General features: G+C 42.6%; 1 protein-coding gene across 1 annotated transcript; it reads right to left on the bottom strand.

Moving 5' to 3' along the window:
• Positions 1-66,361: 66,361 nt before the first annotated feature.
• On the bottom strand, positions 66,362-193,491 carry RASAL2 (RAS protein activator like 2). The gene is made up of 19 exons (XM_059821596.1): positions 192,897-193,491; positions 168,927-169,054; positions 159,746-159,872; positions 120,896-121,002; positions 107,741-107,850; positions 97,476-97,629; positions 95,817-95,915; positions 94,446-95,000; positions 91,917-92,061; positions 88,490-88,634; positions 87,366-87,602; positions 86,466-86,667; positions 83,563-83,762; positions 81,729-82,590; positions 77,251-77,385; positions 75,700-75,902; positions 75,135-75,222; positions 72,397-72,427; positions 66,362-70,366 (listed from the first exon to the last, which is right to left on the bottom strand). The coding sequence occupies exons 1-19, from the start codon at positions 193,489-193,491 to the stop codon at positions 70,224-70,226; spliced, it is 4,266 nt and encodes a 1,421-aa protein (XP_059677579.1). The 3' UTR covers positions 66,362-70,223.
• Positions 193,492-228,486: the final 34,995 nt, after the last annotated feature.

The raw sequence follows: 228,486 nt of genomic DNA, 5'->3' as shown, positions 1-228,486 counted from the left end.
AGAAAAGGCTGCTAAGAAATTGAAACCTTTGGCATCCATCACAAAACCAGTAAGACTACCTAATACCTAAGCATTCCATAGAGTAAAAATTGGTTTGGGCTTAAATTTCATGAGACGTTAGTGCCCTCTAGTGTGAAAACGGTTATAAATCAGTTTTCATAGGTCTCTGTTTATAACAAGTCTGACTGTTTCCGAAGTTGCTATTATTTATGAAATAAATAAGTAGTTTATAGTTGAACTCAGAACTATTACACAGTCTGCAAATAAATGGAGAAGGTAAGTGACAGGTAACTGAATAATACTGCATGACAAAATAGTATTACAGCATCTCATACTTAAGACCTCTACGTAATTAAATAAACAAAATAAAGTAATCCAAAAAGCTCTATCTCCAAGTGACCTAAAACAGGCATGTCTATAGATAAACAGGCCTGGAAGGCAAGAAACTGCAATATTTAAATAATAGAATACCCTCAAAAAAAGCAGTAACTTTAAAGTGTCATTGTAGAAATAAAATACAGAAAGGAGGGCAACTGAAAGAGCGCCATGTTACAAATTTCAGTCAAACACTACAGCTTCTGGGTATTTTTGGGTATTAATAGGCCCCATCTGAACTATGTTGAGCTGTACTACTGCAGTTCAGAACAGCCATCCACATTCTACCCTTTCTCATTTTGTTTTGTTTGTTAAAAAAAAATGATGGGACTGTCTCATCCACAGGACAGAAGATACTACATTTCACTTAGCATTATACTCCCAGCCCATACACAGTAATTAAGATTGTGTTTCCTCCACTAAAAATACACTTAACTGCCCTTAGATTTTAGGTGGTATTACACTAACAGACCATACGAAGGGGAAAAAAGAATACCTCATCTTTGGCTTGCAAGTGTCACTGCTGTTCTGTCCTTTTCTATCTCAATTACCCTTCAGATTGTGTCATGTGGAATACTTCCAAACGCTCAGCTCCCCAATGCCTCTTTCCTATTGCCTTTTCATTTACTGAACTGAAAAGCAAGGAAATAAAACCCTAACTGATGTGTCATAATTTTTATTTATGTAGTGACAGTAGAGGACAGAGGTATTGCATCTCCAAAAATCAGTTTCAGGCCTTCCACGTGTTGAAAACGGTACATTTGTCCCAATTTAATCATCTTCTCTGCTGAAAAAAGCCTACCCTTTAAAAATTTATATTTTTTTAACCACTCTAATTATAAGGAAAATTGACACTTTGCACAATTTCATCATACTATATGGCCCATAACTGTGTCATACAAAGCCAGTCTTAAACTAAAGGTTATATATTTGACCCTTGTCTCACATATATTTCAGTTGTTCCCCTTCCCCATACTAACGGGGGGGGCGACAAGAGGGAGAATTGGAGAAGTGTTTCTGACCAAGGAGAAGTGAAAACTGAAGTTTGGGGTTTTTTTTGTGGAGGGATTTGGATGGTGCTATTTAAAAGAAATTATGCATATCATAGAAACCTATGGAGTTGGCAGAGCAGCCCCAGATAAACAAGAGCAAGCTAATTCCTCTATAAGCAACAAGGCTAAAGCCCAGTTTCCTAACAATTAGTCTCACATAACCCGCAGGCACCCAGACAGGCCCTAGCAACCTCTCCCCCCGCCGCCCCCCAGATTTCTTAATGTACTCTGTCAAGCCTTACCCTTGGTCCCTTAACACAACAGCTCCAATTTGCTACCTGTTTCCTAAGCTACACGAGTTTTGTTTGCATCTGCCCACCCATTCTGAGTGCCAGACAGGCATTTATTCCTGCGCTGCCTGAACACAGCACATGCGCTCACTCACCTAACAGCAGGCTAAATGGGATGGGTAAGCCTGGCAACTACGTGACAGACCTTCCACCTTAGAGGACTGTACCTGGAGGGTACAGTGGTGATGCACACTGAGCCAGGTTTTCCTTTTCTACCCAGTTACTGACTGTGAAGAGAATTGTGAGAACTCTGTCCCTTATTCAAGTATGGTTGAAATTGGCCACCATATGGAGAAGAGACTCCTATGAGGCACTTAAAAGAAATTTTAAAAGTCACCTTTTATTTTTAAGTAAGTAGAAAATCACTTAGAAAAACCCTACATGGAAAGGAAACCGAGACTACAAAATACAACATCTGCCAGTCCGGCTGTATCATAACAAAGCTGTCCACAGAATGTTAATTTTGTACCCACTGCTGCATTACAACATTATGTCTGAATACATTTATACTCTTTGCCACTTTGTGGAGATACAGTAAGGGGCAGAATTAGTACTGAACTGCTATAAACCAGCATTTATCAACTTTAAAGATCCAGAATTTGCACCATCTAAAATGTACTTTTGAAAGCTGCATTGGACATGAAAACGTCCCCACTCCCATAACAACGAAAAGTCACAGCAACAACTTTTAGCCAGTATGTCATTTAAGACAAATATTCAAAAAATCCTAACATTGGAATAATTAAATCATTTGCTTGTTATACTACCCTTCTGCTCAACACCAAAATAAGTAGTAAACAGCAATATTAGAAAGTGATCAACAGCAGAGCTGTTCAGAGCAGCATAGCTGGACATGTGAAATGACTGTCGCCACACTGCAATACTGAGTCACACATTAGTTTTCACTGCGTACCCTGTATATCCAACTACAAAAACTGAATTACATTCAGAGATTTGAACTTCCAGACCGTTTCTCCTCTTCAATTTAACAAATGCCTTTGTGCTCAGAAACGCATTAAATGTGGAATTGAAAGTGTTCTATACGACGCATAGAATACTCAAGCATGCATTTATTCCAACCTGAAGCCTGGATGCACAATGTGGTATCTTCCTACCTCTTCACGCCATGCATACTGTACAATAAAGAGCAAACTAAAAATACTGATAAAAAGATTCATCATACCCAAAGAATGAAAATGCCTAGACTAAGCAGGGTCCGCTGTCTTCAATGAGTCTGAGGTTTTTCTGCAAATTCACCCAAGGCTGTGTATTTGATGATCATTCCATTACAGCGACTGACCTATAAACCCCCAAAATGAAAGGCAGCTCGGTGGAGATGAACAAGGGCAACATGCCCATGAAGCTCAGGGAATAATGCAGGGTGTGACTGACCACAGCTGTTGCAAAGAAGCTGACTTTATCTCAGCACAAAGGGGACCAGAGGGCAGCCTTTGTTTTAGATAAACAGCTATGTCAGTTGAGCAGATCAACTGACTATATTACAGCTGAGTGAATCAACTAGTGGTGTAAATGTTTCTCCCTGAGTTCATTAAAAAAAGTGAATGTCTCCCTGAGTTAGCTAGACCAGCATGGGGGAGTGAATATGTGGCTCAGCCCAACAGAGTACAAAAAACCTAAGCAACTAACAAAGGCATTTCAAAGAGAGCAACAGGCTTTGAGCTGGCTTCAACCCACATATTCCTTCCTGGCAACTGGGGACGCCCAACGTCATGACAGTGACCATATTTAGAGAGCAGTAACAAGGATCACATTGGTATTGTGTTGGAACTATATATTGCAGTTGCTATATTTTGCTAAGTTTAACTTGCATTTGTATTGTGATTTGTATCCCTCTGCTAAATCAGAAATACTCTGTAACATCAACTATCTTCAAATACTATATTTAATATTAAACATTACACCCTCCACGTGTGGAATATCTAAGAGAACCTGGTCAGAGAACATTGGACTCTAACAAGTGCTGAACAGGACACCTAAGCCTGACTCCCTTCCACAGCAGAATTCAGGGATATTCTTGTGTCAGCTTGGGTCAAACGCTATCCCAAAAATACACTGTACAAACAGCATTTTAAAAGAGAACCCTAAAATTACATTAAAAACTTTCTGTCCAGAACAGTACAAAAGCTTTGAGGAAACATAGCCACAGTGCAGTTTTATGAATAGCTCAAGAGTCATGATGACCGAGATCCTCTCTGTTCTTATTCATAATGTCAGTACAAAGTGTCATTTGTTTTGATCACAGATGCCCATGAAGAAACAAAAGTGCCTTGCACAGATTATGATCAACTACGAATGCAGAGTCACTACCAAAGACTTTCGGGACCAAAAACCAGTAGGAACCAAAACATCGGTTCCAGACACAATCAACATGAGCTCCTGATCTTGCTGAAACTCTCACTGGTATTTTGACAAACAGTACAGAAAAAGCTATTTCATTCTAAACGAGGAGGAGAAGTGTAGTGGGCTTCACTGAATCGTCACTCCCACACACATAGTACAGCCTAGCTAGATGCAACTATTCCATACCAGGACCTCAAGACACTTTAGTGAAACCTTGGAGCCATTGACCGAATTTTAGTTCTGGATCTGAGCCCTTTAATTCTTGCTTAGAAGTGTATTTTTTCCAGCACTGCTTAGCACTTTCTAAATTAATATTGCTTTTAACCACTCAACACAAGGTAGAAGCTTCAATGAAACAGGAATTCAAGTTTTTCAAGCAACTGTCACATTCACCTAACATGCACCAAGTTGGATCCTTCTGTCTGGAAGTACCTTGTGGAACCGCTTCAGTATCTTGAATGCCTCACCGCCCTTTTGATCAGAACTGGTTAAATACAAAATAGGCCAATTAATCTATAGTTCCTTACCATACAGGGCTACAAGAAAGAGCCTCTATTACAATTACTCATTTTGCACACAGTAATTCCTACCTTACATGAAGAACACCCAGAAATGCTTGTGGTTTTGGGTTCCTGCATGCTTCCCCCCCTCAGTAGTTTGAGGCAAAATTTCTCTGCTAAAAAGTCACAACAATATGGCCAAAATAAATCAAACAATGCTAAAAATATGGCAGTGTTAAGATGCTGCCACTTTAATGCAGTCTCCAGGTACTTTTTCCTTACTCTTTATAAGGCATACAGTTATGAAACACCTTTTAGTTGGATTTTTGGTTTTTTGATTCTTTAGATTAATAGAATACGGATTCTACTTCCCATAAGATCACTATATAGATGTTGTGAGACTCACTTAGGTAACGTGTCGTACCTTGAGCGAGTGGGCACACAGGAAGTTCTGCTGAGCCAACCCCCGGCACAGATGCCTCGCACACTGAGCGCACCTCAGTATCTGTATCAAGTTGACAGGGAGAAATTCTGGATGTTCTGCTGTACAGCGGTGCCGCGTGACCCTGACCACAGACAAGCTGCCACGCACCCCAAGTTAACTGTTTGGAAGTGGTTCAAGGTGCCCCAGGGGCACACAGGCGCCAAGGAAGGTTAAGTAAGGAAGACAAAGTGCCCCAGCACACAGGCATTACAGCCACCACCATATACAAGTACTCATGCCATCTGACATCAGGGCAAGGGCTGATCACACTCACAGTTCTCCCCTGCAGTTTGGTGCACATGCACCTCAATGCACCTAGAAGACCTGTGTACATCAGGACTGTGTTAGCAAAGGCACATACTACCCAATAGTAAAGAAAAATCACTCATTCGCCAGGCTGCATGTTGTCTGTTCTGAAACAGGAAAGATTCGGGAAGCGGCACAAAGCTCTACTGTGATAGTAAGAGTCATTACAGGTACTGCAGTGGGAAAAAATCCAAGGTAGTCTGAGCAGACCACCAGGCTTTTAATGCTCCTGATTTGAAAAGAAACGCATGGCCTCCTTCTCTTGCCCCAGAAGCCACCATTCTTTATTAATTACTTCCCATTAGAACCTCTCAAAGTCCATAGGAGCTATGTACAGATAGGTAATGCTAGCAACATAGAATCGTTTAGGTTGGAAGAGACCTTTAAGATCATCGAGTCCAACCATTAACCTAGCACTGCCAAGTCCACCATTAAACCATGTCCCTAAGTGCCTCATCCACACGTCTTTTAAGTAACTCCAGGGATGGTGACTCAACCACCTCCCTGGGCAGCCTGTTCCAATGTCTGACATCCCTTTCCGTGAAGAAATTTTTCCTAATATCCAGTCTAAACCTCCCCTGGTGCAACCTGAGGTCATTTCTTTTTGTCCAGTCACTTGCCACTTGGGATGTCTAAAGATGGGAAGAAAGCTTACTGTCTAAAAGGCAAAAGCAGAGATAACTGCTAAAAAAACCAAACCAAAAAAACCTATGAAACATTAAAAAAAACCCAAAACACACACCCCACACCAAAACAAAAAACAACGCACACAAAAGCCCCGCAATTAACCTGAAAGTCAGCAAGGAATAGGCAATAGGAAAAAGAACGTTCGTCTAACTATGAAAGATTTTCAAGTCAAACCAAATTGCACCTTCCAAACTATACTCTTCAGTTTTTCACTCAACCCACCAAAACAAGAGAACCCCAACTAGGTTACTGCACTGTAAGAATAAAGACAGTATGTATACAGCATTAAAAAAAGAAAAATGAAAGCCACCTGAACACATGCTTTAATTCAATTTTCAGTAAGCATGATAATATTAAAAGGTAATTTAAGATAGCAAAACTGATAAAAATAGAAACTTCCACAACAGAGACGAAATAAAAGCTCAAACAACTTAATATAACCCCATCCTCCTGCAGAAAATCGATCACTGAAGATAATCAAATCCCAGACCTAAAGTTTCACATACTACGAAATCTCTGGTGAGACGCATGAATCTCGGCAAAGCATTTGATAAGCTGCCACTAGTGAAGACTGAGATAAGAGACACTAGTAGAAGATGTGCACGGGGTAGAGACATGACGAAAACAGACACAGAGGAGCATAGCATTAGAGTAGAAAGAGATTACTAACAGTTATCAAATATGGAACACCAATGTAAATGTTAGAATGATAAAACATTTGGTAATACAGGAAAGCAACATAATACAGGGCAAATAAAACTATCTGATGGACAGAAGAATGAAAAATGAAAGTCAATCATTAAAAGGATCATTTGGGTTGATCCCTGTAAAACTTGTGCTATGAATTTCAGCTTATCAGTTGGAGATGACTGCCACCAATGTTGCAAGTATGAAGTAGCCACATGAGATCAAGATGTCTGCATTAGTTATGGACAAATACTACCTCCAAAACACTTACAAGAGACTTTGATCCTGTACTCTATGCAGTTCTTGTCACCTGGCTTCCAAAAGATTTTTGAATGAAATCTATGCAGAGAAGGGCTTCCAGGTTCACTGAAGACTCCATTGCAGAAGTGGAAACCAGGAGACCTCAGCTTGCTTAGGCTAACCAACTGAAATCTGCACGAGGATACACTTGTCACGTTTAAATATCAGAAGGACAAACCAGGAGCACGAATAAAATGTAAATTTATGCTCAAAATCAGAATACAGCAATCAGGTTCTTGAACAGCTTCCAGAAAAAAGAATTAAAAGCAAAAAACCATAGCTGCTTGAGTCGATGCTAGACTCCTTCCTGAAAGAAATCGTGTCATATGGCACTTCCATCAGCAGTATAGCTAACCCAGTAACACAGACACCTTTTTTCTTTAGTTTGATTAGTCCTGCTGCAAACTCAAAGCACTTCTATACTCCTCCTCATACAACTCAATCACTCAAAGTTATGTCACAAATCCACTCTTTTCCCTAAGCATCTGTTGCACAACAGTCACAGTAGTATCAGCTGTACAAAGCTCCAAGACAGATGAAATTAGAAGCCACAGAATAGGAACATAGAGAACAAGAAATTGTTTTATTAGGTTTGACAATGAAGTTTTAAATACAAAATAAAGCTTCATTTAAATTTGTTCCGTAGTTTAGATTCTCTTTTCTTACCCTAGAAAAGGCTTTACCTGGACAAACAATTAAGTGAAATTATTATTCTTTTTTAAGGAGACACTACCCACAGAGCACTTTCACCATCATGTGTGCGCTCACATTCTGGACAACAAAATCACCTATTGCTGCTTTTATACATTTCATTCCCTGACTTCAGCGGGGGGGGGGGGGGGGGGGGGGGGTGTGTGCACAGGGTGTGTAGGAAGAAAAGAAAGAGAGAGAGGTAACATTAAGGTAACACATTAAGGCTCTGTCTCATTCATATCTTACTCAGTTTCCAGCTATCAAGATCCCTTCTTCATGGTGCTCCGGTACCCAGTGCTATCCTCTTTAATCTGAAGAGCTGGTACAACTCCTAGCTTCCATTTCCTCAAATGAGATAAAGAAAAAACCCTCAAAAAACCAAGAGAATATCCTTCTCCAGGGCACAAGCTACTTGTTTACCAAATCCTATTACAAAAATCAAACTATTAGCTCAGTTTGTAATCAACTTGCAAAAACATTTAGCTCAAAATGGAAGGTTTTTAAAATAAAATTCCAAACAAATAGGCAGGAGATCCTTACCGTTCTGACTTCCACCATTCAAAAGCCAGCTATACTCAGTGGACTGACTCATAGCCAAGAGTTAACTGGTAGATACCGTAGCACAAGGCAACAAATTTTAGCACTAGCATTGGTACACAGCTGCAAGCAGTAGCAGATCCTGGCACTCACACAATGCAGGCATGAATGAAGCAGAAGGAAAGAATCATTGCAGCCAACAAATGGAGTAAGCCAAAAATGTGAACATGTGTACATGCTATTTAAGTTTAGCCGGGGGTGGCAAGAGGTTTGCTTTCTTCTAACAAAAGGTGTCTCCAGCAGAGTTTGAGCATTAAAAGACAAAATGTAGGTTCATTAAGTAAATAACTGCACAAGAACTGAAGAAGTTTCTGCTCACAAATTGCTTACAAATTATCAGGTTCCCAAAGCTTCCTTCTTCAGAGATCACTTACAAGGCTCTATTGCATTTTGTAGTTCTTTAGAAAGGACATTGCACAGAAGAAAGTTTTATTCCTTTGGATCTGGCTATTATTTTACAATTGCTGTCAGAACAGACTGAACATCTGAATTTATGATGCATGGTTTGTTTTTCCTCCCATATGCCAAAAGGGTAAGCATTAGGGAGCCAAATTATTTTAGCACAGAAAGTACATTGAATATAATAAGGTTTTGCCCTCCTCAGTCTCCCTCTCCAGAATTCAAGCCTACCAATAGTTTAGCCTTCATCTTCAAATATCTGAAGATGAAATCCAGACTTGCTCAGTCAGGAACCAGAGGAGGGTCCCTCCTCACCCCAAACACACAAAACAGGAGAAATCATAACCTAGAGACATTTTGGAAAGATAGGAACTACTGATATTTATTTCCATGAATAAGTAAAAAGAGGGCAAAGAAAATAAATAGCAATGATTTAAACTAGAAGCAGATACTTTTAATTAGGCAGTTCTATAAGACGATAACCTTTCCACAACTGGCTTTTCCAAGACCCCCACCACATGGCCATGTAGCTATCATTTTTGTGTGCAAACAAGAGGAATAGTAAATGATTAACGTCATGTTGATTAACTGATGCTCAGTTTGCAAAATATTTTTGTAATGGGTTAGATGTGCAGGCACAATGTCAGTGGAAGTAACAAAGAATACATCTGTGGACAACATTTTGAACAGAGGAGTCATACTTAAGAGCATGCAACAGTGGAGCACTGAATGCTGCTAGCATCAACTTCAGGATCCAAGTATTCTTTTCAGAGGTAGTCAGATCCACAGTTTTGCTTCGTTTCTGGATAATGCAAACAGAACATGAATAGGGAAGAATTATTACAGACTGCGCATCAGCAAAAATATCACAACATGCTCACTGTGGTAAGTCTCTAGAAGCTGCCTTTTATAGTCTTAGTTATTTTTTTATTTTGAATAAGGCAATACTAAAAATTCCAGCAGAAGACAAACTTATAGAAAAATCACTATAACAATCTACAAACGGACCCATGCAGGTGGCATACCTTCTCTCAGAATAGAAAAGTACTTCACATGAAAAAGAGTTGGGAAAAATATTTAAATAAGATTTTACGTGCAGATGCACACTTGCAAGTTTTGAAACAGAGACAACTGACAATGTGAGCTTTGTCACTGTCAATAGGCTCCAGGAACTCCGTCACCAACAATCACCACAACTCGCACGCCAAAAGCACATACAAGAAAAACCAGCGATGAAAACTCAGACTGAGGATTTAGACTGAATATTCTGTGTAAACCTACACATCCCACGTGAATGTAAAGAAAACTCAAATATCCGTGCAACTCATTGAATAATCTTCTGTAGGCATTAAGTGCTAGAGTCAAAATTGTGAACAGCCAAATCAAAAACATGATGATCAAACCATCCTAGGGACAGATTTTTAACAAGCGAGAGATGACTACCAACCGTTGCTGAGTAACGGCACCCAAATCCACAGAATTAAAGACTCGGTACATACACCTGCCTCAACTGCACACTTTCTTTGTACAGTAAGACAAAACAGATTTACATTTAGGGGAAAGAAGGCAAAACTCCTCCCACACTGAATGCCTGTGTTTCTCATTCAGGAAGAAGAAAATACTGTTGAGAGAATATTTTATCATGTTTTTTGTAAAGCCATTAACAGACAATGAAGATCTTTATTGAACAAGACACACAAAATCTTAGTCTGTTTTAAAATTCAGCTTTCAGAGAGATCAGTACAGTCTTTATCAATAACGCCTATGATAACATTTCAACGATGTTCTCTATAATTATCCTTTTTTTAACATCATGCATCTATATGGAAGTTTGCTCTGTTGCTATAGAAATGGTGCTAACAGGAAAAAATCTAACAGCATATGAATTGACTATATTTGGTGTGATGACTTATGTGGAACTATAATAGACATTTCAGGAAGAGAGATGGATTTTCTGCCTGTGCCACTATCTCCAGCATTTGTTTGTGAAAGTGTGTCAAGCTCAGAGTAACCAACCTCTACAAGCAAACAATACACAAACCAGTTATTTATCCATCTAGGCATCCACATCTTTCCCACATTTCTAACTCCCTTTGGAAGAACCTCAGTAAATCAGACAACTAATGAGAGTTCAGGTAAAGACCCAAATACGAACAATTTAATATTAAATACTTTTCTTCACCCAAGACCAGTCAGTGACTGCTGACCACCAAAGCATCTGCCTAATAAAACCCAATACAGAATCTGAGCAAATCCAAGTTAATTCACACAAATCCAGGACTTCAACAAACTAAATGGATGTTGGAACCTTGTTTTAAATGTTCAAGAGCGACCAGATAAATCCACGGAGGATTTGTCAGCTGGCCCAACCAGATGTCAATGACCTACTCAAAGCCCCTGAAATTGGAGGCCAAGCATATGGTCGCTTCAACTGAAATAATTTCAAGCGAAAATTTTCATGAAGGAGGACAGTATATTTTTAAGATGGTATCAGACTTTTTTCTTGTTATCGAAACAGAAACTTACAGTAGATTGCAGGGAAATCTTGTCTCTTTAGATACTCAAGGCAGACAGGAATTTATCTGAAGGCCTAAAATTCTGGTATACTCACCTTACTTCTTGTGCACTAACAACAGTTGAATCACCAGAAAAAACTAAATGCGATTTCAGGTAAATGGACAGTACAAATGAAAGCCCTGCTGGGGCTATTTCTAAGCCATCTAACTACATTATTGATGAAAGGATCTGCTCTAAAGAAGGAATGACGTAAATATCCACAGAGTTTGTAGAAGTTGTATAATTGATATAGAATACAATGTTTTCCAGAAGACATCAAAATTAATTTGAAGAGCACAGCTGGCAAAGCACGAGAACCAACTATGCAAAAACATTTGTATACCTCTAATGGTAGTGAAGGCAAACCTCAAATTCTTGTTACAAAGGAGGGGAAAAGACAAACTGCAGGGGAAAGATTAATGATAAAGTTCTTCGCAGCACACACAACAACTTTAAACTAACCAGGGACCAAGGAAAGCAAGTAATTTCTCAAATTACTTCCTGAGGAGGTAGAGGCATGCTATTTTGTTTGTGAGCCATGCTTCAAATGAGGAATGCAAACATCATTAACTGCTAAAAAGGTGCATATATCCTTTTGCTCTACACTAGATTTAGTGGCAATATGATCAACCAGCCAGAAAAGGACAACGCAAACCTGGACACAGTTTACTGGCATTAAAGAAGTAAAGGCACAAGATGCATACGTACACACAATGCTGATTGGCCTGCATGGTTTGACAGGCACAGAAAGGCTGAAGACACTTAAGCCAAGTGAAAACTGCTCAACACGTTCAAAGCAGGGACAAGCATTTTCTTCCAGATCTCACAGAAAGCGTGGGGAATCCTGCAATTTTTATACGCCTTTAAGAGCATGGCAACTGCTGACAGAATAACAGCATTTGCTGGTCTTTTCAGTATTTAGGAGTCAAGTCCAGCTCATTTACCCGCCCCACAAAGATTCCAGTATGTCTTCGATACAGTCTGTCAAGCAGGATTTTTAAGATTATTCCAGCACTATGAACTCAGCACAGTAAGTTCACAAGTGATATCCTATCCAAATTCTACTTGGATATTTGAGATATTCAGTGCATGACTGGATAATCATTATTCAAACATATCCTTCAGCTTATGAACTGCAGCTGTGTCCATTTCTGCCAAATCAATGGATGCATGCATTAAAAATTGATTTAAGTGCAGATAGGTGCAAGCCAAAAACTTGGGTCCAAGAGCAATGACAGACAGATAGCCTGAAACAATATAGTTTCGATAGAGATTTGGAGAACAGTGTTTTGAATGTAAATCTACTGCTTTACAGCAGATAACACTATTTCTTCTTAAGGAAATCATGCTGTTTAACAGTTCATTTAACTAAAAAGAAAGTTACATTCATCTTTGTGTTAATCTTTTAACTGATAAAAAGTAAATCTAGAATGTTATAATGCAAGAAACTCCACACCATGAGACAGCAGGGTATCACAATTATGAATATAAAAACCATTATTTATGTGACCAATGGTAACTGTATCTCTAAAAAGCTCACAGTCTGGCACCTTCCAGAAAATCTGCTATAAACTGCTACTGCAGTTAGTACTAACAGCTGAAATCTCTAATCTTAACATACCAATTAGAAAATGCTTTGCTTTCCTTTCTAGGATCACCAAAACCATCACAATGCTAAAACAAAGGAGTAGTGCAAATCTTGGGGAAATCACAATTAGGAAAAAAGCAAAGATCCTCAGACCCTACAACGCCTACCAGCTAAGCTTTTCTCTTCTCTGGCAACTTCTGACAGGAAACCTTGCAGGAGTTCTGTCCTAAATTTGGCACAAGAGTCTTCCCCCCACCCCCCACCTTCTATAGAGAGGGGATCTTCTGGCCCAGACTAATCAATAGCACTGACTTACTCTTAAGCAACACAGATTAACCATTCTGGACAAACCCATGAAAGCTAATTCTTCACCTCATCTAAATGAAAACACAACACTTCTTTGAGACCCTGTCACACTCTGTATTGCTACCATAAGAGTTTTAGTAAAAAAAAAAAATTCAGCTACCCAAATAAATACACAGCTTGGCCAAGATGAGCATTTTTGCTCTCATGCAAGATCCACCTTGAATAGGAAGAAAAACATAAAAAAGGCCATGACTAATACAGAGAACTGAAAGGGCCTGAGGAACAGTTTCCAAGGATTTGGAACCAGTAGCCTAAGTTAGAATTTGGACAAGGATTTGATACCGCTTCATCGTTATTGACATTAAACCATCTTTGTCCTGGAGGTACAAGGAAATCTGTCGACATAAGACATGTAAGTGGACAATGCACACCAAACAGGGAGTAGCCTTGCTTGAACGAACAAAAAAGCCCCAGTTAAGAGAAAGCTGTGCTGGGAAACAAACTGAACTGGGAGAGCTGGACAGGGAACCCAGCTGCCAGCAGAACATTTTGTTGCCCTACAGAAGCAGGCCACAGCTCGTGTGCTGCCAGTTGGAGAACCCTGTTGTGCAGAATTGCGCGCTTTTAGATTCTACACCATTTGAGCATTTTTAATGCCTGATTATTGTGAGTTTAAGACAAGTTACCTTATCACTGCAATATTGCAGCAAGGAGTGAATTTGATGCCTGGTTCAGAAATTGTGTAAATTTGCAATTCCAGCAGGTATTCTTTGATAACATACAAGATATATTAAAATACTTTACGCTGCAGTATTTTCAAACAGTTCTACTAATAAACAGCCTTTGCCATGCCCTGAGCAACAGTGTGGACTAGATGACCCCCAGGTGTCCCCCCTAAAGTTTTCTGATTCTCTAGTCTAAAGAAAACACAAAAGGCATTAACAATCTAATTAAAAGAGTGTGTAGGTTCAGAGAGAAAGAAGTATATCCAAATACACTAATCAAGCAGAATCAAACCATACAATCTACTTAACCTCTTGCTCTCTTGATGATGTGAATTTTACATATATTTTTTAGATTCCAAGAAGAGTGGATAAACATTATTAAAAAAGCTTGAGATCTGTTTGAACATGTTTGAATCTCCCCTCATCGCCTTCTAGGAAGATCTGGTAAAATTCGCTTTCAAGCCTCCAACAAAAACATTCTACTTCATAATAAATACAAAGAAGATCCTGCAGAATAGTCACAGAAAGCTATTTTTAAATGCATTGCTTCAAGCAATCAACTTGTGGCATGGGTATGTTCTCCCAGCTAGGAAAAGCAGCACTGCAACGGATACTCAGATAGCCCAGACTAAGATGTTATTCACATGGCCTCTCCCCTCCAACATTAACAAGCACCAGAGGTGGGTCACAGTCCATTTTGTCCTGCCTGGACAAACATCAGAGAAAAGCAAGACTGCCAAACATGCATACACAGGTTCAGAGGTGAGAAAGCCTGTGGACCCCAGAACAAGAAATGAAGATGGCAATGGAAAGCCATCATCCAGGAATAGCAAAGAAAAGCTGCAACCTCTCATGTTGTGAAATAAGAATCCAATAAGCAAGTAACAGCAAATCAGTTGGGTATCATGGAGGGGCAGAAGCAAAGAGCCCTATCCGCACCTGCGTCTCCTAGCCCTGCCTTGACAAAAGGTTTCATTGTGTTTTGATATTTGGTGATACTGTAACACTTAACGGGATCACCACCGTGACAGATTCCACTGATACTGCCCACGAGGATTTGGAAAATCTGGACCACAAATAATTTGGTGAAAGACATGAATACATGGATAAATTTTTCAACAGTTAAAAAATATACATTTTAACTAAATTAATTCAGGTCTTTCAGTGTTGTCTCAAAGCCAAGATCATCCATATTAGTGAATTTTTTATTTTTTTTGTTAAAAACTCAAGACACAAATTAGTAATTCATTTCCCCATTCTATACTACCAGGAAGTGAGTTGCCTCTTACCTACTAGAAGAATGGCTGAAAAAGCCAATACCTTGGCTGCACTTTGAAAATGCTTTGATTTTTTAGTTAGTTATTTAAACATAAACAAGAGCCAGCCACATCATAAATAGAGTATTGGTACCTTACTGTTGAAATACCACTGAAGTCACTAGCCACAACATGGTCACTGTGTTTTTGGCAGGTGGTATACTTTTGAAACAGCTTTATCACTTAAAAGCTAAGATATTTTAATGAGCTACACAAACTTATCTTCCACTACCTCCAAGACAACAGAGAAAAACAACCTCAGCAAAAACAGCAAACGCAGCTACCAATTTAAATGCAATATTCATATAGCTATTTACAGGATCTTTCCGATTTAAGAATCTAGTTTTTTCACAAACAACAGAGTAGGGTTTTCCAGCTGAGTTGCATGTGGCTAATAAACACAGTAAATCTGACAAAGCTATCAAAGAGCAGGCAGCAGGGCTGCTCTACCACAGAGACTGCCGCATAAGCCATCTCCCTCACTGAGGAATGCAGCAAACTCAACAACAATTCACTCTGGGACCCAATTGCATGGTCAACCCATCCCCATCCCCAAAAAAGCACACAATTTGCAAATGGCATCTCCAACCTAAGCAAGACCCCTTTTTCCTCTTCCAAGATGTGTTTTCTGATTTTGAGGATTGTTATGTTAAAAAACGTCGGCCTCCTCTGCATTAGAGGAGATGCCAATTATGAATTCCCAAAATTGTAATTTTCTTCCTGTAAGCAAAGCACTTCTACCAACATTAGGAGAATCGTAAATACAGAAGAAGCCGCAAAGAAATACCGATCAGCTAGTCTAATGATAAGATCATAGAAACACGCCCTATTGCCCTAGGGAAAAAAAGATATCCAATTCCATTAATGACGTGGAATGTAATAGGGAAAGATGACACCAGAGAAGGAGACCAGCAACAAGAACTTCAGTTGCTGAAGCCCATCTCTTCTCCTCATCTTCCCTCCCTCACTCCGACAAGTAAAAATCAAGAAGGTATCATGACATTCAGTACCATTCCACACAGAAATCTGACACCTAAAAGCCACACAGGAGCTCTAGCACATCCCAAAACAGCATGGGAAGTCTGTCCTTTTTCCTGTTCCCCGGAGAGATCTCACTTCTGTCTATACCCTGTAGCTCCATTACTGCCCGATTCTGTTTTCCACTTAAGACTATCACTTCATAGAGAGAGGGGAAGAAAAAGTAGAGAAAAAACCCATGGGTTCACATAAGTCATGAAAATAAGAAGTAGCTTTTTTAAAAAAAAAATAGGTACAGCAGAAATAATTACTTAAAACCCTTGACTCTTCCACAATATACTTTTATTTACAAATAAATGAGGGATTTAACAAAAGTTTTGTGGGTGCAATAGCTTAGCAAGACATCTTTCATATTAGCTATTTGCATTATTTATCAAACTAGCTTCCCTTTTTAGCAGTATCTCTTAACACAGGCTAACTAGATTTCTATGTCTATCTAACTTAGCATAACACAAATACCACACACCTCTGAATTATGGTATTACTATATAGAACTGCACAATGGATTTCACATTTTCCTAAGCTATCCTCTATAAAAAGGCTTTTTGGCTTCACCAACACCCTTTCAATTAATGCCTTTATTGTCTTTAAGTTACACAATTCAGATCAAGAATTATTCCTCAACAAAACTGTGTCAGCCTCAAATCACCAGCGTATATACCTTTGTTACTGTAAGTCTAAATTTGTTTAAGAATGCATACCCATTTTGCATATCTTCACTTTGGACTTATAACAAGCACATGCTCGAAGCGTACAACTCTGCTTCCACACCCGTGGCCATTTCAGTTTTCTCCTATAAGCTAATCAAGTTGAACAGGGAAGGCACCCAATTTCACAGGACAAAAAAACCCCAGATTTTTTGTAAGTTTCTCTAGATGCCCTGTCACCTTAAATACTTTCCATTGTACATAGAAAAAATAATTTGGGATCATGTAACAACAAATAACACAGATACTTCTTTTCCCTCTCCTAGTCATACGACATTCGTTACCAAAAGGAGAGGAAACGAAAGCAGTTCTGACCGCTGGTCTCTAACAGACTTTTTAGACATCTCTCTTTAACAAACTGAAGTCCCTGAATGCTAGCTTGTACAGAGATTTGTATGAATACTTCTGAGAGAAGTTAAGTTACCTTATCTGAAACATGAACTAGGTCCTAAAGAAGCCTTTCCACCACTAAGACAGCTTCAGGAAAGAGTCAAGACTGACTTTTCAGAAATATTAAACACAAGTCACAGCATGAAATACAGTTTGAGTTCAGTCATCACACAGACCCTATCCACATTAAAAAAAAACTATCAGCAAGTTAAATAAGTACAAGGGCAAGCCATTACATGTAGACACTGAGGAAGCACTATCAGAAAGCAGGTCCCAAAGCACACTACCTGCTTATGAAAAGCTGCTGTTCTTCAAAGGTAAAAAAATACTATACCTCAAAAGTAGTTTTTCCCACTTCTTTAACATGCCTTCAACTTCATAAAACATTGTACATCTGGTACCCACCTCACGTGAAAACAGTATCAAGCTTGCCTTTTTGTTTGATCTCCTGACTACAATTTGGTTAACATAATTTTCCTCTCCAAATTCCTTTAGAAGTATTCTGGGCAGACACTTTAAACACTTTAATAGGTATTCCCAGTATAGCTGAACAACTTCCGCCAATAAAATAACTTTCTGCCAGTATTGCTACATCTACACAAGGGCTTTACGCAGTTTAAAGAAAATAACCAAAGAACCACAGTTTCATACTGCGATTAGATTTGGTACATTTGTAATGAAGACTTGTCCAATGCAACACAATACATACTTGTTTAGAGTATCATTAAAAGTAATCTATTACCATGACTGGAAATGCTGTACACTAGACTGGATCAGAAAGTTATTGTCCACTAGTAAGGAGAAAAGCACTTTTAGCAAGGCATATCACTAAGAAAACTCTTTGATAATAGATTTTGTAATCTGGCAAAATCTGTTCAAAATAAATCCAAAATAGGCCCAGACTCGGGGGGAAGAAGGAGGATTAGAAGAAATTATATATCATCGGTAGGGCAATCAACCAGCATAGTGTAGCCAGCCAAGCACTTTTCAGACAGGAAGTAGCAAAACCATTTCTACTACAGAGGGACATTTGCTATTATCATATAAATAAAATGGAAAACAGTTTCATCAGAAACTGCACACCTGACACCATCCATGCATGGCATATTAAAAAGTAATAATAATAATAAAGCTTTATACCCAGGTAACGTTTATCCTCATCCTATCTTAAGGTAGACCTGCAAGGCCCAGGCTTTATCTGCCCTAAGAAACATCTCGAGTTTCAGTCTGCTCACTGTCCCCCCCATTCATGGTTCTCAGAAGCACAGTGTTAGCGTGTAGCTAAGAAGAAATCTTGCTAAGCCTTCAGTAATTTTGCACTCTGAGCTCCAGAAGTTACCTGAAGATGCATGGAAGGTCTGAACTCAATACATGCTACTCTTCTTATACATTATTCCCTTCCAAAATGCCTGTAAGTATATTTCCATAAAAGTTTGATCAATAAGAATATCACAATTATTTAAAGGTACTTAGCAGACAAGCCTGACAACTAATGCCCAAACAAATTGGTCAGTCTAAGAATACATGGCTATTATTCTAAAAATAAACGAGATCGCTGCCACTACTCAGGTATACTCACCAACAAAGCACATGGGAGAACTGGCTGGTAATCAAAGACAAGGCTGTTGGCAGAGTGGTCTGGACCTGCTAGCAACAGCAGCACAGTTCAGATGCCCTTTAACCACAGAGAGAAAGTTAATTACGTGACAGAGTAGGAGAGGAAACACAATGATTGTGAGTCATCCACTTAACCATACACTTTATCAATACACCTCACGATATGAGAGTTACTAATTAGTGACAGCACAAAACAGTGATGCATTAAGGGGAGAGATAGTAGTCCAAATCTTTGGGCCATTTTTTCTTTTATTGATTTAGCACTTCAAACAATTTATGCGCATTTTGAAATCCAAAACGTACACCTCAAACTCTGTAGAATGCTACCAGCATTCTAACACATCACACAAGTAAGTTGATTGCAGATCCAAAAGGAATCCCCAAAATACTTTACAGGCTTCTGGATTAGTTTTTGCTTTATCAGACAAATGGCTGTATTACTAAGTTTCTAGTATCATCATTCCCAACTCACTCCACGAGCCTACTGTAAAAGATCCAACAACTGTTAAGTTTAACCCTATGCAAAAGGAATTTTCAGAAATGTCATAAGGATTATATAGTGCCTCAAATATTTCTGCATAAAATCTGAAACTAAGAAGTTTTTCCCAAGTTCCCAGACTTGCAAACCCAACTAGGGATTCAAGATAGAATTGAGCTTGTGCTCTCATACCAGAAAGCAGCACTCCACAACCTCAGCTATAACCAGAGACAACTGATCCACTTAATTGACTTCAGCTGTTTTATAGGAACTCTGATTTTCCACTTGCCAGTCATCTCCACCACTAACTCACTTTTTTATTCCTTTCTCTGCCATGACATCAGCGCAAGATTTTGTATGGCTGAAGAATAAACAGTTTGGGGGAACTATCAAACTGAAAAATAAGGCAAGGAAAAAAAAAAAGAAAAGCTTAATTTCTTAACTCCGTAAGTTCCCTGCTGCAGTTCACTCTACCAGTATTTCTGCTAAAACAGTGTGAGAATAAATAAGCATGTGGGGTCACACCCTAATTCAATTACAAACCAATTTACATTAGTTACAACTGTGGAGGACCCCGACATTATCAAGCAGGTAACAGAACTCAACAGCAATTAGAAGATCAAACTCACAACTTGGCAATATAACAAGTGGACTAGAAACACAAGTTTTTTATGAGTTTACAAATTTGAGTTTTACATGGAACTAACAAGTCTCAAGTCCACCTGTGCTTACATGCCTCTTCAGATACAAATTCAGACATGGAGCTTACAAAGAAAAACTTAGTAAACTGAGACTTTCAGCTTTTCATTGGAGGCTTCTGCCTGCCTATACATTAATCTGAAAAGGCTGTATCACAGCAGAAAATGTGCTTTGTACTAGTCCCGTTTATTCACTTATTGGTCCAACTCCAGTCACTCTGTGACATTATACCACTTACTCTAAATCTAAATGAAAATGTAATACTATAGTTTAGACAATTATCCCAAACCCTGGGCACCTTAATAATGTGATAAAAGCAATCCAATTTACAAACTGCATTAAGATCACTTTTTCAGGATCTCTGCCAGTTCTATCTAGCCACTATTATCTAAGAAATACACCTTCAACTTTTTTAAAAGATCAATATTCTTCTTCCCCAGCACTATCAATCTGAGCCCGTCTCAATGAGAGCGAACTCCATACTCTCAAAGCTGTCCCTTAAGGAATAATGAGGGAGGCACAAATCAAACAGCTTTTAATGCCACACTACTACAACAACGGTCAGAGAGTTGAGAGCCGGTCCTACGTCACTTCAGGTTTAATTGATTGTTGTCAGCACATCAGCTCCATGAAAAAGAGGTAACACGTACATACCCCAAAGCATCAGTGCCACTGACCCCTACTGAGACGACTATAAAGCCAGCAAAACCTCCTGCACCACATTTTGACTCCAAAAAATGGAGTTATAGCATAAAAGCCAGCATATCTCAAACTTCTCTGCAGCCCCCATTATGCGTTTCTTCTCTGCCACCCTGAGCGCTTCAGCCCTCGGACAGCCTATGGACATAACAGTACAAGATTCACGAGCTCCAAGAAATTACTAAATTGGGCCGACCACTTTTTGGCTGAGGACCCCACAGCAAGCTTAACGATCAGTCTCCCTCTCTGCCATTTCTGCGTATCCTCAGGCATGCTGTTATTTCTTCCTTAACTGACCCAGGCTCTCCCCAAGTTATATTTCATTACTTGCTCTGGGAACTGCTATAACAATCTAAAACCAACGGGAGGAGAGGCAGGGAAGACTTCCAGCCAAATTCTAGCCAGCTCTAATCAGGTTAGGAGGTCTCAATCTTCTAGTCAAAGATTTAAAAACCTGATTTTACTGCTTCAATATGATTGCTAAGAACAACAACTAATAAACTCGAGTCACCAGAGGGCACTAACACTTCTACCTAATGGCAAATGCACTCCCTCAATTAGGAAGGCTGACAATTACATCCACATCATCATGTATATTTTATCTGGATTGAACTTCAGCCAGCTTGTTCTAATCCATGTTCAAATCTCAACTACATGCTGATGAGGCACTGAGCTACACGAACTGTTGTGGTCACACTTGCAATATATGGGGAGACTGTAAGTCTCCCCAAATAGACCAGAGAAAATAGGGCAGGTGCGTGCCTCTCCCAGTTCGCTTGCTATCTAAAGCCTACATTGCCCATGAAATGCATTCGCATGTATACGTATAAATGAAATTCTAAAACAGGCATGGAGAATAGATCACAAGTCCGACACCTCAAAGAAACAGAATAAATAACTATTCTTAAGAGTTTGCACCAAGACGAATCCTACCATAGGGGACTGCAAGCAGTATCTGCCTCCAAGAGATAAAAGGGGAAGGCTTCCATTTAACCATCAAGCAGCAACAGATGTATTGCTCTCTCAAATTTGGCATCAAATCAACTGAACTGCCATGTTACATGCTTAATCTTTAACAAAGGAGGCTGCTCTTTACCACCGAGAAACAAGCAGGTTTTTAAACCACAAATACAATCTATGAGAGAGGCTGACAAGAGCGTGTCTTGATATTCCAGCTCTTGAGCCTCTCAGTGTCAGGCAGAGGTGCGCTCTGCAGCACGCCCAGAGATTTTCTGTGACAGGAAACCTTGACTTGTTGATGCACCCAATAGTCACAAAGAGCCATAACACAGCCTGAGTGGTGCAGCCCTACAGAAACAAGGGCAAAGTTTCTGGGACCTGCAAGGTACACAGCTTCTTTTTTCCCCGCAGCATTATTGCCCTGCGGTTCTACCTAAACTGTCATTCTTGTAGTCGGGACTTTGAGACAACACAGGCAGGGGAAGGAAAAGGGAATCTTACCCTTACTTATGGAAAGGCACACAATAAGCACGGAGGCCGTCACTTCTCTGCACTGAAGTTACAGCCACGGAAAAAGTTGCGCTGACAATAAAGCTGGGATAGCAAGGGTTCTGAGGGCATTCTCAGGGCATCTCCGTGGGCTCAAGGAAGACACCATTTGTGCCATATGACAGTCTACAATCCATCTGGAAGCCTGTAGGGAGTTTTGAAAGGCCAGCTGTGAGTGTACTCGAGAGTAGCACACCTCAGAACAGTGAGCCCAAGAGAGTAAATATTAACCTTTCATGCATGTCAGGAGCATTGTATTTTAAACTACTTAGTACTGGTCCGCTAGATTTCACAGTATTTTATTTTGCTATACCACAAGATTCAGTGAACGGGTCAGTTTTTCTAGACAAACTCTCCTATAAACTGAAACACAGACAGTAAACAGTCTCCCTCTTCCTCAGCCAGCAAGCAGGTTCAGTGACCATCATTTACACCATGCTAACTTTCGAAAGTCACAGCAAGAAGCTCCAATGTTCAGAACACACCATGCTGCAGAACACGTCCTCCCCTTCTGTGACTTCAGGCCACCCTCTCCTTTTTCCCCCCCTACCTTCTCCGCTTCACACAGCTCCTCCTGACTGCACAGAGCTGCTGCCAACAGCTTAGGCCAGTGAGTGGACCGCCACTGCAGCAGCAAGAGTTGCAAGAGCTCTACCTGACACCTCACCACTGCCTTGCTCCAGCTTTCATTTCAGACGTCCCCTTTCTGCTTGGCAGAATACTGGGTGGTACCAGCTTGCCCATGAGAAGGATCCCAATGCCATTTTCCCCCGAGTCCTACAAGGCCCTTAAGGGTCTTTGTAAGGGAAGAAGAGTTGCAGTCACACATCCGCACGTTCTAGGGGACTAAGCATACTGAGCATCTACTTAAAACACCCAACTGTAACACTAAGACTCTTTGCTTCAGCAGTCTTTTAAGGTGATTACTTCATAAATAGACAAAGCTTCTGTTCATGCAATAAATACTACGCACACATGAATATTAAAAGATGATTTCTACTGCAGCAGTTCCAGGTATCTAAATGTAAAATGTAATCTTAATCTAATGTAAATGTAATCTAAATGTAACAGAAATATTTTCTCATTATTTTGAAAATGCATTTTTAAGTATCTTTTCTAACATGGGCTGTAAAACAACGCTCAGATCAGAAATACACCATGCCTTTGATGTCTTATACTTCAACAAAATGCAACCAGTTACACTCCCCACCCTTAAAGGAAGTTTTCAACTCAGCTTTATTTATTGACTGAAAGGAGGAGCCCAAATGACTCAGCTCCAAGCAAATATAAAGGAAAACATTAATCCGTAATCTCAATGAAGAAAAAACAGGCGAAGAAACTGTCTAAGATGGAGGTGTGGTCTTATCAATTCAAATCTTTTGAATATTAAAAGACCTGTCAAGCAGAACATTAGTACACTAAGATCTCATTAGCTCTCTGAGGTCTTAAACACATTTATTACAAATATAGCTGATTTTAAAAACAAAGTTTACACAAATAACTCAAGTTAAAGCGTTAGTCCTGTATCTTCATACTTGTTCACTGGTGCCAAGCAGCATAAACATCAATAAAATACCTAAACATTAGGATTTTCAATCTACACAGTCACCAGCAAGATACAAGTATGGGAGGGTAAAGACCTCTCCAAAAATTCTGCACAAAGGCAAGTTTCAGAGAAAAAACCAACACCTGACAGTAAACAGGATAACCTCATGAAGAGGGCTTGTTTTTTTCTCCACTGGACTGAGGAATCAGACATTACTCATCAAAATCCAGCAAAATAGAATATTTCACAAGGGGGCTAACAGACTCCAAGTGACTGCTGTACATCTTCCACATATATTTGCAAGTGACTGCTCGCCCCTCATCTCAAGCATGCCACGCTAGCATTTCAGCGCAGAATACATCTCCAGCCTCCCTGGGAAGAATATTTAATTTCAGACTAGCAGGAGTGCTTCTTTACATACAGCCCAAGCTCTAAATACAGATGTCACCAGAGGGCACTCTTTCAATTCAAGTGACCTAGCTTTAGCAACTTCCAAGCAAGACTGCAGACAACCCACATGCAGGGATGCGCAGAGGCTGTACAAAGCAGTAAGTTTTGCTTCTGCAAGAGATTTCTCTAGAAAAAAAACCCTACCAAACAAAACCACCCAAAATAAGTGAAATTTAATTCTTTTTCCCAGAAACGTGAAATATTTTTCAGAGGAACCAGAAGGACTGCTAGTAAAGATCACAAGCAATTACCAACCTCCATGCTATGCCATACTGTGGTACTTGATGGTACCAATTCACTCAAGCAGTTTTGGCACCTGTGTGGATTGTATCAATCTACAGAAGCAGGGCCCAAACCAGTACAGCTCACACAGAGGTGCCTGTGGAGGTCCCCTGGCTATATTATCATAAATACTAAACCCTACAATAATACATGAAAAAATGCACCTATGTTGTCAAGAGAAAGCTCTGGGAAACAATATACTTTTCTACTCCTCACTGTTCTGTATTTGATGTTGTTTTAAGAGGGTCAAAAATTAAACTACTTGCCTGAAGTTAACACAAAAGTATCAGCAGTGTCAGTAGTTCTCAACCTTTGGTCCATGCATTATTTCTATGGCCTGCTGAGACGTGAGAAGGATTAAAAAACCCTAAACTGGTGAGTTGAAGTTCATGATACAAAAATGTGCACAACCACTAAAAAACACAATAGGTCTATATATCAAAAAAGGTCGCAAACCACTGTTTGATGTGAATAGAAAGTTAAGCCCAGTTTGCTTCGAAATAAAACACCACCACAATACTACTCAAGTCAGCTGCAGAGGCAGGCAGTGATAAGAAAAAAAAATAGTCCTTGTGCATCCTATGACATTTTCCAGTCTTACGAGAAACTCAAAAACCACAGGCCTACAAAACATCTGATTGCCTGCTTATCCACCTATCCCACTGGAAAAGAAATAGCCTTCATCTCTCCTAGCTATCTGTGATAGCAAAGCCCCTTAGTTTAGCATTGGAACAGAAGGGGGGGGGGGGGGGAGAATAAGACCTGAGACCTGTGCAAAGGCACCTTGTGTCAGCATAGGGATCTCTTGAATAGATAGACATATCCACAGAATTTCACCAGGCCAGTAACTGCTATTTAAACACACAAGTTACTTCAAACTACTACCTATCATGACCACTCATCTTGGTTTAAAATACACCTATATAATTGCTTTTCCAGCACCTCCTGCCAGGAAGGAAATATGCCAAACACTCCTGATGTCAAATAAACAGCATCTATTTGGCTACCCTCTAACGCAGGTCCCTGTCTACTGCAAGGCGACACACTCTTGACGAATTTGCCCCGTTTTACATAAAAGACGCGCTATGTCGGCTTGATCCCCTGTCCCACCCGTGTGCTCTGACCCAGCCCGGGGTCGTGCTGCCCTACCCCTCATGTCACGGTAACCTGGCCCCCCTCCACGGGAAGGTGCCCCAGCCCCCCCGGGGAAGGGCTGACTGGATAGCGGTATCTCACCGCTACAGCCACCGCGCCACCCCCCTCCGCCCTGGCTTCCCTCAGGCCCCACCGCGGTGACCCACGCGGGAAGACGGCTCTACGCCCCCCAAAAACCACCCCCCCGCCCGGCCTGGGGCTACTCCCCCGTGCGCCGGGGCCACTCTAACCAGCAAAGGGGGGCGGCCTCCCCCCCATCCAGGCCACAACCCGCTCTCCGGCCCCGCACGCAGGTGGTGGGGAGGGGAGAAATAAACGACCGGAGGCGCGCTCCGGCCTCGCTCCACAGCCGCGCATCCCTCCATCTTGCAGCAAGGCCGGGGGGGCCCCGCGCAGCGCCGTCGCCCTGCACACACGCACACACACGCACCCCGCGCACGCTGACAGGGGAGAGGGCGCTGCCGAGCCGCCGGCCCGGCCCCGCTGCCGGCCCGCGGGGGACGGTGCCCCGCTCCCCGCCGCCACCCGTGTGAGGAGACGGGCGACAGGTGGGCGGCGGAGCGCGCGGCCCCGTGCGGAGCCGGCTGGCGGCGGGGTGACGGGTGGGGGCCGGGACCCTCCCCGGATCTGGGAGGGGACCGCGCGCCTCCAATCCCCGGCCGGCAGCCCTGCAGGGCCCGGCGAGCGAGCGGGGGTTAAGCCGCCTTTCTCTCCTCCTCCTCCGAGGAGCCGGACAATGAGCCCCGCCGCGGCTCCCCGCCGAGGCGGGCGCCGGCCGCGCGGCTCCCTCCTCCTCCTCCTCCTCCCCCTTCCCGCGACAGCCCGGCTCACCTGCGAGGGGGGGGGGATGGACGAGCGGGGGCGGGCGAGGACGGGGAAGCCGCTCCGGCTGCTGGAGGGGCTGCCGGGCTCCCCTCCGCCCGCGGCCGCTCAGCGCCGCTCACCGCCTCCGGGCTGCGCTGGTGCGGGGGAGCGGGCAGCGCCGCCACACACACACACTCACTCACTCACACACACACACATACACACATACACGCGCGCCGGTGGGGGCGGGGGGGGGCGCCCGCCCGCCGCCACCCGCGCATGCGCGCCAAGCCCCCTTGGCCCGCCTCCACCAGTGTGGCGGAGCGCCCGTGCTGGGCGCGGACTGCGCAAGCGCCGCCTTGAGCGGTGTGCTGGGCCGGGCGCGCGCCTGCCCCTCACCCGCTGCCGCGCAACGGCGCCCAGCGGTCCAACGGCTGCCGAGGCGCGCGCGAGCGCTGCGCAGGGGGCGTGCCCCACGCCCGCGCGGGTTGCCGTAGCGACGAGGGGGCGCGCGCGGGGCGCCCTCGCTCTGAGGGGGTCTCCCGCCCTCCCTCCCCTCAGCCCGGCGCCAAGGGGCGGCGCTGCCGCCTCAGCGGGCGGCGGCTCCGGGCTCTGCCCCCTCACGGGGCCTCTCGGGCGCGGGCGGCCCCGCTGCGCCTTCGACGTGCCGCCGCCCGCCGCCGCTTCCCCTTGCCGACGGCTGTCCCAAGCGCTGGGTGCCGGCGGCAGCCAGGCACCCCCACCGCCGGTGGAAACGAGGCGGAATCGGAGGCACGGAAAGACGAACAGCGCTCCGGGAGGCGCCGCTCCCCTCCTTAGGAAAGACAACTGGGCCAAGGAAAGGGACCGGCTCAAAAAAAAGCATTGCATTGCTGAGAAATCCATTCATTTAGAAGGAAGGCAGTACAAGGACTTTATAGATACTTCCCTGCTCCCACAATCGTTGGGAAATGGTTAGCTTACAAGGGGAAAGCAAGGCCTTCAAGGTCTTTGCATCATTTCAGCAGTGAAAGCTCTCAGAAAACCACCAGATTTTGCAAGAATCGCCATGAAGTCGCAAGAGTTGGCAGTGCTGCTGTCATGGAGACAGGACTTGGCATTGCCCACTTTCCCATTTACACCCCCTGCCAGGGAGGCTCCAGCCCGAGTGAGTTATTACAATAATTAATAGCTGGCATTTATACATATTCAGAATGCTTCACAAACAATACCTAATCTCATTAAGTCGTGAATTGACTTGTTCTCATCCTGTCACGGAATTAAGATAGTTAATGCTTCCTTCCCATCCTTGGGAGATGGAGCCAGTAATTTGTTCATATACTGGATAACCCGTTGCTGCCATCCAATAAAGAGCCACCTGCTATGCATTTTTAAGGCAATATATAGCCACCTGCTATGCATAGTGCCTGATTTTTTAATAGACTTGCAGACTGGTGAGAATGTAGGTACCGGGATCCAGAGCACATTTGAGAGGCCCAGATTAAATGACTACAGCAGGCTGGAGAGATGGTACCAGCTTTTAAAACCATGACAGGGGAACAAGGCAGGAAGGATTTGAGAAACTGTAGGCATAAATTTGACAGTAAAACAAAAAGGCATTATCTTTAGGTACAGTGCCATTTTCCCAATTTTAATAAAGCTTTGTGCCTAGAGAGAGAACATTCTTTCCTCTTGTTTTGTGTTTTTTTTTTTTTTACCACAGTAATTGGGCATAGTGTCAAACTGATTCTGAACCAGGATGAATGAAAGGAAAATAAAAAGCCAATTGCAAGGTTTTCAGCAGGTGGGTCAGTGAATGGAAAGACTGTTTCACCAGATTGGAACCACAACAACTTTTAACACAGAAATAAGAAAATATTATAGGAAGAAGAAGAAAAAAAGGAAGTAAAGTCACCTCAGAAGGGGGAAGCAAAGGTAAATTTTTTGTGAGCTGTTCTCCTTCAACAGCCAGAGACAAACTATCTCATAAAACAATCTTCTCAGCATTCGTTAAGTGGTGGATATAGGGGTTAGGTGACAAATTTTGAAAGACATTTTACAATTCCCTCATTAAATGCTTCCAGAAAAACTACATAGTGAGTTGTGAGGAAGAAGCAACATCATGGACTGAAAACTAAGATGAAACAGGAGGACGCATAGTCATTCATAATCATGGTGAAAAGTCAAAAGAGTAAGGTGTTTTTAAGGTTTTGTTGTAAATACCCTTAAAAATAATCCAGAAAAAGGGCTGTACAGAAGGAGGCAACATTTGTAGAGGACACAAAATTACGATTGTGGGGCAGATTGTGAAGATACTCGGAATGACCCAACTATGTAGGAAGACAATATAGTGACATTCAATATTGATAAATAGTCGTTCAATATTGATAAATAGTCATCAATACAACACAGTACATACTGGAGGAAAGAAAGCTGGTTATACGTTGTAGAGGGGTCTAAAGCAAAGGCAATAGTTTAAGAAATACACAGGCATCCTAGGCAGTAGCTCAATAGAAATTTCTCCTCAGTATGTGAGCACAGTCATGCATGCAACATGTCAAGGTACGAAATGGAGAAAAACAGAAAATGTTGGCTGTCTTGCCATCATTTCATCTCAAAAAGAGAGTTAAAGAATGAGTGGGAAGGAGAATGTATGTTAGACTGTGAAACTGAAACCGAAATGCCCGATTCCACTCAAGTGCAGAAATGCCACAGTTTTACACTAGAGCCCCATATTTAGTTGCTTTTCCCCTATGAATCTGAAATCTTTTCCAGGATACCACCTTCCAACATTCAGCTGCCCACTCTATACACATAGCTGATGTTCCTTATTATTTTATAGGTACAGATTTTCACCATTATACTAAGTATCGCATTTAAAATTTATTATTAGTTGAATATTGCAGCTGTGCTGTTAAGTATTCAAATCACAGGAAGCATCATAAAGAGAGGAAATGACTGGATGAAAATATGTGGCAAAATAGTTGGTTGTAATGAAGACAGCCGCTGTCAAAAGTAACAGGAAACCACTTGCGACTGGCAGACTGCAAGGGAATGGGCGCAGAGGGCCAAACCTGAACAAGCACGGTTATGCAAACCATTCCAAATGAACGTGGCTGAAAATCTTACAGCCCACGGGACATCACACTTGCCATCACCACTTTCACCTGAGAGAACAAATTTAGAAATGGTATTTGTCTAGCCATCCTGCAGATAAATATCCTTCTGAATAATTATTTACTATGGATCTCAGAAGTTATTTTTCACACATACTTATCCCAAATATTATTAGCAATGATTATTTGTATAATTCACTGCCCGACAAAGAAGCTACACTTCTCTGCAAGAGTATAACTAGCTTCACCGTAAATAGAAACCCCTCAGACTGCACAGGATATAACATTTCCTTTTGAAAGCAACAGCTTGCATCTTCAACATTATCTACCAACTGAGAGGACGAAAGTTTATCTGTATACTTCTAATTTCACAGATCAAACCCATTTTTCCATTAGGCAACATAAAACGTGTATGATTCCATGCACAAACTGTAATAGGTTTGCAGGAGCGGCTGTAATGAAATGGTGAGGCTGCAATCCGAAGCACTTGCTATTGTAAAATCTAAGTCTATAAAAATGCCAGCAGAGTACAGTCACTGCCTATTATACTTTCATTAATGGAAGATAGCATAAGCATTTTAGATTAAAAAATTTATAATGTAAGTTACTTTAATGTAATCAACTCTGCTTGTATAGATTACAATACAAATTACTCTAAAAATTTTAAGGAAAAAAGAGAAATAGTATTTGATTATGACTGAACATATCATGCTGCATACAAAGCTCTGGGATTAAAACTATACATTAATATAAAATCGAATTAATTTTATTGCCTTTCAGCCAAGCTTCCTGAGTACAGCAGAAAAGATACGTCTTAATCTTGTTTTGGTAACTAACGATTTGAAAGAGTATAGTTTACATTTTGGCACCTAGTTAGCACTTCATTAATTACTAATTACGTGGCATTAAGTAAAAAGTTCTTTGAACAGTGCCTGAATCTAGAAACAGTTATTATCATAAAAAATCATTAGTTACAATCAGTTTGATATGAGATGTCCCAATCAGATAAATGCTAAAGCCTATAGTTCCCTAAAGAATGAGAATATAGCAGAAAATACTTTATTTATATAAGCTGTAAGTGCTATTTGCTATTCTTACTCTTTGACTAAGTTATTCCATGAGTCTTGCTGCACTTAATTAACACAGTACATCAGGGTGAGAGACGCTAAAGAAATGTAAAATATCGCTAAGTTTACCTGTCAATTTATGAGAATGAAATGGTCTACTTTGTTGTTGAAACTCTGTAATCATATTTCAAGACTGCATCACAGCGCTGAAGCACAGTTGCAGCACCTGCCACCTTGATTTTTTTATTTTCTGGTTTTGGAGTGCTTACCTATACAGGTCTGACTTCATAAATGCAGTGCTTTACATTGTGCAATTCATATCCAGGTTCTAATAAGGTTAAGTGGTCTGCGACATTTACACCTACGTATTCCTACTTTTTTATCTGTGATTCTCTGCGGTGACCTTGCCTTTGTTATAGGTAAAATAGGAGTCAGAACCGAATAAGTATAACATTGCTGTAACTATCACCATCTTCCTCTTTCCTTTTGGAGGATGTTTAGACTTAATATGTGATAGACACATACTATCTTTTATTCTTTAATAGGGAGGACGAGCTTCCTGCTTCAATCATAACAAAATGCAATTTTTAGTTGGTTCAGTTAAACTTGAAACTAAGCGTAAAAAATATTCTAATGGAGAAAAATGTCTGTACCAGAGAAATCTGGTTCAAATAGACACTAGACACCCTACATGTTTATAGAGTTTACAGCTGGAGGAAGAAAACGTTAGCAAGAATGCTGTACTGAAGAGTGGATGTGTGCTTCACAGCTACTCTAATTCAGTATGTTCAACTGATGTGCTAATATTTGCTTCTAAAGGTGTTGTGATTAATGCTAGAACACCTCCTCAGCTGTACATGTCTACTTGTTTCTCAGTTCCATCAATAATGAAGGGATGAGTTGGAATTACAACAACATAATAGCAGTCTGAACTGGTTCTGGGTTTTTCTTAATATTTTTAAGATCACAACTTTTTGAAGAGTGTATCCAAGCAGCAGCTTCTGAATTCACCCAAGCATACATGTAAATATATAGATATATATAGAAAAATAGAGTGTGTGTGTGTGTGTGTGTCTATATATATACACACACACACTTTAAGAGGACTTCCTCTTTACATCTGCAAAGCATTGTTTTCCCAGGGTCAACAAAGCTTCATCCACATGTCTCAGCAGCGAGGAAGCTGTGCACAGATAACGTTATTTCCTCACTGTCTCTCACGCAACCTACAGATTTTTCCACAGGAAGAGAACACTGTTCTTTATGGTGTTGCCTTCCTACGCTCCAGATGTACGAAAGTCAGAAACGTGCTTTATGTTAGAGCCCTAAGAGGAGCCGTTTGCGACAGGGACAATTCTGATAGTAGTGGGGAGGGAGCTTGAGGCAAAGAACAGATTGGCAGCATAAGGGCTGAATACAGACGTCCTCCTTTTTCTGCTTCCCTAGTACCCCTGTACATCACAGGAGCCAGTACGTCATTAGAGACAGTACTTGTAAACTGCTTAATAGAAAGCAAACACCATTTTTTATATTGTATAAATATCTATCTACACATTCTCCATAAAGAATGGAGATGCTGGGATGCCTACATGATTTACGCACAGTATGGAAGTAGCACAAACATGATGATTTACAACAGGTTTTAATGACCATCTGAAGGGGGAGGAGCCCAAATATGGACAACAGCAACTGTTAATTGAAACTAGTAATATTTCATCTATGTAAACAAAGTAATGATCACGTCTGCCACAAGACTTCAAGAGATTTATCTTCCAGGCTCCCTAATATGGTTACATCTGTCCCCTGCTTAAATCCTATGTTCTTGCCATCTGCTCCAACACACTTTTTTCAACCTCAAGCAGTGATTAAACAGCTATTTGGAGAAGAAAAAAAAGTCTCTTTCCATTTTTGAGCAAAATGTTTAACAACTGGAAAAATGTTAAAAACCAAAACCACGCACCCCTCTGGGCTCTCCATTGTTTCTGTGATATGAAATGTTATTAGTGAAATGTTCAACTTAAGTTTCCAGGAATCTTTACATTTGACCATACAACAGGGAACACTGCACCCACAGATTCAATGTAGTTTCATTATATAGAGTGTAATAATTTGGGAGCAGGTTAAGTTAATACCATTCAGTTAATCAGTCAAATTGTCATTAAGAGGTAATGTTCTATGGGCAAATCAGGAAGCGTTCTGCTTTAAAAAGAAGGAAACTTCCTAGCATTCTTTAGTTGTGCCCTGGGAAGCTTAGCCAGTTATGCTCCTTTGAGATGTGCTGTATTCTTACCTCTCCATGTCCGGACATGGAGGAGGGGGAAGGACAGAGCCAAAGCTCGGTCTCTTTTCTGTATGAAGAGAACCAAAGAAGAGCAATTTGGCAGATCCTGTGCTCCTGCCTTCTGGGCAAGACTACAGCCTGCCTGGTCCTCATGTGGGTCACATTAATTAGGGAAGCTCTTTGCTCTGCAGCCACATCCACTGCAGTCACAGAATGGTCAGTCACAATCCATCCCTTAGTGCTTATTAGGAGCCTGGAAATCCTTGGAAGGTATTAGAGATGTTCTGAGCATTTTGTTACTTGTTAGGGTAGAGGTACAATGCAACGATAATACTGTTATAAACATACTAAAGATTTACGTCGTCCCTTCTCTAGGAGTTTCCTCAAAATCTTGGTGTTTTTTTTTTTAGATCGATTCTTCCTCCTATATAGAAGAAATTATGGATTTCACCTCATCATTACCCTGAGCTTCACAGGAGGTAACTGGACTCGGTATCTGTGCTTTTTAGCCCTTGCTCTTTTGGCTGGTTTACTGTGCTTCTGCTATCCCCTGCCATTATAGTTGCTACTGCTTGCAAAGATGGCAAACCAGAATTTTTTGCACTGTTTGTGCAAGTATTTGTGAAGTATTTTCAGAAATAATGCAGAACAAAGCAAATCTACGATGCCCTTTTTTATCCACAACTAATAATCCTTGTCTGAAAATATGAGAGTATAATGTCTACTAGTATAAATAGGTGCAGCTCCATTGAAGGCCTTGCCATCCATTACTGAAGAGCTGTGCTATGAAGGATGTGGATAGTCAGCCAGTCCGGCTTCAGATTTAATAAATACCATTGCTTAAATTAATCAAATAGATAAAATAGATAGTTTTATAGCCACTATTTTCAGAATAATTTACATAAATGTCTTGGAAATACTTTTGGGATAAGCAGACCTACAAGCCATCATCTGTTGCAGTCTATATGTCTTGTTCTGTAAGTCTTATCTGCTGGTAATCTCTGTGGTATCATCATGTAAAGTGGCTTGTCGGGAGCTGGAGTTAGATGGGATAAGTACTCTGATGTTATGCTCCATACCTGCTTACATGAAAATTAGGAAGCCAAGTTATGATGATGTTTTAGTTACTCATTGTCAAGTGAACAAAAAAGGTAGAGATAATGTCTCAGGTACTCCATGTTTCCCAGGTACTGCATTTTTTCCTGTGTATCTATCTCAAGTGTTATCAGGATGATTGAGTTCAGTTATAGAGACAGGGCAGCTAGAAAATGCTGAATGCTAGGACTTAGCAAACACTATTCAAGATCATTTACATTAAAAGAAAAAGACAAAACAACAATTAGAAAAACGTCTACATAAGGTTTCAGTATTCTCTACTAGATCTGAGAAACCCATGTATGAAAGTAATCCAGGATCCTAGATCCAAATTCTCTCTTAAGCTGTGAAACAGTTTTCATACTAATATAAATATTATGGGGAATGTAGAGACTTTTCAAAATTTCATTTTAAACAGAAAAGATAATCATGACATTTTCACAGTGTTATAATATCCATGCTGAAAAATCATTTTAGCTTTCGTCAGAATAGCTTCTGTTAAATGAAAAAAGAAAAAAACCCACCTAATAAATATATTTTTAAAGTAAATAAGAAGTCAGTCTGTATGGAGGCAAAGCCTGCTTCTTGAGAAAAATCATCTGACATGGAGCACTTGGACTGGAAGGTCTAATGTTTATAAATGTGTCTCAGCTGGAGACGGCTGCTGAACTTCTGAAATTTTGAAGAGATTTTTCCTGTATACTCTGGAAAGGCTTCAAAGTACACTCAGCAAGCAAATTCCAAAAATACAATGGGTGTATTTTAGCCAGTGTTCAACCAAACTTTTACTGCAGTCTGATTCATTCTGTGGCCAAAACTGACATCTATAAGCTAATTTTCATTTGCATATCCTCCTTTCCCACTGATACGCTTCGGAAGTTGTCATTTAAAGATTGAAATCGGAGTCTTACAAATCTAAACCAGATGCATGCTAAATATGAGAGAGGATGAAATCTCTGTTTCCAGCGTTTTCTTCTATTTTTCAAAAGAGGAGCCATATATCATAAGGACAAGGAACCCAATCCATGATACTATTTTATAAAGAGAGCTTCTGGCTGTTAGGATTAAGTTGGTGGTTAATACCTTCTGTAAATATGTAATGTTAAATTCTAAAAAGGTAAAAACATTAGAAGTAAACATTCAACACTGCTAAAATCTGAAAGTGTGTTGCTTTACAGTGTCCTCTCCAGCTACTGCTATATGCCACATAATATCAGAAAAAACACAGACCTGAGACTCAGATCGGTATTACACCTTGAAAAATTACACAACCATTATAAATTGTCCTTTGAGAGTTGTATGAGAAAATACTTTGCCGCCAATTATTCTAAAATAATGTAGAATTGGAGTATTTTATTCTATACTACAGTTTATGACATCACTTTTGCGAACAGATTATCTGAACATTTCTCAGCACATTCCGACCACAACTAAAATTGGACAGATTTATTGTCGTCTTCTCTCCCTGGAGGAGAAGTAAATAAGCTACATTGTTTTGCTACACTTTGTGTTTTAGACATATCTACAGACACTTTTAGTTTTCACTAGAGAAGAAAAAATTGAAGAGGCACATATTGAACTTGAGTCAGAAATTAGAGACTTTCCCAATGGTCTTTAATTCTTACAGGCTCACCCTGGCCGCCTCTGTCTCCTGCACAGATGAAATGTACCTCTATAGCAGAAGGCTCCTTTGTGTCTAACGAGTGTGGTAAATTTTGCTTCCAGGACTGAGGTTCTCACGTAGAAATACTGAGCTTAGATCACCGAGTAACCTCAGCTAAGGACTAACACTTTGACCATGATGTAATGCTCTGCAGAAAAGCAACACAGAGAAATTTTGATGTGCTCCTCATTGCTTACTTTGCCCACGTCACATCTTTTTTTTTTTTTTTAATATAGTTGGCATTTAGGAGCCACTATTCATTACAATGTTTCATGTCGTAAGTAACAGTCCCCATTCTCTCAGCCTGATAATTTACAAGATAAGGTTCAAATCTCCCTTGCAGGAAGAAGGCTGCCAGAATTGAATGCATGTTATACTTGGGATTCCCAAATAGTTATACACGTGTGATAATTTGTGAACCCTGGGTAGCATTTGGATACCAATTAGACAATGGGGCTAGAAATAGCTGAGTAAAGAGATGAGGTTTGGGACTGTCCATGCAGGTCAAGGCGTGATGTTTAGGACAAAAGAGGTACCAGAAAACAGTGCAGGAGCCAAGACAGGGACTCTTACTTTGGCGAGTGTGTTTGTATAACAATAGGGGAAGAAAGACGAAGGAACAGGAGATGCCTTCGCCTGCATGAAAGCTACTACAGTTGCTCACACCACGACAATCCTGACTTCTGCATACTGTCCAAGCAAACGGAATTTGGGAACCTCTGTCTAAATCAACAGCAGCTTGGGTAGCTTTTATGGAGATAAAAGAAACATGATGAAATGCAGAATTTGTGGCAGAAGCAGATTTTAGAAGATGGACTTAAAATCAAGCAATTTCCTCAATTATGGGCATATTCTAATAAAAGTGGAATAGGATACTAGCACTATATAACTAAACAAAGCATATGGAAAACACAGAAAATATGATAGTATTTTCAGCAATAGATCCTTAGCTTAAGTACTATTGTGCATTTTGGCTTCTGACTTAAAAAATATATCAAAAAAAAAAAGCGGATTAGGAAGAAGAACCTGAAAGAACCACAAGAGAAGACTGTAAAACAAGGGAAACTAAAAATAGTGTATTTATTTAAGTGCTTTCATCTACAGAGGAGAATTAGAGACAAAAATATTATCTGCATTATCATCATCATCCAGTGAAACCAGTAGGCCAATGCACTCATAGGTACATAAACGTATAGACAGTGACGGTTTCTAATCCAAAGATCAAAAAGTGCACAATGTTTTCAACAGCACACAATCTTACAGATCTCCTGTAGTGGCATAGTGGGCTTGCTAAGGGAAGAGGGGGCACCAGAGCTTTCAGGCAGAATTTACTCCCCAGCCTGGCACACCATCACGATTCCCTCAGTCAGGGATGTGTCATCCCGGCTCCAGCTTTGCTCTGCTCTCTGCAGGCAAGCATGGGAGCACAGCTCCCGGCACGACTTCTGCTTCTGTGGCAGCTTCCCAGCTGGACGGAGGCTGAGACCAGCTGCTGGGTGAAGACTTCTGTCCTACCTCTTGGGAAGAGAGGGGCCAGGCAGTGCGAGTCCTAAGGAAACCTCCCTACATCTTTACATGGCAGGGAGGCTTAGCAGAAGCTGGGAAGCAAATGAAACACATCTTACACCCTGTCACATGCTATGAGAAAGAGAAAACACCTTGTCAAATGAAGAGACAATAGAAGTTAACTCGCTTTAGATGCATATTAATGCAACGTACTACTTTGGCTCTGGAACTCTGTGCCAGAGAACAAATAGTTCAGCAAATGAAACAAAAAGCTTAGAAGATTTTTAAGGATTAGACATGTACATGTGTAATAAGAACATGCTGACAAGGAGCAGAACTGCAAGTATTAGTGTCAGCGATGCTTCACAGCATAAACTGATCACCGAGTAGAGAAATTTGTCTCGATTTTGCATGAAGTTCAGGTACATGATGCCTTCTGCTGTAGCATTTAGTATAGGTTACTGTTGGAGGCAGAGAAGATCCTCAAGAGTAACAGTCCTTGGTTCTATTCTTTGGGGTTTTTATTATCAGTTATTTATAATATACTATCAAAAAGTCAGACTGTACCAATTTTATTTTGAGGCAGAGGGAACAAGCATGGGCATATGTGAAATTCAGGTCCCTATGTATTTGGAAAAAGAACATTAAGAAGGGATCTTAAGAAAAAGGTCTTCTGTTTCTCCCTTGTATCTGCTAATCCCATTTCAGCTAAGTGCTTATGCTTTGGATTCATACAGGTAGGAAACATCTTTCAAGGCTTTTCCATTTCAATTTAATAAATTTCTTCTGTTGGTTTCTTTCTATTAAGTAACTGGAGACAAGTATTTAAACCAATTGCTGCACAATGAGCCGTGAGAAAAGGCAGCAGGTTGGATGGATGCTTGTAAGGCAGGAGGTTTGAAGTATACTGACAAGATATTACCCAGTTTACAGCTCTTATCTGTCAAAAGCAGCAGAACAGAATGAAGGCAATTAGACTTACTAGCTGGTCTACTGACCTGTACGAATAAAGAGAATAAAAATGCTCATGTGCGATAAAGCAGGCAACACTTGCAAAACAATAACATAATATGCGTAATAGCTCAAGAAACGTCCTTGGGGAAAAAAAAAATAGCTTTATACTTCTGTTTTTATTAGGAAAAATATAAAGGGAGTGAACCACCAGCAGCTGTGTGGAATAGAGGTAGCTTTTCAGGAAAATACACAGGGCCAGATCTTGCCTCCTACTTCTTCACATGTTTTCTGGTCTTCAGGCCCATGGAAATACTCCAGGAAAAATTAATCGGCAGAGGACTGTATTATCTCTTCTGCATAGTTCCCATGTAGTGTCTCAGAGAAAGACCATGCAGCTAGGGAGCTGGCTGGAAAAGCTGCCTGCCTGGGGGAAACTGTCCTTGACTCCCACAGATCCCAGAGGATATGCCAAATTTCAGGGGGACATCTCTTTCTTGTTGATCTGAGATGATCTGAAGAATTCTGTCGCTGAGATTTCCTTCTATAGATGAAAAGCAGGGGCTGATTTGGGTGTCAGGGTTTTTACATACTGTGGAAGTTGTGGGCAAAAACATGAATGCTGATACAGTGACAGCTTGCTTAAGCTGAGAAGTACTGATGAGCCACTGATTGAATGCTAGGTCATTAAGTCTGCAGCTGCCTTGGAAATACTGTAGAAGAGGATTTGATCTTGGAAAAAGGAAACAGGGACAGTATAAAGTCCTGGCGTGCTCCCACACAACCCACTCCCTCCCCTACCAGTGACCCCTCCCCTACCTTTCATTTTAGGAGTTTCCAGGTGCTTGGTACCCAGGGAGGAGGAACGATGTCTTTAAAAGTAGCTGATCCCCTGCTTTAATGTATTATGAACAGAAAGCTATGATCCAGCCTGCTGATTTACAGAAGAAATATCAAACAACCAACCTTCATTTCAGTTTCCCACATCCTTCTCCTTCTCGTCCAGTGGAAAATCCCACAGATTAGGATAAAAACATTCTGGAGTTCACATTGATAAATCACTTAAAAGTGCCTTTCCAGTTGGGGTCTGCAAGGCATGTGGAAGGGTCATAGCCTTCGTGTCCTCAGCCCCTCGGGGGAATTCTGCATCACTTCCATTAAGTGTCACTGGAGTCCGCTCCCCTCCTCCATCATTTCCTGCTCCCTTTGCTGTCTCTTTACCACTCCAGCAGCAGCACGGCTCACTAAGAAACTCTCCTGCCGTTAGCTCCCTCCCATATGGCTGTGCACTAATCCCCCCTCCCACACACTTACATACAAAGAGGGGAGAAACTGTAGATGTGGAAGAAATGCTTCACCGAGCAGCAATGTTTGCTATCCAGTTTATGTCTGGCAATTAAAAGGTGCAAAAGAATCACGCTAACCAGCATTACCGCTTTTCTCCCCATTCCTTGCAACAGCTCCCAAGTATCCTGAATTTGCAAAGGAAGATTCTTTTTTTAGAGGAGTCTTAGAATTGGAACACAGCTTGCAATCCCCTTTCCTCTCCACTTAGAATCTCAAGGTATTTTCCACAGGATTTTTAATTATTATTTTTGCTCCCTTGACTATTCTGTTTGGTCAAAAGAAAAATCAACCCTGGAAACTGAAGAGTGAGGGAAATTATGAAAAACAAAATCATCGAAATTGAATCAGATTTGGGAGACTAACTTTTGGAAAAAGCTTTGTCCCTGTTTATTTACACTGAAGCTTTTTTCCACATCCTAAGAAAGCACGTCAAGAAACATACCATTTGTCAGGTGCTTGCGATAGCGGGCTGTCAGCTCACTGCCTAGCAACTCACTCACACTGCGCAGGGATATCCTGGCATTACAGACACTGTCACGTCTCATTGCCTAATACTTGCCTTGATGCCGTCTCACTTGCTAACAGCACGTTACATCAGGTTCCTCACTCGGGAAATACCGAGCTGCCCTTCTGTGTCATCTGGCCCAATGAGCTCACCTAATGACACCGATAGGAAAAGCAATATAATGGTTCATCTAGGTAGCAGATTTACTATTCTACAGAAGTCACAGTGTATTTACACAAGATTTTATGTTAAGTAGGAACTCAGCATCGGTGTAGCATGAACATCACGCTCCTTGAAATGTTGCTAGGCATTTTAAAACTTATTTCTCAAAACCAGTTAGTGATTCCTTGTGAAATAAAGCGATAGTCTTTCAACTAGGAAAAAAAACCTCAAGCATATAAATAAAAACCTTTTGCTTTACCCACACAGCAGCAGCTTGGTAGTGTGATTTGGTGATTAAATGAGGTGACTAACATTTAGACTCAAGAGCTCCTGGGCAGGAAATCTGAGGCACCAGCCTCATCAGTGACAGCAAGTCACATAGGGGATTTGGGGCCTCAAATGACAGTCAGATGCTATTGATTGTCATCTTGCAGGTCATGACTTCCCCCTCCCAGGGCATTCAGTTCGTCAGAATTTCTGTTGCAATATGGTAGAATGGGAGGAACAAAACTGAGGATCAGAATCCTGTATTATTAAAAACCTTTAAGAACACAAAAGAAAAACTTGAACTCAGTAAATAACAACCAGATCTCAGAGGTCACAAGAATGCCGATTTTGCAGGTGAAGGTCTTTGACAGACTCACTGCACTGTTTTCAACATAGCTGTGTTAGGGCCTTTTATTCCCAGAATACAAGCATCTCAGTGAGATTTGTAACTGCGACAAACAGCTAATGCTTTTTTACTTAGGTCAAGAGTTTTGAACCACAGGCTTGAATATAATACTGAAGAGGTGACTTTAGTAAAAAGCATACTAAGAGAAATAGAGGCCTTCTCTCAACTACCCCTTTCACTAAACATGAAAATCAAGAAATATACTCTAAGCTTGTGGATCTGATGCATGTATACAACTTGGAATTGTCTCAGTGCAAGTACATTTTCAATTGACTACACATTTCTGTACAACTATTTGGGAAACAGGCAAAAATACAGAACCATGCAAGTCAATGCAGACCATACCTAGGGGTGGTATTGCATACACAGAATGGAAAACAAAATCTCCAGTTAAATGAGTTTGATGGAAAAAGCAAGCATGACAGAGAGTTAAAAATGATAAATGATTATGGCAGTAGAGTGGTCCTGACAGGCAGGAGGTGAGTCTGTTCAGAGCAGAAGAGCCTAGTGATCCCTGAAACTTCTCTGCTGTTCACCTCAGTCACAAGCACAGTGGTTTTGCTGTTATGGCACAAGTGGCTCCACGTACATACTAGACAAAAGAGGCAAACTGATTTAATGCCCACAGAGTTCTATACGGGACCCTCAGACGTGATCAATAACTTTTCATCAATAAAAAATTAAAATCCTCCCAAAGAACACATGAAGTCATTCTCAGTGATTTTTCTGCTAGTTACACAAACTAGCAGAAAAAAATTTCATTTTTAAACAAAGAAGAAACTTGCTATGATGCTATTTTTATCAGTATGACCCTTCATTTGCCTGAGAAAGGTTTCAGTAAGAACCAAAACACTGTCAGAAATGCACACCTTACAGCATTTGGTGTACTCAGTACATTAGCACCTCTGTAGACTAACTTCTGCATCACTTTCCTGAAGCCTCCTTATCCCAGATTACGTTAAAAGCATTTGAAGGGATGCAGGAAATGATTACAATAAGTGTGGTTGTTAGGCTTAACAACATACTAAATGTAGTAGTGCATGTTTTTTAGTCTTTGGAGTGTGCTGCATTTAATACTGCAATACTTCTAGTTCCAGACAGAAACTTAGGTTAATCGTTGCATCCTTCCTCTCAAGACGTTATAAGTACATTCCTGAAAGTGGCAGTTGCATGGTATGTATAGTGGCACTTCTGGAAGACACATGTGGACACACACATCACCATTTGCAGTTCACTCTGTAAGCCATCACCAACACGCTATTTTTTATCAGCTTTATTTTCAACTAGGGATTCGGTGGTACAAATAAGGGAGGCAGACATACTTGAAACACTCAAATACAGGCTGAAGAATTATCCATGAAAATGTATAATCATTTGCCAGAAAAGAAATGCAGACGGTACTTGGACTCCAAACAACAAAACTGCCTCACAGATCATTCATCATTGTGCTGACCCAATTAATTTTCCAATTCCATAAAAGTTGATAGTTTTTGAGCTTGTTAGTTAAAAGGGCCATCAGAGTTGGTACGTCTCAAATCTGACCCAGCAACTGCATTTCAGTGGGCAGCCCACCATGCTGTCCCTTCAGTCTCCCTCTCCTCTCTGCTCAGAGGAGCGGGCTGGGCATCGAGGAAGAATTTTCCGCCTCAGAACCCTTTGGCATCGCAGTGCCTGGCTGCTGAGCAAAATCAGAGCACAGCAAAGTCCAGCGGCAGCTCAGCGTGCTTGTCTAGACACCCCAGGCTCATCACCCAGACCCTGCCACGCTGTCCAGCCCATCCCCACGGAGGGCAGATAGGCCTCTCAGCAATTACTTGATTCCTCTTTGTGTCCCAGACAGCAGATGGGACCCAAGGAGGAAATTAAAGTTGTTTTAGCTGCAGTGGCCCCAGGGGATCTGCAGAATGCAGCAGTGCTCCAGTCATGCCCTTTTCACTGCCTGCCCTTTCCTGTGTCGGAGAAGACATGAGGGTAATTCCCAGTTGTCTACACAGCTGTACCCTTTCCAGGGCTCTCCTGACACCTGGGAAATCCTTCTACAGCCAAACAGCTTTAGAACTGCTCGGCTTTGTCCTGTAATACTAGAGGGTCTCAGGGCAGGATTACCCCTGCTGAGCTCTACTTCCCACATCTCATCTTTGCACGTGGCTAGTTGCTAGCCTGGCTGAAGTGGAAATGCAAAACATCTACACACGCTGACAAAGAACTGAGGCTGGGCTATCTGCTGTGGCCCGGACAGCGATGTGACTCTACTTACGACTGGCACAGGAATGACAGCCCAGGCCTGCGCTAAAACGCTGTGCTAGCATATAAGAGCTCAAACAAAGCTTTATTCCTGAGCACAAGCTAATGTGTAAACACCAAGCTTCAGAGGCAAGTCTGGGCTTAAATGCAGGCCCAGACCTGTGCTTGGCAGGGTGTAAACGCAGCTACGTGACTTCAGCAGGGTCAGGATGTGGCCATTAAGACTACAAAAAACCAAACTGTAAAAATACCTGGCAACCTCTGGCTTCTTATTTTAGCGTTAACCAAAAAGAAAGAGGCAGTACGTGTCTTTGACAGCTTTTGCAGCTTTTGTTTTGTGAAGCTATGAAATCTTCCAAGATTTCCACAAAAATGGTATCAATCAGGAAAGCGGAATATGAATATCCTTAAGTCATGCAACAGTAAGGACCTATACTGCATGCAGTTTTACCAAGTAAGCTCACACCTGAATTCTAGTGCCCTTGCTTATCCGATGGCTAACACAGCTAACAGTTCAAATTTGGAAGGAATTTCCTACTGGTTTAATCTTCCAATCTCTGAGTCCTCATATAGGTTACTACACTTCATCTAGCTCTGGTTTCAGAGATAATTGACTCTTAAAGATTCCCCAGGATCCATTCAGTTCTTGAAGAATCCACACAATTGGGACTACACCATGTTTAACTTAGAGGGAAGGGTACAGGTAACAAAAAGCTCCTTTAACTAATTTCTCCTGTATTTTTAAAGCAAAATAAAAGCTTCACAAAGTTCACATTCAAATAGCTGGAATCTATAAAACCAGAAAAATGTCAAAGCAGCACTAAACATGATCCAGAAGTGGTCTTTCCTGGAGTTTTGTCCATGACCGCTTGGCCCACAGTTGTGACAGGTGGTGGATCTGATGGCTTCCGACAGTGGATAATATAACTCTTAGAAGCACAACGATTTCTTAATTGCACAAATCTTTTTTGAAAAATAAACTATAAATGTTTTAAACAAAACTTAGATGAAACAAAGCAATGAAGAAGGAAATACAGAATCATAACAAAGCAAGATTAGGCCTTCAGATGGTCTTAAAGCTGTATAGTAATACAAGGGCTTTAACCCAGCTGTATCATATTAGCCCCTTTTTAACTCGGCTATGCAATTGCAATCACAGATAGCCATAGAAGATCTGCTGATTCTCAAGAAACAAACTGGATTTTTGAGTCACAAAAAAGGATGTTTGTTTGGCTAGTTCTGTATTTGCCATGCACGCTAATCTGGGCCCGTTGCTTATGGGAGATAAAAATAATATCAGATAAAAGTTGCATAACCCAAACAAGTCTGTGTTTGTATAGAGGAATTATCAGCTCACTAATGTGAGGTGAAATTAACAGTTTGTCATTAATTATTTGCTGGATTTTTTACATTTTAAAAGACGCGAGCAGAGCGCGCTTGTTTATCCAACCTGAGGTAACGCCAGCAGTCACCTCCTCAGTGCAAGAGGTCTAAACCACTGGCTGCACGCCCTTTATGGGACAGAGAGAAGTCTTGACACCAGGAAAGTATCACAGGAGAGATGAAGGAGGAATTTGATAAGATGGGTTATCTAGAAGTAGTGAGACTTTAAGGGGGATAATACCTCAGTACAATTTTCTCATTTATAGAATGTGCAATTTTAAAAGCATACATTTATGTTCTGCCTACAGTCACATCTTAGAACTACTCACTTTTTCACCTTTCTTAGTAAAAGGGGGTGAAGCTGCCAGGGACGTTTAAAGCACCACGTACAACGCCACATTCCCTGTTGACTCAGATCCTGCCACATGCAGACAGAAGGACAAACCGTTACTGTGACTGCAAGCTGGACACAGCTAAGAACAGAGCACATTTGGTGGCTGCAGCAATTTCCTACAGAAGTATTTAACAAGAACTAAGAGAACTACAGCGTTTCTGGTGAAAAACACATGCCAAAGTATGAAGGCAGAATGTTAGGGTAGCTAAACAGAGGAAAAAAGTTTTATTTGCAATGGAAGTAAAAAAAAATAATATCCTAACATGTGGAAAGGGATGAGTAGAAGGGTTGAGTGTCACGCCTGCCAAAAGCAAGCAATTTGCAGTAATGCATTGCACTCACTACAAATTGGAAAGGAATTTAAGACCAAAACAAATGCATGAAAATACAGTCAGAAAATGCTCTATTTATGGTAGATAGCATTTTTTCTTGGGTATCCTAAAATGTTTACAAACTTGAAGAGTTAGAAAAAAAAAAGCTTTATGACCATGTAAATAAATGAACAGGAATGAACTGAGATACAGCTACTGTAATGAAATGCAGAGTAATTATACCAAGGGTATAAAAATATTACTGGGGGGCCTACTTTAAAGCAAAAGAATCCCTAATACTCTTTCAGATGTGAACATGTGGCAAGTCCCGCTCCTAAGATCCAATGTATCTCCGCAGGATTTGTAACAGCAGAACAAAAAGGTCCCATATGTGCGCAGATTAAAAAAGCACTCCCCAGATAAAAATGATCAAACTGGTATACAAACCTGCCTACAGAAGAGGCTGCAGAAGATAATCCTAAGGAATTTGATTAAGTGCTTAAGAGCCTGTAATGCATTCAGGAAGTAATACACTACATTATTACAGGTACCTGTGTATTTATGTATTATGTAAACTCTGGTGGCACAGAAAGTTCACCTAAGGACTGAGGTTGACCAAACGCTAAAATGAGACAATATTGAGTTAGACTGGCTGAATTAACTGTTTGGTTCCTGTCATACAACATATAAAAATGTTCATAGTTCCACTACAATACAACCATCCAGTACTAAGGGCTCCTTCATGGGGCCGGTTGAGAATACTGATACTTCTAGATAAAGAGTCATTCTGGTATATCCTTCTTGACAGAGAAGCTATAAAAGTTGCACTCACAACTCCCTTTCTAGAAACTTAAAAAAAGGCATCTCAGAATCATAAATTGCATACAATAGTACTGAAATAATGGTAAGGTTTAAAAAATAGAAACAACCCTAAGATCCCTATCAATGTAAACACACAGGTGTTGGGAACCATCCAGCAGGATTCCTGCCCACCGGCGTCTGCGTAAAACTGAGGTTTCTGTAATGTAGAAGAACACTTCTTACTGGTCAGAAGAACTGAGGCTGTAAAAGCCCACATCGGCTGTGAAGTACAGGAGCTTCTACTGCCTTATACTTCCCCATAGTAAAATCAAAAAGCTGCAGGAAAAGATGTTTTTTTAGAAATACGACTCAATACTATTGTATCTTTCTGGAACACAAAGCGATATGACAAACTCAAATATGAAATATAAAATGACTCAAGCTTATCAGAGCCTGGGAAAATAACTCCTGATGCACTTACAGATTGCACTGTTTTAGGTGATGGGGTAGAAGGAAAAACCCCCCATGATGTGCTCTTTCACCCCAGGAAAAATGTCCCCTCCCCTAGAAGGGAAAGACGATAGGCGTTGGCCTACCTTCTTAACTTGGTCTGTCTCCACACTCCATTTGCATCTGAGATCTCCAGTTACAGTCGTTGTGCCATCCTCTTTTTATTTAAAGAATAAAAACTTACTACACTAGCACCACTCCCAACACCAGCCTTTGTTTGGCTAAATATTCACCCTGCGTGTACTTAAATACATACAAACCTCACATTGCTGGGATGCTTTGGGATGAAAAAAATGTGACTCGTCAACCCTGATGTCCATAAAAACTGATCCAGCTGATCAGAGGTGAGTCTACTGCGTCCTGTAAGGTCCTCCCAGCTACTTGTCCAGAGAGAGACATGCTGCTCTTGTTGTAGAGATGAATGCAGAGTGAGGAAGGCATGCAGCTTCTATTTTGGTAATAAGTGGTTTGGCAATACGTGGTTTGACGGCTTATTTTTCAGACCACAACAGCCCCACGCACCACAAAGCTCGAAAGGAACAGTTGCAAAGGTCCCTGAGCTATCCAGGAAAGAAAATATCATATAAGGCAGAGCAATTAATTGGCTGCTATATACATATTGTACTGCTGTATACTGGAAAGTAACGGAGCAGTTTGATTTAAGAACATAGGTGTTTAATTTTAAAAGCTGTCTTCCCTTGGCTAGAATTGTGATGGCTTATTTTTACAAATGGAAGTTTTGCTTTCTGACATTATTACTGTCGAGAGATGCCAAAACACACACACCCTATGTCGCAACTCTCCTTTTCAACTTGGCTTCAGATTTTAAATAGTATTCTTAAATATAAACAATAATAGTGCTCCGTTGAAAGCAATTTTAAAGAAAGATCCACACTGTCAGCCTGAAGGGACATGGGGGAATTAAAAACTGAGAGAGAGAAATATTCCGGTAATAAAAGCTACAGCAGAATAGACAGCACAGGGTGCAGCACTCAACTCCTTTTAGAGCTGTATCTGTCATAGCCTGTTCACCTGTAGATCAGCACTAACTTTCTGTAGTGCTAACGTGCCCTTATCTCACCAAGTATGAGTATGCCTCTCACGTATTTTCTTTTTCTTCAGTACTGAAAGCACAGAAAAATAAACTTTGAAAAACACTGTTTTAGGATGCTTGCTCTGGAAAATTACTATCAGAAACTAAACAAATCTACGCCAGAATGCAGCCCTGTGGAATTACAATACCTCTCAGCTAAGAGGAGAAAATAAAGATGACCCTTCAAATCACCGCAGAGAGACTGCCGGCACAGGTACTCACCGACAACTGACACTTCTGCAGAGTGTTTGTGGAAAGCATCAGTGACCTGTCAGGCCTATAGCAATCATATGTAATAAAGCTCATCTGCTGTGTGTACCCACTTGCGCTGCATAGCTAGGCAGAGAAAGCATTTTCTTCTTGCTAAAAATACTTCCTTCCCCTCTCTAAAATGACAAAAGCGTAACTTTGCCTGACCTATTTTTCGTCCTTATTCATTCTGTGGAAATCTTGCAAAATTGACACCTAATTTCCAGGTGCTGTTGCTTAGCTTCCTAAATTATTAACGATGTAATAATGATCCCTTTTCATCATCACATGGGACAGGGAATAGATGCAAAGATTACCACCACATCACCACCCTCATATCCGAGCACGTTTATGATACCAGATCCCTCTACCAGTTTCAATCAAGAAGCTGTATTACAACATGCGTTTTATGTCATGGTCTAATGATATATTACACTGGTCTACTCCAATTATATCAGCAGAGACCCAGGGTAAGGTACAAAAAATACAGGGGAAATATGGACCAAAATCAGGGATGTCTGACTTGTTTAGTGTATGCAGGAGTGGTGCCCGGTGGAGCCAGAAGCCTTTGGCAGTTGGCTGTGCGTGCTGATTCCGACATGGGTTTACAAAGAAGAGAAGAAATGAGAAGAGCAGAGAGGAGGTGAGACTGGTGATGGGGCGTGTCAGGGAACCAGCGAATAACAGGAAAACTTCAGACATCTTGAAAATGTTCAGAGTTTTTTAAAAAGTGAAAACAAGGGATACTTCCCTGCCACTGTATGTTCACAGCTGTACCTGTACCAGCAAAGCTGTGTCAGCAGGGCTTCCTATTAGCAATGCGGCTAACAGGAAGAGCTTTTCTGCCAAATTAGCTGTCCCATCTCCCAAGGCCAATGACAGACATCCTTCTGGCTGAGTTGACTGAAGATGTTCTGCTTCACAGTTGTCCTTCAGCCTCTGCCAGCTGGGAGTTACCACCCTGCAGCGGGGCCCACAAAAGAAATGCTGTGAGCATTCTCTCATGCTTTGGACAAAGCTGGAGGAGTTAGCACTAACCACTTTCATCAGCACTTTAAATCACTCCATGGACCTTGCTTGAAATGGGCTGGGGCAAAATCTTTTCCGCCTGCACATAAAGGAGGCTGCAGCCTCCAAGAGAAGAGCAATAACAAGCCACAAGCAGAGAGTAGTGTCTTCCACAGTCACAGCTGTTTGCAATGGGAATGTCTCTTCATGGCCTGAACAACATAAATCAAGGTAACAAAAGCATGTGCTGTTCAACCGTGGTACATCTACACCTATAACTTCTTCTGGCACAGCTACGTCAGCAGACCTTCATAGTACTAGAGCTTGAGGCCACAGCCCCAGCTGGATTCAGCTCTACCTGCTGCAGATGTTTCTGCTCTCAAAGCTCTGAGGCACAGCGACAATCAGCCACCACAGCTAAATCCAACAGGGATCATAAAAATGGAGCTCCTGGCCACCAGGATTCATATCTCAGGAAGCATGCTAGCGTTCTAAGCTGCTTGTCTAGGTGGTGATCTGTGGCAGGCACAGACCAGAGATGCAGCCCAGCCTGCCGCCTTTGCTGTGCCTCGGCCACCCCCCAGGAGAGGGGCAGTGAGGACAGGTCGGGGCAGAAAGCTCTTAAATCACCACTGCACAAAGGGCCAGACCGCAAGAGACTGCGCTCTGGTCTGAGGCAGCTGTGGGAAAATAGGGCAGTTAGCAAAACACCAAGAAAAGCAATCCGAATGTGATAAGGGGAGTCTGGCTGCAGGTGGAAAACAGGGAACTGGAGCCCAACGAAGTGGGATGGGACAAAGAACAAGTAACGAGCACCAAGGGATCCGGACAACTGCTTTCACCCTCCTGCTGCCCTGCCCATCTGCTTGGAGTTTGCTTTCAAAACAAGTCCCATTTTCCTTATGTCTGTCCTGATCCAAGCTCTCATCTTGTCCTTTATGGATCTGGTGCTGTCACTCAAAATCATTTAGAGCAGAAAAGCCGGACTGAGAAACAAAGAAAACTTATTGTTTGCAACACACACATTCTTCACCCTGATAAGTTTCTTTCAGCTGTATTTTCCCTTCACTTATTCAGGTCAGAGTCTTCTGCCTGGTTTATTACAGGCATTTAAAGACAACAATGATCTTATATGACTGCCTGACTGCGTTACAAATTCATCACAAGTCCTGGCTGCATCTGACATTTAGGTCCAAACAACTGCATACTGTTGGGGAACCCCCCACCCCCCATGAAATACATTCCCTGACCTCCCCTTCCAGAAGAATGAGGTCATCAGTATAATGAGCTCTCCAAATCGATCTGTAAACAGCCTGATTCACAATTTTTTTTCTACGAAAGAGAAGTTATGAAAGGAGCAGTTGGAACCAAAAGGACTCCAGCTCCACCCAGTGGCAATGAGAAGATTGCCAAGGCATTCCTCTGCCCATGCTCGGGCTACCTAGCACCAGCCAGGGACACAACACTAGTTTTTTTAAGCTGAGGCACTAGAGACCTCTGCTTGGACACAGCCTGAGCTGTCACAGGTCTGAAGAGTGTCGTTTCCTTAGCCTGTGCCTTCAAAAGCTGGGGATTAGTCGTTACTCTGAGGTTATATATATCAGCCACCACTACCCTCCTTGGTATCTGCAAATTTTGAACATTTCTCTTCGCTAACCATCTTCCAAATAACCAGCTGGCTGGGCAGAGCACCATGACCTCTTCTCTCTCTGCAGTGACTTTGGGAGCGATTAAGGTGTAAAACTTCTCTTTTCTATATCTTCTACGCCTGCCTTTTAAACCAATTTATTTCTCTGATGAGGCACCACTTTCTAACATAACTCTTGAATCTCCTTTTAGAATTGGGGATGCTTTTAAGGAAGGTTTTTCTTGTCCAAGTTTTCAAGAACAGAATGGCTCTCTAAATGAACTTTGCAGTTTGAATGGCAGGGACCTTGAGAAACCTAAAGCCAGCTCCGGCTCTGCTGGTTGGCCAATAATTAAATAGTTCACATCTGACCTAATTAATGCTCAAATACACATCAGCAACTCTCAGGCTGTAAGGCATAAATTTGTGACAAGTGAGGGTCAGGCAGGTACCACCACCTCCCCCACCCCAAAAAACCCCTCGGTATCACCATCAGCGAGATGCATTATCCTTTTCGGGTACCACTGAAACACCACTTGGTGACTCTCTGGGGAGCGGTTCTGGATCAGACGGACTCAAGCCCTGTGGATAACTGTAATACGTTAGAAACCTTTATTCTATTTCTCATCACTGTTCCCATCCTTCCTACCTGCCCCGGATGCTCGCTCTTAACTTTCTGGAAGGCCTGTCTCATTTTTACCTCTTTATTACCCCCATGTCAGCATCATTATTGTAGTTATATTTACATGTCAAAGTGTTGAGCCTGTAGCATTGGTCCATGAGTTTTGAGATTATAATTAGATGCAGTGCCTCATTTTCAGCAAAACAGTCCAAAACATATGCAAAGTCTGAAATATGTTTTAAACCAAGGTGTGCTGCATGTAAGCAAAACTTTTTATTTTTGCTGTCTGAAAAGCTTCCAAACCTATTCACTTCAAGCAGTCCCTTGGGTGCTTTCGCTCTCACCTACATACAGAGGTCCATATTTATTTTCATTTTAATAACATTTTCCGCCACAAAACCAGTATATTTTTAGCTATCAAACTGTATCACATCCATCAATTGAGGTTTGAAAATGATACACAAACAACATGGAAAAAATTCAGCCAGCCTTTCTTCTCCCACGCAAAATCCAGCTTGTAAAACCAGTATTTCACAACATTTTATAGCAGCTCTTTAATTTTTCAGCTCATCAGTGACAAAACCAGGTAAAGCTAGTTTTAGATGCAGTAACAATTTGTACAGTGCATTGAGTAGAGCACTATTACGGTTTTACTTGCAGGAGAAAGGGAAGTAGCCAATTCAGGCAGGTGCTAGGACACGTGTATTAATGTGAGCCTGTGAAGTGGCAGGAAAAGGCGGGTTGTGCAGGACAGGCAAAATGCAGCTTCCTGAGGGACCCTAAGAGAGAAGGCTGTGCTCTGGCTGCAGCCGTGCCACCCCATCCCCATGTTGCTTCTGCTACCAGGAATGCCACAGGGAAGAGGCAGAACTACCTCGATTTGAATTCAGCAGGCATTTTATCACCAAAATAACTCAAAATTTGACCCCTTGCTAGCACAAATCTGTCATGCCAAGGGAGTTTGGGAACCCTGGCTTTGAAATAACACTCAATTGTCACAGAAATCCACTTTCTTTGTCCAAGCAGCCTGTCTGCTTCAGCTCTTACGCTTGCACCCGGAGGCCCCGCTACGCAACACCGTGCTGCCGGTAGTGCCTGCCACCCTTGCGTGGCGAGGACACGTTGCTAGATAAGCTGCTTTCATTTCTAACAGCTACATTCACATGTGCGATAAAGCCAAGAGACTTAGCTTAGGTGTACCTTTCCTGGGCAATTTGGTACGTCTTCTTTTGAACCTCTGCCCCAGCTGAATCCAATAACCAGCAACTTGGGTGTGACTCCCAACAGCTGGCCGAACTGGGTAGCTGGGCAAGCTGGCTGCCAGAATATTGCTTGGGGGAATCGAATGTGTTCCTTCTCACCAATCTCTCCCCTCTTCTGCATAATCTAGAGAGGCGGCATCCCTAACCCTCACCTTTCAGTTGCCCATCAGTTGGGGATAAAGAAAAAACCAGATCACTTCCTGCATGTTAATCACATTTTATTTTTATGGAAGGGTTTTTTTCCCCCCACATCGTGTAGGGAAAACAAAACCTGTAAGAGATATGGCAGGCAAATTTCTAAGAAAAAGAATTCTCTTTACAGCCAGAACAGTTATTATTTCAGTCTTCCCTTTTCTATGTCATATAGCAAAGCCAGAAGAGAAGTATTTGGGGTTTTGCCCTTCTGTCACTAGCACAGGCCCCTTGTTTCTGGCCTTTGATTAAATCTTTAGCTAAATACAGCCTAATGACAAAGCTCCAAATACTTCTTTAACAGTCAGGAGAATTTTCAGGGAGAAACAGACATTTGTAGCTCCTCACCTTTCAAAGCTGACCAAAACCACAGTTCATATATTACTTAAGTTCTCTCAGGTAGATGAAACCCTGGATAGAAACAAGCATCAGGCTGCCAAGCAGATTACTCTTAGATCACAACAAACAAACAAGAAAAAACCCAAACCCCAGGCTTTTACAGAAGTCAGCAGTAAAGCTTCGGGGCAGAAATGCTTTGATATTTTCATGAAACATTAACCTTCAAACATAATTACTACAGGCACTGAGATTGCACCTGAAGGCTGCACTGTTGGGGAGAATTGCTGTAAAACTGGCCTGCAGGGCAAGAACGTGGCAGGTAAACAAAAGTAACGTCTGTGCAGAGATAATGGGATACAGGTCAGCGCATAAAAAGTGTAGCTTTAGGGGATGGAAGTGCTGTTACTGACAGGAGATTTTTGCCACTTTGCACATACCAGCAAAGGTGATGGTGACTTGTTTGACATTGCACGAACAGTTATCTTTGAAAACAGACACTACTGAAACATAAGCTGCACAGGGGAGCATGAAACCAGTGCTGTCCCCACTAAAATGTGAATGGTTGAAACCATTTTAGTATCTGAAAAAACATAATTAGGCTAGATTTACTCTGGACAGGTAAACATCTACGTTCTACCTTGGGATCTGAGATAAAAGGAGCAGATGTTTCAGTCTTTGCAAGACTTCCAGCCATGTTTTGCAGATCCATGAGTTAAGGAAGAGATGAGAGACAGGCATCCCAAATCTCCTGTGGTTACAGGCTCCCTAGGTCCTGCCTGTATTATCTGGCATCTGTAAAATACAGCGACTGAGATTGTGTGCTGTTTCTTCTGAAAATACAATGGGGGAGAAGACAGGATAACGGAAGCTAAAAGTCAGCTTTGGGTGGTGCTGATTTCTGGACCACTGTATTATTATGGTATACTTATGTGTCTGTCAGGTCGGTATCTAGCCCCAAGTGATTCCTCCTTCTTCAAGTGTCCAGGGTAGAGAGATCTATTTAAACTCCCTGCACTTTACTACTCAGCCTTTAAATGCCTTTAAAATTACTCTGTCAGCTCCAAAGTGTCCAGAAGGTGTATGCAAATATAAAAGATGGAATTGTTAAAGCTCACATTTCAGGGAATGCAAATACAAGAGAGGTGGAAGGGGGCCAGGTCTGTTTGGGGTGTGATTTGCAGAAGCAACTGATATGGAAGATCCCAGTGTTAGCAGGCATAGGAGAAACGGTACAGACCACGGTCTGAACTGCAGCAATTTCCACCAAAGCTCTTCTTGGCCTTCCAACCTTTCTCTGCCTGGGATAAGTTTTGGGGTGTGTGTCAGGGATTAAGGACCCTGGCCCATGCTACTTAAGAGCACAATCTATTTGAAAATTGGGTTCCTAAAGCATCTTAGCGAAAAATCACAATGTACGGTGCATCATCTCTTCCGCAGCTTCTCCTACTGCTTGAGTCAGTTTTTAAATACAGAAAGGGAAGAAGCAGTAATTTAACCACTGCTGATGATTTCTAATCTGCTATAAGGAAAGATGCAGCGTGGGCCCAGCCTTCCCTCCCAACCGGCAGCAGTCCCACTATCCCATTTGGAATTTGCTGCTCCCTACAGCATCTTTACCACCTCAAGTGGAAAGACGTCTGGAGGGCCACTTCACCTAGAGCGAGGAGAGCTGGGAGACACGAGAGCACCACCTCGGAAAACAGGCCTTGGGCCAGGCCCCAGGGTCTGACACAGAAGGACTTGAGCTTGTAGCTAGGATGTCTGAGGACACGGATGCAGCACTGGACGAATAAGTGTCGGGAAACACTGACTTGCTATGCAGTCTTGACCAGGTCACGTTGCCCCCGTGACTCAGTTTCTCCCACTGTAAAACAAAAGCAATGAGGCTTGCTAAAGTTCCTTCCCCAATTACCTGGTGAATACATTGCTCTGGAAACAGTAAGACTATACGAGCACACAGAACTGCTTTTAGTGTTTTAGAGAGAACATGACAAAAACAGCTTTCTCCAATACTCCCTTGAACTAAATATAAAGGATTTCTGCTCACGACAGCCAAAGCTGTGTGTTCAAAGCTGCAAGAACAGTGTAGTATCACTTCGGCTTTGCCCACGTCATCTCAGGAATCTGCATGCTCTGATGACTATGATAAATTTGTGCTTTAAAATCACTAATGCTTCAGCCAGAGCTGAGCTCAGGGGATTTTATAGCACTATTCTTGTCTGTCTTCAACTCTGCAGGGGGCTTCTCAGGCTCCAGCAGGAAAGACTCCGACTCAGGAAGGCACATGTCTTACCTTATTTCTCACCTCCGCAGTTGGCAGCATACAGTCACGAACAAAAGTTTTGTTTCTGTGTTGATGTTCTGTTCCTGGCAAACTGGGTGCCTGAGGAGGGAGGGAGCGAATATACCAAGTTCCCAAGTGGATGTCATTGCGTTGTAGCTTAGCACAAAGTAAAGGTAAGCCCCGCATAACCTCTGCTGGGAACATACTATTAAAATCCTCAGACACAGATAAACTTCCTTCATTCAGGACTGGATTTGACCTGCTTGCCCGGCACACATTTTGGACTGAGCTGCAAAGGCCAGTCTTCACAGGATGCTGCCCTCCTTAAATAATGCACTGAAATGGGCAGATGATGGTCCCAGGGCAATCAGCACCCTCCAAAATGTTGCCTGAGGTGACACAAAAGCCGAGTCTCTTTTCAGCCTTGTTTCCAGTGAGCAAATAATCCAACCCATGTGACCGCCTAGTTCATTCTCCGCAGGATTGCTCTTGATTTAGAGCACACGGGAGAAATTAAACTACCCGATATGGGTAACAAATTATTTCTGGCCCTGCAAAGGAGATGCAAATCGCACAGTGTTCCCATGGCTCCAGTATGGTTTGCACGGTTGCAGGCAGAACAGCCTTGCTACGCCTGGCTGGTAGGCCAGGTGGGATTCCATCATGCATTTCTACACAGTGAATTATTAATTATAACATCCAAACCATAACATCACCATTGTCTTACTCTATCTACTTTCAATAGTTTCCTTCCTGTTCCCCCACCTGAATCCCTGGTTTTATCCCAACCCGTAAGGTCATTTAATTAATTTTGGAAGATATTCTGGTCCTCCTCTGTTTGAAAATGGCTCCCAAATTTGCATCCTAAGCAGTCTCATTAGCACATTTGCGCTGTTCATGCTAAGGTAAAAATAAATGCTAAACAGGATCTGGGAACTGCAGTTCACGTTTCAGCACAATTTACTACCCTCCTTTTCAGATAGATTCTTATTCACCTTCTAGTCTGGTAGTAATCTTCTGATCTCCATTTTAAGCAACGACTTTCCATGTGTTATCCAAGATTTGTCCAAAGCTCAAGTACCTAGATCTATTGCATAACCCTTATGGGGAAAGGCCCCAACTTCCAAACAGGAGATATTACCGCCCCTCGTTCACAGAAACACATGATTCTTTACTCTCTTGTTGGGTTGAAAACTTGTCATAGCGAAGTAGGTTACATGGTGAAGAACCTTAGAAATACGGTGTGTGGAGGCTACAGACACAAATATTATCACCTCTTCTACCACTCAATTCTTGAAAGTTTTTCTTGAGTTCCAGAGTGATGGCCCTAAGGGCCCAGTAGATGAGGTAGGCTTTCTCAAAGCAAAAGAGGAAGAATTTAGATTTATTACCAGTCTGTTAATGTGGATCCGTCACATTCTTCTCTCGGTTGCTCAGATCTGCAGTCTTGGTTTAGAGTCAGTCAAAGCAAGAGAAGTCAATGTAGGCCAAGAGCTAATGGGAAAAAAAAAAAGAAAAAACAAATGTGTAGCTCAGTATTTACGAAGCATTGTAGAAGTGCAACGCTACTCGTGGGCACTGAACAGCAAACCCTCATGTTTTTTATTACAGCTGTGTGAGGGATGAAGTGGAGAGGGTTAGGCAGAGCAGTTGCCTGCATTGCACTACAACAACATGCTTCTGTGTGGAAGGCAGCAGGAGCCACTTCCCAAACCCGTAGGATTACAGCAGGATCTTCTTGGCATACGCCCTGGGAGGACGGTACAACTTCTGCAGTGTCAGCAGGAAAGGAGCATACAAAGCAGCCAGGGTAGGGGTGCTGTGTCCCTGGGACAAATGTTGTTACACTGGTGGGTCAGCTCTCCAGCCCAGCAAGCGCGCCTGGGAGTCACCGGATCATCCAGGAGACCATCTAAACAGAAATTTTCAAGCCCACTCAAAATTCCTCCCCAGTGATATGAAGCAGAGATTAAAGGTCACTGCTGCTTTCCCTGTGGCCTGCAGTGCTACGGTGTTTTATTGCACTTGGATTCTGGACTTTGGATTGGGAAGATCTTCTGCAAGCATCACTTTCCGTCATCTCCCAGCGGCAAGGCAATCTTTCTTCCTAACGTGCCCACTCTGCGCAGTTTTTCCAGGAGATCTGGTAACAAGTTTGTTCTCTGCACAGATGCACCGCTGGGAAGCTCTATTTCTTTGGATCTTTTTCCCCTAACAGTTTCATACAGGTCCTGTTCACGGTTTTCCATTTGTCCTTATTCCTAGGTTATCTCCTCAAACATCACTAGAGAGCTGGGGGGTAGAATTCAAGTGGGAGGAAAGGTGTGGGAAAAGGGAGGCCAATGTGGATATCGGGTATCTAGACTCCTGCAGAGCCCAGGGTCAGAGTGACTGGAAACCATAGCGTTAATGGTTGTCATTTGACAGCCCAAGAAGAATCCTTCACCATGCTTCCTCCTGGATGGCCTTCCCCTACACAAAGGCCTGCTGCTGCCATGGGCTATTTTGCTCTCTGTAAGAGCAAGGATTGAAATGCCCTTTAATTCTCAGCATGGTTTGTCCAACACATCCACGCTGATATGGGGAAAGATTATTATTATTATTGCTGTGCGTGCACTCCTCATTTTAAGCTATTTATTTACAACATCAGTGCATTATTGCACAGCTATTAATCATTAGCTAATTTTTCCTAATAAATATCACTTCTGTGAGAGAGAACTATTTCAGACCAGTCTGCCAGTGGGAAGGACAGATTTGTTATTTACCTGGTCAGCATCTGCTCTGTCCTCTTTTTTATGTTCCTAGTACTTCAGTAGGACATAAATTAGAGGGCAGTGTGGGAGGAAAGCCTACGTGGACTTTGTCACAGTGACAGATCTCGATGTGGTCTCAGAGAGGATGGGAGTGTTAGCAGGGATGGCCTAAGGCTTCCAGGAAAGATGGGCATTTTACTGGCAGCAATTCGAAGCATAGCAAATTGCAAATGTTACCCCTGAACCAGTTTGCTGATAACGCTTGTAGCTCTCCTAGCATCTGCACAAGCGTATTTGCCTGAGATACTCCACATACTTGTTTTTCATGCTGATAAGGGAGCAGTGGTTAAAGAAACACTTGTGGCAACGAGTGTGTTCATGTCATGAATGCATAGGATTCATTTATCAAATTCATTCCAGACTCACTCTAGTAGAGGCCCTTGCGATAGCTGTGGTCCTTATAAGCCAAAAAATGCAGTAGGAACCTGGAAAAATGAGTAAAGAATGGCCATACAGCCTGGTACCAGTGTGGTATGTACTCAGACAGCCACTTACACATATATTAAAGAGACTAAAACGGAATTAAAAACTTGCAAGTTACATGTGGAGTCTTGACAATGAAAATGCCAATCCTCACATGGAGGAACTACAGTTAGGTTGAAATAGTAACTGCAAGACTCCTGACTCACCAAACATTCTCCCTCCAGCTGCTGGGGCGACCTTCCCCATGGGGAAGGCAGACAGCTTGCCACAAACTGGGCTGGAGCCAGTTGGAAGTTAAACAGATTCCACATCGTTGCACAACCCCATGTTCATAATCCGCTGACGCAAGACCTTTGGGCTGCCATTCTGACGAGTCCACCAGAACAGGCTCTTTATGATGAAGCGCATCCCATCTTTGACCAAAGTCAACTGCAAATGTTGTACTGGAAGGTATAAAAACTTCATTGTCAATATAAATGCTCAAACTATTTAATTGCATCCTGCTTTGTGTTTGTGGGATCAGCAGCCAAAGTACTGATTTGCTGATGCCCCGAAGGCTGCGGGACAATAAGCCCTTTTACCTTTATGCCAAACAGTGTAATGAACCTACCTGGAGCAAAAGCTGCTTTTACTGTTTAGGATCAGGAAGAGGCTAGGTTAGCATTTATTGCCCTAACCTGGAAGGGCATGTATTGTTGGGGAGCATGAGCATGACATACATACCACAGGCCTGTTCCAGTTAGGGAGAATAAATCTGTATCAGTGTAGTCCTGCATCTGGCTGAACTGCAGGGAAAGGTGTGAGTACAGGAAAGCTGCACAGAGCAAAATCACCAAGGAAACGTCCAGCCACGTCTTAGTCTCCAGAACAGTGAGATTTAAAACAGCCAAATACTCAGATCCGCAGGGTACATAAATCCATCTGAAATCAGATGCCTGGGTTATTTTTGAACCAAGGACTATCCAAGCTCCTCGGTAGCACAAATCTCAGTGGTCCTATGGGCACAGCCTCATTTTTGACCTTTTGTCTTTGAAAACAAGAGCTGCTACCTGGAGCAAGCAGACACCCTCAGTGTGAGGGGCCTGCCCGTAGCTGCTGGTGCAGGCAGCGTGAGGGTCCCCAGGTGATGGGGCATACGTGTTCCTGTCAGCTCATTTCTATTCTAGGCAGCCACAAACTGCTCTTGCTTCTTCACCCGGCTCCTTTACTCCTCCTCTCAGCATCTCTGTGACTGACTGCAGCTTCTTGCTGCAGACGTCAGCAGCTGAAGAGCATGGCATCTGGGGGGGAGGCAGCTGACTTCCACCCCACTCTGCCAGTGCAGCTCCTGACCCACGGCATTGCAGCCACTCCTCTCCTGGGCTGAGCAGGCAGAGATCAGCAGCTGTGCTAGCCGCTGAAGCTGGGTGACAGGACACAAACACCTATGTAAGACAGGGCTGGGACTGCCACCCAGCTTCTTTTAGGAATGGCTGTAATCTGCATTCAGGGTCCCAGCAGTTAGTGGCTAATGAGATAATTTCAGTAGTTTTGATTGGCATTTGAAAAGCCACCATCAGCACTATAACCATAGATGGCTCCTTTCACCCAGGATTTCTGATCTCTGAGATAACCGATGCTCGCTTTTCACAGACTCCTCTGGTGCTGACGCATTTCAGCAGCTAACACAGGCGCTCCAGCCAAGGCTCAGCTTCTGTCCCTAACCAGAACAGGAAATGCTTTGCATACAGGTGGGAGCACTAATGCCTGCGATACTATGCTAACTCTCTAGAGGACAGTCATTACAGCAAAAAACCCAGTCTAGCCCTTCAGGGAAATTTCCTAGCAGCTGTTAGACCACCAACGCATTGGCAGACGTCTCATAAAAACACGTCAGCCGTGACTGAACGGAGCATCCCTGCACAGGCAATCGTGAACTGGGAGAGGGACCGAGTACACTGCCTCCTAGGTCTTTCCATCTTTCCCTTTTAGGCACACGGCTTATTCCAGCATCGCAGTTGTCAAGTCAGCAGTTGGGGCAGATGGACTTTCCTTTTTAAGCTCCCCATTTTGCCAAAGCCGTAATCTGGAATCTGCCTGCAGGGCGTGTATTTCTTTCAAGAAAACAAACAAAAAACCCACGACAAAACCACATTACTGAGGGAGTAGCGATCTCTCTGCCCTTCAGTCAACCCCAGAGGAGATGCTATATATTTTATCAGCTTTTTTAGTCTTATTGGTTGCTGTAGCAATGGCTTTCTAAATGCACCCCAGTAGAGCACAGATCCAGGCATAGCAGGAAGCTACCATTCACTGTTTCCCAATGATGGAGAAAAATCTGAAAGGCTGCGATCCACTTAATCCCAGTTACGAGTCTTGATCAGGTCCAAGTTCTTCAGTGATTCCTGATCCTAAAACCCATCCAACTATATAAAATAAATTTTTGCAGTGGTTTGTGGTACTAACAGGGAAAGGGAAGTCAGTCCTCCTCTTTCATTGCCTTCTCACCAGGGAAGTCCCAAGTCCTGAAAAGAGTCCTTTGAAAGTGCTGAAGGAACTAGTGCGCACCGAGATATTACTGGAGAGCAAAGCTTTGAACAGTGGAACACAGACTGTGTAACCACACCCGAGGTAAAGGGGAAAAGGGGGACACATTCAAGGTAGGAGCTTAAAGGCAGAGCCCTGTGTCCAAAGGGGATGTGTGCTCCCATGCAGTTCAGCTAATTTGGAGGCTGAAGTTAATTCCCTGACTGTGATGAGAACTGAAATCCACCCAGCACCTTTTCAAGGCCTTTACAAAGTAGGCTTCTACTGGACGTTCCTAGTTAGTGTCCCCAGTAAGGACAATTCCTCCTTCCAGAGACAATGCTGGCTCTGCAAAACGATTTTCTGCACATAAGTCAGCTGCTGAATGCGCACAGGGTGTCAGCCCGGCTACCTGCCAGAGCCGGGGAGCCGCGCCTGCGGCTCTGTCAGGGAAGGCTTGCCCTCTACGGAAGAAAGGGGAAAACGGCAGCCAGCGAATTTCTCTTCCCTCCCTCCAGCTGCCAGGTCCCAGATGAGGCCAGGCTGACCCAAATGCCCAGCCATGCTACTTCTATACAGACCTTTTCATGGAGACAAAACCGGCTTCTCCGGATGGAAACAGCTTCTGCAGCTGCTGTTTCCTGGATGGGGAACAGTCAGTTGTTCTCCCCCATCTTGCCCAGGGCTCAGAGAAGTGTCTTCACCTTTAATGAGCTCCGGCTAGCCCGTTATCCACACTGTGCTCTGGTATATGGGGTCTTGTTCAACCTCCTCTTTTCTACTTCTCCTGAAGAGATGAACTTTCCCTTCTACCTCAGCCAACACAAAGCAGGGGTATAACATCAGAAGCAGCACTGATGCTGAGCCTCCAGCCAGGAGTTTGCACAGGTGGTAGGCTGTTTCAAGACAACCCAGGCAGGTATCTGCCACAGCTTTCCTGTCTTCAGCTTCCTTCCCTGACAAGTTTAGTTGGCACCTAGAAATGCAAAGCCAACGCTTTGGCACAGACGGGCCTCTGTGAGCCTTATAGTGATTAACAAGTCACACACTGCCATTGCAAGAACTCCCTGGAGGGATTGTCCCTGCAAGATAGCACATGCTGTGTGGTACTCTGCATTTGTTTGATTATGTTAATGAGTATTATTTGCTTGTAAATATACTGGGTCCGTGATTCTGAAAATGGATTTTATCTGATGTGACTCTGAAGACCAGAAGAACATAAAACAGTAGTTAACTTTGGGAGGCAAGATACAGCTCCCATCAATAAAACAGCCACTCTTTCAGCAATAATTCATAAACTGGTAGTTTCAGGTAGGGTCCAGCATGTTGTCTGATTTACGTGAGCTAAATGAAGGGAGAGAAGCAACAAAAGATAGAAGTGAATTAAGTACAGCCTACAACTTAGCTGTAGCTCTTCCTCCTTCACTGCGTACAGGCATTCCTCCTTGCCAAGCAAAATAGGAACTGCTCTCAACATCTGTATCCTGCTGCAGATAGAAGCCTGGACAGCAGAGAAAAGGGAATGAGAAGTGTCATTCATGTCTGTGCAGATCACATTTCACTCTGCATCAGTTTCTATCATCACTGGATCGCCCTTCGCTCCTGGTGTCGACACGAGGTCTTTATCCCTCATAATCCCACTCTCCCCAGTCCTGAGGGCCATACTACAGCGTGAAAGCTGCAAGAACCCGAAGTGTGCGAGGAACATCTATCCTGAGTGCCCCGCTGCTGGCAGCTACCCTGGTCTGTAGCACTGGTAATAATCTCTCTCTGTTTCAGCCGTACTGAGCTGGGCCAAGCACGCCTACTGAAAAGTGGGTTCAGGTCCACGGAACTCACGTTTCCAGTCGCATCAGCAGGATTACGCGTTCCCCTGGAGCTGAGTAAGGACAAGGTATTCATACTCGCTGCAGGAAAAACCGACGGGTAGCCAGGTTTCATGCTTACAACCAAGATATTTGATCTACCTCTCACAGCAAAAAGCAGGAATTTAATACATCTTCTGGAGACATGAGGATATTTAATCTGTGGGACCAGGAGAAAGGTGAAGGACAGCAACGTGAGACAGGTACTAGTAAGAGCAAGGACTCTCTTCCCCTGAGACTCGTATCTCAGCATAAGCAAATTGGTATTCCACCTGCTAATGGATTTAAGCAGCAGCTGCTGCTTACTTAAAGCAGCAGCACACATTCTTGCACATAGGAAATCATTAAAGGTTTCACACTTGCATCCTTTGGGCAGGAGGACCCTCGGAGGGGAGCTTCTCCAAAGGAATTTCCCAGCTGGAGCGGGTGAACTGCAGGAGCGAGGAAGATGCGCTGCAGAGCCCTGTGTGTTTTGTCCAGAATGGCTAGAAACAGGAGAAGAATTTGCACATTCGCATTCAGGGGTTTTACACAGTGGAAGTAAGGAGCACATCCAAGGTAAAGTGGGATTTAACATCCTCAGCAGGACAGAACACTGGAGTACCAGTTACTTTGGGACAGTTATGGAAAAGCCCAGACATCCCACAGTTCTGATTGCATTATGCCAGTGCCATCCTAACCGGTGTTTGTGCAAAGCTCTGGCTCTACCTCACTTTGCTCCCTCTGCTTCACTCTGCACACCGTCTGGCTGTCTCCTCCTTCCCCCAACCCTGCTTTCCCCTGCCCATCCCTCTCCCATTTAGATTCCCCTCTCTCCCCCTTCCCAAAGCCATGACAGCAAACATGATGCTGAGATCCCTTTGCCCGCCAGGTCTACATCCCATCCCATCCCATCCCATCCCATCCCATCCCATCCCATCCCATCCCATCCCATCCCATCCCATCCCTCTTCTCACCTGCCTCTGCCTTGCCTGGTCACATCTGGGCCGCAGGGCCTGCCCCCTCCCCTGGGCCGTGCTTAGTGTTGCCACCGCGGAGCAGGGGACTCTGCTGGGCGATGCCGAGAAGGGACAGGACAGAGATGTGGGAATCTATAGATCCACCTCCTTCAGAGACGCCGTCCGTGCTGCCCTCCTGCCCAGAAGCATCAGGCAGCCACTGGTTTGGGTTCTGTACGAACACGCAGGAAGACGACTCTTGGCATGAACAACTTCCAGCCTAAGCAAGAACAAGGCAGAACACGCAGCGGACTTGAACAGAACAAAGCGTAGGGCCAGGGTGGAGGCACACAGTAACAACTACAAGTTTGCTGGGTGTATTTTGCAGGCTTCAAAGCTAAGGAAAAAAAAGACCATGTGAAATGAAAATAAAAAGACTTCTAGCAAAACATCCCCTTGAATATAGATCTTATATTGAATAAGTTCAATATGAAAGGTTTCCCCACTCATTATAGACAAGATTTCATACACATATGAAGCATAAATATAAATTGCTTAGAATCCAGCCTGCAGCTTTGGGCTGGTGCATGAGAATCTGTAAACTAGGAATTGATTGAACAAGAAAACCGGGCTGATCACATTCGCTGGTCTGGCATGAGAGGAATAAACACATTAATTAATACAAGGTAACTCTCTTTTCACCACTTCAGATGTTACTATTATCCAAAAAATCCCATGCCTAAAAGAGGCAGAGAGCAATTCTCCGTGTCTCCACAGCTTGTCGCTCTCTCACTCCACAATGCCAGATATTTCCCAGCCAGCGGACAGCTTCAGAGGACAGCTTCAGAAAGCGGGAGAGGTCACCAGCGCGGGGAGGCAGAGCTCCAGGACACAGCCCTGGGGCCCGGGCTGGGCACCCCAGCACGACACCCAGCCACAGACACACGAGGCAGGAATTAATTCTGCTGCTCTGCTCCGCCATGGCCCCCCTACCCGGTTTACCCGGGTAGCTCCAGGTCCCAAACAGTAAGTTACACGGCCCACGTTTCCCTCCACCCTCTGAAGTTACGCAAACCACAAGTGAAGTACAACCTGAGAGCAGAAAGAGCAGAATTTTAAATCAGCACAGGTACACCGAGTCCAAACTGTTTAAAGTTAAAGTTTATTTGTATTCTTTGTAGGAATATCAATAAAAGACCTCAAATGTATCTATATCTGTACATATTACAAGAACCTTCAAAAATTATTCACAGAACAAAAATAAATCTTCTTTAGAACAAACCCAGGCAATGAAATGCAGAAATGGATCTCAGAGACCAAACAGTCCAGTGCTACTAGCATAAAAATACGGCTTGAAAAACAAGTTTATTACTTTTTAAGGTGTACTTTGTTGAAATAAAAAATAAATTATTTAGAGCTATCATTGTAAAACAGTTCTGTGTAGTAACACTCTTATTAAGGCCCTTGAGACAGAAAATCTATTTTTACAGGTAGGATTCCTGGCAGGCATGATCTGTAATGACATGCTCGCTCTCATAGGAGTTAACTTACTGTGGAGAAGGAAATACCTAAAAGCATCAGCCTAAATTTAACCCTTTTTGCTCTGTCACACTCAGCTGGATCCCTGTGGCTGACCATGCTAACCACTGACGTAAATCCATTTAACAGTTCAACTCGGACAGGAACTGTTCTCCAGGAAGGACACGGACATTTTTGCAGAACACAAACAGAATTCATACATACAGGATGACCTTAGCAGATAAGTATTGCTGACACATTCCATGGGTACTGCTGTAAAATTGACGGACTTCAATCATTGAGTTTTCAGATGAAGTTAAAAGCTGGTGGGTTTAAGCAAGCATTAAAACATGAAATTAATATATCATGAAAAAATAAAAAGCCAAGCCAACTCAAAGCAATTGCAAGAACATAAAATAAAACCCATTTCTTGGATGACTTATTAGATGGGTACAGAATTTATTACTGGATACACCTCATGTTCTCTAACTAGAAAATACACACATCCCTTTCCACGCTCCTCTGGATCCCCTGCTTAGTGTTATTCCACTGGAGAGCAATGCTGCAAAATGTGTAGCTGTATGACTCTGTGCTTTTATGCATAGCTCCCTGTTTCTAATACACCAGGGAAATAAATTCCTGGATGTGTCATCTGTCTATTTCCCTTTAAAAAAAAAAAAAAAGGTCTGAATTCCTAGCGTGGCAAAGAACGAGCATTTACAGGATGCCACTCCTAGGCCGTGCTCCCTCTCTTCTCCCTCTCTTCTCCGTTAGTGCCTATCCCACGTCATTCTGGTCACCTCTGGTCTTCACACACTCTGCAGACACCAGATGCAACATGGCAAAAGGCCACTGCGCTACACAACGCCGCTCCATTTCCCTGCCCCGCCGTGCTGGCCGTGAGCTCGTACTGAGAACTCAGACACCCGAGTGGCTTTGTGGTTTGGGAAGAATCATCCCAGAACAGCACTGAGTAACGTGGCCAGCAAGGGAAGAATCATCCCAGAACAGCACTGAGTAACGTGGCCAGCAAGGGAAGAATCATCCCAGAACAGCACTGAGTAACGTGGCCAGCAAGGACTGAGGTGCCAGGATAGGGCAACTTCTCTGTTTCAGTCTCAGGAACACACGAGCGTTACTCCTACAGGTTATTACATTTTTCCTGCACTACTTCAGCTGTTTCCAAATGAGAGCAGCAGTTGCTTGCAACAGTATGAGACGCAGCCCGCTGCATTTGCTGCAAGTACGAACCAAAAGTTACTGTCTGTAATGCTCATTATCAGACTTCGCACTATTTGCTTCTTGTCTCATGGCTGCAGAAACCCGCTGGCTAGTAGTCTTAAACCAAATGTGATCAGGCCCAGTTAGGGCCCTTGCTCCAAAATAGACAGACCTTTTGGCTGCCACGTGGTTTAGTGCCACTTGAATTCTATCAGACTGGACAAAACAGAAACTGGCATTTTCACATATTGTTGGCTTGAAGCGCCTTGAAATCTCTCTAGAAAGCTGCTTGGTAACAAACTAGGAGAGACAGCTGCCCGCAGAACTCAGGAGCATAACATTTTGCTCTGCAGCTAATCAATTTTAGTCTTGCAGCACTCGAAGTCTGCAACCTTCACCCCCTTTTGGGTCAACAGGCAGCTTCTCCTCTATGGCAGGAGTTAGAGGAGTACACTTCGCACTTCAGGGTAGAAATTGAAACAGAAGAGAAACCACCAGCCTAGCAACAAGCTGTGAGGATGATACTGATGGGCCAGACTCTTTTAGAATAGCAGCTTTTCCTAGTCTATAAGCTTAAGAAATACATAGGAGAAGGTACATTATTAGAATGATACACCACTGAAGACCTCACCAAAATGTGTCAATCTTGGGACAAGTATTATTTCCCCTCTAAAAATCAGGGCCGAAATGTTGCCCCTATTGCATTCCTCTGCAGAAACCAAAGTGGACGTCGAACCATACAGCTCAGCATCGAACCACAGAGCTCAGCCAGCGATCTGTGATAGATTACCAGAAAGCTGGGGAGCTCTGGTGAAATGCCTTTCCCAAATCAATGCCAGACTAAGCGCTACCAGAACGACGTATCTGCTTCTGCCTTGTTCTAGCCAATGTATTCCTGCCACCGCTTGCTCTCACGTCTCAGTCACACAACACCCATACTATTTGCACTGTGTAACAAGTGCACAGTGCACGTGCCCATCTGAAAAGGCGACTTTGGGGAACAAATTTCCCACGATGCAGCTATGCAATTACAGTACTTAGCAAAGGGGAGATGCAGATCACACAAAAATACTCAAGAAAAAGGGGTTTGCAAAGGTTTCTTGTAAAAGAGAGCTACTCACAAGACAGATAAATACAAACTCGATAGACTGCCTATGGCTGTGATGCATGAAGGAAGAAGGAAAGAAGGAGGAACTTAAAGGCACAGTTTGAGGAAGAAAATATCAGAGGTCAGCAATGACCCAGAGCTGGAAGACGGTTTGGAAAGTATGGAAAAGAAATCACTACTGAGCAAACGCAGAGCACAACCCCAGGTGCGTCAGAGAGTGCTCACTGGGCTATGACACACCAAGAACAAGACAGGGATGCTCCTTGGCCTGTAGTACCAAGTCCCATCCGAGCAGCCAGAGGAGCTTTGATCTGAAAGAACTAAGCATTAAATATAAACCCCAACTCGCTGCAGAAAAGTCTCCTCTAGATGTAAATTAACAGCCAAGGCCTTGCTAAGAGAGATTCATACGCACTTTTCTTATACATCCTACAGTGCAGGAGAGGCGGTCTCTGTATTTATGCATAGTTAGTAATGGAACACACTTGTGTGATGACACTTAACTGAAGTATCGTAACACAATGATCAGGCAGAACAGTTAACATACCACGGTCTGTCACAAGCTGCATTTGCCCACAGAGGTGAGAGCAATTCATTTCCAAAGAACAAACTTGATGACAGACACTGAATTTGGGTCCTCAGTATTGCCAATCCTTCATGTTCAAGGCAACGTGGGTCACTTTCAGGAAGTCAGGAAATGGGCTTAGAAACACCTACAATTTTCATGTAGCACAACTTTAGGGATTCAGAAACTAAGGCCGGAAAGGATAATCAGGTCATCAGCTCCGACCTTCTCCAGATCACAGGCTAGATGATTTCAGGCACGTACCCCCACAGCCACCACATTAACTTGCTCCTAGTTGCAGCCTGAACTGCTTGCTAAATACATCCCACACCAAGGCACCCTCTCGAGGTTTTGTCTCGTTTTGAAGTCAACTTTTCCAATTTCTAATTTCCATAAGTTGTTTGAATGGTTAATCACACTCACTGTTATTAGTATACTTCTGTAATTCAAAATTTCAATTGCTGGTGGAATAATTTTATTTACTTTGAGAGTTTGGGGGCTAGAAATGTATACCAAAAAGCGAAAGTGAAGATTCACACACTATTACTTGACTCTAGAATCTGGGGCTTTAAAAAAAACCTCTCAGACTAAATATTGTGGCATTTGATGAAATCATGAGAATTGACAATACTGTGTCATTTATTGTTAATCTTTTACAGTTAGTGAATGTCATTATCTTCCACGAGAAGGTCACTTTGCAATTATATACGTGTTCACATCCAGTCTGTAAGTATGCTTCTATGAAATGCAACTGAAAGTAATTGGAGATGAAAGCTTAGTCAAAACTCCTTAAGAAAAAACTGGTGTGTACAGAACTTAAAGAAAACACCTTTAAAGTACCCAGAGAAAGGCAAATTTCAGTGGAAATGGAAGATCTTAACACAAACGTGCGGAAAGCATCTTTCATTGGAACTAGACTGGCTAAGCTAGTGGCTGAAACACTGAAACGGAATGAGAGTTAAATATAGAAATCCTCTAGGAAGAAGGAAATTTTGCATACGGAAGTCTACTTTGCTGGGCACGGGCACCCTTCGGTTAGCCCTTTCCTCGGAGCGTTAACCTGACTGTTCCTCGTGGAGTGCAGAGGATGAATTCAGGGCGCCACTGTGTGATGCGTAAAGTGGGGACTGGATAGAAATTTTTTAAAAAAAGTATTTACAGGTCTGTAAATTCTCAAAACAGAAAATATAAAACTGCATTAGAACTGGGGTAGAAAAGAATGAATCCTACCTTGCAAAACTGCAGATTCCCTCTGTCTGTTTGATGGGAAGCCTGACTGTGTGCAAATGCAAGGAAACAAGCTTGCTGCTCCAAGTTTTTACCTTGTTCAAAAAGACTGAAAATTTTTTGCCGATGTCCTGCTGAAAGTAGGTACAGGATCCAGCAAGAGTCACTTTTCTTGCTAAAATGTTTGCTACCAAGCTTGCATTCAGTTAAAGAACAGCTAGAGAAGAGGGGAATAAACCAGCAAATGAGTTTTCTTATAGAATTCATTTCACTATTTCACTCCATTCACGTACTTGTGTGAGTCAGCCTGATATATACAGCTGCTGTCTAACGTAACCCACTGCTCACCTCTCTCTCTCTCTCACCCACAACACACATGCACTCACACTCCCCTCTTCCTCCTCCAAGGACTGCAGTGCTTTCAACAAGAGAAAAAATAATAATAATAAAAATAGCAATAATTAAAAAAATCTACAGTATTCACTTCCTTTTGGTATATTACATCGGCATTTTCTGTACATGACCCAAGAGCTCCCTCTATTTACACAGTGATATGGAAGGACTTGTTCTCGGGAGCCCGGTTCTCCTGGCCTTGAGTGGGGAAGCAAAGTCCACCTTTCAGAGTTCTTCTTTCTCTTTTCCATTTTATTAGCAGCATTATGTAAACCTGTAAGGGGAAGGGGGGCTGTTTTGAAGGTTTCTTGAGTCCGCTCCCTCTTGCCCTTCTCCTGGGGAGATGGCCGGCAGCATCTGCCCAGTTAGCAGCTGCTGTTTTTGAATTCACCATTCTCCGTGATGGAAAGCTTGGTGGGATTGGTGGGGGAGATGCCATTGCGGACTTGCATGCTGTAGCGCTCCTTCACCTGCGTCAGGGCACTCATCAGCCGCGTGTTGGCCGAGTCCAGGGACACGATCCGCTTCTCCTGCAACAAACGCCCCACAAAGTCAGAGCTCCTGCACAAACGAAATGCCTTTGCCCCACAAGCCTGCTTTATGGGGAACTTCCAGGACCCGGGGCTGCAACAGTGTCTTCAGATGATTTCTAGGCAGAGGCAGCTTGGCTAACATTCTCTGGTAAGATGGGATATCTGCCTCTTTCTGTTTTCTTGGGGTAACACAGCCCTGGCATGCCATGGGCTTTTCACGGGCCGGTCTGGCCCTCCTGGCCTTTTTGCGTGATGGAAGGTGACAGCGAGTCAAAGTTACACGGGTGAGCTGATGCAGTCACTGGCTTTACCCAGCCGGCCTCCAACCGAGGCAGGCGGAAATGCAGTATTTTGCCATGGGTGGGGTGGGGAGGGTGTTGGTGTTAATAACAACAATAGCCAATTTAATTTTTTTTTTAATGTTAGAAAAACAGAAACAGGCAGCAGAAAACAAAAGTGGTGGAGGTTTCATCTGGCAGAGAAAAGTGGAAGTGGTATCTAACGGCCATTGTCTCTGTATTTTGGATGGAGTGTGCTCAGAATAAACTCATGGTATGCTTGGAATAAATAAATTAAAAAAAAAAGCAGGTAATGGCAGCCTGCAGTCACCAGCAGGAGTGAGGGTGCAATAGCAACATAGAGAAGAAGCAGCCAGAAGCTAAAACTAAGGGGTTATTTGAGGTGAAGGGGAAGAGGGCTGTGTGGGTGGAGGGGGAGATGCCATCGACAAAACACAAAGAACAAACACTGAACACACTGCTCCTAGACCCATTCCAGCTCAGAGGGGCTCCCGGGCTCCGCCAAATCCAGGGTTCCCACATCCCAGGTTTGATTCTTCTGGCACAGAAAGTGCTAGCCTCCACTTTTAGCAGAAAGTTAAAGGATGTGTACTAATTTATAAAAACTAAAAACCCCATCAACAAAACCCAGCCTGCTAACAGCTAGATTATCTGCAGTGGGATAAAGCACCGGAGGGTCAAGCCAAAGAGTTGGTGGCATAATTAGAAATGACAATTTTCATCTTCCCTCAAAAAAAAAAATAATGCAGCCACACAAAGCAGCAACAGAGATGGCAAAACATAAATATGCTCTCCATGCTACCAGCTGATCGGCTTTTTTTTTTTTCTTTGAGAAGGAAAAACGTCCAATTTACTTGAATGAAAAAAGCTGCATGCAGGAACTCTTCCCAGTCCAGCCCATTGAGAAACAAAATGGAAGGACAAATGATGCACAGAAGGCACAAACATTAAGGGATAGTTCAGACATACTGCTCAGGAGACCCAAGTGCTACAACAGCCCCTTGAGAGTTTGTTCCCAGCACATCAGCTGTGTGGTACATCAGTAGTCAAGTAACGTTTGCTTTTCTCAGTGGGTTTGCCCACAGGGGTAAGTGTTAGGGTGCAAAAACAAAGCAGAATTTAAGTACTGCTTGTGTTACGGCCCTGAGGAGACTAAGCTCTGTGTAGCAGAGCAAATGGAGGAGGAGGCATGAGAAATCAACAAACAGCAAGGCAGGCTATAGCCCGCCCTAGCACTTGCCCCAATCCAGTCAATGTAAGTAAGGAGAACGGACAATGGAGGAATTAAAGGCCTTAACCTTTCCTCCCATGCTGAAATAAATCCTGCAAAACACAACTGCCTTAGCAGAAATGTGTTCTTCGGCAAGTTAAAGCTCCTCCTCCTCGGACTAAATTTCACCTGGAATATATAATTTAAAATGAAAAGTTCTTCCCAAAGAATATAGCTTTCCCAAGAGTTAAAAATGAAAGGCTGGTTATTCTCCGGCACTGATGAGTGCTCACTATGCCAGTTTGCTGGAAATCTGCACTTGGAAAATCAATCTTCAAAGCATGAGCTTGGTGAGCAGAGGCACCTTCTCGCTCAGAGGAAAATACCGTCTAACAAACACGTCTCTGACATACATGAATTGGGCACAGGGAGTGGGAGGAGCTGGAATGGGTAGGAGGTCAGTGCACTGGGCCAGGACTGGGTACTGCTCAGCTAGAGAACTGATTGGGTTTACTTGCCTGTTTGAATTATCTCATCCCCATTTATGACCTGTAATTTAACACAGCGGAGATGTCACTTGCAATAGCAACTGGGCTAGTACTCTTTGCAGCTCCGCTGCTCCAAGGATTGAGTCTAGCCAGACCTAGCCCCTGCTCAGTCAGGGAGGCCCGGAGCCAGCCTCTGGAACCACAGCGCACACCAGGCGCTGCCCAGAGCCAGCATGAACAGCACGTATGCTGAGAACAAGGCTGTCCTCCTGCATCGGTGCAGCATCGGGTGCTGCACCTGACCACAAGGCAAAAGAGCAAATCCTGAAAAGCATCCTGTGCCGATGTAACGAAGCGCAAGAAGCCCGGGCTACTGCTGTTTCCTAGCAGTGTGATAAGCAAGGGTCCAACTCCACGCCACAAATCTCACGTGAAAAAGACCTTTTCTCTTCTAGCCGCTGCTATATCCCTTTGCCAAATGAATCACAGACTAAGAAAAATCTTTCAAGCGCAACTTAGAGGGATTGCTACAGAACCCAGCAAACACTCGGGCTCCTCTGGCGCGTCCGTTCTGCGTCTTTCATCAGCTTCCTCTTCTGCTCAGGTAGCCATGAAAGGGCAATGACAACTTCCCCCATGAACTGGCTGACACTGAAGCAGTTAGGGTTTGCTGATGACCTTGCTTGCCCAAGTAGCTAACGGCACTCGAAAAGAAAAAGGTGTCAGATTAGAAGAGGAATCATTAATGCTACTGTTTTGCTACTGTTTTTTTCAGCAATTGCTACTGCAGGTGATAAATGATGTGTCATCTGATCAAGTGTGATCAAGGACCACACCCTTCCAGCCCTGAGGGTTTGAAGCTTTCGCAAGTCAGCAGCAGTCTCTCCTGCCAGCTGGTGACACAGAGGGATCAGACTGGTTCACTCGCCACCTTGCTAGTCCATAACCCCACACCGAGGCCGAGAGCCTACTGGCATAGACAGGTAACAAAGGGAAGGGCAAGTTTCTTATCCAGTCTCAGTCTCTCAAATCCTCCCCTCCAAAAATCACTTTTTATGAGTACTCAATGCCCCTTTCACCTTCGAGGCAGATGAGAAAGTCATCGCCTCCTTCAAAAACCAGGCTGCTCTTTGGATGAGCTGCCATTCCATCAGCGTGTAACAGCAAGATGCCCTGACTGTGCCTATCTCCAAAAAATGCCCCAGCACGTTCAACTTCTACCCCAGCTTCCACTTGCCATACTCCTTGATCAGATTGGAGGCTGCTGTACTGTTCCCCCCCCGCCCCAAGAAAATGAAAAAAATACAGTGACTGACTACATTCCTGTTCATTCTCCAGCACTGCACTCTCCAACTCCAATTTTGAGTACAAGTCCTCACAGAAAGGCTTTAATCTTGAGCTGCATCTAGAAAGGGTGACTACACTCGTGTCTCCATGCAGAGCATCTTGCACAATAGCTAGGAACTATATATGGTGTAATTCCAGCAGGATTTTGTTTTTATTCTGCAAGGCTAGGTAACACAAGTGCCATGTTATTGCACGCAAGTGATTTATTCAGGTTAGATGGCATGGATCCAAAAATCCAGCTTTCATGAACAGTCTTTCTGAAGAACTGTGGGAAAATGGGCAGAGGCAGTAGAAAAACCCAGAAATTTTCCAATTATCAAAACCAAATCTGCTATAAATATGCTTCTAGTGTTACCCGGCTTTTAAAAACACAGCTTATTTCTACTTTATATTTTCCCTACAGTTCCATGTGAACTCAAACATTTCTATTATTGCTGGCCATTGGACAGGAAAAAAATGGCCAAGGTATGCCCTTTTGCGCTCACATGCCTACATCCTAACACACCAGTACCATCTGTAACGATGCTCAACTGAGGCTCCCCTCCCCGCCAGTCCTGCAGTAGGGAAACAACTTTCTGAAATAACTTGGGTCATTCCTGAAACAGGTCATATCTTCTTAAGATTATCTATTAAGGAGAGTTCACAGTTGAAACTACTGAAAAGCCCAGAAGGAGGAAAGATGTCTTCCAAATGCAAATATCACAAAGATAACATGGCAGGCAGATATCAAACCACTCTCAGGTTCTGTTGTACAAGCTTTGCTCTCTGGGATCAGCACAGACACAGAAGAAAAGCTGAAATGATCCCACCCAGTACACCCACATGCATTGCCCACTGGGTTCCACTTTCCACCGCTAACTTGTGTTGACTGAGGCAAGCTCTGCAGGTTTGGGGCAAAGCGGGCATTTCTCCAGGACTGACGTGGACAGTCAGATGGGGTGAAATGCCACACATGACATTGTGCAGGGCAATGCTCCACTGCAAGCATTCTCTTTTCTTGACTCGAACGTTCAAAGCCATGCTTTTAGCTCGCATAGCCGAGATGCATGCACACGGCAAGTAAACTATGCTGGTATGAAGCACAGCTTTTCCAGAGTTCCCAGGCCCACACTCGGAACAATGTCTACACAATGCACCACTATTCCTTTACCGCCTTGGGATCTCACAAAGTAGAAAAGGTTTTGAGGAAGCAGTCAGTCCTGTGATTTGTTGTCAGGCTTTCTCAAAGCCTAGTGTCTGACAGTACAGTCTTTATTAATTAAAAAACCCAATTCTCTCCTAGAAGGCAGTAAGTCACACGTGCAACACCATGGGCCAATACTGGCTTGGGAGCTTGATAACAACGCTGGGGCAGGAGGATAGGGGAAAATAATGGGTTCTAGACAGAGAACACTTGGTCTTGGAGATCCTCAGCTCCTTACCTGTGCATCAATAATTTTCTGCTTTGCATCGATGACAGCTTGCATCTCTGCATGATCCTTCTTCAGCTCCTCTTCAACTGCCATGAGTCTGATGAGCAAGAAGAGGTACAAATCAGGACAGTTTAATACTATTCCATAGTGTTTCAGGTACTCTGGCCTGTTGGTTTGACTCCTCTGCTTGTCCTGGCTCTGCCAGAGAAGAATTCTGCTGTACTCAGAAAAGCTTACCTATCCATCTAACACTCCCAATTGCCTAACCTTGTTATTCTCAAAATGGACATTGCAAAAAAATGCAACTGCACTGAATACAGGTTCCAAACAAAGCAAAAAGACCTGTTGTAAGTACAACAGAGACCAGGGTTAAAAACTCCTAAATCTTTTCCTTCATTCTCCTGGCAATCTGAGGCAAGTTTCCATACCTGCATCTCTGTTTCTTCATCTCTAAGGCAGGATGGTTATCAGTCCAGAGATGTCAAGAAGCAGCTACCTTCTTTAGTGTCAAGGAGAACACATGACACAGGGGAGCTACCTGTCCTACACAGTCCCAAACGTTCCAAAGCCTCACCTGCTGATGATACTTTTCATCTGGCTGTCCTTCTCCTCCTGTTGCCTGCGCAGTCTCTCCTCACTGTCTTCCAGCCTAGACTTGTACTCCATCAGCAGCTTCTGCATTTGCTGCTCTTGCACCAGGAGCCGCCGCTCATACTCCTCCAGCCGGCGACTTGACACCTTCAGGCGCTCCTTCAGCTTCGCTATCTCTTGCTCATACTGCAGGTGGAAGGAAAGAAGGAAAGAATCAGATGCAAAGGAGAAAGGAAGAGATCAGATCATTGTAATCTGCTGCTGCTGTTCAGAGAACGACATTGGTTTTTTCATGAAAAATAAATTGATAGAAGTAAAGGAAATGACAAGCAAACAACTGTAGGCAACCACAGACAAGGAGCACATAGGCTCCCATTGAGCGTTAAGCTATTCCCACACTGTAGGATGTCATTCCATAACAGAATGTAAGCAGTCAGAGGGCTCTGACACGGCTCCTCAGCCCTGACCGGTAACATCCCCAGTTACTCCAGACTCAAGCAGTTCCCAGACAGAAGCTGCTAACAATGCTCAACGGTAAAAATATCCCGGGGTGACCAAACTTACAAAACAGACCAATACGGCACCCAACTAACTCAATTCTTCAGGACCTAATCAAGGCATGAAACCACTACAGAGTAGAGCCTGTAAGTTTACTTGGCTGAGGCTTTGTTGTTCTACTTACTGTCTCTGTGAATGATCGCTTCTGCAACAGTGCAATAAATCTCAACATATTCCATTTTGGTTTGGGTTCATTCACCTTTCCTAATAATCCTATGTTCCTGCTTTTTGTTCACCAAATGTTCTCCTCCTCCTCCTCACTCCCTGCCTTCTCAAAATACCAAACCTCTTACTAAACCTCAGCACTGTAGCAGCATACAGATGGAACTGTATTTAGAAAAATGACATCTACTCCTGAAAAGAAATGTGCTTTAAAAAAAAAGATCAGACATTTCTGGCCAGAAACACTGTACCACCTAGATGACAGGCATTTGCCTCAGGTGAAGCCCAAGACAAAATTTGAGTGCAACCACTGATGAAGATTGAATTGCATTTACAGAGCCCTGTACAATCACTTAGCATATCCTAAGCTATACTCAGTCAGGTTAACAATTGCGTTTTTGGTTTTTTCTTTTTTTAATGGAGTTTAATGATCACTAAAAAATTTTGCAAGCATAGAAAAATGGCAGTATGCTGTAGCTATGGTGCTGTCATAAAAAATAATGACTGGAGCAGGATCTAATACACTTAGGCAGTGTGACTCACGATGCACATAAGTGCCAAATACCAGCCTGTAATGTACAAGCTCTCAGCTATTTGACATGCTACAGCCTGTACGTGGGTTAATCTAGAGTATGGGATACTGCACTACAGATATGTGTGACGGCATGTACAGCAGGAAGGTATGCCAATACAACCGGTGTTTGAAAGCATGACTCTATCAACGCGGTGCCTGAAAGCTGTCCTGAATTCGGCTGTGGGGTGGACAGGACTCACTGTCCGCCCTCGAGCTGGCTGCATACAGAATAAAGTCTACCTTCTCAGCATGCTTGACTTCATCCGGATTCTGCTCTGTGTCCTCCTCTACTTCTTCATACTGTCCATTATTGAGAACCCACGCAGCTGTCCTTTCCACTGGTGACATTGTGGCAGAATCCACAGGCGACTGAACCTGGAGCAGAAATACCTGTAAGCATTTTTCAGAGAAACTACATACAAATCGGCTCTAAAATCCAGTTTATTTGGAGGAGAAAAACGACCATGACTCTGTCAGTCTCAAAGGACCCCCAAAACCTCTTTTGCAGAGATACTTCATCCTCCCTTGACTTTGCACCCCCAGCACTTACTTGAGCCCCTCTAAAACCAACGCACTTGAGAAATTTTTCTTCCTCTCCAAGTCACCTTCTCTCTGGAAGAGTTCTTGTTTCCAAATCCTGTTCACATCCACCCTTCCTCTTTGCCAGCTTTTCACTAAGACTTTCTCAATGTTTGATTTCTCTCACAAAGAAAACAGAGCGACAAAGCTTTGCTTGCAGCCTCTTCAGGTAAGACAGATTGGGTTTTCTGGAGTACTGAGGAGCGTAACTTGGGAGCTGCTTTCTCAGCCAGGCTGCAGACAGCCTTTGCGATGGAGCATGGGGCTGCACGGCTCGAATACAAGACAGCACAGCAGTACTTAAAAGTGGCAACGAGGTGTAACGTTATCACCGTAGTGCCTATCAGATTTAGATGGGCTGTTGTAGCATATACACCCAAGGCTGTGAAAGGAAGTCAGGGCCAGCGGTGCTTACTAGGAGAACTGTAAAATATCCTCCGAGGCTATCCTCTTGAAGGGAATCCGAAAAGGAAGCCAAGAAAAGAAACAAGAAATTCTCTGCCTGGCTGGGGAAAATAGGGCTTACTACAAATTCCAAGCAATTTTCATGGACAAAGACAAGTTTATAAGCAGAGGAATTAGCATAACTACCCCTGAATGAGCAACACTGTCTTAACTTTTTGAGAAATGCAAAAGATCAACTTCCCCCTCCCACCCCAACCGCAGCTTCTTTTTGTGCTCCAGCAGCCCTTCGGCTCACTGCCTCGTTTCAGCATCGTACCAAAGTGAAATGTGCTCCCTGGCAGGGGGATTTTGAAGCCTGTTTCAGCGAGGAGTTCTTTATGGGGAGTAACAGCTTCTTTACACGAGTCAGGTGAGGGATCATGTCAACCTCCATTTCTGTTTCTCTTGTTGGTGAGGACAGGGCTGGTGAGTGCTGCGTACGTCCTACGCCAGCTCTGGCCAGAGGATCTGCCTGCAATGGCTCAGCTGTCCTGAGCAGCGATGAAGACTCCAGCACTGGAAGAAGCCTCAGCAAGGACGGGTATAAAGGCAAAGGAGAGGAGTAGGAATTAGGCAAAACCCCTTGGATTTAGGCAGAGGCCTTTTTGCTAGAATGAAGTCTTCACAGCAGAAAGGCTGATAGCCCCTTTCAAGTGCAGTGTGACAGCCTGGCAAAGCTCCTTAGTTAGATTTTTGTGATGGTATTTGCTGTGAGGCAGCCACGCCACGGGAGACTAAGAATAGTACGTGGCTCTGCCACCAACAGGCTCTTCTCAGAGGTAAATACTTCGGCTCTAGGAATTGCTGGAGGAATTAGGAACAGCTATGGATGAACACTGTCACCATTCACCGGAGTTATGGAAGACTAAGACAGCAGAAGGGTGACTGAACTACATCACCAGCCTCGTAACAGACTGCTGATCACCAGCAAACCTTGCCAAACAACCTCACAAGCTGTAGGACAGAATATTTTCAGCAGCCAAACTCAGAAAGCCTACAAAGACCAAGTGGATGGCAAGCACTTCACACGCTAATGGGTTATGAGTTATACGCTAATAAAGGGGAAAGAAGAAAAGCCTGCTAGGAACGAGTATTAATTCCCCTCTTTGCCTCTCTTCCAGAGGAACGCACTGACATTTCTGTTCCCACCTACCTACTAAATGGAAATGGAAGGCAAAAACTGACCTCTCCCAGCAAACAAAGGGCCTAGCTCTATATTCAGAAACAAATGGAACTTGTAGAGAACAGAGTCTAATAATTATAACGCCCACAAAGCATGCCTAGAAAGAACATGCCCAGAAAGAACATGCCCAACTTCTTATTTAAAAGAGAAAAAGAGAAAAGAGAACAGAATTCCACAACACAATTTGCAATTAAAAGGACGCAATGGAATTTGCCTCAAAAAAAGTTTGGCCACTCGATTTGGCACACTTCAAGACATTTCTCAAGGGTGTGGGGAAGGAAAGAACAAATTGATTTCTCCGAATAAAGTATGAGCAAGTACTCTAATGAATCCAGTGAAAACAATTAGTATGGAAAGTAGAGTGGAAAAATAGGTAGACGCACATCACCTACAAGACGGGGGGGGGAAGGAGACTGCCCTGAAGCCAGTCATAGTCGCAGGCACGTATGAAGCTGAATGTAAAAAGCAACTGGAGAAGAGGGAAGTCTGAGACATCGCTTTGATGCTGAACAAGCAAAGGTAACTGATTTACTTGGGGGCAGTCGGGTAATCGGCAATTTAAGATAAGAGCAGCCAGGGGCTTGCAAACAGCTAACTGAGTATTTCTTCACGGGGCAGAAGCCGCCCGTGTAAGGTGTACGCACAAGGGCTGGAGACGTGACACCTGTACTTTCTCCTTATCCTAACACCTTCAGAGCAAAGCCTTCTTTGCGTATTCGTGTAGGCACTTCCCGTAACAAGCCCTGAGGAGAGGCACCAGCTCCCGGGGGATTTTGGCTAGGACACTGCACAGAACCATACAATAAAACTCAGCAGATGATACAATACAGGTTCACTCTGGGCGCCTGAGAACTGCAAAGGGAGTTTATCCTTCAAATTTATCCTTGTCACTGGCCTAAAAATTTCCTACCACCTCCGCACGAGGCTTAGTTGTATTCAATATGCTTTACCTATCAACACCTCTATGGCCAAACGTAAAACACACTCCAAAGGAGGACACAAACATATGCACTTCAAATAACATGCCATGACATTTTTTGGTATTACTAACTTGGAATAATAGCCTTTGCTTTGTGATTCAGTGTTTTTGATCTCCTTCTACTTTAATGAGCTTGAGGTATCAAAGTAGTTTTGAAGCAAGGATCGCTCCTGGGTTCCCAGGCATCATCCAGATTTTCCTCCTTTCGACTGTAACATTCAGGAGTTCGCTAAGAAAGCTACACCAACAGGGATACCAGTAAAACCTTTGGCAGAGCAGGAGCTCACGCTGGCAACTGAATTCTTCTGCCAGCTTTACCTTATAAGCCAAAAAGCCTTCCCCCTGCCCAGCCCATAACCTCCTGCTCCTCGCGGCTGTAGCTTCACCAGCAGCACGGTGCAGTCTCAGCCTCAGGGGCTGCAACTTTCTGGAGTGAAAGTCCTCACTCGTGCCTGTGTGCAGAGCAGCATCCTTTCTAGAAGGTCTTGCGGAAAGCAGGAGCTTAAAAAAATTCCTTCAATACTGGGTAAGGTAAATCAAACATGACCATGTTTGCCCTCACAGTGACCAAAGAAAACACTTAACCCCAAGGAATAGCGTAGGTGTTGCCTTCAAGAGCCTCACCCTGCCCAGCTGATAAGTCTTTATGTGCTAACGTGACATTTTGAAAAACAACCACCTTCCCTCTGACCTGAAGATCGAGACATTTTCTACCTTCGCTGCAGTGCCAAGCATTTAAATACTTATTTTCTCTTTCACATTCAACTAATTTAGGAAAAGATTTTCATACACAGCAAATCACAACAGCATTTTTTCTTCTTCTTATTTTTTTTTTTTTTTTAAGGTAAAGGAATGTTGGCTTTTTGACAAGAAAATCTTGATTTACAGTCACCTATGAACAACTGATAAAGTGCATTAGGAGTTGGTACGTATAAACACTCCTTCCCAGAAAGTGTTTGCATTATTCATCGTTTGGGAAGATTAATGAAAAAGCAGTATTTATTTGGGGACCAGCAATAGATTGTTGCATCATGGTGAAATATAGCTTTCTCCACACTTCAGACAACTGTACTTGCTTATCTCTTTGGCAGCAGTTTATTCTATGATATTTTATTTTTGTTTATTTCTCTGGTTTTAGGTAGCTATGCTTTTAAATTAGCACCACAGGGCAAATGCATTCTCACGTGGCAATCTTAACTACAATTTGGAACAAAGCTGCTTCTATTTTTTTTATTCAGGGAAATTTTCAAGTTTTGTTTCTTTCAGCAGGCTTGCTGCTACCTTAGTAAATGCAAAATATTTTTTTTTTTAATTTAGTAGAAAAGCATCCAAAAGTAACAGGTAAGCTAGGCTTGCCAAGCTTGTAAGGGTAACAAGCACGACTACGCCTTCCACTTGCTACTGGCCGCTTGCTTAAGTGCCAGTTCTCTTGATTCAACTCCATTCAACTCAAAGGTCAAAAAGCTTTGAACGTCAACGCAGCAATCAGCTACGCATCAAAGCAGAAAGCGCCTGGAAAAAGGCTCTCCTTACCTGCTGCGTTTGTTGCCTCTGAATTGCCCTCACCTTTGGGACAGGGCTCTCTCTAGAGGACGAGGACTGCTGCCGGGACCGGCTCCCATTCTGAATGGGTTCAGTCACCACGGCCCCCGACACTCCCGACATGCTGCCCGTGCTCCGCAAGGAAGCGCTGTGCGGCAGGGACTGCGGTGCTTTGGCCCTGGCGCCCAGCCCGGCTTGGTCCATTTTGCGGATCTGTGCTTGGCTGCTGCTGTTCTGGCGGGGCAGCGCGATGGGGACGTGCTTGTCTGGGACCGTGTGGCGCCGGGAGAAGTCCTCGCTCTGCGTGCTGCGCTTGGTGAAGTCCTCCATGCTGCTGTTGCTGGGTCCGCTAAGTTTGAAGTCTTCGCTGTTGCTTCGGCTCCGGGAGCTGGCAGTGCTCAGGTTCTCCAGGCTGGAGTCCACAGAGGCCTTTGGCATCGGCGGGGTTGGGTTGTTGAGATGGTAAACGGGGTTCTGGAACGACAGAGGCTGGAGGCTGCCCTGTTGGTTCAAAGCCGGGTGCAGAGGCCTTCTCACCTGGGGAGCGCTCTGGGGTGTGCTCTGAGTTTCCCACAGCTGTTTGATGTTCGCCACCTGTGTGATAGAGAGCTGGCTGCCGGCCAGGCGCAAAGGCACGTCGTGCATAATAGAAGCATGGTCACCGTGAGCCGTGTGAGGATCCTGGAGGTCCATGAGAGAGATGCTACGTCCATTGGGCAAGACGCTTTCCCTTTCGTCCTTATCTGAGTAAGTCATGCTCTGGGTGGATGCCTGCTGAACCAACAGTAAGGTCTTGCCCCTAAAATAGCCATCGACATTTTCCTGGGTTGGAGACTTCAGCTTATGCAAGTCACTGTGGAGTGGAAAGGAATCTGGTTAATTTTTAAGCAGCCAAGACCCTGGAAGATCTGTCCCAGAGAAGTCTTTCTACCTCATTTAACCTCCCCCCCAACTGAAAGCTTCAAGGAACCAGATCTCCTTTTATGAGCTCTTTGTGTTCAAGTCAGAACACACTCCTCCTTAATTACCACTTATCTTTGAGAATTACATTTGATTCAAGAAGTGCTTCATCTTTATTTTTTTCACAGGTGAAATGCAAACCTTTCCCACTGAATCCTCCCCCCTTAGACACTCCTGTCTCCAGCAAGACTTCAGAGCAGTTCAGTTCCCCTTTAACCCTTTGCCAGCATTACGTATTGTGGGGGTCTGAAAATTCAACAGGAGTTGTGTGAAGGCTCCTGTAGACCCAGATGTAAGCTCAGAGGGCAGACACTTCCACGTGACAAAACTGGCCCTCATACCCGACAGCACAGAAACTACGCTGAGACCATGGTACCAAAGCCCTTTGGCAGTTCTGCCACGTCACAGCTTTTTGCTTCGGATTGACAGCCATTACAGCGTGAGAAATGCTGCACTAAACAGAGGAGGGACTATTTTTGCTATTCCACTGGTAACAAGTTCCACCTACAGCCCAGTTTTTTCATTAGCAGTAAATAAGCGGCCTGATCACCAGAAGGAAACGTTACGGCTGACTATGCATCCGGCCGCTCAGACTGGCAGTAAATTGCAACACTGGTTTTTAGCGGCTGAAGTCATTGACTCCCAGAGACATGTTTGAGTCCTGGGTACGGCAAAAGCTTTGGGTCTCCGGTGCCACTTTGTGCACCCTCTTACTGGGACTGCGTGTTCCCCGTGACAGAGGCCCAAGCTCCCCGCTCCTACAGCTGGCCTGGGCAGACAGTTCAGGCGATGAAGCGCTCAACTCTTGACGGACTTAACAACCCCTTTATCCCACACCTTCCCTTGAGCTCTGGCTGTTACATACCCATCAGTGGGGTCCTCAAATATCTTCTGAAGCCCTGAGGAGAGACTGCCACTGACGTTGGGACTAGAGCTGTGCTCAGTGAAACGCCTCAGCTGCTGCTGTATCGGCGTAGGGTTGGTCATTGATTTGGTGATATCAGCAAGAATTCGAGGAAGAGGTCCCAGTTTTGCCACGGTCGCCTGTAGGAAGGAATTTTCACCCTAATTGGACAACAAGCACCGCGACATCCGCCAGTTTTTTGATAACGATGCACAGAGGCGGAGGGGTGGAGGTGGAAGGAAGGAGGGTGGGTGGTTGTGTGCGGGTGTGCCAGGACCGTAATGCAGTGTTACGGAGCAGCGTAACCACGGCGACGAGATGGATGGAGGAGACGAAACGGGGTGCAGCAGACATTGAGGAAAGAAAAGGAAATAGAAAAGAAATTAGGATTGACCCCCAAAAATAAAAATCATGCTCAATAAAACAAAACTATGGCCATTCCAATGCAAAACTATCATGCAAAGCAAACTAAGTCCAGGGTGGGTGAGGTCAAAGTGAAGACTACGGTATCTACTCATTAAAGGGCATTCAAAGACTACAGTGGGGGGAACTTTCCAGGCAAAGGGTGTCATGTGGTAAAGGAAATGCATGCCAACAGACAAGGGGATGCGGCATTCAGGGGGATCATGAGAGAATCGCAAGGGTTGAGGGAGATGGGGAAAGGGAAGGTTTTCATTTCGTAAGCCTTTCGCTTTTGGCATCCTACACTGATGCCATCTTCTGTAGCACCCTGTTATCAAAAATTAAGGCATTCTTCCCTACCTAAAAGTGAAAAATCACTGCATGAAAACATCAATGATCCTCATCCCAACATTATCACATCAGCCTGGGGTTAAATGTGTAGCTTCTTGTTCAATTACACGTTAGCTCAATGTTGGCCAGGCCTAGGGTAAGAGCAGCTGACCTTCCAGCAAGGAAGGCTGCTCGTTCAGGCTCTTTATCTTTCTCCCCCCCTTTGGGTCACTGCTGGTTATATCACCTACAGGGCATCTTCAGCCGCTTGGGACTGCGGGAAGAAGGTGAAAGTGCTGGAGGTTTATAAGAAAGTAAAACTCCGCTACAAAGACAATGCTCTTTTCAAAGATATCCTTATTTTTCCCGTAAGCAGGTATTCAGTCAGTTTGGCTCCAGAGAAAGATCTCCTTTCATATAGCACTTCTTCTGTGTCTATTAAAATCTCTGAGGTGACTTCTCTCATCATTTCCCAGTCATTACCTACAGTAAAGCAGGATCGCAGTGTAACTTTATCCCTTAATTCTCTTTTTAGCAAACCACTATACCAGCTCCCAAGGGCCTGTTAGGATAGATCCATACGTCTAACCTACAGGAAGGGCAAAGCAGATCTGCTTTGACAGTTTATCCAGGTCTGGCTCCTCCCTTTCCTCGCTGCCCAAGACATTTACGACCGTTGCATTCCGAGAGCAGCTCACAGTAACTAACACCAAGTCCAAAGATCCATTTGCAGTTCTAAAGACTGGAGCTGGGTCTCTCTTGACCTGATGCCTGACCAGCTGGAGGGAGATGGCAGTGTTCCCTGCACTGGTGGGTTTACCCCAATTTGTAGAAATGGAGGATCTGGTCTTTCGAGTGTGTTTTGAGTGCCTGTTTTCCTGAGGCTGCTGAACTGTCTTTATAGCTGACCTCGCTGCCTGCAACATTTTGAATGTACACTGTGTGCATGTATGAGGGAAATGGAAAACCAAGATCATAAATTGTTATCAAACTAAGATTAACTAAGATTAATATATATTGCCTTTTTGAGTCAAGGACATTTCAATTTACCCTGATGCAACAAGCTTAGTTTTTTTGTTTTCTGTTTTAAATAATGTACTGTGAGAAAACAGATACCCAACAAATAACTATTTTGGCAAACCTTAACGCAATAAAAATATTAAGAGGGCATTGCAATTCACCTCACCTCTCCAGTTTCAAAAGAAAGAATAATATAAATGGAACATGGACAAAATAATGCACCTCTAAAAGTTGAAATACAAAATAGTTCCAAGCACTTGCCAAAAAAAAAAAAATCACTCACAGCTCAGCTTTTCTGGGTCTTACCAACTACCTTTGCTATCAAGGTTTTAATGATTTTGGGTCCTGTAAAGCCACACAGCTAAGGAAGAACAAACTACTGCCTTTTCTCCTTCTATAGCTAAATGGAAGCGATGCTTACTGTTGGCAACGTCTACTGCCATCAGCAGAACAGAATCCGGACAACATGTCTGTGTCCCAGCGTAATACACAGCAGAAAGCATCTTGCTTTTGTTACAGGATAAAACTGAGAGTGGATCCAGGTTTTTACATGGCATCCTCTTGTATAATAAAAACTAATCCAAAGACTACAGAAATGAGAACATCTCAGCAGGCTTTGGATCAGGTCTTTAATGAGACCGGTCCTGCCTGGCCACCACGTTACTCCATCAGAGCTGGGCAGGGTAGGGCCGGTGTGCAGCAAAGCACATCCATTAGCATCAAAAAGGGCACTGCAACATTTTCATTTTCTGTCCAAACACTCTCCCTTTTTTCCAGCTCACTTATGAGAAAGGACCAGCTGCTCAGGGAATTCCAGGCCTACTTTTAAGTGCTGCCCTCTCCACCATTTAACACCCGTCCTTACTTTAAGCTCTGCAAAGTGTTTGCACTACTGCTGAAGCCCAACCACTTCACATGCCCCGCTTTAGGTCCTGATCTGAAATCATGGCAAGAACAATTGTGAAATACCATTATCAAACATTCCTCGCAAAAGCTGTTGAATAAGTTCTCCCCAAAGCAGGCTTCAGCTGCTCCCTTGATGTTTCCTCGTGTTTACTGTTGCTACGATACAATCGCCGGATTCTCCCTCCCGGGCCTCCAGTCTGCTTTACCTTATCAAGTTGGGACACAACCTCCCATAAGAGGGAATGCAAAACTGAGAGCTCTCTGCCCAGGTCGATGTAGCCCTCAAATCCAGGCATGTTTGAGATGGTATCTGGATTAGAGATTTCCAGGAGAAAACGCTTCATTCCTCCCCACTCATGTTCCAAAAAGTCATTCATGAAGGCCATATACTCTTCCTTATTACCAAACCTGCAAGAAAGGGGAGGGGGGGTAAACCCAGTCAATAACCTCCACATAAAACACAGAGGACAAGTGCTTACAGACAATTACTTAAATGCTTAACTTAGACCTGCCTTTCTGAAGATTTGGTCTGGGAGAGAAAAAAAAAATGGACAATTTAAGAGGTTCACTGCTTTCTTGGACATTTAAATACTAGTAATTCACCGTTCATATTATGATCAAGGGCTCAGCATATCTCTCCCTCCCACAGACACCCTTTCTCTTCTTCCCTGCTCTGCATCCCCTCCCCTGGAAAAGACATGCCATGCCCTTTGTATCATTCAGCTGGGAATTTTGGAGGAAGAAAGGAGGAAAATCATGATCCTTGGTGGGAACAGGCTTTTTTTCTTTTGAAATAGCATACACACTGACACGCTAATGCATGGCTCTTCTTGGTTTTATACTGTGTCCCCTCTACTGAATTCAACACAGCCCAAATCTGCATGTGAAAAAGAGACTTTATCTAGCTCAACACTGAGGTGTCTCAAGGGGAACAGCGTTCACATATAAGTGAGAAGTTTCCTCTGTTTCTAAAGCTGACTTCAATGGGACAGAGAACCAGCTGCCTGCAAACACGACTACCATGCAGGGCTCTCCTTGCTCCGTAGTAACCTTCAGTGACTTGCACCCCTAAAGGCACAGATTTCCGTTTTATCGCCACCACCTACTTAGCAAAATTGGCGAGATTCTGAATGACTTTAGCAATAAGTGTGAGTGTGCGAGATGTCCGGTCGTCAGGATACTCCTGCATGAGGCTAAAGAGGCTGGGGGACATGATAGCGGGGCACAGGAAGCGGAGGAAGAGGGAGGCACTGATCAGGCGTTCGCTGATGTCCTGCTTGCCCCTGCTCAGGCACTGCTGCTTCCAAGACGCAAATACCTCCTTCAGCTCACGAGGGAACACGCTGAAAAACAATAAACCAGGAAATAAAATCGCATGGGCAATGAGATGCAACGAGTTGAACTGGTGACCAATCACCTGAAATAATTATCTGGGAGAAAACATCATCAGCTCTTTCTTTTTTTTTTCCTTTTCTCTCTCTAGGCTAGGAAATGTCATTAGGCATCTATTCTTAGATCCCTGTTTAATCTGGTGATACTTAAGTAGTTTTAAAGCATCCCTTGTTCATACATGTTAAGTGAAGCCATTTTCAGACACACTGATTTGCAAGCTAAGAACTACTTATCCATTGCTACCCTGGAGCAACCAGGGTGTTAGAGTATTAAAACCAAACTGAACTCATCTCCATAACTGAAATTTTTATTTTGCTTGTTAAGCTCTCTCAATATTTCGCACGTGCTTCATCCTAAAGCAGAAAGGCCATTCTTCTTTCGCTACTACTCAGAAATAGAGTTTAATAAGAACTCTCTCTGCCAGTGTTTCCTCCCTGTGATTTCCTGTTCAATTCTACAGATTTAAAAGGTCTGAAAGTTTTCTACACACATCAAAACTTTCAGCTTTTTATTCCAAGTTCAAGCTAAGCTGTTATCTTCTCACTTTATTCCCTCCTTACTCAGTCACAGCTCAGTATGTGTTCCCTTGGCAGAGTATTTCAGCAGAAGCTCCTGTCAGGTACGGTGTGCGGGACTGGAACCCCCTCAGTCTGGGCACAAGTTCCACCTGCAATATGGTGTCACACGTAGGAGGGTAGCGAGGAAAGGAAATGAAGGCAGTCTCAGAAGATAGATGGGTCTGTGCTATTTCCCTGTACCACTGCTATTTTCTCATCTTCAGAGGCAGAACGGGCACCCTCTAAGCAAAGGGGGGAGAAGGGGAGGGGAGATGCCTCACCAGTAAGAATTGATAATCTTGCAGAAGGCCAGCTCACAACACATTTTCAGGTTGCTCTGATGATCTGTTAATTCACTGGATGAACATTTGCTGGGATCCACTTCGCAGTTTTCATCTGACTCATACAAAGCCTTGATAAACTCCCCTGGACAAAGGGAAGAGGATGACAAACCAGGGTAGTTACATGAAAAGCCTCCTTGACACACCTTTAAATCCTTCTTATGCCTTTCCTTGGCAACTGCCTCTTCTGCTCCCTGGGTCTGCAATACAGCCGCCAGACACCAGATGTTGGGGCCACGGCTCCTCCCAGCTCTTTCAGAACCGAGCACTTGCCATGCCAGATCAGACGGCTGGTGCTCTGATGCTTCAGCCTCCTGTGCCCTCACTGCCCCCAAATATAGGTGCGGTAAGGGGATGGCTTTACCCTGCAGACACTTCACTTACAGCCTAAAGAATAGGATTTGACTTGGTATTCAAATTGTATTACCAACTATAAAATTATCCACAGTCTTAGAAATGAAGGCGTGCTGTTTGTCTTCATAATTTCCCCAGGAAATGCACTTGACAATGCTATTTATTTTTATTATTTCTAAATTTACCATTTTTTTAAATTTTCAAAAGTGTCACCTTGCTCTTAAATAAGAGTAATACCTGAGTGCTAGCTAGAGATTGCTAATTTTCTCAACCTCTTTCATCAACACCTTAGGACATTTTTATACCCTGTATCTTTCAAAATCCTTTGCATTTCTGTCATCCTTCTCTTATGGCATCACAACAGAAACTGGACATATACAAAACCAGATGAAGTTTCCTTTGTTTGACATACTGGAATGAACTGCTTACTAGTTCTCCTCCTATATATGCTAGTACACCAAGTGATTTTTAAACTGTGGCTGTTCACTAGGAAAAATTCTTTATTCATTCATTTAATGATTCAGTGTCTTTTAAGTTCATCTCCTCAGATGATCTTCCTAGCTCTGAGCTAACGCCACAAGGCTTGTTTGTGCAAAAGGTTTTGGTTTTTTGTCTTTGTTTTCATAAAAACCCTTAAACACCTCCCAACCCCTCCTCCCCGAATCTCAAGTCAGCAGTGTTCTTGCAAGCAAAGCAGGCAGCACATTTTCTTAAGCTTTTTTTTTTTTTGTTGGGGTCCAAAATATTTCTGCTGAGGGCATCCAGATCACTTATTTGCAAAACTCTCAGCATCACTTCTGTTGAGCCAATTCTGTTTTAACTCTTGTTTACTGGGTAACATTTTTTTTCCTTAAACACATTCTAAATTCACTCTTTGTGGTCTACAAGACCTGCCTTAATCACGTATTAAGATGCTCTTACAGACGTATTAAATAGCTAAGACCAAGTGTAAAGTTGTTAATCCTTTCAAAGAACATGGCATCTGAGCAAAATGATATTCAAAACTTGACAAAGAATTAGATGGGTCTATTGTCATGAGCAACCTTGCCCTGAGCTACAGACAAGCTGGATGACCTTAGGGGGATTTTTCCACCTCTCATGCCTATGATTTACAATCTTATCACTCAGCACCAATGCTCTAAATGATGTATTAGAAGTCATTAATTTTACAGTATTTTTATGTAATTACTGCACATTAAGGGGCTTGCAGTCAAATGTAATATACCGGTCCCACAGCTGATCGTTCAGTCTGCTGAAAAGCACAGCACAAAGTAATACGCTGCTCATTGCTCCGTACCAGGGAGAGCCCGGGACTGTTACTTATGCTCAGCGGTTCCACCCATGAGAATAAGACTACCAGAACAGGCTCATTACACTTAAGAAATGGCTGAAATGCATATAATCACAGACCTGACTATACTGACCCTTGGAGCACTAATTTAGCCAACTATCTCCTTGATGACTTGCCAGTGTCTGGGATTGCTGAGGACAAGCGAGACTGCTGGGAAAGCAAGCTGCTTTTCTTTTTTTTTTTTGGTGAAAGGATGTGGTGTGGGACTTGGCTTTGGCCTGATCTTGTTTCTCTTGTATCAATTTCCAAAGCTTTCTTCATCCAAGAAACAATGGGTAGCTCATTGTGCAATCTTGGATAAGAAAGATTGTGTGGAGCTGGTAAAAGCTAACTGTAGCAAGGCTGCGAGTTTCTTCGGCAAAGAGCATGCACGTTTTGGTCCTCTTTATTGCAATATTAGTTGCGTGGACAGTAATTCCCAAGGCAGTGGCTTATGACTAGAGCAGAACCTTTTGGTGGAGAGGGGACAATAATACAGCTATCAGAACCCACCCTGGCATGTAACCACGGACATTAAGACCCCACCAGAGGAATGGAGTAGGACATCACAGGTTGGCCAGGCAGTTTTAATTAAGGTGGCAAAAAAAGAGCACTTGGGATAAACACAGGCAGGAGATTCCCTAGACAGTCTACATCTTGGATCTCCTGCCCTGTGCTGCTCAGTAGCCCTGCAGCCCCACTCCCTCCGGCCATGTCTGTCTAAGGATTTTTGCTGGGGCAAGGTACCAGTTTAAAAGGTTAACGTGAACATTTATGAATTAATTGCTCTGTGGCAAAGGTAAGGGCTGAGCAAGTCCAAGGGTCACTCTGGAATGTGTCAGCATTACCAACAGTTGCAGCTGAAGCATCTGGAAATGAGTTTTCTTGTACTACCTGCATTCAACCCAAGCACTAGGGTGGGCATCTCACACTTAACGCTTGTTAACGCCATAGCTAACGTTTGCGGTTAACGACAACGGCAAGCGAAAGAGACTGACTGGAGACAGCCCAGCAACATGCATTTGTGGATGAGAACTTTGGTTGTCAAGCAGATACCACTGAGTACATCTAACCCCCCAGGGTGGTGGCGCTTCGGACCAAAGCAATCGCAGGAGCTTCTTTAACATAAAGGGAGATTAGTGAAATATATGCTTCGCATTCATAACCCTTTCTGAAATCTCCATAATTGTACTGCGCATGATACCGGATTCACTCCTGAAACCACAACACAAGGTATTGGTCTCAATTTCCTCTGTTAAACTTTGTGTCAAAATCCCCTTTTTAAGCCTTTTCGTATACCAGATAGAACAATCACCGTTGCCCACAAACCAATTGCAGTATTATACCTCTTCATCACAACTAGAGACACAAAAGAAGGTTACCCAGAAAAACGTAATGTGGTGATACAAACTTTAAAGAGGGACTCAGCTATATCAAATCAAGTTTGTTTTTCCTTGGGTGCTATTCCTGCAGGCACCAAAGAGCATCTTCCTCTGTGTGGAGGAAGCGCATCAAGAGTAAGACAGCGTGTATTTTGCTCTCTGGATACTTGACACCTGGGCTCAGTGCCGAGACAGATGCTTCCCATCCCACATTCCTGGGCGTACAAGGCTTCAGTCATGTTGCTGACAGTTCAGGGTTAGCCCTTGCAATGCAAACAGGTGACAGCAGGCACTTTCTTACCTAGTGCATCGTGAAGATACTTCTGCCCTACCAACTTCAGGTATTCCTCAATAGCTTTGGTAGCAAGTGTGTTCTCCCTGAAGATCAAGACATCATGCTCGCCACAACGATCTACCTCAGACATCACCAAATCCGTCAAGAAGTCCTGAAGAAAAAGGTCAAATGGCAAGAGGTTATTTTAATCAGACTCGGTCATGCCAGGCTAACTGCAGAAGCCAAGAAGGAAGGATAAACAGAGGAGCCAGAGGATTACTGAAATAATTGCCCAACTTGGGACAAGGGGTGCAGATGCTACATGTAGTATGGGCCAAGGAAATAGCTAGGGATCCTCTCCTCTCAGGTTTATTAACATTTATAAATGTTATCGATCACAAATTATAAAAGGAGAAGCAAAAGTCTCTAAAAGAAAACCTTTACGGCCAAGCTTGTGTTTCAGTTTAGAACCTGAACAGAAACCCTCACCAGTTAGTTTATCAATGGGTTTGTCTGCTGAAAGAAACGGTGGTATTACATTTATCTTTTAATATTACATAAAAACTTGGATTTAAAAATCCAAGATGGAAGTTAGGCACAAGTTCTTACAGCTTGGTGAAATTTAAGTAAGAAGAATGGCTTATTTCAATTAAATCCACAAACCAAAAGTGGTTCAGGATTTGGGAAAAAAGTTAACATACTTGCTGTGGATGTATATGAGTTAACTTGAACTGTATTCAAATGCCCAGGCAGGAACTATCAGCAAGTCCTGATACAGCGAATAGCCTCTTGATTTAGGGTCTAATTCTACAGTAATACTTATTTCCTGAAGTGATAACTTTATGTGAGTCAAGGACACTCAGCGTTTCACAAGAACTACTCAGTATTTTGCAAGATCCAATTTCAGCCACTGTAAAGTTCTCCAGGAGAGGAAGCTTATTTATCCCTTTTCTTTTAAAAAAAAAAAAAAAAAAAAAAAAAAATTGTTCCCAAAAAAAAAAAGAACCCCCTCAAAACCAAAACCAAAACCCCACCCTGAATTAGGGCTGAGTGATAACTGCGACTTGCTGGTTCTGCTGCAAACAGCAACATCCTCCAAACAGCTCAAAGAGTGCTGTAGTAAGGATTTTAACTACAGAAGCCATAATACACTGCTAGCATATGAGTGTAAAATATGCAGAACAAATTAGATATGATAAATATAAACCAAAAATACGTTTAGTACGCTTGGTTTCCAATCCATTATTGCTGTTTCTTTTTAGCAAAGGCTGAGAGAATTATTTTCACCTGGCACAAAAACTGGGAACAGCCAGCTGCATCACCACCACCATAGTGTGACCTGGAAACGTACCCTCTTTGCAGCTTTAGGTTATGGCAACCTAAGCTGCTCAATGCTTCCAGTGGACAGAGGTTCAAACGTTCAGGCACTAGGAAGGCAAAGTTACAACACTAATTTATCTACCTGTTGCAGCTAGCACTGCAGGAATCCAGAGCCTGCTTTCCAGCAGGATTTCAACACGACCCTACAGGAGTTATCCCAGCTATCAGCTTCCCTTGATCAGACAAACAACTTGGTAAGGAACGAGTTCCTATCACACACTGTCACAGCACCAGCCTTTCAGAGACGTACATCAAGGGGAGAACAGTAGAGAGTGGCATGCCAACATAAAAGGACCTTTCCAGAACAGTTAAATTAGGCTGTCCCTTGGATGTTGCTTATGGTCATCCTTCCACATCTCCAACCTTCTAACTTGTGTTTGGTCATGTTTAACTTGCTCTAGCTGGCATTACTGGAAGAAGCTGGCTACAGCTTGGTACTACTCACACACCCACTTGGCAGGCAGCATCCAGATAAATCAATGCTTGTTAAAGCTCCTCAGAACTTCCCGAGACCTACAGGATACCTCCCACAATCTGTTCAAAAAAACCGAGTCTCACTCCTATTGCTGCCTCACAGAGAACCACCAGTGTGCATCCAGAAGTCCTAATAACATCCTTGGGGCAGGTGGGATCACCATTAACTGAGTATAGATTCTCCAAATGGCAGTTCAAACGCTGACCAAATCAATGTTAGCATTGATTAGCTGACTTAGTGCTGAATCAACAATGGCACCCTGCTGCTCATTGTATCAGAGACTTACTTATAGAAGTAATTCTTCAGTTTACTAATCTCTTGCTAACCTATTTATTATCATGTATCATGATTTTAGAAATACAGAAAAGGTTCCTGAACACTCAAGTGCAGGGCCTAACTTTTCAGAATAAGATGAAGTTATATAGTCCTCGTGCTTATACTTTGTACACAGCATCTTTAATTAACCTTTGTAGCAACTCTTAGTCATTGTTGGTATCGTGCCTATCTACATGCCTTCCTCGTAGAGCAATTGCCCAAGTCTTTTCAAATACTTTTGCGACCCTTTTCTCACCTTACCCCATCAGGCACCTTCTGCTGTTGCTTACGGTGATGTCAGCCCAGGTTTCCTACTTTCTAGCTGAAAAAATATCACCTATGAGCAGCGAGAGGGAGTCGTTTTGACAGCAGCCACCTGTTCTTACCTTAGCTCTCCCAGTGCTCTGAAGAATGTGCACCAAAGCACAAGCCATCTCTTCCTTATTCCTTACGCTGATCACAGGTTCCAGCACAGAGCACAGCATAGTGTAGTTGCTGGTAACAAACTCTGCAAATTCTTTGTATTGCTCCATGGGCAAGATGGTGATGGTCTGATAACGGGACTTTATCCGAATGGAAGGTCCCCCTGATTTCCCTTTGTTGGGTGTAGGTGTGCTGACTGGGTACCATTTTTCCACAAACTGGCGACCGGTTACGCTGGCCATGGGAATGTTGACCAGGCCTACGTAATTGTTCTTGTCCTTTTTCTTCTTCTTCTCCACGTCCTTGTAGATGTGAACTGTGATGCTGTGAAGAGGTGGGAGACCGTAGAACTCAAAGTGCTCTCCCCAGAAAATGTTGTCTGCTTTTGTTTTGCTGGTGGTGCGGGCAAAGAGAGTGTCATCAAGGCACAGCTCACAGAAGTATTTCTTCTTGGGGGCCAGGTCCTTTGCCTCAATGATCCAGAGGCGGAGCACATTTTCAGCTCGACGGCAGTTGTCCTGTGCAGAAGAAAGAGCTCACCTTTGATTCAGAATCCCTAAAAATTGAGTATTTTGTCTTCTAAAGCAGCAAAGGGCTGCCTTTTGTGTCCAAGGCAGGGACAGAATCAGATTCTCTGGTCTTCAGAATGAGAATCTCTAGAAAATCGGACATTTTCTAAAGTAGAGGCAAAGGGCTGTCTTTTATATGTCAAAGGTGGGGACTAGAACATTTTTCTTCTCGAAAAGCTGTATTTGAAATGGTTTAGAAAACAAACACTCTGCAGAGGAGCCCCTCAAAACCCACTAGACTGGCATGGCACACTGCATTGTTCACTCTCGTGAATAACTCCAAGAGCACCGTTAGCCCGTCCCTCGAAGGTGGTATGCCAACTATGGAGGTGACTTACCAGATATTTCCAGCTGATCAATAACTTAACCCCTTCTCCTCACTCTGGCTCAAACTCCTTTTGGGGTTTTTTTGTGTTTTTTCCCTTTTTTTCCCTAAACTGTTCCCCCCCAGTAAAAAAATGAAACCTATGAAGCCATGTCCCATCCTTCTGAGGTGCACGGTATCAGAAATCCAGTCTGAAACACCATCAGCAGGCACTGGGGCATGGATCAGGAATCATGCCAACATGTATTTATTCATTAAAGGTTTGACCTACTGCACTCACTAGAATAGTACACAGCGGCTTTCGATACACTGATGAGCGGACTCCTCCCCAGACTAAATTAATTGCGCACACATCTATGGGAAGCCCTGGTACACTGGACTAAAATCCAATCACACCGCCTCCATTCCCCCGGTAATCTTATTTCCGCAGTTTGTATTACCTTATTCGGCTGCACTGTTCTGCGTAGGTTTTCCATCCACTTGTCCCTCTCTGCTGCAGAGGAACAGCTGAAGCATTTACTGCCACTGGAGTAGGTTACCTGGAACATATAAATGACAGGCTGAGTTCAGGCAAGCCTAGGAGACATGTAAGAGGCTGCAAAAAGCAAGGTAGAAGATAAGCAATGCTTAGTAACAAAGTAAATATGAAAAAGGCAGGAAAACAATATGGGAGCCTAGAAGGCAGAGAGGTTAAAAGGCCCACAAAATGTAGAGAGAGAGAAAAAAAGTCAGTTCAAATTAATATAAAACTAAAGAAACATATGAGGAGCACCAGAGGCTCCTCTTAAAGACTTTTAAACAGGGCTTTAATCAACCAGTTAATTTCTTTTTTTTTAAACACTTGTTAATTGATCCATAGCTATTAAATGCTCGCAGTTTTCCCCGTTAAGTCCCAGAGGCAGATGATTTGGTTACTAACAGCGTAAAGACAGACAGAACTAACAGTGTGTTAATGTAAGGCAAAACACACTGGAAATGGTGTTTTCAGGAAATACAAAATATTTCCAAGGGTCCATATATACAGAAGCGGTATAAAACAAACGGAAGCAGTTGTGCTCTGGTCCGGCCCCAACACTCAATGCCATACACAACTCCGCTTTCACTCAGGAGGGAACCACCTTGGTTTCTTTCACTTTTACGTGGCCTGAGAGGCTTCATTTACTCTTTCCATTCATTTGTGCTCACAATTAAAAAGCTGTTTGAGGCAACAGCCTCAGAGCTAAGTTGTTGCCAGTTTTTTCACTCAACTCCCTGAACCGAAGCAAGCTGGAAAGTGCTTCCAACCAGAAGAATGAGATTGAAGCGAACAGGAAGAGTTCCTGGATACATCCCGAGGGAGAAGGGTCTTCTGCCAGAGCAGTTTTCCAGGTTGCAAACAAATCTTTGTTCCAGAAATTTAGACACAGCTGACTAATCCTGCTGAAGACAGACTGTCACCCGCCCCTGCCACGACAGATTACGATGGCCTTAGACACATCCAAACCACGCATGAATATGCTGTTGGTCCTGCGAGGTAAGGATTGTGCTCACACAAACAGCCTGTTTCTGAAGCAAAGCTAGGAGCCATGTGGTGCCGTGCTGCAGCCTGTGCTGAAACAGCAAGAGGATCTTTGCATCCCGCTCCACGGTGCAACGGACACGTCCGCAGTTACTGAAGCTTCTCCTTTGGCAGTCGGCAAACAGGCTGAGCTAATGGAAGGGTGCTCTGACTGGAAATCACATTTCTCAGTTATGGTATCTTTTCTAAATTGAATTTTAGGTGAATTTGGAGAGGATGAATACACAGCGTATGAACGATAGTATATTTGAACCATACATTTTCATGCAAGCTACAAATGCTTAGATATTTATCAAATTAAAGAGATTTTTCAATTAGAAGGCACAGTAACTGAAAAAGATTTCTCTCCATTGAGTGATTGATGCCATTAGCCTCAAGGACTTCAAAATCACATGCTGGTTAGACAGCCCCCACCCAAACCTCAGGATAGCAGCGGCTGCTGATCTGTTCTCCAATTACAAAGTCACAGAACAGCGTACTGCAAGGGTTCAGACCGAACGAGAGCATATAATCGGCTGCGTGTTTGGAAAGCGTTCTTTACCTCAAAGCAGAAGTCTTGTCCGAGGATACTGCTGTGAAGTGGTTTGACAAAGACTTTTTCTTCTGACCCAAGGTCCAGGGCCTCCACGGCGCTGCCTGGGCTCAGTAAAGACTCATGGGAACGGGACTCTTTCAGCTTTGGCAATCCACGTGACCTATAGGAGAAGGCGGCGGAAAGGAAACAACATTTCTCTCACAATTACCAAAAGAGCTGGCAAGATCCCAGAGAAAGCTGCAACTCGATGCTTATTCAGAACAACTTCTACAATTAGTCTGTAAACCTTATGAAAATAACATTAGGCCAGTAGTCCCAGACTCCTAAGGGAACATCCACCTACACAAGCCCAGGAAGCCCATTCCCACTAACCTAGAAATTGTAGGTGCTGAGCCATCAGCGAAAGAACAACAGCAAAACAAAAAGTTCAGAATTTAACTGCTGAAATTTAAAGAAACCCCATCGATAGGTTTGGATATATTACTGAAAATATTCACTACTATCTAGATTACTAGATATATGTTTTATATTAACAGCAAAAAGCACACCAATCTCTGAATCTCTAAACCAATGCAGAACGACAGCTACTCTCATTAGAGCAGGCGAACCCCCCGCAATAGTTGATTTTTCTTACCATACAAAGCCCTTACACTGAAGTCAAACATGCAAATTCCTTCCCACTGCACACTGTGCAAGTCAGTTACCTACATACAAATTTTGCATTTTCTTCTTCAGCTGCTTCTTCCAGTTTTAACAGTTTCCAGTTTTTTTTTGATACCTCCATTCTCTTTTAACTTCCCCTCGCTAACACATACTGCCTCCCTTTTTTTAGTTGACTGTCCTGTAAATCTCTGAGCTCTACCAGAGCTGGCATCTCCCAAGTTCACGCTACCTTTTTATCAAGGCAGTCTTTTCTCTGTCCCCACCAGTTCTTGAATACTTCTCAAAGACGTATCCCTCCCTCCACTATGCCGTAGCTTTCTGCAACCAACAGGAACATTATAAAATGTGCTCTAAATGTGCTCTTCATTCTCCCAATTTGATTTAATGCAACATTTGTGCGTAGTAGGGAGTTCCGCTGTCAAACAGCGCTGTAAAACACGCTCAATTTATAGGTGACAGAGGCTTCACCTGCGCTCCTTCGAGCTCCGAGCTGACACCTGGAGTATAAGCTTCTGCAGTAAAGTCATATGATAGTTTAAGCAGAACTAGCCTTTCCACTTCAAAAGACAAACATGATGTGCACACAGATCTTATTTTTCCTCTATTTGGAACTCAGTCAAAGCCTTCACAGGTAACCAACAAGGAGGAAGAGCACCGAGTCCCAGCTTAGCAGAAAAGGAGCCGTTTACCTGGCAGGTCTAGATTTTGTTAAGATATCAAAGCTCGTGCTGGTCCCTATGCCTGTTCAGTGATCCATGAAAGTGTGTCCATAAATACGGCTGCACATCCAGCAAGTGTGACTGAGCGCAAAGAACAGACGTGAAAGCAGAAAGGCATCAGTTGTCTATACATTACGCAGAGAAAAGCAATGCTCTGTAACGATGCTTTCTCACCTGTGTTTGTCCTCACAGTGTTTCCTTTTATTCAATTCCCAGTATCAAGGCTCAGTATCAAATGGAAAATGTTTAAAAAAAAATGTATTTATGGAGGAGTGAAAAGCACAGCTACCTCTAACAGCTTCCTTAATTTGGAAAAAGAAGTAGGTTTTATATACTTCCCTTACATATCTTATACAAAAAAATCCTCATGTTTTGTAACCTTAGCAAAATCAAATTCCTCCTACCCTTGAGCAATCCTACGGGGAAACAGAAATAGAAAAAAAAAACCCTCCAACATTTGGAAAAGGCATCTTCAGTACTTCTAAGGTTGCTTAACAAAAACTTGGGTATCATGAAGGATACATGTAAAAGCAACAAGCAGAGTTCAACTGACTGCTCTTTTGTATGAAACGAAACGCTGAAGGTATTCTAGTAGATTCATGTACGGTAAGATTTATTAAACAGTAAGGGAGAACTTTGTTCCCATTTAATATATTGAATGACCTAAGTGCAGGCAGCAAAAACCTTTCATCAGAGGGCTATTACAAAGACACTGATTTCAAATGCAAAACAGCAGCACTGGTACAAATGCGTTGGCTGCACTGTGCATGCTTTGTTAGAACAGGTTACAGCAGCAGCTGTACCAACGCAAACCTAAAACCTCAGCCATGGATAATTGAACGCTTGCTGCAGTTAAGGTAGGGCAAGTCTAAAATAAACACACCACAATACACCACTTTAATATCATCTCTGCAAAATCCTCTCTAATTTCTCCGCTCAAGAAAGCACTGCTGAGGTCACTTGGCTTCTGTCCCTATCCCAAACTCTCAGCAATTCCAGTCCTAACAAAGTACTTTGGTGCATGATGCAGGGGAGCTGGCTGAGAGCCTGCAGCCACCTCCCGCCTTAGCTCCTGGTCAGAGAAGGAAAGCATGGAGTGGTCACAAAGACAGGGAAGAGGAGGGAGAGAAAGAGAATTACCGAATAAAGGAGAAAGAAAAAGATTTTACAAATCCCAGTTAAGCGGAGGCTGCACTTGGCGTAAGACAAATCAAGCACACCTACATGAAACAATTGTACAGCCACTTAGCAGTGCATCCCCAAATCATAGCGGTGCCACATGTCACAGCCCTTCCTTTCAAACTTCGTTCTCTGGGCTACATCTCAGACAATAAATCCTGCCGGGAGAGGAAGAAAGGCACAAAAATCCAGGAGCGAGTTCTTCCTCAAGCCTTAGGTTACAAATTTCAGACGAGCATCGTGCCAGGCAGATACGCTGGGGCAAGAAGGAAAGTCACAGCGGCACCGGTGAAGAAATCTCTCTTCTCATCGGCTGTGCTCCCACCCGGCCCCGCGGGTGACACGAAGAGGCTCCCGGGTGCGTGTTGCCATGGTGCGGCCTCCTGTAAGGAGATTAGGGGGGGCCGGCAGCCGGCACGGGGAGGCCGCTCCGCAGACGTGGCAAAGGTGACCTTTCCAGAAGGAAAGAAGTCCCTCCTCTTCCTTTCCTACAACGAGTTTAACGAGACGCAGACAGTTAAAGACAGTGGGAGAGAGCGAGGCATCTTCCGAGAATGCCTCCGAACAGCCTTTGGGGACAGGGTGAGGGCAAAGGCAGGTACACGCAGCGATTGGACTCCATGCCTCCACATCCCATCTTGCAAATTAAACCTTTTAGTAGCATCTATTCTGCTTCACTGCTCTTCTAACTAGTTAGCTTTGAACATTCTGTTTTGTTGCAGATCAGCTGGTTAGTTTTGTTGACTCAGGGTCCTGGGGCAGAGGAGCATCTATCTGTTCGAGCAATCCCTTGAAGTTACCGTATTTAAAACAGCTCAATAAACTGATTAAGCGGCTTTGAATTGGCAATTTATCTTCCATAAACACCACAGCAATGTCGTAAAATTGTTGGTTAGATGCAACCACATGCATTTACAAACACAAGTGCATGCATTTGTAAGCACCATGGTATATATTTCATCTACTGATAGATCTGCAAAGCAAATCATTGACTTGTGCCTAAATCAGCAGCATCCCAATCCATACAGGCAATAATTATACAGAAATAATAGTTCTCTGTTGCTTTAAAGCCTCATCTGATATTCTGAAGCTTTAAGTAACAATGAAAGAAAATTGCTTGCTGGCTTCCCATTTGCATAGGTGCCACTAACTGACTTCCCAACGTCCAGCAAAGGGGCTGGATTAACAGGGCCCTTCCTGTATTAGGTCGGAAGTTTCTGGTAAAATGAGTATTGCTTAGAGTCTCTGTCAAGAGAGAGGTAATCCCAGAGAAGCAGATTACTGTAAACAGGAAGATCACACATGCAAAAGGTGGGGGAAGGGTTGTTTGTACAAATCTGTTTTTGTTAAACAGCTCCATTAACGACACAAATCCTGTTTTAAGTTACAATTAACCTCCAATGATCAACTTCTTTCCTGCTGCCTTTCCTATCTACTACTGCACACAACAAAAAGATTGCAAAGGATCGACATACGAGTTCAGAGCAAACAGTTACCAACAGCACTGAACAATTCTTACACAGGTATTCTCCGTAATTTCTTTCCCATAGGAAAAGCAGGTGGAGGAGGAGCATGTCAGGGAACATTTTCAACTTCTCACCTCTTTTCACATGCTTTGGAGTACTGGTCTTCAGAGCTGCATCATTTCCTTCTAAATCAGAGCCCAGCCAGTGCCCCAGACCACTGACCTGGCAGCAGCATGCGACTGCTGCTGAAAAAGATCTCTTCAACAACACCATCTTGCTGGCCCAACCCCAAGCTGACCCTCTCTCCTTGCACACCATAATTCAGTAATTTTCCACTACAGCAAGATCTCGGTTGTAAGCCAGGAACTAGAAACCTCTGGCTTTCAGTGGCTGCCCATGGCACACAGCAGCCTATTAGTCGACTTCTATTATATTCTACTGCCTATAAGGCATGTAAGATAAAGGGTTAAAATCCTAATTGCTCTGGTTATGAAGCTCTCCTGCTGATTTTGACCTATTTAAAAGCCAACCTACAAAGCACAAAAGACTTTCAATTACTGAGCTTACCAGGGAGAGCACTATATTGCTTGGAAAACAAGCCTGCGGACATCAATAATCCAAAAGATAAAAAATAAATGTATAGAAATGAGCTACCAAGGAACAGAATCCCATAATCTGTTTCCTTTACCAGCAAACCGGTGTGAAGACAAAGAATTTTGAAAAGTTTTGCATTCAACCCAAGCCCGGCTAAAGCCATGTCTCCACCGGTTTTACGCGAAACTGTACGTCTGCACGCTTCAAATAATTCCAGCACAATACCCGTGTGTTTAGAGACGCTCCCCGAGATCAAAGTTGAATTCAATACTTAGCCACTCGCAAAGTCACAGGAGAGAGCTTGGACTGTAATGCAGTGAACTTTCTGCTCAGCGCTGCTACTCGAAATGCCAGCCCTGCTGAACTGGACCCCAGCATCGGCAACATCACCTGCAATACAGGTGCGCTCTACCAGTGCTGCAGCATCAGGTTTCCCCGTGCAAGGGTTCATTTTGTAGGCACCACACCCCGCTTCGTTTTCCAACTGCCAATTAGCAGAACATCCTATTACTTGGTCAACAATTCTACAAGTCTAACCAGTTTCATTACTAATATTTTTTTTTTTTTAAATCGGAAACTTAGGGTAACTTATTTAGATGCAAGTTCTACTCAGCTGCAATGAAACGCTGGCTTTTTCTGAGCATATTGCTTTAGCCTTCCATTGAGATTCTAGTCTTTTCTTGCAAGGCCCTACCCAAAGCCTCATTGTCTGAATCCTGGATGTGCAAAGCCCTTCCCTGCCTGCCTGCTCTCCCTACGGATCACAGCTTGTCTAACAGACACCTCATACGGTGCAGGGGAACAGGCTGCTGAATTTCACAGTGGTACCGTTCTCCTAACTCTACTGTAACTGCGGTCTCTGCTATTAACGTTTCAAATTCTTTTGTTTTGCTGGACCAGAGATGCTTAACCAATTCAGTTTCATTTTACTGCTAAGTGATTTATAGGTGAATGCCAACGTGGAGGAGCCTGGGGTTAGCAGAAAAGCATCAGCCATGAAGAAGTATGTTTTTATAAAGGGCTCGGACGAGCCTGCAGATGGGACAGAGCAGTCTAGCCCTAAGGTGAAGGTTTGTGCCAACAGGCTTAACATTGAGACTTTGTTCAGTTTTCACTGAAAAACAAAATAGCTGCACAAGGATCGAAAAAACTGGTTGAAAGAAATATGGTCACCAGACCAGGAGCGAGACGTTTCTCCGGAAACAAACCACTCCTCCCCTTTCCCCATACTCCAGTATGCAGATAGAAACAGATAGGCTGAATGCGTACAAGCTCTGAGCGCGTCAAGCCTTAATAACGCATTGTGTAACACAGATTTTTATCCTTACGTCTAAATCGGGATAAAAATCCCCCACCTTTTTTTGAAAACCATGATTACATAGAATCAACAAATACAAATAACACGGCAAGAGCTGCTTCCATTATTTACACGATCTGTGCCATTTTCATACCGCAAAGAAACCAGGAGGAAGGAGCGAGAACTTACCGAAAGTAGAAAAAGCTGTCGTTTGAGCAGCGATACCGTTTCACCATGAACCCCAGAGCCATGGCTACCTGCTTCCCTGCAACCTGCCGGAGCCCATTCTGAGGAAGCACACAACAGATCCTGCGCTCGACTACGACTATCTGATAATGCCATAAAATGACTTTTAGTAAAGCAGGAGGATTCCCACGTGGCAGTAAATCCCAACAGGGCAAAACCCTCCCAGCTGTCCGCAGAGCTTTATTGCAGTCACCGAGACCATATGCAGCCAGTCTCAACCATCTTCGCTCCCTCCCCGTAAACAAAACTGAGGCGAGAACTGTCAGTCCGCTTGGAAATACTCTCAAATTCCTGGCCGCAAACTGAAAATATTAATTCGGTTTCTCCTTTCAAATGTGATTTTCCTTAAGTCTTTTTGCACGCTTTTTTACACGTTTTGTATATTACTGACGCTGAGAAAATGTTAGAGACAACAAGGGGGTTGAAGAGCTCAAAGAATGCAGCGGGAAACGGGCTAGAAATGCTGTGAAAGATGTAACATGGTCCCAGATAGCCTCGTGACGAGCGCTGTCGATAACCTGGTGAGATGCTGTACTGGCCACACCTCTGAAGAGCTTCATTCACATCTGGTGTGGATCACAACCGAGCAGAGTCTAAGCGTTCTCACGTTAGTGCCTTGTGAAGACAAACCATGAGTTTTCAAATAAAACAGACTGCCCAGCAAACCACCTGAACCTGGGGTAACAGAAGTGATACAGACTAAGAGGTTGTGGGTTCACACAGGACGCCTGGATGCTGACCCACGGTGGGCTCGTTTCTGGAGGGGCACTGCAGCTCTCTCCTCTCCCCATCCACTAACCCAGTCACACTGAAACGAAGTTTAAAAGCCAGAAAAAGTAGGTTGGCCAATTGCTTTCTGCTGAAACAGAAAATCTGATTACAAAAGAAATCTGCAACTTATCTCCATCACTCCTTCCTACAGCATTCCCGGAATCCTTTCTATTTTAAATCAACTCTGAACAGACAGCATCCATCCTCTGTCACCATCTGGAATGGCATGGAGTGTTACAGTATCCCACATCCTGATGTGCACCAGGATAACTAATCTTCCGTACTCCAGAATTTTACAGGTGTTTATCTATAAACATCTCCTGTTTCTTAACAGGACCCAAACACCTCAAAAGCATGAGAAAAACAACATGACAGCAGCATCTATTTCCTTCTAATCCTTGCAGGGTTTTAATTAATAAAGCTATATGATACTTTCTTTGAAGGCAGGGCTCTTGTATTTGTTAGAGCAAGAAAAGGTAGATGCTATCAGTCAACCTGGCCCTGAAAACCTGTATAACACCATGACATCACCTAGCATCACCTGCTTAAAATGGGAAAGGGCTGAATCACCGGGCTAGGACAGGAAAGTTTTTACTGCAACAGATCGAGACTCATACAGAAAGCAGGGAGAGCAGAAGGTGAGAGAATGGCAATTCCCTCTCATGAATTAAGAGCCAGCTGCTATGTGTTATCTTCTTTCACGCAGAAACAGTTGTCCCTGATTTGTCCCATTGGAAAAATCCCAAACAACAGCGTAATTGTAAACACAAATCAATCTTTTTTGCCTCCTCTTTCCTCCAGCCCATCTCCTCCCAGTATACTAATCTGTTCCTCATCTTCAGTGCTTCATTCCCACATGGTTTCCAAGTTGTTTTTCCTGCTATTCTACCCACCAATTGCATTTTTCAGGCACCCTTAGATACAGAGCGAACCATATGGGAGGGAAGGGAGAAATTATTGGCAAGTTTCACTTTACAGGGGAACTGAATTTCCTTTACGGTTTTATTTATAAAATACCATTAGAAAAGTAGTATCTCTAACCATAAACTTTCAAAGTTGGCATATTCAATGGGTGCACTGTCTGATTAGACCACAAATGCAAAGAGAACTCCATTAAACCTTCAATCTTTCCAACAAAAGGTAACTACGAGGTTGAGTAGTGCTGTTAAGTTCTCTTTGGAAAGAAAGCGTACCAGCAATTTGTGACCCTCACCTGCAGCACAAGGCTTCAACCAGCTTGAGGTGAGGCTCATGCTTTTGAACAGCAATACTCGTTTGTGCAAGGATTTATCTCCAAATAAACTTCAGCTCAGCTTGTTTTCCACACAGCTTGGCTACTCTCAAATGATCTCCCTTGCCTTCAGACTGTGCCCTCTGTTCACTTCAGCACACGTATCTCTGAAAGATCACGCGGACTGGTTATCAAAAATGCTTCGTTCCATCAGTAGCAAGCGACCGTATCAAGTCACAAAACCCCCAAAACACTGTCCCATCTCCTGCCCTACAGACAGAAGGTGCATTGCTATAAGGCTAGCGTAGCAGGTCAAAGGAGAAGGGTGACCGGATCGAAAGTAAAGAGCAACCACCGGCTTGTCCCTGTCTGACATCCTGCACATCGTTGGCTTGCCAGCGCTCCGTCCCCCAAACCTCTGCGTGGACTCTGCCACTGGAACTTCTCAGTTCATTTGCTCCTGGACCCTCCTGTTTAAATCCATGTCAAGCAGACTTGGGAGGACTGACAGAACAGACCAGCTATGCTTAATGCCATCACCGCATGCATTGGGTTTTCTGCTTTGCAAGGAATCAGAGAAAATCCACGTTTCATTCAGGTCTAGTTGACAATTCATGCCCACACCGGCAGGGAGTAGAGGGGGATCCGGTTCTAAAGAGAAGGCGGCTTTGCTGTGTATGATATCATGTCTTAAACCAAAGTTGTAGGGATTAATTATAGCTAAATGTATTGGCTTTCCCAGAACGATAGCGTTTCCCTTACACTGCAAAAGGAAGTATCATCAGTCCACATTCACCATGAGTACAAGTTAAGGAAAGATAAATACATTACTTATGGCAAAGAGATTTTTGCATTACAAAAACTTCAAGCAAAGCTGGTTACAAACAACAGTAAAAATAACAGGTACTTTACCACATGGTGTCATTATTTAACATGCTTATGCTCACCGAGTTGCTTTTTATAGCCATGTTGCAACTCCCTGAAAATAGGGATTTGTAGCATAAATTGACTCAGACTTGGTGGACATTACTATGACTATAGAAGCAATATCATCCACATCGTTAGTCATATTTGGTGAGCAGCAGTCTTTTCCGTAACTCCCGAAGTTAACAAGACCTCTAGCATCCAAAGCCTTGCTATCTCCATGATTTTATGATGCTGCTTTTCAGATGGAGAAGATAGCACCATTGATTGAAGCAGCACAGCGTGACAGATAAAACTAATGAATTCAACTCAGCTAAAGGAGAAGGCAAAATGCACTAAACAACGTAAAATCACAGAAGCCTGCCGTGGCCTTAAGTAGAGGGCAACCTATTTTTCACTCAGTCTAGGTCTCCTGCTGGGCTACTGCAGAATGTAACACACAGTAATGTTTAGTGAAAACAATGAAGACGCTTTACAAATAGTTAGGAAAAACTGGGTGTATGAGCTTTTGCTTGCCTCATATACAATCCGTTCCCAGCCTGAACTGCCAGCCAGAAACTAAACAAGCAAGAATGTACCAAATGGAGCGCTAAGATGGTCAGAAGTTACTGAGTTTTCCAGTGTTCTGAAAAACAGACTGTCTGTTCATTGTAGTAACGCTGCAGTAGCTATACAATCGACAGACATTAGCAAGGATTCTTAATGTGCCTCAACTGCACCGTATGTCCCTGTACTTTGCCATTGCTAGCTGAACTGATCTGCCTGCACTTGCATAATCCCTCATATTGGCCACTGCGCTGATCTGTGGGCGAGTATCACGTGCATCAAGGCAACTTTCTCTAAAGCTGATCAATCCAGTGGGTTTGTATCACGAAGTTTAAAGTCTGCAGCTTATTTGAAACAGATGCAGAAAAAGGTATTTGAGTCCATATGCTTAACCTGAACTTTTCATCAGCTGTTATGGGCAGTAAAAGTTTTCAGTCCTGTGTCAGTGGTACATTGTATACTAAATAACTTCTAACATACTAGAGTCAGCCTCAAACCCACCCATCTGCCAGTTTAACAATAAATCCCCTTCCTTGCTCTCATTCTGTGAGTGCATACGCATGCTGCATGTAGATTTTGTGCAGTGCCTCCAGATGAGGAGGAGAGATTGTTTTGGGAGATGCATTGAACCTTACCTGTCATCAGCGTTGCGGAGAGATGGGAGACGGAAACTTGTGTTCCTGTCCAGCTTTGACTGACTCTTTGTCCTCTTGATGGACCCTTTCAGACGTTTACTGAAGAAGCCCTAAAATGAGAAGTTGCAGAAGTAAAACAGGGAAACTGACACCAGTGATAAATCAATCCATGCACTGTCACTGAGTCCCAACTCAGCAGTGAGTCCCGCTGACGACGATTATGGAACGTGCTGTATTGGGATTCCTCTGAGCAGGAAGAAAGGCAGGGCTAGATTGTCTATGACAGTTCCAGTATGTGATAGCTTCAAATTGCAGTAATTAGCACTATTCACATTACAGGTGCACTTCAATGAATTCCAAGTACCAGAGACCCAAAACCCCACAATTATCACTCAACAAGGAGTAGTATTAGATATCAGTATTTGTTCCTACCTCCCCTTTACACGCCATGTTTTTAATTCTTGGTCAGATTAAGAGTACAAAATGTCTTTTATTTCGAGCTTCTATTGCACCCACAGTTGCACCCAGGTTGTCCTCTTTGATTTAGATATAGCAGGTAAGTCTTACAATAATTTGTAATTCCAATAGTCTCACTAGCCAGAATTGAAAATGTCAAAAGATTTCACATACTAGTGACTTCAGATACCAGTCCTGGTATTGCTTTGAAGCAAAACTCAACTCAAAAATCTACCTGTGATCTGAAAATACAAATAAATCTTCAAGTAATCTGTCTTCTGAACTACAATTGTTGACCAAACAATCGCAGACCAAAAGACATGTTAGTTGGAGGGAGCTGCTGGGGATCATCTAGCCTGCCTCCTGCTCAGTGTGGGTGTACTGCCAACACTAGGTCAGGCTAACTCCGACTTTGTCTAGCTAAGTCTCGAAAACCTCCGGTGATGGAGACTTTACCACCTCTCTGGGCAACTCAGTCCGGTGCTGCATTACCCTTCCAGTGAGAAAAGTTTTCCTTGCCTTCAACAAAACCCCCCCAAGCAGCAATCTGCAGCTGCTGCCTCATTATGGCATCTGCCACTACGGCGAAAAGTTTGGCCCCATCTTCTTTGCAATTCCCCTCTCTGTTGCAGTAGGTTGCCTCGTATCACCCCTTAGCCCTTGCCCGGATAAACAAGCCCTCAGCCTCTCCTCATCGTTCTCTCCTTGTAGATATCATCAAGAGCTACTGCTATATTACCAGTAGTGTAACACGAGTGCATCTGACCACTGATACACAAAGGGGTGTGTGCATCTGTACGTGTGGGGGAATCACAGAAATATTTCAACACCTGCACGTTTGATTTTCTCCTATAGCCCTTTAAATTACTTTGAGCATAATATGCATTTTAAATAAACCATACTGTCTCAAAATATTTCCAGGGCTTGCAGACATACATACACATACATTCTTTGGCATGATCAAAGCAAATATAGAGGTTCTTAATCCAATAGGATTAAGCAACATTTTACCAACCGAATCTGTTCTGCTCCTTCCCAGAACAGCTGCACGGAGCCGCCATACCCTGTGCACTGCTGTCGGGAGATCTAACCAGGCACAGGCGAGTGAATATTATACGCTAGGAATATTATAGACTGGTTATAGGTTGGTAGAATTTGCTCAAAGTGAATGTTCTTTTGGTGTGGATTGAACCAGCAGATCTACAGCCTTACTTTAGTAAAGATCCAGTGACAGTGATAGTCAGCCGGGGCCAGCCCTCTCTCCCATCATCTGTGTTTTGCTAGGATAGAAGTTGAGTACAGCTAATTTTGAACACATTTGCAAGGCAAGCCGCCACAAGCTGTGTTTGGGACAGGTGACAGATGTTGCCCACAGCTGCCTCCTGTAATACCGAAATCCGCAAACGGGAGACAAACAAGGTCTCCTGCTCTTTCCTATGCAGAACACCGACAAAGCAAGAGTGTTTTATTGGCTCCAGGTGACTTAGCCAGGCTGAAGTATGACTTGTTCGTCTCTCAGACTCGTAGGCCATCACAACAAAAGATGACTTTCTTTGCAATCTTTTAGTCTGAAAAATCTCACATCTCTTTCACCTCTTCAGGAAGAAAATGAGGTTTATCTATGATTGGACAGGGTGCTACATCGTCCCTTCCAACCTGGGCTGCTCTATGGTTCTACAGTATTCAAAGGAAGGGCTATCGCCCTCTTCTCATCAGTAGATGCCAGATTAATTGTTGGAAAAGAAGTTGCTTCCAGACAGCAAAGACCCCATTTAGTCAGGTTCAAGACATACATCTCTAAACCAATTTTCCAGTTTCACATTTGCCTTTATCTTCCTATACTTTCAATGCTCCTTTTGAAACAAAATGTATCCTCTTCCCTTTAAACAAGCACACCCTTCAACCCCCCCCCCCCGTCTTTCCTCATTCCGTTATTCTTGGTGCCTTTACATGCAGTTTGTCCCTCTTCTTCCACACAATTCAGTCCTCCTTGAAACTGCACAATTCCCCTCACCATACATACTGGTAGGTGGGTTCTCTCTATCCTCCCACTCATCCTCACTCTGCTTCTTTCGATGAACGAGCAAGTGAGTCCTGCTGAGCTGTCAAGTGCAAAGAAAAACCCCACCAAATCCACAGTTCCTCAGGCCCACACCCATGACATCTTCAGCAAAGACAGCAAGATGGCCTGTCTCCTCTCTTCCACTGAGATTTGGACAGTGATATATTACTGACAGCCTATCCATACCTGATGCTGGCTGTAGGATCTTTCCAGCATATGCAGATCGTCCTCTCCCAAATACTTGTGAAGGAAACAACCTGCTCAGAGGCAGCAGAGCCTGACATGTGCCTGTCCACGGGCAGCACAGAGAAATTGGGATGCCCTGTGGGATGGTGCTGCAGGGGAAAAAGGAACAGGGAATCTGTTCTCTGCATCTAAAGGTAGTGCTACATTTAAGGTTGCCCTTCAATTTCTGAGGCTTGCCAGCCAGCAGGCTCCTCAGGGGTGAAAGCTGCTATATTCTCCTGAAATAGCAAATAAAGTGGAAAAGCAAAGCCCTGATATCTAGATACTGCAAAAGAAGAAAAACCAAACCCACAAATCTACATAGCGTGCTGGGGGAAAAGGTACTGTCAAAGGGACGAAGTGTTTGTAGCTGTGTGTGCCACTCAAACTCGACCCATGTGCCTGCAATTTCCTTGGTCCTGGTATTGAAAAAGTGCCTTTGAAAAAAACCCTGTAATCAATAGATGCTCTTGGGGCCATTGCTGGGATTCAAGCAGAGGATTGATAGCCCTTTCAAAGGCACTTTCATATGCTCTGACCTCTCAGCATAAAAGGTAAGAAACCCAACTACAGGGATTCAGATCGGGTGGACCCTGGCTTCATTCCAGCACCTCTCAGGCTACTCAAATAGCAAACATGAAATAACATGTTTTTCTCCCCTTAAGGGCAAGTAAGAAGAAAAAGCTGACCCAATTCAGCAGGAGTCCAAAGGCAGTTATACTGAATCATTCCAAATCCCACTCAGAGAGGGACCGTGAATATTCATTTTTGTGTGCATGCACTATTTTAAATTGGCATTGCTTTAACATTAGTGAAACATGTTCTTGGTTTAACTGAACATAATTGATTCCCTAATGAAATAAATATGCTGTCTGGGGTTGAATAAGGCTATCCAGAGCTGACGATAGGAAAAAAAAAATATACTAGGGTAAGAACATACTTAAGGAAAAAATTATTCAAACAGAAAATATACTTATAGGTCATTCTCAAAAGACTTGAAAACATTTGCAATATTTGCTCTCTGCACCTTGCTGGCAGTTCATGCAGGGCCAGCGCTTACAGATGGACAACCTGGGAGCAGCATGAAAAATTCACACGTGCCAGAACTGAGCAGAGCTTTTCGACTTCCATTTGCCAAAGGAAATGCTTTTAAATACCGAATGTAGATATAAAAAAGATGTAGTGATGAAAAATAAATTTCTATCTGCCACAATACCATCTAACTGAAAGTTCTATTTCCTTTTCCTTCTATAGAGAAGAAATCCCTGCCAATGCTAATAACTGTAGCTTGTACCATTAAAAAGACAAAATCACCCTTACTTCTTTTCTTATTGTCTAGGTACTTCTATTAAATACTTATTTCAACACAAAATACACTGCTGTTTGGTTCTTATACCTAAATGTAATGAAGTGTCTCAGCTTTAAGAATCATCATGGAACATTTTTAAAAACAGTGGGAATTTTACTGCTTAAACAAACACCCTCAGACAAAAAGATGTAAAGTTATTACCCAGACTGCCAGAAATTATGAGACTATGCTTTTAATAAAAAAAGTACAAAATATTTGGTAGGATAAATTAGCTAGGATGCAATTTGAAAAGATCAGTACTGTGTAAATGCAGTATTTTAAGAGGAGTCCAGTGAGAGAATAACTGTAGAAGGACTGTGCCTTAATCCCTCAAGAGACAGATTTGATGGTCCACACCTCATGGGACAAAGCTCAGTACAAATTCCGCTCAGAACCGCAGGTTTAGGGGAACAGGGATGGAAAAAGAGAGACGGGGAGAGGAAGAGCGAGAGCGCACGCACTCCAGTAGGTTCAGAGCAGGTTCATCATCTCAGCCAAAAGCATCAAACACTGGGGTAAGAAATCCCAATGATCCAACATCTAAAAATAATTCAGTCCCACTGAGAATTCTATTCATCTCATTTGGAAGTTAAGCAACTCATCCCCCTCTCTCTCTGCCAAGAAGAAATCGCCACAGGAGAAGCGATAAATTCAGCAGGCTTTTCTAACTTCCCTCCGTAGCTGCCCAGGGAAGGTGTAGAAACTCTGCCCCCCAAGTATTCTAAACTCAGGGACGGCTGCTGTTCAGGGCAGCTTGGGCTTTAGGAAATGCTCACTCTGTGCCAAAGATGACAACTGTCTGTCCTTAATCTCAGCAGAGTAGCACATGAACTGCCCGACAAATTCAAAGACAGCCCAAGTATGAACCACTCAACTCTGTAACTATTGCTCCCTATAGATGCACCGATTCTTCACCTTGGAGAGAACAGCCCATGCATAATAAGTAACAATTGTCTTCGCTGTTTTGAAAGCGAAAGGTTAATTCAGCCATGAACTAATAAAACTATATATAACGACAACACGAATTATCCATTGATAAAATGCAAGGGTATCAGTGGCAGTTTCAAAGCATAAAACCCATATTGGCAACAATAAAGGTTCACCTTGCATACCGTGCTGTGGTTTGCAGCACCATTACCTACTTTAGGTATTTCTGGGGACAAACACATTGCCTTTTGGAGGCTTGCAATGCATCTTGAACATCTATAATTCTTGACGAGGAGCACTAATGCATTATTAATAACAGCAGGTGGGTAACTTCATTTACAGAGCGATGAAGACTTGTTCTCTCTGAGGGGAAGGCTTGGATGGGTACAAAGATAACACTCGAGTGACTACGGACAACAGCACAACTGCCTCCCAGCTACTGCGTGTTGTTAGTACACGAAACATTTTATTCCTTAAGTTGCTCACAAGCAGCTATCAAGAAAAAAAATAAAATTGTAGCCAAGTGAAAATGCTCTCCTGGGCCAGTAGCATTGTAAAGCTGTGGGAAGCAAAGAAGCAAGGGAAGATAGCCAGGTCATAAAATGGAAAGATACAACTAGCAGGATAGTCCAGGGATTAGGAGCAAACATGGTGAAGTTTACTATCCCCTGTAGAACAATGAAACCCCAATATAACTAGCAAGGATGTGGAGAAGTTTGCTTATGAGCCCAGTAACACTCATGATTAAAATATTAGCAGCGACTACCTTTGAAAAGGCTCTCAGCCACGCACACAGCAGAAGAGCAGGTGAAAACAACTATACTTACACCTCGGTGGTAATATAAAGAACAAGACAGTAACTTACAGCAAATTCCACCATCAACTCATCCAAAAAGCCTGGCACTTTGTCACTGAGGTGGTTTGTGCACAGGCAGAGAACAATAAAAAACATGTCTGAATGTATAAGCAAAGGATAAAGCACAATAAAAGTAAAGTGGTATTATGTAAATCTGCCTTAGCTTTCACACTAATGCACCACTCTCTTCTGATCTTCTCATCTCAGCAAGAAAACTAGAACAAAACTAAACTCCAGAAGTATAAACTGATTAAAGGCAGACAAGAGGGGGATTTACAAACGATATGTTTTAAAAGACCGACTATTTATTTTGGAAACATAAGCAAGAGGGGATTATAGCTGTATAAAACAAATAAAATGGAAATTAACTGAGCTCCTCATGCGCCCTGTTACATAAGAAAACCAAGGGGCAATTTAACATGAGAGGCAGCACATTTAACTGATTGTCAGGAGACCTTTTCTAATGCTATCAATAAATCAGCCCGTAGAATTCTCTACCACAAGATATTATACAGACAAATTTTTTCAGCAAGATTAAAAAAGGATTATGTGTTTATATAAGGAAGAATAACATATGTAGCTGCATTAGTCAGGTTTAAAAATAACAAGCGTGAGCAATTATCATGCTTCAGGACACAAGCTGATCAACAGCAAGGATCAGGAAGATATTTTTCCCCTGATGGGACAGCACTGCAGATTTGGCCACATAACAATTTCAACTTTCCAATGAAAAATTGTCTACTGCCACAGGAGGGATGCAGAATAGGATAAGCAAGTTCAAGAACAGTAATAAGAAAGCCAAGGAAATGGAGAGGGATACCACAACAGGAATACATTGATAATGCATCTATTTATAAAATGTATCGTAAGACTGCATGTACTCTGCGTGATATGCAGTCAAAAGTACTAAAGGAATCAAATTTCCAAGTCACTAGGAATCATACTAAAAAATTCATGAAGAAACAAGAGCTACCCGAAAGCTGCGGAGAGCTACATCAGCTTTTCAGATCCCAATTCTCAGCAAGGTGTTTAGCATGGACGCAACTGGGAGCAGAGCCTGGCTGCCCCCCCGGCTGCCTCCATGGGAGATGTCCACATCAGGCACTTGCATAGGAAAACAGCCTCCTTAAAAGCCCCTATCCAGGAATTAAGGAATAAAGGTCAGAAGTCTGTCTAGAGAACACCACCACAACGGTGATAAACAAGAAATATTATAAGAAACAGGTCACCTGAGTCTATCAGAGTGTTTAATCAAACAACGGTTATCGGCTGCAGCCGGTGAAGTACGTGGAGAAGTGATGGCCTCCAGCCCACCTCACCACGATTCGAGCGGCTGCATTTTTGTCTTTCACATCAGGAAGGAGGCAATAATTTTCGTGACCCTGGCGCTTTAGTCCCCTGGCACACAGCCAGCAAGCAGCCCCAACACTTCAGAATACCTTTTGATAATACAACATACATACTAATTAGAAAAAAAATAATGGAAATGAGCTTTGTCAAAGCTAGTAACACAAACCTGAGAACTGGCTGCAGGAATATCTAAAAAGAGTAATTACGACAAGTGATAAGGTATCAAGGTAGAAGAAAGGGTCCAGTGGGATGTGGTGGGAATAGTGGCATGACTGCTTCTGTTTAACATCTTTGTTAATGACCTGGAAGAAAAGTTAAACAGCACATTAATTACAGTGAGCTAGATTAAATTAGGAGGTGAAGCGAGGGCCAGGGAGGACAGAGAAGTAACACAAAGGGTTGTGAGCAATTAGAAACTGATAACACACATTCCTGTGAACTTCAGTACCAGAGCTTGGAGAATCAATTGAAGGGAATTAAAAACGGAAGAGCAAGAAAAGTGATAAAAGGGCCAGAAGGACTGATTTGCAGAGGATGCATTAATTAAACTCTGCATAACTTGACTAAGCTATGATTTGGAGGTGAAGAATAGAATGAATCGGTACACATTTAAATACCATTAAACCAAGGACGACTGCAATGTGACCAGTGTTTAAAGCTATGTTCATAGTTCCCCTACATTAATTGCAGGGGAATTAGATAAAGTCAAGTTTAGACCAAACATGAGAAAAATGTTCCCGCTGTCGAGGTCCATCAGACTGTGTCACAGACTGGATATACCCATCATCTGACTCAACGCTAAAGTTTGACGTAGTGAACAAATCTGCTTTGGCAGAAAGATATTGTGAAGGTTATAGAGCCTATGAACAGTATTACCCCAGAATAAAGATATGGAGGAGAACTTGGTGAGCATCCTGGAGATAGCCAATGATCCGTTGCTTCCGACACAAAATCCACGGAATAAGAGCCAGCATACCTAAGCCATCACATCACAGGCAAATGATAAAAACATTAACGCGATGCCGCGATGCCTCACACTAATGTAAATCAACAATTCCATCTCTGCATTGGCGCTGACGCAGAATTAAAAATATGTACTTGTATGCCATCAGGTCACATGGCCAGAAAAGATCAGACTTGTCCTAACCTGGCAGCATGACGGTAGCAGAGCAGTGCTCTGGAGAAGCAACAATCTTGCTGACTGCATAAAAGATGAGGCTGGGCAGCCGCGAGACCTCATCAAGCTTTGACCTTCACTTAGGCTGGCTGCATTGTCTTCTGTTCCATTTAGCAGTACTCTTAAAAAGCAAAGAGGCAGACAGTATTTCTATAGATCCAATTATACTCTCGACTAGAAACAAACCAAGGAAGGCAACCTGTAAATATCAGTCTTCCCATCATATGCACACAGGGTTCCTATAAAAATCATTTTATTTACTTCAAAGATTGTGTTCTGGCTTTCCCATCTCATTTGCACTTGTTTCTTTGCTTCTTTCTCATATTTTTTTTTTTCCTAATAGCCAGCAGACATGGATGAATCATATATTTTTTTGTAATAACAACTCCCTAACAACCCTACCCCAAAGAAGCAAAAATTGGAGAGCGCAATGTGAGTCTGAAGAGTGGTTTAGCAATTCCTCCCTACCCTGCCACTGCAGGAGGTTTGAAGATTTTGATAATCTCATATTTACCCCGGTCCCTCAATTCCAATGGCAGAGCAACGAGAGAATACGGCAGGTTGCCGCAGTGCTACCGGGGCTCAACAGTGCAACAGTAGGGAACGGGCTGCTCTGAGACCGAGACACTCTGCCAGGACATAGTGTGTGTGGGAAGGGAAAAGCTGGTTTCTCGCCCACCTATGCGTCACGGTGCCTACTTCTAGCCAGTTCCGTCTGCCTTCCTATTTGTTCAGTCAAATAATATTCGTTATTAAAAATACGACTTCTCCATTATATGCGTATCTATAAACAGCACACATCTGTCTATGTGTAAGACGACACAACACACTTCCTCATCTCAATTTTCCTACCTTTCATGCCCTCCCATTGTCTCTCAATATTCCTTCCAGATACGCTTGGAAATTGTCAAATGGCAATTAACACAACTGAACCTAGATGGAGACTATTGTTTTAACTGTAGACAAGAATATTTGGGGAAATGGGGAGGAAAAGACAGCAAGCACCAAGAGCTCTTATCCCTGTACGTATGCCTTGTGCTCTGCAATGTCAGCATTAGCAGAATCCACTTTATTCCCCTTGGTGGGAGATAACCAGAACAAACACGTTGCACATGCTGGTCCATGTAGTTGTTAGTCCTGAGAAAGGGTATGGTTATAACTACTGAAATTCTACTTTTCGCACAATAGTAAATTTAAACATGTGTCTTTTCCTCCGGTGCACATGCAGGAGGTAGGAAGGCAAATTTCCTGAACTTTACACATCCGCCCCTTAAAATAAATCCCTCATTGACCACTGCCACTGAAGAGACTACTTAAAAAATGTCTCGTCAAGGAAACATTCGCTTAAAGGCCATTATGCTGTTATGAATCAAAATTCCAGATGCTAAACAAATGCCAATTAGCAGTATTAAAAAAAACAGATGCCTTGTTCTGACTGAGTACCACTGCCTGGCGTTTGAAAGGAAAAAAAACTGCACAGAACATGCTGGAAGCCACTGTTCTATTGAGAAGACAGCTTTTAAATAGCTTTTCTGAGAGGCAAACTTAAAAAGCTGTAAAAGCAACTTATTATGAAAGTCTCAGCATAATTTTCCATCAGTATGGAAGAAGGTTAAGCTGTCCCCTGCCTTAAGCTGCTTTCTGTTAGAAATCCAAGCAGTGAGTAGAAGAGGTATGGCACAGAGTCAGGTCCACGGAAAGAATAACTGAGACAGCACTACACTGCAGCTGCCTATAGCCCTCCAACCTATACTGTAGGTGTCCATGTTTGGGAAAACAAAAACACAAGTTCTCTTATTATGCATCTCCTTTATATGTACAATAAATCCCCGTCAAATAAAGATGACCTCACACACACACAAATTTAAAGCTATTATAGGCACCCCTTACATCCTTCACTTGAAGCTCTTCTCAGACCACTGATGTGAGACTTCCACGAGGCGCCCAAGTCGTCTTACCTACTTCTGAGAGCTGGGAGATTCTTAATCTAAATCAAAGGAAGAAACATGATTCCTCCCCATCTTATCATCCACCTATTAGATGTGTGCCAATCCACAAAGTTAACAGGGTGTTTTATTTCAGTAGTTTTGGCTTGAGCTCATCTGTGTTCTTAAGCAATCTGACTTCTAATTGCAGCTTGCTCTTTTAAACAGATCAGAAGTTGGCATGTTTTAAAACAGGGTGATCTCAGCCCCCACCTGCACCGCAACCTGCTAAGGAGTAATAGCATATAAATGGGCTATTCAGAGCAAAACCTACAAAGCCAGAAGCCTTGTCCCTATAAGAAAGACAGGAGGGTGCATTATGCTCCTGGGTATACAGGTGGCCAGACAGACAAAGCAGCATAATACCAGCTACACGTGGCACAAATAGCTTCTCGGTTTTTTGCTGGTTTATGCCCAAGAAAGGCAGCCATGTACTGCTTCCTGAGCCTATCTGCCAGAGTCCTAAAAGCCCAATACACTGCCAGGGGAAATGAGAAACATTCTGCAAGGTTCTTGTTTTAAAAGGGAGCCGGAGCTAAGAAGAATTAAGAGAAACATTAAAACATTACTTAAAAGATAGGGTCAACATTAAAAAATGTACAAAAATGAGGAAGCAAAAAAAAAGGAGGCATATAAAATAAACAATGCAGACAGTAATCAAACAATTTTGATATGTACCTTGCAGTTGTTAGATGAGGACTATGACAACGCATGTATACACCTAAAGGCTAGGGCAATTACTTATAGATTAAGACAAAGAGGACAGATAATTTCTTATAAATGAGGATGAGAATAGCTAGGACTTTGAAGGCGCTCAGAGTTCAGAAATCCTCCTGGAACTGTGTGGACCACGGGTTCAGCATAAAAATCTCAGAACTTGATGTAACAGAATCTTCTTGTGACAACTTCACATGCAACTAGACCAAGACCCTTTTTTCCCCAAGTACCACCCAGAAAACAGATCACTGATGTGACAGAGGATCGTTCATAGAATCACAGAATACCTAAGGTGGGAAGGCACCTCTGGAGATTGTCTAGTCCACCCCCCTGCTGAAAGCAGGGTAAACTAGAACAAGATGCTTAGGACCGTCTCTTCAGTCTGCTTTTGAATATATCTCCAAGGATGGAGACTCCACAACCTCTCCAGGCGACCTGTTCCAGTGTTTGATCACCCGCATAGTGAAAAAAGGCTTTTCTTATGTTTAAATAGAATTTCTTATATTTCAATTTGTGCTCACTTTCTCTTGTCCAAAGAGCCTGGCTCCGTCGTCTTTATTCCCTTCCATCAGGTATTTGTACACGTTGCTAAGATCTCCTCTGAGGTTTCTCTTCTCAAGGCTAAGCAATATATTCTGCTTTAACTGCTACTGCAGATATTTTTTGAACTAGATGAAAATGTGATTCATGGTCTTTCAATAGACATTAGAAGTTCAAATTTTGTTCTGACAAGAAAGCCTCTACAAAAGAAATACTCTTCACAATGAGGATAGTCAAACACCGAGACAGGTTGTCCAGCAAGGCTGTGCAATCTGCATCCTTGGAGGTTTTCAACACCTGACCGGAGAACGCCCTGAGCAACCTGACATAAGTTGGTCCAGCTTTGAAGAGGGGGATAGATCACAGACCTCTGGAGGTCCCTTCCAATCTGTATTGTTCTATGACTCTGAAAGCTTCCTTGGTCTCTTTTTCAATTCCAATAAATCATGAGTTTACAGGTTGCTTTAAACACCATATATTCTATACACTCTAACCAACCTTAATCCTTTTATAATTTAAATAGCTCTCATTAAATCCTTTGCTGTTTTTTAATTTTATTCTTAAAATGACACGATGTAGGATTTAATAAAAAACCAAATTTCACACACATCTGGATCTAAAGTGAGCTAGGAAGTGCACTTAAAAGGGACAAGTGCTATCTAAAGCAAAGCAAGAACATATACTCTAAGGTACAGAAATGGTACTCAAGTCCATAGAGAATATACAGAAAACCAATGCTCATTAGATAATTCTTCTCCTGTTTTTCCTGGGGTTTTTCCTGGGGTTTTAAAGTAGGCAGATTACTTGCCAAAAAGAAAGAGGAATATAAAAATATTTGCAATATTCAAGTTCTGTATTTTAAACCACAAACAAATATTGTTAAAAAATTACTGAGCACCTCATTTTAAATTGAGCATTTGCCCTCAGTCTAATAATAGAAAGGCCTTTGTGCTCTTGGATACACAAAGACGGACACAAACAAGAAAATCCGGACTCTAGCTGAAGAAGTCTCATGCAGACTCACAGCCAACTGAACTCATGACAAAAACTGAAGAGCTAAAGAGCAATTAAGACACCTGCAGAAATTTCATCAGCTTCCGAGTAAACTATAAAGCCATTTCAATTTTCTATGTACTTCATTGACACGAGGGAAAAATAACATGCTATCACCAACCTAAAGTAACTTTTCTCCTAGTCAAAATTGAATATGTAATGCAATCCCTGGCGGCGACTTCAAAAGTATTTATATAGGTCACTGCCCACATTAATACTGATGTTTCACTATTTGCAATTTTAGATCAATCCAATGAACATAAGCAAGTTACAGATCTACCAGAAATCTCATTGATAAGACATGACAGTTGATAGCAATACCTTTTGGCCAACTGGAAATATTAACTAAATAGTCTTTTTATTCTTTGTTTCCAAAGCTTAGTTATACACTGCGATATTTTAATCTCCTCCTCCTATTCAATGAGGAAAATTCCTCCTTTGCAGGCAAGGCACACTTACTGGCACTTTGAAAGGAGAAGTATTCGAAGCATCCATGGAGTTGGTTTTCTCAGAGGTGCTGGTCCCGGAGATGCTCCGTCTGCGAGGAGATCTCTCTGCTGGGACCTCTAAGGAAGAGAAGAAAAAGAAGGTGAATGGGCGCAGGGGGGTGGGGAATAGTCGGGTTTTACGCTCTATAGGACAGATGCCTCAGCAAAGTTTCAAGTGCATTACTAACCTACTGTATTACACTCACCTATTTTTCTCTATCTTATTTACTTATTAAATTACAACGGCGTTCCCACTGACAGATTCAAGGTTGTGAATCTGACTTGATTGTAGGCAATTAAAATAAAAAATGCTGGTAAAGATCAATACTCAAACATACTTAGTATTCTGTTACTGTTTGTGAGAGAGTATTCAGAGATCTTTAATTTTTTAATTTTTTTTTTTTCCCCCCATAAGCAATGCAGTAATTAACAGATAACCAAAATCAAGACACAGGGAAGCTCAATTTTAGTCACAGCTGAACACCATTTGACAAAGGTCAAAGTTCGGTCTTATATGATCACACTACTTGCTCAAGCCGTGCAACCAGCAGAAGACTCATAACTGCCCCGGTAATATGACATATATATCTCTGCAGATAAAAAAATAGGTCAACTTCTCATTCTGGCAATACGACCTTACTAAGATACAACTTTGGCATCTTAAATCCATGCAGGCTGATCTGACAAGCACAAATATTCGTAAAAGACACACTTCTATCTTTTTCTAGTATAAATACTAGAATAATAGCATAATAAAGTATAGACACTATTAAAAATCTCTACACACACACACATACTGTACATATAAGCATTTTTATATATAGCTAGATACACATACATATACAGATACCTTTATCACAACTGCTGCCCATCTCCAGCTCAATTGCCAGACTTAACGGAATCCAGCTTCACAAAACATCCCCCAACACGGGGAGGGGAAAAACCCACTTCCTAGCAGAAAGTCCATTGTTATCTTCTGAATCTTAAAGAAAAGGAGTAAGCCGTGACTCCAGACAGTGACATTTTGACTCCTGCCGTTTTCCTTTCAAGAGACAGATGCGGCTTAAACTTCCATTTCTGGCCGCCCGGCCCTGGGGATCCGTGCTACTTCCACTTAAGAGCAAGCTGGGTCTCTCCGTTCCCCCTCCCTTCCCACGGCTTGCAGAGAGCAAGCGAGCGAGCGAGCGAAAAAGAAACACACAGGACTGCAGCTATTCAATCAATCGCTCCGACTGCACATCCTCATTAGTTACTTTCAGGCTATTAACAGACGCCCAACTGCCGGCTTCCCTCCGCTACAGAAAATTTCGCTGTATATCCCGATTCACAGCAGCAAAAAAGCTTTACAGAGATAGAGAGCCAGCTGGTGCCACGAGAGCAGTGTTTTCCTCAAAATAACCGAAGGAAAAAAACGAGAAAAGCCTTCTTCAGGGATAACGTTACTTGTGATGTCTTTGCATACAAGATTTTGATTTCACCAGGGTGATAATACGGGTCTCCCGTGGATGCGTGAAGAACGACAAAATGGAGCACACCGAACGAGAGGTTAAGAAATCTGGACCCTGCAGTATTCGTGTCTTGCCCTGGCGATACTTATCTTTTAAAAAACCAAACCGCTAACGTTCAGCCTCTTGATCTGCTCGTAACCATCGATGGGGAAAGAACTGCTAAGAGAGAGAACAGCCTCCTAAACTGGGCAAACAAAGTCTACCAGACAATATAGCTACCACTGGAAAATGGGCAGGGCACAGCCGCTCGCTGCCGACCATGAGGACGATGCACGAGCCCTGCTCGCACCGACCAAGTAAATCACGGTCTGTCAAAGCTCACACTAACTGCGATAGAGCAATACCACTTTGGCGGAGATTTCTCCTTCGGCTGATGAGCAGCATCGGGCACTTTCTCTTACAGCTAAGGAGGCATCGCCTGTTCCAGTGCTGGAGGGTAAGTCCCCCTCAGGGCACCTTTAGAGAACAAAGCGCTTGGAGCGGGGCCAGCGCTAGACCAAGGGTTTTGAGTAACGGTCACAGTCCCACCGTCTCAGGAGCCTTTGCAGAGGTTGCTAGTTTTATCGGAAGATGCGCTCTTTTATACAGCCAGCCCCCTCGCTCTGCCTCTATGAAAGGGAACTTACTTTCTGCAGCACCTGTAAGTACTGCTCTCCCAAAGAGAGCTCTGTTACGCAGGAATTCAATGATTGCTTCTGCTGTTCTCACTGTAAATGTAATGAAAGCAAAAGGGAGCGATGGAGTCACTTGGAACTGGGGACTAAAGCGAGCACCTTTTCTTTGACATCGAATCGTAATGCGTAATGTAATAGGTTTGGCTTTCTCCGCTTCTCACACACAGGAAATCACATCAAAGCTGCTTCAGTAATTTAACAGAGTCTGGTAACTTTGCTGAGTCATAAATGAAAACAGGAGCCTGAGTTCCCCACTATTTTCAACAATAGGTTCTGCAGGAGGGGCCATTTAGGAAAAAGTTCAAGTTTAAACCAAATGGAGTTGAAAAGCTACAACAAGGAACATGCCTGGTTCTCCTTGCCTTCCCTCTTCCCCCCACATCCACCCAGCAGCAATTCAAGTTCTCTGCAAATAAAACACTGAGATTCCATCGGTAAAATGAGTTTCTTCCATTCTTAGACCATCGCAGACGCGTACCAAATAGGAAAGCGATAATGAAATATTCACAAGGTGCCCGCAATGAACTAAAAATAAAACTACTTCTCCCTCTCTTCTCCTTCCAAAAAACATGAGCAAATAAACAACACAATCAGTCCCTAGGAAAAAGAAGACCTAGATATACAAAATTGTCGAGATATGTTAACTGGAAATCAAAAGCTAAAGCAACCTGCTACGATGCCCGTAGAACAGTATTTTTGCCGAGTCGTGTAAAAAAAAAAATCTATACTGTCACCACCAGGCAAAAAATTAGACAGCTCCCTCCCCTGCTCCACAAGTAATGCTGGAGGCTACTCTTGCATAATCTTCACCTGCTGTAAAAATCAATGCACCTCTCATCGGCTTAGTATTAAATTATAACTGCTTTCTGCATTGCTCACTCTCAGGAACCAAGACTACAGATAAATCACATTGTTTCTATGGATAAACAATCTGAAACTCTTTTCATCCACTCTCAATTCTCAATTTCTGGGAAGAAAAGAAAATTCAACCTTAAAATAATCCATCAAACAAATGAGTTCTAAACATTCCTGTGGGACACTTAATTTATCACCTCATATATTGGTGATATGCAGGAATATTTACGTAAATAAATATTTATACAAATAACTATTCACACACTACATTAAAATAGTTACAAATTAGCTGAGCCAATTACTCAGCAACGGCAGATGCCTCTGAAGAGGGAACTGCCCAAGGATACAATGAAGGTAGCTCTCTTCACATCTTCACGTTGCGCCACTCTACCCTCTGAACACCAAAGCTTGTTTTGTTGGCCAGAAGGCAGGTTTGTGTAAGACAGGTGCCACTTACTACTAGGAGTAGTGGTGATGATTGACCTCCTTTGAAGGCAACCATCTTGGCCACAGTGGCGTAGCCTCAATGACCTCCAGTCAGGAAGCGGCTCTCGGACCAGGTCTGAGTTTCCTATTGCTGGGTGCTCTGGCCACTTACGTCCGAAAGTTTGCTGTTGTGGGAATCTGTACTCTACTGTGAAGAGCTTTTTCTCAGGGTGGGAGCAGCAGAGATGAAACAAACCTCCCAGCTTTGCAGGACAGCGCTTGCTACTCTATCTCCGTTTTTCTGAATTAGAAATGGATTGGAGAAGGGCAGGAAAACCAATCAGAAACGTCCTCAGAGGTTAGCATGAAAAGAATTAAGTAACTGAACTTGCAAATAAGGTCACAGAAACAAAGATTACAGGGGTGTCTGTGATGTTGCAAAGGGCAATGCAATGGAACTACTGCACGGTCTCAGTGGAACTTGCGTTGAGACTGCGGTTCCTTCCAGACTGGGCTTGCGTCCTCCCAGGACTGGCAAGAACATCTCCAGTTCTGAGTTCCTGCTTATGAAGTCCAGGAGGTGACTCTAAAGCGGTCACAAAGACCTACCTGGAGATGCAAAAAAGGGGTAAGCAGGCTGGCGAGCATAACTCTTGCCTGTCATTACTCCTAAGGTGCTCATACTGGTCTCTGTCACAGCAAACTACTGATCAGACCATCTACTCCAGGCTGGCAGGTCCTACATTTCTGTAATAAAGTTCTCAGCCTGGTCACGTTCTGCACGCCAGCCTTTTCTCAGTTGTGACCTTTAGCAGTTCACAATAATCGATTGATCAGAAGTCACAATCAGTAATCAAAGTCACAATTTTATCAGTTGTGACTTTTAGGAGTTCATAACAACACATGGCTTAGCACTGACCAATTATCTGCTACAACATCCTTTGCTCTGATGTGCAAGAAAAATTTGGATTTGTGAAAGGCTTCATTTAGCATCCACTGGAAAAAAAAAAATCGTACGACTGACAAAAAATTAATTACTATTTCTTTTCCAAGACACAGATTCTGTTGAGGAGGGGAAAAAAAAAAAATCCATCCTCAAACTCATTCTCCAAATATCTTTATTTGCTATCTTTGTGTTGTCTGTATTAGGAAGGGGGCAGACTGCTGGTGTACATTATCTTCTGGTTAGGAAAATAAAAGGAAGCTATAATAAGATTTATGGAATTGGGACTTCCTTTTGTTTTGTCTGCACACATCCTGATATGATGGTACCTTGGTGTGTGACTAGAGGGGATAGAGAATATGATTCATAAAAAGAATCAATTCATTCTGCCTCTCAAGTCTAGCTTAATTACAGGCATTTGAAAAATACAAAACCAGTTCACTACAACCAATTCCCTATCCAGAGCCAAGCGTTCCCAAAGACTGCCTCTCAGGTGCACTGGTATTAAAATGTCCCCAGCTGAAACAAACCAAAACCCCACCCAAATATTTTTTCACGCCCTTTATATAGCTACCTTGGCACTCCCTGTGAGAAAACTGCTGCTGGTCAGAGCACTGGCTAACAACTAAACAATCCCGCCATCGGCCTCTGGTCTGAAGGAAGGCTCAAGAAGCTACGCACACTATAACCCTTTTTTTACGCACCAGTTGTCGTTGGTTTAAATGTTGTAGCGCTCATGCAGCAATAGTCACCGCAGTAGACGAACAATCGAAATATTTACCTTTTATCTATGCCATTTTAGAAATTAATCTGCCTGGGCAGGTTATTATACATTTGAAATACGGTGATGCTTAGAGGTCTCTTACCGGGCTGCAGCGTGAATAGACTCAGTACAGAGCAGGCACCGTTTCTGCCCCAAAGAGTTTACAGTCTTAACTTGAAACAAGGCACTATTAAGAGTGTGATAAACCCTACACGGGGGGCAGCAGGGAAGAAGTACGTTAAGAAAATAAGACACCCAAATTAAGTAAGTTACCCTTCTTTATGGGACTCTGGGTATTTATTTTTAAAATAAACTTATACTAAAGTAATTATCCCCAGATAAATAACCGAATCCTAAAGGGTAAAAATAAGAGTATCTTGAGAAAGGATTTGGTAAAAAAAAAAATCATCTTTGTGATTGAAGATTTGTAAGAACAGGACAGACAAGTGTTTCTCTCAGGACAGACAGAAGAGATCCTACTGGGGACATGGCAATGGACTAGGAAGGACTAAAGGATTTCAAGGCCTCCTTCAGCACTATTTTCTACTCTGTCTAAAGGCCAATTAGTCTTACGGATTAACCACAAAAGAAATACAGAATAAAAACCTGCAGCACTTGACTTTTTGTGACTTAGTATTTCTTTCACAAACACACTTAAAGAAATAATAGGCTCGTAAGCTTGGAAGAGTTGGAGCACTTACGGGTTTGCTGTTGGCAGCTAGTTTTTGAAGATGTTACTCATAGATGTAACCACCAGTTGAGTGGTTTGCTACAAACAGAGATTCAACACTTGTTTCACGGACAACGGGAACTACGGAGCTTGTTTTTTACCTTACAAAGACCGTACACTAAAACTTTCAGCTTGTAGGGCAGGAAAACAAACCAAACCAGAGATACTGCCTTTCTACTCTGCTACATTTTGATTAACTATTTTCATTGCGAGTTGCTGAGCTCCTACCACAGCGCATCAATAATGAAGGTGCTTGTTTGACCCTGATGGTTTGATCTCCTCCTATATGCATATATTAAAAAAATATATAAATTAAACCCCAACGTACATATATATATATGTCATTTTAAAAAACTGTTTTATATGCATGAATCAATGTTCATCAAGTGGGAATATTCAGCTGGGCTGCTAATTCAAGTACTTTCATTCCAAATAAGCTACTGTGTTAAGCCTATAAAAAAGGGAGTATCTAATTCACTTTTAGAGCCTTTTAAAAATAAATAACCGTTCCAACAAGTACAAAAATTCAACATGCTCCAAGGCAGTTTATGGTATATCAGTACAGCATATACATTCAGTAACATTACCGCCTTCGCAACTTGGTTAAGACAGAAGAGTCTATTTTTGTCTCATTGTCTCTTTAGGGTTGTTTCAGAATGCTCATGTGACAGCACTAACGAGAAAGAGATCTCCTTGGGTGCAGTCAGTATTTCCTTACTGTTTCTTCTACCCTGGTGAAAATACATACCAGCTGACAAAATTAGAGACAGTAATAAAAAGCAGAAAGATTCAAAGCGTTAGGAGACATATAAGAAGAAACAAGAAGAAATGTCTGAACAGCATCTTTCAGATGAGTATCACCTAATGAAATAGGAAGCCTCATAGAAAAATAAATAAAAATGTTCATGTTTTATCTTGGAGTAAGCATTCGCTCTCATTTTGCTCACTTGGGGAGAATTCAGACTTGGGCCCAATTCACAGACTGTCATAAAAATTTAATTAAACGCCTATGTAAGAAACTTAGGGTAAAAGCAAATTCAAAACCCCCGATCTGTTTTAAGTCCTGAAGTCCAAGTTTGTGTTCTAACTAAAATACATTATGCAAATTCTACAAGGTATAACTTAAAGGAGAAAGCTGAAATTTGCAGTGATAGCTTTTCCACATTTATCAAGACAACTAGACAGAGGGGGAAAAAGCCACAAGAAGATACATCAGAGAGAATGGAACCAAGTCACAGTATACTTAATTGCACAAAAGCTACCAAGCCTGGAAAGGGAAATACAAAGGCAACTCTGCAAAGCTCACTTGCTATAGAACTCCATCATCAAACAACTGCTAGGCACCAATTATGATCAAAAACTCTCCCAGTCCATTAGCAGGGATTTTAAAAGAAGATACTGTGCTTTACTAGGGATTGAGTCGATCAGACAAGTCTTGCAAGATGATCCAGGTAAATATCAAAGATTTTTAATTTACAGACAGGTAATTCTGTTGGTGTTAGACACTTGCATTGTGTTGGCATATAAACAGAAGTGTAATTGAATTGGTGCCCAGTTCAGAAGGTGCAGAGCAAGCAACCTAAATGACAGTTTAAGTCACTTAAAAGACATTTAAGTCATTGATTCCTAAAGGAGTTTACAGTCTGAAAGACAAGACCTAACATGCAAAGCAGATGAATACACAGATGAGGCTGGAAGAAAGGGCAAGAATATCATAGGAGATAATAATTTTTGGCTTTCAAGTACCGACTCTCAATTTCTTTTTGCTGAATGTTCTGAGGAAGCTGTACATGGCATTTAGCGAATACAACATCAGCAGTTGTTAGACTGATGCATTCGCTTTGAGGCGGAGGAAAAACTCCTCCAGCTCTGCAAACGTGAGTCAGAAATGAAACAGATGCATGTCCCTAAACCGTTCAACAGATCCTCTGTATGATGTGCGTGGCCATACAAAATATGGAATAGTTGCCCCTTTTTAACCTCCTCAAGCATCAGCCTCTAAAACCTCCTTTAATGGTTGACTCTACGCACAGCGATACAAATTGCCTGGACAACGGTGCCAACACAAAAGCAGACCCAAGGAGCTACTGCACATGACCTGGAGATGCTGATGTCCTCGTTAGTTCCTAATGATCTTAGACTGCCCCTGCTAATTCAAATTACCTTGTGTTTGCTGCAGAGAGATTGCACACAGACAATTAATGCAGATCAGCTGACGCGTGGTAACTTGTTCCTGCAATGTGATTTGTTTAGAGGCTTATGACTTAGACACACATTAGTATGATATCAATATTTATTATCCTCATTATTAAACAACAGCCTTGAGCCACAGCTTTCAAAACCGATCATTTTACGCTCTGTGAAAGGGCTGTGAATCAAGGCATTCTCAAAAAAGCGATCCTTTGCTCTGGTTATTGGGATATTCTCACAAGTGACTAGCTCTTGGACCCACCAAAGCTCAACAGCTCTTGCCATTCCTCTCAGTGGGCCAGAAGGCTGCTCTAAGCTTCAGTACCTCTTGCTCACTACAGCAGGATTTTGCCCCCGAGCAGTAAGAATTCTTGTTATGGACACACAAAAAGAAAAAATCCCAATGTACTGTAGACATCCGAGGGATGTCACTGAACCTTAAATACAGCCCTGGAGTTAAGACACCACTTGGGAGTTGGTATCTCTTTAAGAGAAAAGAAAAAAATCTAATTTAAATAAAAATATGTACTTGAAGGCAAAAAATGCTGCCTTAAATAGCTCAGCTTTGTGACACCCTTCGGACTCCAGGCTGAATAAATACTTCCCGGTGTTTCTGGGGTGAGATTTAGGAGACATCTTGAGGATCTCTTGATGTGGAACAAAATGTGAATGCAGGCATACGTGTAAGGGGGGAAAAATGGCAGCCTCTTGAAAAGCAGCACCAGCGCCCAGCCCAGGCATACTCTTGTCCCTGTTCACATCTCTGTGATATTGCTAAAGAAGGCCACAGCACATAGCGACGAAGTGTTAGCAAATGGAAATAGATTCTGTGGGAGCCCCTTATTTTCCTCCCACATTCTGTACTGTTCTGGACCAGATAAGAGAACGGCTTACCATAGAGAGGCTAGTATAAACTCTATCTACTGAAAAGAGCACAGCCACATCAGGTACCTGCCTGTGGTCTGGATGGAGGACAACAAAAACTGGGGAAAAAATCGCAGTTGGATTGGCTGTCGCCTACTTGACTGACAGACAAAGATCCATAATGGTGACTACTGTATCTTGGGGGGGTTGAAAAAACTAAAAATATTATAGCAGATGTTATAACAAACATTATTTTAAATAGTCCACGGAAAGGAAAGGGGCACACATATCAAGCAGCCCGTCCAAGCAACTCAGTACCTGGAAATTATCAAAATAGAAAGAAAACAGACCGCATCCTGAGAACAACAGAAAGCATTAAGGAGAGAGATGGAATGATGTGTGGAGATGGAATTAAAAGAACAAAACCAAATAACAACAGTTTGACATAGCAACAGCTCAAAGGGAAAGACAAAACCATAATCAGCTTCTATGTGTGAATTCTGTTTAAAATGTTTTCAACCTCTTACTGGTATTTATGCTGGACTATAAATAAAAGAATAGTTTCGATTTGCTACCTGAATGCAGTTAAACTAATGTGTAAGTATCCAGAAACAGAGCACAGGATTGTTAGTACTTCCTAGATTTAATTTCTAGGCGAGAGACGTAGCTGAAATTTTTATTCTAAATGCATCTAAACATTTCTCTTAAGAAGAAAAACTTTCAGCAGTCTCATCTGATTTATCTTACTACCGTTACACAGCTGAGAAGTTAAGTTGTAGGCAAGCTGACAGAAATGAGTGGAAGTAGACTGAACACAGCGATCAGCTGGTCAAATGGCACAGAGCAGAAAAACAGCCCAGTAAGTAACATTGTTTAGTCCAGAAATGATATTCTGCGCTGCACATGCCCATTTATAACTTGACCTTTGCCCAATGTGTTTGCAACTATTTCAAACAGATTGTAATCGAGTTTAATTAACAATTGCATACCACTGAAAAGCTTTTAAAAAGAAATAACGTCAGGCAACTGAAGGACTGCAGAAATTAAGCGCCAGTGAAAGTAGTAAAGGCTTCCCAGCAAAGTGTTAAAAAAAAAAAAAAAATACAGTTAGTACCCTACCGTACCAAGAAACGAGAGAAGGCTTTTCTCATCTTCTGTGCTGCTATCCAGCCATTCGGCCACATCACCAGGAGAAAGAAGACTCATTCTCCAGCCAGAAAACTTTTCCATACAGAAAACAATGAGTGAACGAAGCAGGGTAGGAAGGGTGGGGAGGAGCTGATGGTCTTGGGATTCCAGTACTCCGGTTATTGTCTACACTGACAACATGAGAGCGTGGTCCTGCCCTGTACTCTCAACCCTACATCTGACAGCCCATACTGACAAAGCAGGCATGGGTGGGAGCAGTAAGTGGGATCTGTACTTGTTGTCCCTTTGTGTCAGGTTTCAGTCCAAGCAGGAACAGAAAGAAGGCAAAAAAGGGGAGCAGGGGAAACCCAGGTTTTAAAATCCAAAAGAGGTAGCAGGTTATGATAGAATCAGTATAAGTAAAAAGAAGAAATAGGTCTCAGTGCTGAAGAAGCTCAAGTCAGTCAGCACAATAGCTCATCAGCTAAGTGTAATACATCCCTATCATTCCTTACAGTGTTGGCTTTGTTTGTAGTCTCAGGTATTATGCTTTACGCTAAAAGAAAAAACAGCGAGCTTAGAGGCAATTTAAATACCCTGCCCATTACTACAGAACCTGCACTCCCCTGTTTACAAGCCCCTTCCTGCTCCAGCTATTATAAGAGCATCCCAGCCTCTTACAATGAATTTGTTCATGCAATGGCAGGTTGATCAATCTGTGAATAGGAAGCTCCCACCCCTCCCTCTCCCCTCCTCCTGCATGGCGGCGGCATTGATCGGCAATAATGGAATCTGCTTCTGACTGCCAACAGCAGCATTAGAGAGAGGGGAGCTGCTCCTCTTCGTCAGCGCCAAGCAGCAGTCCCAGCCCCGCTGGGCTTCAGCCTCGACTGCAACAGGGCAAAGGAGAAAGAGGTAAGGAGAGAGCAGCGTTCTTGGGGGTTCAAAGAAGTCATCAACGCTAACGGTCGGTTATTTATTAAAAAAAAAAAAAAGATAAATGGGAAATAATTCTGCTCTGTCTAGACAGCGAGCTTGCTCTGCACAGCTTTGCACTGGAGACTTGTCATTGTGACTTTATGAAGGGTCACATTTAATTGTACAGGATTTATAGCATATGATTTATTCTACACAAAAGAGCATTTTACAGGTTTACACATGCACGAATCCCGGTAAGTGAGGGACTCCTGGGCCCCACAAATCAAAATTGCCTTTGTCCTCAGGGGATGGAGCTGATGCTCTGATCAAACTGCACTCTTTAAAGAGACAGCCGCCTTTTGTTCACCGTTTTCTGAACCTGTCTTTATTTTAAATAATTTATACAGTTGCCAATCCCTATTACAAACTAGGACGCTCGCTGACCACTGACTAAAACCCAAGCCAAACCAGCAACAACAAAAAGCCATTAGATCAGAAAAGCGAAGAATTAGATACCAAGCAACAAATGAAGAAAAAAAAAAAAATAAAAAGAGCTATATCAAGTCCCAGCAGGGAAGAAAATTCCAATTACTAAGACAAACTGTAGCAAGTATTTTTTGTGCAGGACAGATATTTTCAGAAAACACCTGCCAAGCAGGGCAGATGCTATACAGAATTCCGAGTTAATGAGGGAACATGGGACAGACAGTTCGGGAGTGAGATACCACAGCAGCATGGAAGGCTTAAGCCGAGCGGTCCTCCTGTTCACACTGAACAAGTACATGGCTCCACCCCCGATAGGAACAGAGGGGTAAAAAACCATGAACATTTCCTACGTAATATAAAATCCAACGATAGAAAGACATCAGATATACTTCCCATCTATGCAAAAACCAGCTCATTTCTTTCGACAAAATGAGCTTTTCCAACAAATTTTATTGTGTGTGGGAGGATCACATTTTGTCCAACTTCTGGAAGTAGAATCTTTTCTTTAAGACTGTGCAAACTGATGACGTAAATCTACTTGCAATAAGAATGGAATTAAAGAACTTTTAGAGAAAGGATTAGCTAGCTATCTTCTTCTACCTGGCTGGTCAATATGAAACAAAAATTTCACCTCCTTCCTTTTAGTTTTCTGTGAAACAAATACAGTGCCCAAAACCACCTGACTGTCCTTCCATTAAAAACTGGTTTAACTTGCAATATTAACTATCAACTCCATAAATAATAGCTTCTAGAGAAAACAAGGTTAAGAGTATTGATCTTCCATGAATGCTGACCAATTTTGCGTCCTTTCTAGGAGCAGAGATTGTGTACAGATCCTGTTTTCCTCCCTAGCTGCCCCACCTCGTATCATAACTTAGCTTTATTCATCCCTTTCAATGTATTATAATGTTCATGAAAACAGGGGAAGTATATTAAATACAATATGTAACTGGCTTATTGGAGTATTTTAAAATATGGGAACATTAAAAACTTTGTAAAAAATGGAGGCAGAACTGGCAAAGACTTCAGTCAGGAAGATGTAACTAGGAATTGAAATGGCATTGAAGCTTTTCATCTGCAGACCTCTCCTCTGCATGATCACTGCTGGGGCAACACATCGAGGGGGAAAAAAACCTGCAAAAATACTTCCCTACTATTTATCTCCTTTTTGTGTGGTTTAACAGGACACAGTATCATGCAGGAAGCCTGTCTGCAATGGACTGTCAGAAGGTGGAGACACGCATCAGAACAAAAGCATGAATTGAAAAGTCCTTATAAGAAAGTAAATCACGAACACACCCCCATTAGAAATCCAGGAAATTTAAAGCGATAGATAGATGTAGAAGAACCACTGACATTTAGAAACACCAAATCCATCAAATTTAAAAGTAGAAATAATGATTACAATCATCTAACCTGACTTGAAACACCTTCAGAACATCACCCAGTCACTCTCATCCATTCACTGCATTATTTCTAGTTGAACAAAGACACATCTTCCACAAAAAAGGACATCTGATTTTAAACAGACACTGCAAAGAGCCAGTCCGTTCCCTCGGTAAGCTCTTCCAACAGTTAACTCCACTCGTGCTTAGCAATTTGCTTCTTGGAACTAAGAATGAATTTAATCGAGCCTCATCTCCCAACCACTGGGCACTGGTTGACATTTGTATGCTTTGATACTCTCCATTATCAAACTCTGGTATCAGAAATGTCCTCCCTGTTTACATCCTTTGAATACCTAGTTTCAAATAATCACTTCAAAAATATTTTGAAACTTCTCTGTAGCATTGATTTTAATTTTTAAACCTTCTGCTGTGCAAGAAAGCCAGAGACTAAACTTGCTCCACAACTGCAAGAGGTATGTAATGCTGGTCTCCCACTAAAGCTTGCCACAGGCAGACGGAACACCGTGAATAGCTTCTCAAATTTGTCTCTCTCCGTCTTAAAGCAGGTCTTGTGCTCTAGAGCTTACCAAAAGCTTTCAAATTTTCCAGGACAGCCAGTTTTTGAGATAAGCTGCAAATAAGCATGAGAGGAGTATTCCAAACATGACTAACTTATTTTCATGCTGCGAGACCTACCTACACTGGAAAAGAGTTTGGTGAACCAATGCAAATACAGATACAAATTGCTCTATCGCCCAGAGAGGAAGTATGCAAAATGTGAAAATATAGAAAGGTGGGAGAGATCAGCAAAGTAGTGATAAAAAAAATTCCAAAACCCAGCAGCTAATCTCTGCCTTGAGAGACTGCTGTTTTCCAAAATCGGCACCAGTAGCCGTACAGAATAGCAGGTGAAAACACAAGAAAACTCCTTCAACGTGTTTGGGTTCATCTCCCTCACCCCTGAGTTCCAAAAGCAGACAAGTCCACAAGGCTGAAAATCAAACCAAGCCCTTATGTTTTGGAACCTCTTACACAAACTAATCATTTAAAACTTGTATACATCTCCAACTAGTAATTCTTTGCATTACCATCAGTGAATGAGCTTCTGCTCCTTTCTGCAGTTGTCAGAAATGTCACCTTCCTACAGTTATGATTTTGAAACCGGTGAAGCTAAGCAGCTTTGCCATCCGGTGGATTTAAAAATTAACGTTCTCGATAAGTGAAACTACACAGAAGCACGAATGCTCAGATTTTTCTACAGGAATTTTAGTAAATGGTAATTCATAATATATGCAAATAATAGAGCACAGATGCCTTCTGATGCAGATGCTTTGTAAGCACAAAGTCGTAGTAGTATTATAAATCATAACATATTAATGTTCTCTGCATGAGGCACTTACAAGAAGAGGAAAAATGGATCTTACTTGCACTAGGGACAGACTCCGACGGACTGATTGATGGATATTGCTACAGTCAGTAGATGATGTCTTCACAGCAATATACATCAGACATTGCACACCCAAGTCATTCTTATTAAAATGTTTTACAGTTAATTTAGGAGTGAATAAAGACAGGATATTTGCGTACTTGAAAAATGAAAACACTCCCTTCAGAACAGGGGCACAGTGGGTAGAGAGAGGGCAAATTTTTTCACAAAAAGCAGGCAGGCAGAGACATATAAAATAGCTTGCCAAGGTTGCAGCACTAGTTAATCCACAAGAAACAATAAACATCCACTTCTCCAACTCCTGGATCAATGTCATACGTACCAGACAAAACTACTCACCTCCACACCTATCCAGTAGGAAATAAGAAAAGTTATCCCAGTCATTTTGCCCCAGAAACATGCAAAGCAGTAATAACTTTCCAAACCTATTCAATGCCACAGCATGGAACAAGTAAGCTAGCTTGAAAATAAGTTTCCCAGACATCTAGAATTGTCAATTCTATATGCTAAAGGCTCTGTTTCCTGCATTAAGTAATTTTAAATGCCTATCTATAATGAAAGTCATTTTGCTTTGAGAAGCGGTATTACAATACAAGAGTCTTCTAACCATGCTATAACCTAGTTCAAGAGCATCAGACGGACAAGGCCAAGTAACTCTTTGTGTATTGTGGAATCACGGTGGAAGGATTCACAGTTATTTTGTGACACGGATAACTTTTTGGCTTAAGCTACATAAGCAAAATCAGCGTGTTAATACCGTGACACAATCCCGCGAACAAGCTATGAGCAGCAGACCAGAATCATTCTGTTGCAATGTAAATCAATAGCAGATTTACGTCAGACATGAGAAGAGCTGGAGCATGGCGAAGTACGCAGAAAGCCCTTTTATCAGAAAAAAAATAAATTGATGGACACTCAGGTTTCTCTTTAAGCCAGTCCATTCTGTTGTGGAAAGTGAAACCACACTGATGAAGTACCAGCCCACACATACACATTATCATCTAGTATTTTATCCTTTTAGATTGCTTAATGAAGTGATTTTAGCACAGTCAATGATCTTTAGCACTCACTCTCAACAGCTCTCATCCAGCTGACGATGACAACCTCTACATGCCGCAGCACTGAGGCAATATTATCTTTTACCAGGGTAATAGTTCCCCTTACTTTCCAGAGTGAACCCCGCTCGCCTTCCAGACCCAGCTGAGATCAGAGACGTTAACCTAGTGGTTACTCAGGAGGGAGGCAGAGCACAGAATTTCCTAAATAACCGTTGCTGGAGCAGGGAGGAATCCAGGGGCAGCGAAAGCTGTGCCTGCTGACAGCCTGTAAAGATAAATAGGGACAGAAAGACTCAAAATGAAGGTGAGAAAAACAACAAACCTTGAAGTTCTCTAGTATATAATAACACAGGCAAGTGCTCCCTCGTACAAGTGACATTTTAAATAATGTCAGGAAGCGATTTCCACACTTAGTTTTGACAGGGCATTGGAGACAAACAAGTCAGCAACTGAAAAGAAAATTTAAACCAGACCCGGAGGGGCTAGCTTTGAGAAAGCTCTTCCCTGCCCACTGAGCCTCCCCAGCAAAATCAGCTGGCCTCTGGGCTGGCGATTCATACCTGACCTTTATGGAAACCGAGCAGCCAGACCCTACCACAAACACTTCAGAAATGGCTAAATACTGAGGTCTCTCAGACAAAATTCATTTAAGTCGGTTTACTTGGACACAAAGAATGACGCTTACCAGCACCAAAGTTGGCTTATGCTTCCCTTGCAATATAAAGATACATCTAACTGCCTATATGAACCTAATCAATGCTTCAAAATATTTTCCTATGTCTTAAGAGACCTCCCATTACATTGTGTCTCCTTGGTGCACACGAAGTATGTTTGAGTATACACAGTATCTTAGAATTACAGACATGCTTTCCAGGTTAAAGAAAAAAAGCTGTCAGAAGCCTATGAAACTCTGTGCTAAGAAGCTGCACTTTAAACTACTTTTAAAAGGCATCTTCAATTTTTCCGTAATATTTTCCTCCTGAACGTTATAACACAACATAAACAAGGTGGCTTTTTTTAGAACTGCCCCAGTTCCCTCTCTAGATCCCAGTATTGTGTTTTTCTGGCAAAACTGCTGCAAGACTGTAATGCTGTAGGGGCTGGAGATGAATCCTTCATGCTGCTGACTGTACCTGCCCACAAAATTAAGTTTTGCTGAGTCTTAGACTATACACCCCTATACCTTTTTCCTCCAGGATGTATTAATAAAGAGTTGCTTGAGGAGAGCCGGAAGACTGGGAGTCAAACCATCAGCTGAAGATCAGAGCGAGCAAGACATGTCCCTGCACCCACACCACAGAGAACGTCCAGCATTGTATGAGGGAAGAAACTTGGCTCTATCTAGAGGCCGAGCAGGTAAGCACAGAAGGAACCATCACGCTGCTCATGTACAGCAAGAAAGATGCAGTCTTAAATGATCTTAAAAAAAATTAATGTAATTGAAGAATAGCAAATTACTGTGATTTTGGTTCTTGGGCATGTTAACCCTAAGTAAGCCAGTTCCAACAATGAGAAGAACTAGCAATAAGAAAGTTTTACTACTATAGGTCAAACCGTCCTGTTACTGTTGTCCACCTTCCCATGGAAAAACACTTTGCCAGCGTTACAAAACAGTGACCTAACTAGAAGCACTAAGAGCTCTGACACAAGTATTTCTGCTGGGGAGAAGTGCTGGATTTTCAGAACTTCACTGATGACTCAATCATGGGGTTTTTCTCCCATTTCCACACCAACTTAATTACATTTCTGTACTCAATCCAACCTCAGGTATCCTCAGCATAGCCAAGGGATTTGGCTAAGTTATGCTGCTAGCAGTATGGCAGTTTGTAAGTATGTATTAATGACTACTCTAAAAACATTAAGCTAATTTAATTCCAAATTAGGGCCAAGACATTATTTACAGAGTCATCCGCTCTGGAATGCCTTTCCAAACTGTGAGCCATATGCCTCCTGTAAACAGACATCTTGTATTAAAGTATGAATGCATCCAGCTATATATTTAACGAGCAGTACATAAAGACTACTTAATTTCTGATGCTGGTATTCACGCGATGACTTTTTTCCCCAAGAATACGTTCGTGAAGAATACCTTCTATATTCTTTCCCTCCAACCAAAAACATTGGGTGCTCAAAACAAAGAGCAGGCTGAAAATGTCCTGAAAACACGGAGCTGTAAAAACAAAACAAACCCCACACCTTCCCAGATTTGCCAAAACGCAAAGATTGATATGGAAGCCCTTGCTCAGTAACACTGTGAAAGCGACAGCTTGAAATGAATCGAGTCTCAAGCACTTCAACTTCAAAAAGGATTTCTGAGGTAGCATCTTTGCTAGAAATGTTATGTTAGTTCTAAAGTTATTTAACATCAGAAATGTTACTTCAATGTTAAGACTGAAAGAAAAATGAAGAAGCCCCAAGAGGTGCCAAACCTTCAAGAATGGACAAAGAACATGAGAAAGATCAACATTCAGGGTCTGACTGCCCCCTCACTGAGCCCACTTATATCACCTGCTTCACACATCTGAAGATCCAGTCCAGAAATCCAAGAGCTCTTCCATCTTTTAAAGTAGTATGAAAGAGGAATGGGGAGTCATTTTTTGAACTTTGATACCGTGAGGGCTGACATCGCCAGCGTCTCAAGTGATCTCAGCCTCACACTGTTTTTCTGAACAAGAATTTCCAAGAAATGCAAACTTCAAGTGTAAGTGCAGCTTAAACATGACCAAGACAAAAGTTAACAAGAAAGAACACTATTTTTGTAGAGCTACTGGAAAGAAAATAGCAAAAATCGAATACAAATATTTGCTGACAAAAAAAAAAAAGGAGCACGGCTTCCTTCCTTCTATCCCTCAGATCTGCATCACCTAGTAGTAGTCCTGGAGAAATCAACCTTTCCAGGCACAGAAGCTTTGCTGGCTGTACTTCCAAGTCTCCCAGGTGTTAAGAAGGAAAACAAAAAGAAACTGCCCAGAAACCACACTGCAGGCAGGCAGTAAGCTGAAGCACCCGCTCCTCCCTGCCCTGTCTCTAAAGGCACAAGTCTTGCTTAAGCAGTTCAGGTACAGCACCACTGCTATTTTAAGGCCCTTCAGATTTTATCTGTTCTAAATCATTATAAAGGAGCTTTATTAGAAACACAGACAAGGAGAAGCACTTAACATATGATGGATTTATCAGAAATTATATTGGAACACCATGGAAAAAGTATCTTTTCAATAATTCTTTCCAGTGCTTGACATGTAACTGATAGGGCCAGGTACAGTACAAAGGGTCGGCAATCTGACAGGTTATTACTATCCTCGAGGACTCGACTGCTCAATCCTTTGCACTTCACAATGCCGACGTGCTATGAATTGTCAGAAAGAGAAAACAAGCAGGCAGGTTTTTGGGGAAAGGACACTTTGCACTAAGCTGTCCTCCAGGTTGCAATTGGGACAGCAAAGCACTTCCCCGTGAATGCTGCAGTCAGGCATGGAAAAGGAAAACAATTTTTCTTGCTCACCCTGCCGGCCACGTAGTTTGCACAACTCATGTCTCCACGAGTGCTGAATTTTGCCCAAATTCAGAAAAAAATGCAAGTGGAAATAATTGATGAAGGCACTTTTGTTGGAATACTATCATCATTCATGTTGGTCTCTACTATTGCTTTCTGACCTACTGTTTTTCCTTGGGCATATAACTCTCAACTGGAGCAGGGAAACAGCCAGGAATGATTTTTCTTATTTAGACTAAGTTATTTGGATGACATCTCCAATGAGCAAACAAACGGAAGAACAACTTAGCGAGGGTTGGGGTTTGGGTGGCGGTTGGTTTGGGGGTTTTTTTGCCTTCTATGACTAGACATGATCACATACATAACAGAGAACTACAATTTTGAGAAAAACAGTTTCAGATGAGAGAGAATTAAACACCTTATCAATCAGTCTGCAACACTGTGGTGCCATCAGCATGCGTAAGACCCACACACTTGGCTTCAAAGTATTTTGGGAAGCAATTCAACACGATCAATACATGATATTCTATTGACCATACTATTTCTTAAGCTTCTGGTCAGATCACGTAGGAATTGCCACACCATCCCATCAACTTATTTACCCTCTTCCTACAAGGTTTAGCACAAGGTAACAGCTTTACGTAGCACTCCCACAACAAGTTCAACTTGCTTGTTTTCAGCACAAGCTAAATACCAGCGATTCTTGCAGAGCAGGGTTGAGGGTGCTGTGCCAATAGGGAGCTTTACTCCACCCTGAGGTCACTGCTTGCTCCCTTTGTATGTCAAGAAACCGCAGCTTTGCCGACATCATCACGTGGGAGTTGAACTCTTCTTGATTGGCACGGACAAAAAAAAAAAAAAAGAGAGACTAATTCACAATAACCTGCACTTCTAACACCAGATAATGAGATAATGAGACAGAAAACCACCAAAAAAACCTCTCTTAGTGTCTAGTAGCCCGAAAGCACGCAGCTTGCACTTACCAGGTATGCAGCAGAAAAGCAGAAGCATTCTGGAGAATGAGTGGTTATGACCAGCAATACGATTTCCTACCCCTGCCTATGAATCATGTGGTCTCCCTCCCTCGTACTACTCAGTTCCACCTGTGTTTATAGGAATACGATGTTAATCTCTATGTAAGCATCAAAATAAGGCAAATGCCAAAGCCCAAGGCTTTTCCAAACACTAGAGATCAGTACAAGGAAGGCAGTACATGGAGGGTTTCTTTAATCTGTTTCCAAATTAGGGACCAAATTTAGTGGTGAAGCAAGGAAACACAGCAAGGTAAGAGTCTGTGTAGTCTAGGGAATTTTTACAAGGACATACCAAGTCCTCCATCTTGTGGACATGGGCTTAATTTCTGACTGATGCAATATCTTAAAGATTGTCCTTGGACACTCTGGCAAGAGTTCCCCTGGAGAATATAGCTGACATTTTAGCGTGACCTTAGGACATACCAGGACAGGGCTTTTAAGACCATGAATGCTGTGGAAGTTGGCATTAGCATTACGCTGTATTTCGTACAGTTGGCATTTTTTCTGTAGCCATCACCCCTGTAAACAAACAAATGTGGAGACAACTACAGCCTCTATTCTAGAAAAAGGACCTGACCTTCACAGTTTGAGTGCGACTGAGCTTGAAAATCTGACTGAAGCCTACTCCAAAAAGGATGAAAAACAAGCAGGAATATGAATTTAAAAAAAAAAAAAATAGTTTTCAATCTCCTCTTTTCTAAGCCAGGCTTGCATTTTTGAATGCTTCTGGTCGGTGCCACTTTCGAAGGTTGCCCAGAGGCCTACTCTAAGCAAATGTGTCAGCAGAGCTGTTTCACTTCTCTGGCAGGCATCCACGTCACAACGCTGCCCTCCCAAAGACCCTGCCGAGCGTGCTGCAGGTGCAAGGGAAGAAAAATGCAATGTCGTGTGTCATCAGGGCAGATCCACTGCCTGACTAAGGAGCTGCACTGTTCAGCTACGGAAGGAAACTCCGTCCACACTCACCATAGCTATTCGTAGCTGCCATCATCTGCTCAGATAACCAGCTATTACCCAGCTCCGCAACCCCATTTTTGCAGTTATGTTTGCCACGACAATTTCGGCACCATTTCCCATTAAATCCGTAACATAGATAGTCGAAGTCTGTTGACCATTTACCATGTGGAGACGATACTGTTGAAACTGTAAGCACTGACTGCAGTTGCATCATTTGCTTGCTGACTTCTTGTGCAGATTTCCCTCTCCCTTACTAGCAGCAGTCACCCATATATGTAGAAAATTAAACGGAAAGGGATCATTAGGCCTCCGTTCTGCCACTGGCCCAGTTTCAAATCCCACCATTATTAGCTCTCCTAAAAAACACTTGTGCTGTGTGATGCCAATTACCCAAGAAATCTAGATAAAAGGAAGTATTCCCTTTGTGGAGAATTAAAGCTTTGAAAAGGTACGTACCTCTACAGGCTGGAAAATGAATCTGTCTCTTGATGCCAACAAGCCATTTACAAACGCCGTCCATACCCTGTATTTTCCTGCATCACAGAATTCTCTGCCTTCCCATATTACATAGCTGGTGCAATACTTACTCCCAGATACCAGAAAACAGCAAGGAGCAGGTCAAGCCTCAGTATACCAGAACGCCCCTTCCTCCTGCTTATACACAAATGAAGCTGATTTGTTCCCATGAGCTTTAAAGAGCCATGACAGATCTTTCTGACAGAAGTCACCTCGAGTATTCGTTACAATTACACCATTTTCCCCTCCCCACAGATTTTAGAGAGAGCACCCACAGAGTGTCAGATAGAGCTAGGCACAACACGAAGATTTTGCAGGAATGTAAGTTGCTGCTCACGTCTGCCTTCCAGAACTCGCCAGTATTGTATTTTTAATTCACTACTCTATTAACATGTTAATTGTATGAAAGAGCCCTAAAAAGAGGCAGGAAATTCTAAAGGGTACCTCCTGGTAACCACCCCAAAATCACCTGCATGAAACTTGGAAGGGACCAGGACTGTGTTGCCTTGAGCTTTTCTGATTAGTTTGCCAAAAGTTTGCTTGTTTTTGAAAGAAACACATGTTTGTCCAAAAAAAGCTAAGGCAGAAGGTTTTCATTTTCTGATCATGTAATTCAAAAGCAGCTGCAGAACAACCTCATTGGCTCAGGCTAACAAAAACAGTCTCTCCAAGTTAGCAAATTAGTATTCTCCCTGGTCTACAAATGAGGAGGAAAATGACTAAGAAGGACTTCATAATCAGTACCTATTAAAGGCTGTTTCCAAGGTAGAAAAAAATTTAACTGGGGAGTTTCCGTTCCCAGTTTCCTTAGACAACATTTATTGCTTTTGTAGCTACTGAAAAATGTCTAACTATATCAAAAGGCATGAAACTTAAATGCTTTCCAGCTTGCTATCACTTAACAATACATTTTAAGACAAAAGCTGCTAGAAAAGCAAGCAGCATTACTAAGGCAGTGCCCTTTATACTGAAAAGAAAACAAATCTTGTTTTTATGAGCACCCTGTAAGGATTCCCTGAACTGCTCTGATTTACCATCACTCGCTGGAGGACAGGAAGCAAGGTTGGCAATATCATATGCTGAAAACATCATGCAATGCCAGCCACGAGTAAACACTGAAAAATATTCCTACAGTGTGCCCTTGAAGAATGATGTCTGGCCTTACCCAGAAATCCAATGTCATATAAAAATGTACTGCCTTATGTTAGGTAAGTAAAGGCTTTCAGGGAGAGGGATAAAAGTAAACCTAATGATTTAAGTAGCAATAAGCTAGATTTTTAACTTTGAAAGCCATTACAAAAACTTGTTTCTCATCTTCGCATCTACATGATGTTTGAATACTAACATGTAATTTCTGTACTAGTGAGAAGAAAAGTACGAATAAACCACTTCTCCATTCACCACATTAAATCCATGTAAATATCTCTTTAAAAACCTGTGTATAAAACTGAAATAATGAAGAAAAGAGTTCATATATGCATGCAACATGGAAAAAAACACCTTAAAGTTTCTAGTTGTTTTAAGTCTAGTCGATACAAATTTCCAGCAAAATACCTATGTGCCTCCTACCCAATCCCGCCTCCCTGGAAATCTTGCAGCAATACAGTCCCCTGTTTGCACGGACCATGTCAGGAGGGATCTCTCTCACCTGTGAACTGCATTCTGCGGTAATCCTAATACCTCTACCATGGTCCTGCCACCATGCCAACCAGAAAGTCAGCGCAGCCTCTGCACGCTTCTCTCCCGCGCTCTGTTTTCTCTGCCTCAGACGGTTTGGAATGCAGAAAAGCCAGCGCCGAAGCCCGACAAGCATGAGCCTCTCTGTTCAGCTCCTTGGCTCGAGTTGAACAATAGCTGCCCTTCGGTCGCTCGCCTTCCCTCTTGGCGTATGGGATGCATGCCGTCCTCCCTGCAAAGAGCGACATAATCTACCCGGGATGGGTAGACGCTTCATTTTTCCTGTCCCAAGGGAGGGTGGGGGAGCTGAGAGACAGCGCAAGCACTCAGGGTGGGGTGGAAGGGGGTGTGGGCAGGAGGAGACTCCTGGTAAGCAAAACCACGTCCGATGCTGAGAAAATTCAGGGGTTTCAAGCAGCTGACTCCAAGTCTAAAATGAGCTACAGGGAAACTTAAAAGGCTGATATCACTGCATACACTGTCCGGACTACAAGAAGCCAGGCAAGATGAAAACATGGTTTTGTCAGCTGAACAAGGAACTACATCTGAATGCGTCTGACAAAACTGCACTTTATTCGAAGATGTTTCCCCACTGCAAATGCTTCTACAGTTTAGGAAACACGCAGTACCAAAAAAGCCCTGGAGTCACTTAAACAAACAATGAACTTTTCTCCCCCCACTTTGTTTTCTGCACTGCCTCCCCCCCCCCCCTTAAATTCAATCTACGATCTGTGGCTTGGAAGGTGAAATGGTGAAGTCTGATACCAAAAGCCTTTTCCTGAGCTCTGTTCTTTTTTAGTTTAGAAGTGCTGAGAGCTGAACTTCCAGGTATAGCATTGCTCTAAAGTAAAAAGACAAAAGCTGCTCTTTAAGATGCAGAAGCAAAAACCTACAGTTTGGTTACTGCTGCTATCATAATGTCCCTTATACATTATAATGCCCCTGCTGAGAATAGCGTGTCAAGTTGGATCAGTTTAAAAGTCCACGGTTTGATTCCCAGCAGATCCCACCTGCCAGTCGGGGACCAGAGCAGACAAGCACACACACAAGAGGAATGCAAAGTTGTTCAGCCTGTTGCTAAACAGGCTAAAAATGCTCACGAAGAGCTAAGAGGCTGCACGCTCTCTCCTGCCTTCTGCAGTTCTTGAGAGTGTGTGTGGGGGGGGTTGAACATACTTGTTTTGCTCTAATTTTGCCACTTGTTTGCAACACAATATTCCCCTCCGATTCAGACCTTTTTTCCCCTAATGCTACCCACCTCCTTTTTTCTCACTGCATTACTTAAGATGAGCTTCTGTACGTTCTCTGAGGCAACAACCTCGCACACCCTCACCGTGTCTCCCCTGGAAGAAACAGTAGCTTTGGTCACCCTACCCCCTGCCAAGCCTCACGTGAGAAAACTGCGTGAAAAGCACAGCATAGCCCTTGGGAAAGAAACTTGTTGAATGCGTGCTTAAACAATACAGACTGCAAAATAAATAATAGAAAATTATAATTGCTCCCTCGCCCTCTAAAGCCAATCACTAAACTACACCCAGGGATCTTGCCCCAAGAATAGCACTGGAAGAGAACAGTAGCTCAAAAACCAGACACCTCCCAAAAAAACCCTGTCACTAACAGCAGTGTAACAAAATAAACAGTCCCTCTAAAAGACAGATTGGTTTGACCTGCTGCTTAGAAATGCCTAATTGCCGGAAACAGTAGGGCAAAACGGTCTCATGATCTCAGTTAAGCGAGATTCTGCACAAAAGCAGTAACAGCTTATAAGTGATTGCAATCTCCTCTCTCTCACCACCCTTGCTCTGCAAAAAACCCCAAATACTATGGTAATCATATAGAACACTTCATTCCAGAGCGCTGTACCAACTACATTTGCAGCACCGCAGAAAAGCATCTGTCTGGAGGGTGGAGCAACATCAGACAATTCATGTATACCACAGGGCATGATAGAAAAGATGGAGAAAGGAAGGACTGGGACATTAAAGTTAGTCTGTACGCCTCTTCAAAGAGTTCTAATGCTTTTATGGGCAAATCCTGGCTTTTTTCTTGCCCTTTTTTTTTTTTTTTTTTAAGTTTGTCCGATTATATTTCTGGGTTTTGTTTCCATGTTTTGCTTTTTCATTTCACATCACTTAGGAATACTCTGTTGACAAATCAGGTTCAAACAGAAGCATTAAGTCTATGGATCCAGCTCTGAAATTAGGCCATAATCTGCCTGTTTCTTCCAAAAAAGCGATTTTTAGTGACTTGGGAAGGTTCAGTCCTGGTATCTGTTTTTGTCAACCCTAAAACTTGCTGTACTGACCTCAAAATAAGATTGCTGAAATGCTGAAGGAGCTGTCTGACTCAAGCAAATACACCTGCTGAAGACTTAGGAAGAGACAGTGAATTAAGAAGATATTAAAAAAAAAAATAGTTGGGGGGGGGACGGGGGGGAAAGGGCCAACAATACAAGTACTTTGAAGTATTCTAGAAGTCTACCCAGGATATTGATACTTCAGTAATTTGAAACGCAATTTATGAAGTCTAAGAATAAAAGTTGTTTCCAAAAGACTGTGACGTTGAATAAATATGATCAAAAAACCCCTGATAATTTTACCTGTGCCTCACCACGTGACTTTTGTCCAAATAACCAATCTTCTGACAAACGTAAGATTCTACTTCTTCCAATTCAACAGGCCTTTTTTTATGAGAACAGGAGGTTGCTACCCAATAGCTCAAGGAAAATGTCAGTGCAATGAATTAACTAGTTCCTGGCCAGCTCTGCTGCCTCTGTTCAGACCATGCATGCTTACAGCTTCTGTCTCGGGAGGCGGCTGCTGAAGAAACCTATTAGCAGAGCAGAAGTACTAAAACAGAACAGATAAAATAACAGAGTGGGATTTAAAAAAAAAAAAAAAAAAAAAAAAAAAAAAAAATCTAGATTTTAAATGAAAACCCATTTCTTTTACTATAAATCATTTACAATTAAAGGCGAGATGTCGACTTAAGGTCTATCTTCCTATGATCCATCTGAACTACTTAAAATTAGCAATACGTGTGGGAGCACTCAGCTAGCAGAAGATTTTTAAAATACTAAATTATGCAGGGAGAGAAGCTACTAGAAAACTGTTTTAATAAACATTCTCTTCAAATATCCAGCATATTCCAGATTAATTTACCTAAAAAACCAGTTGTCTGGATTCAGCAAAGTTTCCATTACTTAGCCTTATGCAAAGGACTCAGAAATTAATTTAAAAACTAAGAAACATCATTAGGTTTTCTAACATCTTAGAGCACTGATAATCTGAATAAATTTGTATTATTGCAGTATGTGCTGAGTGTAGTGTCTTTCTCAGGAAAAATTACTGACTTCAGCTCATACGCCTGTATTGAGCACGTTACCACCAAAAGCGGGAGGGAGAAGCGATGCAACGTGAGGACGGCATTTCAGTGCACATCCTCTTTTTCCCACAGATATCCGGACTGACGGCAGCGCGGAGGAAAGCAGCGCTTTACCAGGAACAGGAATAAAACATCTCTTCCAAAACTCAGAGCCTCTGAAATTCAATAAAAAGCATTCCTTTAATCCCTCCTGTTTGCTCCTGGGTGGAATGGTCAACACCTTACCCTCACTGTCAAAGCACGACCAGAGCACTAATCCAACGGTGATCAAAAGCGACCAGCCTCTCGAGGCTCTGTTAGGTTTTCCCAGCCTTTAGACCAGCAATCCTCAACATCACCTACAGCCAAAGGGTAGTGAAGTTGACAGCAAAAGCAAAGCACTCGTTATTTGCATGACAGTGGTATCTTTGGGTCAGCAAGACTGATGCTTTACAGACTTTCCTGCTACCGTTTTAGCTCATACACGCCACATAACAGTGGGAAAAGACCTTCGGTGAGGAACAAGTGAGATGACTGGAGTTTTCAACGGTCAGATTCTCACCTAAACTACATCCAACTTGCTGAAAAAAAGGTTGCTAGTCAAGCAAATATTTGCAGTTCCATCCAAGATGGAAAAAAAAAAGCAGAAAAACCTTCAGTTCTTCACTGGGTAATGCACAAGATAAAGTAGTCTCAAATATGCATCAAGAATTATTAGCTTGTAGCCAAAAGCACTTTACTGGACACAGAGCTGAATCTTAATGGACACTAATCACTGCTAGAATGTAGAGTCCTCTCCATCTCCAAGGCTTCTTTTGGGAATCGGGGATTTGCTTGCGACACAGAGGTGCCTGTTAGAAGAGTTCCTGATGAACTCCAGCGGAGTTCAACAGCCCACTTTTCCTCTGTGGCTTTATTATTTTTCTTTTAAGTAAATTATCTCTCTGCTGTGCTGCCGAAACATTTTTGTCTGTTTTGCAGATAAAAATCACGGTTATAATTCTTTCCTCCCCTTGTGCTATGAAAGAGGGATCACTTTACAAAAGGGGTAGCAGGTTAGGAAAATATCCAGTACATGCTTGACTAAGTTTAATTTAATACCTAAGCTGCCTCATATATTATGAAGCTTTTTATTAATGCATCAATAAAAAGTAGTTCACCCACAGGAGGTGTGTCACTGCCCCAGTGAAGTGTAAATATCACAAGATGGCACAGGAAATACCGAAAACTCCGCTTCTTTTATTTATTTTTTAAAAACTCTACTTGTCTACTTCCCAGAGGTATCGTGGAGATTAATTAGCCCATGTTCCTAGACTATTCTGAAGATGTAAGAATGTTACTGCCTGATGGAAAATAAATCTCCCGAGGTCTTGCATGGAAAAACCCAATATATAACTGACAATGGATTTCTTGCCCCATTATAGCTTTCTTAGCAAGCTCTGCCATCCTCAACCAGGACTAATAAGGAAGAAAATGCCCCCAAACTTTGGATCCTAGGGCAGCAATGACAAAAAGTTCTTCAGCACTTTTTATGCAGACATACGAAAGCCTTCCACTGAGTACCTTCAGAGACATTCCAGCACGGGCAGCTCAGATGCACGGATGGAAACCTGCCAACGGCCACAACAACAATCCATCAGGCCAAAACAAAAAGACAAGGATTCACAGGTTTTCAGCACTCTGGAGGTAAGATACAGGGCAGCTCACTGATTAGTATAGTACAATACCAGACAATCCTTCTATATTTGCTTGTTATGAGAACGTCCAACATACAATGACATGGAGAAAGTACGCTGAGGAAAGGGGAAGGTATGAGAGAAGAAAAGACTGGTTCAAACTGCTTAGAAACAACACACGACCAAGGGGGGGAAAAAAAAAAAAGTGAAGTGATAGTCCCAAGTTTCATTAAAATAAAAAAACGTGATGGTTTTACTACTCAGCATAGTGCACTTATTTAAAACAAATCTATTTCTTTAAAGTTCCTGGAAGCGTGACTTGAATGGTCCTCCAGAAGGACTCTCCATTTTTCCCACTGTTTGTACAGGCTTGTCCATCAAATACTGTGTGGGTCTTTTTCTTGTTTTGAAGTTTGGACTGTAAAAAAATTACAGGAACACATGAATGCTACAGAAGCAGATGAACTTGTACCACGCTGCATGCATAGCTAGGACAAGATAGGGAACTTAGGGCTGTGCCTAGGACAGAAAAATGTGCAACCCTAATGAAATAGTTTTCAAAAGCGAGGCATGACTATGCTGCAACTCGGAGCTCTAACTGCAACGCACAAAGACATACCAGAAGTAGTTCAAGTAACAGTAGCTGTAAGAATGTGAGAGCACAGACTGCAGCGGTGGCAGAAGTGGGTAGTAACACAAGCTCTTCTGAAAATCTTGCACAGCCCTTGTTCAAATCTCTGCTGCCTTGGCTCCACCGTTACTGTAAGTGCACTGGCTAGATCAAAGCCAACACAGAGAGCAGCTTCATATTACGCCCAAGCCACTGTAACTCCAGGCTGCTCCATGGCACGAGCGCAGAAGTGGAAACAATTTGGCTCTCCTACTCTCCTTAAGCAACACGGTCCCACCATCTCCTTTGTGCTGGAGCCACCACATGGCTGCAGGGTTATTTAGAACATCTACCAGCTCAGATTCAAAGCTAACGCATCAACACGACATGTATGTGAACACGATTTCGCTGCGTGAAGTCGAATCGATTCCCCTGGCAAGCTTGTGATAAAACCGGCACCAAAGAGGGGGGTGAAGCAGGGAGACAAGAGCGTGCACACCCCTGCGCAGCGGAGAGAACTTTGTATATTTAATTTCATACAAACTTCAAGCTAGATACACTTAATCCAATTTCATATATATTTGCATTGTCGGGTATCAGTTTATGCTAAAACAGTAAACTGATCAGCAACTAACTCCCTAACTAATACCGAAGTCCGAACGAGATTTAATTACATCAACATTTTTAAATTTAGTTCAACAGTTCAAATTAACTCTAGACAAGAGTTAAGATAAGGAAATTCAGCCTGTAGGAAGGAAGGTTAATTTTCCACTAAGTGTTAAGCCGGTTGTTACTGAAGGAAAAAAGGCAAGTATACATGGTTGGGTGAAGTGTAATTACTTTTTGCCACAAGATCAAACAGCTATAAAAGAAAACCTACAAAATTTAACAATCCACAGTAAGTTCATGCATGATTTAAGGTAGATTTCTCTAAAGAATTTCATAAATAACTTGTTATTATTGTTGTTGAGAAAACCAAGGAAAATGACAGCTTCCTTCATAATGAACTGAGGTTTGGTTAGAACACAGTTAACAAATCTGCCCCAGATGGCCCAAGAGCTACCACTTCTTAGCAATTACTACATTGCACAACATGCTCTACTTATAAAGTGTTCTTTATGCTCACGTAACAAAATTTTAAAATCTCTAAAGCGATTTTTTGTGTGTGCTGGCAGTAGTGGGCAGGGATGGGGTAATACATTTCCAAAAAAGCCCTAGCAGATTATAGGTCAGTACTAAAAAGTTAAGATTATGCGTTCATACCCCTGTTAATCTCTGCTTTAAAAAGGTTTAAGATCTAAACAGATAAAATCTGCTTCATGATGAAACTTGGCTTTCTGCACAGATGATCTGTGTGCAAGGGAATAAAGTTTCAGTAGCATTCAGAGCAAAACAAAATCCTTTGGCTTCGCTTGCGTTATAGAAGAAGAAAAAGATAGTAGCTTGGCAATTTTCTGTATACAAATAACGCCAATTGCCCGGGGGGAACATCACTGAGATCCAGGCATCCTGTTTGTTACATCTAGCCTCCCTGGAGGAGGTTTTAATTTCAAGCAGAGTTGTCCAAATTCTTCATCCTTCCAAGGCAGGCAAATTGCACTGTACATTGTCTGAATTTCAGATTACTTCAGGGCTTTTCCCAAAGTTTCCTAACCTCTTTTGTGGATGCAGAAGATAGCAGGACACTTCATACAGTAGGTGTTTCCCTGTGTAGCCTGTTGGTTCTTTAACGATGCCCAAAAGCAGCTGTATTTCACAGGAGATTTTTAAAAATGCAACTCCAAATTTGCATGTATTTGCATTTTGGGGTAGAACATGATGGGTAAAGAGTGTCACCTAAAGACAGTTAAAGTTTTAGAATTTCAGTTGATCTTGGCGTAGCTACAATCCCTACTAATCATACCCAACAGTCACAGCACTAGGAGATCGTGACCCAATGCACTAGGCAGTGAGGCAGGCAAAGGATAAAGTCTTTAGCAAACCCTCGTTTGTGCTATTACGCGAGCTGAAGGCTTCAGATCTCAGCTCACAAAAGGCTCACATGTACGGGTTTCGGCAACACTGTCAGGTCAGGGCTGAAGTGCAGTGAAGAACAGAGCCGTGGCGGCTAAATGCGCACAGTACCCACCTGCAGCCGACAGAAACGCAGCCAGTTCTTCGGCCACCCCCGAGCAGCGTCAAACCACACCAGTGCGGAACAGTGCTTTCTGTACTGATCTCGTTAGAGTATCACCTTTTGGCTGGGGGGAACCTTTCAATTTAGATTTTTGGTACAAAGCACTTACAGGTCAAAAAGAAAAAAAAAAGTTCCCAAACCACTCAGGGAGGGTTGCTAATTTAAACAAAAATGGCAACAGACAGTAACGCGTCTGATCCTTTGGACTCCTAGGTCTGCGTAAAGGAAGACGTGAATCTCTCTCACATGTATATTTGTGCACGTATAGGCAAACACGCTCGTGCAAGCCCAAATCAGGCAAACCCAAAGAGCTGCAAACAAGTCAAGTCAGCACATCTGAATCCATCTTCCTGCCAAAGATACTGCTATACAACACACCCCTCAATTTGAGGGCTAAACCCAAAGCCCTATTTTGCATCCCTGCCATGCAGAGTAGTTGACAGGAGATGGGTATTTTGCACATAGCAACATGGTGAAAAAGGAAACAGGGCTATTGGGAAAATTACTGCATCAAGACACATCATAAATCCCTACAGCTGAGATACAGGGAGCTGCAAACTGCGTTTTTTCATCCTCACTTTCTAAGAGATATTCTTTGTAGGCAAAGTTGAGTGGTGGAAGGTGAAGGGACAGCCCCTTTTCAGCACACAGTTTTGTTAGGAGTTACAGGAAGTCCATTATTTCAAATTCCTATATCTTTCCTAAGTAAATCTTTACTGAATATGTAAAGATTGATGCATTGCAGATTCTTTCATTGACCAGGTCACAAACAATCTCTCTTCTTCCAAAACAGACTGTCTCCTTCTCCCCCTACTCTAAGTAGTAACCCTTTTCAGGTATTCATCCTAAACCTCTGCACAGGGATTGTAATTATGTGGTGAGCACAGAGTAAATCTGTTTATCCTTTCATCACAAAGTACTCGTTCCAACTGGAAAATACAGAAAGCAAGGCTCAGCTTTGATTGTTTTAGTTGCAAACAACCTTGTCGTCGAAACAGCAGTTACTGAAATAACCCTAGAAATCTTTTTAGCTAATGTCTGTTCTCTCCTGCCAAGTTTTTACCTGAAGGAAGGGCACGGGCTGTGTATTTTCTTGGTGCGATCATCCCCACGTAGGAGGGCTCAGCAGCCGCTTGCAGGAACTGTTGTAAGAGGTACACAGCAGGCAGCAATGAAACCAGACGTCACTTAACTAATCTGCTGTTGCTCACTCCATTTCCAAGCCTTTGGACATAACCTTTTAAAACAGTACGGAGGCAGGATTTCTGCACAGCTAACTGGTCACCTGATAGCAATGCAGTATGGATCTGGCACCAGAAGAGATTCATTTTTATCACTTCTTCCCTTGTTTGTGTGATCAGAGAGTTTTCTGAATTCAGTGGAATTTTTACTGAAAAAAAATGAGCTTGAGGGAATGAGCAAAGGGGGTGATCACTCAGATGAAAATCTGTCAAATGTGCAACTGAGCCAGAGGATCAGGAAGTTAAAAGCAACATTTGAAACTCAAAATTCCATCTTCACCAAATTTCTAAACTGTACAGGTAGGTCACCACAGTACAGAAGGTAGATTTTATTTATTAGCTCTCAAGTACACTCCTGAAGTTGTTTAGAGATCTGAAATTAATTTTAGCAGCCTCAGTCTTCCGGTAAAAGGCAGCGATAGCTGCAGTTGCTTTGAAACTCAGTCCTCTCGCTTACGTGCTTAACTTGAGGAAATTCAGGTTTGAAGAAATCTAACTTGGGTGATTTACCACGGAGCTAGAACTCCAGATTAGGTGCCCACTATATAACAGTTGTGTGATCAGGAAAGTAAGGGTGCCTAGTTTCCTATCTATTTGCATTTTAGTGCTTGTGTCCCAATCGGAGCACACATTGCAATACTGTTTTCATCAGAAGCTGTCCAGTCTCCTTCCCTTATGATCACCAGGCCACGTATTTTTATGAAAGCTGTAGGAACTTGGTACCTCAGAGACCTTTACCTCTCTCCCAAATTCAGTATTTGCTGGCCGGGAGACACAAATTATTGGCGAAGGAGGGGGACACAGACACCGCATCTGTTTTACTTCATTCAAAAAACAGGCTGAAAACAATCAGAGCATTCTCTGCACGAGACAAGTTACAGTTGCTTTATGACAACAGGCAGACACACACATGCTAGGAAGAGAAAGTCAAAAAGGGATAGAAAGCAAAACAGAACCAGTGAAACACTGGTTGTAGGGAACCCCGGGATGTTATCTAGTCCTGTTTTCCACCCAGAGCAGGGCCTTGCCAACACCCGATAAAGTCAGCTGCGGCTTTGTCCAGCTGAGCCATGAAAGCCCTGAAGGATGAAGTTTCTACAACCTTGCTGGGCAACCTGTTTTGGTGCTGCACTACCCTCCTGGTGCCAAACTTTCTCTTCATCTTTCCATCTGAATCACCCGAAGTGCAACTTGTGGCCTTTCCCCCTTGTTTTATCACCTACCACTATTGAGACGGTTTTGGCTCCATTACCACTAACTCTCTTTCAAGTAGCCATAGACTATCAGATCAACCCCTTAGCCTCTTTTTTTGCCAGCCTAAACAAGGCCAGCTCTCTCAGCCTCTTTTCATGGGTCACATACTCCTGAACAAAATGACCTTGGCAGATCTCTGCTGGACCATCTCCAGATTCTTAACATCCTTCTCCAAGTGGTGGGCCCATCACTGGACCAAGAATTCCCAGTATGTCAGCAGCGCCAAGTACAGGGCATCAGCATGATTGCTCTTCCATTGCCATGTTAGTGGTCGCAAAGGCAACCTTTAGAGACACTCTGAGAATGGCAGCTCATCAGGGCACGGGAGATTCCTCCCAAGGAGGAAGAATAGATGCTAAGCGTAGGTTGCGTGGATGGAACTGTACCAAGGGACGGGGAGAAGAGCTGCAGAGCTGAGATGGGAGTCAGCAGCTGAGTAACAGCTATTAATGCTCTACAGAGAGAGCTAAGGCACTGAAGGCCAGCTGGTCCTTGATGAAGAGAAGATGACTCCAGCACAAAAGTTTGGAAGATGAGCTAGAGAGCTATGCAAGAGTGAATAGACATTGACATGCAGGAGACACTATATATGCAGACCTGACTGTGTAGAAGCTCCTAAAAGGTGTAAGACTTGCTTACCCAGCTTGTCCTCAATCTCGGTGGCTATTCTCTCTCCAGTAAAGAAACTGGAGTATACTTTTTTTTTTGGGGGGGAGGGAAACAAAAAAGTAAAGAAAGAAAAAAGAAAAAAAAAAAGCTGCTTTAATTGTGTGGTTCCAGACACTTTTGTCAGCGGCAAAGCTAGTTTAAGGAGTCCCTGCCTCCTCTCCTCTCACCTTTGGCTGCTTGTTTGTATTGCAGAACCATTCCACCAGAGCTCCTCATCTTCATGCCATGCTAATATTATTTAGAACAATTAGATCAGTGATGGCATCAAGCAGCAAGCACGCCAGCATTTAGTGTGGGTAGAGGGTACAAACTATGTTTTCCCATTAATTAGAGCAGGTGACTGGATCAAAAAAAAAATTTCTCAATGCTAGTGACTGAAGGTGAGGACAAAACAAAGATTTGCAAAAAGCATCTTCAACTCTGACCTGCATTCAGCAATCTTTTCTTAAGAGCCTCCATATTCAGCAGTCATAGATGCAACAGAAAAAACAGGGTTAACTTGTTTCAACAAGTGAAACACTCTTCATTTTCTTCTCAGATGACTTCATCTCCAAATATAAAAAGAAAATCCATTTGCATCAACACAAGCCCTTCTAAGCATCAGAGAATCTCAAAAAAACCCTCTCCCTGATGATGCTCTTTTCTAATAATTTTAAAATAAATAAATAAGATCAATTTCCTCACTTTCAGTCCCTCCTGATACTTTCACATATGCAGGCAAAAAAAAAAAATTTATTAATGCCACAGAGGCGCACCCAGATGCCAGAATCAAAACTTACGCTATGTATTCTCCTTAACAACTCTCATTTAGTGTGAGCAGGTGGTGAGAAGGAAGCAGAGTAAGAGAGAAGAGGATTATTTTGGGAAAGGAAGCAATAACTGTTACTAGCCTGTCAAACAGTATGAATGGTGGAAATCTGAATCATGCTTTTACTGTATGAATGGTTAATTCCGATATGCTATTATAAACGCAATGATCCTTTACAAAGGATGTAATCTCCCTAACAGGAAAAAATACACCTGTTAGCAAAGAGCAGGATCTGAAGCAGAAATGGAGGCAAGTAGAAGGGATGGACCAGCCTGAGTTTTCTTCACCTTACCTCCTCCTGTAACACTTAAGTACTGGTCTCCAGGGCCTATATCACACTTCCTAACAGAATTAGCCCATTGAAAGTAATGCTTGAAAGAAGAAGGAAAGAGGCTGTCAAGCTGGAGTTAGGGAGAAATTACAGCTACGTTTTTAGCTTCCCTGAATGGAAGCACCTCCGTATGAGTGCCGCCAAGATGAAATCCTAGCAAGTAAATGACGTATTTAAAAGCGTACCTACTCATTCACAGAGAGGTATTACTACAACGATACAGATTACGTACCAAGGAAATTTCACGGCATAGATTTAACAGACGGCTTGGGGACACAACTCTGTGTACAGTGTACCTTCCAGACAGGAATTAAAAATTTTCAAGGTTAGAAACAAGCTCTCCACTGTTTGCAAGCAGAGGGCAAGCTCCTAAGTCAACAGTGGATGGAGCTCTCCTCTGGAGTTACAGTTTTTAAATGATCTTATTAGTTTTCATTGTTTAAACTGTTTAAACACTTTCTATCTTGTGTTCTACCTTTGTGTCTGCCCCTGCGGCTCTCATCTGAGGGTGACTACAGTGGTTTCTGCCCGCACAGAAGGGATGGCTCAGCTGCTCTTCTAGCAGCTGCTGAACCATCACAAATTACAGCTTACTGTACTGAAGTATGTGGAAATTGGTGTCTATCTTAGTACATGGGACTGTAAACCACGGTGGTTCAGCAGCTGCCTCACGAACAGCTGAGCCAACCCTGCAGCAAGGGTAAAAATGAAAGAGATGGCAAGAATGACTACAACAGCCCTTGGGTAAAGCATGTTTGACTTCACATTGACCTTTGGCGAGTTACACATCTCTTGCTTCAACTTCTCAGCTGTAACGTGGGTAGTTTCTCTCCCACGCACTTCCTAGGAATGGTGCTACAAGGATGTGTGCACAATGTTATAAAGAATGCCACAAAAACTTACAGAATGGGTACTACTGCTGATTATGCAGAGCCCCTGAAGAACAAGCACTGTTCCAGTTACTCCATTAACAGAAAAGATTGACCTCATATGATACTCTTGACATTTCATACAAGGTGTAACTGTAGTGCTAGGGATGAAAAAGAGCTCCATCACCTGATTTTCCTTTTTTTTTTTTTTAAATAAATAAATCAATCAATAAATCACAAGAGAGGTATGGCAACCTTAGTTAGGGATGAAAAGCAAATGCCATTGCTATGCCTTAACCTCTGCACTAGAGCCAGCCCTAAGGAGCTCATCTGCAAGTAGCAATTTCAGATATCATCATAAGATGCAACGCCTGCTGTTGCCATGTTATGTACATGATTCCCCAGGACAACCTAGATATTCTTATCAGCTCTACATAGCAATTTCTCTACTAGATATTTTAGCTGCCTCTGCTGCACTTTTCAGTGTTTGGTGTCCATTCCAAAGCTATTTTAGTCCAGTTGTTATCTGTACTGCTGGTGATACATTCTGGCTGCCACCATCCGTTTCTTTCTCTTTATAAAGATGTTCAATGGTTTCCTTCACTGGTTTGTCCTCTGGCTCAACATCTTGACACAAAGCTATTCCCACTGCTCTCTATCAACCCACCTTTTTCCATTAGCAGGAATTCTGTAATCGTGAAAAGAGACATTTCTAACCAGGATGTGAAAACGAGGGAACTACCTAAGGCGCTGCGATCAGAGATTATATACAACCTTCCTTCCCACTTACCCTCATCCTTCCTCACAGTATGAGCATTGCTCAATTTTTCTCCAGCTCATGCCTTTATTCTTCCCTTCCCACTGCATGCCCACTTCCTTTAGCTACACACTTTGTGACGTCTATATTCACTACAGTTGCAGCTCTCATATGGAGAGGACCACGTGGATATGAGTTTCTCTTGTACTTTTAATATAATTCTTGTCAGGCGTTCATCAAGTAGCACATTACAAGATGCCACGTGCATCTAAAATTGTAGCAAAATACATAGGAATGCATATAATCAAATAACACAGTCCTCTATTCTGTACGGCAATTCAAGAAAAAAAACGAAGAATGCTACAAGGTTTGCAATGTAAATTAAAAAACATAACACTGGGGTTTCCAGCTATTCAGATGCTCAGTGAAGTCTAGAAATTCTTCTACACATTTTTTTTGCACACAGTATAGAAAAAGAAGGCATTTAAATCCTAGACTTTAAAGGTCTTTCTAGCTTGCAAAGCTGCAAATAACATTCATTGCCTAGCGCAGACTGGCTGCAATATGATTCATTCATCTCACTAGCCACACACCTGGAGTAAGGACTTTGCTTGTAACACTGTGTAAACATGTTTAATACCGGTTTTAGTTCCGAACAAGAATGAATATTTCTTCATCAGGCAAAACAAGATGATCATTTAGAGATGTGTTTGAAATGACAAAAAAAAAAATCAAATAGGGGTTCTGTTTATGTCACTCATCCCCAAGTATTCTGCAGTTTTCCCTCCTAAATCCCCAACCTGCCCTGTTTCTTTCCAGACTTCTAATTCAAGAATCAAACAAATCCAAAAAAGAACCTTATCTCCCACCCTAAAATAAGGCAGAGTTAAGTAGTGCTATTGGCAAGTACAAATAAATACTACACTACAGTTGTACTGTGTTAACTATCTAGAAGAGTGGGATTTTAATGACTTGTGTGCAATATACTCACAGAATAAAATTCTTTGGTGTAAAAAACAGCTGAGCCTGTGAAATGAAAAATACCTTACCTGCTCTTCACCTTTGATAACGACGTTATAAAGGCTGCTTTACTGTTTAGAGATGTATGTTACTTTTTCCCCCTCATAGCTCTGTCTCTCCCAGGATTGATATTTTTCACAGCTGGACTAAGGAAGAATTGCTCCAAGATCCTATCAGCCTATGCCAAGGAAAGCTTCTTGCACAGGTTGGGAATAGAAAGGAGAATTCACTTGTGTGTGGCTGCTGCCACCCTTCACTCTTCCTTTCTTCTGGAAAGGGTTGGAATGATGCTCTTTATGCAACCGTAGGTGGGGTGGAATAAAGAGGGGGAACTGGACGTGGGAAACTACTGCAACAGAGCTTTTGTCTGTCATTTTTAATACCTGCCCTTTCTTTTGCTTTCCCTAGATTTCCTCAGGTATAATTATAGCCAAGAACAGCAGGCAGCTGCCTGGTTCTTTCAGGAACTGCACCCTGAACAGGCATGAGGTAAGTCATAGAAAAACCTGTTATCCAGTACTTGTTAAGAAAATATGAAACAAAGGAAATTGCAGAGCGACTCAAAGTAAGGTAAAACATAACCACGTAACAGTTCTAAAAACCAGCAGGAACCACTTACAGCTATCTGCAAAAGCTGCATTCCTATTGACCTGTGTTCAGCAGCTCTCCGTTGTAAATCCCAGGGCTGTCTAGTAATCTTACACACACTGTTACAAACCTTCCTGTGCGCAGCAACAGCCCAGCTTCTCTGGTACCCTGTAATAACCTCACTGACATTTGGATAAATCCTGGTGTTTGGAAGTCATTTTGCTGGCAGGCATTTACAAACCGCGCCACGGTCGCATCGCCTCCACCACCCCACTTCGCTGCGACACTACCCACCTCAGCAGGCTCCTTCGCAAGGATGCTGCCCGGGAAGCAGTGCCCTTTGCTACAGCTTGCAGCTATAAATTAAAATCAATTTATCACGGCCAAGTTTTCCACTTACTTACCCAGTTTGGCGGCCCCCTCTGCCGGGTACTCGGGGAATTGGCCCTCGGAGGGGACGCTCACCGTCCGGCGCAGGCAGCGCCCTTTGGTAGCATCCGCCTGCGGCTCCTGGACCCCATCGATAGGCACCTGCGTAAAAAGGATGCCGACAGCTGTTCATTTGCCGCTGGGCCACGCTGTTAATACATCATCTTGATAAGAACTTAAATTTTCTACTCATCTGGTAATAACTTTCAGATGCAGTTCGGCATGCCTAGCCTTACCACAGAATTCTGGACGCTCACCAGGAAAGCGCTGCAGCAGTGAGGAGCGTTAATGCACGCAGACAGGCGCGCAGCCCGGAGAGGGCTGTATGCAGGTGTGCAGCAACCTGCGCTCCAGAGGTATCAAGTCACAACACAGCCAACCCATCTGACTAAACAAGGCAGTCCTGTCTTTCGAAACTGGTTCTCCAATGCCAGACCCATTGCTACCCAGCCTTGCCCGCTTCCACGCTGGGGAAGTCAGGCAGAGGCTGCTGGTCAGATGGCTACATGCAAAACTTTGAGATTACAAAAGCATTTTTGCAGTCTCAACATATATTCAGTGATCAGCTACAGCACGTCAGAGAAAAATGGACATTCTGCTGGTCATATTGGGCACATGGAGAAAAGGGATATCTTCTATGATGAAGTCAAACTCATCGTAAAAGCGGGACCTCAGAAGACTTTATGAAAGGCTTGGGGTCCTCACTATTTCATAGTAATAAAATTCTGTATGCTAATTCTCTTTGAAAGTACTGAATGTATAAAGATTTTGTTTCTCTTCTGAAATTTTGGCAGAACATGACCCCTTGGGGTTTGCTCTCCCCCCCGCCCCCCCAACCTTGCCTTTAAACACCTGCCTGGACAACTACATTTAGCAAAATAAGAAAAAAATTTAGCAGAGTGAGGAAAAAAAAAAGAAGAGGTGCTTATGCTGGAAAAAAAGTGGTAAATTATGGTACCTGTGCAGGGCATCTAGGCAACATCCAAGAGCTCTAAAAGAGCCTAAGCAATACAGTCCGTTTGTCCAACAGCATGTATGTCCGGGAACAAGAAACAAGCCTGATGTACTCCCAAAAAACGTACAAAGGGATTTGGAGGATAAGGAGGAGAACCCAACTACTTCATGAATTTATACACACACCTTTGTGCATCCTGCTTTGGTTTACATGATCAGCACAGGTTAACTCAATCATCAGTTACTTTGTGTATAGAAAGGCAGAGAAAAACTTCAGACAGCTACCTGCTTGCCAGAGGCACAATCCCGATCGCCCCAGACTGCAGTAAGACAACAACATTGCTTCCAGCAGCAGGAAGACATCCTTCACTCTACCCTTCTGAAGAAGATACACATTGTTCTGAAGAGGTTCAAAAAAGCCAAAAGACAGCAAAGATCCTTCAAGCTGGTGAAAGGCTGGTCACCAAAGATGGAGATTGCATGGGCAAAAATGTAGCTCCGGAACTGAGCTAAACAGGTTCTTGTCCCATGGTAACCATTGTTTCCTTGATTGAGGCACTACCAAGGGGTGGGCACCTGGGGCCAGTACTGCCTTACACAGACTTCTGGGCCCCACGCACCTCAAAGAACTGGCACAGAGCGGGGCCAGAGGTGGGATGTGATGGTTGATTAACAAGTCCCGATAGTGCTTCCATGTCTCAACAAGAGGACACCCCGATCGGGGATGAGTCCGAGTCGCTCGTCCGAGGAAGCCATGCCCTGCTTCCTGCCGGCCTGCCTGATAATCATGGTTATGACCATGGTTTTGCAGGTCTTTGCATGCTCAGATATTAAGTTTAGCTCAGTATTGGTGAATTACTGGATTTGCTGTCCTTTCAACCTGGATAATTGTGCTACTGAGTTACTGCGTTTCTTGTTGTAACAACCTGGATAATTGCGCTCCTGATCTGTATTTGTTACCGCAACGTTATTTAGAGAGAAATTGTTTACCCCTAAAGCTGTTGGTCTGCTGTCTGTTACCATGTCTGGAACCTGTAACTTGGTGGGCCTGCCTTAAGCCCTTATATTCAACAGTTGGAAGAAACCCCAGGGATGAGGGAGAGATGCAGCATCCAGGGGCTGGAGGCAAGCGCAACCCCTCAGTGCCCAAAATATCTCAGCGCACCTTTGATTAGGACGTTGGCTTCAACAGTACAACTGTGGTACATGCAGTATGGCAATTTATTTTCCTATAGCTATGCAAACGACAGCTTGCAGCTAAAGGAATAGAAGCCTCTGTCGTATTTCCCATGCTGCTTATCCTTTCGTATCTTCAATCATCTCTGAAAATCGAGTATTAATAGCAAACAAAAAGATATTATTCATTTGTACTGAAGGTTGTAAGAGATATACAAGATACTGTACTATTTTAGAAACAGGCTGCACTACAATGGCTCTCACAAACTAGTTCTGGCATTTCCTGACGTTTAAGCACTTAGCATTCTCTTAAGGTCATTTTTTAATGGTATTTATTGCTACGCTAGTCTATTTGTCTCCTTCAAACAGTGCTCATTTTTCAAAACAAGTTTCCCAAATCCCTGGTGGTTATTCTGTTAAGGCTACTTTCTTTGCTGGTAGATTTTTATAGCACCTCCTTTGCTGAATGATCTCCATGCGAGAGCGCATTAGGAGGTTAAGGAGAGACTAATTTTGTTTGTTTATGCCACATTCATTCAGCCAAGATCTCTATAGAGTTTCAGGTTTCATCTGGAGGCTCCATTTAGTCTTATTCCCTTCTAAACACTCTTCTGCTTCACCGCCTCTTCTGCCTCTCCTGATTTCCTTCAGAGCATTTTTTGGTAGGATGCTGCAAGCTGTATTTCCAGAACAGCTATTACCAGTCATACCACACACCCGCTCCAGCACACCTTAAAAGCATCAAGCTACCACCCTGTGATCCTCCTTTCTCAGCGAACTTGTTGCACCTACACCTAACTGCTAGCTCTATACCAAGACAGCTCCCGTGGGGTAGATTTCTCCACTATTAGATTTTTTTTTTAACTGAGAAATGAATATAGTCCCTTTTCTTTCAAGTCTACCTCTTCAGTATCTGCGTGTGCTTTCGGACAGGGGATGAGAGAAACGTTCTTTTAATCCACTGATGTGAAAAAAAAAAAGCGCACTGCTACCACCCTGATAACAGCGTATAGAAGAACAGCGACGATAGCCAAGAGGACGCTATAGATGTACTGACTTGCTGCCGAGGGCGAGGAGGAGAATGGTGATTGAGGCCACGCTGTCCTTTGTGTCCTTGGGAAAAGCAAACAGGCTGCAGCACACCGGAGTCGGTGTCAAAAACAAATCTACTTCTGCATACCAGAGATAGGATTTATCTTCAAAGAGGAACTCAGCCATTAACAGGAAGACTGTCTGAGAGCTCAGGTCCTAATTCTGGGTCACTTAGCCTTTTGTACTTAACGTTTGCCCAGACTAGGAAAACATGGTTAGGCTGCACACTAAAAAAGGTTCAGCGGTATAGCTACGTTCATCCAGTGCAGCACAGTCCGCACCAGCAAAAAACCTGCTTTTGTTAGCGTGTTTATAGCGGCTTGAGAAAAACCTGACACTGTTTATTTCACTCAGTAATTCTATAAACTGTATAGGGAACAACATTTTAATGCTACATAGCTTGATCTACACCAGAGAATACACAAATATCCCACAATTTCACAGACAAGATTAAAGTAGCTAAAAAAGATCCCCCCCTTAAGTCTGACTTAAAAGTGCTGTGTTTTTTTAAGTAACGCTCCTCCAAAACCACACTCTGTCTGTATTGACAAAAAAAAGAACTAACTCGAAGACTGCAGGACCAGTATTTATTGCTTAGCATAAAATCAGCCTGCTCTTAAAAATACACCTTCATGAACACGCAAAATAATCTCAGTCAGCAGCTCTGCATCTTTTGGGGCTGGACATGTTTTTAATATATATATATCTAAACTGCTCTGTGGTAGGTTAAACAGATTCCCAGATCGGGTGGCACGGAAACACAAGCAAGTGCACTGCTAAATACCATGTAAACCCCAAGCCAGATTGTCTGCACCCTTCCCCACCCTCCTCCAGCCCCCTGCCATTCCAGCAAGCAGGTCAGCAAAGGATCGAAGAGAACAACCCAAGTCTTGCAGAGTCAGGACTAATGGCCATTTAGGCTTTCAGCTCTTTTTTTTCCCCCCATGCAGCTTTGTTATAGTGTTCTTCGCCCTGCTGAGACCTCCCCAACCTGGGAATCGTCCGACCCTGAGCCAACATGCTGAAGCTGCTGGTTCAGGGCTGGACTTCGAGCAGTGTAACTCGTGGGACGAGAAGGTATGTAGGGACAGTCCAAATGCTGGTAATTTTGGCAATCTTGACAGTTTTGATCATAGGCCACGTTTCACCGGCAAATTTCACAATTTAACGAGGATGGGTTCAGAGCTCAGGCTCTAAACACTTGAATAGCATCACAGCTCACCTGCCACTGAACGTGCTTTTTAAGTATAAAAAGGCTGTATTTGGGACTTCTAGTAGTTTGATGACTAAGAGACTTAAGAAATAGGAGTAAGAGCTTTACAAGCATTTAATGCCTGTTAAAGGCAAACTGAGCTAGGCTCTTTTAAAAAAAAGAAGTAGGAAAAAAGTTTCTTCATTGCAGATGGATTTTTTGAGACTGGAAAGACTGATTCATGATGAAAACTTGAAAACTTGCAACCTCTTCTGAACTAATAGTCAGGGAGTTTGGAATCATGTCAAAAACCAGTTAAATAATTCCTTAAGGAAGTTAGAAGCTGGCTAAAATTTTGACATAAAAATACACTTTTAAAATGTTGACAACAAACATTTCTTTGGACTATTGGAAAATAAATAACTCAATTAATTTGGGAATCAAAGCAAATCTTTTCTTACAACTGGGTTCAGCTTTGACAAACGCCTATTTACAGGTAAAACATATTTGCTGTAAGATGCCACCATGACAAGTCTTCTGAGAAGGGTAGTGGGCATTTCTGAAGAACCTCCCCTGGGCCCCATGCATCCCTGTTTGCTCTCGCTCTTTCCTCTTGGGAGCATTGCTGTCGCTCCACTACTGGTGTCGGTCACAGGAGATGAGAGTAGGAAAACACGTCAGAGATGTCCTGCTGCTGGCCTCTGTCACCAGCAGCAGATCTTGTCACAGTGAATGTAGGTCTTTACTGTCCTTTGCCCTTGATTAAAAACACCTCTAAATCCAAGAAGAAAGATGAGGTTTTGTGTGCAGGGAGGAAAAAGGAAGAGTCGAACACAGTCAAAAGTGTTCTTCATCTTCATTTCCATCTGAAGACAAAATTAAAAGATTCCGCAGGACAGCAGCCAAGTTACAGAGAAAGACAAACTAAAAAGCAGCCCAAAACCAGATGCAGCCATTTGTCACATCCTGAAAGTGCTGTGCAATGGATTATCTATCTGAAACCGCTCTTCATAAACACTAATTCATTCCCTTTCGCTGTTTAAATGGCACTGATTTTGCAGACACTTTGACTGTGCCCCCACAGCTCTTATTACCCTATGGAACAGGTTTCACAAACGATGAAAATACCTACACCTTCCTGACAGTGGGAAACTTCTTCCTCATAGAAAAAAACCCACCTGATTTGTAAGTGAATCAATCTAGACCTGTTCTCCTAGTCTTGGAAGATGCTGCTAGATATTACCACACCATGATATGTTGTGGTAATTGCACACCTCCTGTCACTCATGACTCCTTATTTGCTAAGTTGTCTCTCATGTCCCTACAGGGGATCATTTTCTTTGCACTTACTTCTTGGGCATCAATCTCTTCCCTTCATTAATAATCTTCATTCACCAGTCCCACCTACTTTCATTTTATAAAGTTGGCAGGTGTCAAGTAATTAATGTTTTTCTACAGTGCACAAGGTGATACCATCAGACTATTTTTGTCTAAGCAATTACAGATATTTTTGGATGAAGCTGTACCTCACAATTTCTCTGATTTCCAACCTACTCCGGTGCTTGCACAGTGCAAAATCTCTCTTGCACACACTCCATCCAAACTGCCTTGACAATAAATCCATAGTGGTGGGATGTTATAAGTAGAGTTTTCTTACTACTCTGTTTATTTCTGTACTGTTTCCTCAGTCTTAAAAATCTGTGCAATTCATAATGCTGTATTTTAACGGCACTAACTGAAAGAAACCAAACTTAGCATTATACCTGAAACAATTAAGACATCTTTCATTACCTGTTTGCATTTTGTGTATGTTTTCCTACTGTTTGGCTTTGACATACATAGTTGTGTAATGATTTTACAAAGTATTATAAACATCAAACATTTCTGTTCCCTTTCAATTTCACATGCGCTAAGCTTCTTGACTTTTTATTCCATGAAGTAACAAAGCAGATGCACAGAGAATAAAACGAGATGCTTCAGACTTCCAGTTTTCAAATTACATCAGCCCTTGCGATGATGCAAGTGCTCCCTTTCAGCTGCAAGGGCACTCTGCTGTTAACATCTCTTCCTTCTTCCCCCACACCCAGCCCCTTATGATGGGTATCGTTCTGTCCCTCACATCGTTTCCAAGATCCTTTTCAGCAGTCCAAAGAAATTCTGACCTGCCCACTCTATCAGCAATTTCCATGTTCAAAGCAGGAATCTCTGTCTTCAGCTTCCCATTGCCTATCTCACCTCATTTCAGGTTAACAAAAAACCTCCTCCAGCATCACCTTTCTAATAATTTTACTCTAAAGATAAAGAAGAAAAACATAATTGAAGATTAAGTAACCTCCCTCTTCCTCATTCACCTGGTCTTTTGCTTAGGCTCCCTGTACCTGGGGTCCCACCCATGGGCTTTTTTTGATCCCCCCCCTAGATACTTTTCAATCATTATGCTCTTCCCAAGCATCTCTCCCCATTGCTGCCTTAGACCTTTGCTCACTCTTACTTCTAGATCACATTTCACGGAGCCTCTTTCAACTCCGAATGATTTGCCAAGTAAAATTTAACCGAGCTGCCTCCCCTTCCCTTTCTCATGAAAGCTACAAGGGATACTTCTATTTCAGAAAAATGAGAAGAAGGTGCAAATCCAGAGTATCAGCTCTGTGTCTCTCTCTTAACTAGCAGTTCTACTCCTGTACGTTTTGTGCTTCTGTAAGGGACTGTATGTCCACTGCTGTGTGTACAGACTCAGAAGCCAGATAAAAACAACCTTTTATTTTCCTACAGAGCGCTCATGACTCTGCAAGGAGTCCCCTTTTCCTTTCCCTTAACAGTAGTCCCAAATTACTTGAAAATCAGAATGGCAAATCTGACTCCAGCTACTAGCTTCAGAAACAAATCACGTTATCAGCATGTGGAGTCACACCTGCACCAAAGGCATGTTTGCTTGGCCCATCTGCATGCAGCATTTCCCAAAACAAGTTATTTCTCATCGTGACAGTGCAGGCAAGCTCCTTTCGGAACACGCTGCAAAGATTCACTCTAGTGCTCGATTTTTTGGTGTAACTGCTGCACTTCAAATCCAGGCTCCGTATAGCCCCATATTGAATTTCTCCAGCTTCTGACAAAAAACAGAGTATTTAAACATAGTATATAATGACTTAATATACCAGTGATGCATCAGACTTCCCATATTTAGTCCTCAGGATCTAAGCAAAAGACTCATCTTACTCCCAGCAAAATGCTTTTAACCTAGGAGGAGAAATTAGCAACCCTTAAGTGCATGATTGCCACCTTCAGATAATTATTTGTGATATGAGCCAGTGTTGTTTTCAATTACATTTCTTTAATGAGATGCATCCTTTTAGCCCAGTTGTGCTGGCACAGTACAGTTTTAGGAATAATTCTCACATGTCCTTAAGTTTCTTCAGTATATACTTTAATTCCTTAGGTGACAGTCCTGTCAGACTAGAAAAAGAATTACACAGTAAACAAACATCATGATAGGGCCTTCCATTTTCCCTGCGTTTGATCAGCTCTCCTACGCATTAGCATTGATGTCGTTCCCTTGTAATAATTCAAGTCCTTCTCTAAACCATTTCCTCCTACTCTCCCTATGCAAGGAAATATTTCAGCCCTTGTAAATAAACCTGATCATAGCTGAAGATGAGTAATATTTAGTGTGACACCAGAAACAGGTCTCATACTCTCAGCCTGTACACAGCTATACACAGAAGCTTCAAAACCATCAAAAAAAAGCACAAAAATTCAGGTCATCTCCAAATGTAGGAAATCCGTAGTATTAGACTCAAATTCATGGGCACTTATATGTAATAAAAATCTATTTCAGTAATTTGAAAACATTCCTATTTTATAGCTCCTCTTGAAATACTTATTTTTAAACAGGGTAAATCTACAGCGGAATAATTAAACAAACAAGCCCAGGAGCATTATCAAATGCTTTTAAAGCTCATGTATTTGTGAGAGTCTGTAGACATCAAATATGACAAGAAAAAACATATGTCGTAGTCCACGAGAAAGGAATTGCCAGCATTTGTTTGTTCAGTGTTTCAATCAACTAAAACGTGCCTATTCTTTAACCGTATTGACGTTACTTTCATGGCAAAGCACGATGCCAAGTACTACGTGCTATATACACACACATGCAGTAGTTTTATAATTAAAGCAAAGATGGTTGCAATAGCTTTCAGAATCCATGCCAAGGGGCACCCAATATTCCCTGCTGCACTTAGCAAGAGAGGGCAAACTTTTGCCTTAATCAAGTTACCTTGTGACTACAGCAAGAATGACCATACAGTGTGAAGGCTGCACATACCTCCTCCGCCCAGCACTCCAATGCAGACACAAACAAACCCCTTTTTCCCTACCTTTACTGCACTTTTCCCTACCTTTAAGCCTGCGCTGACGTGAGGAGGTAGGTTTACATAGCTGCGGTGGCTTTAACTACCGTTAAAAGCAGCAATAACATCAGAAGTAGTGGCAGACTTAAATACAGGCTGTGAAACTGCAAAAGGGAGTTTTGGATGCAGTTTGCTGTCACCTCTTCCATGCAACCAGCATCTGGGCCAGCTGGATTATAACTGTGCGTGCCCACACAGAATAGGTTAGTTCCTCTTTTCCCCCCTTTCACGAAACTCGTGAACAAAATAAAGGGGAGATGAAAAAAGCTGCTTTCCTGTTTTACCAATAAAGGCCAAGAAGGAAAATCCTGAGTGGCCAACGTGAGCTTCTCTCACCTCTTTCTCCCTGTTGAGCAGCACCAGCTGGCTGTCCGTCAGGATGCAGTATTTCCTCTCCCATGTTGTCGTTTCAGTGTAGGGGGACTGGCCGCAGGACAGTCTGTGTGTAGGTGGTCCTTTCACATCTGCAAACAGAAAACCGCGACGCCAGAATCATTAGCATGTGTCATTTACCTCCTTCTTTGCTTTCGTGGTTCTGCAGCTAAGTGCGAACCAAAACTGCAACCTGTACTTGGCAGTGCCTGTTTCAGCATATTAAAAACCCAAATGCTAATCCTGGGAGGCACCCATGTGGAAGGCTACATAAAGTACACTATGAATACTTATTTATCTATAGCGTGACTTACAAAAATGGCAAGACCCGAGATAAATATAAATGTCTTTGTCAAAGACTGAAACAGAAAAGACCAAGAGCTCTCACGCAAACTTCATCTTCCCTCCACTCCCTTCTCAAAAATGTGGTTAAGGGGGTAGGGCCCTGAATGTACCCTAAATCTTAATAAACTACATTATTTGAGACTAAGGATAGAGAGACATAGGAAGGAAAGATGGGGATCAGGGAAAGCAGGCTTGAAGAAGGGAGGGAAAAATTCAAAGGGATGAGCATTTAATTGAGAAGGGCTCACTAGCATCTTTTGGTAGGGAAGCTTTTTGATTAAATTGTGACAGAGAGGACTCTTCCAGCATTTTCCTTTAGCCACGGCCACTATGGTGACAAAAACTCAAACAAAAAACCCCAGCAAAAAAACCAACAACAATATAAAAAAACCCAAACCCAAACAAAATCCAACTTGTTTCGCTCCCAGTGCTGATCTTTTAAAATTTATTTTAAAATCACTTTCCCTGAAGTCTTTCAGGCTTGAGCTACGTATCACATTGTGCCTCTCACTACTGAAAAGTTTTCTCCCAGGCTGGGAAAGGGAAGCACACAAACAAGCACAGCAGACAGACAGACTTCACTGCCAAGCAGCCAAGCCCAAAAGCAGAGAAAGCCGCAGAGCAGCGAGGTACACTGTCAGTGCTATGAGAAATCTGGGTGCAAAGAAGGCCGCCCAAGAAATTCAAGCATGCAGTCAACTTATAAAAATCTCTTTACAGGAGACAGAAACGCTATATGAATAATAGGAAAAGGGATGTATGCAACAGAGCCGTGGGCAGCACCATTCATACAAACTTAGAAAACAGTTTCAAGTCGTGTCTTTGTAAAGTTTTGGGATTAAGGTCTGGTTGCTTTGTAACATTAAGTTTCGGTTGTATCTTGCACTCCGGCTTTAGACACCTTTACTTGCGTTGATCAAAAAAAAAAAAAAAGAAAATCAGCCATTTTCAGTGTGTACGCTGTAGACTCCTGAAATCCCTGAACTACCTCTAAGTGGTTTAAAAGACACTGCAAAAATCACGGTACTGTCAGGGGTTTGCTGCGTAGCAGCTCAGGACCTCCTTCAACTACTTCAGGAGCCCATTAGGCAAAACGGGTGTTTAAAACCGAAGTGTTTTGTAACATTAACTTCCTTTTAGTACACATTCTAACCCAGTGCTTGGACAGAACTAAGCACAGATGCTTCTTGTAGCTTCTACCCAGCTTCACCACTAGAGGCCAGTGAATCCTCAAACACCCAGCACCTTCCCAGCTGCAAGGAGTGCTAGTCCCAACCCAAGCATTAAAAGTTGAGTAATGAACCCCTCCAACTGTCTCCAAGCCTTGCAGACCCTATGTATGCCAAATCCCACCTAATTATTAAAAAAAAAACACCTCCAACACCTTCATGCTCTGTTCCTGCATATAGTAGTGACTTTGCCTCCGCATTGAAAGGAATGTGTCAACTTCTAAAGCCAGAGAATGAACTTGAAAGCTGGCTTTCAGTACCTAGTTCAACCTCATGTTGCATTAGGATTGTTGTGATCATTCAGAAGAATGCTTGAAACAGGCAGTCTGATACCTTTAAGCAAGAAGAGGACTGCATGGCTCCTACTGCCCTGAATAAGAAAGAAATGCGCCTTTGCTCCCTTAATTTCAGGTGAGATAATTCAAGGAAGAAGCTGAGGTTCAGAATCAGGCTCCACACTGCTACTTCTCCTAACAAAGTTCGGTTTCCAATAGGTATAAGCAATGATGTGTGTCTCAAAATTGCCCAAAACTCTACTTAGACGTAAGCATAATTAAGGGAAACCACCACAATCTCCGTGAAGCAAAAGTGCATTTGTGCAAACTCCTGGAGCACAACAGACTCTCTCACGAGTTACATATTTGTCCATCTTATAGACATTAACCCTCCAGGTAGATTTTTGGCACGACTTCAACTCACAATATCGTGGTGTACAACCCAAAACCTAACCAAATGTAAAATAAAAGCACTGTTGCTCCTGCTTAGACCTTGGTTTCCCAAACAGCAGCACATGAACCCTACCCGCATCTAAGCAAGACAAACCTATGAGCGATGGGCTGACAGAGGGAAGACGAGCGAGGAGGATGAAGCCACGGGCCGCTTGCATGAGTGTGCAACAGAAATATGAAGAGCAGAGCTCTGGGGATCTCATCTCTTGGGTAATGAAAGCACATGATACATCACTGAGGGGAAAAAAGGATGAAGGCGTGCCCCGTCCTGCTCACGTGGGTGGGCTAGCAGCAAGAGAGTGCCTCCAGCTGCTATGCCGACTGATAACCAAGTAAACTATGTTTTGAAGTGTCTCATGGCAAAAGAAAACTGTTCTGGACTATTAGCTCCAACGCAGAACCTACAGTCACGACTCGCCCAGACCCAAAAGATTCTTGCGTTATAATTTCTGCTAACTACAGGCCTTGGCAGGATACCATCCAACTGATCTATGGGCTGCACAAAGGAATTAAAGTACAGAATGGCTTCTTCCACTGCAATAACAACTCCAGGACTTAACTGAGTCATCAGGCGCTGCCGGCCAGCCACGGCTCTGCTGCCAAGTGGGTTGGCTATGTCAGAACAGCTTTCCACAGGCTGCTGGCAGAGTAACGTGCCATCTCGGTGTCTGGAGCTGTCAATCACCGCTAGAGAACACCGCAGCATTAATATTTTGTGTTTGTATTGGTATGCTTTTGAACATGTGTCGGGACACAGCCCCGCCACCCCTGCGGGCTGACCAAGCGCTCTCTTCAACAAAGAAGAGCAGTTGCAAGCTGTTTTTCCGATGTATCAGGTCCCATAACTTCAGTCCTCTCCCCGAGGCTGATGCCGCAAGCCCATCTTGCGAACAAGACGGACACTGAAAACACATTGCAAGAAAGCGTGCTGCAACAAAAGTCGCAGTGTAGCTTTGATGCATTTGTACCACCTATTTAATTATTTCTCAGCTAGTCTTCCTGTGTGGTTGAACTCTTCGGAGCCTCTCGCAACAGCTGTAACTTCAAAACTTATTCTGAAGTATGTTACCAGTTTAGACTGAAGACTCTTTGGGACTTTACACAGTATCATATATACACTCTGTCGCTTCACAAACCCTGTTCTGCTTTCCGGCACTCTTCATCTTCAGTTGTCATTTTACGTTCTTGGCTCCAACTTTTCACGTGAGTGTAATAAAACCCACCGACCTCTTCCACTAATGCCCCATAAAACTGATTTACAACCACTGTTTGAATCACTATGGAAGCGAATGGCAAAAAGTCCCTGTGTAACTAGGACCACTTATACTTTTGGGAAAGACTGAAAGTCAGGGCTATCCTTTCTCACTTTGGGGCTACTATCTATCAGCTCATACAAGAAGGTTTGTGCTTTGGAGGGTAACTCACTGATGCATGTAATTTTGGACAGGAGCTGGAGCAGAGATCAGGGAGGTGCATCTGAAAGCTCCAAGTTTGCAGATGTTAGATGTGGGATGGGCTCACGCAGCCACACACCTAAATATGCAAGTACTGGTGACAGAAGATTTCTTTCTCTGGTCTGATGCAACCCTTTCCATTCTGCATCATTACAATGAGGCATTCAAGCAAGCAGATCAGTTAGTCTAGCACAGGATTAAAGGTCATGCCTTATGTGCCTTCAAATGCTAATATCAGTTAAGTAACAGCTTGGAAAAAATCCTCTTCTCGGTACATCCTCCCCAGCTGAGCTGAGAAGAACATTGCTGCCCGCCTGCCACATCCGACTTAGCTGAAGGTTGGAAACTGCGTTGTTTTTCCTCGGGGCTCTGAAATGCCATTAGGCATGTTATAAATATCCACAAAGCTCCCTTTCTCTCAGCCAAATGACAACTTGTACCTTATTATTCTTTAAGTACAGAGCTTATTTAAAAAAAAAAAAAGGGGAGGGGAGAGAAAGGAACATTTATGCAATAACCACATAACAACAACAAAAAAGTGTTGACTGGTGCAGGGTGAGGGAACAAGGAAAGAAGCAGCCAGTGCCAAGTTGATCCCCACAGAAAGGGTAAGACATTTTATGAAAACTGACGGCAGTTTAGTATTATTTAGGGAGTAGTACTACTGCTATCAGATGGGAACATTTCTGAATCCTCCGTTGCAAGTATGCAACAATTCCTTTTTTTAAAGTCCAAGTGCATTCGCAAGTGAAGAATACTTTCCAAAAAGCAGGCAAATGGGCAGAATCAGAAAATGATTTCCAAGAGATGACAAGGGCTCCAGTGTCATTTAGTCCCCAACAGCTCTTCTACAACCAGAAGGCCATCTCCTTTCCTTTCCTGAACTAGTGAAAAGTACAGAATTAGCAGAAAATCAGGCCAACAAAACGACCTTAAAGGTAAATTCATGCCTTCAGTCTCTTTGCCAAAAAGCGCTCTCTACCTACCATCAGTAAAAACACAAAAATAAACCTCCATCCCAGTGCTGACAAGAGCCCCCCTGGCATATGTCAAAGCTCCTTTTTTTGAGCCACACTCTTCCCATGGTGAAATTAAGGGCTTACTGAAGTACTTGCCAATTTTTCGTCAACTTTATTAGGGTCCGTATTCTGTTCCTAGTATTTCCAATAAGGAGCTGCCAAGCAGCTGCGTAACTAATGTAGTGGCCAAGTTTGTGTGGAGGGGGAATTTTTTTCCCCCCCGAAGAGAGATTAGTAGGAGCCCTAACACCTTTTGACAACAGGTCTGCTTGCCCAATGTCAATGTTTTCATGGTGTTTTAGGTACTTACCATAGAGACGGGACTCAGAACTTGAGGTAAGTGCTGTCGTCTGAGAGCTTGTCGGTACCCCAACCTACCCAGCTGTGCGTGAGCATGCAGTCCAGTTCCAATAATCATCAGTTTGAACCTTTATTGAGCAGTTGAACAGAAGCTGAAACTTCAAGCCTTACTATTGACATGAAGCTTCAAAGACAAATAGCAATTAAAAGTCCTTCACTAAACTTACACCATCTCTAAAGGCTGATGAAGCTCATGATTCAAGGGAAAGATATGGCAGAAAGGGAAATACACCGTGTCTCAACACGTTTCGTTCACTTAAACCTGCATCTTGTAATAAGGCAGGATTTCTGCAAAAGAAGTCACTAAGGCGAGTGAAAATAAACAGCACCAGCACAGTTACGTGACATACAGCTGTGTGCGTACCTGCAACTATTTTAGACAGCTGTGTGACACTCAGATGAAGATCTGCAGGATCTGGATTTAAAACACAAGAGAATCCAAGCGCCGCTACCCTGAGAGCAAGCACAGGCGTCGGAGCAACCCTGTCTCAGCTAGAAGAAGGACAATCTCTCAACATTTACACAGAGCAGACGACGACAGAGGTCACTTACTGAGGGTCTGCTAGGAAAAGCACAATCAAGACAACTTCCACTTTCTCTCACGCTGATATATATAGCTTTTGTTTACATTTCTTCTTTCTCAAACCAACTCCCAGCCATACGCAATGGTTTCTGATCCAAGCAGGACTGTAGACAGGCACTATCAGAAACAACTGTTCAAAGAAAACCTATCGTGATGCACAAATTCACTTGGGAGATTGAGGGGGCACTCATCCTTCAAATTTGTACGGACAACCACCACAGTGTCCCAACACAGTACATACAACCCTCATGACTAATCATATAAGACGATAAGGAAAATTCAGCACATACTGTGTGCGGTAACACAGAGACTCACATGCTACAGAGGAAACATGACACTCTTAAGGTTAATTAATTCTTCTCTGAATCACAACACACAGAGATATGACCAGTACACATTACAGAAATAAAACCATTAATCCTGCTATTTTATTTCAAATCACAACGTGGGCAATGACCGTAGGTTTTCTAGGAAGCTTCTTGGAGCTACTGTGAGATACAGCATTGCTCACTTGCTCCTCTAAATCACTGTGTGGCGCGGCTCCATTTCAGTTAAGCGGTACCTACATTTTCGTGGTCAGCAACAGATCTCTCTGGTGAAGTAGGTGTTATTTTAAGTGTAGAAAGCATGAGCAGATCCTTTGGGATGAGAGGCACGCTATTTATGTAGGATGTTATTACAGAACTAAGTATCTGGTGTGAATTCTTTCTGTTATATTTAATAGCCACATTCAACAAACTTCACTACACATGCAATGACCAGCCCTAGATTCAGCTGAATCCAGTTGCTCTCCTCCAGCAGCTGCGTGCAACAATAACCGAGTTCTTATATGGAAACCTAATATTGTGGGTAGGAGGTAAAGCAAGCTTAGTCAAACCATCAGTGATCTCAAAAGCTCTCACACCAACTGGTTACAGCCAAAACGCTACCTGGAAAATCCATTCTACACAGAATAAAGCCATAAAAGGCTTAAGTAGGTGAAAATGGTACTTTAGAAGCTGGCAGAAGCCATGACCAGCACCATGGCTTTCTCAGCTTCCAATGCATTTGGCACTGCAACACAAATTCTTCACAAGATTTTTCTAGTGTAGGCCAATCCTGCCAATCTAACCTATTAACTTTCCACTAGTCTTTTATTGAGTGGCAGTGATCAGGCACAGCCTAAAAACTGGTTTTCCATTATCCCAGTGGAGAACCTCATAAGCCACAGTCAGATTCTTGTAAAAAACTGTTCAGTCAGGTGCAGTTTGCGTGCCCCGTACTCTCACAGAAATATCACCGTGGCAATTTTTACACTTACTGTGTGTGCTTCCATTTCCCTACCATCAGTATGCCAGCTCTGGGTGAAGGAATGTCTTAAAATTTAGAGATGAGAAGCCTGAAGGCATCTGCTGCTCACTGCTTATGGGTAAGGTTTTGAGGTTTTTTTCCCTCCTCTGAATGAGGACTGTGCATCTCTTCTGCAAACAGATAAGGGCACAGCTTTTTTCCACCGGTTGCTGGAAGGCTTTGATGAGATCTGTGATGAGGTGGGAGAAGAGTCACCTTTCTGCTCTGAATTTCTCACGTGCAGCAGTCTCGCCTCAACACAGAGAAAGCAAGACTAACCTTTAAAGTTGGAAGAGTGGGCATCAACATTTTGTCCACTACCAGAGCTACCAGCCAGATTCTTCAATTTGCTACAGATTTTCTGCATAAAAAATAAATGTAAGGTGCAATTTTTATGTGGGAAGGTCTAAGCCATCAGATGAGTGAATACCTAATAGCCAGCCAAGCGCTGTCTCCTTTGCAACCCAGCAGGAGACAAAATACAGAATGCTACTGTTCAATGAACCTGGCATCTCCCAGAAGGATGAGCTCTTCCTGCCTCTCCTCTCCGCTGCTGACATCATCCCCACCCCTTCATTCCTTCCCTAGGAGAGATTTGACTTGTTTGTACAAGAGACGGCCGGCAGCGAGCAAGGTACAAGCAGGCTCACTCCCCCAGCTGGGCTCCCCGCCGGCTCTGCCAATTTAACTTGGTCCCGAGTCAGTACATCTGCCCTGTACTTGCAACGCCGCCACTTTGCCTATCAAAAGCTCAGGAGTTTTCACACCAAGGCTGAGAGTACAGTAGAGATCAGCCAAGATTTCCCCCTTCATTTCCCCGTAACACACGCAATTCAAAAACCAAGCCTTTCCCAAGATCTGTGCTAACACATCTACCACCCTCAGCCCCCAATATTTGCTAAAAGGGCTCAGTGTTCCCTGGTACCCAAGCGCTCTGCGAAAGCTCGAGAGCACAAATTCAGTTAGGCCACAACCATGCAAGCAGTTTCACCGAGATTTTCTTTTCAATAGGGAAAATCATGGAGTTGTTCCAAAAAAGAAACCGCAAGTCTTAAAATCTTACGAGTAGTTTAGCGAGCAGATGCTGAGTGTGCCAACAGTCTCGAGCTTTCTTGCAAAGTCCTAAAAAAACAGAGCTAAGGAGCTAGCAGCAGAAGCAAAAATTAGGCACAAAGCTAAGGCTGGCCTGGCAGGGGTAATTCTGATTAGAAAGCAGAAAGTTGCACCAGCTCGCTGTCCCCACGCAGCTTCTTTGAGCAAAAGGTGTGGGAGCTCTTAATAGCAGTTTAAAGCTCCCAATTAGCTTGAACACTGCTGAGCTCCTCTAAGCTTCTTACGTGCCGCACAGCCGATTGCTAAACTTGCCAAGGGTAATTGATCCTCGCTGCCTTCAGCTGTGCCTCTCTCTCCGTCCCTGTTCTCATGGTCTGTACCCAGCCAGGTTCATGAGAGACAGCATGAAAGATGTGTCTATCGGGAGACATCAGCACCTTCGTGAATGGATCAACGCCAGCAACCTCAAATCACGCAATCATCTGCACGCTTCGTAGCTCAACAAGTGGAACCAGAAAACACAACCCAGTCAAGGTGGGGACCTTACAAAAGACGCAGGTGTGCTGCATGCTCAGCCCAGCCTCCCATGCGTGCCTGCAAACAAGCAGCTCACTGTGCAGCCTTGTACATCTCATGACATCACCAGAACAGAAGCTGCTATCTGTGTAAAAACCAATTTGGTTCCCAGGATACCTAGGATTTCAAAGAACCCGCAAGTTGCTCAAAGCCATCGCTGTGACCCTTCCTACAACACTAAGCAGGTTTTCCTTCCTTCTTATTTAGTTCTCGTTCCCTGCCCAGGTCCACTCATCTTTGCTCCTGAATATTAAGTACATTTTTCTCTCACAGTTAAGTTCCCACTTGGCCTACAAAACCTTTTTGGAATCTCAAACCAGAAATGGTTGTTACAAACCTGTAGAGAGGATTAGAAAAGATTACATGCCCCTATTGCATAGCTGCCAAGTTCCGAGAAGATTCTCAAGTGACACTTCTCCCTGAAGCAAGGGGAGGCTTTGGTGAGAGGTTTAGGAAGTGGAAAATGGAGAATAGCAGAAAAGTTAATTATTCGCGGGTGAAAAAAATCTGCAGTTTTTCCTCTTAATTTATGCATGACCCTATTCTTACCCAGCTCTATACCCTTCCCCTGTTCTTTTCTCTGTAATGCTTGCTCTCACCGACGCCTAATCTCCATCTTCTAGCCTCTTCAGCACCGAGCGTCCAGACTGGGTTGTCCCCTCTTAATTCTTTATTCTTTGCAGCAGTGCAGGAAGAAGACTAGAGGAAAAGCATCCTGAGCTTAAAAAGGACCTTGGCCCAAGGCAGCCGTGAAAAAAACCAAACCAAAACGATTTAAAAGCAAACGCTGCTCAGTTCCTGCACATTTTTTTGGGCGCACAAAAAAATGTACTAGTTTACTTGCGGTCAAAGCTAAACATACATGTACCACAAGCAGTGCACGGACGTTGGCAAAGCACCATTACCAAAGGTTCTGCCCCCACAGACAGCTTTACCCCCCACCCTTGCCAACGAGGCATCAACCCACTGACATTCATCTGTCACAGACTGTTTCAAGACAGCAAGACCCTTTTGCTGCCTTCTGCCAGGTAAAGGGAGGGAGGAGGCATGGGAAGAGCGAAGGCAGAGAAGCCTTTCTGTGGAGACTAGAACTAGCCAGAGGAACAGACAAGGTGATGAGATAGTGACCACAACAAGTTCAAGAGGAACAACCGAAAAACAAACACACCGTCTTTCAGGCTTTCACGTGCAGTCTGAATTACACCATGCATGCTGCTTCTTTTAGAAGATTTCATCTTTGGCTTTCCTTCAAGAAAACCGATATATTCATTGTCACTGATCTGAACCATCTCAGCCCATAAACTCAATTTCTCAGAGCAACGGGCAGGATTGATGCATTCCCCTCCCCTTAAACCCTACAGAAACACAGCCGCTGGGGTTTGAAAAACAACCCTACCCGTGTGTGGTGGTTTTCATGATGAGAGAGAAGAATAAAAGGAAAATAAAGACTAAAATAAATCACAAAGCTCTCAAAGTGATGTTCTCCCATACCTAGCAGTTTCAAATGCTCGGTCCCCCTGCCATCACTGCACAGCCTGTTGCTGCTGTACGCTTTTAGCTATTTTCAACCTGAACGCTTCTTGAAGCCTGAGTGCACGTGAGTGATTAGGGACTTCTTTTGGGCTGGGTTTTTTTGCCTCAACAGACTTTTGGGAAAAGAGAATATAGGAGTTCTGACCACCGCTGACGTCTCAGACAGACAAGTTTATTTCCCTTGTCAAAGAGGGAGTTCCCAAGGACACTAAAATCTACTACAATATGCATTTTTTTTGCATATTATCCAGGTCATTCAGGCATACACGCTAAACTTAGCTTTCTTATTTTAACCACTTAAAACAAATGACTTTGTAAGGGACCACCTCAAGGGATTCAAATATAATGTAAAAGAAGCCCTCCAGTACTCCCCATGCTATTTAAAAAGACTCACTCTGCTTCCTTCTGGCATCTTCAAAATGTTTTCAGAAGAACCTGGAACCAGCTATTATACACCAATTTGCTGATTTGACCTACTTAAAAACAAAACCCCATACAAAAGCACCAGAACGCTCCTCATTCCATTTTTCTCTCTAATGTCTGAAAAGTCTCCATGCATTTCAGTAATGCAATGCTAATATACAAAAGGACTGGACTTTTTTCATCCTTTAAAGATGGTTCAGACACAAAACTTTAGAGGAAGGAGACCAGATCTTGCATAAATGCAATGGGGATTCTGAGCCATATTTAGATTTATGCAAAGAGATGTCTTATTGCAAATAATCTGAATCCCACATTTAATCCAGCACAGCGAGGTAACAACCTGTAATACCTCTTTTATCAGCTCTACTCTTTAACCTTTAGTTAAAGGTTATATGAGGTTAGTTTCCCTTTGTAATTTAACCCAGATATTGTACCTGGTTTTAGGGAGGGAAAGGTGGCTTCGGGAGAAAAATCCACTTTGCTTAGGCATAAGGAGGTCACCACCAATTTGGTCAAGGCAGGACACTGAGTCGCTGGCTCAGGAGCCTTCTGATCTAAGTATTTGCAAACCAAAGCTCAATTTTGTTCCGAAATTTCAGAAAACAGCGGATGATTTCTCTCTTCTTGCTACTCTATATGACGTTGAGGGAAAATAACTGAACGACAGTGGCAACATGGGAAGCTTTAACAGTGCCGGGGCAGAGAAATTGCAAGTGCTGAGCTAACACTGCGTCAGAGGAAATTCATTCTTGCAGGCCAGCTCGGTTCGGACATCTTAGCCATGCTGAGATCAAGGCTGCCGAGATACCACCAAAACAGGTGGAGCAGGTTTACTAAGCTTTTGGCAAACCTGAATAAGCATGATTAATGTATCCTTTGATGATGGGCTAGCTAATTAAAAGGCTCTGTAGTGCAGTATTTCAGGTATTCTTCAGCTGGGTTTTCCCTCTACTTAATGTATTTCATTCTCTCTCCAGCAGGCTAGGCTATGAAGAATAAAGGCAACCCCACATCCTCACCCCAAACACCCTCCACCCTAGAGCCCACACCAACTTAGTTTTTCCTCCTTACACTTGCTACGTTCCCCAAAACCTGCAAAATATAAAGCTTGTGAGGACCACACCTTTCATTATTCACTACACTGCTTTTCACCCGATTGATGCTTAGCGTTAATGCCACAAATCCCCTAAGCCCAAACATGCGCTCCCAAATGTTTTCCCTGCCGTATGTTTTGCAAACTGACATCACGAAGCCCCCACAGCAAATCCAAACCCCCTTCTATCAGAAGGGTAAAGCCACAGGTGCTCACCTCCAAAATCCTAGAAGGAGAACAAACGAACCCAATAAGGATAAATAACCAGTGGAGAGAAAATGTCTTTCCTGCAGCAATGCTAAACAGAAATTTGTAGGTCACAGCCTTGCAGAAACAGGCCTGATAACATCTAATTAGCAGTCCTGCTGCACAACTGCATTTTGTAACAGTAAACCCAACCAGACCGGGAGGAAAGGGAGAGGGGAATCTTTATATAAATATAATAATTTTCATCCAGTTTGAAGAGATTTGCTTTATGTTATGGTTTTGTGGGCTTCCCCCCAGTAGGAACAATCAACCCACACAAGTGATTTTATGAGTTATTACTGAAATTCATTTCAGTCCTATTGGGAAACAATTTACAGGGGCAGCCCAGATTTTTATTAATTTATTTTTAAATTGAAATACTAAGAATTCTGTTTGCTGCCAGAAGATGGGTGGAGAAGGTAAGGAAAGTTCACATACCCAAGAGACTATTAACTAGAACCAACTTGGACAATACATTTGAGAAGCATTTCCTTCCAGCTACTGTAGATAGCTGTCCTTAACATGCCTTTACTTAAGCAGCCAATTTTCCACCACTGAGTACAATGAGATTTCAAAACACACACGAAATCAGAGTATAAACAGACACAAACATCCACTTAGTGATATAACAAAAGAAAATATGGGGCAAAAAACTTGAGCTTCTCTATTTTCTGCCCGTTATAAAATACCTTGGCATTTTAAACATACTCTGCTCCATGCCCCTGACTTTTTTTTTTTTTTAAGTGACAGTATTATCACAAAATACCTTGCTTAGCTGTCTTTGCAATGGTGTTCTCGACCAAAAATTATTTCTGGGGGTTGAGGGATAAATTCCACCCAGTATTATGGCACAGGGAATCGAGTTTGGGATGAAACAAGCAGCAGCTGATAAAGCATGAATGAGGCTGCAGCAGTAGAGCCAACGGGAGGGAGCGGTGAATCAGGCAGACGTAGTCCACGCTAGCAGTACAAAGCAACAACATTTAAAATACCTATGAAGATCTTGTCACAGGCAGCAGAAATGACAAACAGATGAGAGGCAGCGCCACAGAGTGAAAGATTAAGGAAGAACTCCCATTCTTCAAGAGTTTTAGTTTGTTAAAGACAGATGGTGCTGCTTCCACACCATTAGAGCAGGATGGTACCCTACCCCCCCACCCCGATGGATGTCAAACTTATTTTTGTAAATCTCTGGCGATAAAAACCATGCATGGCATCTTGTTCATTTCCTCCTTACTACTCAGTTTGCCAAAAACTTTAAGCTCTGCTTTCCTTGACACATCTACAGACCAGTACTATTTGTTCTCCTCTCAGTGACTAATGGCGATCATGCACATCCTTTGTCTTTGTAAAATCCTCTTTTAACAACAGTATGAGAACTGAAAATGATATCTTGGTACTCAGGAACAGTTTTGCTAGTCCTGAAACAATCAGACATGATGATGAAAAGGAAAAAAAAAAAAAAAAATCTATTTTTTCTTTCCCAAACTCTCATGTGATTGAAATCCATTAAAATGCAAACAGGCTTGAATTTTATTTTATCCATCAGTGACCACACTTCACTGTCCCTGGGCTATGACTCTCTCTTTGTGAATTCTCTGCACATAAGAGGATTCAAACTCTAGGTTTAGGAGCAATCAATCTAGTAAGCCTTGCTAAATATATATATATGTGTGTGTGTATATCTTTTATAATGATCTCCATTTTTCACATTGATTTACATTGATCATTAAAAGTACATTCAGTTTCATGTTTGCTCATCTCTGAATAAACAAAGCGAAGGCTGTTGGGTATCCAAAGACAAATGAGACATTACAGATGTAGACAAAACCTATCATCACCCTGAAAGCATTTCTCTTTGAAATTATATAGCCATGCAGAAGTTATTCAGAGCTGAGATTGCTGTATGTGTTTTCAATTCAGCCTGCGCCTGTTGGGTGCAGGGAGGGAGTCTGATGAGGCTTTTTTCCCCCCTCCGCATACTTGACGATTCAGAAACATATGATTCAGTAAGGGTGTTTTTCTTCCCCTTGCATTCTATAGTTTCCGTTCCTCAGGATAGGTTCTCCTTAGGTTCATATGTTTAAGTTTGTACATAGCATGCCTACCTGGAGTTTCGCCATTAAAATAACTGCATCCACATCCATTTGAACATGTTATTCCCCATCAAGCACAACCATGTAAATCAAATATAGTCAGTGCACCAGCTGGGTTCCTACTGCACAGGAGTATTTCTTTCTCATCTGCAGACTTTGTCCTCTTTTGCCTCAGCAGAAAAAAAAATCCCTGTTTCAGGGACATACAAGTGTGGAGTTAGAAATTATAGTTTCCACAGTAACAGTAGGAAGGTGTCAGAAGTCTGGGCACATATGCTGCACAGCACAGCTAGGCTGTTTTAGAGCTAGCATCCATCAAATTCAAGATGTTACATATGCACACAATAAATTGCTTTGGTTGCTGCGCAAACACAAATTTCTCAATTAGTACATTTGAGCCATTCATGTCTTTCGTTAAAGTAACTCAAAACTCCTGCTCTACACCTAAAATTCCCCCCCCCCAGACAAACCCAACGGCATTTTACAATTATATTTAAGGGCCTTCACTTCTGTTTATAGACATGTAGCATTCACAGAAAGCTCAGAAGAAACTCCACAATGAAGAGGGAAAAACATATTTCCTGGAAAGAAGTTTTCCCCTTTTGCAGCTATTAGAGTGTATCTAAGCAGGAGCTAACGTCCTCTCATTATAACGAGCTCCTCAGGCAGGTTTTGTGGCAACCTGCTGCTGCGGAAAAGCCAGCTGAAAACTACCTTGTTAGCACAGCTGAAACAGTGGCTGCAGCAGTCACCTAGCTGTATGAGGGACAGGGGGGAAAGTCATTAGGGGTGCTGTATCGGATACGGGTAGACCTAAGAGCTAGCCAGCGCATGGAGCAGTGCCCGAGCGGAGATGCCTGGTTACCGGGAGCGCAGAGCTGCCCATCTCAGTCCCTCCAGCATGCCCAACCCCAACTCGTGCTCACTGGCACCTAACACGCGTACAGGAGGGCATCAGCCTGATTTTGGACACATACAAGATTTGTCTCTGCAGGACCAAGATAAAGAAAATTTTGCACCATCTTTTACTGACAAGTGTTGGTTTGCTCTTTCCTTATTAATTATACACACTGCTATCCCACTGACTTTTCTAAGTACCAGGCCAACTAGCTCAGGCATTTCCTTGAGGTTAAGAAAATGCCTGAGCTATAGTATACAGTTAAAGATATATAAACCTCTTAATCCCTAACCCCACAAAGTCACAAGGGCCTCACCTCTCACCCTGCCAGAGTATTCCACACTTTCCTAGGTGCCCCATGCTTTTTACAAGTCTTCTGGATTAAAAGGCTTTTACTGACACAGGTCATCTCTAACATTGAGACATGGTAAATCAGAGTCAAATCTTCACATGACAGTGACACATGCAAGCAGGGGTGGAAGTCACGGTCAGAAACCATGAAAACCAATGTCGAGATAAAACAATTCAGCTCTGTCGCGGCAGACTCGAATGATTATCCCTTCCTCTCCCATTCCTTTTCAAAACTTCATCTTATTTTTGGTAAGAATTAAGTCGCAGTATCATTTAGTACTACCTCAAGAAAGGAAAGGACTGCATTTCAAAACATCGGTGGCTTGAACCACACTCGTTTTATCAAGCTCCGGGAGGACTGACAGGAAACCTACAGCAAACCACACTGCAGCCAGAAACCTGCCCTTGCTAAGCACCACGCACTCAGCAACCCCAGCCTGAAATTGCTAGCATCTCAGTGTATTAAGCATGCAAGTCTTCATCGCTTAATAAAGCTCGCAGGGGAACTGGTTACTAAGACAGGCTATTTATACAGGACACAGCCAATATACTTGATCAGTAATGTAAAAAAAGCGTTGCTTGAGTGGAGATGACTGTAGGCAACAGGGAGCTATTCAGATCTGAGTATTTACCTTCCTTCCCTCACATGCAGCTTGATCAGTGACACTACCTGGAGAGGTGTCGCTGACAAAGCCTCTTCTCACATAACAAAGGCAGCCAGAGCTAATAAGAGTTATAAGATAGACGGAGACACACTGCAAGAATTTAAAGTTTGGCAGATTTTTCTGTAGTAATTTATCAAAACTGCTTGCCAAAGCATCTGTGTCACTAAATGACTGTTAGAGGAAAATTGCTCTTAAAAGTCATTGCATTGACAAGGGCTTTTATTTTTTCTATGAAAATGCATTGTAAGCCCATAGATGTAAGTAGAAGAAAATATATAGCAACTTAGCTGAAGACAAGTGAGATGCAGCTAGAAGTTAAGACCACATCATCACAGAAGTATGCAATAATCTCTGAAGATTTTAAGGTTTTACTCGGGAATATTTCGAGTATGGGATGCAGGAAAACACTTCTGTTCCTACAAAGCATGCAAAACCAGCTAAAGTCAGCCATAAAATGAATGAGCAGGTCTGGTTACAACTTGCCATTGGACTTGGCAGTGTACTTTGTTGCATTTCACTTTTTAGCAAGAGGGATTTGTCTGTGACGAGGGGAGACGGAGGACGAGGAGAATCAGAGAGCTTTGTAAAATAAACAAATCTCCAGAACTAGAGTTCAAACCCCATACAAAGACAAGAAGCTATTAAACCAACACGTAACTCTGATCCCCTAGGTCTCAAACCTATAGACAGCATCAATAGCTATGTGTGGTGATAGCTGACAAAAATACATGCATCTGAGCTGGAAAAGTGCGTTTGCTTATTACCTGTTCTCACACGCCACCGTCAATAATCTGGTTCCTCTCTGCATCAGTTTTCAGACAAGTGGTTTTTGAGGGGGATGCTCCGATACCCAATCTACACGTTAAAATGACCAGCATATTCCCCATAAGGAACAAAGACAGAGACCGGCTGCTCTCTAAAACATGAGCTTCTTTGAGAAACTAGCTATTTCAGCAATTTTTTTTTCACCTTCCCTGTGTGAAATATTTTTTAACTTCACTTGAACAAGTGGTCGCGTAACTTGTAAAAAGCTCTCTCGCCCACAGAAGACCAGATGTCTAGCTTCAGCCTTCCTCTCAGAACAAAACCATGCAGGGGACAGTTGGTTTCAATGCTAACATGTCAAGAGTTTCATACATTAGCCTGTTGTTTACATCAACAGCTTCCTTTAAACAAGTGATGTTTTACAGGATTATGAAGCATTTATTTCAGAAGAGTCTAAAGAGTCTCTTGAGTAACTACCACAGAGAAAGTATGACCACAGAAAGGAAAAGGCTAAACGATAATACAAGTTAATCAGTTAAAGCAAGCGATCGAGTAACACTATAGTAGAGCAATGGTATAAATAAGGACACTGAGATAATCTTGTGCATGTTTGTTTACTTCTAAAATGCCATTGCTTTGAGTCCTAAATCACATACTGTTAGCATTACAAATCTACACCATTCATTATTTGGAAAAAACCCAAACACCTAAAACCCAAATACTTTCCTTTGGGTTTGTTATTTTAAGGAAAAAAGGGTCAATGTGCCTAGGAAGTGCTCGTTGTGTAAGCACGCAGGCAATTTTCATCTCGCGCCAAGTTCCATTACGGGCAGCATTTGTGGAAATGCAAACCAGGGAGCTTTGCCTCAAGAAAATTTTACCACGGCAGAACTTACCCTCTCGCTAAAGGCTCTAAATGTACACGGCTACATGAGTTAAGGTTCCCATTTCCAGTATCGAGTAAGCTTAGCAGGGACCGAGTCTTCCGGGATAGCTGAACCACTTGGTACAGTTCCCCCTTCTGTATGCTCCGACAGCTGTGCTTTAGGCCTATCTTTAAGAAGAATACAGAATTTTGAGAAAAGCCTAACACAGTTTCTTTCATACTTCCTAAGCCTGGGCTCGCTTACCCCTCAAGCAAAACAGCAAGGACCAGCTGCCCTCCTGGGCGGTGGGGTAGGTGCTGACATGCCGCAGACACCCCCTAAGCCATGAGCATCTCCCGCTGCCCTCCCGGGGATCCTGCCCCGTTGGGTCTCGCAGCTGAAGTTTCTCTTTCCGGAGACTCAACAGTCAAAACACGAAGCTTTGCCAAAAGACTCCAAATCCAACTGCTCCAGGCGTAGCTCCTCCTCTGGAAAGCGAAGACTGTTTTTCCTCCTCCAGCCACTTCCTTTCGACCCTGTCTGGCCTGTTATCAAAGGAAAAGCTTCTCCCACCGAAACCCCAAATCTTTACTTCACCGGGAGCCCTTTCTCCTAATCTCCACACTTTCACTCTTTGGCTGCCTCTAAGAAAGCTGCATCTCTTCAAACCCCTATCTCCCTGCAAAGAAAATACAGGAGACGAGACATCTCTAGGACACAGTTACCTTCTCCTTAGACAATTCCCACGCAGTAATTTCTCATGATCAAGGTAATCACAGATAATATTCTTGCAAGCACCAGCTGTCAGCCTCCTCTGCACAAGCAGCATAAAGTACAACATCCCAACAGTCCCACGGATACAAAACCAAGAAAAAGCAACCTGGAATGCAAGACCCTGCCATTCACTTGCCGTGATTTCATGAGTCAGAAAATAGCTCTTACAAATGTAAATGTCCTCATTCATCCCACTGAATGTTAATTTTTGGATTCAGACAAAATGGTCTGGGGATTAAAGAAATTAAAATCAACAGTCAACGCCGAAATGAGCGCCACTACCTGCTTAGAGACACCATTCGTTAAGTGTAATTAAAACCAGATAAGCATAATTTTATTAGCTTCAGATATTATGGCTAATTATTTTGTGTTGTGTTCATAAATATTCAGCTGAAGAGTATTAGCCTATTGCCCAGATTAAACATTACAATGCTTGGGATGAACCAGGCATGGCTCACTGGCAAAAGGAAATACTTCAGGGTGCAGGGTGGTGGTGGGGTGATTAAGTGATACTCAAAAGCTGTCAAATGCCAGAAACGCTCCTGTGTGCATCCCCATCCCCCTGTAATTTTCAATATACCATGTAACCCAACATTTACTACCACAAAGCCATACTAGACTTTAAAAAAGACAGACTGATACTGGACTGCAACGTGTTATTTTCATAGTTATAACTCTACAAAAAACTACCGTCATTTTAATGCAACACAGGGATTAGGTACAAGCAGCTACCTCGAATCTGTTCTGACAATTAAAGGTGAATGAGTTTTAACAGTAAGACTATACCTTGCAACGAAACATAGGGGATCATAGCAGAAGGCGTATAAACTGACGTTTGCACAGCACTTAAACAAACACAGGAATTACAGAATAAGCTCAATTGTGTAAGAGTTCCCTAATAAAAACCCCACCAAAAATAAAGTACTTAAGGGCAAAAGAGATTTGGGGATGGAGGAACGTGAGTCAGTAGAAGAAATTCTAAAATGAGAAAGTGGTTTTAAAAACATGAAAATAGAAAAGCTGCTCCAATGAGTAATAAATACTAAACTCCCATCTCAGACAGGAAGAAAGAGTTTTGTATTTTGGGAATCGCTGAAATAAACTTAATGTGGAACTGCCTTGGCTTTAATTTGAGTTATAAATGTGAAAATACAAATCTCTAAATAAGTTTATATGGAAAGATATGAGTAAGAAATAGAATTTAATGAATCTAGACTGTAAAGATATTAAAAAGAGCACAGAGTTTGAATAACTTTAGTGAATTATAAAAAACCCACAAACAATTCCAGAAGAGCAAGGATATAAAATATTCTCTCTCACTCTAGGCACAAAAAACTCTAAAAAATGAATTAAAGCATGAAATCAAAATTAAAAGACTGAAGAAACATCTCTATCCAGGTGAAGAAAGAGAAGGAAATAATTCTGAAGAAGTGTCTTTACAAAAATTGTAACAAGAGAGCCACTGTCAAAGCCAAATGCACACTAAATAAAAGAAATCAGTGTTTACCCTCTCCCTCCCCCAAACCAAAACAGAGATACCCAGGGAAGATAGAGGTAATTGATTCTACTGAAGAATTATTTTGTCATCAATCTACAATTAAACTTGCACTGCCCTGAGATCCAGATAAGAAAGAACAGTGAAATAAATGTTATCTGAGAACTCTCTCAAAAAGCCATTCTCAACAGTGTTAAAGGGTCACTGGTAATACTCAGAAATCATAAAAAAGGTGCAGCAGCTCACCTACAACCCTTGGATCCAAGGCTTTGTCTGCATAGCTCCTTCCTTATCTTGTTTCTACTGAAATCATGGCACGTTCACAATCAACAAGTTTATCAGAATGACAATTCTCCTTCCTCAAGCTGGTACCTTTACTAGAAATTAAAATGTTCTTAGATTTCTTAAGTTACAAATAATAACTTGAGTGTAAATCCTTTTACCTTCAGGCTTTACATATGCTAATTTAAACGCTGGTTCAAAGAGCCTGGCTGTAGAGGTGGTTAGAAGTCAGCACATGGGCACCAGAAGCACCTCATTCACACCCAGACCTGACCCAGGCTTCTCCCATGAAGACCCACGCAGCACACTGGGAGAGAGCTCTGCTCTTCCCACCGACCATCCGTTCCGTCTGTCCTCTTCCTCCTAAAACCCATGCTGTAGTGTGTTGTGGAAAGCATGCCCCACGCATCAGGGAGCCTTGCATCTCGCCAGAGCTCTGGGCAGAGCCAGAGGCAGCTCTCCCAAGGTTCAGCATCCTTTCATCACCGAAGAGGCTGAGTGAGTCCTTGCAGTAGGGATTTCTACAGCCCAGAACCGGTGAAGCACTGTCTGAACATGCTTCCTAGACTGTGAGACCAACTGGAAAATATTTATCCAGGTTTTTTTGGGGTTGTTTTTTTTCTTCCCCCTTTTCTTTTAAAATCTCACGTCCCTCTTCAAGCTGCCAAAAAACCAACCGATCCTCTTTCGGGAGGTAACCATTTCTTGAAGAAGGGAACTGCTCTTCTCCCTAGGCTTACTTTAAAGATCAGTAGCAAACTCCACCAACCGCTATACAAACCCACGCAGATGATCCAGCCTCTGCGATTCTGGTGCAGAGATGAAGCAAAACACAAGAGGCCAGGCAAGCGTTGGAAGGAAGATAATCTTTTAAAAAGTTGATTATCTGCAAGTATCTCTGAGGAAAGTGGAAATACTTTTAATGAAGTGAGCTTGTGGCAGTGAAGGGCTTGGCTCCTTGGCCAGAAGAGAGACAGAAAGCATGCCTCCAGGTTCCCTTGGTTGAGCTGCAAAGCACGCCTCTTCCACTGCATATTTAACAACACAGAAAAGGTCCTCTTGGGTTTGGGTCATAGTGACAAGAATTTCTGTCCAAACAGATGTTTCCTGGGGGGGTTTTGATCAAGCTTTTCCAAGTTAAACTGTTTGCATACTTTGAGAAACGCCATGTCTCACCATCTCTTGGCTAGTGAAGGGCCTGAGCACTTTTACCACAGACTTCAGTTGCCTGAGGATGCCCAAATTCTGCCTCTCTTGGAGAAGAAAACAGAATCAATTTTCTTGGATTTCTCCTTGAACAGTAGGCAGGACTGTAGGCATATGAACATACCTTCTGCCCGCTCAAGCTCCAAAACTGTCAGTGCACAATTTGGTGACCTCGTCCCAGAACTGAACTCCTGTGGCATTTGGATGGAGAACAGAAGATTTGATCACTTCTGAGCATCTAGACCGCCACTGAAGAACACGACAGACTAGGTGTATTTCTTTTGCCCCTTTTGTCTCCAAGTTACCTCCCTCAGACCCAAGATCTTAACCCCAGGAGCTCACGAACTTTGCCACTGTTTTATCAGGTCTCAGCCTACGGTACCATGTGGGGCAGGAGACTACCCAGCAGCTCCAGCTAACTCTGGCAAAAGCAACTCTTCTTGATGGAAAAACAAAACCAGTGATAAGCAAGTAGTTGTCCTATGCCTATATAGGCCATATGGCAGCATGTCTTACAGGGTGAACTAGTTTTCTTAAACCTAAGCTGTTGTGTATTTGAAGATCAGAAGCTGAACCTTTGAAAAGTCAAAGGCTGAAAAGAAACTCCACGGAGGTGTCCATCCCACCAAAAGCTCTGCAGTCCCGCAACAGCAGCCCAAGCAGGACCTGGCTGTTTCAGGGGAGCTTGTGGGTGACTGCATCAACCTTGTTTCCCCAAACACCTTTCCAGCTATGACTTCCTCCCTCGAGAGAGTCTGATTTTTAATCTAGAGTCCCATTGTTCTTCTCTCAGTTCCTGAACTCTGATTCTCTTTGCAAAAACAGTTTTGGCAGGCTCAGACAGAGGTTTATCTGACCCCAAAGAGCCAAAAGGCTCTGTCATTCCATAACTGACATGAAGTATTTACCAAGTGGTGGCTACTCACAAATAATCCTTTTCCTCCGTTTACTTTTCATGCTACTAGAAGCAAAGCATCCCAATAACCTAGTCAAGTGACAATACTTAATTACAAGAGAACCATTCGGTATCAAAGTGCACCAGAACAGAGGGGAAAAAAAAAAAGGAACTACAGCATGCTCTGCCCTTCGTATACTGTGAGATTTTGATCCAAAACACTTAAATCACACAGAATACCTTCCCAAGATAGCTTGCTGACGTACATTGGTGGGCAGAAGAGACCAAAGAGGAAAAACTGTCCCAAGCAGTCTGCAATAGTAATTCAGCTCCCAGGAGGTCTCCGCGGCAGTGGGAGCCTGCAGTAGAAATCTTTGTTTCTAATATGAATGATTAGAGGAGAGAACAAACAAACCAACCAACCCCTTAAACAAGACGTCTTCAACAGAAAAAGAAAAAAAAAAAGTCCCATCCCTTCGTTTTTTCCACATATTCCATGCAATTTAACAAGCATCATCAAGCCAAATTCCAGCTGAGAAAGGTCTTGGAGAAACACTAATCAGTGACTGTATATAACTAGGCTTGAACAAAGTCCTCCTTAGTTATTTTTTCTTTTCGACCATTTGCTTTAAAGCAACGTGACTGCTTCCAGTAGCGAACAGAAGCCTGCAAGGGACATTCCACTGTGACTGAAAGACTGAATACCCCTGTAGATCAAGTATATTCTTCTTTCACTACTACTACTACCACCACCACTAAGCTGAGTTTTTCTGAATACTGATGACTTGTCCAGCAGTCTCAACTGGATCCAGATGTTATCAGGCTTTTAATATGATAATCTGGAAGACTGTGGAAAGTCTTGAGGTTTTGGGGAGAAGGAAGGTTTATTTTTGGTGGTTTTTTGTGTGCGTGCTTTTCAAAGGATCAGTTACTTGATTCAGGCTGGGTAGCCCCCCAGAAAGTTACAGGAAAGACTGAGAGAACAGAAGGCAAATTCCTCCCTTTTTCCCCCTTTTTTTTTTTTTTTACCCCCCACTTTATGAGCGTTGTTCTCAGCAGGGCAGATTTAAATGAAATCTCGGACTGGCATCTTGCTGACCTCAATCCCAGCTGGCTAAACCTTTGCAACACTGCTGTTCTTGGCATCTACCCGAGAGCAGACATCAATTTAGCTGGTTGATTACCAAACTGTGAGTCTGGTATGAGGAACTAAATCTGTTCCACTGTCTTGAACACTGTTTAAAAAGACAACTTTATTTCTCTCTCTCTCTCCCCCTAGTACTTCATTTACAGTAGCAGGCTTGATAGCTCCATCAGGGCACTACAACGCTGCAGAGGCTACCGTGCTTGCAGGGCTGCATACACCACATGCACAGCGTGCATTTGAGAGCAAAATCCTCCTGCTTCCACCAGAAGATGCTTGTTTTAAAAGGACCTCCAAGTTTTTAAGCATACGCCAAAACATCTCACACCACTTCCTTATCAGGAAAGGCCCTTTTTCAGTCACTTGTATTAAATTCAGATAGAATATCAGAGAGTTGCCAATGTCGTGTTAATAGAACTAAGTTAAAAAACAATTTAAACAACTCTTCTATGTCCCAAAGAATGTCTCGCTACACTCACCTGTTACACAAAACAGAAGTAGAACAAAACGAAAATGAGTTCATTACCTGTACTCAAATCAATTTGATTATCGTCTGTCTTCCCTTTATTTACTGACTCACTGCCAGGCTCCCCTTTTCGACTCATTATCTTTGAAAAACCACTTGAGAGAGAGGAGAAAATGCCACGGATGAAATAGCCCTGCTGTTCAGAGTCCACCGAACGCACGGCTTGCAGAAATGGCTTTGCATTCCTGTTTCCAACGTGTGGCACGGGTTCAGACAGAGATCGGTTGAAGGGAACCCGAAACGGTCTAGTCCTTCCCTGGAAAAGCATCTCCGTTGGGTCTTTGTGGAGATCATCAGCACCGGTTGCATCCACGCTTCCAGAACTTTTGGCAAGATCTGGATCATTGCATTCCCCACTCAGGCTGCACGAGTGGTCTCTTTTGCTTATCCTCCAGGGAAGCCGAGGATGCGTCTGCCACCTGTATGCTCCGAGAGGTTTCTCTGGGTCAGAACTCATTTGCTTATTCACCTTCTTGCTTTTCATTTGGTGGTACCAATGATAGTCCTTCAAGGCAGCAGTGCCAGCATCTTGTTCTGACAACGATCTTCTGAAGGTCCTGGGAGAGAGACTATAGTGCTTTTTGAAAGCACTCATTTTCCAGCCCTTGAATTTCAGCTCTTAACTTGCATTCCTTGTCGCTTAAGGAGCATGTAGCTGTAGTTCCTCACTCACCATTTTAATGCCCCAGTCACTCTGTTCACCGCTGTGAACTGCAAGACAGCAGAGGTTCTTCCTGAAGAGCCTAAGCATCAATCCCAGAACCAGGTATTTCTACATCTCAGCAAGAAGGATGCGTCCTCACCTCTAGCAAGACTTCTAACAGCACATGAAGCCTTGCTAAGCTTGCTGCCGCTTCCTGCGCTGTCACATTTCTGCACCAAGCTTTCAGGAAATGACTAAAAGAGCCCAGCCATGAAAACCCACAGTAGCGTTCTGCGCCAATCACACTTCACTTTTTTTCAGTCTACATGAAAGATTTGGTTAAAAAAAATAAATGTGAAAGTACTTCACTCTAGAGTCACAGTAAAGTCTCAGAAAAGCGTTAAAATTTGCGATACTGCATGCTATGTTCTTCAGCTAAGTAGTAAAGTACACCAAATAAACAGAGTAATACACAGTATAAAGACCACAGGTACGTCGTTATCATTTATGAATACCTCAGAGTTGCTTTTTAGAGAGAGGTGAAATAGGCAGATTCATCAGAATCGAGCGCTGGAAGCCCCAGAGAGGAAGGCAAGGGGAGGAATGGAGTAAGGAGAAGAAACGCTGCAACTTAATGTAGTGAGAGTGTAAATACACCGAAGGGAAATAAGTAAAGGGGAGGGGAAAAAGGACAGAGAGGGTGGGTGGGACTTCAAACATAGACCAAAGCAAAGGGAAGATTTTGAGGCATGATCCTCTGGCAAACCGAACAGGACAGCAGGCAGATTTTCCTTTTTCTTTTGTCATCCGTCCCCCCTGTCCCCCCCCTTTTTTTTCTTAAACAACAAAATAGGGTTTTAGTTTTATAAATCTAGTTGAAATAAGCGGGATGGAAAAAATAGTCCTATCTGTTTAACTAAGAGGAAAAAGACACCCTTGCCTTCTCTACAATTTAAGAAACAGCTGACTATTTTAAAAATCTCATAAAGAAAATATCCGCTGGTGAACTCAGACCATGCTTGCCAAGTTTTAGACCAGAACACTTAAATCTCAAGTCTACTCAAATCCCTGAAAATAGGGGGTTTATAATGGAAATGCTGACAGACCCTTGGCAATCAAGTGACAATGAAAACGACTTCTCTGGTTAAATAAAATGATAATCTGGTCTGGCAAACCAATAAAGCTTAACTGACCCATTGTGGGATCTCGCCTTTAAGCTAGGCTGCATTCGTCAGCCAAAGTACATTCCTCACAGTTGTAGATGCAAAAACATCCTTACTTATGTGTATATATGGAAAAGGGTATCACTGCTCCCTAGAATAGGGATGGAGTTACCCAGAGACCTCCATCACATTGAGACATAATTTCCTTACTCAGTAGCAAGTTACATTCTTCAATTAGAAGCAAGAGAAACGACTATCTAAAGTTGCCATGTTCAAGAAGTTACAACAACCAACCTCAGAAGCAAGAGCAGCTCAGGCATTGCAATGCAAATTCTGCATCAAAAATAATGATGCTGACTCTCGTGCTTTGTAGGAAGTCATGCTCCTCAGAGCACGAGTCTTAGACAAAAAAATGTACCTAAACGAGAACTCTGCTACAATTTCCATCCACAGCAATGATGTCCTCAAGGAGGCATGAGGAGCAGTGAATAAGGGCAGAGATAGAAGTAATCTTATTGTGAAAATTACAGAATTCACCAGGAAAAAGTTAGCTGGCTCTTGTCTTCTGTTTCTTGATCGCAGGCGTTGTTGATTACCTTTTGATGCAGTGCACCCGGTCCCATGGACTTTTGCATGGGTTGAGTTCTTACAAGTAATTCCTGACTTGACCCTCATTTGCTGCTGGTAGGTTTTTTTTCCTTCTTGATCCCTTTCACCAAGCACAGAGGCCTGAGAGTCCTTGCTTCTGAAGGCTGCAGCAAAGACAGCATTGAGGACCCCAACTTTAACTGCGTTTGCTGTTAGTAGATCTCCCACCCCTTTCAGCAATGGGTCCTCGTTTTCCTTGTTGAGGCTGTTACTACTAATGTGGCAGTAGTGCTTTGAACAAATGCTTTGAATTAGCCAGTCTGGTAAAACAGGCTTTAATGGAACTTCAGAAATAAGTATAAATAAATATGACAGATGACGATGTGGTTCACTCTAATGGCACAAACCATAACCAGAGAAAACCGAGAACGTGAGGTAGGTTTCTGGTCAGCGCTGCAAGCCTTGCTTGTACAAGTTTCCGCATCTACTTTTGGTTTGGGAGCACAGAAGGGCAGGAGAGGACAGAAGACTGAGACAGACAGTGCAGTAGCAGAAGTCCTCCTGGGAGTTGCTTACTGTAGATTTCTAGCACGCTTTTTAACTCCTGTTGAAATGTAATGACCAAGCTGAGCACCCATACAAACCACATTTTGAAACAGCGTTTTGATCTGCTGTATCAGAGGACTCAGTATGACCAACAGGAATGACTCAACTCAAACAATATGACACCAGCTGCGTCAACGTTATTCTGAGGAAGGGATTTAGCACAACAGCACTTTGGACAGAATGAAACTTCAGGCGAGACACCGGTCTTTGCACGAGGACAGAGATGATCACCAGGACTGCTCTCATCCTAGTTCCCTTTTTCACCACCATCCTGTAGACACCCGAGCATATGGAAAGATCATTCAATCTCCTTCCCAATACAGCTTGCGTTACATCAATCACTGACTTCCACAGACCATCCACTTCAGCAAGGGAACGCACAGAAGTGTTAACCATATATCAAGTTATGGCATGAAACAACGTGCAAAACCAGTTATGGGTTAACTTCTACCTAAAAATATCTTTATTGGTGTGGCCAGGGGTTGGACCACAGTTCTGTACAGGGCTAACAACACAGAAAAAGACAGGCTTCAATAAGCACTCAGCATGAAGCTCAGGAACATCAAAGTCACAGTTTAGTTTAAGTTTGAATAATGTTAAGAAGGGTCTTTACTTTTGACGTCTGATTTCACTTTTGATTTCATGTTACCACTGCTCAGACGAATGCACTTCATGATCAAAGAAAACAAGTTATCCAGCTGCCTTCACTTAGCTGAGATTTCCCAGTGTGCTCTACAGAGGGTAAAACGGGTCTGTCTCAAAGCGCTTCTAAAAACGGCATAGAAGGCTTGCATGTTTATTGACATAAAATCACTGATACACAAGTTTGCTTAGTCTACAAATAAGACAATTCTTTTCAATTGCTAGCTCAAAAATTTTAGCCTGGGCTTTGAGTCAAACTGGACTCTCTCTTCCTTATACACATCATTAGTAGCAAAGATGATGCCCAAACAAAGCCTTGGTCTATACTAATCCAATGCCACAGAGTTAAAATTGGTCTCACTTGGCTCCAGCATTTCTTGTGTATACGTAACATGCAGGAAAGTAATTCATGTAGCAGAGCTTTCTCCTTGATCCGCTGTCCAGTTACTCATGCGAAAACGCAAGTCCTTTCAGAGCAGTTTATCTTGGGAAGCATTTACATGGTCTCGCTGTCACAAAGAAATCAGCTTACAGCAGTGACTGCTAACATATTGGTTATGCGAGATCCTTAACCGTACCGAGCCACCCACTCAGCTGTCAGCAGGTAAAATAATTTCAGTGGCAGAAAGGAGCTTGGCAATTACCTTGAGAAGAATATCTGGAATATTTGCACTTACACCTGCTGGTTTTAATACCTACTGCATAAAAACGTGATCCTCAGCTAGGAAATTTTCCTCAGAAGAAGGAGTTTTTTTGGTAATGTTTGCAGTTCATTGTGCCAAATTATTCATTTAGCTTTTTCAGAAAATTACTATTTTCTTCCCAACAATTCAGTCATTTAATCATCTGATTTGACATGTTTAACAGCATATATTTCACTACTCCTAGAAACTTACGTAATTTATGCACAAAATGCAGATTTGCTATGTTGGAATACAACTGTATTTCAGCTTTAGGATTATATTGGGAAAACAATCTTCCTTAACTTTATAACAACATTTCACAGAAAATGTACACAAGCAGCACTACATTTTCACTGAGCATATGAAGATAATTCTTTGGCAACAGCCTCCTGCGTGGGCAGTCTGCTCTCCACCACTCGGCTTTCCAAAAAAACTACCCAGCTCTGCTGCATGAAGTTTCATAAATTCCTGAGTATCTGTTGTTTAATAAATTCTACCAGCCAATTAAAACAAAACAAGAAAAAAAAGCAACACCACAAAAAACCAAATGCATCATTGCCAAGCAGCTGGAGGGAGAACATGTCTCTGATGATAAAAATTAATGTTTAATGCTTGCTTACTCTCTGAAAGCTGTCTAGTACTTGAGTAAAAGCACTACAACATGTAAAATTTTAGTTCATCTTTAGCATCGTTTATATTGAGAAAAAGATGAATTGAAACCTCCCATGACTGAACTACTCCATTTTAAATTAGTTTTGGACCAAGCACAAACTTACCAGCTTCTCATTTTTTAAAACATTTGCCAAGTCATGGAGGAGGAGGGGGAAGGAGAAGAGTTTTAAAAAAAAAAAAAAAAAGACCAACCCAAAGAAAAACCCCAAAAACCCCTCCAAACCCCACACAACCACCAAAACCCACGGCAAACCCTGAACGTTTATTCACCACGCTCAGTTTTTCAACCAAGTCCTCTCCTCTAAATCATAAAGGCAGCGGGTGAAGAAATACCACTTCTGAGAAGATCCCAGACTAAGTCCCCAACTACCGGCCATCAAATGAATTCTTTAGCATGTAGAAAAGTAAAACAAATTGCACCCTGCATCTTCCCCAGGCAAACCAGAAGGGATACAGTCAGGCAGGGATCCTCGATTTTGCAGCCTAGCTCCCCTTAGCTCTTTTCCCCTTCAAAACTAGTCCGGTGCTCAATCCACTGGAACAGTTCGTGGAGAAGTAATCAATATATAAAGCAGAAACCATCACAAAAGTCTTCCAATTGACCCAACTTGACATGTAGTTAAATAGCATAGAAGATGAAAGATTCTTCCTTCCCTTTAAATTAGAGACTTTTCAAAATATTAAGTTTTGTTTATGCAAGGCTAAGTAATTAATGACCTAACATCCCCTTCCCATCTCCTATCACCGAGATGCATCTGTTTCCCTCTGCAACATTTCCTGCAGGTGGATATCACTTCTCCTCGGCTCAGCGCAGACCAGTGCACCTGACTTACTCGACCACTTAATATTTAGTGCATGAAGTTACTCAGAGGGCAAATGAAAATTGCAGCTTAAAAATTGTTGCATTTGGGATTAGAGTGACTAGAAGAGCAAGGCTTGCTGGAGTTTGGAATCGGCATGGTTGGAACACAGATAACTTACTGAGCCCAGATTAGAGCTCCTGAGCGTAAAGCTGCCATGTGTTTATCTGACAACCTTTGAGCTGGCAATGCGTATCAGTGACCACACAGAAAGCTCACCTGTCCCAGATAAATCAGCAAGGTATGCTATTTTCACTATCACTATGCTGAGAATGAAATGCATCTACGAATGAGCTCAATGGTGATACCGGCACATTTACATGCCAGAGAGCACCTCATTTTCATCATCTGAAGTTTCTGTGGAAGGCATGCTGTGCTGTACAGTCATTGCCCTGCATTTCCAAGCCCTTTACCTTTCACTATGGCCAAAGCTGCAGCGATACAGACTGACTCAGCTCTGTGTTTGTGGTGGCCTAGTACCTGAAGGGAGGTACCGAACAACTGTTCAGGATTTCTGCCCTTGAATTCTTCTTCTACACTTTCTCTGCTGATACAAACTCCCCACTTGAAAGCCTCCTGGCTTCATTTTTCCATGCTGTTCCCGTGATCTGCATGAGAAGCTGCTACAGCCCTGTCAACTGAGCAGAGCAGAGAGAGATAATATAAATTTATGAGATGCTGAGTTTTGGATGCATGCCAGGAAAAGTTCACAAGAAAATCCCATTTCAATACATCGCAAATAAACCTGTAGAACAGCGATGCCAGATTTTAATTTCACTAGCAATCTTTTGTTGTTGTTGTCGACAAAACACAGCTCGTGCCAAGTTTCAAGGGCCATAAAAATGTACATTTAGAAGCTAGCCAAGCGCGCGCAGCGGCTAAGCGAGCCCACACACAGCTGCGAGCAACGCCACCCTGAGCCAGCCAAGTATTTTAGCAACGTGCACTGGTGCAAATAAATAAATACATAACCTGAAGGTAAACACTCTGGCAACTACTTTGGAGCAGGGAAAGTCGTAACATTTAAAAGACCCTTTTGTAGTGAGTGGCGGCACTTGTCTCAGAAATTTCTAGAGATCTACAGGTTTCTGTAAGGCAGGCAAGCCCTCAGCCCCGACCTGCGACGCAGCTGCTCCCGCAGGTCTGGCTCCTCCGTGGGCTTACCGCAGTGCCGAGCTGCAAAGCCACCGACACGTACAGGGGCTCAAGCTGAGAGGAAACCCTCCGGAGCCACAGATCACCAACTTCAGCCCCTGAAGACAGACAAGTGCACTGACCTCCCTCACTGACAACTTTTCCAAGACCGTCCTTCGACTGTATCAGTAAAAAAGTGCTTATCGCCACTCTGACATCCATTTCTTCATGATGACAGGTTGGGTTTGGTACCATCTGAAACAGCATATGCAAGCTACTGATTTGGGTTTTTAATGGAAGTTTTTCAGCAGGCAGAATTACCTTTCCATCACCCCACTTCTTTTCCAATTGAAGTGGTTTGGATTTTTGTGGAGAGAGGGGAAAAAGACAAAAAAAACCCATTATTCCTGCAATCTTAAAGCAGGGGCTTACCAGCAGAACACAGTTTTATTGCTAGATGTGATCCCTGCGTGCATCAAACCAACTGCAGCTTAAACATATGAATGAGAGGAAAAATAGTTGCAGCATATAGGCATGTTAATGGATCAACATCTCAAAAACGGTCTTGGTAACTATGCCCAAATAGCAGGTGCATATATGCAAACTTTCCAGCCTTTACTTTTATGTAACTGTAAAGTAACACAACCTCAGTGCAGACTGTTGCAAAAACAAGACCTACCAACTCTAGTCGCCACCAAAGATATCAGGAATTGGGTTTATAATTTCATTCTGTACATTTTTTAAAAAAATTAATTGCTCTAACTTTGTTGGCCTTATTTTCTCCTGCTCTTCCCTACAACAGAGTGAATAAACTATCTTTATTTCGGCAACTCCTTCATGCAGTACTAGCTTTGTAAATACATTTTAAAATGTAGCTTCTCAAACGCTGGTAATCCTGCTGGAAAGCCAACTAGCAGCAAAAGATAACCACCAACTAATTGACAATACTCTCCAAAATCATTGTGTATGAGTGTACTCTTACGGTATAAATAAGGAAAAAACTTCAGCAAGATCCACAGTTATAATTCTTGCATTTACCATATAAACACCACAGGTAATAAAAATACTCTGTCTGCTGCCATGACTCTTACCCTGCATTGGTGTTAAGTAGCAATACTTTGTGGTAGCTTAAGTAGAAAGATGGGGGGCAACAGGACATCAGCAGAGAGGTTTTTCCAGTGCCCTGTGCCAAGCACTTACCTGTTCTGGAGTCTGGTTCACTGCTAGAAAATGCCAAGAGGCAGACTTGAGCATTTCCATGGCCAAACTAATAAGACTTTTAAAAAGTCCGGTCACAAGAAAGTGAACAATTAGCTCACACAAACCGAAACATAATTCTGAAGTATCTAACACCCAAGATGTTTGACATGTATGGAATCTGTGCATGAACGGAAGGAACATGACCAAACAAACTTAATTTTTGAAATCACCAAAGACACGCTTGAGTTGCTCGTTAGTTTTACATCCAGTCTGCACAGGGGTTCATGACAGCTTTGATATCCAGCGGTGTTTCTGCCTGTTAGACCAGGCTACAAACAGCAATGGTTTGAGAACCTACATATATGACAGCTTTAAAGCGTTAGCCATGGAGATGGGCACTGGGAGCTGGGCATACAACCAACCAGGAGGAAGAATTTACAAATCCAGAATTATTTTAGGCTCCGAATTTAGGCAGGGAAATTCCTTGAGCTGTATGAGAACTAGCCTAACACCCACCTCACAGCCCCTCCAAAATGTTGTATTAAAATTAACGAATTAAAGTGCAACAATTGACAATAAATCAGTGATGTGTAGGAGTTTAATATTAAACCTTCATCTAAATGGAGAAATGGATCACGGGGAGGACAGATGAAACATGCCAGTATCTCAAAACGCCAAAAGTTTGGAATTAAAATATTTAGTACTAGCTTGGAAAGAGGGTCTGTGTAAAATTCCAGTTGCTCTAGCACTACTATACAGTGCATGGAGAAAGTAGTAAAAGAAACAACCAAAAGAGAAGGAAAAAGAGATGAGGGGGTGAAAAAAAGAGCAGTGATTAAATTTAAATGACCTTCTAACCAGAAGAGTTCTTTCTCCACAGGTTGTCTGTCAGGAACAGTCTTGAATTAGTGCAAAAGCCAAAAGTCAGGGACAGTGATGAAGCGCTGAAATGAAGATGAACCTTCTGCCAGCCTGAGCCAGCTGCGAGCCCGGCGCCAGGGCTGGAGGAGATTTCACAACTGGCAACAGCGTGCAGAGCCAAAAGATGAAGTAAGGTGACCTGCAGGCACCAAAACAACACAAGACTGGAGGAAAGAAAAGGAACACACCCTCTTTGACTAAAGCTATCTCTGTGTTTGTAATTTAAAAGATGATTAAAGATGTCCAGCGTAGGCCACTGCTTGCGATAACACCATGTAATCTGAGAGACGAATCTGTACATCCTAAAACTGAGCCCGAACTGAGAATTTAAATGAAGCCCCTTAAAAGTTTAATATTAAAATGTGTCTGATGGTAACACAGACAAAACAGGCTCTCCCAAAAAGAGAAAGATACAGAATAATTTTAACCTTTGAAGAGAGAGGAAGGAGGGAGGGAGAGAAGGAAGGAAGAGAATTTCTCTTTCAGACACTGTTTAGGGAACAAATTTGTGACACATGCACACACCTTCTCACTACAGGACAAAAACAAGAACTGGACATTGTGAAAAAGGATTTGCACAAAGCATGAGTCATTGCATCCCAGGCAAAGTCCCCAGTCATTAAAGCTGTCCTCCTGAGGACGGCTGGCTGTGTCAGCTGGACAGGGAGGCTGAAGCCCAGCCCTCGAACAACTGCACGCAACAGCGAGCCATGCCCACGACACAAGCACTTCATTTCTTTCCTGTCTTTTTGTTCATTATTACTGTACCAGAGACTACTTCTCTTTCAAGTTCCAAAATGACTTTGGTTTTGTTTCATTAGGTGTGAACACTGGCTTACCAGATGACAGAACTGCCTATTTTTGAGGTCAATCCTTTCCAAATTGAGCATGCAAAGTCCCATTTGTCTGCGCAAGCAGCACTTCCAGCGAACAGCCACTGTTCAGCAATCTCTTTAAAAAAATATATATTCTCAATTATTTCTGTTGCAAAAATGGAAATTCTAACCAAAAGGTTTAACAGGACCAGGGGAAAAAAAAAAACCCCAAAACACAAAACCCCTAACTACATGCTCTTGCTTAGAGCAAAACCCTCTCCAGTTGACATTTCTTAAATGCTTTTTATTTAAACCCTCAGATAGTTTTGTACAAGGGTGCTACTAGCACAGCCATCACACCTACAAAGAAACTAGCTTTCAGAAAGAAGCCACTAATTGTCCACAAAACAAATTACTGCCAGCCCTGTGAAATGACCTGCCAATATCCAGCTGTGACCAAGGTCATGGGAGGCTGCAGTTTCAGTAAAGATACTTTTGTTTCACCCTCTCTTGATGTGCAGCTATTGTCAAAAAAGTTACTTGATTAAAACATTCCTCCTCAAGGCCTTCTAGTTTACTCGCTTCATCAGTAAAAGGGAAAATGAGCTGTTATTTGCTATTTTTGCCTCGACCACCCTAGCACCGTTAGTAAACTGTGCTCCATCCTCACCGAGCGGTGCAGAACTGCTGTGAACAATAAAGTCCGACTTTGAAATGTATCTTGAAGTTTCAAGCCAACCTGCCAACAAGCCAAAAGTATTTGCTCTAAATATAAAACACAAAGCCACGCTGGCTTGTAAAAATACGTACGCAACCACCAAAGCTAGACTAAATTAATGAATATGTGTATTCCAATTCCAATAGATGGGACGGCACTCGTATGGCTTCACTTAGTAACTTATAACAATCTATGCTTTATAAAAAGGTTTTTACACATATGAAACACTCATATACCAGTGAGACATAAAATCAGGATGTAAGCAAATCTCCACAGTTTTATGTACAAATCCCTCGGGACCTCAAGCTGCAAAACCGATCGTGAATAATTGCATCTATTTTCTAATAAAGACCATGTGCCTCAGGAGTCGAATACGTAAGTTTTCAAGAGGCCTGCATAATATTTTTGGAGGTATTTCTACTTCAAATAAGCAATCCGGTTAAGCAGAGATAAACATGCACACACATCAGTGACCTCGTTTAAACAATGCACCAATTATTGCAATAAATCTGGCTGCCAAATCTAAGTATAGACTTTTAGGAAAAAAACAATGGAGTTTGAGTAGGAGACAGACTTCTCATATTTACTGTTTACCTCATTATCCAAATGAATGTGCAATTTGGCCTCTCTCCCCTTTTCAGGCTGCATGACCACTTTCCCACTCGGAGCCAAGAGAGCTCTGGCTGTTACTGGAAACGCAGCGTGATCCGGCACATTTGATGCTACGAGTGCACTTGGTGCAATTTCAAAGCTTGCATCAGGGTTTGGGTATGCGCGTACTCTGCTTCCCCCAGACAGCCCCATGCCTGACACAAGGCAGATAGGCACCGCAGGACTGAGTCACAGCTACAGAAATGGGGAATTTTGTAATTTTTTTTTTTTTTTTAAATGAAGGCATTGGGGGTGGGGGGAAGAAAAATCCTATTCAAAACCCACTCTAAGTTTCCAACTTTGGGTGCCCAAGCAGGAAATGAGGGGAGGAGGGGGAACGAGGAAAAAAGGAGGAGGAAAAAGTTATTTTATTCAGGGTTATATTTTTAGACTATTAATAGTTTTGTTTTGTCGTTGCGCTACAGAAACTAGACCTGTGTGAATTAATGCAGCATTATCCTTTCTAATTTTGCTAAGTCCATGCTGCAGTATTAACCTAATCTTCTTACATAGGACATGGCAGGGCATTTGCTCTCCCCACCCTGCTGCGGGTGATGTTTTTCCACCACAGATATTCCTGACTGCAGCATACATCCAGCCATACATTTCCTCTTTCCCCAAACCACGTAGGAACAAGTAGAATTCACCCCTTTTGTGTTGGGAAACAAAATCTACATACTGAGGACACTGAACCTGAAATCTACCAAGGTAATGAGATTTATAACCATAATGTATGGGAAGGAACACCACTGAAATGCTTTTCCTTCTTGCTAAAAATACTTACGACTTAAAGTGCCTTTGCCCTTCTTGATCTATTGATATTTATAAAAGTAAAGCTTGATTTTGCTGGGCAGGCTGAGGCTAGAGGAGAGAAATCCGTGGCTGCTATTCCCTGCTCTATTTCAGTTCATAACAGTTATGTAGCACATTTATTCTTATTGTTTCAAAACAAGTTAAAACAAACTTCATTTTTTTTTAACAAGTTTCTCTCCCCAGCTGTCATTGCTAGGGTTATTATCAAACTATTTTTTTTTATTTCCTTTCTCCACACTGGCACAGCACTGGCCAAACCCATTTGTGACTTCCCTCCCTAGGTGCAAGCTGCCATGCATAGATCAATTATACAGAAATACAATGACTTACAGTAAAGAAATCATTTGGGGGAAAAAACCCAAACATATGGAGCTCAACTTATTTATAAATATCTTCAAAAAGGAGCCTGGAAACATTCCACCCCGGGCTGGCGATGCACAAGGCAGAAGTAGTGGGGAGTGGCAAGGAAAGAGGCAGACAGAACAAGGATTTTTTTTGTCTTAAAGTTTTGTTTTCTTCTTTCCAAAAAAACAAGAAAGGCCAGGAAATCCTCCCAATTCGGCATTCCCAACACCACCACGTTAGATGAATAGCAGACCTTCGCTTCCTGTTCCCTCCTCACTTCACAGCAAGCGAGGACGGAGCAGGACAATGCCGACGTCAGGTCTCACAGGAATGCTACAAACAGAGAAAAAGCCCCGCAGGTCAACTCTGCACAAACTTAGGGTTAGACTACTTGTTTGGGTAATGTGAAACTTCTTATCCCATACTAATACATCCATTTTTTTAACTATGAAAACCCAGATCAGGTCTTAGGGTCAGTAAAGCTCCTCCTACATTTCTTATCTCTAAAACAAAGATTAACTGGCCAGGCCTCCTGCGAGCGCCAGCACGGCTCTCCTCTTACCATTGCCAGCCGGCAGAATTTTGGGGTAGAGATGGTTTAAAGAGAAGGATGGAAAAAACCCCAAAGCTCAGAACAACTCTCTCCCCACCTGCAACCCCACTGTGTGCGGGGCGAGGGGGACAGGGACCAAGCTAGCTCTGCTCCTGCTTACAACAGGGGTGGAAAAGCAGGAAAGGTGGCAGAACACACTTAAAAGTCTCCTTTCCAGCCCATACCTTGGGCTCCCACTTCGGAGCAGCTGTGCAAAGCTCCTGTCCTCCTGTATCCCAACGGCAGAGCGAGGCACAAATAGCTTCACATTTGTGAAAGGTGCTGGTGGCATAGGATTAACACGCAATTTTGAGACTCGGGCAGAAGTCGCGTGGTTTTACCATCGTGCAGTTGGCATGATTTCCAGCAGAGGCCAAAAGTCACCTCCCTGTATAAATACACACGTAGGGACATGAGGGCAATGGAAACCGAAACAAAACGAAGTTTCTCCTCTCTGAAACGCTGTCAAGCTATCAAGCCCTTCTTTTATCTTGTTGACTGTCTGAAAAACTGACAGAAGAAAACTGAGTATTACCCTGGAATAAACTGGAACAGAGGGAAAAAGAAACAGGGATAAATCAGAGCTTATCTGCTTAAAATATAAACCCCTCAAGGAATATAATTTGCTGCAATTAAACACAAAAAGACAATCCTCAAGATAATCCTGAACAAATCACCTTAAGAGTTTAGGAAGCTGTGGTTTGGTTTTGGGGATTTTTTAATGCACGTATCAGTGTTTTAAACTGTCAAACCCACTACTGAACTTCTCACAACAATGCACATGGGAGCCAGAATAGAAAGTCTGCAAGACAAGTTGGTTCCTAGGACCACTGAGAGAACTTTTTCAACAAAGAGGTTTATAATATTTAATTCTTAACCTAGCAAGAAGTCTCAGGTCTCAGCTTGTATCATTCATAATTTCACTGAACTTCTGCAAAGCGTGATACATTCACCTACCAGACACAGCGACGTCGCCATGGGAAGCTGAGTATCCTGCCATCCAACTTTTTCACTTAGGCTCTCACGGATCACCAAGAAATTCTTGATACCGAAGTGCTTGAAAAGAGCTGATAATGCTAGAGATATTTACTGTCCTACAGTAAAGACACCATCACTTTTACACTTAAAGACAGGTTTAATTGCTGATATTTAAAATAGCCCTTATACACTCTTTCGATACAAAAAGTTATTTTAACAAGGTCTCTTCTGAGTTTCTTTGTCCTTCCTTTCTGGGTCACCTAAAGTTTAGATATGGGCTCTATTTCCCATGCACAGAAGGCATAAGCTCTTTTTTCTGTATTTTCTTACTTGCTTTGTTCCATACACAGAAAGATGTTCCCTAACCAGCTGAGAAGAGGAATGCTCTGTTCCCAGAGCAGATACCATGATTCACTGTGTACTCACAAGACCGGGTGTAAGATCTCCCACGCTTCCCCCCCCAAATCCCAACCATTTTGCGAACTTTCAGTGTGCCTAAATGAAGCGTCTTTTTGTCAAGTGAACAAATATTCCCATTTCCTGCCAAACCACTAAACCACGTTCAAACCTTAGAACGTGCACCCAGTTTAGTGCGTCTTAGTGGTTTGGGTGGAAATTCAGGTACGCAGAGACCGCGTTTGCAATGCTGCAATGGTCAGCTTGACAGAAGGAGCACTGTTAAGACTGTCAAGTGCAGAGAGAATCAACTTGATAGTTACTTGTGCATCCTGGATTGCAGAAGTACAAACACACACAAGCAAATCCAAAACTCATTGCTCACACCAGGCTGCTGTTGTACCCTGCAGAAGCTCTGGCTATGAGGGGATCTTGTGGGAGTGTTTTGTTGTTCTGAGCTGTTTAAAAACCTTTCACTTCAGTGATTGTGGGCTTACAACTCCACAGTTTAAGGCGGTACATCCAAGGAACCTCTAGCAGAGGTGGGAGAACACAGACAAATACCTCTTAAACTGACTTTGTTACTGAAATCAGTCTACAGTGGAATTTCAAGTCTACAAAAGGTTTTCCAGAAATAGTGCAAGATTTATCCAGAGATGATTGCACATCAATTCCTTATTCAGAATCTTTTTGTCACATTCACCGGAAAAAAAGTTGGGTTTATTCCTGTCCTTCATTCTACAAAACTGATTTTTTTCAGTTACTTTTTCCACTTTCTCTCCGCTCTGCTCTCCCCATCTAACAACCATCAAACACAATCAATAGATGGATTAAATCACACAAGCTTTCCTGTTGTATTCACTGTATTTTTGACAGCTGAATAGTCCATATCCATTCCAATCTATAGGGATTTTAAGAGATCACGTATCACTGAAGTTAACAGGAGAGTTCACCCACCTGCACCTCTGCTTTCAGTCCATTTTTGAAAGTCCTTCTTATAATCACAACTCTAAACTATCAAATGAATTAGAGTTCAATAGATTTAACAATGCAAAAAATATCTATTCCAGTACTAACTTAAATTTTCTCTTTTTAACACTTTTTAAAGTTGGCAATGAGAGGAATATTAAAATGACAGCTTCAGCTCCTTTACCATTAAGTTCTCTAAATTTTGTACTAGATAGTTAAGGGAATTTTGGAATGAACCAGAAGGTGGCAATTTTGGGGTAATCCCACCCAAGCTGGGCGAGGGTGGGAATCACTGCTCTCACATTCTTTTTCTATTATTAAAAGCAATACAATTAAATGCAAGGATTCCTACTAAAATAACCGAAGCTAATCACCACAGACTACACGACTGGGAAAATTAAGCAGAATGAAGAACCAGTGCAGCAATGCAAAAGAGATTACTGACACACAACACAATTTCTCACTAAAGAAAAAGGAGGGATAAATGTATATTTAAAGCTCAGAAACTTAGAGCCAGGAATAAGAGGGGAAACATGACACAGAGAGGAAGGGGAAAGGAAGAGAAGGAAGAAACATGTATTTATTATCTGAAGATCTTAACTTCAGGGATTCCAAAAGGAGTAAAGCAGCAGCAAAGAAATTCCACTGCGGCTTCTTCTGACATCGATAGGTCTAATGCTGCCATTACCTGGCTGTACAAATTTGACAACTGATGTAGAGCTCTTGAAATCTGGCAGCTAGAAAGTTGTAATTTAGCAAGGGTAGTTACTTTTGAGCATTTACTCAGGAAAAAGCTGAATTTAGCTCAGAGAAGCCGCTGCCTGCGATTGTCCCAGAAAGTAACTGGTGATGTCAAAAGATTCATAGAGGGACTTTTCAAGCTTGAAAATCTACAGACACAAGCAGGAAATTAATGTTTGTACTTTTTCTGACTAGCCTAATTCCAACTTTCAGCCCCAAAGCAACTTTCAGTATTAACTGAACTCAAACTTTAAATTCACTCTTCCTTCTACCTAAATTATCATCTAATTTGTTATCTCCTCTCAGGCGCTGCTGAGGCTGGAAATCTCATTCTCAAAACTAATTCTCTCCCTTACTGTTATCTGATAACAGCCCTCAGGACTGCAAATTTAATCATGATATAGCAGAATATACTGACAAGTGAACCCAAATGCTTTAAGTGTTTACACCATCAGCAATAATTGGTGTTTATTTATGTAGTGGTAGTAGTGGTGAGCTGCTTACTGGAGAGCAAAATAGCTTCATGTCACAGCTGATACTACAACCACCCTCTGCAAACTTTAGGTAGATAAACACAGGGATATCCAAAAAACTGATCATGTTCAGCAATTAGGACAATTTAACATATATAATGAAACATCTAAAAACCTTGCCCATTCAGAATTGCCGTGGCTTTCCTCTTGTATGGCTTAATTCAGTTTGGAAGTAATTCTTCGGAACAATTCTATCGATCACTAAAAAAGCCTGTCCCAAAACAGCTGGGATACCTACAGCGTGTGATGGAGGGGAATGCACAGCTCTCCAAAACTCAGAACTACCCTTGACAGAGTGCTCTGCCTATTGAACTCTCAAAGAAAACCACAGAGAGGATACTAAAGAGTATTATTAGTCCAGTTCTTGAAGCTGGAAAGACTACAAGGTGGAACTCAATTATCTTATGGAGAATCTAAGCCCGAATCTATTGCAGAGCTAGAAAGGAAAGCCTGGTCTGCAGAATTGTCAGAGAATACGACTTGCATGCCAGGAATAAAGAAATACCCTATTTTGTCATGTCAGAAAGGGACTGCAAATTTACTTCCACAAAGAAAAGTGACTATGGAACAATACAAGGAGCCGTGCTGCAGTCCCTGCAGGTTATGTGCAGTGAAAAGGAGATACAGAGATATAAAGAATGCGGAAAAGTTTACTTTTAATATAAGGTATCTTCAGAGACAATATTAAGTGATTTATTACTAATGACAACTTTGCTTTTTAGAGGCTAAAATGTTTTCATTATTTAAAAAAAATTAGAAAGAAAAGCTATATTAAGTTCCCAGTAAACAGAAATAAGAACTTATACACACTATTTAAAATCTTGTACTTTACACTGCTCAATTTCTTCTCCCTACTGCAATTATCTGTCTGCAGAGGAAATAACACACAACATTCTGTGTTTAGCTAGACAGTTTATAAGAACAATGAATATACAAGGTAATGCCACATTATTTTAAACAGATTTTTTTCCCTTTTTAAGAACATTAAAAGACTTTCTGAAGAGAGGATTCTGACAGCTCCATGACAGAAGAATACAGCATTACAAAAACCAAACCAGACTTAGAATATTTCCGACACCTGTACTGCAAGATTTTCATTAAGCGAGATGCTTTTGTTAGTAAATATGTTCTACAGCCACGCTCGCTTGAACTGGCAGCATAAATGTCACTGCACTCAGGTGATTAAATTAATACTGAAGCTCCCTTAGCCATGGCGTTCTGATATGACAGCTTAGCAGCTACTACCTTTAAAATCTATACTGTTTTATCAATGGCCATTTACTGTAAAGGTCCCCAATGTATCACCCTCAGCAGTCTCAGATACGATATTCCTCATGCTTAATAAAAAATCCTCCGAGGTACCGGGGATTCCTGTTAGACTATCATTATTTACCTGCCAAAAGACAGTAATGTTAAGATGGTGCAACCATTAAGGCTGTTACTTTCCTGCTATTTGAGAGCTTTGATGTGACAACTTTAACTTCCATTTACCAGCTTCTTGCATCCAACATTATCTTGCACAACCTTCAGAAGATACGGCGGCATCGTTTGTGGCAATGCAGCTGAAATAATGGGTGTAATTTCAAACGTTAACTAAAAGGAAATGCAGCATATAGTTAGAAAACAAAGGATACTGCTTAGCTAAGTCCTTCTTTATAAGTTTTTGCTACTTTGCTGGTCTTTGATGTGTTGAGTTTTCCACACAGTTTGTATTTTTATATTTTAAGGCAAACAGTGATGTTAAAGAACAGCCAATCTCAGTTGACTTAAATGTCTCTTCATCAAGGGCATGGCTCAAGCTAATTTCAGCTTAGCTCAAATCCAAAAAACGATTTGCATTTTCTCCTGCAGTTGTAGACCAGCAGACAGGCAAATTAAACAGTATTTTAAAAGTAACAGGGATCTCAGGAGAGGAGGAGAGGTAAATACAATAGCACATTAAGCTGGCAAAATGCCATTTGCCTACTTTGACCTTGACTTTTTATAACCTTTTTGTTTTAAATAAAGATCAAAACCTTAGGATATTCAGTTTCACCACCACTTCATGAAATGTTCACAAGTTCTCTACCATAACCAACCTTAAACATATTTATACAGAGGGGTCATTAAAAAAACAACTGTCTCAAAGTAAGTGGAATATAACTCCTGCTGAAATAGCTTCTGACCATGTCTCTTCTTATACAGAAGTCACCACTTAGAAGTCCCTTCTAAAGACTGATGTTCTTTCCTTTAGTTCATTAATCCCGAAATCTCTGAAAGCTGCTGCGAGTTGTTGGTGGCTAAGTAAACGCATAAATTTGGAACACGCAAACCCAAGATCATTTTCAGATATCCTGTAAGTAAATCTCTCACTATCAACTAAGATATTTTTTTAATGGCAGGAGAAGAGTTAAACAGAGAAGAGTGGGAATCAGACATAGACCCTACATAGTAAAGACAAAATGCTCATCAGCCTATTTTGCTGCAGACTTTTCTTCTGCCAGAATTACCTGTGATAACACAGAATAAGGTGTAGATCTATAGTCTTGCTGCTCCCCATACTTTAAACGCCGGAAAATAAATACTGTAAGTGTCCTTTATGCTTCTTTATAATGTTTCCTTCCTGTGCCATTTCTTTTTCCATCCTACCACTCACTGCAGCATTCCTTTTACCCACGCACTAGTATGAAGATCTGGACAGTAGGCTGAGATTATAGAACTGAGGTCTCAGCACCCAGCCTCCCCAAATGAAGAAACCAAACTGGCTTCAAGCACACACTTTCCGTGGGGCAGAATGAGTGCTTGTATTTAAACACCCCACCCAAATAGTTTTTCAATGGGTATGCCTCCTCTGGGGTCACCCTCCCACCGGCTGTATTTCATACCATTCTCCTAGCATCCCGAACTTCCTAACATCCTACAGGTATTTAAAAAAAAAAAAAGCATTTAACACACATCACTGCAGCGTAAATAATGAGATTTAAGCCTAAAAAAACCTCTCCAGAGATTCTGAAATCATGGTTATCAAACCAATGCTTATTACATGTTTCTGTATTGGCTATGATTCCCTCATCAAAGAATTGTGCTTTCAAACACTGATGGGCTAAAACTATGCAAGGTAAATATATGCTCTAGACATTTAATATCTGCTAGACTTCTCTACAACCCCCCCCCCCATGTTAATTCTCAGACTGCCCTTTTTTCAAGTGAAATTTCAACTAGAATCATTCCAATCTCCTTACCTCTGAAGCAAGGAAATATATGTACTTATTTATTTTCATTCAGTTTCTTTTTGTAAAGACTGGTTAATTTACCCACAGTCCCAAGTTATTTACAGAGAGATCAGGGAGATGTCCTCTTCAGTTTCCTATATTTGTCACACCACGTCTGTCACATGTAATCAAGGAGATTACTCTGTTTCAAGCGATATCGCCGTTTTTCCTAGGAGGCAGAAATTAATGGTTTCTGAGAAGTCTTGACTGAGCGAAGAGACTAGTAACTTTGGGCTAGAAGACAATAGCATTTGCCAACAAGATCTCTTTCCCAGCAAAGGCCAAAGCAATACTTTGCACATCCAGTGCATAACTTCTGCGCAAAGAGTCACTGCTTATATCTGTGTCTGAACTGTCCCCTCCACAAATGCAGGCTCAGTTGCAGCCTGGGGAGAGACAAGCAGCAGCCAGTAACTCACACAAAAGTCCTATTTTCCAAGAACAACCTTTCATTAAAGTTTATACGTTGACAAAATTGACACTTGCACAAACCTTACCACGCATGGCTCAAATTGTGCTCCTCCAAACCCTGGAGCAGAGAGAAGTTGCTCTGCTTGGGGAGGCTTGTTTCAGTCTCCGATAACTCACCAAATCAGTCCTAATTAGCCCGAGTTATTGAAGAGCCAGAATTCTGCCCTATTAAGGATTGATTCACTCAGATATGCCGCTGCAAAAATTGCTTCCTGCTGTGGCAGTTTACGATGTTTGCTTTGCATGAACAGCAGCATGAAGAAAGGACGCTTGCACCAGAAAGACGCAAGGCTAATAAAATAAATTCCTGAAATTTGAGCCGGCCTCTTAAAAACACTCACCGGGTACGCATATAATCATACTCCATAATTATTCTAATTTGCACAATTAAGAGCTGAATAAACACCATAAATTTAAATGAAAAACCCCAGGCACAGGCTGGTGCTGCTACTGGAATATTTTAAAATCCAAAATACACAACGCTGCTGATGACGATTGCTGTAACCACTGCCACAGGAGAGCACCTTACTGAAATCCAGTTAGGTACTTGGCACCAAAATCAAAAGAATAAAAATAAAGCAGTAAAATTGTTTCTCCTACAGCTTATTAAGCATTGTTTTCTTCTCAATCCCACCTTTTGGTACAGTCACAACTGACACAACACGTTATATGCTCCCGAGATGCCTGTCTCCTGCAAGCTCCCCCCAAAACCTCCCAAATTAAAAGACATCCTACTTATATGGACTGCTGCTGTTATTTAACCAAGCTAAGGCAGAAATCCCAGGGCCGGCTAAGGAACAGACTCTAAAAGTGACGATGCCCCATAACTAGTGCATCCCTCTGGATAACCACCTTCTCCACGGACAAAGGTTTTGCCATTTCCAGGTAGCCACCTCACACTGGAAATGGAAGATGAAAACAACAACAATACCCAACAGCTCTCTGCCCGCTACCGCGTTTCTCCTCCTAGGCACCTAAACCAACGCTTTCTGATCAGTTATCTTTCCCATCAGGCAAGATGTTTCTCATACTCACCACTCAATGGCTTTGTCTGCACTAGCACCTTCCTCACCAGGCTTGCCATACTGGAATTTTTACCCGTGTTGTCTAAACCTGTTCAGGACCAAACCAGGTGGAAGAATTAAAAAAAACCCAAGCCTGCATCTAGTCTCTGCGTCTCTGCCGGCCCCTTGGCTTCTTCTACTGAGGCTGCACAGCGTCTGGATGAACAAGGCTGAAAACACACACACACGCGTGCACGCACACGCACAGGAAGCTTGGAACCGAATCAGTATTAAATGTACCGACTTCCTTCATGCTCCAGTATCTCTGCTGTAAACAAGCACTGTATATTAGCTAAGCAAAGCCGAAAAGTCCAGCAGAGAAGGACAAAAGAAGGGAGTGGCTCCAGCAAGGAATAACTATTTTAAATACACAAACATCTTCCCATCAGATTAAAACTAGCTTTTAAATTAGGCAAATTCTGAAGCCATTGTTGTGACAGAATAACTCAAGACAAACAGGAGACGCTGCTTCCTCCTCTGGAGAGGTCTCCTGGATTTCCAGTACGAAGCGTCCCGTAAGCTTTCCGAGTGCCTGGCCGAAAAACTTGAGAAGTGTTCGTGTCGCTTTGGGGACAGAAGGCAAAGAAGGGGGAGGCAGATGCAGAAACAAGCCCCAGAAGAGGTATCACCAGCTACAACTCCCGCGCCTTGCAGTGTAGGTGCCACGAACGAGCAGGGGAGGGATGCTGAGCTCGTGTCTGAGTCAGACCCCGTGGCTACCAGCCCTGCCCCACAAGCCGGCCACCAGCTCTCGGGACCAAGGTCAGCCTGGCAGGAGTGCATGTGTGTGCAGGGATTAGGCAGGAGTCAACTGCATCCTCTCTGACTGTGTTTCATGAACAGCCCACTTGTGTTTTGAGAGATCTCCGCCTCACCCCACACCACTTCAGGCTCCTTTAGTCTTCAACAGGTTTTCTCCACCATTTTGAGGCATTTAACTCATGGCAGCTCCACCTCTGAGCAAACTGGAGGACACACCACCAGCATCCATCAGACATGCCACCAAACCCTTTTGTATAGACCCATGGCTCTAACATTTGCCCCACTGCTAGCAACAAATGCTCTCTTGACGGATAAGAGAGCAGGCAGGTCAAGCTCTCCTGACCCAAAATGCTCCAAAGCTCTCCTGGCCCAAAATGCTCCAAAGGAAGACGATGATGGCTTTGACCACTCCACTGGATCTCCAGCAGGCCCACGCGCTTGGCATGCAGGATGAGCAAGGGCAAGCAGAGCCCTCATGGATGTCCTGCTGCAAACTGTGCCAAGCTGGATGGCTCTGCAGAGTGTCCTACCTGGTCTGCAGAGGGAGCGAGCCAGACACAGACCACTGCCCATCCCCTCCTGTTGCAACAGGCAGCAGCAGCAGCCCTCCAAACCTGCAAGCAGGCTGCCATCAGGGAGGCCTGCTGCATCCAAGCATCCTTGGAAGATGAGAAAAGGGAGGATGGACAGGGCAGCTTTGGTCCATCCCCAAGGATCAGCTGAGCAGTGACCGTCCTCACCCTCGGCCGAGACACATAGCAGCCTTTCTGTTTGCAGCAGCCTGGCTGCTGGAAGATGCAAGTCTGGTGGACTTATCCCCAACCGCCTACAGCAGGAAAGGCTGAGATGCGTGTGGCTTTGCAGCAGTAGAAACTTCTCCTTGTCTCTGAAAGTATGCCAAAGTTATAGTAGTTCTTGGTCTGGGATCTTCAGCAGCCAGTATCTTTATTGATAACACTAATGAAATAGTGCCTGACTAGTGCGTGGTTTCTCAAACTAAGTCGCACAGTGGCCAGAACAAAAGGCTGAGTGAAGAGAAGCTGGCAGCTTGGCAATACTTAGCTCCAAGATGATAAGAAGTGCCCGTCTGAAAAAGCTGCCATCTTATGCCTTTTCAGACAGATGCATGTTATTTATCTTTTTATCAAAGACCACTTATCTCATAAAAGAGCTTTATTACATCTAAGCTGAAACACTGAAAGATCTGTGACTATTCAAACAAACATCCTTTTTATTACCACTTTGCAAGTTGGCTACTAAAAGATCCCCCATTTTTTCTTACTCTCTTAATACAGCAACAGCAGATTTCACACAGTCCACCTCTTCCCCTCCTCTTTCTACCCTGTCTTTCAAGACAAACCAAATTTTCATAAAAGTAAAGCAAAATTAAATTGCTGCTATCCCTTAAGGCATGTAACTGCAAGATCAAGGGGTTGGGGTCAAAAAAAGAGATAGAGCTGCTCTTAAAATCAGAAGCTTCACATGAAACTTCCCAGGGTACATGGGACAAGTTTCACAACAACCCTCCACATAAGAGAGAGAAGTCCAATTACAGAGAAGCAAGGGAGCACAGGGCAAGCAGTCTGCAAGTCCATCAGTCTTCTGCCAAAGGGCTGCTGCTTCTTGTTCCACTGTCCAAGCTTAAAAAGCAACACTTCATTACGGAAGAACTGGACACAGTTTCAAACCTTCATTTCCATTTAACCAGAAACAACATGCTAGCACGCAAGAGTTGGACTGAGAAAGCATCCCTCCATACTTGCGCCCCTTTGCTTGACCAGCAGGAGCCGTCCCGTGCCCTGCCAGAAGTCTTGATCCAGATGTTGGCTCACCTCTCAGCCTTCCCTCCTGACAGCTCCTGAGGTACTATGCAGGGAACTGGTCATACAAGTTGTTATTCTGGCAAACTCTTCCCTGCTAATCTTTCAGGTAAGTTGGCCCTGTGATCCACCTCTAACATGATGATTCAAAAAAAAAACCACCAAAAAAACCCACCAAAAACCCAAAAAACACACCCCAAAAAAAACATTGACTGTCTCCAACAGCAAAACATGAGTCCACATCAATTGGACTTAAGACTGTCCAGCCACATAGACACATACCATGCCATAGGACTGTGCCTGGATACGTATGTCCCTATACATGAGCACATCCAGGGACAGTGCAGGACCATCCCCAACCTCTTGGGTAGCCCCTGAGAGGGCAGGAAGCTCACCTTGTGACCAGCACCAACACCATGCAAGTCCCTTTTAGGAAACTGATCTGTTCACAAGATAACGCGAGGTTCGTGTAGTCCAGTATGCCAGCTAACTGCCTTAATACAAGTGTTTATGTGCATATCTACCGAAAGACATCCAGAATTTCATTGTTCAAGTGTAATGAAATCACTGCTACAGTACAAAACACAAATCATTTCTTTAATACGCGTCAGCCGAAGAAGGCTTCACATTAACGCCCTCGTCCCTGCCAAGTACTGAAACAATTACCGCATGAATATTAACAGGGGTTCCTCGGCAGGATGATGCGATTATCACAGGGAATCTCAAGAGACGCTGCAAGACTCCGCACGATGCCTCAAATTTGTATCAATTTAAAGAGCAGGCTCTTTACTAAACACTCCAGGCAGCAGAGGCTCCTCAGCCTAGTTACGGAGGGGGTTCCACGTAATAAAAATAACAAGCCCCAGGATGAGACCGCTTGGGAGCGAGGGAAAGAAAACATTGCTGCTTCCACCAACTGCACTCTGAGGAGTCACAGCCCTTCATGTTTTCAGAAAGGGAAAAATACAATAGCAGCTCTTCTGCTTCCCACACCCCATAAGAAAAGTTGTCTTGAATGTGGTATCTATTTAAGGTCACATAAAAAGAGGAGTCTGGTCAGCTAACCCCTTGAAGAGGTTTTCTGGGATACACAACACTAACGTACAGAGATGGGAACGGGTAGAACCAAGAGCAGCACGCAGGCTTCAGACCAGCAAAACCATGCTCAAACTCTTCCACTCCCTTTGATTTTCAACCCCACTTCCCCATTATTACAGGCTTTCACCTGTTACACACCAAATTTAATGGTATATTTTATACTTCTATGGTGAAAGCTGATTACAGCTCCTCACCTGGTTCCAGAAACGCAAGGAGTCATGCAGTTCCCCGAGCTGAGCCTGCCCAGGTTTACGGTTCTCTTGGCAGCTAGGACTTTCAAACGATCTTCAAAGGTTTAATGCTTCAGTCTAAAGCCTCAAAAGCAGCACCTTAAAACTGGGCATCTCCCCTTTGTTTGCCATGTGGATTACGGAAAGATGTAGTAAAAGCTTGTTCCCAACAAAAATATTAGATCAGTCATATTTTTAATATTACATATGAAACCAGTACTTAGAATTTTTGCTTCAATTACAAATATACTCAAACCCAGAGAAATTATAACTTTGGGTAGCTAGGATCCTAGGATATATTTTAAGTTTGGGATCTCATACATTTATGATACGCAATTCTGGATCAAGACATAAAGAGGGTGTTGTGATTTCAGGTCATATTTGTACTAAGGATCCACTAGCACCTCCAATTTTACAGGCTTTACCAAAAAGGAAGGACATCCTCTCCCCACCCTTGAATAGCCCTCCTTCTACAGACTCTTAAAAAAAAAAAAAAAAGAAAAAAAAAGTTGACACCCAGCACAGTGACCTGATGTTTTCCATGCATTTGCCCTCTGATAAGCACACAAATGCCTTCTGCTGGGCGTTTTCCCTGTTAACCTTCCTGACCAAAAACATTAATGCTCAGAAGAAAACGGAACCTAATGCAGTAGGTAATGATACTAAATATAAGCAATGAGTCAAATCACTTTGTTTCTCAGGCATTCAACTTAACAAGTTGTTTCAGAAGTTCAAAAACACAGTCCCTGTGCAGATCCTAGAAAGGCTGATCATTTCTCATTTTTAAGCTTTTTTTAAAAGGGAAATATATTCTTAAAAACAGAATTATTACAGAGCTCTGTGAAACAGATGCAGTTCTTTGTAACAGCCATTACTATGAAAAAAACACATCACCAGTGACCACCTAAAAAGCATTATTACAACTGGCATAAGTAAAGAAAAAGGAGGTAAGTAGAGAAAGTAAAGAGCAAAAAGCACGCAGGACAGGGAGCATTCAGGAGACTGCTGCGATTCCTTTCGGAAAACTCCTGCCATGGTTTTGGCAACGAAGCCACGGGATCATGGCATGCTCTGTTCAGGCACGAGAGATTAAATTGGCCCGGATGGCCACGGCCAGGCACAAAGCTGAGCATGCCATGGAGGAGTCTGCTCCCCAACTCCACTGACTCCAGCAGAAGGACAAGAAAAGTCCAAAGCGTTCAACCGCCCTTGAAAGCAAAATCTGAAGGCTGGCAAAGCGACAGAAAGCCAGCGGGAGATGCCTCCCGCTAAGCAAGGACAGTGGGAGGCTGCTTTTCAAACAGAAAAATACACACTTTTTAAAAAGAAGAGATTAAATATCTAACGGACAAGTCAATGGAGGAAATCAATGATGCATTAATAGTTTTGATCATTCTCAAAGTATTTACACAGTCTGCATTCAAAGACTTTCTTTAAAAAACCACACAGATGAAAGACCTGCTGAATTATTTAAAAAAAAAAATTCACATTCACATTTTCATTTGTTTAAAAAGTTTATCTCTACAGATATTCACCAATTCCCCACTCCCACCCCTGCAAATTGTGTCCAATCTGGAATAAGTCATCTAATTGAAAAATTCAACTTTTTAAGCCTTTTCAGTACCACGTCTCTGTGCACATTAACTAGGAATCAGATAGCCAGGGAAAAGAGCACTGAGACTACATGGGAGTTCACTATGAATTTGTCTCCAGAGATGGTCTTTATTTGGGAGCAGAACTATATTTATTTTCTACATCTAAATGCCAATAGCAGCTCCATGTCTCTGGTTTGTTTTAGCAAAATTTGAAACAGGGAAATTATCAGTAACCACAGGCATTATTAATGCTGCTGGGACCTATACAACAATAATACTTTATAAGACATCTATAGCAAGAGGGGGTGTGCGTGTGGGGAGAACCATATACACTTCCAGAAATGTGCAGATAAAATGACATACTGTCTTCTTGAATCCAAGATGTCAAAAACAAATGTCTCTAATAACTCCTGATAGGACAAAAGACCACTGTGAAAAACTTGCAAACATGGAGTCACCCTTTTCTGCATGCAGCATTAATTCTCTAAAATACAGCCCATTATTTTATCTACATTTTACTGTCTGCAAAATCGAACTTTCCATCAGTAGCTCAGCAAGTTCTCAGTACGGGGCTGAGGTTCATTCCCCCCTCAACGATCAGTTCACCATGGCTGTGGAGGTCTCAACACGCATGGTACAGTCTTCACTGAGGTTTCCAAGAGCTGTTTTGTCCTTCCCCCACCTCCAAAACCTCAGGCTCCTTCCCCCAAACAGATCTCCCTTTCTTCCCCAGCAACCTACCTCCTCTGGAAGAAGTGCCTTTCTCCCTGCAGCTTCTCTTACCCGTGCTTGCACACTTCATAGTAGAAAATAGGAGAAGGAAAAAAGAAGAGGACAGGAAAAGGAGGCCAGGTCCCTGATAGAGGGACATGGAGGTCAAGTACAATGAGTCTAGAAGAGGGGACCTCGGGTCTGTCCTTAGAGAAGCAGTTGTCGGAATCTGCAGGGCAATCTCAGCAGCTACAGGTGGTCACAACAAAAATAGGCAGTCTGCTACTGCGTGCAAGTGCCTGTTCTGCCTAGAGACAAAACCTGCAAGGATAAGGCAAAAAATTCCCCCCAAAATGTAAGCTTCACTGTGACAAGTTTCTCACCACTAGCACAACATCCTTGACGAGCAAATTAGCTTTGCTGGAGTATATCCAATATCTTAAGGTGCACTAAACAAGAAGTCTATAAAGAAGAGTGAGGTTTTAAATTCTGTCAATGAAAGGTTTTGATAAGAGAGAATTTGCAGATTGGTCTCTCCCACTGCCCTCCCTTCCCCAGGGAGACAGATAATTTTCTGCATAAACATGCAAGGAAAGATGTGCTAAAGACTGCTTTTGAACTGCAATTTGAGCCAGACAAGAAAAAAAAAGACAAGAAGCTAAATTCAGAAGACGGGAAATCTGAAATGAAAGATGAAAAAGCACTGCCCAAATTATGCCATTGCCAGTAAAGGGGGAAAGCCTTTGTGGCTGACACACAGCCGTGTGCGCCAGCCTGGCAGATCTCAGCAGCAAGGAGTTTTCAGCAGCCTAATTGCCTCTGTTAACTGTTGAGTGAATAACCCAGAATCCAGACAGACAGGAAATTTATTGGAAACCGAATGAGAAACAGCCAGTGGTTCATTCTGCAGGTTAAGGTGCTTTTAAATGAAATGAATGATGAAGGGATTACAGCTTCCTAATGAAACCACTCATTTAAAATAAGCAAGGGAGGAAAGAAGGGAAGGGGGAAGTCAGGGAGACCAAGGGTGGGAAGCTAAAAAAAGATCTGATATCTGCAACAGATTAAATGAGGAGAAAATAGAAGAAATTAGATTTTGCCTTTACATGCTTTCCTGGTCCTCAGGCAGGATTCTGCAGTCCTTAGCCCAGTGTAAACAGATGTACCTAAGCTGGAAATGGACATGGCATCTCTCTAGAAAAATAATTTTGTGGAGCGTATAGGAGACAGAAGTGTATTTCTACAACCCTATGTTCAGCACAGGGAGGAAATGCTGCCTGCACCTGCAGAACATCCATCTCACTTCTGATCACTGTTACCCCAGGACTGTTCCCAGTTCTTGCCATTGGCTCTGCTGGGAGGCGAGACGAACGATTTTGTTGGCAGCACCAGTGCAAAGAAAAATGCGTCAGACCTCACCTCACCCTGCGCCCTTGTTTCAAAGGAGAATCTCCAGCCAAAGGATGCTAAAAAGACAAAAGAACAAGTGCCTCCTCACATACCTTACTTACTGGTGCTCCGCATAAAGAGTACATAATTCACTAGTATGCTAATAAATTACCTATTTTATTGTAGGATATTGCCAAGCTAAAATAACAAAACAGTGCTATTACTGTGTTAGTAAACCCTATATTTATAAATAACAAAACATGCAGTTTTGAAAGTAACTGACAGTAATCAGAGCTTTGTCTACTCTGCAAGGTAGACAACACTCAAAGGTATCCATCTCCCTCATTCTCAGTGACCCCCCAGTGATATCCAACTTAGTAATTTTCAGCTTTATTGATAACTCCTGAAGTCTGGAATAGGTTTATTGCAGGTGTCAATATCTTAAGAGGAGGATGCAGATATTAGTCTTCAACATAAAGGTTTTCTTTACCAAGAAGGTCAGCCAACCAAAACGACCATTTTTTAGAAACTTTTCTCAACACATGACAATTTGTCTCCCTCTCACCTGTTTAAAAAAATTCTCACGGCTCTTAAAATATTAAAATACTCCCCTAAGTCTTAAGGTTAAGTTCTAAAAATGCAAGAGGTACCAGCCCTTTTGCTTCCCCAGCTCCCACACTCGTCACCTTTCCAGGCAACTCCACGCAGCTTGCTTCTTCCAAAAGCAAGTGTCCTACACTCCGTGCACCCCACCAGCTGACTCAAGTTGCTCCTCGATACTGGAGCATCCCTCCACCCTCCATCCCCAAACCTTCAATAAAAGGGACTGCTGAGCTCTGGAGCCAGTATAAGAGGGGGAAAAACTCCAGGACAGCAGAAGAAACTGGCCAGTCTTTGCCTTTCTCCTCCCAGGATCTCCCTCTTCCCCCACCGCAGACCAGACATTTTTCATCGCTGTGACTACATAGGAGATGGTTTGCTTTTGCAGTTGGCAGACAGCTGCCAGAAACCCACTCTTAATCCCTAAACTTGAGCACATTCGTAAGGAAAACAGAAGAGTTCAGAACCGCATAAGAATCTTGTAATTTGCTCTCTGAAATAACCCTAAAAGCCCATGGCAATCCACGTGCAAAGGAATGTGTTTTTCCTCACAAAACCTCAAAATGAGCATTGTAGTCCCACATCATCATGGGAATCAAAACTGCCGTTTCTGAAAAATCATGGATTTATACATTGGCTGTGTGTAAGTCCGAATGCATAGTTTAATAAAGCAATTGTTTTTTCTTTAGCGGAACAGAAATGCAGTGGTTTTCAACTGTTTTGCACAACTCTACCTCATCTGCTTTCCTGAACAGATCTCTACATGACCATACGCAACACCTCTGCCACGGGGCAGGCACTTGTATTTTAGAGTAGGCGAGAGAAAAAAGCTACAAGATATTGTAGCCCAAAAAAAGCAGATCACATCTTCACACCAGATTCCAGCTGTGTTACTAAATGAAAATTAGTGAATTTTCCCCTCCTATGTGCTTGTAGTCTTGGGCTTTTGTTTGAACTACCTTGCAAGAAGAAAACCCACCGACCTTCCTCTCTTTCCTCCTCTTCGGAAGTTTGTCTGGAGAGGGTGAAAGCATGAAGCAGGGGTAGTATTGATGAAAAAAATGCTCACTTTACTGAAGGAATTAGGAATGGCTTTATGCACGAGCAACAAGTTGCCTTGTTCACTGAAGGAGAGTTGACTCGACCACTCATTGCTTTCTCGTGAGCGTAACTGAGTCAACAGTCGGCTGAAAAACTTCAGGGTGTAGCTGAGTGTTGTGCCGAAGTTGCCCAAGGTTTTCGAAGAGGGGGTAAGTCAGATATTTGACAGGCTGTTGGATGGCAACTGGAAGCAATACGCAGCCAAAAATTTACTTACCGAGAGAGAAGCCTCACCAGTGTAAAACAGCTCTGGGATACCATTTTCATGGAAGGCAAAAGGCACTTTGGACTCCCAAAGTGTGATTTCAAATGCTAATTCACCACCAACATGTCAATAACCAGCTAGAATAATTTGTGCAAAATGGTTTTATGTAAAACGATTGTTTTAAGGGCGGAAGGGCAGAGTAAGCAAAAACCACAAATCCCCTTGTGCATTTATTCCCCTCAATAAAGTACAAACTTGGAAGCTGAGTGAGGGGACAGTAGAGGTTGTCCCCTTGGCACAGAGAGAAAAGAAGGCTTGGCCTCTTAATGGCAGCTGCTGAAAACCTTTCTAATTCTCCGATGGACTGAAAAAGAGTGCAGGTAAAAGACATCCCACAAAACATCATCATCACAAGGATCTGAATTTTGGTAGAAAATCGGCAAGATGGCACACCGCTCCACGTGGGGCAGCAGTAAGGAAGGGAAGCACACAGACAAAAGAGACAGGATGAGATATACCATGAACTATACAAGAAGGAAATGAGAGAGGAGGAAGAGGAGAAAGAATAAAGCCAGACTGGTTGTTTTAGGGGTGGGAGAAGAGATGAGATATAGGAAGTGGAATAAATGAAGTGTATATAACCATTTCTTTCCTATAAAGCCATACGGGACAAGATCATACAGGTATTTTTCACCTCAGCTAATAAGCACATATCCTCAGGCTAGTAAGTGCCAGGTATATTTTTCCAAGGACTTCAGGAAATACTTGTATTAAAATTAAAATTAAAAAGGGAATGCTCATTTAATCTGCTATCCAATCTGAATCCCCACTTATAAATGGCAGGGACTGGAGACAATGAGAAATTGCTAGATTACACAGTCCTCTGCAATGCAGTTAGCAACAGCTGAGGGGTAAAGTTGGAAAAACACCAACGGACTTCAGAATGCCAAATTAAGTTTGCTTGCACAGTTGCTGCTAATAAAAACCACAAAGCCTTTCTCTTGGTCTCTGCACTGCCTCACTCATAGCACTCCGTAATGCTGAAACAGAGCTAAAATAATAGAAAAAGCCTTAGAAAAAAAATCCTGTCTCTAACGCCGTCAGTCCTCCCTACAGTCAAGTGAACAGAGCGGTTGCAAAGCCAGGTACAGCTTCACCTATGATCCTTCACCGAGGATTTTTGATGACTCCCGTTCGCGATGCTGGTGGGAGTTAACCCATACTCCAAGTGCCAAAGACAGCAACGCACGCATCCCAGCAGGAGAGGCACTTCGGCTTACAGCGAAACGTGTAATTTCAAGCCAATGAAGTCATGACACAGAATCAGACAGAAAAATATTTTCCTACTATCTCATGGATAAACGGAACTTGCTGAAATTTATTAAAAGGTCTGTTGGGAGCTACAAAACAGTTTCTTCGTTTTCTAGAGCCGTGAACTCCTCGCCAAGCATGAAGGGCTGTTCTGCGATTCAAAGAGAGCAAATGTAAAGCGATAATGTGCACTGAGCTACAGAAGCTACTCTGTCAGAACTCGGTAATTACATGAACGAACTGATCTATTAACAGCGAGTCTAAATACAGCCCCCCAAGGGGCTACAACTCCATCAATGGTATTTTGGAAGGAAACGTTGCTATTACAAGAGAACTGCGACGGCAGAAGGGAAGACTAGCCATGTGGTTATCAGCAATGAGAAATTACCTACTTATGGAATAATAAATCGTGCTATTTAAAAAAAAAAATTACACTACAAAGAACTTCATTTCACACAGGCCACATTTAGCAGTACATCAGTTAAATCTAATTTGCCTTTCTACAGTAGCAGATTAGCGATAGAAGTTCTCAGCTTGCATCTAAATCGAAGGGTTTCCCAACTCCATTAGCAAAAGTAAAAATCACTGCGCTGCACTTCTTAACATTTTTATTATTGTGAAAATGATTCTGACTTCAGAAGGCAGCTTCTCCTGCAGTAAGGAAGACTTGTCAGTGAATTACTCGACCAACAGCCCTTCAACAGTTAACCCTACCAGCCAATCCTCCTCCGCACGAGGAGAATTACTGCTGGAGCGCAATGCATTTTGTAGAGCAAACTAATCCCAAAAGCCCCCTAATAAAATTCTGTTGTAGCCTAAAGAGTCATCCTTCAAAGAAACACATGTTCCTGACTGTTTTCTTGTGTAAATGACACTGTGAAACAGATATTTACCTTCTCAGGTCAAGCTTACCGAAATTAGTGACAAAACGTTTGCAATGTTTTCTACAACTTCAGATTAATTCAATTTTATCTTGGTCCTACACTTAAAGACCATGATTCTGGAGAACAGAAAATATTTGGGGAAATATTTAACTTCTCTGACGGAAAATCATCAAATCTGTGCATGGCTATCATCCCTGTTTAAAGACTGTATGGCACAACACACCGAACTTTTACAAATAGCAGTCCTACTTGCACCCTGGACGTGCTATGGATTGCTCTGTTTTACTAACACTGGTTAGAAAAAAGGAAACGCTTCTCCATTACTCACCTCTCCCCATTACAACAGGGAGAAACTAAGAAAAGCATCTATGCAATTTCAACACACAGGAAAAGCCCTTTAAAAAGGAGGAGGATTATTTGCATGTAGCAGAGACCAAGAAGTGAAAGAGCAAACACAAGGAAGTCTGCACAGTCAGAGATGTGACGCTGCATTCCTTGGAAATACTATCACTTTATTACCCTGGTCTTCAAGGAACTAGGCAAAGCTGCAGCACTTGCGAAGAAGATGAACGAAAGGAGAAAGGGATAAAGAAATGAAGGTGTGGCAAACAATAGTCAAAAACAAGATTACTCACAAAGAAACTCTCATAAATAAACATGCTTTGTTGCCTGCTTTTTACTTTGCATATTTGGCATATTTGCTTATATTTGTGCATATGTTTGGGTTTTCTTCATAAAAAAAAGAAAATTGCACACAGCTTGGACTGTGTCTATCAAAGTGGAATACTGTATGAGAAGCAAACAGCCACAGGCCAACAGTCAGCAACTCTTAACACAGCTGGCATTAGGGATTCCACAGACTATGGTCCTTTTGTTACCAGAGATGAAGGACATCAAATATTTATCTCATTTGACTAGCACGTGTTGCTCTAGCATGCTGACATTTTACGCAGTCTAAGCTTTCAGTCTGAAACAGAGAGGAAGTTTTTAAAATTTGTATTTTTATATCTCCAAAAGAGATTGAAGGATCAAACACTAGTCCACCGTAGTAAAAAGGCAAACAACCTGAAACGATTGCTCTGACAAGACGTCAACCATCTAAAATTTCTATTGTCAGGTGTGTAGTGAAGTAGGATACTTGAATTATAAATATTTTTTTTTCAATCAACCATTTTTATCAGATTTGCTCCAAAAGAAAACACAGAGAAGACAGAAAAGCCACGCAAGAATACATTTGAAAGATCAGATATGAAAGGAGTAACGGCAGGTCTTAAAGGGAAACCTTTTCATCTCCCACATTGAGCAATGCTGATTGTAAATAAAAACAAAAGTTTAAAAAAGAAAAATGTTGCTATACACTGTCAAGCGTTACTTTACAGGAACTGACATCAGTAAGAGATCTGCTGAAATGCCAAACACTAAGCCGTGCTCATACACCCCAAGGCACCATGGAAGTAGGCGCTTGCAAAGGAAGAAGCTAGTGCGCCACTCCTTCCTATTTTCAGGTTGAACCCCCCCCTAAAATCACTGCCTTTCAAACACACTCAGTCTCAAGTAGTGTCTTGAGTAAATAAAATTATAAACACAAAGACCACTCCTTATGTTACTGAGGATGACCATCTCCACACGTAGCTATTTGGCACAAGGAAGCCACAATCATAAATCATGCTTTTATTATGCATGATTTCCCTTTTATCTTTAGTTACACTGCACCACTATCCAGGGTTCCTTGGGAGACTCATGCTCCGAGATCTGAGGGACTATCTTACAGTCCATAAAGCCTTTCTCCTGCATAACACAAATCCTCAAGCTTTCAGCTAGTCATCCTTGTGCCAAGTCCAGCTATTTTGTTCTCCCAAAGATGAACGTACATAATATAACACTTTCACACCAGATACGCTTTAGACCCCATACAGAGGTAAAAGTTACAAAGCAGGACATGGGCATGCGTGAGCATCTAGTCTACAAACCTTCTGGGACTAATGCCAATTAAGCAATGACAATAAGAACAGTTTTATTCATTAAGGAAAATTGTATCAGGTATACAGGAGGCCTTCTTGTCTTGTTTGCTATTCAGGCGCTAAATCTAGACTAGGCTTAATGTATAAGACTGAATCCTGCATGGCACTGCATTCATAAAGTGCATAAGGAAAATCCTGGCTTGAAAAGTAAAAGTCAAATTCAAGATAGTTGTAAGCATGAGTGTAAAACAATGAGGATGAGGAAGAGAAAGGGACACTAATATTTCTCTGAGGCTAAATATTGAGGCAACTGTCTAGGGAGTTTCTGCTTCGGTGAAATCCCTCCTCAGAGCAGAGGAACACTTCAAAGCTAAGCTACCACTCGCTGAAATTCTTCAATTAAATTGGAGCAGATACTTCGAAACCAGCCTCAAATTGTAGAAATTGGCCCTGAAGGCTCCCTGTAGAATTACT

Source organism: Gavia stellata, chromosome 10, assembly GCF_030936135.1.
Source record: "Gavia stellata isolate bGavSte3 chromosome 10, bGavSte3.hap2, whole genome shotgun sequence".
NCBI lineage: Eukaryota > Metazoa > Chordata > Aves > Gaviiformes > Gaviidae > Gavia > Gavia stellata.
Note: the sequence above shows the minus strand (reverse complement) of the source record. Positions and strands in the feature narration are given on the sequence as shown.

Excerpts from the sequence above, each read along its gene's own strand:
- RASAL2 (XM_059821596.1), bottom strand. The coding sequence starts at position 193,491 with ATGAGTGCTTTCAAAAAGCACTATAGTCTCTCTCCCAGGACCTTCAGA. Across the intron at positions 159,873-168,926 it reads TGCTCAACAGGGAGAAAGAG|GTGCCTATCGATGGGGTCCA; the intron begins GTGAGAGAAGCT and ends CTTTTTACGCAG. Across the intron at positions 72,428-75,134 it reads AGAAAATTATTGATGCACAG|GTCATAAATGGGGATGAGAT; the intron begins GTAAGGAGCTGA and ends GTTAAATTACAG.